This window comes from Vulpes vulpes, chromosome 11 (genome assembly GCF_048418805.1).
Source record: "Vulpes vulpes isolate BD-2025 chromosome 11, VulVul3, whole genome shotgun sequence".
In the NCBI taxonomy this organism is placed as follows: Eukaryota; Metazoa; Chordata; class Mammalia; order Carnivora; family Canidae; genus Vulpes; species Vulpes vulpes.
The window spans coordinates 12,153,395-12,441,752 of record NC_132790.1 but is presented as its reverse complement, the minus strand read 5'-3'; the positions used below and the strand labels follow the sequence as shown (position 1 = coordinate 12,441,752).

General features: G+C 38.8%; 2 protein-coding genes and 1 pseudogene across 5 annotated transcripts; 2 read left to right on the top strand and 1 right to left on the bottom strand.

The window, feature by feature from the left end:
• Positions 1-68,722: 68,722 nt before the first annotated feature.
• PDE3B (phosphodiesterase 3B) lies at positions 68,723-236,297 on the top strand. Its single transcript, XM_026008139.2, has 16 exons — positions 68,723-69,768; positions 165,225-165,275; positions 177,460-177,708; positions 180,700-180,842; positions 187,825-187,931; positions 199,610-199,820; positions 200,364-200,440; positions 207,995-208,146; positions 209,348-209,485; positions 210,666-210,777; positions 212,629-212,742; positions 218,719-218,918; positions 226,850-227,053; positions 229,151-229,312; positions 232,930-233,182; positions 234,505-236,297. The coding sequence occupies exons 1-16, from the start codon at positions 68,866-68,868 to the stop codon at positions 234,714-234,716; spliced, it is 3,288 nt and encodes a 1,095-aa protein (XP_025863924.2). The 5' UTR covers positions 68,723-68,865; the 3' UTR covers positions 234,717-236,297.
• LOC112926991 (large ribosomal subunit protein eL34-like) lies at positions 196,191-196,545 on the top strand (annotated as a pseudogene).
• Positions 236,298-261,604: 25,307 nt separating the features above from the next.
• CYP2R1 (cytochrome P450 family 2 subfamily R member 1) lies at positions 261,605-287,247 on the bottom strand. 4 transcript variants are annotated; one of them, XM_072725585.1, is made up of 6 exons: positions 286,967-287,101; positions 281,611-281,746; positions 270,172-270,313; positions 265,453-266,085; positions 264,566-264,895; positions 261,605-263,766 (listed from the first exon to the last, which is right to left on the bottom strand). In XM_072725585.1, the coding sequence occupies exons 3-6, from the start codon at positions 270,191-270,193 to the stop codon at positions 263,591-263,593; spliced, it is 1,161 nt and encodes a 386-aa protein (XP_072581686.1). In that variant the 5' UTR covers positions 270,194-270,313; positions 281,611-281,746; positions 286,967-287,101; the 3' UTR covers positions 261,605-263,590. The 4 variants fall into 4 exon arrangements, with proteins under 4 accessions (XP_072581686.1, XP_025863990.1, XP_072581687.1 ...); XM_026008205.2 differs by lacking the exon at positions 281,611-281,746 and having other exon boundaries at positions 286,967-287,247; XM_072725586.1 differs by lacking the exon at positions 270,172-270,313.
• Between the last annotated feature and the right edge of the window lie 1,111 nt (positions 287,248-288,358).

Genomic DNA, 288,358 nt, shown 5'->3' with positions numbered 1-288,358 from the left:
ATGAATATTTTCAAACATAAGAAGCTTATCCGTCCATTCTATATCCCAGCCTTATCTGATAGTACTTTCATTAACTCGAAACTGACCGATTAACTCAGGTACTAACTCAATTAATGCCTGAGGACAGTTTACACAAACTACAATAATCATTAGCTGCCAGTTCCTAAACCTACTCAGAGGTGCCTGTACTGTTTTAGATATGTAGAGAAAGGCACACTCATACCTTCTTAGATACATGCGTGAAGAAACACTCATGTACATGCACAGTGATCATTGTAGTGGGGAGAAGATCTTAAACATCTATTAAGATGTGCTAGATGTCCACAGGATGACATAGGCAAGTGTTGCATGACTATATTGTACCCCTAAAACTAATATAGCTCTGGGTGTTAACTAACTGTAATTAAAATAAAAATTTAAGTAAAGAAAGATGTGCTGTGTATCATCTTATCTTAAGGGGAAGGAAACATTTATTGAGAACCTGCTTTGATGTTGAAAACTTTATATTTGGGACGCCTAGGTGGGTCAGCAGTTGAACATCTGCCTTTGGCTCCAGGTGTGATCCTGGGATCCTGGGATGGGGCCCCACATTGGGCTCCCTTGAGGACCCTGCTTCTCCCTCTGCCTATGTCTCTGCCTCTCTCTGTGTGTCTCTCATGAATAAATAAATTTTTAAAAACTGTATATCTTAAACTTACTTTAATTCTCATTATAATGCAGGAAAACAGCTTTTATTATCTCCCTTTCACAAGTGGGATAATTGCAGCCCCAAAAATCACACAGCTAGTAAGATTTGAACATTTCACTCCTGGACTGTTTCTAAAACATTTCTCAACTTTTTTCTTTTCCCTCACTTGACCAGCCTTAACACTGGGGAATGAACCAGAATAGAGTTGTTCAAAGTGAGGTTACTGAAGCAAACCCCAGAGTTTTATGGGGGTACTCAGAGGCTCCTCACATGGGAATGAAGGTGCTTGGTAAGAGGCAAGCTGAGTGGGCTGGGCTTTGGGCTCTTCCCACCCTCCATCAGGCCAGTTCTGCTATTATTAGTTCTACATATTGGGATGCAATATAATATTTCAATAGAAAGGAAGATGGGGTGGAGTTCTGCTAAAATAGCCTCTTGAAGGCCATTAGACTGGAATCTGACCACCACGTCCCTGTGATTCTGGAAGTCTGTTCTAATTGTCCCCAGTTAATTAACCAGTTCTTCCAATGCCAGTGCCTTGGTTATCCTCTGAATGTGATTAGGGGCTTTGCTATCTAGAATGAAAGAGAATCAGCTCAGCTAGTAAGTGATGCAAGAATTATTAAGGTAGAGTAGCAGCAAGATTCTCAGGCACTTGGCTGCCCCGCAGACCAAATGTAAGCTGAGAGCTGAGGGGAAGTCAGATTCGTGTTAAAGACAGTGCTGATCCGGCACTAGACAGTGGAAGATTCTACAGAAAAGGAACCCCTCACAGTGATGGTAAATGGGGTATGAGGAGGTACACAGATATTTTGGAAATTGTCCCTTTTAGGGACTATATGTGGTTAGGATATCGATATGGTCCCTTCTGAGACGCTGCCTTGCTGTACCACTGGTTGGCTTATCGTGAGTCAATATGAGACTCTCAAAGCAAATTCAGTCCCATCAGAGTATCACTTATTTAAATCTGTAAAGGAGATAAGAACTTTGAAAATTTTAAGTCAGCATCTCATAAGCTACAATGTCTGGGTGAGTCACTATCTGAAAGAAGACAAGAGGACAAGAGATCATATGTGGAATTTAAGAAACAAAACAAATGAACAAAGGGGGAAAAAGAGAGAGAAAGAGAAGCAAACCAAGAAGCAGACTCTTAACTATAGAGAATTGATGGTTACCAGAGGGGAGGTGGGCAGGGAAATGGAGACCTGCCATAAGGAGGGCACTTGCTGTGGTGAGCACTGGGTGATGTATGGAAGTGTTGAAGCACTGTATTGTACACCTGAAACTAGTATTACACTGTATGTTAACGAACTGAAATTTAAGTAAAATATTTTTTAAAAAGAAGACAAAAGAGGGGATCCCTGGGTGGCGCAGCGGTTTGGCGCCTGCCTTTGGCCCAGGGCGCGATCCTGGAGACCCGGGATCGAATCCCACATCAGGCTCCCGGTGCATGGAGCCTGCTTCTCACTCCACCTGTGTCTCTGCCTCTCTCTTTCTCTCTGTATGACTATCATAAATAAATAAAAATTAAAAAAAAAATTAAAAAAAAAAGAAGACAAAAGATAGAATGAAAGCTACATTTTCTCTTCTTTCAGGGGACACTCTTACCCCCGCTTCCCTGAGTTACTCCTTGGTATTCCCTCAATGAAGAGTACTAAAAATAACTGACATTTATTGTTGGAGCTCTTAAATCTTTACGAGCACTTGAGTCTTTAACAGAGCCTCAAATTGTCCTCCTCAAAACACCTCGCCCCTCTTCCATAGTAATAGGATTCCCAAGTTTTAGCTGTGCCCAAAGCTGCCTGGAATTTCCCAGCCTCCCTTGCAGCTAGATGTGACCATGTGACTCATTTCTTGTCAATGAGATACAAGTTGAAGTGTTGTATGGCAGCTTCCGGCCATTGTCCTCAAAAGGTAAATGGTACATGCTCTTTGACTCTTCTTCACCCCATCCTCCATCGTGCTTCCTGGAACACAGATGTGATGGTTGCCATGATAGTTACCAGCTTGGACCATGACAGTGAGGGCCACAATGAAGGAATGAAGAACAGGGAGATGACCTGGGTCCCTGAAGATATTGTGGAGAAGTTCTGTATTTTCTAACTCAGAACTTTGATGTAAAAGAAAAATAAAATATTGTTTAAATCACATTTATTGTATTTCTGTTTCTCACAGCCGATACTGATACAAACTGATACACTCTATATACTAGGAACCATATTATTCTGGTTTGAGAAAACTGTGGCTGAGTCAGATTAAATCATTTGTGAAGATCATCCAACTAGTAGTTGAAGGAATTAGGGTCTGAATCACAGTTTTTGCCAAAGCCCAAATGCTTTCCTCCTACTCAGTGTTCACTCTCAGATCATGAGGGCAATAGTGCTTAAACTTCTCTGGTTGGATGTTGGGTGGGTCAGTCAGTTAAGCATCTGCCTTTGGCTCAGGTCATGATCCCAGGGTCCCAAGAGAGCCTGCTTCTCCCTCTCCCTCTGCCGGTCACTCCCCTTGCTTATGCTCTCTCTGTCAAATAAATGAAATCTTAAAAAAAAAATTAAAAAAAATTAAACTTCTCTGGTTGACAAGAACCTTTCAGCAAAGCCCTCTGACAGTATCTGATCATGAGACTACAGTCTTCAACTTGCCTCTCCATCATCTCTTCCAAAAAGTGAAATTGACAGGTCACAAGGGTCATGGTAAGATTCAATTGCATATCACCTTGAGAGTTCTGGGATGTCACAGCAGCCCCCAAAAGCCTGATTTGCATGAAGACTATTAGGCCTTCTAGGAGAAATGATATAGAGGACCATGGGAACTAATGATTAGGACCCTAGAGAGATGGTTGACACCCTTGAACAGAGAGGGGATGATGAAGTAGGCCCTAATCCTGGGAGGAGGGCAAATGCCTGATGCTGGAAAATTAAAGGACTATCTTTTCCCCCTTTTAGAAAAAAATTTATTTTTATTTTTTAAAGTAATCTCTAAACCCACCGTGGGGCTCAAACTTACAACCCCAAGATCAAAAGTCAGGCATGCCCCACCTACTGAGCCAGCCAGGCAACCCTCTGGGTGATACTAGAGTGAGACTAGGGTGGCACTGGGTGAGACTAGGGTGGTACTGGACAGTGGAAAGATATATCCGTCTTATTATGGGCACAAATCACATAGGGAAGGGGTGCTGAGATAGATAGTGTCACCAAGGGAGTTCCAGACCAAATCAAACCTTAGTTAATGAAAAGAGCTTCATGGTTATCTGAGTCCAAATGCACTTGAGATGCCAGACAACCTAAGATTTGTTGGAAGTGCTTTCATTCTCTAGAGGAACAATTTTATTCCATTTTAGCATTGGAGAGAGCTGTGGTGTGATTAAATAGAGCCAGCATTGGTATGGTGATCAAGGTTGGGGGAGAGAGGATGCAAATTGACAGCACTAGCAGAAATGATGGAAAGGGAGAAAATAGACAATCTTGCTCTTGACTGCACACATCTCTGTTAAGGGAAGAATCACAACCGGTGGTGAGTAAGGGTCAGATGTTTGGTTTATTGGAAGACCTAATAGAGGTACAACCTGGGGCTCATCTGACAGCAGGTTCCTTAGGAATTTGAGGGGATATTAAAAAGCTATAACCTTGGATCCCTGGGTGGCTCAGCGGTTTGGCACCTGCCTTCAGCCCAGGGACTCCTGGAGTCCCGGGATCGAGTCCCACATCGGGTTCCCTGCATGGAGCCTGCTTCTCCCTCTGTGTCTCGTCTCTCTCTCTCTCTCTCTCTCTCTCTCTCTCTCTCTCTGTGTGTGTGTGTGTGTGTGTCTCATGAATAAATAAATAAAATCTTGGGCAGCCCAGGTGGCTCAGTGGTTTAGCGCCGCCTTCAGCCCAGGGCTGATCCTAGAGACCCGGGATCGAGTCCCACCCACATCGGGCTTTCTGCATGGAGCCTGCTTCTCCCTCTGCCTGTGTCTCTACCTCTCTCTCTCTGTCTCTCATGAATAAATAAATAAAATCTTAAATAAATAAATACAATCATTTCTAAATAAATAAATAAATAAATAAATAAATAAATAAATAAAGCTATGACCAGACATAAAGGGACAAATACTGTACGATTCCACTTATATGAGGTACATAGAGTAATCAAATTCATAGAAATAGAAAGCAAAACGGTGGTGGCCAGGGGCTGAGGGAAGGAGAAATCGGGAGTTGTTTCATGGATATGGAGCTTTAGTTTGGGCTGATGAAAAAGTTTTAGAGATGGATAGTGGTGATGTTGCACTCCAATGTGAATATACTTAGTATCACTAAACTGCACACTTATAAGATACTTAAAATAGTAAATTTCATATATATTGAACACACGTACAAAAAGATATGTTTTAATGTGCAGGCATACAGTTTTTTTCCCCAACCTCTGCCTCCCACTAAGGAGAAGGAGCCCCAGGTAACCTAGCGCTGTGGCTAGAAATACTTCTAGCCTTTTGCTCCTTCCTGTCTTGACCCTGTCTGCTGCTCTGTGTCTACATTTACTTGCTTCTGACATTGGGCTGCTTCTATTTCTGACATTCCTTTTTCCTTGGATTTAATGCAGATTTGGTTTCTTTCTTTCTCTCTCTGAGAGAGAGAGAGAGAGAGACATAGGCAGAGGGAGAAGCAAGCTCCCTGTGGGAAGCCTGATGTGGGCTCCATCCCAGGACCCCGGGATCACACCCTGAACCAAAGGCAGATGCTCAACTGCTGAGCCACCCAGGTGCCCCCAGATTTGATTTCTAAGGCTCAATTGCTGACATATATTCTTAGAATACATTTGCTCTTTTTCTCTGTCTCAGTCATAACCCAAATGCTCTGGGGAATTCTGCGCCCTAGCACTCCAAAGCTGTTTCTGCCTCCTGGGCCTCACTTTTGCCTGTGGCCCTACCAGACCTAATCTGACCTCTCTCAAGGGCAAATCAGATACATAATCACTCAGGCCCACACTGCTGTCTCCCTTCCCTAACCCCTTAGACCCCAGGATCTACAATACTTATCTACATAGTTCCTTGTGACACTACCTGAGGGAGTGATAAGAGCTGAGGCCAGAGCTGACCAGGCCACTCTGACCAGCCCCAGAGACTGGATAGACTAGCAGAGAGGCCCATGCATGCACAGTGGCTTTTGCGGGCAGCCTAAGAGTCAGGTGGTTCTAGTGGCAGGACCCACAGGCCATTTTCTGTTTTGCTTTCTTTCCTGCTGTTACCCAGATGAAGGCTGAGGCTTCCCTGCCCAATGAGAGTTAAAGGAGATTGCCTCAATTACCTGATTCCATGACATAGAGTAACATAAAACTTTCCCCAACTTTTTGGGAATTGTCAGAGATTTCTACTTCCCTAACCCTCTCTGCCTCCAGCCTTCTGCATTCAGTTGTGCTAGCTCTAACTGGCCCCCATTCAACCCAAATTTTGCAAAGAGCTGGAAAACTCAGCTTTTTCACATGTTACTCCCAACCAAAAAAAATCTGTGTTACATACTGGTAGGTATTATTATCACTCGTTTACAGAAGGGGAAATTGAGGCACAGAGAGAACAATGAACACTTGTAATTTGGTGGACTTTCTTAGGTCTTTTCAGGGGAGGTGCTATTACATTGTATGGCACAATGATAGCCCACTGCCATCTTGTGTGACTCCACTCCCCGTTGCTTTCTCTACTCTAACGTTATCCAATCCACAGGGCCCTCCAGATTTCTAATTCTCCTTCCCTTGTATGCAGAGCAGATTTCCACTGTCACACTTTTGGTTTCAAGCAATTATCCAAAAATTTCTCCTCAAGTAGTTAATTCTCCCCTGATATGAACACTAGTGCTAACCTTTAATGTAAATACAATTTTCGCTGCTGTTATATTCTTTTAGTTTCGAATTTTCTTATATCAACCAAGCCAGACCTTATCAAAATAAGACTATCAATGAGATCCTTGCCACTAAGAATATATTAAAAAGTTGAAACCCTTCCAAATCAGACCTTCTGTGATAGCCCTTCCTATATTTATGCCCACGTGGATACCCTTTTTCTCCAACCTCCTTAGATCACACAGCAATTCCTAAATTTGTCTGCATATTTGTCACCTGGGGATCTCTGACCAAGCCCCAAAGATTCTAGTGGAGTGGATTGAAAGTGGGGCCTGGAGTTCTGCATCTTAACTGAGGAGGAAATTCTTCTGTTATTATTTAGGATCACTGATTGAACTGGCCTCATTTCAAGGGCTCAGTAGCCACTTATGGCTTATGTCTACCATCTTGGACAGTGCAGATGTAGAACATTTCCATCACGGTCTAAGGTTGTAGTTGATAGTGCTCACTTATACCATTTATTGTCCATGGCATTGTGATGTTTAGCAAATGTAGTCCTATCCCCATCCTTCCTCTACCTTCCAGACTCTTACACCATCTGGATTGTCTTTCCCTCACCAGAGAACTATCTATAGCCTCAGTACCTTCTCTGACTATTCCCTCTAACTCTTGGCTTTCCTTGATTACCTTCATTCAGGGCCAGGATATGGTGATGGGTCTGCTTAGCTCCCAGTACATGCCTCCACACTCTCACAAAAGACTCAGCCTTTGGAGGCTAATGCCATTTGGCTATGATGACTCACCTCCTTCTCATTGCTTTACTATCAGCTTCTTGGTCATCTCATTCACCAAAGACTTTTACACCTGGCTCACAGTGTTCCTGTTTGCCTCAAACCTTTCTGTCACCTCAGATAGTGCCAATGTCCAGCCAACAGCTGGCTCCTCATTTCCTTGATCTTCTCATCTCTAGTAAAAAATGGTAAGAATAAAAGCTAACACTGGCAACATGCTGGTCACCAGTCTAAGAAATCAGCATGTCATGGATGAACTCATTTGATTCCATGACAGCCCTATAAGATCGATCATTCTTATTATCATCTTCATTTTACAAATGAGGAAGCAATTAAGTAAACTGCTCAGGTCATGTCACCCATTACGCATGAGGGTAGGACTAAACTCAGGCACTCTGATCCCAGAGGGCATGTGCTTCACTACTTCAACTTTTCTCTTTCCGGTGATGGTCTTTTTTCCATTTCAGCCTCCACGACCCACTTCCACTATCATACCATGAACTCTGCCATCACCTCTACCTGTGTCAACTTCAAATCACTAATTGAGGCATCCCAGCCTCTGGCCAACTTCCTCTCCTTCCAGCAGGGCAATAAACCCAATAAAAGTAATGATAATAGCAAATAGTTATATAGATTAAGTGCTTTTCATGTGCTGACTCATTCATTCCTCACAATTCTGTGATGAAGGTAGGTATTAGGACCACTATTTTACAGATGAGGAAATTGAATGGAACATAATATGTGCAATGTCACACAGCTTTATAGATGTTAAAGCCAGAACTGGAATCCAGTTCAGGATCCCAATTCCCCATTCTTATCTACTATGTGAAGGGTGATAAGCCTGGAGTTGTGGGGAAAAGCATTATCATCTGGAGGTTTTTTTTTCAAAGTACCCATGACAGGGATACCTGGGTGGCTCAGCGGTTTAGCGCCTGCCTTTGACCAGAGGCATGATCCTGGAGTCCCAGGATCGAGTCCCACATCAGGCTCCCTGCATGGAGCCTGTTCTCCCTCTGCCTGTGTCTCTGCCTCTCTCTCTCTCTGTGTCTCTCATGAATAAATAAATAAATAAATAAATAAAATCTTAAAAAAAAAAAAGTACCCATGCCTACCCTCCTGTTCTAAATGTTTCTTGCTTATTTATTTTGAAAGAGACTCTCGGATGATTTAGACATTGGCCTCATATTGAGAACCACGAGTTAAATCATTTTAACCACCTACTAACATGGTGTCCTAGTCGAATTCGACCTACTGCTGTCCCACTGGCCTCAGGACTGCTTTGCACAAACAGGTCAAGTCTAGGCCTGAGAGTGGAGGCATTGGGACCAGCACGACTGAATAAAAAAGCATCAGTACTAATAGCCTGAAGGGCCTGCAGCGAGCAGAGATAGACAGATTTCTTGATACCTAATAATACGTGATAGTTTTTTTTTCTCCTGTCCATCTGACTCAATCCAATAGCCTGGGAGAGAACCAACTGCTTAGCTGGGGATTGCTTGGGGCAGCAATTTGCTCTTCAGTAATGTGATGGCTTCTAAAACAAGAAGAAAGCAGAATGAGAGTTGAGCAAAGAAAGTATTCTTGGCTTAGGTCCAGGGGAAAAGCAGTCTGGCTGAAACTGTTCAGTTCCCTTGGCCAGGAAGCAGCCATCTACGTAAACAGGAAGTAGAGAAGGTTAGGGGCTAGGGCAGTGGTTAGTTGGTGAGAACGGGAGCTGACACCAGATGGGTGTCAAGTGATTATATTCAAAAAAGATTCTGAGCCGGGCCCTGACTTTGCACGTTCACCATCCCGCGAGGCCTTGTTTCACTAAGGTGTCTGTCTGGGTTGTATGTGTCCGGTCCTACTCTTAAATGGATAAATCTTTGAGCACCTGCCTTTTTTGCCAGTTGTCTGCTGGGTAGTTTTCTTTTATTTTGTTTAATAATCTAAACATTTTGTGAGGATAGGACTACTATTGCCATGTTTTCAGGTGAGAAAACTGGCTCACAAGGATTAAGTTACCTTGCCCAAATCCGTTTACATCACACCACCATACACCACTCTTGAAAATAAGTGACCATTAAGCATAACCTATTAGAGAATGTGTAAGTTTTTTAAGGACACCATAATAAGTTACCACAAACTGCTGGCTTAAAACAATAAATTTATTTTCTCAACATTCTGGAGGCTGGAAGGCTGAAATCAAGGTGTCATCAGGGCCACACTCCTTCTGAAAGCTCTAGAAGAGAATCCATCCTTGTTTCTTCCAGCTTCTGGTGACTCCAGACATACCTTGCCTTGTGGCTGCAAAATACCAATCTCCTCCCCCAACTACGTGTGGTCTTTCCTCTTTGTCTCCATCTTCTCTTCTACTTCTTTATTTTTATTTTATTTTTTTTTTTTTGTATTTATTTATGATAGTCACACACAGAGAGAGAGAGAGGCAGAGACACAGGCAGAGGGAGAAGCAGGCTCCATGCACCGGGAGCCCGACGTGGGATTCGATTCCGGGTCTCCAGGATCGCGCCCTGGGCCAAAGGCAGGCGCCAAACCGCTGCGCCACCCAGGGATCCCTTCTCTTCTACTTCTTATAAGGACTTTCATCATTGGATTTATGGCCCACCAGGATAATCCAGGATGATTTTATCTCATTATCCTTAACTTAATTACAGCTGCAAAGAGCTTTTTTCCAAGTAAGCTAACATTCACAGGAGCTAGGTATTAAGACATGGACGTATCTTTTTGGAGGCCACCATTCAGCGAGCTACAGGGGTTATCATTATTCAAATATCAGTGCTGATTTTACAGTATTTTAATAACAACCATGAAATCGAAAGGGATATTATCTTGATTCAAGTTTCCATAACCAAAACTCTATTCTTTAGAAGAATAAACTTTTCCAGGGGCCCCTGGATGACTCAGTCAACTAAGCAGCTGACTCTTGATTTCAGCTCAGGTCTGATCTCAGGGTTCTGGGATTGAGTGAATGAGTCCCACATAGGGCTCTGCACTCAGTGGGGAGTCTGCCTCAGGATTCTCTCTCCCTCTGCCATTACCCCCCTAAAATAAATACATAAATCTTAAAAAAAAAAAAAAACCTTTTCCAAAATGCTGGTCTCCCCAACCAACCCAACCCATCCTCCCAAACCTTAGGCCTATCACAATTTCAGGGAAAGAAGAAGATGTTGCAAAGGCATATGTATTTTGAAAATGCCCTCCAAATTAAAATGATATACTTTTCCCACAGTGTACACAACCACACACACGTGAGAATTACGTCTCTAACGGAATACTATAAGCCAAGTGGTTGGGTAAGGGAGGATCCTTAGGGTACGCCGCCAATTATGCGTTGAGGAAGGAAAGAGAAATCTTTGAAAACAGTAGTGATCATTGGAGGCTAAAAATGGGCTCAATCTGAAGAACTTTGAATCCAAAGAGCAGGGCTAGAAGGAAGAGCTTAATTACTATAAGGGGGTGACATTGTTGTCCATACGATCTGTCAGAAATACAAATGTAATCATGTCACTCCGTCACTTGAGATCTTTTAGTGGCTCCCTATGTATGAATACTGAATGAATTTTACATTCTTTAACACAGCACACAAGGACTTGTCAAAAGCTAGCTTCTGTCTAATTTTTTTCTAGACTCCTTTCTCACCATTCTCTCTGAAAGACTGCCTTCTCCTGCCTCATCAACATTCTATTTCCTGACAAGTCATGACCTTTGTTGCTTCTCTAGCTTCGAATATGCTCTTCCATTTCCTTGGAATCCTCATCTCTCTTCTCTGCCTGCTGATTTTTACGGACACTTCATCTGCAATTTGCCAACAAGCCTCCTCAGTCCTTTCCACGAGTGGGCACCTTCCTCCATTGTGATTTCAAGTCACTCTGTTTGTGGGAACTGTTGACCTCTGTCCCATCCAACCTCTCTTCAGTAGTTTTGGGAGCTTTCAGAAAAAAACTGTATCATATTTATCCCTGAATCCCTGATGCCTAGTAGGTGCCCAATAAATGTTTCCTGGGTCATCATGGATTCAAGTCTAAGATACTTGGTTTGGTGACAGTAGGACCCAGGATTTTACTCTGTAAAAACTTGTCAGGCTGGAGCCATGGATAGAAAAGAACACAGAGGCAGTCCTAGAAATAAGTCTGGAAGAGCACAAGAAAAAGGTATCATAGGAAGTTGAGTTATCCAGTTTGAGGGCATAGTCGTGATGGTTTAAGATGGTCCATTCTCCCATGTTCAGCATAGAGACCAGGGAAGTGGAATCATGCTGGCCCTCCCCATCAATATCAATGACAACACATCAGAAGGGACAGGGATGACTGATGAGCTACAACTAGAAATTGTCAGTACTGACACCACTGACAACTTTATCTCATAAAGTTGCTTTAAAGTTACAATGGATTATTTAAGCCTTTAATAAAAATAATCAATAAGCATCATCTATTATAGCAATTAAGAGGCAAATAGAAAAAGGATCAAATCATCAAGTTATACACCTTAAAGTTACACAATATTATATGTCAATTACATCTCAATAAAGCTGAGGGAGGAATGAGGAATGAGCTGGGTAGTTACGGGATGAATTAAGGGAAAGAGGACAAAGGGGGAATGTGTGGAAGAGACTATTTAGGAACTTCCTAAACAAGACAATGATATGATATTGGGTCCCATTGGCCAGTACACATGTACTGGTTAAGAGTTTATTATGTTCTTGACACCTGTCATTCTTAGGTGATTTTGAGGAAAGTGTATCATATTGCCCACGCCTGGTATTTGTTCAGGGCATCTGATCCATAGGCTGGCAACAGCTAATAACTGTTCTGTAATTTGTAAAATCAGGTCTTGGTCTGAGAAGTCTTAAAAATGATGTTAATAGGGCAGCCCTGGTGGCCTAGCGGTTTAGTGCCACCTTCGGCCAGGGGTGTGATTCTGGAGTCCCAGGATCGAGTCCCACATCGGGCTCCCTGCATGGAGCCTGCTTCTCCGTCTGCCTGTGTCTCTGCCTCTCTCTCTCTCTCTCTCTCTCTCTGCATCTCTCATGAATAAATAAATAAAATCTTTTAAAAAATGATGTTAATAACCTCTGAATCAGGTAGCACAGTGTAATAATTAGCAATCCCCGCAGTCTAAAACCAGAGTGCATACCAATTAGAACAAGTTGTTTAACTTCTGTGTGCCTCAATTTTCTCTTTAGTAAAATGGGTATGATAATAATAATATATATCTCATAAAGTTGCTTTAAAGTTACAATGGATTATTTAAGCCTTTAATTTTTTTTTTTTTATTTATTCATTTATGATAGGCACACAGTGAGAGAGAGAGAGGCAGAGACACAGGCAGAGGGAGAAGCAGGCTCCATGCACCGGGAGCCCGACGTGGGATTCGATCCCGGGTCTCCAGGATCGCGCCCTGGGCCAAAGGCAGGCGCCAAACCGCTGCGCCACCCAGGGATCCCTATTTAAGCCTTTAATAAAAATAATCAATAAGCATCATCTATTATAGCAATTAAGAGGCAAATAGAAAAAGGATCAAATCATCAAGTTATACACCTTAAAGTTACACAATATTATATGTCAATTACATCTCAATAAAGCTGAGGGAGGAAGAAACAAACACACTCACGTGCCACCTTATGAACTGAAAAATAATAGCCATCCTTTTCTAGCACAAATGGATCTATATTAGTAAGACCCTTTCAGTTGTAAATTATAGAAACCCAGCTCAAACTAGCTAAGGTGAAAAAGCAGCTTTCTTGACTTGTCTATCTGAAAAGCCCAGGGTTCTGTATACCAGCTTCAATATAGCCGGTTTCAGGAACACAAAATGACATTATCAGGACTCAGCTTCTTTTTATCCCAGCTCTGCTTTCTTCTCTGCTAATTTTATTCTCAGGCAGGTTCTACTAGTAGAAGCAAAATGACTGTTGGCAATGTCAGGTTTACATTCTCACAACTGAACAACCAGGGTAGAGAGATCCAGCAGAGGTGCCAGGGTGGCTCAGTCAGTGAAGCGTCAAATCAAATTCTTAATTTCTGCTCATCATGATCTCAGGGTTGTGAGATCAAGCCACATGTCAGGCTCCCTGCTGGACATGAGGCTTCCTTAAGATTCTTTCTCTTCCTCCTCCCTTGTTCCCCCGCCCTGCCCTGCCAAAAAAAGAGAAAGATCCAGCAAAAATTCCAGCCCTGATTCTCATTGGCCTGAGTTGTATCATATGCTTATTCCTCAACCAATCACTGTCTCTCTGTTTGGTGAGGCCTTGATCAAGTGCCTACTCCTAAGTGTAAAAGGGCCTTTCCACAAAGACAAAGTAGGGTCTTGCTTACCAGAAGAAAACCAGTAGAGGGAAACAGATTAGGGACAGATTCAGATTTTGGGGGAACCCAAAGCTTTGTATTTGGGGCACTCCTTAATAAAAAGAAAATAAAATTACGGATTAAAAAATATGTCTGAAAAAAATATGTCTGAAATTGAATTTTATTTAGACTGAGAAAATAAACCACAACCAATTAATGGAATCTCAGAGATTCAAGGAAGAGAGTTAAGATGGCAGAGTAGTAGAGGGACCCTATGCTTGCCTGGTCCTTCCTCGAACATAGCTGGATAAATATCAAATTATTCTGGAATCTTAGAGATTTGGGTTCTTTTCTCCTGAGGTCCGTTTAGGCAGTTTTTCAGATAAAAATGCTTCTTGTCAGGTGACTTCCTCTCCCCATCTAGAACACTCCAAAACTCCTGGAATTTCCCAGCACTTACAGGGACCCATGCAAGCGAGGAGCTCTGAAGCTTAAATTTTGTTAGCTTTACAACAAATCCACCTCTGGACACAGGGCAAGCAAAACAACAGATGTTTATTTCTTAATAGCAAATTCCCTGTTTTAAAGAATGGCAATCTGGACATATATCAGTATAACTCTGCTCAGGCCACCACGTCTGGGGAACCTTGGGTCTTGGCAGAACAAGTGATCATCATTTTGTACTTTGTGGCATTAGCCAAACCCAGCTGGATTTTTGCTGCACTGATTTTAACAGCTCTGCACTCACGTAATTCAGTGCTTTAAAAGGCCATGTTTTATTTGGCACTGCTGCTTTCAACAAACTTACAGGGACCGTTGGCCCCAGGAGTCAAAAGCTGAACCTGTCCTGCCACAGCTCCCAGCCATGTCCTGATTTCCTCCTCTTCTTCTCATCTACCTTCTCTTCCACCTCCTACTTCTCTTCTTCTTCCTCCTTTTCCTCTACTTTTTCTACTTCCTTCTCCTCTTTTCGCCCTGATTATTTTGACAGATCTTTGAGTTCAGACAGTACATCACACATGAGGCCTAAATTATGAGCAAATTCCACTGACGTCAGGCCATTTGTACATCCAGTGAACTTGGCTCAATTTTTGGCATCTCTAAGCTGTGTCCACTGGAGATGGAGACAAGTGCCTTCAGGGCAACAGAGGCATTCCAGATGGTGGTGTTCAGATAGGCTCCCCAGCGCACTACCTCCCATCTGGGCCAGTGCTCTGAATGCCATAGGCCACTCTCGGCACATCCCCACAGCTGCTATTGACTCTTGGAAGGAGTGCAGCAAACATACTGTGACTTATCAGGGGAAACCTGCAGATGATTAACTCTGGGCCCATTTATATGCTGCATTTCCACCCAAGTGGACTCCAGGCTGGGGGTAAAAGCAGGGTATGAGAGAGGAGAGACACAGTGGAATACTAGGAGTTTGGCAACAACTGTAAATGTTTTCCCCAAGCAAAGGAGACACGTCAGTAGGAATAAAAAACATTTAGAGATAGATGATCATGGGTTCAGGACTCTGTTATTTCCCTCATTACCTGTGTAAACTTGATAGATGGTGGTAGCTGTCTGCCCTGCATTTTTCCCACACTGCTACTTCTGAAATCACCAGTCTCTTTGGGACACTCCTTTCCTACTCCATATGGCCTCAGGGCTCTATCTTCCTACCCACCCTTCCCCTATCCCCTTCTCCCTCCTACCTATCACTGATAGTACACTGGGGGACCAATTACAGTGTCACAGCTCCCTGGACATAGCAAATAAACACATGGTTTCTGCCAGCCCATTATAGTCCTTCCTTGAAAGTCTCCAAAATTTGGAACACACACCCCGTGTCGTCGTCGTACCCTCCTCCCCACCCCCCCACCAATGGCTCAGTCAGTTGAGCATCCAGCTCTTGATTTCAGGTGATCTCATGGGTCAGGGGATCAAGCCCCAGTGTTAGTGTCAGGCTCCACGCTCAGTGGGGAGTCTACTTGAAGGATTCTCTCCCTCTCACCCCTCTCCCTGCTCACTCTCTCTCAACAAAATAAATAAATAAAATAAAATAAAATAAAATAAAATAAATCTTTTAAAAAATGTAAGTTTCCAGAATTTATAAATTAGGTCAAAGCTATATAAGAATATTAATATACGTTACAACTAAAAAACGAGGGAGAAAGGAAAATAGCTGTCACCCTAGCTGGAAGAAAGGAGACATCCAAATTTTAAAAGTTATGCCTCCACTTCTCTGAATCGCTGCTGAGAGCTACCTAGATTTATGGGGGCAACGTGGGATTACACAGACGTGAATTTTCCTGGCAGCCTGAAGGTTATCCTTTCAAGTGTAAAAGGATCTCTTACTATTTTTTTCAATCATATTATTTGCAGACTTTTCTAAAATGTTTTATATATTTCCCTTACTTTTAAAATGGGAAATAACCACATTTAACCTCTTCTGGATGGCTCAGGGTCATCAAAGTGAGCCTCAGTTAATAGGCTATGTGATAATATTATAGTGTGAGCTCTCTCTCTCTCTCTCTCTTTTTTTTTTTTTAAGATTATCCCACCCTGCACTTCCTAACTCCTTCCTGCTCACCCTAGCACCACAGGGTAAGCTCCCAACAAGAATGAGCTTCATTTATAGCCAATGCTTGATTCCCTTCCTGTCTTGTGTCCTCCTTCCTGATTTGCTTGAGCATTCCTCTGGCTCCTGAACTTCTGTTTGCTTCCTGCTTTTAGCCAGGCAGTTTCCCCTTAGATCTCACCTGTGATACAGCTGCTCTATGGCTGACCTTTGGTCCTCTTCCTCATAGGCCATTCTGCTTCTGCCCTTGGGTCCTGTTCTGTCTCCAGCTGGCACTTGGACTGAACCAGGCTAGGGTCCCATGACAAGGGATCAGATGTTAGTGTTCCTGTCTCCTTTTACATGGTTATATGAACTGGGATCATTTGCTGCAAAGACAAACAACTTTACACACCACCATAACCCCCAGAGTAAGATTTTAAAATAGCTGAGGGTGGAAGAAGGGTTACAGAAGATACGAAGATATTTGCACTACTACAGAAGGCAGAGCCTAACTGGGCAGTATAGATACCAGTTCTCTGGAGAACATCAATTATCATTTTTCCTGGTTAACTGGGTTACAGATATTTCTTTGGGATTGTCAAATTTTCAAGCTTGACAGCTAAACTTGACCGCTGGCCCCTATTTTACTCAAGCCTACCTTTCTCTTGTTCCCTGCGGCTGACGCAGAAACCCATAGTCACCCAGGTTACTGTATTTTGTTTCTGTTTCAATAAGCCCATCTCTTCACCTCCATAAAAATGGTTTTAAGGGATGCCTGGGTGGCTCAGCGGTTGAGCATCTGCCTTGGGCTCAGAGTGTGATCCCAGAGTCCCGGGATCGAGTCCCACATTGGGCTCCCTGCGGGGAGCCTGCTTCTCCCTCTGCCTGTGTCTCTGCCTCTCTGGCTCTGTGTCTCTCATGAGTAAATAAATAAAATCTTTAATAAAAAAAATGGTTTTAGGATGAGTTAGGAGAACACATGAGTGGATCAGTGGTTGAGCATCTGCCTTTGGCTCAGGGCATGATCCTGGGGTCCTGGGATCAAGTCCTGAAGCAAGCTCCCTGCTGGGAGCCTGCTTCTCCCTCTGCCTATGTCTCTGCCTCTCTTTCTGTGTCTCTCATGAATATATAAATAAAGTCTTCTTTAAAAAGATGAAAACAGGGATCCCTGGGTGGCTCAGCGGTTTAGCGTCTGCCTTTGGCCCAGGGAGCGATCCTGGAGTCTTGGGATCCAGTCCCACGTCGGGCTCCCGGCATGGAGCCTGCTTCTCCCTCCTCCTGTGTCTCTGCCTCTCTCTCTCTCTCTCTCTCTCTCTCTCTCTCTCTCTATGTCTATCATAAATAAATAAATAAATCTTTAAAAAAATAAATAAAAAATAAAAAATGAAAACAATGAGTTAGAAAAATATGAACATGTATATATATACATGTCAAAAACAGATCTTAAACCATTTTCAAGGTTAAAGGGACCTAACATTATAAAAATTATTCTGAAAGAATAGACACACTTTTTAGAAGGAGACATTGAGAAGCACGAATCATGCCACATTAGATGCTAAATTTTTTTTTTTAGATGCTAAATTAATATAAACTTCCCACTCCCATTTTAGAACTTCAGAGCACCCTGACCAATTCCGTGTTCTTGGTGATCCGCTGGGCAACAGCTTCTTGCCTCCAGGCCCAAACACAACCAATTAAATCAGAATCTCTGAGGCTAGGGCCTGAGCATAGCATTTCCCCCACAACATTTTACTGAGAAAAATTTCAAACATACAATAAAGTTGAAAAAAAAATTATAGGACATCCTGTATATCCACAACTTGGACTTCACCATTTTATTATACATGTCTATCTATCTGGTAACATTTCATTACTGCATGTCTATTTATCTATTACCATTCTGCTGATCATCCATTAATTCATCTTATTTTTTAAAATATATTTAGAATAAATTGATTACCTGGGCATGTGGAGAGGAGAGGATGAAGAGTTATTGCTTTGATAACAGAGTTTCTTTGGGGTGAGAAAAAATATCAGAAACAGATAGTGCAAATGGTTGCACAGCATTGTAAGTGCAACTGTTGCCTATAACTAATGAATTATACACCTAAAAATGGTTATAATGGGGGCGCCTGGCTAGCAAAGTCAGAAAAGCATGTGACTCTTGATATTGGGATCAAGAGTTTGAGCCCCATATTAGGTGTAGAGATTGGTAAAAAAAAAAAAAAAAAGATTAAACAAACCTTAAAAAATGGTTAAAATGGTATATATATTTTAAGGATGTATTTATTTATTTGAGAGAGAGACTGTGCAACTGGGGGGGGGAGGGCAGAGGGAAAGGGAAAGAGGAAATCTCTAGCAGACTCCCCACTGAGAACAGAGTGGGGCTCAATCTCACGACCCTGAGATCATGACCCAAGCGAAACCAAGAGTTAGATACTTAACTGGCTGAGTCACCCAGGCGCTCCATGGTATATTTTATTATATACTCACATTTGTGTACTCACAAAATTTTTTATGGTTAAAATTTTTTTATTTTTTATTTTTTTATTTTTTTAATTTTTATTTATTTATGATAGTCACAGAGAGAGAGAGAGAGAGGCAGAGACACAGGCAGAGGGAGAAGCAGGCTCCATGCACCGGGAGCCCGACATGGGATTCGATCCCGGGTCTCCAGGATCGCGCCCTGGGCCAAAGGCAAGCGCCAAACCACTGCGCCACCCAGGGATCCCGTTAAAATTTTTTTAAATCACATATAATGATGTTTTACTTCCTAGCTTAAAATGTGTATGTTTTTCTTTATTCTTTTTTTTTAAGATTTTATTTATTAGAGAGAGAGAGAGAGCACAAAAGTGGAGAGGAAAAGCAGAGGGAGAAGGAGAAGCAGGCTCCGCTGAGCAGAGAGCTAGATATGGGGCCCTATCCCAGGATCCTGAGACCATGACCTGAGGCAAAAGCAGATGTTTAACCAACTGAGCCACCCAGGCGCCCCTGTTTTTCTTTATTCTTTACACTGTGCACATATATCATAGAATATTCCATTTTATCTACTGAGTAGAAAGATCTTCAAAGACAATGAGTAGTATTCTTAACTTGCAGGAAAATTCTTAGGTGTCCCTTCTATCAGGAACACTCAGTCTCTCTTCTTCCCCTACAGAAATTCTCTCTTTAGGAGTGTGAAGTCTCTCCCTCACTATTGCAGTCACTTGAATCTCCCCTTCTTCTGAGTTTGCTTAATATCTTTGCTGTTCTTCCTAGCTCTAAATTGAGTACCATGTCATTTCCTGGTCCCTTCATCTCAGGGTAAAGAGGTAGCACGCTTGCTCTGGCCTCAAATCCAATCTCACCTTTTTGTGCTCTGCTCTTTGTCTCTCATGGGTCTTTTATACATTGGCTCTTAATAGTTAATGCCATGGGACACACCATCAAACCTTGGAAGCAGTGGAAGGGAGAAGCCAGAGGATTTCTCACTCTTTCCCTGTTCTCCGTGAAATCTGGCAGGGTCCCACTGGACAGCCTCTCCTATCTAGGCCCAACTCTCAGTTGGGCAGTGTTTCTAGCTTCCTCTGGCTGATGACTTGAGGCTCTGGAAACACCATCTCCCACTCTGTGTCATCTGTGCAGCAAGGATTTTACCAAATCTCTGGGTTGCTTCACCATTCCCTATTTGGCTTGTTCACTCTTCCATTCATCTAAGTAACTAATCCTATGTAAATTAATTAATTAATTAATTAAAATCCCCTTCCTCTGGAAACCTATTTACTCTCCAGGATGGAGATTCAATGTATAGGTATAACTGATACAATGTATACATTGTATAGGTAAATATACTGATACAATGTATAGGTAAAAAAAGGGGGGGGAGGACAGGCTTGGAAGCTGGAGGTACCTAAATATGAATCCTGTTGCTTATTCTATGAAATTGGACAAATGATTTAACCTCATTCTGTAAATGGGGGGGGGGGTGCATCACAACGCCTGCCTCACTGGGCTGCTGTAAGTGTTGAAGTGTTGAACAGCACACAAGCCCAGCCATACTGTATGGAGAGTGCCTGTGCCATAGTTAGGACTCTATCAACGGTAGCTAACATTAATGACTTACAGATTCCTTGACAGCATGGCTGTCTTAGTCTTCTCTTTGTGTCCCAGTGTGTTACATAAAGGTATTTGTCACATTCTTGCCTCTTAAAATTTCATTTCATCAAAAAAATTTTTTTTTATTTCATCAGCAATTTGCTGAGCTCCTGCTCTGTGCTAGCAACTGTCCTAGGCTCTGGTTCTAGGAAATATGATGAAAATAAAGCCCTTGCTTTCAATGTGCCTACGACCTAATGGGAGTAACAGACCCAACGACAACTAAGTCTTCGGAAAGGCGGTCGGACAAACACAGCAAACTGAGGCATGTGTAACATGGGTGCATCCATGGCTGAAAGAGTGAGGGACTGACTCTGCCTAGGAATATCAAGCCCAGTTCTAGAGGAGCGAGAACCCTGCTGGCTTCAAAGGAAGAGAAGACTCCCAACAAGCAACAAATGCAAGGAAGGGGAGCTCAGGCTGAGGGAATGGTATGAACTAATAGTAGAGCCCTGAACACGCATGTGCAGTTAGAGCACAATTTGGCCAGCCAGCTCCTTTAACAGGAATATGTGGAGAGACACCCAGAGGGAGACCCTGAAATCCTTGCCAGCTCCTGGGCCTGGCCTTGATTCTGCAAGTTAAAAAAAAATCAGGAAATTTTTGAGGAGAGGAGTGATTTGATCCTTTGGCAGTCAAAGAAATAGAAAAGTGAAGTTTGGGCAAACCGATTAGCAAGTTCCTGCTATGGTCCTACTGTGGTAGGACTCACAGCACTTGGGGATTGATATGGGGGATGAGCAGGAGGGTTAGTTCGAGTTGACGTTGAGGCAGCATTCCTCAATCTATGCAGCAGAATAGCGTCTCATGAATAACAGCAATAGTTATAGCTATTTTTTTTTTCAATGTACTTGGAAAAAAATACATAGATATACATTTCATACACTACTGGCCTGTCATTATCATATAAAACTCTACATGACCTGACCCAGATGGCATCTTGTACCTCATCTCAACTCTTCCTCTGGCTTAGCAGACTCCAGCTCTTTCAGCTACTTTTCTGTTGCTCAGATGGGCCAATCTTTGGTCCCAATTCAGGGCCTTAGCGGTTGCCATTCCATCTACCTGGAAGAGTTTAACTCCAGACCTTTGCTTCTCCTTATGTGATCGGACACTTTGTTTCTTACCACTCTCCTTTGAGCATTCTATCCCTTTGCTCTTCTTGAATATATCAGGAATGCTCTGGCCCCAGGGCTTTTGCACTTGCTGTTTCTTTCTGCCTAGAATTATCTTCCTCTAGGTTTCTGTAAGACTCACTTTCTCATCTCTCGCAGGTCTTTCATTGCTTTTTTGTCACCATTTCAGTGAGGGATCCCTGCAACCCTGTTTAAACTTTGAAGTCAAAATGAGATAGTCACTCCCTCTCCGCCCCCCTCCCCACTTTTCCCATTGTACTTGTTACCATTTTGGCACACACTATATTTTCCTTTTTATTTTTGTTATCCCACACCGGAATGTGAACTCTGTTAGGACAGGTCTTTTTTTTTTTCTTTCTTTTTTTTTTTTTTTAGATTTTATCTCTTTATTCATGCTCTAGAGACACACACAGGGAGAGAGGCAGAAACACAAGCAGAGGGAGAAGCAAGCTCCCTGCGGGGAGCCTGATGTGGGACTCAATCCCAAGACCCCAGGATCACGACCTGAGCCAAAGGCAGATGCTCAACCATTGAGCCACCCAGGGATCCCAGAACGGGTCTTCTTATCTAATTTTGTTTCTTGTTCTGTACCTGAAACAGCTTGACACATAGTAAGTGCACAGCAAACATTTGTTGAACAAATGACTGAATGAGTGGAGAAATGACTCCAATCTCCTTCTGTCTCAGGTCTCAGGTAAAATGCCTTCCTCAGAAACTCTCTCCAAATTTCCCATCTAAAATAGTCCTTCCCGGGATGCCTGGGTGGCTCAGCGGTTGAGTGTCTGCCTTTGGCCCAGGGCCTGATCCTGGAGACCCGGGATCGAGTCCCATGTCAGGCTCCCTGCATGGAGCCTGCTTCTCCCTCTGCCTGTGTCTCTGCCTCTTTCTTTCTCTGTGTCTCTCATGAATAAATAAATAAAACCTTTAAAAAATAATAAATAAAATAGCCCTTCCCATGCTAGTTACTCTTTGTAACGTCTTCACATTTTCTTTTACTCATAGTACTTGTCACCATCTGAACGTATTCTATTTATTTCCTAGTTTATGGTATGACCCCTTGTTCCTGCATTAGAACATTGTGGGCTCTCCTGGAGCCTTGGGTCCTTGGCACATACTAGGTAGTCAATAAATATTTGTTAAGTGAATGAAGAAAAGCTGTGCTAACAGCTTCCTGTGGATTACCTCACCTTCTCACAGCAACCCTGTTAAATGGTACCATTAGACTCCTCTTTTTTTCCAATGACTAAACAGAGATTTAAAGTACTAAGGGCAGGGCAGCCCCGGTGGCTCAGCGGTTTAGCACCGCCTTTGGCCCAGGGTGTGATCCTGGAGACTCAGGATCAGCCCCGCGTTGGGCTCCCTGCATAGAGCCTGTTTCTCCCTCTGCCTGTGTCTCTGCCTCTCTCTCTCTCTGTGTGTGTGTCTCATGAATAAATAAATAAAATCTTAAAAAAAGAATAAAGTACTTAGACTTTGAACACAGGCAGCTTGATTTCAGAACTCATTCTGAGTTCATTTGTTCAACTGCAGGACATGTCAGAGCTTCTGAATCCGTAATCTATAAGAGGAGTGAAAGCATATGCAACGTTGTCCAAACTAACTTGACCACAGAATCCTCTTTTTTGGCGGAATGCTCCTGGAGTCTTACGGATATATTTTGGAAATGCTGTTATAACATTTCTAACCCAATTTGTTTGGGAAGTTGGTAGAGTTTCACTTACGAACCAATAACATAACTCTATTCTAATCTTATGTGGCCTAATACGCCTAAGAGGTGGGGTGAGATGAAAGAATAGAAGCCTTCTCCATGGGGTAGGAAAAGGAGCCCAGGCTTATTGTCAAAAAAGCAATGAAAAGGGAGAAGAATCTAGGTGAAAGAGACAACAATAAATAAATAAATAAATAAATAAATAAATAAATAAATAATAAGGTAGTCCCAGTGAGGCAGAAAGATCACCTTTCTTTCAGCAAAATCTGACTGTTCAGTATGTGAACCTGAGTTAAGTCACACCGCAGAAAATTGAGTTTGGCCTGTAGCACAGAGGAGCCTGCAGATCCTCAGCGGCTGAGTAGACATTGGTATTTGTTTACTCAACATGGTTTTCTTTTTTCCTCTTTCTCACAGAACCCCATGTCTGCCCTTGTAACGCACGCTCTCTCACCCTGCCTCGTGCTTCCTTATCTCTCTGCTGCTGAATGGTGTAGAAATGAAAAGGTCACCTTACACATTTCTGGTCAGCAACAGATAAAGGCCAGTCTGTCTGGGGACTTCTGGGAAAGTACCTGTCACTACCTGATGGGGGAAAAGAGATGCATAGACAGGGGTGTTATTGTGTCTGCATGTGTCCTGGGGGGTAGGCAGAGCTAAGAGAAGTGTGAGGGCAGAGCAGAAACATGGAATGTTCTCTCCTTCGCTTTCTTATGTGCTTTATTGCTTATCTATTTTTGAGCCAGATATCTTGTGAGGCATATTAGAGGGGTTGCATTTTAGATAAGGAAATGAATCCCTCATTTCCAGTGAGTAGCATCATGCTGGGCATTATTCTGCTCCAGAATCTGGAGGACTCCCTATTTCAGGTGACTGTCAGTTGACTGTTTCAGGAAGCAGGGGCTGGGCCTCAGTTACACACACAGTTTGCACAGGCTGTTGCAACAGGGCTGGATCCCTGCCCGCTAAAGGGTGCTTCCTAAATTGGTAAGAGTGGGACTTGTGTTAGAAACAAATGGAAGGGGAGTAGCTATCAGGTCAATGGTGTAATAGGGGAGAAAAGATCCCCTAAGTACTGCAGTTGAGGGTTTTAGGGATTCCTCCCATTTCTAAACTGAGTTCTCTTCTCCTGGGTGCCCAGCTACATGGCTGTCCCTGGGTCTTGTGAAATTTCTACTTGAAACCTGCAATGTCTACTGAACTTCCACTTCAAAACAGGGGGCTGGCTGCCTGTGTTCTTGTCTGAGATCCTTTCGATATAGCTTGGAGGAGATGTAGACCAGGTCAGACTCTACTCTCTCTCTCTCTCTCTATTTTCTCTTTTTTAAAATTTATTTTATTTTAATTCCAGTATCGTTAACATACAGTGTTATATAATTTTCAGGGGTACACTATAGTGATTCAGCACTTTCATACACCACACAATGCTCACCATGACGAGTGTGCTCCTCAATCCCCATCATCTGTGTCTCACCCATCCTTCCCCCTTTCCCTTCTGGTAACCACCAGTGTGTTCTCTATAGTTAAGAATCTGTTTCCTGGCTTCTCTGTCTCTCCTACCCTTTGCTTGTTTGCTTTGTTTCTTAAATTCCACATATGAGTGAAATCCTGTGGTATTTGCCTTTTTCTGGCTGGCTTATTTCACTTAGTGTTATATTCTCTAGATCCAACCAGGTTGTTGTAAGTGGCAAGATTTCATTCTTTTTGATAGCTGAATAATATTCCTCGGTGTGTGTGTGTGTGTGTGTGCGTGTGTGTGTGTGTGTGTGTGACATCTCCTTTATCCATTCATCTATTGATAGACGTTTGGGCTGCTTCCACAGTTTGGCTATGGTAAATAATGCTGCAGTAAATATAGGAGTGCATAGATCCCTTTGAATTAGTGTTATTGTATTTTTGAGTAACTACCCAGTAGTGCAATTATGGATTATAAGGTAGTTAGTTCTATTTTTCACTTTTCAAGGAATCTCTGTACTGTTTTCCACAGTGGCTACACTAGTTTGCATTCCCACCAACAGTACAGGAAGGTTCCTTTTTCTCCACATTCTCACCAACACTTGTTTCTTGTGTCTTTGATTTTATTCTAACAGGTGTGAGGAGATAGCTCATTGTGGTCTTGATTTCTATCACCCTGATGATGAGTGATGTTGAGCATCCTTTCATGTGCCTATTGGCATCCGGATGTCTTTTTTACAGAAATGTTTGTTCGTGTCTTCTGCCCAATTTTAATTGGATTATTTTCTTTTTAGGCTTTGAATGGCATAAATTTTTACATATTTTGAATACTCACCCTTTATCGGATATGTCATTTGCAAATACCTTCTCCCATTCAGTAGGCTGACTTTTAGTTTTGTTGATTGCTTCTTTTGCTGTGCAAAAGCTTTTATTTTGACGTAGTTTATTTTTGCTTTTATTTCCCTAGCCCAGGAGACAAATCTAGAAATATGTTGCTGTGGACAATGTCAGAAACATTTCTGTCTGTGCTCTCTTCTAGGATTTTTATGGTATCCTATCTCACATTTAGGTCTTTAATCAATTTTGTATTTTTTTTGTATGATGGTAAAAATGGCCCGATTTTATTATTTTGCATGTAGCTGAGCATTTTTTGCAACACTATTTTTGAAGAGACCGTCTTTTTCCCATTGGATATTCTTTCCTGCTTTGTTGAAGATTAACTGACCACATAATTGTGGGTTTATTTCTGGATTTCCTATTCTGTTCCATGTATCTATGTGGCTAAGTATGCCAGCATTACACTGTTTTGATTACTACAGCTTTGTAATATAACTTGAAGTCTGGAATTGTGATGCCTCCTGTTTTGCTTTTCTTTTTCAAGATTGCTTTGGCTATTCAGGGTCTTTTGTGGTTCCATCCAAACTTTAGGATTTTTTTGTTCTAGTTATGTGAAAAATGCTATTGGTGGGATGCCTGGGTTTGGCGGTTGGGTGTCTGCCTTTGATTCAGGGCGTGACCCTGGAGTTCTGGGATTGAGTCCCACATCGGGCTCCTTGCATGGAGCCTGTTTCTCCCTCTGCCTGTCTCTCTGCCACTCTCTCTCTCTCTCTCTCTGTGTCTCTCATGAGTAAATAAATAAAATATTTTTTTAAAAATGCTATTGGTATTTTGATAGGGATTGCATTAAATGTGTAGATTGCTTTGGGTAGTATAGACATTTTAACATTTGTTATTCCATGAGCATGGAATGAGCATGGAATGAGCATGGAATACTTTTCCATTTCTTTGTGTCATCTTCAATTCCTTTCATCAGTGTTTTATAGTTTTCAGAGTACTGGTCTTTCACCTTTTTGGTTAGATTCATTCCCTGGTATCTTATTGTCTTTGGTGCAGTTGTATATGGGATTGTTTTCTTAATTTCCCCTTCTGCTGTTTCATTATTAATGTATAGAAATACAACAGATTTCTGCACAGTGATTTTGTATCCTGTGACTTTATTGATCTCATTTATCAGTTCTAGTAGTTTTTTGGTTGAGTCTTTAGGGTTTTCTAGACTATCACATCATCTACAAATAGTGAAAGTTTTACTTTTTCACTAGCAATTTGGATGCCTTTTGTCCCTTTTTGTTGTCTGATTGCTGTGACTAGAATTTCCAGTGCTATGTTGAATAAAAGTGGTGAGAATGGACATCCTTGTCTTCTTCCTGACCTTAAGGGAAAAGCTATCAGTTTTTTTTCCCATTGAGTATAATGTTCTCTGTGGGTTTTTCATAAATGGCCTTTATTAAGTTGAGGCATGTTCCCTCTAAACCTACTTTGTTGGGCAGCCTGGGTGGCTCAGCGGTTTAGCGCTGCCTTCAGCCCAGGGCGTGATCCTGGAGACCCGGGATCGAGTCCCACATCAGGCTCCCTGGATGCAGCCTGCTTCTCCCACTGCCTGTGTCTCTGCACCCCCCACCCAACTCTCATGAATAAATAAATAAAATCTTAAAAAAATAAAAAAACTAAACCTACTTTGTGGAGGGCTATTCTCATGATGGATGTTGTGCTTTGTCATGCTTTTTCTGCATCTATTGAAATGATCATATGATTTTTATCCTTTCTCATATTAATGTAATGTATCACATTGATTGACTTATGAATATTGAACCAACCTTGCTTATTGGGAATAAATTCCATTTGATCATGGTGAGTGATTTTTTGTTGTTGTATTCCTGGATTCTGTCTGCTAGTATTTTGTTGAGTATTTTTGTATCTATGTTCAATCTATGTTCATCAAAGATATCGGCCTGTTGTTCTCTTTTTTGGTGATGTCTTTATCAGGTTTTGGCGTCAGGGTAATGCTGGCATCTTTGGAAGTTCTCCTTCCTTTTCTTTTCCTCTTCTTCCTTTTTTGGAATAGTTTGAGAAGAATAGGCATTAACTGTTCTTTAAATGTTTGGTAGAATTTGCCTGTGAAGCCATATGGTCCTGGACTTTTGTTTTTGGGGAGTTTTTTGATTACTGATCAACCACCTTTCTGGTGGACTCATCTCTTGAGTTGTTTATAACTCTGGGGAAATGGCAACTCCATAAAAATAGAGCAAGGAGTTCTCCCTGGCTAGATATTCTTGTCTACATGCTCCCTTCAGGGCAATAAGATAGCCATTGGCTTCAGATCTAATTTCAACAGATTTTTAGATGCTTTAAGGAGTGAGAATGAGCACTTCTCCCTCCGCTGCCATGAATTTGCTCAGGTAAATTATCCAAGGCCACACATTTACTTAGTGGAAGAGTGAAGATTAAAATCCAAGTTGTCTAACTCCCAACATATGGGCACATAACCATGGCACTAAGTGCGACTTTTCAAAGTTTGTGCCAGGTAACTTCATACATGAGAAAATCCTGTGAAGGGCTTGTAGTCAGACAAAGGTAATGAGACGGATCCTCACTTTGACCTGTCACCATTCCCTACCTTTCACTTCCACCCAAAATTTGAAGCCTTTCACTCTCAATATAGAGCAGTGGTTCCTCACTATATATGCATAGCTTAATGCTTCACACCAAGTATATCACAAATAAATATGTGGGTCCTATTTCAGGCTCAAGGGGACCAGCTTCCTGGGCACACATCTATCATAGATCTCTCCCACCAGGGAAAGAGGATCTAGCAGGATGGAGGAACCCACGACCACTAAACTTTGGATGAAGAGGGAATCTCTATTACTAGGATGAAGATGGTTTCTAAGAACTAGGCACTTGGGCAAAACTGTGGGGGCAGTGAAATGGCTGGGCTATCATCAAGCTATTGGAAGTAGCAAAAGAAGTTGTCCTATTCATTATCCTCTCCCTGGGACATTTGTTTAAAAGCAAAGAGTAGACCTTGTTTCATAGTCTCTTCCTTGACTTAGTGTATTTATTCAGCGGGCAGAAAGCTCTATGTCACGCTTTCTAGCTGCTTTTAGACCTTTGAAGGCATGAAAGAATGATAGTTATGGAAATTTGTTTATATATAATAATAATGTATAAAAATAGTTATTATCTTATAAATTTATAATCTTGAAAATGCTTACAATTTGACTCTTTTTTGGAAGCAGGGATGGAAAATCATGCTCATAATCCTGGAGTAGCCATATTTGGACAGGTATTAAAAATGATGGTTGGTAATACAGTGGATGAAGTGGGAATGAAGTTTAAATAAATAAACTTGGTTAGGCAAAATAAGAAACTGTGGCTATTGATCTACAGTTCAGAAAGGGAAAGACAGCATACAGCTTGCACTAAGTGCTAGCTGCATTTACACTGAAAGCAGAGACAAAGATAGTGAGTGTTTCTCATGGATTAGATGTGGGCTCTGCAGAAGAGAGCCAACCTGGAGCCATTTCAATTTTCACTCAGGAGTTCTACTCAAAAAGATGAAGTGACCCTAACAAGGGGCTGGTTCACCTGATTCCCACTGCTGTGGGAGGAAATATAAGTGACCAGCTGGAAGTAAATGTTTCACCCACAGTACAGGCAGTTCAATGTGGGAGCCTCCAAAGTACCCATGAAACCACCCACGAGAAGAATAGTCAGCTTTGAACATCAATCAGAAAGAAGCAGCTTTAAACATTTGCCACAGCCAGAGGAAACGGATGCCAAAGAACCTTGGTGCTAGTCAAGTAAGATATTTACTATCTTTTTGTTCTTATTCTTGCCCCAGTTTTAATATTGGAGGATCCAGAGAAGGCCTAAGGGCAAGTGGGGATGGAGCAGTAGAAGCACCAAGTAGGGTACAGAGATGGGGCTAACTAAGCCCCCCTCTTTCACTGCAAGCACTTTGTCAAGGGGAGAAACTTTAACTTTAAATGGATTTTGGAATTTCAACTCTTACATTTAAATTACTGGACATTTTTATTAACAAAACAGGACTATTCCTATGACTAGATGTAATCAGGAGACTTTTATAATCTAAGAGTGTCCTGGTCTGGATTTCTCTCAAAGGAAGGACTAGCTCCTTATGATCAGAGTGTGGACAAAAGGAAAAGTTGTTCTTGACAGCACCCTAAGAGTCCAGTAACTCAAAGTGCCTGCCATTGTGTTTCAAGTTGTCTTTTTCTGTTATATGCAAATGAAGAGGTTCTAATACCATACTGAGTGCCCCTTGCATAGATTACCAAACATATACAAAAATGTACTTCTTAAAGTAATGTCTTACTTGAAAGTCTAGATCTCTCTGCTTATTGGAAAGGACATTCAGTAGTCAGAAGAAGTATATTGTAATGTTGGAAAGGGCTTGCTAAGGAGTTTCGTAAGAAATCAAACATGAGATTGTATGCTAACTTTCTCAAGAGAAAGTTAATCATCAGTCTCCTTTTTCCATTTACAAAGGAATCAAGCCACAAGCTGTATGTATCCCTCTTAGCAGAGCTATGGGACTAGAGCTTCCCTTTGCCTTCAGATTCCTGGGACATTTCTTTTTTTTTTTTTTCCCCTTGGGACATTTCTTGATACTGATTTCCAATTCATAATTTTATGGATCTATTTTTTTCTGTTGCTAAACTCTGCATTTATAATTAAATAGTTGACCAGCCTAAGTCCAATAAAAATTTAATTGAGGCCACGTATTTGCTGCTTTTAGCATGCCTAATAATTTCCATCTTTTCTTACTCAAATAGTCATAAGTATTAGCATTTTAGTTTTCTGCTTTCTACTCATTTTTATAAAATAGGTTTAAACAAAATATTCAAATCATTGCATAAACCAACAATGCTTTACAGGTTGTAATACAATCCAGACAAAATAGGACCAGTAGCTAATGACACCATCGTGAAAATTTTATTAATTAGCAAATGCTTGAGATTCCCAATTTATGCATAGAAAAAGGTATGTTATAGAATGTCAGAAGACAGTGTCAGGGTCTCATTCATCTGAGAGTCACTAATATCTAAAAACATGGTATTCAATAAATGTTTGCTTATGGAATGAATTCTCTTCCTAGAAGGCGTGGAGTAGATTTGTAAGTTTGATAAATTTTACCTGACTTTTAAAATATGTACTTAATCAGGTTAATTCCACTTCCTTGACTATTATGTTCAAACTACTTGAAATATCTAGATTTAAGCCTTCCCTGGTCCCCAACACAAAGATGAAAATATTGAGACAAACACAATTTTAGACTATTCTTCATCATGTGCTAGAGGTCACATGAGAGAATAAGATAGTTATAAGTTGTTTTCCTTCAAATCCTTTGAAGTGTTTGTCAAGACATTCAGTGACGGATGCCTAGCTTGCTCAGTCAGAAGAGCATGGGACTCTTGATCTTGGGGTCATGAGTTCCGGCCCCACGTGGGGTGTAGAGATCACTTGAATAAATAAAAAATCTTCTAAAAAAAAAAGATATTTGGTGAGAAATTTCAAATGTGACAACTTAAAAGTTTAAAAATAATCCAAGATAAATAGATGCAAGACTACAGAACTAAATCTTATGGACACTGCTAATGTATTCACTAGTGGATGTTTCTAATTTGTGCATGTCAAAGCTTTCCTTTAAAAAAATATTTTATTCATTTATTCATGAGAGATACAGAGAGAGAGAGAGAGGCAGAGACACAGGCAGAGGGAGAAGCAAGCTCCATGAAGGGAGCCCGACTTCGGACTCGAGTCTGGGTCCCCAGGATCACAACCTGGGCTGAAGGCGGCACTAAACCTCTGAGCCACCCAGGCTGCCCCTCAAAGCTTTCCTTATGAAAATAGAACTATAATACGAAATAACTAAATTAAAAAGCACGGAAGCTAAGAACTCAGTTTCTTCTTGAATTCTAGTTCAGGAAGAATTGATCTTCTCAAAGTTGCTTGGCTCACCATTTCTCAGTTTCCTCTTAGGTAAAAAGGGAATAATAGTACCATCTCCCCGTGAGAGTTTAGAACCAGTTGTGAGACAGAAAGCGAGATAGATGGTGATCAAAATATCACCTGCTAAACTGATAAAGATGAGAATTAAAGGTGTGATTTGGATGTATGGAAACAGTAGGCATCCTAATAAGGAATCACGGTCATACACTGACTAACATTGAATCTGCTGGTCTCCCCACACCAGAGCCTGCCTCTGTTAAATGTATGGCATGGAGAAGCAGGATAGAATGTCCGCTTTCTGTGGATCCTGGGTTAAAATGAGGTAGGAAGGAGCCGAGATAGGCATTTTAAAATTCTTCTTAGCTCATCAAGATGAGAAGTCATGGGCAGTCCTGGTGGCTCAGCGGTTTAGCACCGCCTTCAGCCCAAGGCCTGATCCTGAGACCCAGGATTGAGTCCCATGTTGGGCTCCCTGCATGAAACTCACTTCTCTCTCTGCCTCTCTCTCTCTCTCTCTCTCTCTGTTTCATGAATAAATAAATAAAATCTTTTTTTAAAAGTATTAAAAAAAAAAAAAAAGATGAGAAGTCATTCCTCCTTCCCTGCGGGAAAATTGAGAGGGGTTTCCAGAGAGCTGACAGGAGTATTATATTAGTGAAGCTCCTTCTATAAGCATTGGGGTAGGGTGACATTGCCTAGACTTTTGTTCTCTGAATCCATTGGGCTAGATCATTTAGCCTGTGTTCAACTAGGGGATAGCCATGACCTAGAGGCTTCATTGTGCCCAAGGCTGAAAATCAATTTCCTATTTTATTTCCTAGCCCAAATTATGTCTAGCCAAGTTGTCCAATTGCAATTGACCCTTGAACAATGCAGGGGTTAGGGATGCTGACCCCACACACAATAAAATTCTATGTATAACTTTTGACTCCCCAGGAACTCAACTACTAATAGCTTACTGTTGGCTGGAGGCCTTACCAATAATGTAAACAGTCAGTTAACATATATTTTGAATATGTGTTGTTTGCTGTTTTTCTTACAATAAAGTAATCTAGAGAAAAGAATATGTTAAGAAAATCATAAGGCAAAGAAAATATATTTACAATTTTGTATTTATTTTAAAAAATTGTGTTTAAGCAGACCTGCACAGTTCAAACCTATGTTGTTCAAGGGTCAATTGCACATATTGTGTTATTCATGTCTATTGAGAAGCAGATTCCAAGAAAGGACCGGGCATGTAAGAGATCTACAAGGAGAGGGGATAGAAGGTGAAGACAGCGTTCAAACCACAGTGCTAGTCTGACGCCTGTGCAAGAAAGAGAAGGAAAGGACTTTTTGTACACCTGGATAGGAGGAATCTTAGACCACAGTGCAGTTCCTAGAAAGGTTAAACTTGGCCGATGGAGAATCCTTGAGCCATAGCTGCTTGTCGGAAGAGTTCTACACTTTATTGTAAATGGCCTACTTTAGTACCCTAGCCATCCTTGGTCATCGTCTAGGAGCAGTTAGTAGAAAGGATGACGTCTGCATGAATATGATTGATGATGGATCAAAGTCCATTATGCCCCCTGCAGTAGTGTATTTTCATGGCCGCCACATGTGTATAGCCCATCAGAGGTTCCATAATTTGGCAAGATAAAGATACACCCATAATAATACATTAAGAACAAGATGCTTCACACCTGAATATAGACCCCTTCTCATGATCATATTCCAGGGAGAAATTATAGTAAAATTAAAACAAAATTAGATGTTCTTGCAAGTTAAGTTCGAGTCCAAAATAATTAAAGGTTTAGGGTCCCTGGCTGGCTCAGCTGGTAGAGCATGTGACTTTTGATCTCAGGGATGTAAATTCAAGCCCCATGTTGGGTATAGAGATTACTTAAAAATAAAATATTTTTTCCAGGGTGGCTCAGTTGGCTAAGTGTCTGATTCTTGATTCCATCCTGAGCATGGAGCCTACTTTAAAAAAAAGTTAAAATCCAAAATTTATCTCCCCCAAATTCTTATCCTCTCAATCTTAGTCAAGATGTAGGATTGGGTTCCCTGAACAGCACTTTTGGAATGGATGTGGTGCCCTTGAGAACTCAGGATTAGAATTTGTATTCATGGTGGGATGCCTGGGTGGCTCAGCGGTTGAGCATCTGCTTTTGGCTCAGGGTGTGATCCCAGAGTCTCAGGATCAAGTCCTATATTGGGCTCCTTGCATGGAGCCTGCTTCCCCTGTCTCTGCCTGTGTCTCTGCCTCTCTCTGTCTTTCATGAATAAATAAGTAAAATCTTAAAAAAAAAAATAGAATTTGTCTTCATGGTCCCCACTTTATAAAAAGTCCAAAGAATTCCTAGAACATACAAGATTATAAAAGTTCTAGTTAAATAACTATACAACTTAGAAAGCAAACCAATCTCTGCATCATAATGCAGCTACTACAGGGAAATTATGCTCCCAAATCACTTCACTGGGTGAAGTCAAAGACTATACCAAAGGTGAGTAGATGGAAATAATCTGCGGTTTTATTTCACCAAGTCTCATCTATCCATAAAATTAGTAGTTATAGAACAACTGCTGTGTTTCAAGAGGTATTCTAACAATGAATTAAATAGATGAAAGTACTTGCCTTTGTGGAGCAAAATTATATTCCATTGGGAAGGCATTCTTTAAATGGGACAAATAATTAAATATGTAACATATTAGTGACATCATAAGGAGAAAAAATACGTAAAAAAGGAGGCCATGACATGTTGGGAGGGGATTACAATTTTAGCTAGGATACACAGGGAAGATAATTTTAAACAAAAACCTGGAGGGGGATCCCTGGGTGGCTCAGCAGTTTAGCACCTGCCTTTGGCCCAGGGTGTGATCCTGGAGTCCCGGGATTGAGTCCCATGTCAGGCTCCCAGCATGGAGCCTGCTTCTCCCTCTGTCTGGGTATCTGCCTCTCTCTCTCTCTCTCTCCGTCTATCATGAATAAATAAATAAAATATTTTAAAAAATAAAATAATAAAATAAAAAATAAAAACCTGGAGGATGTTGAAGAGCAAGCCAGGAGGATATCTAGGGAGCAATTATTGTAGGGTAGAGGGGATAACAAATACAAAGGTGGTAGGTAGGAGTGCTCTAAGAGTGCTTAACCAACAGCAAGGAAGCCTGTGTGGCTAGAGTACAGCAAGTAAGGTGGACAGTGCCAGGGAAAGAGATTAGAGGGACAGAGCGGGACAAATTGTGTGGAGCCTTGTTAGTGTTCACTCTGATGAGCTAAGAAGCCAGTAGAGGGTTTAGAGCTGAGTATTGACTTGAACTAACAAGATTATCCTGGATGCCATGTTCAGAAGAGACTCTACAGGGCCGAGTTCAGAAGCAAGAGGATCATTCAGGAAGCTATTGCACTGATCTAGGGATGAGATTATGGTTTGAACCAAGGTGATAGCAGTGAGAGGAATGATAAATGGTTGGGTTTCTCTACATAGTATGATGGCAATCACTTTCAGTTTCCTGGAGTGGAGAAACTGTGGGCTTAAACCCATCAAAAATTAATCTCTCACTTCCAATCTTGGGGGAAGAGCCACATCTGCATACTACCTCCTTTCTCAGGGAGTGGCATTTGTAACTCTGGCTTCTAAAAAAGTGGAAAAATCTTTGCAGGATGGCAGCCCTAGTCAGTAGGTTTTACTTAAAGTGCCATTCCTTCCTTCCTAAGGTACTCAAAATCTCTCTTTTTTTAAAAAATATTTTATTTATTTATTCATGAGAGACACAGACAGAGAGGCAGAGACAGAGGCAGAGGGAGAAGCAGGCTCCCTCTGGGGAGCCCGACGCAGCACTTGATCCTGGGACCCCAGGATCATGACCTGAGCCAAAGGCAGGCGCTCAACCACTGAGCCACCCAGGTGCCCCACTCAAAATCTCTTAATTTCCCTTTTCCCATTGAGTCTCATGTTTCCGACATTCCCATGCTGAAGAGTGGGGCTCTGAGTAGTTACACAGCCTTATTTTTGTTTTATTTATTTATTCATGAGAGACACAGAAAGAGGCAGAAACACAGGCAGAGGGATAAGCAGGCTCCATACAAGAAGCCCAATGTGGGACTTAATCCCAGGACCCCTGGACCACACTCTGAGCCAAAGGCAGATGCTCAACCACTGAGCCACCCAGGAGTCCTGTTACACAGTCTCCTTAGTCTTAGGAGCAGCATTTCAATCCTGAGCCACAGGGATAATGTGGCTGCCTCCTGCCTCCTATGGATGACTCCTTCTACTTCTTCAGTTGTTTCAGCAGTACAATCACTCTCAACAGAGACCTAAATCAATGCTGCTTTTGGAACCTGTGGCCTTATGGGCCTGGTGAGTTTCTATTAGTTGTGTTACATCTGCTTAAGACCTTGTCTTTCACTCTGAATGTCACAAGCCTTGAGGAGCATTTCTTTCAGCTACATGTTTTCCTGCAGCCAGAGATTAGGCCTCTGGGGTTATATTTCCTTCCTCTGTTCCACTGCTATTTTTCAGCAAGACTCATCTGAGTTTAGGGAGCACCTGGGTGGCTCAGTCAGTTAAGGGTCTGCGTGTGGATCAGGTCATGATCCTGGGGTCCTGGGATCAAGCCCCACATCAGGTTCCCTGCTCACCAGGGAGTCTCCTTCTCCCTCTTCCACTGCCCCTCCCTGCTTGCGTGGGCTTTCTTTCTAGTAAATAATAAATAAAATCTTTTTATTAAAAAAACTCATCTGAGTTTATAACAATTCAACTTGTTTTATTTTTTAATTCAGTTTGTCAACATATAGTATGACACCCAGTGCTCATCCCATCAAATGCCTTCTCAACCTGTTTTTTAGCTCATTCCCATTCTTTCTCTACCTATGGGAAGACTAGTACTGTTTGCTAGATTTGAGCAGGCTTCTTTCTTTTGCTTTGTTACACAAACGTTTTTCTTGTCTTTTTGTTTTCTGGCCCAGATATGCATCTTTCTTATATATACCTCTAGGTTTTGCTTTGTGAGGTCTTTCATAGAGAGACATATGAAACCTATACATTTTGTGTTTGCCACAGGCAAAGAAATTCTCACCTTTCTAAGCTGCGTACTGTTCCCAGGAGACATTCTCCTAGTAAATCAATATCCAGTCCGGGCCTGGGCTTGACTTATCATTGTCTTTTTTTCTCAGCCTTGCAGGGGGCAGGACCTTTACCATTCTGCCACCGGCCTTGTCCAGAGTAGACCAGAACATGTGCCTTTTGCAGGCTGGAATATCCGAAAGAATGGGGAAGGGGAAAGGAACATTAGTTATATTTGATCTTTATCATGTGCCCTCATCCCAAACTCAAGGTTGCTTCTCCTCTCCTGTGAAGTAGTAAGTGCAGACAGACCAGGAAGATTCCAGCAGTCCCTCCTTATCCATGGTTTTGCTCTCTGTGGTTTCAGTTACCTGAGACCCAACCACAACCCGGAAGCAAATGATCCTCCTTCTGACATGTTGTCAGGTCAGTAGGAGTCTAGTCATTGTGCCTACGTCATTCATCTTATCACATAGGCATTTTATCATCATCACAAGAGGAAGAGTAAGTACAGGACAATAAGATATTTTGAGGGAGAGAGAGAACATATTCACTTAATTTTTCTTACAGTATATTGTTACAAGTGTTCTATTTTACTATTCATTGTTGTTAATCTCTTACTGAGCCTAACTAATAAATTAAGTTTATCATGGGTATGTATGTATAGGAAAAAACAGTTATGTAGAGGGGTTGGGACTATCCACAGTTTCAGGTATCTACTACTGTACTCTACTGGAAGGAAATGTATCCCACATGGAAGGAAATATCAGGAGGTAAGTGTTTCCACATAAAGTTATGTAAAATACTTAGCACAGTGCCTGCAAAAAGATTAGTATGCAAATGTTGGCTATTATAAATCAAAAAGGAATTGAAAAATTGAGATGAAAATTATTCCCACATTGTTGTATACAGGAGTAGAGCAACCAAGCAAATTCTACAATACTGGATTTTTCTTTCTCAGAGTCTTTAAGAGTAAAACTCTATGCCTTAAAGTGTCCTTTGATGATCATCCATGAATACAATCTGCTTCAGACATGGAACCAGCCTCCAGACAAATGAACATGATGAGGTCAGTTGTGAATTTTTTCCTTAGATCTCAGGATCATAGAACTGGATTAATCCTAATCATTGCTTATGACACACTCTCCTCTGGTTCTTCCCTCTCTTCCTTCTTCCCCGCCTTCCTCCCACCCTTTTCTTTCCTTCTCTGCCCTTCCTGCCTCCCTCCTTGCCCTGCCTTCTTCCAAACTTGCACCCCCCCTCCTAGGGAATCTGACCACACTAACAGCCACTTTCTGAGCAGAATAGAACTTGAGGACTCTTTTGCCTTTCTCCCCCTTTCTCTCCTAGGCGACCGTCTTTATTTGTTGGGCTGAGTTTCAGATTTGAATAAATGCTGAAAGTGACAGACTTGTCAAGTCTGGAGGACGCTGCTGCTGTCTCTTGGGTTTCTCACCAAATTCTAAGTGCATCCCTAAAGCTCAAAGGAAGGGTGTGGTTTTGACTCAAACTTTGCCCTATTTGCCAATCTCAGGGAGTCTAGGTTGAGTTAGGGAGAATGTAACAAAACCTGACAGTAGATGAGCCTAATGTGGTTTGGAGTTTTATTATGAAACTTCCGCGTAGTTCTGCTTTTCACCCAGTTGTGTCATAAGAAAACAGCCAAAAGAGTCATTTCAATTTTTGTTCACCATCTTTTAGAATAACACACACATTCGGTATCTAGATATTCTATGTTTTAACTATAAAATGACCCTAAGATGTGGAAATTATATTACGGACTGATTCACAAGACCATGGGACTTGTTTCAATTATGACTGTATGTGTGTGTGTATTTTATGTCGATCTTGATATTGTACAGAGTATCTATATACAATATCAAGATCGACATAAAATGCACACATTGAAAACAACAAAATAGGGCAGCCCGGGTGGCTCAGCGATTTAGCACCGCCTTCAGCTCAGAGCGTGATCCTGGAGACCCGGGATGGAGTCCCATGTTGGGCTCCCTGCATGGAACCTGCTTCTCCCTCTGCCTGTGTCTCTGCCTCTCTCTCTCTCTGTCTCTCATGAATAAATAAATAAAATCTTAAAAACAAAAACAAAATATTGGACTTTAAATTATTTTTTATTATATAAGCAATTTATCTTCATGAAAGAAAAATTGGATAACAAAAAATTAGAAAGAAGGAAAAACTATATATGGGGCATTTTCTTAATTCATTCTCCTGGCAATTGATACTGTGCTATGTGCTGAGAAAAATGCATAGATGACTAGGACAGGGACTGTACCCTTTAGGAGAGAGACATAAATAAAATACATGTATTTGAAAAATTCAATGAAAGGATAAGTTTCCCAAACACCTGCAGTACTTGAGAATTTTCCTGTTACCTTTAGCTCGGTCATTTGGAGGTAGGCTATGTTTACCAAGAGATCATATGATCTGTGGGAGCCTGGGGTGTATCATGATTTACCTTGAGGTCTAGTCCTCTTTAGACCACATGTATTTGCATTTCATTCTTTAGAGAAGCAGCACTTGTTACATGGGCTGGGTGGATGAGTGATAAAAGGTAGTGTTGACAGGGCCCACTGAGGACAAAGAAACTACATTAAAATGGAGGTAGAAAGGGGACATGGTTACCCAGTATGTTAATGACTCATTTCACATTTCATAAGAAGGACAGTCACCAAAGCAGAATTTTTTTCTAAAGCCATTTTGAATAAAATTTTTGTTTGTTTGTTTGTTTTAAATTTTTATTTATGATAGTCACAGAGAGAGAGAGAGAGAGAGAGAGGCAGAGACACAGGCAGAGGGAGAAGCGGGCTCCATGCACCGGGAGCCCGATGTGGGATTCGATCCTGGGTCTCCAGGATCATGCCCTGGGCCAAAGGCAGGCGCTAAACCGCTGCGCCACCCAGGGATCCCTGAATAAAATTTTGAAAAGAGAATTTTAACAGTCTAGTCAATAATTTTATAATGTTCAATAGGTACATGAAGACACCTATTGATCATGAATAAATTTAGAGTCAAAATCAGTTGACTCACAAAAAAAATCAGTTGACTCTATGCTACTAATGGTAGACTTTCATTGGTTTCAGATAATTAGAACTACATGTCTAATAATTTTTAAAAATTATGCTGGAAACTATGCAAAGGGAGTAAAATTGTGAGACCCTCTACCTATCATTTAACACAGCAAAAAAAAAAACTGGAAGAAAAGTATTTCAGTTCTTAAATGAGATGGTTGAGGCTGCTGGATAGTAGGAAGAAACTGGCAGTGGTCTAATTCTGGCTTTCTTCCACTGATGAAGCAAAATCAGACAGTTTCTAATTCTCCCTTGATCATATTTTTTATATACTTACATATGCATATCAAACTCCTAATGTAATGTATTTTAATATAATCTGTTGCCTTCATTTATCCATGTGTCTACTATCCATTCATCCAGTAAATATTTATTATGTACCTACTACAAGGGAAAGCACTTTTCTGGACCGAGAATTACCAAATGCCTTAGTTGAAGAATAATTGCATGTCACTGAGATATGAGTTTATATAATAAAATGAAGCTGCTATGGGAAACTTGGAGTTTATTTACAAAATAAATGAGCTTACATTTAAGGAGCAAATAGCACTCAGTCTTTTCAAAACTTAAGGCCGCTGGGTTGTTTGTTTTTTAAGGAAACTTCCTAAACTACCATGCAGTTCTGAGTTCTGCATTTCTTTTACTAACAAATGAAAAACCTTGCCATGGCAAGGAGCACCAACGATAGATTATTTGACTCTCCTTGTGGTTTATTTCATTATACAATGAGTCAGATTTTTTTCCTTTGCTAGTTACAGAGGTTGAAAAAACCTGGTGGCTATATTTTACATAGGCTATGAAAAGTAAATTGTTGTTTCTCAAAGTATATACATGGCTCCCCAGTCTCTACCTAGAGTCCTACCCATCTTTTATCCATGGCCAACTAGACATTTCCCGGTTCGTCTTCCACAGGCATGGCAGACTCAGCATGTATCAAGCCGAACTCTATGTTGTCTAATCTTCTTGAATTTTCTCCCATACTTAGTGCTACCACCATCCACCTGGCTTTTCAGCCTGTCTTTGCTGGCATTTATCATAGTCCTTAGGTCATCAACTTATGTTAATTTTATCTTCGGAATAGGTCCAGAATTTTCACTTCATCATCAGTGCCACTGCTTTAGTGCCACTCTTGCCTGGGGTGTTGGAAACACCACCAAAACGATCTTGCTGCTTCTGGCCTCTCTCAATATGCCAGTCTTCCTCTACACTGCCGTTATGAAGTTGTCTTTTTCTGACCTAAGTATGCTCATGCCCTGCCCTCTCTCTCTCTGAAAGTCTTGAATGGATTCTTATTAACTACAGGAATGAGTCCAATCATTTTAACATAACACTTAAGAACTTTTATAATCCGGTCCTAGGTTTTCTTTTCAGGCCTATCTCTCCACAAGTATTGCATGCTTCTGTCCAATGGGGCTGCTTGCCTAAGTATATCGTGCATGCTCTTTTTATATCTATGAGCTATTGGGTATGCTCTTTTCCTGGAATGTCATTATTCACGTCTCCACTTGGTAAACCCCTACTTAACCATTCAGGAGGTAGCTCAAATATTACCTCCTTTAAAAGGTCATCCTTGAAGTTATCTGGAAATATCAGTACCTCTACTCTCTGTGCTGGGCTATACTCTTTGTTGGCCTCTCTGGATTCCCTGCCCACCATTCTCTACCTGCCCTGTGCCGTTGGAGGCTCACCCCTTCAGACAACATTAACTCGAATTTCTTGTCCTCTGACTTTTTGGTGGATTTGAATAATGGGAGGCCCTAGAAGAAGCTCAGAAGCTCAGAGGGTACAGAAGAGAGCAAGATTCTCGTGAACTCTCTTCCTCCTGGGCCTTGGATTGGCAGGGATTACATTAATCTACTAAAAGAGTTCTAGTTGGGCAGATCTTCTTGTAGCTAGAGCTTTCTTTCTGGCTTTTGGTGGTAGCTTCTTTCCTTGGCCTCTTCAGGACTGGGGGTGAGGTCAGTTTCTCCATGTTGATGTTTAATTATCCCTAACTCTGACTATACATTTGTAAATAAATCCATTATTAAACTTTCTTTAATCGCTCCTTTTAAGTGTGCCATCTGTTTCCTGTGCCGACTGGTACACTCCTGCAGTACCATTTAGATAGCTCTATAACTGTTTGTAACGCATTGTATTCCAATTATTTTTGCCTACTTGTCCATTTCCCCCATTAAACTCCTTAGAAAAGGTCTGAATCCAGGGAAAGAATCTTTGTGATGAGGTAGAAATGAGCCTTCCTTTCCTAGGAGAGCTTTGCCAAAAAACCAGGGTAGAACATGCAGAGGCCAGAGCAAGGAGGGATTCCCCAGAATGTGCAGAAAACCTGAGGGACGTGAGAGAATCAGGTAAGGAACTGCCTGCCTGCCTTAATCCAAGGAGTCAGTCTGGTTGAAAAGGGAGGCTATATTTACAAGGAAAAATCAGAAAGCAGGGACTAAAAAATCTGATTCAACTAATTAGCTGTATCAACCTCAATACCAACTTGGGCTAAAGCCTGAGATGCTTGGCCTGGCATTTGGAATTTACTGATAGAGTCTTCCAGCTTTCATCCAGTAAGGACACAAAGAACTATAAACAAAAGGGCAATGACTCCAAGAACTTTTATAACTTTAGAAGGGGGAGTTGGAGAATCCCAATTTAGTACTTCTCCTTCCTGCCCAAGTCTTCAACAAATTGAGAAAAAAAGATTACAACAGATAGAGCAAAAAATAATGATAACGGTAATCACAGCTCAAACTTTGAGAGCACTTATTTTGTGACAAAGTTCTAAGAGCTTTATATGTAAAAATCTTCCTGACATCTCTATGAATAGATACTTTTAGTCCCATTTTGTAGATGAAGAAATTGAAGCACAGGAAAGTTGAGTAACTTGCCCAAAGTCACATGGTTTTATTAAGTGGCAAATTTGGGATATTAACCAGTTTGGTTCCAGTGCCCATAGAACCAGCGACACCTAACCACTATACTACATTGCCTCTTGAGATATAACATTTATTTTGGATAAAACTAATGTTAGATAATGTGATTTGTATCTATAAACAAGAAGGATTTCTTTTTTTTTTAATATTTTATTTATTTATTTATGAGAGACACAGAGACACAGGTAGAGGCCGGCCCCCCGCAAGGAGCTCGATGCAGGACTCGATCCTGGACCCCCGGGATCACACCCTGAGCCAAAGGCAGATGCTCAACCACTGAGCCACCCAGGCGTTCCGAACAAGAAGGATTTCTAATAATAGACCCTTAGACGCAGACAGCGCTAGAGTTCTGCAGCCTTCCTTGCATGAGATCTGTCTCTGGAAAACTGAGCACTTGGAAGAGCAGGCTTCTTTGCAGGCAGGCCGACTGCAAGGAAAGAGAAAGAGAGCAAGAGTGAGAAAGAGAATAAATAGGGGGTTTGCTTATGCATGTCCACTTTTTTTCATACTCATCAATCAGATAAAATAAATCCTCCTCTCCTAGGAGAGAAGAGTTGAGGGGTAGAGGAAGGTTTGGGGTATTATACTCGTGGAGCCCCCTCCATCAGGAAGGAAATAACAGGAATTAGGAAAAGGTACTTCCCCCCAATGTATTGTTCCTATAGTTATTACTTTTTATTACCTATTTAGTTCTTAATATCAATGTACATTGTACTGTAATCATTCACTTGTCTGTATCTACCACCCACTTCCTTCCTCACCTATGCAGAAATCTTTTTTTATCAGTCTCTGGATCTCCAGTGCTTGGCACATGGTACACACTCAATAATTGTTCATTAAACAAAAGAATGAATAAATAGATATTTTTCTCTCACCCCCAGAAAATACAGAAGTAAGAATTTAATACACACTAGGATTAGTTGTTAACTCAGAAATAGATTAGCTGCTTCAGAATTTCAGTTCCTTGATTTGAGTTCATTCTCAACCTCTTTACTTCCTGGCCTTTTCTTTTGTTTTTTTGTTTTTTGTTTTTTTTAATATAAAGCCTTAACAGGTGTAGTGGACAAGCTGAAAACTTCCTGTTTACCACCACTGCTAATCATGACCTTTCTGAAACTGGAATCAGAAAAAGTGTTGAGGAACAACAGAATAGCAGCTTAACACATAGCTTGGTTCTCCCTGTCTAGCAGAAAGAAGACAAGGGCTTTGGTGTCATTTAATCTGGTTTTGAAAACCCACTTTACAACTTAACTGTGTGACCTTAGGCAGACTATTCTTGTAGTATAGGAGCTATGTTCTAGACATTTTTTAGGCAATTTCCTTCTCTCTTTTTTTGGTTGTTATTTTTAAAAAATTTTTTTTATTGGAGTTCAATTTGCCAACATATAGCATAACACCCATTGCTCATCCCGCCAAGTAGGCAATTCCCTTCTGTGAGGACATCATCTGCTTTTCAGAAAGATTCTCATTTGACCAGTTTTATGGAATTACACCCTGGCTCATGGCCTCCTTTTCCATTTTTAAAACCTGCCTGCTTTATCTTCTAGACATCAGATTCTGGCTGTCTGATAGCATGTGACTATCGAGAAATGTGATTATTCCTTACTTCTTTAATTTATCCTGTTTTTCTGGTTTGTGATTGTATCTCAATTAACTATGTCCTTGGTTACTGATTGACCTAATGGAATCTAGCTTCATTGACACAATTGTGAACTTTGGCTACCACTAACATCTATTTGAACCATAGTAGCTTGTCCAATTGCCTTGATATTTTTATTGCTTCTTCCAAAACCACTGAAGCTTACTACCAACAGTCACTTCAAAATGCGTCAGTTATTTTAGCATCTCAACAGAGTTATCCAAATGTAACACGTTTCCTTGACCAATCAAGCTTGTATAGTTTGTACCCAGTAACACATATTTTTGGGAATGCTATGTGGAATTATCCAAGTCCTAAAAATCTAAAGACATGGTCTTTAATAAACCAAGACACAGCAATGAATAATCGAGAAAGACTTCAGCAAGATCCTGGTTTCCAAAACTGGACTCCTACTGGATTATGGGACAATTTCTTGTCAACTTGTTTCAACTTACCCTTCCATGGTCTTCCTATTCCAACAAGCTAACTTGATTCTTGTTTTCACAGACTGTTGATTCACAATTCAAAAAGTATTCCCTGAGGGCTGCTGAATAATAAGTAACAGGGATATTTGCTCATATTCATATAGGATTTCACAGTTTATAAAGCGTTTCACATCCATTCTCTTAACTGGATTTGAGTTCTAGAACAGAGGATCTTACATGGGTCCATGTTTAAACTACTAGAATGGGGATGTCTGCATGGCTCAGTGGTTGAGCCTCTGCCTTTGGCTCAGGTCGTGGTTCTGGGATCGAGTCCCACATCAGGCTCCCTGCATGGAGCCTGCTTCTCTCTCTGCCTATGTCTCTGCCTCTCTCTCTATGTCTCTCATGAATAAATAAAGGAAATCTTTAAAAAAATAATAAACTACTAGAATAATGATCCTCTGTTTTGTCTTTTTGACATGCTGGGTGTTTTTCTGCCTCAAGGCCACCGTTTACTCAGTAATTAATTAATTCAACTAACATTTATTAAATTTTCCTCTGTATTAAGAACTGTGCGGGGCAGCCTGGGTGGCTCAGCGGTTTAGCACTGCCTTCGGCCTGTGGTCTGATCCTGGAGACCTGAGATCGAGTCCCACATCGGGCTCCCTGCGCGGAGCCTGCTTCTCCCTCGGCCTGTGTCTCTGCCTCTCTGTCTCTGTCTCTGTCTGTGTGTGTGTGTGTCTTGTGGATAAATAAATAAAATCTTAAAAAAAAAACTGTGCTAGAAATTCTGGAAAAGAAGACAAATAGGACATGGTCCTTGCATTTAGGCCAGGTAGACAGATTTAAAATTAACCAACAAAAGTACAATGTCCAAATACTGTAAAGTGGACTATATAAAGAGCTAAAAGAATCCAGCAAGAAAAGAGGTTAATTCGAGCTCAAGCTCTAGGGACTCAGGCTTCAGAGAAGAGGAAATTATGTATTAAGAAATCATGGGATGCCTGGGTGGCTCAGGGGTTGAGCGTCTGCCTTCAGCTCAGGGTGTGATCCTGGAGTCCTGGGGTCAAGTCCCACATTGGGTTCCCTGCATGGAGCCTGCTTCTCCCTCTGCCTCTGCCTCTCTCTCTGTGTGTGTCTCTCATGAATACATAAATAAATAAAATTTTTTTAAAAAATCAACAACAGGGACGCCTTAGTGGCTCAGTGGTTCAGCGTCTACCTTTGGCTCAGGGCCTGATCCTGGAGTCTCAGGATCAAGTCTCACATTGGGCTCCCTGCATGGAGCCTGCTTCTTTCTCTATGTCTATGCCTCTCTCCCTCCCTGTATCTCTCATTAATAAATAAATAAAATCTTAAAAAAAAAAGAAAAGAAAACAACAAAATAAAATCCTGAGGCAAAGTAAGATTAATTTAAATTTATCTAAGTGTTTTTTTTTAATTCCATATACTAGATTAATAATTTTTCCTTGAACGTATAGTGAACAGCATAATGGGCAGGATAGTTATGAAATCTCACAAATAAGACAGGTTGTCACAACTTCAAAGAGGTTGAAAATCATTGCCCTAGTACACCAGAAGTTTCAATGCTGGATTACCTTGTTATATATAATTTCTAGTAGTCTAGGGGATCCCTGGGTGGTGCAGCAGTTTAGCGCCTGCCTTTGGCCCAAGGCACGATCCTGGAGACCGGGATCGAATCCCGCGTCGGGCTCCCTGCATGGAGCCTGTTTCTCCCTCTGCCTGTGTCTCTGCCTCTCTCTCTCTCTCTCTTTCTCTCTCTCTCTCTCTCTGTGACTATCATAAATAAATACAAAAAAAAATTTTTTTTTAAATTTCTAGTAGTCTAGAAATAAGTACTGGGAGCAATTTGTACCAAATAAGCAGAACTAAAGGGTTTTAATAGCAATCACTTACCTTTATCTTAATAATTATGATAAGGTTACTACATGGCATCAGAACCTAGATGAGTATTTCCCACTTCATAAATAAGGACATTTAAAGTTTTATACCTTGGGATGTCTGGATGGCTCAGTGGTTGAGTGTCTGCCTTTGGCTTAGGGGGTGATCCCGGGATCCAGGATCGAGTCCCACATCGGGCTTCTTGCAGGGAGCCTGCTTCTCCCTCTGCTCGTGTCTCTGCCTCTGTGTGTGTATGTCTCTCTCATGAGTAAATAAATAAAATCTTAAAAAAAAATAAAGTTTTATACCTGAAGAATATTTGCAAAATACTTTTAATTCTCATGTATTAAAGACAACAGTGATGTCCTCTTTGGTTACAAACATTCTTGGTTAGGGTGTGTTTGTGTGTGTGTATGTTTTAAATGGTATTTTTTGCATTATAACACAGAAAAAAAGAGCTCTACTTGAGTTCTTTTATAAACGCAACTATAACAGAAGGAAGAACAAATAGGATTTCCTCTATAACTAATATTGATTTAACTTCATAGGGTCCCACACCTGAACTCCTCTGTTTATTCATGAAACAGATCCAGGCTATTGGTCCATTAAGATTTACTTCCAACCTTCACAACTCAGACTGTGCAGTTAGTTTAACTCTTGGCCTCTCAGGTGACTCAACTTACAAGGGTTATAGAAGAGGCCACCACAGTGCTGACAGGTTGCGAAAGAAACCCATGCCCTGGCCCCTGGCCCAGTAGACTAGAGTCCCTCAGCAAGGAAGACTTTCCGGTGGTGAGACTGGGAGTTATCCCTGGTCTAGCCTTGGTCTTGAACCATCTGGATGCCAAACGTGCTAACAAGCCTCTGGTCACTGGTGGAGTAAATTCAGTCTGGTGATTCTGGTTGGGAAGGCTGTGTCACTGGCAGTAAAACAATAGAGCAACTTCCCCGGTTTCCAGGTCATCTAAGCCTAGTTGTGAGATGGCATATTGATAACTGAGAGTGGGTACCAGATCCTTGTCATAGTGGTCAAGCTCTTTCTGTAGATGAAAGATGCCCTGTTCAGATTTTGTGTGACACCCTTTGCCTAGCTCTCTTCAAAGTGGCAAATGTAGATCCCTTCTCAGAGATAGCTCTCACTGTGACAATTGTTGGGAAAGCCTAACGGGACTTGCCAGTTCCCTGAGAATCATCAGAATCATTAAAAATTTGACTACTAAGCTAGTGCCAGAGGGTAATAGTTTTAAGTTGTCTCAATCACAGTAATATGCAAGAACAATATTTGTCTTAACCAACACTAGAAGTGTGCGTGTGTGTGTGTGTGTGTGTGTGTGTGTTTCAGTATACTACTTTTTCATTTTTCTGTACTGGCTCTTACCCTTACCTATTTTTCAAAAAAAAAAAAAAATTAAGGGTGCCTGGGTGGCTCAGTTGTTTAAGCACCTGCCTTCAGCTCAGATCATGATGATCCCAGAGTTCTGGGATCGAGCCCTGTGTCGGGCTCCCTACTCTGCAGTGAATCTGCTTCTCCCTCTGCCCCTCCCTCCGCTTGTGCACACACACACACACACACACACAGTCCCTCTTTCTTTCAAATAAATAAAATCTTTTAAATAAATAAAAATTTTAAAATAGGCTCTATGTCCATTATGGGGCTTAAACTCACAACCCAAGATCAGGTGTCACATAGTCTACCAACTGAGCCAGCCAGCCACCCTTACACTAACCTATTTCTTAGAGATGAAAAATCTGAATATCTATATTTTTAATATACAGAAACAGATGCTTAGGTAACAGAAAAATGTGTTTTTGTGAGACGGCTACTAGGCACAAATGCATTTATTCATTTTATTTCAAGATCATGTTTTCCTTTATTATTAGTGAAAAGCATTTGTCAAGCATACTTCAAGATTTCATGAAATTACGGCAACACTCGTAATGAATTGGCACATGTCAACCACCATTTCTTCCCATTAGGATAAATATCTATTTCTATAAGTAATTATTTCTTTCCAGCTTTACAATAATTTTCTTTTGCATTTTCCTTGGAAACCTCACACCCTCAGGAAAAATATTCCAGGCATTCTCACCTTGAAGGGCAGCTCACATCTCTCATATTTCACTTAAAACTCTGGTCAAGGAGTTAGCCTGACATCACGTCTCTCTATTACTTGATAGTTTTCTATGACCTAGAAAACAAAATTAATAAGATATATCGTGTGCTTTTTAGGTTCCAGGCACTGTTGAAAACACTTGGTAGGAAGCTCATTTAGTCCTTGTAATAACCTGATGAGTTAGAGGTCAGTTCATCTAAATCAACCTGGGCAGCCATATTCTTGAATTTCATTCCCAATTTATTAATTCATTTATAAAATACTTATAGTATGTCTGTTAAGGGGGCACCTGGGTGGCTTGGTCGGTAAGTGTCTGCCTTCCGGCTCAAGTCATGATCTCAGGGTCCTCAGATCAAGCCCCACATCAGGTTTCCTAGTCAACGAGGAGTCTGCTTCTCCCTCTCCCTCTGCCCTTCCCCACTGCTTGTGCTCTCTTTCTCTCTCTCAAATAAGTAAATAAAACCTTTCTTTCTTTCTTTCTTTCTTTCTTTTTTTTAAAGGAATGTCTGTTAAGTGCTAGGTTGTGTCCTAGTTGCTCTAGATATAAAAATAGATAAGGCTGAGTACCCAGTCTGCCTTTTAGGAATTCAGGGTTAAGCAATTAGCAGCCCTAATTACAGCTGATTTGTTGGGCATTGTGTAATAGAGTATATTAATAAGGCCTCAGGCTCATGGTATGTGCAATCTATATGGCAAATACAGTCTTTTCTATTCCAATTAGAAGGCAGATTCAGAAACAGTTCACATTGCTGTAGGACAGACCACAATATTCATTTAAGATTTTGCTTCAGGGCTACATTTACTGTCTTGTACTCTGAAGAGATCTGGACTGCCTGGACATCCCACAGCACATCCAACTGATATATTACATTGATGGCATCATGCTGATTGTTTGGGATGAGCAAGAAGTGACTGGTATGCGTTAGGGTTAGGGTTAGGGTTAGGGTTAGGGGTTAGGGTTAGGGTTAGGGTTAGGGTATGCTGAAGGGCTTGGTAAGACACAGTGTTCCCAAGAATTGGAGATAAATCCTATAGAGATTCAGGGATCTGACACTTCAGTGAAAATTTTAGGGGTTCAGTGGTCAGAGGCATGACAAGATATTTTCTTGAAGTAAAAGAATATTGTTGCATCCGGCATTTGCTCTTACAAAGAAGGAAACAGGATGCCTGGGTGGCTCAGCGGTTGAGCATCTGCCTTTGGCTCAGGGCATGATCCTGGAATCTGGGATCAAGTCCCACATCGGGCTCCCTGTGGGGAGCCTCCTTCTCCCTCTGCCTATGTCTCTGCCTCTCTCTGTGTGTTACTCATGAATAAATAAATAAATCCTAAAAAAAAAAAAAAAAAAAAAGAGAAGAAGAAGAAGGAAACATCATTCCTGGTAGGGCTCTTTGGGTTCTAGAGGCAACACATTCCAAATTTACAAGTGGTCCATATACTGGGTGACACAGAGAGCTGCCAGCTTTGAGTGGAGAGGTCCATGCAAAAGGGCAAATAGCCCCACTATTTGGGTCATACGATCCAGCAGATCTTGCGGTGTTGGAGGTGTCTCTGGTGGGAAAAGATAGTGTCTTATGGCAAGCTTTTGGGGAAAATAATAATACAGGCCTTTGAGATTCTGGAAAAGAACAAGCTATTTGTAGCATAGAATTATATGTCTTTTGAGAAATAGCTCTTGGCGAGTTATTGGGATTAAGAGAGGAAGAACGTGTCATGGGGCACCAAGAGAGCATGGGTCCAGAGCTGCCCATTACAAGCTGTGTTTTTTCCAATATGTCAAATCATAAAGTCAGATAGGTCAAGCAGCAGTCCATGGTAATATGGAAATGCTATGTCTGGGATTGAGCCCGAGCAGGACAGAGGACACTACAGGAGCACTACATGAGCAGTCCCAAGACCAGACCTGCATGTCCTCACAACAGCTGCAGCCACAGCCTGCCTCAGCTTGCTCTTATGGCCCTTTGGGTGTTCCTATAAGACCAACTAAAGGAGAAAGAAAGAGCCCAAGCTTGACTTATGGCTAGGTCTGTTCAATATTTGGGTACAAGCTGAAAATGGACCATGGCTATATTATGGCCACGTAGTGGAGAGAAAGAGAGGGAAAACCTTCCCAATGGGTGGAGCTGTGAATGATGCACCTAGTTGTCTATGTTTTGTGGAATGGTACATGGCCCAGTATATACAAATATGGGAAGTGGCTGGAAAGAAAAGAATTAGAAAATTGGAAACAAAAAGATAGAAGCATGTAGATGAACATGAATTTGCATCACACATTATATGTAGCTCAACAGAAAGCACCAACTGTGAAGAGGAACTGTAAACAACCAAGTGAATATAATAACTAGACCAGTGGACATAGGCCAGCCTTTGTCATTGGCCTCCCTGGAACAGCCATGGTGGCACATGGACAAAGTTGCCAAGGTGGGAGAGACAGGCTATTCATGAGTCCAATAGTGTGGACATCCCACTACCAAAGCTGATCTAGCTTCTGCTGCTTCTGTATGCCCAAGCCTGATAGCAACAGAGACCCATAGCATTATTTCTTGATGAGACAAACTGGCTAAGTGGCAGAAGGTCAACTACAAGAACTAGTGGTTTGTCCTCACAGGCATAGTTCTACATGCTGCACATAGTCTTACTTTTCCTGTTTACAGGGGCTCAGCCAGCACCACAACCCAGGAGCTTACAGAATGCCTGATCCATGAGTATAGAGTCACATACAGTGAGACATCTGAACAGGGATCCACTTCACTGTCAAGGAGATGCAGGGTTGGATTCAAGACCATGGGGATGCACCACCATATATCATATCATATCTTGCATCGTTTTGAAGTAGAACACTGGAATAGCCTTCTAAAGGCACAGTTGAAATCCCAGTTCAGAATCAGTACCCTGAAATGAGGCAGTGCCATCCTTCCTCAGGCTTTTCCTCCTTCCTCACTGGTCACATAGAACCCTCTCCTCCTTGCCCATATAACCATAAGAATGAGGTAGGCGAGGGGTATTATTGCAACTGCAGCAGATGAAATGGGGAGCTGGGCTAAATCAGAGACCTCTGTATGGTCCCCAGTAGGAAGAACACAGTGGACACCAAGGGGGTAGAATCAAGAATGGCGCCACTTACCAACACTCCCAAAATTCACTGGGAGATTTTGTGCTTCCTGTACCTGCAATTCTGACCGTTCTTGTCCCCAGAAGTGGTGAGCTCTTGTCAGGGGAGAGAGTAAATTCACTGAACTATAAGCTACAGATACTGCCAGGGTGCTTTGGACTCCTTGTGTCCAGAGACTGGCACATGAGAAGAGGACTCGCCATGTTGGCGGGGATAGTCAACCCTGATCATCAGAAGCAGATAGTGCTGCTTCTATCCAACATAGATAGGAATATGTTTAGAACTCAAGGGGCCTACTTAGAAGCCTCCTGGACTCCTCTGATCCACTGTAACTGTGAATGATATGGACAGCAACACTGACTTGAACAGGGTGTGATTGCCAAGAACTGAAGTTCATCAGAAATGAAAGTCTGGGAGTGCCTGGGTGGCTCAGTTGGTTGACTGTCTGACTCTTGGGTTCAGCTCAGATGATCTCGTGGTCATGGGATCCAGCCTTCCATCAGGCTCCAGGCTCAGCGTGGAGTTTGCTTGTCCCACTTCCTCTTTGAGGAATCAGAGACTGATTCTGAACTGGGATTTCAACTGTGCCTTTAGAAGGCTATTCCAGTGTTCTACTTCAAAACGATGCAAGATATGATATGATATATGGTGGTGCATCCCCATGGTCTTGAATCCAACCCTGCATCTCCTTGACAGTGAAGTGGATCCCTGTTCAGATGTCTCACTGTATGTGACTCTATACTCGTGGATCAGGCATTCTGTAAGCTCCTGGGTTGTGGCGCTGGCTGAGTCCCTGTAATCAGGAAAAGTAAGACTATGTGCAGCATGTAGAACTATGCCTGTGAGGACAAACCACTAGTTCTTGTAGTTGACCTTTGAGTCAACTCAAAGCTCCTCTTTGAGCTCTCTCTCAAAAACATACATATATACATACATAAAATTTTAAGAAAAAAAGAAATGAAGATTTGAGTCATATCACAAGGTAAGTTACCTGGCTTGCTAAAGTGATAGCTGAGGGTGATGGGAATTGAGAATGGATAATAGAGGAGGGAGAGGATGAATACCAGTTGTAGTCCCAAGACCAGCTGCAGCAATGGGAGTTCTGATTCATCCTGCTAACTTCCTTCTTCTAAGTTTTCTTTCAGGAGGAAAGGCCTGTAGGAATCATGGAGGATCTGTTCTCTAAATCTGCATAGAGAAGTGGATTTCTCCATAGCATGGGGTGGACTGTGGCAACCACAAAAATGTGCCACTCAAACTGTTGTGGGGAGCAAAGGTGACTGTTGGACCTAACCCTACCCTCTAGATCCACCCCTGCTTTTACACTGAGCTAATAGGGCTTCCCCTACCCAATGACAGCATGGCAGGGGTTCTAATGGAAGCCCTTTTCTGGAAGACAGAGACTCCTTTAACAGGTGACTTTGGCTCAAGGACTCACTATTGGTCTGGCTGAAACTTAGAATTGTGCTGTAGTGTAAAGTTTTTCTTACCTAATCTTCTTTCCTTCCTGTTCTCTTTCACTGGTGTCAGACTGGCATCACTATCTTAAGGCTCTCCCTGCTTTCTCTGACTTTCTCTCCTTTATTCTTCACAGGCATTTCCCCCAATAAACCCCTCACATGTCCAATTCTATCTTGGCGTCTGCTTCTCAAAAGACACAAACTATCACAGTGCTTCTGGGGAAATGAGATCTTAACTAATAGGAAAATGTAAGGGATCCCTGGGTGGCTTAGCGGTTTAGCCCCCGCCTTGGGCCCAGGGTGAGATCCTGGAGTCCTAGGATCAAGTCCCATATCGGGCTTCCTGCCTGGAGCCTGCTTCTCCCCCTGCCTGTATCTCTGCCTCTCTCTCTGTGTGTGTCTCTCATGAATAAATAAATGATAAAATCTTTAAAAAAAGGAAAATGTAGAATATGAAGAAGATAGATTTAGAATCTACCTTCCTGTACTGGGTCTCTAGAAATTGCTCAGATGGTGTTTGCTTTGTTGTCTGCAAATGCCAATCCACAATTTCTTTATTATTTTGCTACCTGAAAAAAGGAAGTGCTAGCAAAAGGAGAGAAAATGAAAGTAAAGGAATCACTTCCTCTATCTTTTACTGCTCTTTCGCCCCCCCCTCCCCCCTTACAGTTTCTCTTATTACTTAAGAAGAAGCCCATTGCATGGTCTGGCATTCTGCAAACTTAATCACTTGGCACCCGGAGCAAACCTATTCCTATTACTAGAAAACCACTCCATTTGAGCATGTGCCCTCAAGAACCAAAGGCTTAATCTTAGTCCATATAAATGGGAGAATTTTGTTACTGCCTAGTCAATTGTTTCAGAAGAGAACTAATCATTAGGAATCTGTACAGTATTTTGGGACATCTGGGTGGCTCAGCAGTTGAATGTCTGTCTTTGGCTCAGGGCGTGATCCTGGAGTCCTGGGATTGGGTCCCACATTGGGCTCCCTGCATGGAGCCCGCTTCTCCCTCTGCCTGTGTCTCTGCCTCTCTCTGTGTCTCTCATGAATAAATAAATAAAATCTTAAAAAAAAAAAAAAAGAATCTGTATAGTATTTTTGAGCTCATCTTTGCTGTTAATATTTGGGTACATCTCTTGAATTCCTGAAACCATATTTTATTTAACAAGAAAATAGGGGTAAATCTATTTACTTTCTAAAACTAAAGAAAGGTATTTGCCCAGGTGGGCTTTTTATATAATAACCATAATTCATGGTGTGTGTATGTGTGGTGTAGCAAAAACAAGCTTACGTTTGGAGTTTGGAAGACCTGAACTCAGCCCTATAACTTGTTAAGAAACCCCAGGCAAGTCCTATTGCCTTAGTGAGTCCTGCTTACCTCAGAGCTTGTTGCAAAGTTCAAATACAACAGAGCATGTGAAAAGGCTTTGTAAATTATAAAATGCCACATAGAGGTGAGCTTTTATGATAGTCATGATAATTAAGAATCCTCTTTGGCACCGCTTCTGATATATGATAAATGTATGTATCTTAAGAGAAACAGGAAGTTAATTTAGCTCATTGTACTAGTCTCCTAGGGTTACTGTAACAAAATATTATAGACTGGATGGTTTAAACAACAAAACTTTATACTTTGGGGATACCTGGGTGGATTAGTTGGTTAAGCATCCAACTCTCAGTCTCAGCTCAGGTCTTGATCTCAGGGCTGTGAGTTCAAGTCCTGCAATGGGCTCCATGTCCAGCATGGAGCCTACTTATAAACAAACAAAACAAACAAACAAACAAAACCTATACTCTCACAGTTCTGGACACTGGAAGTTCAAGATCAAGGTCCTGGTAGGGTTGGTTTCTCTCAAGGACTCTCTCCTTGGCTTGCAGATACATCTTGCCATGTCCTCACCTGGCTTGTCTCTGTACAGGCGCACCCCAGGTGTCTCTTCCTCTTCTTATAAGGGCACTAGTCATGATGGATCAGGGCCCTATCCTTACAACCTTACTTAACCTTAATTACCTCTTTGAAGACCCTATCTCCAAATACCCTCAGGTTAGAAGTTAAAGCTTCATCAAATGAATTTTTTTTTGACAGGGGTGGGGGAAACACAATTCAGTCCAGAACACTGATCCTTTAAATAGGTTCAAGGTTGGGATGCCTGGGTGGCTCAGTGGTTGAGCGTCTGCCTTTAGCTCAGGGCGTGATCCCAGAGTTCCTGGATTGAGTCCCGCGTCAGGCTTCCTACATGGAGCCTGCTTCTCCCTCTGCCTATGTCTCTGCCTCTCTCTCTGTGTCTCTTATGAATAAGTAAATAAAATATTTTAAATATGTTCAAGGCTGTTCTAGATCCACTCAATACTGCCTTGGTCTACCTCGGGATGGTGTGGTTTCTGGACCTCCTCCATCAGGATCCTTTCAGATGTTTGGTAGAAATGCAAATGCCTCAGTCTCATCTTGGGTTTATTAAAACAGAATTGTTGAGGTTCAGCAATCTGCATTTTTACCATCTGGGAGAAAGTTATTTAGATGATTTTTGTGAACCACAGTTTAATAATTACTGATACAATGGAACACACCTAGAAGTTTGGAGTCACACCGTCTGGGTTTGAATCCTTGCTCTACCAACTACTAGCTGTATAATATTTGCCAAAATACTTTATCTCTCAATTACCTATATGTAAAATGAACATTATTACTACCTTCTGACGGTTGTGAGGAGTAGAGACAGAGGATTAAAAGATGCTTCATAATTTTTTAAACTTATTTAAGTTCAATTAGGTGCTTAATAATTTAAACATTTTTATCATTTTTTGACTTTGTGTCCTGATAATATAGTGGCTCCATGAAAACTTTCTTCATTTTATGTTCTGTTTTCTTCCTCACAACTCCCTTCTCTCTCACCTCTAATCCTACCCATCCTTTAAGGTGGTTTTTATAATCCTCGCATGAATGAAACCATGTTTGTCCTTCTCCAATTCACTTACTTCACTCAGCATAATACCCTCCGTTTCCATCCATGTTGAAGCAAATGGTGGGTCTTTGTCATTTCTAATGGCTGAGGAATAAAAAATAGTGAAAGGGATTAAAGGGGAAAGGAGAGAAAATGAGTGGGAAAAATCAGAGAGGGTGACACCATGAGAGACTCCTAACTCTGGGAAAGGAACAAGGGGTAGTGGAAGGGAGGTGGGCGGGGGGATGGGGTGACTGGGTGACGGGCACTGAGGGGGGCACTTGACAGGATGAGCACTGGGTGATATGCTATATGTTGGCAAATCAAACTCCAATAAAAAATATGCAAAAAAAAAAAAAAAAAGGAGGACTGTAAATCCCACCTACTTCAGGGCACCTTTCCTAATCCCGATTACAATATGATTATCTCTTAATGTATTCCATTTTGCATCATAGTTATTTGCACATGTCTTGTTCTCTGCTGGCTGCTGACATCTCATCCCATCCCAAACACAACCACATGTGCAACACACATACATACAGCATGTGTTCCTTCAGGGGAACTAGAATAGGGTTTACATTAAATATTTGCTGAATGGAATCAATGGTGATCTACTTTTTTAAGCTGAAGATCTGGTTTAATTTTTTGCAAAATTCACTCCATGTCTATGATACACTAGAAGAAGTAGCTCATGATTTAGGGTCTGGTAGTGTACAGAAAAACTAGAAACAGAATTTTGATCAATGTAAATTTATTCAGGAAATGACACTAACATTTTTCTCATTTATTATGCCTCAGTAATTGCATAGAAGTGAATCCTAAAGGGGAGTAGATTTTGCCATCTTCAAATTTGTCTCTTTGGCAAGAGGACTATTTTGAGCTAAAGATAATAAAAACCCAGCAGATTCAGGAAAAACTCTTTACTTTCCCCTTAACTGCCTAAATTTACATTGGAAAAGGGGGCTGGACCAGGAAGAGAGCTATTACCAGGGATACCTTTCTTAACTAATACATTTATCTGCATAACAGAGCAATCTTTGTTTTCTAAACCTCTCCTCTGTCTGCGTGTGACTTGCCTTCTCCCTTTGGCTTTCCTTAGTTTAGGATCTTTTTTTTTTTTTCTTAGTTTAGGATCTTACTCCACTACCTGGGGATGCCTGGGTGGCTCAGGGGTTGAGCCTTCGCCTGGGGCTCAGGGCGTGATTCTGGAGTTCTGGGTCGAGTTCCCACATCTGGCTCCCTGCAGGGAGCCTGCTTTTCCCTCTGCCTGTATCTCTGCCTTCTCTCTGTATCTCTCATGAATAAATAAATAAAATCTAAAAAAAAAAAAAAAAAAAAAAAGAACTTCAATTACCTGGCTGCCATATTTTTATGGGACTCTTAAATCTATGAATTTTGCTTTTATTCTGTTAATCCATCTTATATCAATTTAATTATTGGGCAAAGAACCTAGAAGAGAAGAAGGGAAAAGTTTTCGGCCTCTACTACCCTTTAGTTCTTGTGAATATGTGACTAGAGTGACTGCTTGCAATGTACCTCTGGAAGAGTAAAGAGCTTGAGAACGAGGTTGATGAAGGATGAAGGAATTTTGATTGTTAGAGAAACTTGGAGCCTGCAGTTTATTTTGAAACTATTTTTAGTAATGATTTAGTCAGGTTCATTCCTATGAAGGCTTGGAAATGTCTGGTCTATTTTATAGCACAATAAAACCTCATGGTTTCCTGGTTGGCTGGTATTTGTTTAAAAAGAGTGGGTTGCTGGTCCAGACAACATTTGAGAGGTTATAATGAGAGGAAATCAGATGTAAACCTTTTCACCTGTAAAAAGGAGAAGTTACTGAGGAATAAAAATCAGCCATACCCATGAGGTTTATTGGTTACAAATCATAGTTTTGGTTTATTTAAAGTCTTGTCCATGTTAGAGTGGATGTTAGTCAACCTTTCAAATATGATTACACATCCCATCCCCAAAAGACAGTATTAAAATCCTGAATTTATATAAGGGTTCTTGTTATTTTTCACAGTTTGCACTTACATTTAATATAGTTACCAAAGCACCAAACCATGCTAGAGAGTTGTCACTGGGAATGGTCCAAACAAAATTGTAGTGAAGACTGATGGCAGGTTAACTGGAACACTGCATTAAATCCTGTTTATTTATCAGGAAAAGGACATTAAATACACTTGCTTTTGTCTGGATTATCTGACCAGATATTTTTTAGAAATTCTCTAACTGTATAAATCCACCTCTTGGCTTGCTTACTATTTACAGAGCTGGTGAAAATATTGTGATTTTAAGCAAAGGATGTTGAGCAAGGGCATTTAAATAATCTCATCAAAGGAGTCTTCTCAAAAAATGATTTCTCATCAACTTCAAAAGGATATGAGAAAAAAAGAATCAGGCCAAGATTGCACTATGCATCAAAGCTAAATAATAACTACTTAGTTTAAAAAAAAAAAAAAACACTTCCAGGGTGCCTGGGTGGCTCAGTTGGTTAAGAGTCTGCCTTTGGCTCAGGTCATGATCCTGGGATCCTGGGATCCAGTCTCATGTTGGGCTCCCTGCTCAACCAGGGTCTGCTTCTTCCTCCATCCCTCTCCCTGTTTGTGATCTCTCTCTCTCAAATAAATAAATAAAATCCTAAAAAATACCTTTCAGATATATGTTATTTATTAGCTTCTGTATGTCACTGTCATATTTTGAATTCCTTTATTTGTAGGACACCACTATGAATACAAAATACATGCTAGTTTATAATGCCTATTTATAAAGATATAGGGAAGGAGATACCCGGCTGGCTCAGTCGGTAGAGCATGCGACTCTTGATCTCAGAGTTCAGATGCAGAATTTCTTACAATACATACTCTTCCGGGGGGATATTCCATTTTACTTCTGGGCTTCCACTTCTACCTACATACTATAGGCCTCCAAACTACGTCTCTAGTCCAGACTCCTCTCCTGAGCTTCGGACTCATATATCCAACTGCCAAGGAGCATCTCCATTTGGATTCAACCTTTTCAAAATGAAACCCATAATCTTTATTCTAATTATTCCTCTGGTACTTATTATTCTGGCTAATGGCTTCAAGGTACTGCAGCCCCCTAGCTTGAACCATCTCTGCGTTCCCCTCTTCCACCTGTGGAATTGATCAGAAAGTTCTGTAGTTGCTATTTTAATTCAATCCTTCTTTTCCAAATTTACTGCCATTGCCTTATAGAACTTTATATTTCACTTAGCCAATTATAATGGTTTCCCGAATTATTTTTCTGGCTTTGGGTTCATATTCTTCCAAACTATTCTTCATGTGGTACCAGCTTTGAGATTTGAAATACACAATTGAAATAGGTGTGCAAAAAAAAAAAAAAAATTGATCATGCCTGTTCCTTGCTTTAAAACCTTTAACGGTTCCTTTTTTTTTTTTTTTTTAAGATTTTATTTATTTATTCATGAGAGACACAGAGAGAGAGAGAGGCAGAGACATAGGCAGGTTCCATGCAGGGAGCCCGATGTGGGACTCCCTGAGACTCCAGTAACACTCCCTGGGCCAAAGGCAGGTGCTAAACCACTGAGCTACCCAAGCATCCCCCTTTAAAGGTTCCTTATCACTCACAGAATAAAATCCAGGCTCTTCAGAATGGCCTATAGTCTATTGGGCTTCCCAGGATTTGACTTCCACCTGCCTATCCACTCTCATTTCTTCATGCTTACCCTCCCACCATCTCAAATTATACCAACCTGGTTGCAGAAATGTTCATTGCTGTTTCATGCTTCCATGCCTTTGGACATACTGCACTCTGTCCGGCATGCTCAACTTTCTCCTTGTCTACCTAGGGATCTCTATAATTCTTCAATACCTGAACTAGCATGTCTTTATCTATGAACTCCTCTCTATCCCACCCCTGTACTTGGTAAGAGCTATATTAGACCATTTCATGCTGTACTGCACTTGTTTACATATTTTCTCCTCTACCAAACTGAGGGCAAGGACTATATCTTATTCATATTTGCATTTTCAGTGTCTAGGGCAATGCCCGGCACATGCTGAATGAATGAATAAACGTTTGCAAACATAAATGTTTTCTTGCCTTCACTAAGTATAATGCATGAAATTGGTTATTGAGGTTTGATTTATTTTTCCTATTTCTTTATGTTACCACATGTGGGCCTTAAATCAACATCTTTTCAGCAGAATGAAATCCAAGGTGAAAGGACCACAAAATTATGACAATTATATGCAGTCATTCCTTTAAGAATTAATGTATTAAAATTCCTTGCACTTATAGTACAGAGTTAGAATAGAACATTAAAGCTGCTATAGCGTTTGCCTTCTGATTAAAGAGAGTTGCTAATTTATCTATTTGATTGCATAATTAGGAAGACAAAGACCTAGCTGAGCAAAATGGCATTGAAAGAAAGCCTGGGGGAAAAAAAAGCAAGAAAGCCATGAAGATGAGTTGAGCAGATGATCTAATCTAGGGGATCCCCTTGGCAAAACTCAAAATTGACAGAATCTTGAAAAGCCCTGAAAGGATGAGAGAGGGAAGGAACAAGGTAGGATGTAAGAAAAATACATTTACTGAGCATCTGGTAATTTTTAGTCATTTTATGTATTAATTTAATTTAGTCCATAACAATGACCCTGTGGCAGAGACACTGTTATCCCCATTTGGTAGATGAGTTGGGTAACGTGAAACATGATGTGATCTCCAAGGTCATGTAGCTACTAAGTGGTAACTAGATATGACCGACTAGTTTCCTTCCTTCTCAGCATGCAGCCCTGACTTTCAAATAAAGTTTCCAGAGCGGCCTGCTGCTGTGTGCTGCTTACTGACACACAGAGACACATTATTTGCTCCTATTTGCAATGATCATGTGTAGACGGCTCACTTAGTAGTTTGGGAGTAATATAATCACAATTTTATTTCCAGTCTCAATGCTTATTTAAAAAATTTTACTAATGAACAGAATAGCCTTACCTTTATCGATGATGCTAGATGATGACTCGGATGAAACTTTTTGAGCTGCTCTTGCAAAACAACAAGAATACACTTTCAGGAGGTTTAGTGGAGAAAGCATGCGTCTACATTTTTCCTTGGTGTGCCCCGCTGCTGGCTCCATTTGGAATCCAGAAACGACTGCTGTCTGGGGTAAAAGGCAGTTTGCTCTTGCTGCCTCCTGGATATTGCTTGGCCTGGCAGTTTGTCACTCTCCTGGGCAAAAATCCAGCTTGTGGTAGTGAGGTGGTTTTGTGGCAAAACTCCACAATTAACCACAAGTTCAGTGTCAACGGTAGGCTGCCACCGTAGTGGCTGTGATCCTTCAGATCTGCTGGGATAGCCAGAGCCGAAGAAACTACTGCTTGTCTAAGGAGGGAACAGGAAAACTTGGAAGGAGTTTGCATTGCTGTTTATTGTTCAAGTTCCAGGTTTTAGGTTTAATACACAAAATCCAGGAAATTTCAGATTAATAGTTATATATTTAATACCTTTATCAGTTGCTTTTCATAAAAAGTATGGTGGATCTGTCATAGATACAATTGTTGCTCTGAAAATGAGAAATAGAGAAAGGAAAATTCTTAAAGTAGTAGAATATATTTTTTCACGGCAAAAGACATCCAGGTACCATCATCTGAATTAAAAAAAAAAATTCACTCACACGCTCTTAAACACTTATTATATGTTGGAAATTAAACCAGACATAAATATATGTATAATGTTTTCTATAAATCTAAGATAGAAAGGGTTCTTTTACTGATTTTGTGAAAATGGATGTTAACAAAAACACTTCTCAATAACAGTATGGAAGCTTTTTTGTATTTAATCATATAGTAAGGATTTCAATTTATTTGACACAGGGAGGGAAAGAGAGAGAGAGAAAGAGAGAGAGAGAGACAGAGTGTGTGCCCAAGTAGGGGAGCAACAGGGAGAGGAAGAGGGAGAAGCAGGCTTCCCACTGAGGAGGGAGCTCAGTGGGGGGGCTAGATCGCAGGACCCTGGGAGCTAAAGGCAGACACTTAACCAACTGAGTCACCCAGGCACCCCAAGAGTTTCAATTTAAATTCATTGACTGATAAAAAACATCCAAGCATATACAACTAAAAAAAAAATCCCGATTTATGAAATTTTTTTTTGAGAAATACAAACACACATTGAGTATTGGGGCACCTGGCTGGCTCAGTCAGTAGAGCATGTGACTCTTGGTCTTGAGGTTGTGAGTTTGAGTGTTGGGTATAGAGACTTACTTAATTTTTATTTTATTTTATTTTATTTTTTTTAGTATTAACTGAGTACTCTGCTAGTCAAAGCATGGAGGTTGAGCTAAGACTGAGCTAGACAGAATTCTTGTGTTTGAAGACTATAATGAAGAGGTAGCCATATAAATAAACAAACAGGCTAATGAAATATGAACTTTTATATAATAGTAACAGTAAATTCCAGTTCCATATTAAAGCCACATCATCTCTCTAGCCTCCTCATTTTTGTTCTTTGTCCCTGTATACCTAATCCTACAGTCAAAGGATACTTGAAATTACCCAAATGCCCCATGGTCGTGTTCCTCAGATTTTTGCACTTGCTTGCTTCCTTTGCCCTGGTTATATTTCTTCCTACTTTATGTGGGTAACTTCTACTCACCTTTCAATACCAAGCCCAGAAATCTCTTTCTCTGATTCCTCAAGAACATTATTCCTTACCTAATACTCCCCCCCTGGCCTGGGTTAGGTGTCCCTCTGAACTACCAGAGTACACTGTGCTTCCTAACCCCCACATCACGATATCTATTACCCTGGTCTTTTGCAGTCTTTTTGCTTTTCTAGCTTCCACTATCAACCCTTAAAGGCAGGAACTATACCTGTCATCATTGTGTCATTGTCTCCTAGCACACTGCCCGGCACAATGCCAGATACTTAATAAATGTTGAATGAATGAATGCACTCATTAAGAGAGAGAGAGAGAGAGAGAGAGAGAGATTAAATATTGGGGGAGGGGAGTGGTATATAGGAGAACTGAAGAAGTCAAAGACCTGAGGGAATTAAATATAAAGATGAAAGAGAGAAGGCAGGGAGAGGGGAGAGAGATAGGAAGATGGCCATGCAGACAGACTCTGGGGAGAGAACTGGAACTGGTAGAGGAGAAACATATCACGAAAATACACTGAGGCAACCATACAGAGGGGAGACTCTGGAAAGAACGAGTCTCTTCTTTTTTAATAGGTTTGAAGCATTTTTCTTGACAGTATTTATCATATATTCTCTTGCACTCCTTAACAGTCTGTGTACAGCCTATGTAGCCCTATCTCCCACACAGACCTGCAGCTTGAGGAAGCTTCTAAAGAATTTTATAGTTTTCATGTTCTAAATAGCACCTAGCAGAATGCTCTGCACATAGTGGGTGCTCAGTAAACACTTGTCAAATGAACTAAAGAGTGAGTCAAGGGTCGCCTGGGTGGTGCAGACAGTTAAGCACCCATCTTTCGGTTTCAGCTCGGGTTGTGATCTCGGGGTCTTGAGATCGAGCCACATGTAGGGCTATTCCTGAAAGTTTCTTTGATATTTAGAATTTGTCAGACTGCTTTATATCATTATCTCTCAGAAATTAAGGCTGCTTTTATTACTGAATTCAGAAAAACTGCATTTTATTAAATTTTTTTTTTTTAATTTATTTATGATAGTCACACAGAGAGAGAGAGAGAAGCAGAGACACAGGCAGAGGGAGAAGCAGGCTCCATGCACCGGGAGCCCGATGTGGGATTCGATCCCGGGTCTCCAGGATCGTGCCCTGGGCCAAAGGCAGGCGCCAAACCGCTGCGCCACCCAGGGATCCCGAAAAACTGCATTTTAGAAACAGCACGTAACAGCTCTAAGCACTTAACAGTTCTAAGCATTTTCACAAATCCAGTTCAAGCCCATTTTTTATGGTTTATTTCAGCGGTTTAAAATCTTTCTCCTTTTTTTTTTTTTTTAAGATTTATTTATTTATTTATGAGAGACACACACTGAGAGAGAGAAGCAGAGACACAGGCAGAGGGAGAAGCAGGCTCCATGCAGGGAGCCCAATGTGGGACTGGATCCTGGGATCACGACCTGAGCCAAAGGCAGATGCTCAACCACTGAGCCACCCAGGCTCTGTCCCTCTCCTCCCTTCCTTTTTCCTTTTTCTTCCCTTCCATCCTTCCTCCTTTTCTCTCTTCCTCCCCCCCCCCCCCCCCCCCCCCCCCCCCCCCCGCCTTCTTTTGCCCCAGGGTTCTAGAGAGGGCCTTCAGGTCAGAGTAGAAGGTGACAGAACTGCCTAGTTGGGGATGTCAGGCCTTGGGGGACACCTCCACTTCATTAAGAGCATTCTGCTTTTATTTGCATAATATTTCCTTTTTTTAAGTTTTAATTTAAATTCGTCAGTTAACATAGTGTTATATTAGTTTCAGGTGTACAATATAGTGATTCAACACCTCCATACATCACCAGGTACTCTTTACAAGTCCACTCCTTAATCCCCCCAGTCCCCCCTGGTAACCATGAGTTTGTTTGCATAATATTTCTCTTGAACGTTTTAAAATGCTGGTTGAGAGGCAACACGGTAGACTGGGAACAGTAATAAAAAAGCTCTTAAAGAACTGGTAGCCAATTATTCCCAGCTTTTCAACAGCTCTTAGCAGATCTTTAGAGGCTGCTCATTTTCATCCTGAGTAGTGACCTGACACAGGACAGGGGTAATGACTGGAGTCCTATTCCTCATCCAACCCCTTTACCAGCCTTTCCTTCTTACATTCCATGATCATAACTGTAATAGTCACCAGCAGGTGTATCTGCTAAGAGCCATTCAAAAGTATTTAATTTTAGAAAGGAATTTCTGGGAATTCTGCTCAAGATATGGAGTTTCTTTACATCTGCATTTTTGAATTAGAAAATAATCCTATCTTCTTTTTTTTAAAGATTTTATTTATTTATGAGACACACACACACACACACACACACAGAGGCAGAGACATAGGCAGAGGGAGAAGCAGGCTCCATGCAGGGAGCCTGACGTTGGAACTCGATCCTGGGAGACTCCAGGATCACACCCTGAGCCAGAGGCTCAACCGCTAAGCCACCCAGGCATCCCAATAAGCCTCTCTTCCTAAACAAGATCAAAAGTGCAAGGTATAGTTGCACTTTATCAGGAGACAGGGCAGGTGGGGAGGAGGAGCTGAGCCCTAACATGAGGCTCAACTGTTATTTCGCTTCTCTGAGGATGAAGGTTAAGGAGAGCATGAGGTAATTTGTAGAGAAGGCAATTTCCAGGCCAGCAGTGGTGAGCACCAGAGATCCTAGATGAAGAGGCGGGTGTTCTCACAGTTGGGTTGAGCCCATTGATGGGACATCTCACCTGGTGCTTATAAGGTTAGACAGGTGGGCAGGCAGTGGCATCTAGGTCTGTCAAGGGAGATCCTCAGCTACTAGACTAGTGGACTAGTGGTTAGGGGCAGAGCTTTGGGCCCTGAGACTGGAAAGACCTAAACAGGGTTTTAGTTCTTCCATAGTTAATTGGGGGGCACTATCAGCTTACTGGTGTGGGTACCTAAAAAGGAGACCAAAATTCTCATCCTACAAACTGAGGAACATGGGAAAAGTGCTCGTTGGAACTTGAGAGCAAGAACTCCATTTAGAATAGAGGAAGACACCTTGCACCAGAATAACTCAGAATAACTCAGAAGCACTAGGATCCATGTCATGGGTCATCAAACTGGGAGAGAATGATTCTGGTGGAGGGATCATGGGTCAAGATGCAAGCAAGGGCAAAGTCAGGTAAAATAAGGCAGGGGTAGAGTATTGAGAAAAGTCAAAGGTATGCTGTAAATTAGGTCGTTTTCTTTCCCCCCACAACAGATAATGGTCCTACATTCCTGAACCTAAACACAAGAGCTAAGTAATTCTATTGGTTGTTTAAATCTGGCAAAATAATTTGAACTCTAAGAAATGCAGCTTACTAATAATCTTTGACATGGATTGTAAACAGAGAAGGGAGTTGCTATAAACATAGCAAGCTCATTCTTTTTGTGCATATTTTTAGTTAAGTAAACTGATGGTCTTTGGTTACCTCCTTACATTTTATTTTAGAATCCTGTCAGGTGCTGGGGTTGGTGTTTAGAGGTATGCATTCCAAATACAGGTTAATAAGAGATTTGGGCTCTTAGCCTTATAAAGACCTGGGAAGACAGCTGAAAGAAAGTGAAAGAACTGGGAGGTATGAAGAGTATTTTGAGTTTTATTTGTCAGATAATAATTCTTTGATACAAAATCTTTTATTTTGATTTGTCAGTACTGAGAGTTTGCTTTAATTCGAAGGTACAAATAATCGAAAGGTTGCTTTTGGCAATCTGAAGCATGGATCCTAAGGATGCCTATATATTTTGGTCAAGCTTTTTAAGACCATAAAGAAATTTAAAGGTCATCAAAATTAACTTTTGGCAATTTTACAATTGAGGTGAATGGGGCCTGGAAATGTTAATGTGACTTGCTTAATGCCGGGGCCTGAATGGCTGCGCCAGGTTTAGAAGCTATGAGATGGATTTCTAGTCCACTGCTCTTACCATGCCTATCCCCCACCTCAGATTACTCCCCAAGGCTTTAAAACAACTTTAATCTGAATTTGTTCTAATTTTGAAATCAGTTTATTATTTCTTATGAGAATTTATCACGGGCATTTCAGTGATGCCTTTGACAATTTTTTCATGCCCTTCTCCAAAAAGCTCAAAGTGTATCCACAAAGTTTCCTACTTTAATCTTTGGTAGTGAGGAGTTCTTTTTTCCTTTTTTTTTTTTTAAAGATTGTATTTATTTTTTTTGACAGAGAGCACAAGCACGGGGAGCAGCAGGCAGAGGGAGGGAGAAGGCTCTCTGCTGAGCAAGGAGCCTGATTCAATCTGGGGCTCTCAGTTCAGGGCTCAATCCCGGGACTCTGGGATTATGACCTGAGGCAAAGGCAGATATTTAGTCAATGAAACCACCCAGGCGCTGTGGTAGTGACACATTCTGTGCATATCATTTAAAACATGTATTTGTTGAGTTGTGTTGAAATGATACTTAAAAAAGCACAAAAGCTTCCATTGTCATGGTGGAAAAAGGACACCATAGATTTTTATCTTTTAAGGAAAGCATTTGGGTAATCAGTTTGAAAACTCTATTAAATATTTTTCCCTTTGTCCAAGAGACAGAAAAGAAGGGGGAATTCTGGTCCTTTATTCATCTTGGTCCAATGCTTGTGCTAATTTCTCAGCGATTTCTGGGATCCCTGGGATCCCTGGGTGGCGCAGCGGTTTGGCGCCTGCCTTTGGCCCAGGGCGTGATCCTGGAGACCCGGGATCGAATCCCACGTCGGGCTCCCGGTGCATGGAGCCTGCTTCTCCCTCTGCCTGTGTCTCTGCCTCTCTCTCTCTGTGACTATCATAAATAAATAAAAATTAAAAAAAAAATTTCTCAGCGATTTCTGCTACGTCTGTGAACTATGGCCATATGCGGAGAAGGTCTGTTTTAGGTCATGGCTGTGGGCAGAGATTAATTGGTGAAAAATGGGCCTGTTTGTGGGATTTACCACACAGTAAGGTTTCTCATCTCCCTGGAAAAATGTGGAATTAGCTCTTTGAGAAATGCAGGCCTGTCATGAGGCTGAAGGGAGAGTTTCGGCGGAGTTTGGAGGCAGTTAGGATTGGTCGGATTCCAGGGCCGCCTCTTCGGCGCAGCGAAGTCCTCACTTTCAAGGCAGCGGTTCCATGTTGCCGGTTCCCCCAGCAAGTCCCAGAGAGCATCTGACTCTGGCTCCTCGGGTGGCCCGGCCTCTCCCAACTGGGCCAGGTCTCGGGGGGGCTTCCGAGGCTCCCACCCTCCCTCTCTAGATCAACGTGCTGTTACCGTGACAAAGACTCGCGCGTGCAGCGACGTTGGGACGCGTCCTCTCGGGGCTTGTTGGGGGAGACGCCGGGGTGGGCCGGGGTGGGGGTCGGGGGTGCGCAGGGCGCGGCGTGGAGCGGGGCGCGCGGCGGAGGTTCCTGGAGCTCCGCAGCTCCGCAGCTCGGCGGTGCGGCCCCGGGGGCTCGGGCGAGCAGCCCACGTGCACGCTCGTCGCCGGGAGCCGCGGCCGAGCCCCGGAGGTCCACGTCGCCGCCGAGCGCGGGGCCGGCTCCCGGGGGCCCACCCTGCACCGGGATGGGGCTAGCCGCGGCTGCCCCCCACCTCCCCCTTGACTCAGTTTCCCAGCTGAGCACGCCCCTGGGGTGGGGACCCCGCCGGCGCCGTCCTGCCCGCGCGCCCCGGGGGTGACCCGAGCGCCGTCCTGCCCGTGGCTCGACTCACCCGCGCGGGAGCCTGCGCGCCGGGGGGCCCCGGGGGCCGGGCTGGGCCGGTGCGCGCTGCGCGGCCGGCGGGGACCCTGCTCGCCCCCGGGGCGGCGGGACGGGGCGCGGGCGCGCGCGGGCGGGCGGCGGGAGGCGGGAGGGGCGCGCGCCGCCCGGGGCAGGCTCGGGGGAGGAGCGCCCGCCCGCGCGCCCAACGGACCAGGCTGGGGCCGGGAGGGGACGGCCGCGGCCCGCGGAGCTGGGAGGGACGCCGCGTCTGCAGCCGCCGGGACGCGCCCGGGGACCCCGAGGGGCGCCTTCCGCCCGCGCCCCGCGCCCCGCGCCCCGCGCCCCGCGCCGGCATGTGGCCGAGCCCGCCGCTCCTCCGGCCGCGCGGCGGGGACCCCGGGCCGCGGCGGCGGGGGCAGCCCTGAGGCGCTCGGAGCCGGGGGGCGCCCGGCGCGCGGGGGGCGGGGGCCGGGGGGCCCGGTCCGAGCAGGGGCGCGCGGAGCCCCGCGGCGGGACGAGCGGGAGCCGGGGCCATGCGGTGCCCGCCGGCGGCGGACGGGGCCGGCTCGCCCCCCGAGGGCCCGAGGAACGGCTACGTGAAGGGCTGCGTGAGCCCCCTGCGCCAGGACCCCCCGCGCGGCTTCTTGTTCCACCTCTGCCGCCTGTGCAACGTGGAGCTGCCGCCGCCGCCGCCCGCCTCCCGCCTCGGCCGGGCGCGCGTCCCGCTGGGCGCCTTGGCCGCCTTTGTCCTGGCGCTGCTGCTGGGCGCGGGGCCCGGGGGCTGGGGCGCCGGGGCGGCGCGGCTGCGGGCCCTGCTGAGCGTGTGCTCGCACAGCCTCAGCCCCCTGTTCAGCATCGCCTGCGCCTTCTTCTTCCTCACCTGCTTCCTGACCCGGAGCAAGCGCGGCGCCGGGCCGGGCGGCGGCGGCGCGTGGTGGCTGCTGGCGCTGCCCGCCTGCTGCTACCTGGGGGACCCGCTGCTGTGGCGCGCGTGGGCGTGGGCGTGGGCGTGGGCGCCGGGCCCCGCGGGGGCCCCGGCCGCGGCGCGGCTGTGCTCGGCGCTGAGCTGCGTGGGCCTGCTGACCCTGGCGCGCCCCGCGGGGCTCGGCCACCGCGCGCTGCTGCTGCCCTTCTCCGGCTGCGTCTGGTGGGTGTCGTTCACCGGGCTCGGGTCGCTGCCCGCCGCGCTGCGGCCGCTGCTCGCCTGCCTGGTGGGGGTCGCCGGCTGCCTGCTGGCCCTGGGCCTCGAGCACTTCTTTCCGGTCCGGGAGGCTCCGCGCGCCGCCCGCTCGGCCGGGGCGGCCGACGACAAAGTGCCTGTGATCAGACCCCGCAGGAGGTCCAGCTGCGTGTCGTTCGGGGAGACTCCGGCCGGGCGCTCCGGCGGCTGCAAGATGTTCAGGAGACCGTCGCTGCCTTGCATCTCCCGGGAACAGGTACGGCTCACGGCCGAGGATGCGCGATGCGCGCGGCCCCGGCGCCCCTGCGCCCCTGCGCCCCTGCGCCCAGCCCGAATGCGGGCGCCTGGGAGCGCGCTCGCCTCCAGGGTGCTTGGGGGACCGGGGTGCGGTGTCCTGGAAAGAGTCTCTGCACGACAAGGAGGCGCTTGAAACATTCAAAAGCACCTTTTTTTGGGGGGGGTCTTGGAACAGAAATGCAATAGCGCACTGATCATATTGCACTTTTTAAAAGACTTTTCTCATCCCGGTACACGAGTTCTCAGGATTGAAGTGAGTTGTTGGCGGTTTAATACATCGACGGCTGCCCCTTTGGCATAGACTGATGTAGGTCTTTTTTGGTGCTATTTAGCTGTCCCGCTACAATGGTGCTGTCCCCCCCAACCCGTTAGATTGAACATGTACATGTGTGTGTGTGTGTGTGTGTGTGTGTGAGTGCGGTTTCATTCTTGATAATCGAGAGGAAGAATTTGACATCATACAATGAACACCGATGAGCTTTGGAACTGAGGATTAGTGTAGATGAAAAGATTGTTGGAAATAACTTTTAAGGGATTGTCTCGCCCCCCCCCCCCCCCCCCATCTCAGTAGTATATAGGCCATTCTAATTTTTTACAGAGTAACTCATGGTCGTGTGTATTTGTTGCATAACTGGGAGAATGTTGTAACACTTTAACCTTTAAACTTGGTAATGTCTGGAAAGATGCCAAAAGCATTTCCCCCCTTCTCCCCCCCCTTTTTTTCCCCTGTAGATTTACACGTTTTTGTTTTTTATTTTATTTATTTATTTTTATGATAGTCACACACACACACAGAGAGAGAGAGAGAGAGAGAGAGAGAGAGGCAGAGACACAGGCAGAGGGAGAAGCAGGCTCCATGCACCGGGAGCCCGACGTGGGATTCGATCCTGGGTCTCCAGGATCGCGCCCTGGGCCAAAGGCAGGCGCTAAACCTCTGCACCACCCAGGGATCCCATGTTTTTGTTTTTTAAAGGAATTGAAATTACCGTCAGGGAAGAGTCTGTCTTTATGTGGTTTGGGGAAATCTTGTTCTACATCATCAAGAAATCAGCAAAAAGTTGCTATTCATTTAACATTTGCTAGGTGTGAAACGTTACATATATTGTCCCAAATACAGAAGCCCTGCTTGGCAGACGACAACCTCAATTTAGAGATGAGTAAATTGAGGCGTAGAGAGGTTACCCACCTTCACACATCCAGTTAGTGGCGGTGCAGGGATTTGAACCTAAACCTTTCCATTTTCTGTGCTGTTTTCTAAGCAACTAAAAGAATGAGGGTAGAGGTTTTTAACTAGGAGAGTGGGAGTCTATACCATTGGTTTTCAGACTTTTTGATTGATGACGTGTTTTACACTGGAACCCAGTGTATCTGAAACAAAAGTTTCTTGTTCTTGCTACATCTGATGCTCTCAATGTATTATCTTCAAGCTAGCTACATTGATTTTATGTTTAACACTGATCCTGTAGTGTTCCAATGAGACCACACTTTGCTTCTTGGAAAGTTTTCTCCGGGGCTGCTTTTGTGGTCTGTAGTTATTTTGGCCAGGGCTAGAAAGAATTGTTCAAAAAAATGTTACGCCTTTTGTTTTCTAAGTTTACAGCCAGTGATACTAGACAATGCTTAGAAAAATGTGTGTCAGGAGAAAAACTGTTGTGAGAAGATTTACAGCAGAGCAGAGTAATACCAGCGCTTTTCATAGACTAGAATGGCATTTGGTTTGATTATTTGTGAATAGATTGCATTTTTTTTAACACCGGAAAAGTGTTTTAGCAATCTCATCACATTTGCAGGCAAATTTCCTGTATTTAACAGTATTGCACTTTAATGTATTTTAAATGTAATCTGGCGGCCTAGTCATTATGGCTCTTCAATTGTAAATTGAGAATTCCTGGTTCTTAATCCTAGTCTGGTGCTCTTTAACCGCAAGCTTTTCCAGCCTTCAGCTAGGTGCAGTGGTGTTTGTTACTGCTAGGTTGCTCCATTTATTATCTGTATTAGAGGAAAATACAATTTCACCTTTAAAAAGGACAGATTTTCTTATTTCAAGAAAACACGTTATACTATGAATAGGAACATTTTTGGGATCTTAACTATATGATGTTATTCTGAGGATTTATACATGTTATTTAACATGCAGTGTCATAAAATAATAGTATTATGGCATTGCTGGGAGTTACTAGATATTTTTAACTTAACAGAGATTGTAATAACACACAAACACACATTTTTACTTATGCCAAATTCCTGAAGTTTAACAGTGGGTCTGTGGTTTTGTTTGCAGGTTGATTATGCTAAAGATATTAAGGGGAAACCAGTACTTTTTTTTTTTTTAATTTTTATTTATTTATGATAGTCACAGAGAGAGAGAGAGCGAGGCAGAGACATAGGCAGAGGGAGAAGCAGGCTCCATGCACCGGGAGCCTGATGTGGGATTCGATCCCGGGTCTCCAGGATCGCGCCCTGGGCCAAAGGCAGGCGCCAAACCACTGCGCCACCCAGGGATCCCGGAAACCAGTACTTTTATGGAAGTAAAAGATCAAGAGATTTCCTAATTCTCTCTTTATTTATTTATGATAGTCACACAGAGAGAGAGAGGCAGAGACACAGGCAGAGGGAGAAGCAGACTCCATGCACTGGGAGCCCGACGCGGGATTCGATCCCGGGTCTCCAGGATCGCGCCCTGGGCCAAAGGCAGGTGCCAAACCGCTGCGCCACCCAGGGATCCCAGATTTCCTAATTTTCTAAGTGCTGAACTGTGTATATGACAATTGTGAAGCTACCTTCTTGTTTCAGAAAGTTAAGGAAGACAAAAAAGATTTTGGGTAGAACTTGGTACAGGGAGAAAAAATGTCCTGAATTCATAGGCAGAGGGTCAAGAGTAAAGTCTTGCCTCTGCTGTATGATCTTGGAAGAGTTTTAGTGAGTGAGCCTTTCTGAGTCTCAGGATCCTGTCCACTTAGGGCATCCCAGTACATTGATTCTATAATAATTTTCAATTCTAGAATCCATTTCTTTGAGTAAGTTATAGATACAAATATAACTAAAACATCACAAATGAGTAGTTCTTGAAACTTAAATGCTGAACGTTGATACTGCTAAGCTATAGTTTTTCACTGGAAAAGATGAACCGAATACTCTATTTTTCGAATAAGAACTTCTAAAAAGCGTATGTGGATTCATTTTTGGATTGATAATAAAATTGCTATACTTTCATTTCCTTAAGAATTTAAATATTTTTATGAACATCTTTGAAAAACGACTGATAATTCGTATTAGTATAAACGTATTTAGTTGTGTCAGAGTGGATTTAAACTATTAAGTTTTAGGATAAGTATGATGTTGAAAAATAAGGGCATGTGTTTGCAAGACACTTGATTTTCATAATGAGATTGGTGGTATTTGATGTAAAAGCTTTGTATTTGTCAGTTCTTAGCGAAGGGTTTTTGTCATTTTCCTGCAAAGCATTTAGAGATTTAAAGTTTAAATCTAGTTACTACTGGTGGGTTAATGGGAAGAAGCACTCAGTTTGTAGTACACTTGCCAGCAGTCAGATGAAACTAATAGAAAGCTAAAAGAGAAAAAAATCAGTTGTCTACGTAGAAGCATTGACCAGAGTTTAACAAACTACATATCTACACCATTTTAATTGTGTATTGTACAATGTAGATTTCGGCTTTTCAACCAGATTCTTTGTGTGTGATAGACTAGGTAAGGACAAGGTTTTGAGAGGTGTAAGTTAGTGTGTGAGAAATTTTTCTATACCTAAAATGCTAAGTGCTTTCTAAATGGTTAGGTAAATATTTAAAAATTCTGTGGCCTTAAAGCCCATAAATATTATTTAAAGTGTTAATTTTATTTGAAAAAGATACACACATGTAAGATGGAGGCTTTTAAAAAAGAGTTTAAAGTTTAAGTGATTGTTTGCCCTGTTAAGGAATTTGCAAGGCAAACCCCGCTATGAATTTCTTTAATAATACCTTAGTATTTGTGAAATTTATTTTATGGCTTTAAAGAGTGTTTTAGTCTAATTTCATGTTAATATTTTTGTAGCAAACTATCAACCTAGGTAATTATTTTATGTTCTATTTTGTAAACATTGTATGTACTCTGGCATCAGAGTTATCTTTCAAAAACACAGATTTAATCAGATCACTCACTCTTCAAAATCTCTTGGGTTTTTCATTGTTCACAGGATAAAGTTCATGCTCTTGACCCTTGCTTGCAAAGGTCCTTTATAACCTGCTTTTTAAAAGCCTTTTGCTTGTTTTGTTTTTTAAAAAGCCATCCGGGGACTTATGGAACCCCTTCCTCACCTCCATCCTTGGTTCTAGCTCTTTGAGGACTGCTTATTGTTATTGACTTGTAGATTTTTTTTTCTCCCGCTTTTACCATTCACACAGGTTGAAATCTCCTTTAAGAAACAAATAAGGTTAAGAATCTTTAGAAAGTACAGTGATACTCAAATTAATGTGTATGCTGAGGACAAAGCACCATTATAGCAGAGTTGGCCATATTTAAAAATAAAAGGTGAAAAAAAAAGGTGAGAGATCATGTGAAATGGTGATGATGTGAGATAGAATATTTTCATTATATCATATGAAATAGTAACATCCCCATAGTTTATGTTTTCCCACACTGAGTGAAAGGTAAGTTGGGTCACCCAGGAGTAAAACTGTATAAAGTTTGTTTTCAAAACTGCTTCAAAAGTCCTCTGACTTTTTATCCTCCTCTGAAGGAGGCCCTAATCTTTTTCCTTCCCACTGGGTTGCTGTGTTAGCCCATTTCCCTCACACATTGTCCTGCCTTCTATACCCCATCCAAAGCAAGAACAAACTATACTTGCCTAAATTTTCAAGATTAATATAAGTATGTTTATGTAGTTATAGAAGATGAGAGAGATTTAGAATTTATCTAATTGAAACACCATTTTATAGAAAGGAAAGAAATCCAACTGCAGAGAGATAATATCGTGTCTAGGTTATGCTGTGAATTATTGGGATACAGGGATTAGAGCCTAGATCTTGATTCCTAGTCCTGCTATATTTCCTATAAAGAGCATGTGCGCCTGCAGTCATAGTTTTCCAAAAACTGCTTTTAATTTTGCCAGTTATCTGCAATTATGTGATAAATGATATCCTTGGTAAAAAGGGGCAGTAGGGAGTGGGGAGTAACGGGAGAGAGAAGAGAGAGAGAGATAGGAGAGACTCTTGATCGTCCTGTTCATGATGACCTTGAAAACATACTTGGTACCTGATGTGGTTGTTTCAGGGTGACTTATCAGGATGCAGCTGGTCTCAAACTCAAGTGCCCTCAGAGTCCAGCTACATAACACGTTTATGTTATATTTTGCGGAAGGAGGGGAGGGTTAAGAAGAATGGGAAGTGAACTGACTATTGCCTCCTTTGCCTCAGGGCCTTCAATCTGAACAAAACAAACTGAACAACTGTGTTAGCCAAGCAAAACTTGAGGCCAGCTGAGTTCTGAGTCATTTCTGACAGTTTATGACATTGTTCACCTTATTATATACAAGTTAATCCACGTTTATTTAAGTGATTGTTAAAAGCTTGTTCCTAGAACTAGGGGCAGAGGAATGTATTTCCCACTGTCTTTTTCTTTTATAACCTAGAACTTTCCCTTCTGTATTGATACCTAGCAGGTATTTTATTTTTGTAAGATAAAGATCTTCTTTACCCCCCCTTCCATCAGTTAGAGTATATTGTTTGACTACTTCTTCCTTATGTTTCATACAACTTGCATTCAGTGTATTTTACATTTATTTAGTTGGCGTTTATTTTATTTTCTTTTTTAAGATTTTATTTATTTATTCATGAGAAACACAGAGAGAAGCAGAGACACAGGCAGAGGGAGAAGCAGGCTAAACCGCTGAGCCACCCAGGGATCCCCATGTATGGCATTTTTCATTTACAAATTTAAACGCTAACTAAAGGGGATCCCTGGGTGGCTCAGTGGTTTAGCGCCTGCCTTTGGCCCAGGGTGTGATCCTGGAGTCCAGGGGTTGAGTCCCACGTCGTCGTGCTCCCTGCATGGAGCCTGCTTCTCCCTCTGCCTGTGTCTCTGCTTCTCTCCCTGTCTCTATGTCTATCATGAATAAATAAATAAATAAATAAATAAATAAATAAATAAATAAATCTTAAAAAAAAAAAAGAAAAATGCCATACATGAAAGACTATACATGTGTATAGTTTTATTTGGTTTAAAGAAGAAAATAAAACCAAAGTCATCTACTCACCACTCATTTTCTTAGAAGTTCCCTGCATAACCTATTTTGCATCTCCTTCTCCCTGTGCCAGAGGCAACACATCTATCCTGATTTCTTTTTTTGCTATTCATTCCCTTGCTTATCTTTATAATTATAATCCTCATGAATGTATTTCTAAGTAAATAATGTGTTGTTAGTATTGCCTATGTCTGAACTTTAAGTAAATAGTATCACGCTCTAAGAATGCTTCCATAACGTTTTTTTCCTGGTGTTTTCTTTTTTTCTTTTCTTTTCTTTTTTTTTTAATATTTATTTATTCATGAGACACACACAGAGAGAGGCAGAGACACAGGCAGAGGGAGAAGCAGGCTCCAAGCAGGGAGCCCCATGTGGGACTCGATCCCGGGTCTCCAGGATCATGCCCTGGATCAAAGGCAGGTGCCCAGCTGCTGAGCCACCTGGACGTCCCTTTCTGGTGTTTTCTGAAATTCTTCCATGTTGATTTGGATAGTTGTAGTTATTTTTTCAGCACTATCTAGTATTTCATTGTGTGGCCATAGTAAAATTTATTCATCCATTCCACTGTTCATAAACCCTTGGGTGCCTTTCAGTTTTTTCTATTATGTACAATGCTGCTATGAAAATTCTAGTAAATGTCTCCTGGTGCATATGCGCATCTAGAAGCAGAATTGCTGAGTTGCAAGTTATGTTCGCATTCAGCTTTACTAGACAGATAATGGCACCACAAAGATGTCCCTGTTCTAATCCTGGGAATTTGTGAATTTGTTTTTATTTTATTTTATTTTATTTTATTTTGTTTTATTTTGTATTTGTGAATTTGTTACTTTACATGGCAAAGGGGGCTTCACAGATGAGATTAAGTGAAGGGCCTTGAGATGGGGAGATCAACCAGGATTATCTGAGTGGGCCCAGTGTAATCACAAGGGCACTTGAAAAGTGAAAGAGGGAGACAGAAGAGATGACACAAAGAGAGGTGATAGTGGCAGTAGGGTTGGAGTGATACAGTGTGAGAAAGACTCACTCAACCCACCCTTGGCTTTGAAATGGGAGAGGGCCAGGAGCCAAGGAAAGCAGCTACCCTCTGGAAGCTGGAAAAGACAAGGAAGTGGATTTCCCCCTAGAGCTCCCGGAAGGGAATGAAGCCCTGCCAACACCTTGATGTTAGCTCAGTCAGACCAGTCCTGACACATAGAACGGTAAGATAATAAACTTGTGTTGCTTTATACCACTGAATTTTTAGTTATTTATTAAAGGAATGTATTTGCATTAATTGCTGTAACAGTTTGCATGGGTTGCTTTAACAAAGTACCACAGACCGGGTGGCCTAAACCACAGAAATCCATTGTCTCTGTTCTGGAGCCCAGGAGTCCAAGAACAAGGTGTTGCCAGGGTTGATTTCTTTGCAAGGGCTTTTGAGGGAGAAGCTGTTCCATGCCTGATTCCCAGCTTCTGGAGTTTTGCTGGCAATCTTAGCTATTTTTTGGATTGTAGATGCATCACGTCTCTCTTGTCTTCCCCTTCATGTGGCACTTTCTCTGTGTGTCTTCACGTTGTTTTCCCTCTGTGCCTTTGTGTCCCAATATCCTCTTTTTTGTATGGGCCTTGGTCCTATGGGATGAGGGCCCACCCTAATGACCTCATTTTAATTTAATTACCTATAAATATTGCTTTAGTTGAATCTCAAGAGTTTTGGTGTGTAGTATTGTTATTGTTCAGCCCTAAGCATTTCCTGATTTTCATTTTCCTTTTGACTAGTAAGTTGTTTAGAAATAATAATAATTTCTAATAATGCAGGTTTTCTAGATACTTTATTGTTGTTCTCTGATATAATTGCCTGGTGGGCAAAGAATATGGCCTAACATGATTGGTTTTCATGTGCCTGAAAATAATACATCTTTTTCAACTTTTAGGTACAATATTTGTGAGGTCTCTGGTAGGTAAAAGTTATAAAATGTTCTTGTCACACTTTTTTTTTGGTCCTTAGTCACTTTTTATATTTATTTATTTATTTATTTATTTAGATTTTATTTGTTTATTCATGAAAGACACAGAGAGGCAGAGACATAGGCAGAGGGAAAAGCAGGCTCCACGCAGGAAGCCTGATGTGGGACTCGATCCCAGGACCCCAGGATCTCGACCTGAGCCAAAGGCAGATGCTCAACCAACTGAGCCACCCAGATGCCCCCTTCGTGACTTTTTAAAAAATCATCCTGACCTATCAGTAACTGGAGAGAATATGAAAAATTTTACTTTACTGGTGGATTTGTCAGTTTTCCTCCCTCATAGTTTGCGATTTGTTTCTCATGTTTATGAGTACTTAGAGAATAAACTTTTCAAATTGGATAGAATTACTTATCAAAGGAACAACAAAAAGGGCACATGAGAGAAAGCACCTTTCAAATGTCTGAGAAGTTAATGTAGGAAAGTGATGAAAAACTAATTTTATCAGGGTTAGCATATATTTGTAAATTGCCTTTTATATATACCAGGCCCTGGAGATACTAAGATGACAGGTGCAGGGTCTGTATTGCAAGGAGCTCAAACTCTATCTAATGAAGGGAGAAAATGTAAATAAATAATTACAATTCAATGTAGTAAGTGATATAGCAGAGGTATAAACATGGGAACGTTATGGAAGGAGCTAACTCTTCCAGGAGGAGAGTCAGAAAGCCTTCAGAAAGTAGTCACTCCGGGTGCTCGTCTTAAGTCTGTGAAGTAAGTATTGGGATCCTGTTTTGCAGCTGGACACTAAAGCAGAAAGGTGAATTAGCTAGCTCCAAATGACTTTGCTGGTACATAGAAAATACCATGCTAAGTGCCATTTTCAGTATAAAGAAACCCCTAAGAACTCTCTCAACAGAAACAACTACAGTTTTAAACATTTTATAGAATACCTTTTTTGTTGTTGTTTGTTTTTTAAAGATTTTATTTATTTATTCATGAGAGACACAGAGAGAGAGGCAGAGACACAGGTAGAGGGAGAAGCAGGCTCCACGCAGGGAGCCCGATGCGGGACTCGATCCCGGGACCACGGGATCACACCCTGAGTTGAAGGCAGGCGCACAGCTGCTCAGCCACCCAGGTGTCCCTATAGAATACCTTTTGATAGGAATCAGTGAGTAAGAAAATCGTAGATCCCCAAAAAAGAAGTGAAAGTAGTGTAGGAAACATTGCCCTCCTTCTAGATTCTTTGGCTGGTCTAAATAATTAAATTGACATAAAACAGATTAACAGGAGAAAAACAAATTTAATTTTGCATTTATGGGAGCCCCATACAAATATGAAACTCTAAGAAGTGACCAAAGCAGGAGTCTTTTTTATTCATTTTAGACAATGAAGCAATACATTTATGAAGAACTGACAAGACAAAGGGGTTTGGGCTTAGAGCAGTAAGTTAGTAAAGAAATAGCAAGATTTGTTTATACAGACTTCTTGGCTCTAATTTCTCTGTCTCTGCTGATGAGGATGCCTTCTACCCTCCTGGCACAAGGGGAGGTACCTTTCACGCTGGAGATTTTTGGGGGTAGGGGAAACAAAAGAGGGTTAGGGTGTCCTTCTTGCACCAACTGTTTCTCAAATACCTTTTATATTTTAATTTTTAATTTTTATTGAACTATAATTGACATACAATATTATATTCGTTTCAGGTAAACAACAGAGCAGTTTGACAAATTATATACCTTATGAAATGCTCACTATGATGAGTGTAGTGATCATCTATCACCATACAAAGTTATTACAGCATTATTGACTATCTTTCCTATGCTGTTCAGGTATCTTTAATTCATAGTAATCCGCATGCCAGCATATTTGGGGATGGCAAATTCTGCTCTGCTCCCCTTCAGTAAAAATTCTGAGAGGGAAGAGACATTAATTCCAGTATTCAATGGAAGAGTTTCTGACCATGCTGAGAGACTTTGAACATTTGCTTTTGTTAGATATGGCTAGACTCAAGACATAAAATCTAGAGTCTGTCCAAAGTCAGTAATCTAATAAGAAACCTCTGCGTAAGAGCTGAGACCCAGGAACGCCTGGGTGGCTCAGCGGTTGAGTGTCTGCCTTCAGCTCAGGTTTGTGATCCTGGGATCCAGGATCAAGTCCCACATTTGGCTCCCTGCATGGAGCCTGCTTCTCCTTCTGCCTATGTCTCTGCCTTTCTCTCTGTCTCTCATGAATGAATGAATGAATGAATGAATGAATGAATAAATAAATAAATAAATCTTTTAAAAAATTAAAAAAAAAAAAAGAGCTGAGACCCTAAAGTGCTACTCCCCCAGTGCCTGTCTTGACCTTGGCACAAGGGAGTTGAGGAGGAATAAAATATAGTAATGTCTAACAACAAGAGGGCCCTCATATAATTTTTTTTTTTTTTTGTAAGCTCTCTCCTCCATGTAGGGTTTGAAATCATGACCCTGAGATCAGTAGTTTCATGTTCTACCAAGTAAACCCATTAGGTGTTCCCCCATTACCCTCCCCCCCCTTATTTTTTTTTAAAATTGAAGTATAGTTGGCACACATTGTTAGTTTTACTTGTACAAACAACATAGTGACTGAATAACTCTTTATGTTATGCAGGGCTCACCGGAAGTGTAGCTGTCATCTGTCACTATTTAACACTATTATAATACCATTTACCATATTCCCTGTGCTCTTCCTTTATCCCTATGATTTACTCATTCCATAACTGGAAGCTTGTACCTTTCACTCCCTTTCATCTATTTTCCCTAGCCCATTATCCCCTCTTTTCTGGCAACTAGCAGTTCTCTGTCTTTATGTATCTGTTCCTTTTTATTTGTTCTTTAGATTACATGTGTGTAAGTGAAGTTATATGATATTCGTCTTTCTCTAATTTATTTCGTGCAGTACAACACCTTCTAGGTCCAACCATGTTGTCATCCCTTTATATGGCTGAGTAATATTCCATTGCACATATGTACCACATTTTCTTTATCTGTTCATCTGTCGATGGCTGCTTCCATATCTTGGCTATTGTAAATAATGCTGCAACAAACACAAATAATGCTGCAACAAACACGGGAATGCATATATCTTTTTTTTTTTAAGCTTCTTTTTAAAAAATATTTTATTTTTTTTAATCATGAGAGACAGAGAGAGAGAGAGGCAGAGACACAGGCAGGGAGAAGCAGGCTCCATGCAGGGAGCCTGACGTGGGACTCGATCCCGGGTCTCCAGGATCCGGCCCTGGGCTGAAGGCGGCACTAAACCGCTGAGCCACCCGGGCTGCCCACATATATCTATTTATTTATTTATTTATTTATTTATTTATTTATAATAAATTTATTTTTTATTGGTGTTCAATTTGCCAACATACAGACGCATATATCTTTTTTAAAAATACATCTTTTCAAGTTAGTGGGGTTTTTTGTTTGTTTTTTGGGTAAATACTCAGTAACGGAACTACTGGCTCTTACGGTATTTTTATTTTTAATTTTTTGAGGACCCTCCATACTGTTTTCCACAGTGGCTGTGCCAATTTATATTCCAGTTGACAGTGCATGAGGGTTCCTTTTTCTCTACATTTTCACCAACCATTGTTATTTCTTGCCTTTTTGATACTAGCCATTCTGGCAGATATTAAGTGGTATCTCCTTGTATATGTGTGTTTTTTTTTAAGATTTTATTTATTTATTCTTGAGAGACACAGAGATTATGCCCCGAGTCAAAGGCAGCCGCTCAACTGCTGAGCCACCCAGGCATCCCTCTCCTTGTGGTTTTGATTTGCATTTCCCTGATGATTAGAGATGCTGATGTACCTTTTCATGTATCTTTTGGCCATCTGTATGTCTTCCTTGGAAAAATGTTTATTCAGGTCATCTGTCCATTTTTAAATCAGATGGTTTGTGTTTTTGTTGTTGAGTTTTATAAATTCCTTAAATATTTTGGATATTAACACCTTCTCAGATATATTGTTTGCAAATATCTTCTTCCACTTTGTCGATTGCCATTTTGTTTTGTTGATTGCTTCCTTTGCTGTGCAAAAGCTTTTAATTTTGGGATAGTCTTTTTTTTTTTTTTTAATTTTGGGATAGTCTTGATAGTTTATTTTTACTTCTGTTTCCCTTGCTTTAAGGGACACGCCTAGAAAACTGTTGCTAAGGCTGGTGTCAGAGAGATTATTGGCTGTATTTTCTTCTAGGAGTTTTATAGTTTCAGGTCTCATGTTTAGGTCTTTCATCCATTTTGGGTTATTTTTGTATATGGTGTAAGAAAGTGGTCCAAATTTATTCTTCCACATACAGCTGTCTAGTTTTTTCAGCAGCATTTAGTGAAGAGACTTGTCTTGCCTCTTGGGTTGCAGATTGACCATTTAAAATGTGGATTTATTTCTCGGCTCTGTATTCGCCATAATTTATGTGTTTCTTTTTGTGTCAGTACCATACAGTTTTGATGGTGCCCCTGTTGAGGATTTTAATATCCATGTTCATCAGGGATATTTACCCGTAGCTTTTTGTTGTTGTGTCGTTTCGTTTTGTTTTTGTAGTGTCTTTGGGTTTGGCGTCAGGGTAAAGTTGGTCTTGCAGAATGTATTTGGAAGCTTTGCCTTTTCTTCTATTTTTTGTAATAGTTTTAGAGAATGAGTATTAACTCTTTTAAATGTTTGGTAGAGGGACACCTGGGTGGCTTAGCGATTGAGGGTCTGCCTTCAGCTCAGAACATGGTCTTGGAGACCTGGGATGAAGTCCCACATCTAGCTCCTGGCAAGGAGCCTGCTTCTCCCTCTGCCTGTGTCTTTGCCTCTCTCTGTGTGTCTCTCATGAATAAATAAATACAAATCTTTTTAAAAAAATGTTTGGTAGAATTCACCTGTGAACCCATCTGGTCCAGGACTTTGGTTTGTTGGGAGTTTTTTTTTTTTTTTTTTTGATCTTGAAAAAATTGAAAAAAGAGTGACAGATAAGAGATCAGAATACCACCTTCATTGCTGATAAAGCTTGTACTGGAGAATTTGCCTCATCAGTGCAGGCAGTTTTTTATTTTCATTTATTTTATTATTTAAAATGATTTTATTTATTCATGAGAGACAGAGAGAGGCAGAGACATCAGAGACATAGGCAGAGGGAGAAGCAGGCTCCCTCTGGGGAGCCCAATGCAGGACTCGATCCCGGGATCATGCCCTGAGCTGAAGGCAGATGCTCAACCACTGAGCCACCCAGGTACCCCAGTTTTGTTTTTTAGTACTGAACCCCAGAATTACATAGATGTACCTGGCCACAGGCAGGACAGGGCCAGGAACCTCCTCCCTATTTATGGAGAACCTAACCATGGAGGAACACTAGATTGCTGCTTCCAGCTAGCGGGTGGGCTCCCAAGAGCAGAAAGCATGGGTACAAGTCTGCTTATGTTAATTCTTTGGTCTAAATTTGCCAATCACCTAAGTCACCATTCCCCTTTTAGGAAGAAAGTAACAAAGGGTTAGAGAGAGGCTGGAGTTTTTAGGGGAAAAATCCTCCTCATGGAAACCATAGGATTGAGGAACAGGCATTGCCTTTCAGTATGAAAATAGAAAAAGGCATTTGTAATCCCAACACTTTTCGCATAATAGGTATTTTAAGTTTTGCATGTCCTCGTTTTTACAGCTAGGTTTTACATAGTTGCGTGGAATGCATGTCATTTTATTTTATTATTTTAAAAGATTTTATTTATTTATTCATGAGAGAGAGAGAGAGGCAGACACAGGCAGAGGGAGAAGCAGGCTCCATGCAGGGAACCCGACATGGGACTCGATCCCGGGTCTCCAGGATCCGGCCCTGGGCTGAAGGTGGCGCTAAACCACTGAGCCACCCGGGCTGCCCTGTATGTCATTTTAAAACTGAAGCTAGATTCTATCTTCATTTCTTTCTTTCCTCTCTTGACAAATTGAGTCATTTCTTTCTCATGTGCATCTGTTATCGCTTTTTTTCCTATAAGATTTTATTTATTTACTTGAGAGATTGAGAGAGAGTGAAAGCATGAACATGGAGAGGGGCAGAGGGAGAAGACGACTCCTTGCTGAGTATGGAGCCCAATGCAGTCTCCATCCTAGAATCCCTGGGATCCATAACCTGAGCCGAAGGCAGATACTTAACCCACTGAGCCACACAGGTGCGCCTCTATTATTGCTCTTAACACTCCATTTTATTTGTGTTGACAAGTCTCTCTTACCTCTTTGTTTTGTGTTCTTTATTATTTGTTTTATTATTTTTTTAAATTAAAGATTTTATTTATTCATGAGAGACACACACAGAGAGAGAGGGAGGCAGAGACACAGGCAGGGAGAGCAGGCTCCATGCAGGGAGCCCGACGTGGGACTCGATCCCGGGTCTCCAGGATCAGGCCCCAGGCTGAAGGCAGCGCTAAACCACGAGCCACTTAGGCTGCCCTGTTTTGTGTTCTTTAAATACAGAGACATTATCTCTACTCATTTGTGTATCTCTGGTCCTTGAGATATACCAGATAGTTTACTAAATTGAATACTCTTAAATACTATGCTGTTTATCATTTACTATGGCATTTGTTCCTAATTGCTTCACAGTGTCCATAATTCCGTTATTGAAAGTAACTTGAAGAGGATGCCTAAAGAATAAGTTCTTGAAATCACAGAACCCAGCAGTGATCTTCTTTAGTGGAGATATTTGCTGTAGGTAGGTGAATGCCAGAGTTTATAAATGAGGTTTAGAAGAACACTATGTTGGGAGAATGGAGACTAATGCAGGACATTGTGAGTAGGAGTTGTCTCTTAGGAAAAAAAAGGTGGCATACAGTTGATGATTTGAGATGATGCTGTAGTGACTTAGTAATGTTATAAACAACCTTGACATTTTTTCAGATATGGCTTACCAAAAAATGTTTACAGTTTGGTTACAAATTCCTAGGTGTTAGATACTCAACAAGTGTTGCTAGAACACGGTCAGTGCTTTTATAGCAGTGATGTCCACAGTAGCCAAACTATGGAAAGATCCCAGATGTCCATCAACAGATGAATGGATAAAGAAGATGTAGTATATATATGCACAGCAGAATATTACTGAGCCACCAAAAAAAAAAAAAAAAAAAGAAATCTTGCTATTTGCAATGATGTGCTAGAACTAGAGGGTATTATACTAAGTGAAATAAGTCAATCAGAGAAAGACAATTATATGATATCACTCATGAAAATTAAGAAACAAAACAGAGGAACATAGAGGAAGGGAGGGAAAAATAAAACAGGACATAATCAGAAAGGGAGATAAACCATAAGAGACTCTTAACCATAGGAAACAAACTGAGGGTTGCTGGAGGGGAGTGGTGAAGGAGGGTGCGGAACCGAGTGATGGGCATTAAGAAGGACATGATGTGATGGGCACTGGGTGTTTTATACAACTGATGAATCACTGAACTCTACTTCTGAAACTTGTAATATACTACATGTTAATTATTTGAATTTTATTTTATTTTTTTTTAATCATTTGAATTTTAAAAAGACAAAGTCAGTGCTTAGATTCACTTTTTAAAATTTCTTGGATAGGGATCCCTGGGTGGCTCAGCGGTTTAGCGCCTGCCTTTGGCCCAGGGCGCGATCCTGGAGTCCCAGGATCGAGTCCCACGTCAGGCTCCTGGCATGGAGCCTGCTTCTCCCTCTGCCTGTGTCTCTGCCTCTCTCTCTCTCTCTGTCTATCATAAATAAATAAATACATCTTTAAAGAAAAAAATTTCTTGGATAAACTTCACATTCTTAGTACAAATATGCTAATTTTATACTTCACCAAGGAAGAAAATAGTAATTATTAGTCATAATTAGCTAGCAGGCTCTAGAAATGTGATTATTTTATTTTTATTTTAATGTTTGATTATTTTGAGTACATTTTTATCAGGTAATCCTAGGTTTATCTTTTTACACGTAATGCCTTTCCAGTTTAAATACGTTTTAGTTGTCTCTGTTTCTAGTATGTTTATACCTTCTTGTACTTACTGAGATCTTGATGAGAATATTTCTTTATTTCCCTGATAACACCATCTTACTGTGGCATCACCAGTGATGCTCTAAATGCTTATAAAACCTCCTTGCCAGGTACTAAATGATCTCAGACTTGGTGTATCTTGAATTTTTACCTGCTTTTTAATAGTTATTTTATCACTTCTTGCTGTTTGCTGTTACTTCTTACTGTTATCTATCTCTAACAGACTCCCTGTCCCCTTCACCATTTGTTATCGATTATCAGCAGGTGTCAGAAAACTAGTTAACCAAGCTAATTGGGATTGGTCATGAAAGTAACAATGAATAGATCTGAAAGTCTTTCTCCTGAATAAAGTGTATGGACTTTTTTTTGTTTTTTTGTTTTGTTTTGTTTTAAAGATTTTATTTATTTATTCATGAGAGACACAGAGAGAGGCAGAGACACAGGCAGAGGGAGGAAAAGCATCCTCCTCCATGCAGGAGCCCGATGCGGGACTTGATCCTGGAACTCTGGGATTACATCCTGAGCTGAAGGCAGAGGGTCAACTGCTGAGCCACCCAGGTGTCCCAAGTGTATGAATGTTAATAATGTATATGTTGATGGCCCAGAGACCTTTTTTGCTTGTTTTGGTAAAGAAAGAACCTCTGGAGAAATGAGGTGTTAGCCATATTGATTCAACAGGAGCAGCTAAAAACAAAACAAAACAAAACAAAACAAAACAACAAAAAAACTTTTTTTCTCTTTTTTATTTTTAATTTTTTAAAAAGATTTTATTTATTCATGAGAGACACAGAAAGAGAGGCAGAGACATAGGCAGAGGGAGAAGCAGGCCTCTCGCAGGGAGCCCAATTTGGGACTCAGTCCCCAGACCTGGGATCACACTCTGAGCCTTGGGACTCAATCCCCAGACCTGGGATCACACTCTGAGCCTAAGGCTGACACACTCAACTGCTGAGCCACCCAGGCATTGCTTCTCTTTCTTTTTTCAAGTGAAGTATATTGTACCTACCGTAATGTGAACAAATGTTAAGTACACAGCTCAACAAATTTTTACATATGTATGTACCCATATAATTACCACTTGGATCAAAATAAGGAACATTCCGAATACCCCGGTTGGCTCTCCTATGCCCTGTCTCAGTTGATAGCCCACATCCAGAAATGTCTACAAATTCAGACCTTTATCCTAATAGATTAGGTTTGCCTGTTTTTGAACTTTTATGGAAATTGAAGTTTGAGTTTTATATCATTTTCTAATTTGTAACATTATATCATTTTCTTGTGTCATATTCTTTTGAGTTCTAATGTTTATATTGCTATTCATTTTCTTATTTGCCTATTTTTTTAACATCCAGAAGATTTTAAATTGTGGTTTAATTTATATACAATAAAATGCATGGACTCAACTATTCAGTGAGTTTTGATGTTTGCTTATATCTATATAATTATGACCTCAAACAAGAGATGGAACATTTCCTCCATCCTAGGAAATTACCTTGAGTCCCTTTCTAGTCAATTCCTGCCAGCCTCTCCAAGGCAGCTGTTTACTGATTTCTAGTACCACAGATTTGTTTTATCTGTTTTTAAAATTTTATATAGATAGAATTATGTGGTATGTGTTCTTTTGTGTTGAGCTTCTTTTATGTCACATAATATTTTGAGATTCATCTATGTTGTTTTTATTAGTTCTACAAACATATTAAATTAAGTTCACTGAATGTATTTAGGACTATGTCATAATTTGTCACTTTTTATACATTTTTATGTTGATGGATGTCTGTGTTTTTGGCTGATGAGTTAGGCTGCTCTGAGTATTTTTGTAGAAGTGTTTTTTTGTAGTAACATGTCTTTTCTCTTGGATAAATACCTAAATGTAGAAGTGCTAAGTCATAGAGTAGATTTCTTTTTTTTAATTTGGTAAGAAACTGACATACATTTTTTTTCAAAGTGGTTTTTACCAACTTTCCCACCAGCATTGTATGATGGTTCCAGGTGCTCCACATCTTTATCAATACTTGGTATTGCCAGTCTTTTTTATTTTAGCTGTATAATACCTGATTATATTGAGTGCCTTTTTATACTTATTGGCCATTTATATTATCTTCTTTTGTGAAGTGTCAGTTCAAGTATTTTCCTAATTTAAAAATTGAATATTGACTCTAAAATTATTGATTTGAGTTCTTTATATACTATGAGTTTTTTTGCCGTATGTATATATTATGAATATTTTCTTGTAGGCTCTCACCTTTTTGTTATGATAACTTGTGATGAGCAGGAATTTTTTATTTTTTTCAAGTCTAATGTATTATTTTCCTTCACACTTAGTGCTTTTTTCTGTTCTAAGAAACCTTTCTCTACTTAAACGTCTCAAAGATATTCTCTTAGGTTTTCATCTGAGAGCTTTATGGTGTATGTTTTAACTTGAATTAATCCTTTTGTGTATAGGGTAAGGGTCAAGATTTCTTTTTTCCATGTAGATAATCAGTTGTTTCCGCACTGTTACAAAGACTTTTTTCTTTTCCCCTTGAATTGAGTTGATACCCTTGTCTCAAATCAATTGGTAATATATTTGTGGGTTTACATATAGAATTCTAGTCTTGTTTTTCTTTTTTTTTTTTTCTAATTTAAACTAATAAAATGAAAACTAGGAGTAGAACCGAGGAGGAGAAAGATAGTACTTAATTTGATTATATTTTATAGTCTCTTGGTCTTATCATTTCAGAATACATTCTGAGTTCATCAGAAAAAGGGAAGAAGCTTATCTCTTCTTCTTTTTTTAATCTCTTCTAAAGCGAGATCATTCTGAAGATTGGGGAAGTAATCCAGGCTTTGGTATGAGACCCATGATACAGGGTGAGGTAGCCCATGATCTTTACCTTTTCAGATTGGGACTTAATAGAAATAACTTACATATATGATGAACAAGTCCTATGTGCTAGACATTGTGCAAAGCGCTTTATTATAAATAGTCTCATTTATTCATTCTCCCAAACTTTAGGTACTTCTTATTTTTTAATTAAAAAATTTAAATTAACATAATAAAATGCACCTTTTGGACATATAGTTCTGTGAATTTTATTTATTTATTTTTAAAGATTTTATTTATTTATTCATGAGAGACAGAGAGAGAGAGAGAGAGAGGAAGAGAGAGAGAGAGAGAGGCAGAGACACAGGCAGAGGGAGAAGCAGGCTCCATGCAGGGAGCCTGACGTGGGACTGGATCCCAGGTCTCCAGGATCACACCCTGGGCTGAAAGTTCTGTGAATTTTAACATTGAGTATAGATTTGTGGATCCATCCTAGCAATCAGAATGCTAAATAGTTAGATCCTTTACCCCGCCAAAGTTTCCTTGTACTATATCATTGTAGTCATATCTTCTCTCTTCTCCCAACTCTTGGCAGCCTCTTTCTTTGCAGTTTTACCTTTTTAAGAATGTCAGAAATAGAATCATACAGTATAGAACCTTTTGGTTTTTTTAAGATTTTATTTATTTATTCATGAGACACAGAGACAGAGGCAGAGACATAGGCAGAGGGAGAAGCAGGCTCCACGCAGGGAGCCGGACAGGGGACTCGATTCTGGGTCTCCAGGATCATGCCCTGGGCCAAAGGTGGCGCTAAACCGCTGAGCCACCTGGGCTGCCCGCATTTAACCTTTTGAGGCTGGCTTCTCTCACTTAGCATAATGCCTTTGAGATTCTTCCAAGTTGTCATGTGTGTCAATATATTCCTTGTTATTGCTGAAGAGAAGTCCACTGGCTGGATGTACCTATTTGTTTATCCATTTGCTCATTGAAGGATATTTGGGTTGTTTCCAGTTTTGTTGATTGTGAATAGAACTGCTATTCATGTAAAGATTCATGTAAAGATTTTTGTAAAGATTCATGTAAAGATTTTTGTGTGAATGGAAGTTTTTATTTCTCTACCTAAGAGTTGGGTTGCTTGGTCATGTGATAAGTATCTGCTTAACTTTATAAGAAATTGCCAGTTATTCTCCAGAGTGGTTGTGCCATTTTTCAGTCTCACCAGCAATGTATGAAAGTTCCAGTCACTCCACATGTTTACTAGCGCTTGGTATTTTTACTATTTTTCATTTTTGTAATTTTAATAGATGTATAATGGTATCATAATTTTAACTTGCATCTCTCTAATGGTTGCTAATGTTTTTGAACATTTCTTTTTCCATTAGTATATCATTTTTGATGAAGTGGGTATAAGGGTTCAGGTCTTTTGTTGGATATGTAATTTGCAAATTTTTTCTCCCCTCTGTGACTTGACTTTTCATTCTATGAACTATTTTTCAAAGAGCAAAGATTTAAATTTTGATGAAGTCTGACTTACCAATTTTTTCCCTGGGTCGTGTTTTGGGTGTCATGTTCAGGAACTCTGCCTGACTCCAGGTCATGAAGATTTTCTCTTATGTTTTGTTTTCTTTTTTTTTTTAATTAAAAAAAAAATTTATTTATGATAGTCACACAGAGAGAGAGAGAGAGGCAGAGACACAGGCAGAGGGAGAAGCAGGCTCCATGCACCGGGAGCCCAACGTGGGATTCGATCCCAGGTCTCCAGGATGGTGCCCTGGGCCAAAGACAGGCTCCAAACGCTGCGCCACCCAGGGATCCCTATGTTCTGTTTTCTTCTAAAAGATTTATAGTTTTACATTTTACCTTTTACCCTGTGATCTATTTTGAATTGATTTCTTATAAAGAGTTAATTTGGGGTTCATGTTTTTCTTTTTTTTCTTTTTTTTTTTTTTAAATCTTTATTTATTTATGATAGTCACAGAGAGGGAGAGAGAGAGAGAGGCAGAGACACAGGCAGAGGGAGGAGCAGGCTCCATGCACCGGGAGCCCGACGTGGGATTCGATCCCGGGTCTCCAGGATCGCGCCCTGGGCCAAAGGCAGGCCCCAAACCGCTGCGCCACCCAGGGATCCCGGGTTCATGTTTTTCTATATACAGATGTCCAATTGTTCTAATATCATTTGTTGTAAAAACTCTCCTTTCTTCCTTGAATGGCCTTGGTATGTTTGTCAAAAATCAATTTGTATCTATGTGGATCTGTTTCTGGGTTCTCTATTATATTCCATTAGTCATTGCATCTTTCCCTTTGATAATACCACATTACCTTGATACTGTAAAATTATGCAATGTGAATCTTTAGTCTTTTTTTTTTTAATTGTTTTGTTCCTTTGCCTCCCCATATATACATTTCAGAGTTAGCTTGTTTATATTGACAAGAAAAAATTGGGATTTTGATTAGAGTTGCATTAAACCTGTAGAATTAATTTTGGTGGAATTGACATTTTTACCATGTTGAGTCTTCCATTCCACAAACATGCAGTATCTCTGTTTATTTTGAGCTTTTGATTTTATTCTTCACTGTTCTGTAATTTTCAGCAGAAAAATCCTATATACCTTTTGTTCATTTTTTAGAGCTATTATAAATGGCATGTAAATTTTTTCTTTTTTTTAGGTTTTGGTTTCTAGTTATTCATTTTTTTCTAAATTAGAGTTTTCTTTTTTTTAATATTTTTTATTTTTATTTTTATTTATTCATGAAAGACACAGAGAGAGAGGTGGAAACATAGGCAGAGGGAGAAGCAGGCTCCATGCAGGGACCCTGATGTGGGACTTGATCCCGGGACTCCAGAATCATGCCGTGGGCTGAAGGCAGGCGCTAAACTGCTGAGCCACTCAGGCATCCCTAGTTATTCATTCTTAGTATGTAGAAACACAATTGTTGGGGTGCCTGACTGGCTCAGTCAGAAGAGCATGTAACTCTTGATCTTGGAGTTGTGAGTTTGAGACTCCTGTTGAGTGTAGAGATTACTAAAAAAAAAAAAAAGAAAATAAATACTTAAAAATATGATTATTTTTTGTGTTGAATTTGTATACTGTGACTTTGTTGAATTCTCTTATTAAGTATAGAGGTAGTTTTCATAAATTCCTTGATTTTCCTATGTAGACAATACTATTGACTATGAGCAGAGGCAGTTTTATTTGTTCCTTTTCAATCTGTATGCCTTTTTGAACTGGGTAGGACTTCTAGTACCATGCCAAGTAGAAGTGATAAGTCAACATTTTTTTCTGTTCTTAATCTAGGGGAAAGGCATCCAGTCTTTCACCATTAAATATTGTATTTGCTGTACCTTTCTTATAGATGTTCTTTATTAGGTTAGGGAAGTTCCTTTCTTTTTGCTAAGAGTTGGGATGTTGTCAGAGGCTTTTTCTGCATCAAATGATAGGATCATATTTGCCTCTTTTTCTTTAGACTGTTAATATGGTGGATTGTACTGATTGGTTTTTGAATATTGAACCAGCTTTGTATTGCTGCGATAAGTCCTACTTCGTTGTAGTACTTTAGTATTCTACCTATTGCTGGATTTTATTTGTTAATATTTTGTTGAGAATTTTTGCACTTGTGTTCATGAGGGATATAGGTCTTTAGTTTTCTTTGTGTACTGTTTCTGTTTGTTTTTTGTATCAGGATTAATGGTGATACCCAGAATGAGTTGGAGAGTGTTCTCTCTTCTGTTTTCAGAACAGAGTATGTAGAATTAGTTTTATTTATTTTTGAAAACTTTGGAAGAATTTGCCAGACATAACACCTGGGACTAGAAATTTCTCTTTTCTCTTTGGAAAGTTTTAAACTATGTATTAAGTTTATTTAATAATTATAGGATTGTTCAGAGTATCTATTTCATCATTGGTGAGTTTTGATAGTTTGTAGTTTTTCAAGGAGTTGTCCATTTCATCTGAGTTGTCTATATGCAAAGTGTTGTTCGTAGTATTTTTTTTTCAAAACATTTTATTTATTTATTCATGACAGACAGAGAGAAAGAGAGGCAGAGACACAGGCAGAGGGAGAAGTAGCCCCATGTGGGACTTGATCCTGCGACTCCAGGATCATGCCCTGAGAGGAAGGCAGCCACTCACCTGCTGAGCCACCCAGGTGTCCCTGTTTGTAGTATTCTTTTGTTAACATTTTAAATTCCGTGGAATTGGTAGTGATGTCCCTCTTTCACTCCTGTGGGTGATTTGTGTCTTTTCTTCCTTTTTTCTCAGTTCCTTTTGTTAGAGGTTACTTAAAAAAAAAAAATCACATATAATAACATCACCACCAATCTTTTTATTTATTTAAAAATATTTTTTTAGGTTAGCCCGGGTAGCTCAGTGGTTTGGCACTGCCTTCAGCCCAGGACCTGATCCTGGGGACCCAGGATCGAGTCCCAAATCAGGCTTCCTGCATGGAGCCTGCTTCTCCCTCTGCCAGTGTCTCTGCCTCTCTTTCTCTCTGTGTCTCTCATGAATAAATTAAAAAAAATCTTTAAGATATATATATATATATATATATATATATATATATATATTTAAAGTAAGCTCTGTGTCCAATGTGGGGCTTGAATTCACAACCCCAAGGTCAAGAGTCCCATGATCTACAGACTGAACCAGCTAGGCAGCCCAAAGTTTATCTTTGTTAAAACATCTTCTCAAAGAATCAGCTTTGGTTTTACTAATTTTCTCTATTATTTTTCTATTGTCACTTTCAGTGATGTCTGATCTTATTATTATCTTTTTTCTGTTTGCTTTAGGTTTGTTTTGTTCTTTTTCTAGCTTGTAAGGGTGGAATCTTAGATTATTGATTTTTATATTTTTTCCTTTTCTAAATTAAGCATTTAAGTTTTACCTTTTCTTCTAAGCAAAATCCTATCTATGTGCCATACATTTTGGTGTTGTGTTTAATTTTTATTCGGTTCAAACTATTTTCTCGTTGCCCTCTGAACTTCCTTTTTTTTTTTTAATTTGTTTGTTTCTAAAGATTTTATTTATTTATCCATGAGAGACACACACAGAGAGAGGCAGAGAGACACAGGCAGAGGGAGAAGCAGGCTCCACGCAGGGAGCCCGATGTGGGACTTGATCCCGGTCTCCAGGATCATGCCCTGGGCTGAAGGCAGTGCGAAACCACTGAGCCTCCCGGGCTGCCCTGAACTTCCTTTTTGAACCATAGCTTGTTTAGAAGTTGTATAATTTCTCAGTGTTTGGAGTATTTCTATTATCTTTTTTGTTACTGATTTCTAGTCTGATTTCATTATGGTTAGAAAGCATACTTCATATGTTTTCAGTTCTCTATGTATATTTGGTTCACATGGATGATATTTTCTCTGCTGTACTTATTCTTTTTTTTTTTTTTAAGATTTTATTTATTCATGAGAGACAGAGAGGCAGAGACACAGGTAGAGGGAGAAGCAGGTTCCCTGAGGAGAGCCCAACGCAGAACTTGATCCCGGGATCATGACCTGAGCCAAAGCAGATGCTGAACCACTGAGCCACCTAGGTGGCCTGAAATCTTTTTTCTTTTTTTATTTTATTTTTAATTAATTAATTTATTTTTTAAAACGTAGGTATATATTTTAAAGATTTTATTTATTTATTCATGAGAGACACAGAGAGAGAGAGGCAGAGGGAGAAGCAGGCTCCATGCAGGGAGCCCGATGTGGGACTCACCCCAGGTCTCCAGGATCACGCCCTGGGCCAAAGGCGGAGCTAAACCGCTGAGCCACCCAGGTGTCCCTCTTTTTTCTTTTTTAAACATTTTTACCCTAGAGGGAATACATGTCTTCCACTTGAATTCTACAGATTGCTCATACTTTTGTCTGAAATGAATTCTTAACACTTTATTGCTAATGATAAATATTTAATTCTGTCCTTAAAGAAAAGCTGATTGTGGGCAGTTGCTATATTTTATGACCTCTCTAATCAGGTGTGTAACTTTTAGTCCTGAATCTATGCTTTATTTATTTATTTTTTTTAAATTTTTATTTATTTATGATAGGCACACAGTGAGAGAGAGAGAGAGGCAGAGACACAAGCAGGCTCCATGCACCGGGAGCCCGATGTGGGATTCGATCCCGGGTCTCCAGGATCGCGCCCTGGGCCAAAGGCAGGCGCCAAACCGCTGCGCCACCCGGGGATCCCTAAATAACAGATTTATAATAAGCTTATAATAAGTTACGTTGAATTGATTTAAAATATTTGAACTTTGAAATAAAATGTGGAAGTTATATCCTAAAGGATCTAAAAATATTTAAATATTTTGAAAAAAATATTTAAATGATTGGAAACCAGTGGGGAATGTGAAGCAACATTGTTTAATACTGTTGTTTTCCTAACAATGAAACTGTGTCATTTATTATTAAATATTGAACATCTGAATGTTTTCCAGGAAATTCGGTTGTTTTTGCTGTCAACCAAAGGTATTTCAAGCCCATTTGATGCATCATACCTGCACTGTTCCAGGAGCAGGTGGAGGTTCCTGAGGGAACTTTCTCACTGACCCATAATTTGAGATAAGATGATAGTTACAGAACTATAAAAAAATAGTCTGAGGTTGCCACTATTTCTGTTTTATTTCCCTAGCAAGCAGATTTCTTATCTATTCTCTCATAGATCATATGGATAACATACACTTCAGTTTATTAGTATCTAATCGATAGACATATCTTAGGATTATAATTCTAAAGGTGAAATGGATGCTACCCGAAACAGCTTTGGGAGTTCACTTGGATCACTACATAATTTTCTTTTTTTGAATATTGCAAAATGCCCTTTATGATTACAGAGGTTCAAAAAGTTTCTGAATAGATAGGAGCTATTTTCTTTTAAATCCACACTCAGAATTTTATTACTGTGATGGTAACTTGAAAGTATACAGTTTGTCTTTTCATTCCATTTTGTTGAGATTGAGTTTTGCTGTTGTTTTTGGTAAAGAAAATAAAAATTTCACTTCCCCCCCTTTTTTTTTTTACCTTAGAGAAAATGTGACTTTTCAAGAAGTTAGAGATTTGAATTTGAAATATCTTGTATATATCAAGCATTTGGTCAGTCTTCTGCTTAACTATGGAGTCTTTATAACATCAAAGAGTTGCATGTTTTAAAGCTTAGAGAAAAATGGATACACTGAATCCTAGCAACTGAAGGCAAATAGATACGTCAGTGCTACACTTAGGTCAGCAGTTTGTTCTGTTTGCTTGGGAACTCTTTTGTTTTACTAGTGTGTTTACAATGAGGTCTTTCAGTGGAGCAGGACTACACGACTAAGTATGTACTCTGTATTGTCTGAGTACATTCTGTGTGTAAACTTTAAGACTTATGTATACAGGCATATTTATTGTTATTTAGCTCTTGATATTTAATCTTATTGTATTTATTTTCTTTCTCCAAAATATTTTATCTGTTCACGTTTGCTATCTGGCAGTAGGCTTTGCATTTCTAATTATGGTGTCATTGTATAGGGCACTGAGTATGTTCCCAGATAAGTCATTAACATTAACATTATATGTGTGTGTGTGTGTGTGTGTGTGTATGTGTGTGTGTGTATATATATATATATATGGCTGAACCACTTGACTTGTTTTTAGAAGATAAATTTAAGTTATTGGATGTAGAATAATCTGGATTTTTTCTTGATCAAGGCCTATACTTTCATTGTGCCTGCTTTCCTTAAAGACTACTATGAGAATTACTTAAGAGTTTCATATGTATCATTGAGAGTTAAAATGAGACTCCTAGTACTCCACATGCTATGGGATTTTGTGTGTGTTTTCATGAGGAGGGGAGGGCAGAAGTTATCTAGGTGGATGAAATCAGTAGGCAGTTTAAGATTGCAGGTTTGGGGTTGGAAAGAAAGAATGAAGCCACAGATGTACTTTGGAAGTTACTCAGTGTATTTCATGGAAGGCCTGCTATAAGCTATAAGCCCCTGGAATTCATGCAAACCACAAGACAGGTTTTCGCGTGCATGGATTTGATAGTCTAGTCACTAGATTCTAGAGGGAGAACTGTTAGCCTAGAAGGTCATAGGTGAAGCTTGGTAATGGATGGGATTGGGGGAAAAGAGTGTAAATGGAATTAAATTAAGGACAGAGTGATTTTGGGAAGTATCTACACTGTGCAGATTTGAGGGAGAAAGGCAAGGACTATGGGAAGTACCTATATTTTGTGGTTGGCATGATAAAGAAAACAGAACTACTGGTAGGATATGGAGAACTTCCCGTGAAGCTAATTTAGCTTCAGGGTCTCTCACTTGTTCAAGATTTCTTCTAAGACTTTGGGAGAAAGGTGTTCACATGACCATAAGTTTCTGTAGGATTTCAAAAAATAAGATCACAACTTAAGGTTGGCGTCTCTTTCCATTCTTGACTTACCCTCATGTTATGTAGCATTGAAGGGATTGCAGATGTTTTGGGGATCTAGCTAAGTGGGGGTTTGAATTAGAGTTATAATTAGTTTGGGTGGCATATCTTTAATTGGTTCATTGTCACTTTGGAGTATATAAATTTTTGCCAAGTGTTCTGCTATAGGAATGACAACTAGAAATACTATTATCCTCTGTGCTGATTCAGTGTTTTGGCACAAAGATGCCAGACCAGAGATCACAGGTTATATGAACATATTCTGTAGTTCCTGACAGTAGAAGTATGTGGTTAGGGTAAGAGAAATACAATTTAAAATACACAGAGCCAGAAACCAGTTTGGGAAAAATTCTTCTGAAAGCTTGTAATAAAAGAAATGAAGATTCCCCAAATTTGACAACAATACCAAAATTTTATGATATGGACCAGTAACCATTTATGAACCTAAAATAATATCTTCTAAAATGTAAGTAACAATTTAGTCTTGAGGGAGTATTTAAAATCATATGAAGAGATGGTCATAAAAAAAAAAAAAGAAGAGATGGTCATAAAACATATGCAGTAAAAATGTGGAAAATGTATTCTAGAAGTGTGTCAGGGAATTTATTGCTAGAATGATTGTTATGTTTTTTGGACTTTTGTGAAATTTGTGATATGTGTGATATGTGTTTCCTCTAATTTCTGGATAGGTATTTGCCTTAAAAACAACAACAACAACAACACTTTATTTGAGAGAGAAAGAGTGAGCACATGAGTGGGGCATGGGGAGAGGGAGAAGCAAACTCTTTACTGAACAGGGAGCCCAGTGTGGGGCTTGATCCCAGGACCCCAAGAACATGACCTGAGCCAAAGGCAGACACTTAAGTGACTGAGCTACGCAGGTGCTCTGATAAGTATTTGCCTCTGTACCTAATTTTGTATTTGTAATCCTATTTAAATCCCTTTAAAGAGAGCCTCAATTCTTTTGAAGTTCATACCCAATGAAACCTGGGACGTAGGAAATCATGGATGTCAAGAGGAGACAACTGAAAGATGGAAGATGTGTTCTGTTTTAAGTGATGCATTAAGGTAGCTAAAGAAGGCAATTTGATTTGGTGATAGATATCATCATTGATGATTTTTAGGATTGAATATGAATTTTGGAGTGGGAAGTAGTATATAATTTTGAAGAAAGTGGCAGTGGAGTCAAAGAATGGCATTTTGGGGGGCCGAAAACAAGGAACAGGAAAGTTGTGTGTGTGTATGTGTGCAAGCATATGTGTACATGCACACTTTAAAAATAGGTGTACATTAGCGCCACCTTCAGCCCAGGGTCTGATCCTGGAGACCTGGGATCGAGTCCCACGTCGGGCTCCCTGCATGGAGCCTGCGTCTCCCTCTGCCTGTCTCTCTGCCTCTCTGCCTCTCTCTCTCTCTCTCTCTCTCTCTCTCTCTCTCATTCTCTCATGGATAAATAAATAAATAAATAATCTTTAAAAAATAAAAATAGGTGTACATCTAAATATTTAGTGTACATCTAAATATGGCAAAGATACATGTAGCACAGAAGGAAAAGTTAAAGACCATAGCAGAGAGGTTAAAGCAGAGATAGTAGCCAGAGCAAGGTGGTCAAAAGAAATGGATCAAGACATGGGAGTACCCTAAACTATAGAATTCAATGGAGGGGCAAACATCTATCCCTATATACATCAGTAGTTCTTTAGTTATCACTGTATTAGCCCTTTATTAATGCTGAGTACAGTAATTGGTTTTCATAATGTTGGTCCCAAGTATTTCTTCCTAAAACCATGACATACATTATCCTGAGTTGGCTCCAGAATAATACAGTTCTAAAATTTATATTTGGATGGTTATATTGTTCATGACATAACCGGAAGATAATTATCTGTATTAGTTTAACATGTTAAACTCAGTTTTCCAAGTTCTTTTTAGACTATATGAAGTTGTCCAAAATTTAGTTGTTGTCCAACTATCAGATGGTAGGGTGTGTTATGAAGGAAAATAAGAGAGAGTAAGATGACAGAGTAGCGAAGGATGATATTCAGATAGTGTGGTAGGAAATCCAGGTAGAATGTTGACATACCACTTTTTGTTAGTATATTTATGCAAGCCAAAATGTGTTTACCAAGATCAACTCATTTAAAATTTCATAAGAGCAACATCTATTCACCATTGTTTTCTTCTCATCTCTAAAACTATTAATTAAGATTAGTAAGTACCAAGGGGTGCCTGTGTGGCTCAGTTGGTGAGGTGTCCGAGTCTTGATTTTAGTTCAGGTCAATGATCTCAGGGTCGTAAGATTGAGCTACATCATCGGGTTCCACTCTGGAGGTGAAGCCTACTTAAGTTTCTCTCCTTCTTGTTCTCTCTCTCCGCCCCCCGCCCCCAACTCCCCGCCTAAAAAGATACTATTAAAAAAACAAAAAACAAACCAACCAGTAACTGCCTAGTAGGTTTGTTGCAGGGCAACAAATAATATCTAGATTAAATGTGTTGGTATAGTTTCACTACAGTGCTTGAGATATTATCATCTCCCAATAAACATTGACTCTTCTTTTTAATATGACTTTCTTTTCTATTAGTTATTATCTGTGCCTTTATGTGAACCACGTAGATTTTAAGATTACCCACTCTTTTATTAAGTATCTTCTTTTTCTGCTTATAGCTCCAAATTCCACACTGCAGTAGAATTATTTTTTTAAGTTTAGAGATCAAAAAAAATTTTCTTTTCATTGAGGTATAATGTGCATACTGTGAAGTATACTAATTTTAAATATACTGCTCAGTGAATATTTTCACAGGCATATACCTGTGCAGTCACCACCCAGAGTCAAATATAGAACATTCCCCCAACGCCAGAAGAAATCTTTGTTCACCCTTGGAGTCATTACTCCTTTTATGTATAACCTATATTTTATTTATTTTTTTAAAGATTTTTATTTATTTATTTATGATAGATATATATAGAGAGAGAGGGGCAGAGACACAGGCAGAGGGAGAAAGAAGCAGGCCCCATGCAGGGGGCCTGACGCAGGACTCGATCCCCGGACTCCAGGATCACATCCTGGGCCAAAGGCAGGCTCTAAACCGCTGAGCCACCCAGGGATCCTCCCAATATTTTAATAGCTTCTGTCTCCATCAATTTCTTTTGCCTGTTTTTGAATTTCATAAAAATCAAATTATATGTCATCTTTTATATGTTTTCATTTGCTGAAAAGAGTGCCCACAAGATTCATCCATGTTATTACAGGTCTCACTAGTTTCATTTATAGTTTTGTATAGTATTTATGTATAAATGTACCACTATTTATTCATTCTTTAGTTTATGGATATTTGAGTCATTTCCATTTTTAGGAGACCATTAATAACAAAAGCTATTGTGAACATGTTTATGTTATCTTTTGGTAGTTATATATATTAATTTTTATTGACTACATACCCAGGAGTGGATTTACTGAATTACAAGGTTGGCACATGATTAACCTCTACAGAAATGGCCAAGCAGTTTTCCAAAGTTATGCCATTTCACATACCCAGTAGCAGTTGATGAGAGTTCCAATCTCCATATTCTAATTAACATCTCGACTGAGTGTTTGGCTGTTCTGATGATGTGTGTATGGTGTGTGTCTTTGTTGCTTTAATTTGCATTTCATGGTGCTTGAGTCCTTTATATATGTTGATTGGCCATTTGGATGTTCTCTTTTGTGAAGTTCTTGTTTAGATCTTTTGCCTCTTTAAGAAATTGGATTGTTTGGTGGCTCCTGGGTGGCTCAGTTGGCTGATCCTTGGTTTTGGCTCCGGTTGTGATCTCAGGGTCATGGGGGGCTTTAAGCCCAGTGTTGTGCTTGGTGCTCAGCCTGGAACTATCTCTCTCCCTCTGCCCCCACCCTGTTCGTGCATGCACATGCTCTCTCTCTCAAATAAATATATTTAAAAAATCTTTTAAAAATTGGATTGTCTTAAATTTAAAATTTTTTAGATTTTTTTAATTTTAAAAATTTTATTCATTTATTTGAGAGCGAGAGATAGCAAGAGAGTATGAGCAGGGAGGAAAGGGAGAAGCAGGCTTCTCTGAGCAGGGAGCCTCATGTGGGGCTGTCTCAGGACCCTGAGATCATGATCTGAACTGAAGGCAGATGCTTAACTCACAGGCACCCTGGGATTGTCTTTTTTTTTAATTATTGACTTATAGTAGTTTATATTCTTTAGGAATTCTAGATATAAAATAGTTTCTTGATGTGTATTGGAAATATCTCCTGCTGGCCTGTGGCTTATCTTTTTGTTCTCAGTGATAACTTTCGGTCAACAGAAATCTTTTTTTTTTTTTTTTTTTTAGAAATCTTTAATTCTAATTGTAGTCCAGCTTATTTTTTCCTAGTATCTTGGTAGCTTTGTTAGCTTAATAGCTTTAGTTTCTAGTAATTAAGTAGTCTTTTGAATATTAATTTTAAAAATCTTTGCCTACATAGAAGATCATGAAGATATTCTCATTTTTTTTTTCTTGAGGCTTTATGGTTTTACCTTTCACTCTTAGATTACTTTTGTGATCTATCTTGAATTCATTTTCATTTGTGGTGTGAAGGTTCATTGTTTTTTCAGTGTTTTTCAAGGTTCATATTTTTCCTACTCTAGCTCCATTGATTGAAAAGATTGTCTTTCCTTCACATATTTGCAGTGATATCTTTTTCATAAACTGAGTGGATATATACATGTGGATTTATTTTTAGACTTTGTTTCATTGGTCTTATTTGTCTATCCTTTGACTATTGTCATACTATCACACTACAGTAAATCTTGAAATCTGGTTGTGTAAGTACTTCAATTTGTTCTTCTTAAAGATGAAACTTGGCTACTCTGGGATCCTTGTATTTCCATATAAATTTTAGTGTCAGTTATTTACCTCAAAAAAGCTTGCTGGGATTTTGGTTGGGATTGCATTGCATCTACAGATTAATTAGGGAGAGAATTGGGATCATAACAATATTGAGTTTTTCAAACTGAATGGTGATCTGTATTTCCATTTATTTACACCGTTAAATATTTTTCTTATTTTTAATTTGTTTTTTAAAAATTTATTTTATTACTTTTTAATTAGCCTTTTTTTTTTCTTTTTCTGTTGAAGTATAATGAACATACCACATTATATTAGTTTCAGGTGTACAATATAATGATTTAACAATTCTATACCTTACTCAGTTCATCAAGATAATTGTCCTCTTGATCCCTTTATCTATTTTACCCCTCCCTACCCTCATAGCACCTCCCCTCTGGCAACCACTAGTTCTCTATTTGAGAGTTTCTTTGTCTCTTTTTTCTTTGTTTGCTTTGTTTTGTAAATGCCATATATGAGTGGAATTATATGATATTTGTCTTTGACTTATTTCACTTAGCATTTTACCCTCTAGGTCCATTCATGTTGTTGCAAATGGCAAGGTCTCATTATTTTTTATAGTTGAGTAATATTCCATTATATATATATATATATATGTACTTCATATATGGATATGAAGGCATTTCCATTGGACGGAAATTTATGGATAAGCATTTCCATTGCTTCCATATCTTGGCTATTGTAAATAATGCTGCAATAAACATAAGGGTGCATATATCTTTTTGAATTAGTGTTTTCATTTTCTTTGGATAAATGCCCAGTAGTGGAATTACTGGATCATAGGATAATTCTGTCTTTAATTTTTTGTGGTACCTCCATACTGTTTTCCACAGTGGCTGCACCAGTTTACATTCTCACCAGTAGTGAATGAGGCTTTCTTTTTTTCCACATCCTTGCTGACACCTCTTATTTCTTGTGTTTTTTATTTAAGCAATTCTGACAGGTGTGAGGTGACATCTTATTGTGGTTTTGATTTGTATTTCCCTGGTGATTAGTGATATTGAGCATTCACCAATATAATGGTTGAATAGAGATGATGATAGTGGACAGTCTCATTTTGTCCCTAACCTCTGGGGAAGATATTCAATATTTTACCACTATTGATAAATTTTATTAAAATTATTGATAAATTTTATAAATTTTCAATAAAAATTTTTTATTGATATTTTACCAGTTATTGATATTAACTGTGGGTGGTGTGTGTATATGTGGTGTTTTTATTTGTTAGTTTGTTTTGTGGTCTTTTGGTCATAGATACCTTTTATCACTTTAAGAAATTTATGTTCTATTCCCAGATTATTGAGAGTTTTTTTTTTTTTAAAGATTTTATTTGTTTATTCATGAGAGACACAGAGAGAGAGAGAGGCAGAGATACAAGCAGAGGGAGAAGCAGGCTCCATGCAGGGAGCCCGATGTGGGACTCGATCCCTGGTCTCTAGGATCATGCCCTAGGCTGAACACGGCGCTAAACCAACCACCAAGCCACCCGGGCTACCCGAGAGTTTTTTTTTTTTTTTTTTTTTTAAATTTTTATTTATTTATTTATGATAGTCACACAGAGAGAGAGAGAGGCAGAGACACAGGCAGAGGGAGACAGGCTCCATGCACTGGGAGCCCAACGTGGGATTTGATCCCGGGTCTCCAGGATCGCATCCTGGGCCAAAGGCAGGCGCTAAACCGCTGCACCATCCAGGGATCCCAGAGAGGTTTTTTTTAAAATGATGAATGAAAAAAAAAAAAATGATGAATGAGTGTTAAATTTTATCAAACACTTTTTCTGCGTGTATTGAAATAACTCTCGGATTTCTCTTTTTTTTATTTTGTGTGTGTAGTGATTTACTTCGGTTTATTTCTGAATGTTGAGCTAACATTGTATTCTTAAAATAAACCCTACTTGGTCATATATATTATCCTATTCATCTATTATAGTATTTACCTTACAAGATTATTATTATTATTTTTAGAATTTTCACCTATGTTCATGAGAGATATTGATCTGTAATTTTCTTTTTTCATAATGTCCATGTTAGGTGTTGCTATTAGGATTATGATGGCCTTATGCAAAGATTTAGTGTTTTCTTTTTCACTGCTGAAAAAAAAAACTGTTTAAGATTGGTTTTTGCTACTTTTCATCTGCATGATCATTTCTTTCTCCTCCCTTTTATAAAACTCATGAAGTAGTCTTCAAAACAGGGTTATGGTTGCCTTCTTTTACAGTTGCGGAAACAAGGTTAGAGAAAGTGAGCAGGATTCGGCAGCTGGTATTTACTGAACGGGTATTAAAAATGAGTTTTGCCTTCAAAGCCCATGCAGCACGGTGCACCTGGAGGAAAATGACTGACCCAAGTGGTCATAGGTAGGTCTGAAGAAATACTAGGAGTTGTTCTTTTGAAAACTTACTTTCTGCTAGTCTGAGAGTCACACTAATGATGACTATGTCTTAGCTATTTGTGAGGGTTGTGGCTTAAAGGAGCTAAGCTTTATAATTCTCTGTTGGCTCTGTCAAATGAAAAGTCCATCCATTCCAAAACTGCACAAATCAGTTTTATTTCTCTGTGGGAACAAATGGTTACTGGGAATTTACTGGAATTCCTCTTTTTCCAAATCCACATAGTCCTGGCAAAAATTCTTTGGCTTTGTAGAAGTTCAGATATTTCCAACCTTGACTTTTTCTAGCATATGATAGGTTAAGAGTCAGCTCACCCTGTACTGACAAGTCCAAGGATTCGGGAAAAAGCTTCATACAGGGAAATAAAAGGTGATTTTTAAGACTTATCTAATACGTTATATGTCCCCAGGTTCAATCATTCTCATCAAAGAGCCTTTCTTATAAAAATAAATTTCAACATTTATTTCATGTGGAAGCATCTTTTCCTTCTGTTAAATAATACAAAATACATGAAAAGGTATACCTTGTTTGTTGATTACTAAAGACTTCAGATTTTCAAATAACTTTTTACTAATGATTTCTCATTCTATAACCATTCACAGGATTATATTGGAAATGTTTGATTCTTTTAGGAGTTTGTGGCAAGTTATAATGTTGTTTAGTCACTAAAATTTATACCGTACCAATCACATCATTTTATTTCTTCATGTGAAGGACTCAACAAGTTTGTCTCATTTTCTGTCAACTTTCTAACTAAGTTTGAAAAGCTTCTCAGTTTTAAAGCATGAAGTATTATTTAGTGAAACCTACAAAAGTATAATATTAGAGAATGTTATTCTTTTTAGGAGAAAAGTGTTCTATGTTTATAAGATTTCAGTACTTTAGAGCTGGAAACTTTTTTAAGAGACCATCTAATCCTTCTAGTGCTTGTGATATTGTTATCTCAAGGAGATTATTTTCTTGAGAAATCTAGTACTTACTACTTTCTAAAATTCTTTATTAATTATGAGTGCCTCTAACAACAGAGATACAAATTTAATTTAAAGGAATAGCTGTTATTTTTAGCCTTGTCACCTTAAAAACTTAAAGTATTGGCCTACCAGTTCCTTCCCTTCTTTTTAGTTCTGCTGGTAAAAATAGACTGTTATTCTCTTTGTATTCTATAGGTCTGTTATGTGGACTCGTAAAATTTAGTAAGATTGTTTACTAGTGTGAGAATTAAGGATTTCATTTTGATTTTTTATATAAAGCTAAACATGAATCGACTTGATAGTTATTTGTGCTGGATAATAGAAGTTTAAGTTTTAGAGGTTCAGTATTTTAATAGGATTGGAAACATTTGCTCCAGAAGTTGTATTAAAATTCTGAGACAGAAAAAGGAGAAGTTGATTGATTTTATTATAATAATGCTATGATATGAAAAATAAAAAATTATCAAGGTAAACTGCCAGAAACAAGTATTTAATAAGGAATATTAATGTTGAATTATTTATGAACTGAAAACTATAATATTTTGCCTAAGATTAATTAGTACAGTGCTTTCAAAACTATCCTAGAGAAGGCTTGCCAGTTTTTCCCATTTTTACGGTATTATTTCTTAAAATGTTTGGTGAACTAAAAAAAAAAATCTTATTGAAATTTTTGAAGTTTTTCTGCTGTATGGTCTTGCTTCTAATGTTCAAGTGATACTTTTGCTAGTAAGTTCTCAGTAAGAGTGAATTTATTCTCCTCTTGTAGATGTTCTGATGTCATTATTTCCTTTTCTGTGTTCAGTTATTTTATGGGAACCTGACACAGTGAAAGGGCAAAAGGTTAGCTGGAAGAGAGGAGAGATGAAACTGAAACTAGAAGTGGTTAAATATACACTAGTCAGTTATCAGTTACTCCTTGTGTAGTATCCATGGTCAATTTTAAATTGGTACTGGCATTTCCTTGTTTTTCAGGAGCTCTGCTTAGGGAATCTCCTTTGGTTATTTCGTTAACAGATCCGACCGAGTGTCATGTACATTTCTGCAAATACCCAGCTGATCAACGGTCCTCAAGTGATAGGAATGAATTTTAATATTAATGTTGTAAAACATAGATAACTTAATCTTCCTCACTGAATTTATTTAAATGACAAAAATAAATGAATTTATTAATATTCTGGTTCTCTCCCATTGGCATGAATGAGTAAGTATAGCTCTATTTTCTGTTAGCAGTTTCTTACATTTTAGTAAATGAGAAGGCTGAAATGAGTAGTAGATATTACCTACATTGCAGTTATCTTTGGATTCCAATTACTGACATCATCTCTTTAAAACTAGTAATCAAAAATAGTTTTGACAGTTCAAAAAGTTTTAATATAAAATTTCTGTTCAATTTTGTCACGATTTTATTTCTTTCAAAGTAACACATGCACACAGTTAAAAATCAAATGGTGCTAAAACACTTAAAATAAAAATTCCAGTCCCCTTTGTAGTTCTTCCCTACACTCTAGCCTTGCTCCTCAGATATAATCACTTCTGATTCTTTTCAATGTTTATTATGGTGTTTATCTACATAATTTAAAATAATCTGCCTCTCTACCAGTATGTTGGTTTCAGCAGCTCTTGTAATTGAGAGTTTAGGTCTCTTAGAATCCTGCCTTTCCACTTTTCTTTTTTTCTCTTCCTGGAGCTATGTTACAATTTTAAAACCTATTTTTGGTGTTTACATGCTTTGATTATGGAACTAGTATTTATGATTGAAGTAAGTAGCTTTTTTTTTTTTTTTTTTTTAAATCCAGTATTCTTAAAGAGGTTAAAGCCTTTCTGATTTCTCTCTGGAAGCATTTAGGATTTTCTTTACCCTGTTTTGTGGTGTTGTGCCTTGGTATATGTATTTTTTCAGTCATGTGATATTTGATGGGTCTTTTTATTTAGGAGATTATGCATTTTAATTTTGGGAAATTTTCCTGTGGTTTCTGGTACTTTCTTCTTTTCCCTATTTTCAGTTCCTCCTTTCTGGACTTCCTATTAGTTAGACACTGGATATCCTAGATTGACATTATATCTCCTAGAATAATTGCTTAATTAAAAAAATTTTTTTTCTTCCCAGAGTCCACCTCTTAGGCTTTTTGTTTTCTAGTTGCCTTTATTTCATTTTCCTATCCTACTGAATTAAATGTTTGTTACCATAGTTTTATTTCCTTAAAGGACTTTTTTGTTCTCTGTTCCTATTTTATTTTATTTTTTTAAGATTTTATTTATTTATTCATGAGAGAATGAGAGAGAGGCAGAGACACAGGCAGAGGGGGAAGCAGGCTCCATGCAGGGAGCCCCACGTGGGACTCCATCCTGGGTCTCCAGGATCACACCCTGGGCTGAAGGCAGCGCTAAACCACTGAGCCACCCGGGCTGCCCGTGTTCCTATTTTAATACTCTGTTTTTGCTTCGTGGAATAAACATCTACTCTTATCTCTCTGAGATTATTAATTACAGTTTATTCATTTTTTTGTTTTTGTTTTTCTTCTATTTCCTAATTTCTTGGGGCTCATTTTGAACTTTGACTTTCTATTACTTAGTGCTCTCCAAAGCATACTTGTAAAATACTCTGATTTGGTTAATTTGGAAGATGATTTCAGGAATTGTAGTGAGAGGGACACCTGGGTGGCTCAGTGGTTGGCTGAGGCTCAGGGTGTGATTCCGGAGCCCAGGGACCAAGTCCTACATTGGGCTCCCTACAAGGAGCCTCCTTCTCCCTCTGCCTGTGTCTCTGCCTCTCTCTCTCTCTCTCTCTCTCTCTGTCTCTCATGAATAAATAAATAATTAAATAAATAAACCTTTTTTAAAAAAAGGAATTGTAATGAGAGAATAGGAAAGTGAGACAGAAGAGAGGAAATCTAATAAAGTGTATTGACTGAATTAATTTCTTTTTTCTTTTTTTAATTTATTCACGAGAGACACAGACAGAGGAAGAAACAGGCTCCTCGCAGGGAGCCGATGTGGGACTTGATCCCCAGACCTGGGATCAAGCCCTGAGCCGAAGGCAGATGCTCAACCGCTGAGCCAACCTAGTCCCTGAATTAATTTCTGTGAGCAATTGAGGTTCAGTATTACTGAGGACCCTCAGGAAGCCTATAGAATTGTGCTGTTCAATACTAACCACTAACCACATATGGTTATTTAAATTTAAATAAACTAGGGGCGCCTGAGTGGCTCAGTCAGTTAGCTATCTGACTTTGGATTTCAATTTAGATCATGATCTCAGGTTATGAGATTGAGCCCCATGTGGGGTACCACACTCACAGTGGAGTCTTCTTATTTCTCTACCTCTGCCTTTCCCCTCATGCGCGTGCTCTCTCTCTCAAATAAATAAATTTTTTTTTTTTAAAGATTTTATTTATTCATGAGAGACACAGAGAGAGATGGAGAGAGAGAGAGAGGCAGAGACACAGGCAGACGGAGAAGCAGGCTCCACGCAGGGAGCGCAATGGTGGGACTTGATCTTGGGACTTCAGGATCACACCCTGGGCCAAAAGCAGACGCCAAACCACTGGGCCACTCAGGGATCCCCAATAAATAAAATCTTTTAAAAAGTTCTCTCCTTCTCACTCTGCTCCTTCTGCTTCTCTAAAAAAATTAGTTTAAAGAAACCAAATAAAATTCAAAGTTCAGTTTTAGTTTGAGAAGCCATATTTCAAGTACTCAGTAGCCACTTGTAGCTAGTGGCTACCATATTGGATAGCACAAATATAGAATATTTCCATGCTGGTTTAGAATATAACTCAGAATTTCTGCCTCACTGAAATGTGGGAAAACTGGGCTCTTTATCTACCAGCCTCTGTCCCTTACTGATTAAAAGTTGCTCCTGGAGTTGTGAACTTCCTGTCCCTTCTACTTCTAACAGGGACTGTACCAGTCTACTGTCTCACCTTTATTTTCTGCTGGGCACCTGATGACACCAAATGCAGGTTTTATCTAGTTGATTTTCACCAGTTTGAGCCAAGTAGTCCCTTGATTGGCTATGGTGTGGGTCTTTTTTAAGCAAAAATATGTAGATTTTCAACTACACTTCTCAGATTTTAGTGGGAAATCTTACTGCAAAATTCCATGGCAATTGCTATCTTTTAGCTCTGTCTTTGGAGGGTTCTGTGAAGTAAATTGGCATCATATTCAAATCCCCTACTCTGGGCATTCATTCATTCATTCATTTTTTTTTTTTTTTGGAGTTCAATTTGCCAACATACAGCATATCACCCAGTGCTCATCCTGTCAAGTGCCCCCTCAGTGCCTGTCATCTAGTCACCCCAACCCCCTACCCACCTCCCTTTCTACTACTCCTCGTTCGTTTCCCAGGGTTAGGAGTCTCTCATGTTCTGTAAAAAGTCCCCTACTCTGGGCATTTAGGTTTCAATCTTCTTTTATCTACAAATTATTACTCCTTTACAGCTTAAGGCAGAAATTATGATATGTGATAGATTTTTGAATAACATGGGGACTATGGGGTATCAACTCCCTGTGCAGTTGAAAATCCATGTATAACTTTTGGCTCTCCCTAAAGTTAACTACTAATAGCCTTCTGTTGACCAGAAGCCTTACACTAACTTAGACAGCTGAGAACGCATACTTTGTATGTTATATGTATTACATACTGTGTTCTTACAATAACATAATTTAGAGAAAAGAAATCATTAGGAGGGATGCCTCGGTGACTCAGTGGTTAAGCATCTGCCTTCGGCTCGGGACATAATTCTGGCTTCCTGCATGGAGCCTGCTTCTCCCTCTGCCTATGTCTCTGCCTCTCTCTCTGTGTCTCTCATGGATGAATAAATAAAATCTTAAAAAAAAAAAGAATATCATAAGGAAGACAAAATGCATTTACAGTACTGTATATATAATTATTGAAAAACATCCGTGTACAAGTGAACCTGCACAGTTCAAACCTATGTTCAACAGTCAACTATATAATGTTTCAAACATATGGAAAAGCATAAAGAAAAATATACTTGTAATTTTTATAATATTGGGATAAACTGAGGTAGGTCCAGATCATTGTCTTTTTTTAAATGCCCCACATCTTTGATTTGATTAAACTTAAGAGACTTGCCACCCCTCATTGATAGCAAGGCTATTGAGATTTTATTGTTTCTTTCTTCTCTACTTTGCTGTGTTCCGTTTGCTAATATTTTATTGAGAACTTTGCCTTTGTTTGCATAAGAGATCTTGGCATATAATGTATTTTACTTATAACATCTATTCTCATCTTATTTTGTTGTTTTATTTTTAAATTTATTTTTTATTTTTTTTCTTTTTTCTTTTTTTCTTATTTTGATGTTAAGGTAATACTAGACTTATGAAAAAAAAAAGGCCAGTGCATATTATTTCTTTTTCTGTTATCTGGAATATTTTGTACAAAATTGGGGTTAGCTGCTTCATAAATGCTTGGCTAAACAACAGTTTAGGCCTAGTTATATTTGTGTGTGTATATGTCACACTCCTTTGTCCTGTTTTAATATTTTTTTCCTAAAGTAAATTTTTAAAAATAGTTCTTTCAGTTATGATCTGTGGATAGTAAGTTCTTTTTGTATGTTTGACAGTTTTTTTTAAAACACTCTTGAATGACAGTTTAGCTAGGTATTTAATTCTAGATTGGCAGTTTTTTTTCCTCTTGAGCTTTTTTCTTTTCCTTTTCCCTCAAATATCTTTTGAAATATTTCCAAATTTCTTCTTTTTAAAGTTTGGCATGATGATGAGGTGGCTTGATATTTAGCCTGAATCTTACTTTAATATTAGATCTTTAGGTCTATAACGTGGAAATAAATTTTTATTTATTTATTTATTTATTTATTTTTTTATCAAGATTTTTATTTTTTTTTAATTTTTTTTTTATTTATTTATGATAGTCACAGAGAGAGAGAGAGAGAGAGAGAGGCAAAGACATAGGCAGAGGAAGAAGCAGGCCCCATGCACCGGGAGCCCAACGTGGGATTCGATCCCGGGTCTCCAGGATCGTGCCCTGGGCCAAAGGCAGGGGCCGAACCACTGCGCCACCCAGGGATCCCGGAAATTAATTTTTAAATAGATACCCAGTTTCTAGTTAGATATCAGCAATATTTATGACAAAAAGCCTTTTATAATCTCAGATAATTTTAATTTTAATGGCAAGAAGTTTTTCAAAAGGTTGAACTAGCATTTCTGAATCATGACTCTGTATTAGAACCTATTGACTTAATTGGTTTGGGATAGGGGTCTAGGCCTGGATTATCTTTCAGTGTGCCCCAGATAATTCTGATATATAGATAAGGATTTAGAAATACTGAGCTACAAATTGATATATACATTCAGTGAAATTCTAATATAAATCTCAGCAGTCTTTTTTTTTTTTTTTAAAGAAATTACTTACATGGAAAGACAAATAGTCAAAGAAATAAAGAATAAAAAACATAGTTGAACTTATGCTACCAGATTTTAAAGCTTACTTAAATACAATGTAGTAGTAGTGATAAAGATAGACATAGTGGATCAATGGAATAGAATCGAGTGTCCAGAAATAGATCCACAAATATAAAGTCAGTTGATTTTTGGCAAAGGTACCAAGGCAATTCAAATTAGGAAGTTATAGTCTTTTCAACAAATGTGCTAGAACAACTGAATAATGTGTGTAAGGAAAAAAGTGAACACTCTTACCTCATACCATACACAAAAAATAGGTTACAGACTAAAATTTAAAACTAAAAATTGTAAGACATTTAGAAGAAGGCATTGAATATGAGAAACACAAATCATGAAAGAAAAAATTAACTGGATTTCATCAAAATGAAAATTTTTTTGTTTTCTGATATCTATTAGTATGAAAATGGAAAGGTAACTCCAGGCATGAGAAAAATATTCATGATATATATATCTGACAAATGACTTCTATCTAGAACATTTAAAGAAGTCTTACAATTCAATAAAAAGAAAACAAATGATCCAGTTAAAATTAGGCAAAAGATTTGAATGTTGTTGGTAAGAATGTAATGGTACATACATGTGGAAAATATTTTGACAGTTAGCATATGATCTTTGATTTCTGTCCTAGGTATTTACCAAAGAGAAATGAAAACATATATCCTTAAAAAAAATTGTTCGTACATGTTTATAGCACATTGTTCATAATGCCCTAAATTAGAAACAACCCAGGGATTCCTGGATGGCTCCAGTGGTTGAGCGTCTGCCTTGGCTTATGTCATGATCCCCACATTTGGCTCACTGTAGGGAGCCTGCTTCTCCCTCTGCCTCTGCCTATGTCTCTCATGAATAAGTAAATAAAATCTTAAAAAAAAAAGAGAGAGAGAGAGAGAGAAAAGGACCAACCCACATATTCATTATAGGTGAATGGGTAAACCAATTGTGGGGTATATTTTTGTATGGATTATTAGTCACAAATAAAAGGATATATTTTGAATACACACAACGTGGGTGAATCTCAAAACATTAACAAAAACATTATGCTTAATGGAAGAAGCCCTATACAAAAGAGTCAATACTACATAATCCAATTTATTATATTTTAGAAAATGAAAACTAATTTATAGTGTCAAAAAATGGATTGTTTGGGGGGCTAATGGTAAAGAGAATTGTCTGCAGAGGAGCGTGAAGGAATTTTTGTGGTGATGCAAATATTTTGTACCTTAATTGCAGTGGTGGTTATGTAGTTGTATAATATTTGTCAAAAATTAACATATTGCCCAATTTAAATGGTAAATTCTACTTCAATAAATTTGATGTTAGAAAAATGAACACTGAATTGGAATCCCATGTTCTTGTCCAATTACTGTAGTATATAATTATGTGTCCTTTTAGTTTAATTTAATTTAATTTAATTTTATTTTTTTTATTTACTTATGATAGTCACAGAGAGAGGGAGAGAGAAAGAGAGGCAGAGACAGGCAGAGGGAGAAGAAGGCTCCATGCACCAGGAGCCTGACGTGGGATTCGATCCCGGGTCTCCAGGATTGTGCCCTGGGCCAAAGGCAGGCGCTAAACCGCTGCACCACCCAGGGATTCCTATGTGTCCTTTTAAATAAAATTTTATTTATTACATTAGTATTATGGCATACACTGATAGTTTAGTTTGTATAGTAATAAAATACAATTCTGGAATCAAAATTAATTTCAAGAAGAATTATAACTGCTTCTTTTAACTTTGTATGTTGGATGGGGTGTGAGTGTATAATAGTCTTTAACTATGAGAGATCCCTCCTCCTCCCACTCTCCCAAAAGAAAACGCTGAGGAATAGTAGCTTTATTTTACATACTGCATAATAAAGCAGGCAAAAACACTTTTGAGAATGAAATTGTAGCTTCTAGATTTTGGTTTTGTGACTTTAAACCCATGATAGTGGTCAGACTACAATGTTTACAGTTGAATGTGTATTTATAGTGTATTTACCTTGTATTTACTGTTTATAGTTGAATGTGTATTTACAGTGGAGAAAGTATATATGATCTTGGCTCTTTTTATAAAATATTTTAACCTTTAATTAAACATTGATAGAGTATGAATGTTTTAGTGTATGTTACAGTTACACCCTGTTGTATATTAACTAGGAATATCTTTAATTTATATAATAATGTGAAAAAACTGTATACAATTTTAAAAAATGTGGATAATAGGTATTTCTAGATCTTTAATGTGAGTCTCTTAAAGACAAAAAAGTTTAACCACTGCTTTTTATGTGTTGATTAACCTCTGAACAAAATAGGATTCAATGACCATGTTGTTAGACTGTTGGAGTGATGAGGAAGTGCTGAGTCAGGCACTCCAGGACTTTGGCTGTTGCCCTGGAAACCATTTGCATCAAACTTGCTAGCAATAACCTCCCTCCCTCCTTCTCCATTTTCCATCCCTTCCCTCCTTTCTTCCTTCCTCTCCTCTTCTCTCTGCCTTCTTCTTTTTTTATTTTTTTTTATTTATGATAGTCACAGAGAGAGAGAGAGAGAGGCAGAGACACAGGCAGAGGAAGAAGCAGGCTCCATGCACCGGGAGCCCGATGTGGGATTCGATCCCGGGTCTCCAGAATCGCGCCCTGGGCCAAAGGCAGGCGCTAAACCGCTGTGCCACCCAGGGATCCCTCTGCCTTCTTTTTTGATGATGGTATTGCAAGTTAAATCTGTATACTGATCTAGACTTATGCTTGTGTAAATAAAATTTTTTTTAAAGATTTTATTTATTCAAGAGAGAGGCAGAGAGAACAGAAGTGGGAGAGGGGCAAAAGGAGAGGGAGAGACAAGCAGATTCCCCAATGAGCTTGGAGTTCCAGAGGCTGGGTCCCAGGACCCTGAAACACGACCTGAGCTTAAGTCACTTAACTTATTGAGCCATCTAGGTACCCTTTGTGTAAATAATTTTTTAAAAAGATTTTGTTTATTTATTCATGAGAGACACAGAGAGAGGGAGAGAGAGAAAGAGGCAGAGACACAGGCAGAGGGAGAAGCAGGCTCCACCACGCAGGGAGCCTGATGTGGGAATCCATTCTGGGTTTCCAGGATCACGCCCTGGGCTGAAGGGGGCGCTAAACCACTGAGCCACCCTGGCTGCCCCAATTTTTTTAAAAAATTGAATTGAATGAAGGAAAATCAAAACTATAATTTTAAGTAGAGTTTATTATATAGTAATTGGTTTTTTTTAAAGCATTTCATTTTCTTGGCATCTGTTCAGTTAAGGAAGTAGATTGAAATTTGTAGTTTACTGAGGACCTTGGGTAAATTATTTAAGTTCTCTGTTCTCTGTTTTCTCATTTGTAAAATGGCAGTGATAACAGTACCATAACTCCTAGTGGTGTTGTAAGGATTAGTTGAGTAAAATTTGTTTCACATTTGATTATGACTTTTTATAAATGTGTTCTAAGCAATATAATGTATTTTAATGAAAAAATACTGATGATATTGGATTAATATACTTTGAGGAATTGCATTAATCTTTTAGTTGTCAGAATATATATTCTTTTTTTTTTTCATTCAGTAATTTATTTGAGTATGGTTTTATGATGGAATAGACGGATTGAAGTTTTTCACAAGGAGTTTAACTTCTGTCATGTTGGTAGGTGATTTTTCTCTTTATGTTTCCTGGCCACAGGCCACAAGTCAAACATCTGGAAATTTTGTGCCACTATTAATAGAAAAATATATATGGAATAACATTAGGTAAATGCCTACTATGTATGTATATGTGCATAACAATTGCTAGTTTCTTTCTGGATTGGACAATAGAATTGGGATGTCAAAAGATAGTGTTTTTTTTTAAAGATTTTATTTATTCATGAGAGACACAGACAGAGAGGCAGAGACAGGCAGAGGGAGAAGCAGGCTCCCTGCAGGAAGCCCCATGTGGGACTCACTCCATCCAGGGACTCCAGGACCATACCCTGAGGGGAAGGTAGATGCTCAACCCCTGTGCCAGCCAGGTGTCCCTCAAAAGATATAGTTTTTTTTTTTTTTTAATTTTTTTATTTATTTATGATAGTCACAGAGAGAGAGAGAGGCAGAGACACAGGCAGAGGGAGAAGCAGGCAGAGGGAGAAGCAGGCTCCATGCACCGGGAGCCTGATGTGGGATTCGATCCCGGGTCTCCAGGATCGCGCCCTGGGCCAAAGGCAGGCGCCAAACCGCTGCGCCACCCAGGGATCCCAAAAGATATAGTTTAATGCTAGAGTTTAGTGCTATTCCTAGCAGATGATAATTCCTTTTATTTCACTTTCAGTTGTGTTAGCTAGCTCACCTCTGGTATTTAAAAAATTGATATAAATTTTTTAAAAATTGTAAACAGTTCATGCTTGTGGTTAGCAACTCAAATGGTAGAATGAGATGTAAAATGGAAAGTAAAAGTTCCTGACCCTCATAGCCTTATTTCCCAGAGATAAACATTGTTAACAGTTTTGTTGTATTTCCTTCTAGAAATGTTCTATTTATGCAAGTTTATGTGACGGTGTGTGTATGTATAAGTTTACATTTATACTATATCCTCCTTTCTCTTTTTGTACATACAGGTTCTGCAGCATTTTTCTCACTTAATATACATTATATTTAGCTTTCATAGATCTATCTTATTCTTTATAATAGCTGTTTAATGGTCCATTGTTTGAATAAAATGTAATTTATTGATTTTTTTTTTTCTCTTGATAAACATGTAGGTTGTTTTGGTTTCCCTGTAATGGTATACTTGCAGTTTATCCATGAGTATATGCCTTTAAGAGTTTTAAAGCAGGGGGATCCCTGGTGGCTCATTGGTTTAGCACCTACCTTTGGCCCAGGACGTGATCGTGGGGTTCCAGGATTGAGTCCCACGTCAGGCTCCCTGCATGGAGCCTGCTTCTCCCTCTGCCTCTCTCTCTCTCTATGTCTCTCATGAATAAATAAATACAATCTTAAAAAAAAAAAAAAAAGAAAACAACTCGGAAAGCGCGAGTGCCTCAGAGGTTAAGCATCTGTCTTTGGCTCAGGTTACAATCCCAGAGTCCTGAGATCAAGTTCCACATTGGGCTTCCTGCATGGAGCCTGCTTCTCTCTCTGCCTATGTCTCTGCCTCTCTCTCTCTCTCTCTCTCTCTCTCTGTCCATGAATAAATAAATAAAATCTTAAAAAAAAAAAAGAAAAAGAAAACTAATACAGCACATGAATGAGCTGAAGTGATTAATATTTTTAAAAAATACTTATATGTAAGCTAAAGTTCATGTAATTCAAATAACAATAAATATAGTTTTAAACCTCTCAGGGTAGGGCAGACCTGGTGGCCTAGTGGTTTAGTGCCGCCTTCGGCCCAGGGCGTGATCTTGGAGACCCGGGATCGAGTCCCACATCTGGTTCCCTGCATGGAGCCTGCTTCTCCCTCTGCTTGTGTCTCTGCCTCTCTTTCTCTATCTCTCACGAATAAATACATAAAATCTTAAAAAAAAAAATAAACTCAGGGTAGATTTTACCTGTCATTAAATAATAATTAATATATATTTAAAATGAATGATTAAAATCGATTTGAGAAAAAAAATAAAATGGATTTGAGTTTTTCAGCCATCATAGTACTGATTGGATTAGGCAAGAATCATCAATGTATGATTAATCTATGGGAAATGGAACAGGATATTCGCATGATTTTGAAGTGTTCCTTCACAGCTTGTTTATTAGTTGTGAAGGAAAAAATGATAACCATACAGAGGGGAAACCAGGCAGCGTCTTGATCCTTTGTGAAAATTAACACTAACAGTAAAGGGTAAGGCAGCCCGGTGGTGCAGAGGTTTAGCGCCGCCTGCCCCCCAGGGCATGATCCTGGAGACCCTGGATCGAGTCCCACCTCAGGCTCTCTGCGTGGAGCCTGCTTCTCCCTCTGCCTGTGTCTCTGCCTCTCATTCTCTCTCTGTGTCTCTATGAATAAATAAATAAAATCTTAAAACAAAGAAACAGTAAAGGGTAGATGGAGACTATGTGGTTCCAGATACCATTCTCTAAGTAGTGTTGATATTTCAACCAGGAGTGAATCTAAACCTAATTATGAAAATACATCAGACAAATCCAAAAGGAGGACCAAACTATTAAACATTTTAAAAGTTATATATATACATACATATTTTAAGAAAGAGTGCGATCATGAGTGGAGGGGGGAGGGACAGAGAGAAAAGGAGAGCAAGAATCTAAGCAGGCTCTATGCCCAGAGTGGAGTCCGATGTGGGGCTTGATCTCATGATGCCGAGATCATGACCTGAGCTGAAGTCAGGAGTCCTTTAACTGACTGAGGCACCCAGGTTCCCCCAAAAGTTATATTCTTTCAAAAGGTCAGTGTCATGAAAGGCAAAGGGAAGATTTAGAAAGGTATCAGAGGAGACAAAAGAGACATAACTAAATGTAATACCTGACTGCAGGAAAAACTATAGGGTGTTTGTTATTGAACAATGGAATGGAATTGGAACAGTACAGGTTTGTACAAGTATTTGGCAATGCTGGTATTTCTAAACTCAATAACTATAATGTAGTTACATAAGAGAATATCCTTATTCTAAGAAATTTACACTGAAGAATTTAAGGATAAAAAGCATCATATAAGCAGTATTCTCTCAAAAAGTTCCAGGGGAAGTATGTATGTGTAGAGAGAAAGAGTGTGCGCCAAGAGTGCGTAAATGATCAGGCAAATAGGACAAAATGCCAACAAATAGATGAGTCTAGGTAAAGGACATACAGGGCTCCTATGCACTAATCTTATTTTTGCACAACTCTTCTATAAGTTTGAAATTATGTCCCAGTAAAATGTTAAAAAACATAGGTTAAATTGTTTTGTTTGTTTGTTTGTTTGTAAAGGTGACTTTCAAGAGCTGTTTATAAAAACAAAAGTTTTCGATTGGTAGTATTTTATTATGTATTAATTATGGAGGAATAATTCCCAAATGTGGCTAAATCTCATCGAGTCGGAAATGATACTAATTCTGTGTCAAGGAATTTTTCCTGCAGAACGACAATGACTACGATAATTAGCAGGTATTAAATATTGGGTTAAAAAAGTAAATATTTTTCAGAATCTTGAGCTGGGAAAGAGGAGTGTGGGCTGGATGTAAGGACCCTGAAGAAGTTAGTGTGGTAGTAGTGGCTGTGAGGTGAGTTAGAGACATGGAAGTGAAATGGGGAGAGGAGAGTGCAGAACTGGAGAAAGTGAATCTGGAAAGTGGTATCCATATAGAGGCTGCCACTGTAGAGCAGTGGTTCCAGTCTTTTCCTTCAGGGCTCACTTATTATATCTCATTGATTTTTTTTTTTTAATTTATTTGAGAGAGAGTGTGAAACTGAGAGCACAAGCTGAGGGGTCAGGGGAAGGGGCAGGGGGAGAGGAAGAAACAGATTCTCCACTGAGCAGAGAGCCGGACACCAGGCTTGATCCCAGGACCTGATGCTTAACCCACTGAGCCACCCAGGTGCCCCACATACCTCATTGATTTTTAACATGTATTTTTTTTTCTCTTTACATTTTAAAACCACTGAGATCTGTACGTGCCTTACAATCAATGGCATGTGACCATCCGTGTCTGTGTGTAGGAGAGCCGACCACACTGACTCAGTGACTCCGTCTTTTTCTTCTTCATCCCCCACCCCTTCCCACAATGACCTCCCTCAGGACTACGTGTCCCAGGCCTCTTGGAGGTTAATGTGTGCCCTGACCCGAATATGAGACGGCTTGCCCTGATCTTCCCTAAGAGGAGCACAGAAGGCACCACTTTAACTACCTTGTGACCTCACCACCCATGCCCCTTGCTCTGAAAGCCAGGGATCAGGGTCTGGATTTGACAGGGAGTGGGGTCAGAGCATGGCTTCAGAGTGCCATGGGTGGTCGCCCTACTAGACCGCCCTCCTGTCAGTCTGTTATCCTGAGTAAAAACTCTGTGGAAATGGCACAGAATGGTTTGTGACATTTTTCGGTTTCAAAGTGCCTTCTCAGTCTGGAGGATACGGACCCTCCTCCACCTTCTCACAGTGTGGATTGAAGTCAGTTCGTCCATAAAAAGGTGTGTGCTCACTTTTGCCAGGAACCTGAGGCCATTTTAAATTAAATTTTGTGGTTGAGGTCTTACCATACTAGTCATATGAATTCAGATTACAAATCTGTGTAAGTTCTCCCTGGTGGTTCAGCTTCGGAGGGGAGATGCTCCAGTTCCACTAGTGCAAAGTTGAGAAGACAAGTTTCTGTGTTGTGGCTTTCCATGCACAGTTGACCCTTGAACAATGCCGCCTCACAGTCCAAGATCCATGTATAAATTTTGATTCCTCCAAAAGTTAATTGTTGATCGCCTACTGTTGACTGGAAGCCTTACCGACTCTTTAAAGGGTTGAGTAACACACACTTTATATGTTATGTGTATCATACACTGTATTCTTACAATTAAGTGAGCCAGAGGAATCCAGCTAAAGGTAAAACAACACCCTGCATTGATAGTTCACAGCCCCTTAAGCCCTTTGTCTGAACAAGAAGTTGTAGTGTAAAGTCAAGGTCAGTTTTTGGTTTTGAGGACATTTGGGGTGACGTTATAGAATAGATGAATGAACATACGTAGGTCTTGGTATTGGAACTGGTTTTGAATCCTCTTACCTGCTGCTTTCTTACCTTTACAGATTACTTAACCTTTCTTTCTTTTTTTTTTTAATTTAAAATTTTTAAAAGATTTTGTTTATTTGAGAGAGACCGAGGGAGCACAAGCAGAGGGAGGGGCAGAGGGAGAGAGAGAAGCGTACTCCCTGCTGAGCAGGGAGCCCTATGTGATATGGTGCTTGATCCCAGGACCCTGGGATCAGTACCTGAGCCAAAGGCAGATAGTTAACTGACTGAGCCACCCAGGCACCCCATTACTTAACCATCCACTCTTATCTAGAGAATGGCTGTGATAATACTGTTCTGATAACATCGTGGGCCTTCAATGAGACAGTATAAGTAAAGGTCTAATGACGCATGTAGTGCACATGTGGTGCTGAATAGATGATTGTTTTGGGATTCTTTTTGGGTTGAGTGTGAAAGTTGAAGTTTTTGGTTTCCCAGGATATCCCCTTCCACCTAATCCCTTTTGTTTTAGAATTTTACTGCTTTCACCCATTCCCCATTGCCACCTGGCCAGTCTAGGTTAATCTGCTAGAATGAATTATAGATAGAATGAGTACAGGGGATAAAATTACATTTGAGTTATTTATGGATTGAATCTTTACTGTCTCTACTTAACTATCTCAGAGGGACTAGAGCCTAACTGGTCTGAAGCATAAAGGGCGACCTAGAATGAGAGTGAGAGGACCAGAAGGGTTGAGTCAGCATTCTCCGCTGGCAAAAATGGTATCTGTGTTCTCCATTGGGATAGTCAGACGGAGATCTCACCATGGCCACATTCACATAAAAGTTTGCAATGTGGGTGCCTGGGTGGCTCAGTGGTTGAGTATCTGCCTAAAGCTCAGGTCATGATCCCAGAGTCCTGGGATTGAGTCCTGCATCAGGCTCCCTACACAGAGCCTGCCTCACCTCTGCCTATGTCTCTGCCTCTCTCTCTCTGTATGTCTCATGAATAAATAAACAAAATATTTTTAAAAATAAAAAATTTGCAATGCGATTAGGATTTGAGAACATGTTAGGGAAGGAAAAAATTCCCCTTAAAATCATCCTGGACACTAAATAGAGTGGTAGAAACGAATAGTTATAAGCTGAGAAGCCAAGAAAAAAAGTCATTCTTCCAAGTCGAAGGATAGCTATATCTAGAGAATAGTGCACAAGCTCCTACCATTTGTACTTGTTTTCTTTTTTTGATGTGCATTAGTTTTAAACTTTACTCAATATTGCAAAAGTGGTTTATGTGGGTATGTGAGAGATGTGTTTTTAAAATAGATGATAACCCTTGGAGTGCCTGGGTGGCTCAGTTGGTTAAGCATCTGCCTTCAGCTCAGGTCATGATCCTGGGGTCCTGGGATTGCTCTTTGCTCCCTGCTCAGCAAAGAGTCTGCTTCTCCCTCTCTTTCTGTGTACCCTCTCATGTGTGCTGTCTCTCAAATAAATAAATAAATAAATTTTTAAAGATTTTATTTGTTTATTCATGAGAGACAGAGAGAGAGAAAGAGGCAGAGACACAGGCAAAGGGAGAAGCAAGCTCCATGAGGGAGCCTGATGAGGGACTGGATCCCAAGGCTCCAGGATACGCCCTGGGCCAAAGGCAGGAGCTAAACCGCTGAGCCACCCAGGTATCCCCCCAATAAAATCTTTTTTAAAAAGTAGATAATAGGGATCCCTGGGTGGCGCAGCGGTTTGGCACCTGCCTTTGGCCCAGGGCGCGATCCTGGAGACTCGGGATCGAATCCCACGTCGGGCTCCCGGTGCATGGAGCCTGCTTCTCCCTCTGCCTGTGTCTCTGCCTCTCTATCTCTCTGTGACTATCATAAATAAATAAAAATTAAAAAAAAAATAAAAAAAAAGATTCTTTAAAAAAAAAAAGTAGATAATAATCCTGTGTATTGATTTCATTTTCTTTGTAAGTGGTTGCAATGGGAGAATTGAATAAGTCTTCCTACTAGGGTTAGATTTAAATAATGCCTTAATAAAATGTCTTAAATAACGAACTGGTTATACTACAAATTATCCCATGATTTTCTTGTATATATCTCATAAAGTTATACAAAATACTGTGATTGAGATTCTTTACTGTCAGGCACTTAGACTTATTTCATTTTGTATTTATTTTAAAAATTTGAATATCAGTTGTATGTAAGACACTATGATAAATACAGAGGAGACAAGAAATAGTTTATACCTTAGGCCAATTATATTCTCAGAAAGATTTAAAATCTTTTTTTATAAAGATTTTATTTATTTATTAATGAGAGACACACAGGAGAGAGGCAGAGATAAGATACAGGCAGAGAGAGACGCAGTCTCCGTGCAGGGAGCCTGACGTGGGACTCAATCCCGGGACTCCAGGATCATGCCCTGGGCCGAAGGCAGCGCTAAACTGCTGAGCCACCCGGGCCGCCCTAAAATCTTTTTTTTTTAAAGATCTATTTATTCAGGGGGACACCTGAGTGGCTCAGAGGTTGAGCATCTGTCTGCCTTCTGCCCAGGGCATGATCCTGGAGTCCTGTGATCGAGTCCCGCATCAGGCTCCTGCATGGAGCCTGCTTCTCCCTTTGCCTGTGTCTCTGTCTCTCTGTGTGTGTGTCTCTCATGAGTAAAAAAATAAAATCTTTTTAAAAAATCTATTTATTCAGGAGAGAGAGAGTATGAGCAGGGGTAGGGGGAGAGGGAGAAGTAGACTGCTAACATGGGGCTTGATCCCAGGACCCCTGGATCATGACTGGAGCCAAAGTTAGATGCTTAACCAACTGAGCTACCCAGGTGCCAGGATTTAAAATCTTTACACGAGTATCTATTACTCAAAGCATTGTATATTAAGCACATTTGCTGAGTATAAACTGAGTGTTTTAAGGCCTAAGAATGTCATTGAAGTCCATTTGGGGTATGTAATGGTTGATTTTATGTGTCAACTAGACTGGGCCATGGGGTGCCCAGATATTTGGTCAAATATTATTCTGGGTGTTTTTATGAGAGTATTTTTGGATGAGATTAGCATCTAAATAGGTAGATGAAGTAAAGCAAATTGTCCTCTTTATTATGGGTGGGTCTTATCCAATCAGTTGAAGGTCTGAATAGAACAAAAAAATGATGATCCTCCCAGTAAGAGATAATTCTTTCCTGCTTGACTGCCTTCAAACTGGGACATCAGCATTTTATCTGTAGACTCAAACAGAAACATCAGTTCTGGGTCTCAAGCTTGCTGGTCAACAAACAGGAACTGTATCATCAACTTTCTTGGTTCTCAGGCTTCGTACTCAGACTGGAACTAAACCCTCAGCTCTCTTGGGTCTCTAGCTTGCTGACTCACTCTGTATATCTTGGGATTTACCAGCCTCCATAATAGTTGAACCAGTTTTTTAATAATAAATTATTATTATTATTATTATTAAAGATTTTGATTTATTTACTTGAGAGAGCGAGCACTAGAGAAGCAGTGGGATGGAGAGACACAAGCATGGGATGTCTGGTTAGCTCAGCAGTTGAGTGTCTGCCTTTGGTTCAGGGCGTGATCCGGGGTCCAGGGATCGAGTCCTGCATTGGGCTCCCTGCAAGGAGCCTGCTTCTCCCTCGGTCTATGTCTCTGCCTCTCTCTCTGTGTCTCTCATCAATAAATAAATAAAATCTTAAAAAAAAAAAAAGATAAGCAGACTCTTCACTGAATGCAGATCCTGACACAGGGCTCAATCTGAGGACCCTGAGATCAGGACTTGAGCCTAAAACAAGAGTCTGGTACTCAACCCACTGAGACACCCAGGCACCCCTATAATATTTGTATCTGTATATTTCCTCTTTTTTTGTATATTTCCTCTTAATTCTATTTCTGTGGATTACACCAGCTAATACAGAGCAACTCAGAAAGGTATCATGGAGAAGGCGGAACTAAACCATAGGCTAAGCTATTGGGTAAGCAGGATTTCACTAGGTGAAGGTATTAAAGGAAAACTATAGGCAGAGGAAATTGCATATGTGATGGGAGCAATCTCCAGTAGTATAATTTGACTTGGATTTTAGGGTGTTTCTGCTGCTGTTTTGCATTTCAGAAGAGTTGTAGGAGGATACTAGTTTTACCACTACCTAACTACTACTGAATGGTGGTGGTGGTATATATATATATATATACTTTTTTTTTTTTTCAGTAGCAAGTGGGTTGATTATTGGATAATAAGGAAGGCTACTTTCTTAGCATCCTAGTTAGTCTTACCTGTGATCATTTTTCATTACTTTGCCATGCTCTAGTTCCAGGGGAAGGAATGGTTAGATTTAGAAAGACAGTATAAATGTGTTTAAATGTGTATTGCTGTTTGTATTGGTCTTGACATCTTGCAAAGTCAAGATGATTGCATTCTTCCTTTGGTCCCATTTTGTCTGTTTTTCTGTTTGTGGATCTGAGTTGCAGAAAGGCAAAGATTTATATAGCTTTGAAATTCATGTTTATTATTGAGCCCATGAAATATGGTTAGCATGGCTGAGAAATAGAATTTTTAGTTTTGTTTAATTGTAATTAAATTTAAATTGCCACAAAGGCTAGTGGCCACGGTATGAGACAGCACAGTTCTAGAGTTCAGCAGTTTTGTTCTGTTTTTTTTTTTTTTTTAAAGTTTTTATTTATTCACGAGACAGAGAGAGGGACAGACACAGGCAGAGGGAGAAGCAGGCTCCATGCAGGGAGCCTGATGTGGGACTTCCATCCTGGGTCTCCGGGATCACACCCTGGGCTGAAGGCGGCGCTAAACCACTGAGCCACCCTGAGATCCCCTGAGTTCAGAAGTTTTGATGTCTTTCTAGCTTTATGTAGTTTAGAAGGGCTGACCAAGCAATATTTTCACTTAAACATAGTAAATACATATTTATAACAGAATATTATTTTAAATTTATTTAAATATGTTATTGGTGGCTGCACAGTAAATGAATTTTTATTTTTTGTCAGTTCTCTAGTAAAATTAGGTGACAAAAATTAAATAAAATAAAATTAGGTATTAATTGATTTAATTACACTCTGCCCAACACCAAATGCTGTATGTGAATGTTAGAAAGCAATATATTTATAATAGGATTAGCAAAATAATGATAAAAGGGAAAGAGCCATATAATAAAAGAAGTAAGTGCAGAAGAAGGAGAGAAATCTAGGAAAGTCTAGGCGGAGAGAGTTTGGCAAAAAATCTGTACCAATTTTTAGAGAAAAAGGAGACAGCCAATAAAAAACAATACTTTTCTATAATAAAAAAAGACATGTGCTATTTTTTGTCAAGAGAGAAACTTTTCCCAAAGATGAAACACAAGGACAAATTTATTGCAATTTTTTTGTAAGGCATGTCAAATAGCATAAGGATGACATTGTTTTTAGAGACATTTTCATCTTATGTACACATTAAACCTTGTTAGAAATTTGTGAAGGCTAAAAGTCTGCCAACAACCATGTGAGAGAGCTTACAAGTGGATCCTCCAGGCCTAGTTGAGTCTCGAGATGGCTGAAGCCCCAGCTGACAGCTTGACTTCATAACCCCTTTAGAGAACTTGAGCCAGAGACACTCAGCTAAGCCACTTTCAGATTATTTACCCTCAACTGTGAGATAAAAATGTTTATTGTTTTAAGCTCCTAAGTTTTGGGGTAAGTTTTTTACACAGAAGGAGATAAATAATATAATACTTTATGTTTTTTTTTTTAGGATGAGGGTACTTGATATTAAACTTTGAGCAGATATAGGTTTAAACATTTTTTTAAATTACTTACAGAAATATATTTACTACTTTATATAGTTAAAGGTAAAATTACAAAAAGGGCTGCAAATAAATTACTTTTCCTAAGCCACCCTAAATGACATCTGGGCTTTTTTTAAAAAAGATTTTATTTATTTATTTATTCATGAGAGACAGAGAGAGAGAGAGAGAGAGAGAGGCAGAGAGAGAAGCAGGCTCCATGCAGGATCCTGGGTCTCCAGGATCACACCCCAGGATGAAGGTGGTGCTAAACCACTGGGCCACCGGGGCTGCCCAGCATCTGGGCATTTGAATGGATGAAAATAGCTAAGAATAACAGCTAACATGTATTGAACTTCTGTGTCAGAAACTGTGCTCAGCATACCCTGTATGTGATCTTATTGAATCCTCATGAAATCCTGAGGTGCTTTCAGATTTTTAAGAGGTTAAGTAACTTTCCTAATTTACATAGGCAGATGCATTCAGGACTTAGACTCTTCATGCCAGTTCAGCCAGTGTATACCATCTGCCATCAGATAACTCCTCCGGTGCAGAAATCCATGTAGCAAACATCTGAAGAATTCTTAGATTTTGATAGATGCTGGAGTTGTAGAGTGAGACACAGTCTCTGCTTTCATGACACGTTCTTCTGAAGCGAACAGTAGTATAATAAGAATATATTTACAAATTGAGGTAAGTGCTATGAAGGTGAGTTTTGTGAGACTTTGGAATAAAGCAAGGTCAAGTTGCATGTGAGTAATGGCATGTTTAGGAGCTGAAAGGCGGCCGGTATGTTTGTAGCACAGAAAACAAAAAGGAAGAGTGGTATGAGATGAGCCTGAAAAGATATGCATGAGCTAGATTGGCAAGGCCCTGGAAGGTGATGTTTTCTTCCTCTCCCTAAGGGCCATGAGAAGCTATAGAAAAGTTTTAGTAGTAGATGTTGCGGTATTCTTTTTTGAAAAGACTCCTTGGGTGAAACATGGACAGTTCATTGTAGGGATACCAGAGTGGCTGAGGAGAGACTATTAGGAAGCTGTTGCAATAATCCCAACTAAAAGATGAGCTAGGGCGATGGCAAAAGTCTTTTCAGAAGTAGAGATAGAAGGGTGCCTGGTTGGCTCAGTCAGCAGAGCATATGACTCTTAATCTCAGGGTTGTGAATTTGAGTCCCACCACATTGGGCATGGAGATTACTTAAAAAAAAAAAAAAAGAAACAGAGATAGATATTTGAAAGATGAAAGAAAAAAAAGATATTTGAAAGATGGTTACAAGATAAAATCAGTAGGATTTGGTGATAGATTGATTACCAGTGGTTGAGGGGAGGAGATAACAAGGATGATGAGAATATTTCTGGCTTGCTATCTGGATGGATGGGGGACAGGTCTGGTGGAAAGCTCACTGTCAGCGAATTTGAGATACCTATCAGGTATCCATGGTGAAATCTTGAAACAGATTGGATCTCAGAGAACTCTGGGCTGGAGATAAAAATATCCAAAATGTGGGCAAATAGATGGAAATTGAGATGATGGGTAAGAAATGCCTTGTGAGAACTAGTGAGAACAGAAAAGGTTCTGGAAATTGAGGAGCTCTAACATCAACTGACCAAACCGAAGAGAATAACTTACAGAGGAGATGTTAAGAGGATTTTTTTACTCATGTGCTGATCCATTCAACAAACATTTTATCGAGTGCCTACCTTATACCAGGCAGTAGTATAGGAACTAGGGATCCAGCAGTGGACTAGACAATCAAGGTCTTTGCTGTCACAGAGCGTACATTGTAGTGGATGTAAATAAATTAACCAAGTAATTCAGATAGGGGCACATGCTAGTAGGAGATAGGAAATGGTTATGTGAAGTAACTGAGCCGGGGAAGGCTAGAGAGGAACAAGGTTTTTGATGAAAAGAAAGAATGTTCCTTTAGCCATGCTGCTTTTGAGGTGTCTGATAGCCAAGTGATCACTAGCAGCCGCTGCATGCCAGTAAGTAGCATGACCATTCACCCCATTTGACAAGCCATAACCCTAGCAGTCACTGTTTATTCCTTTCTCTTTGTCTTTTCTCCCATATTCAGTCCATTAACAATTCCTGACAACTCTGTCTTTAAAATGTGTGCCCGGCCTGATTACACTGATTACTGGTACTCTCTCTTTAGGCCAAGCCACCATTCCTTTTGCCTAGGCTATCATTGCAGTAACTTTTTCTTTGGTCTTTCAACTTCCAGTCTTGTCCCCATGTAATCTATTTTTCATATTGCAGCCAGAGTGATCTTTTTTTTAAGGTTTATTTATTTATTTTAGGGAGGATACCTGGTGCATGTGCACGTAGGCACATGGAGGAACAGAGAGGGAGAGAATCTCCAACAGATTCCCTACTGAGCACGGAGCCAGACATGGGGCTTGATCTCACAACTCTGAGATCTGACCTGAGCTAAAACCAAGAGTTTCAACCCACTGAGCCACTAAGGCGCCCCCAGAGTGATCTTTTAAAAACTAAAATCTTATCATGTCACTTCCTTAATGAGATGCTCCTGTTTTTTTTTTTCCCCATAACAATTAAGTGCTTTACAGTGCTCTATAATTCTGTAAGATTTGGTCACTTTCAACTTTTTTGACTTCATATTCAAATATTTTCTTTTTTAAAAAAATTCTATTTATTTATTCATGAGAGAAAGGGGGGGGGGCAGAGACACAGGCAGAGGGAGAAGCAGACTTCATGTAGGGAGCCTGATGTGGGAGAGACTGGATCCCAGGTCTCCAGGATCACACCCTGAGCCAGAGGTGGCGCTAAACTGCTGAGCCACCTGGGCTGCCCTTAAATATTCTTTCATTCTACTTCAGGACCCTTTGCTATTCTTTCAAGGTATCAGAATTATTCCTGAGTTTAAGGGCGTTTGTTATTCTGCTTAGGATGCTCTTTCTCCTTACTTTCACATAGCCTGCTCCTTCATACTGATTTCTCTTCAGGTGTGACCACATAAGAGAGGGTTTTTTCTGACCATCCTTTATAAATAACCTGTCCCTCGATCTGCCTATCATCTGTATTCCATTAACCTACTTTATTTTCCTTCATTGTACTTACCATCAAATATATATATATATATACATACACAGACCATATATATACACAAATATATATATATATATATACACAGACCAAAAATCCAGCAGTCATTCTTTATTACTTATATGTATATTTCTATATAATTATGTTTATCATATATAATATTTGCTTATAATATTTGTTTATTTTGTATATATATATGTCTGCTTATTTTCTTTCCTTTTCTCTAGAATGCAAAAACATCTCTCTTTTTTTATCTCTGTATTCCAGGAGCCTAGAATAATGCCTCATGCATAATATATATGTTCAATAAATATTTGATGAATGAATAAATGAACATGTAAGTCCATAGCTCAGGGGGAAAGTTCAGTGCTGAAATGTAAATTTAGGAGTCTATAGTACATAAATGGTTTTTAAAACTGTAGGATTGAAAGAGATTATGAAGGAGTAGTGTATAGCTGTAGTAGGAAAGGGGACCTAGAATTTAGCATTGGGCTATTTTTCCATCTATAAATCAGACTAAGAGGATCCAGCAAATTAGGAAGAATGCCAGAAGAGATAAATCATTGAAACAAAGAAAGGAAATGGTATAAGGACACAACTGTGCTGAATGATACTGAGAGGTTGACCAAGATGAGGGTTGTGAACCAACCATTGGATTTGCCAAGATAAAGTTTCTTCTGAGGCCTGAAAGGTTCTTCTGAGGCCTGCAGGAGTTATTTCAGTGGAGTGGTTGGGCTAGAAACCAGATTTTAGAAGAGTGAATGATATAGGTCAAGAGGTAGAAAGAGCAAAGTAGAGAACTCCCGTGAGAGGTTTTGCTCTGAAGGGGAACAGAGAATTGGATGATTATTGAAGGAAAGAAAAGAAGTCAATGGAAGGCTTAACTATTTCTCAGAATTTTCTGAATTTGGAATCTACCCATCTTGGTTATCTCGTCATGTACTGAGGTCTAGTTGTTATCAGTTAACTGGAGGGTTGGCTGATTAGGTCATTTTGCAAGGTGGCAAAGCCTGGCATCCCCTCTAAACCTTCTGTCTACCAAGGTGCTTTTTCTTCCTCTATTTCTTGGAATCTAGTAAATGTTTCCTGTTTCTTCAAATGATAATCTCCTAGTAAATTAAGGTTTTTCAACTGATTGCTTTTCTTGATGATTTTGATGCATTGTATAACCATTGTAGTTTCTAGTGTCAGTAATATTGATAGTAATTGTAATAAGATGCTAATGTATATTGACATTTACTATGTCTGTAGGACCATTTGAAGAGATATATATGTATTTATTGTATTCAAAACAGTCCTGGGTGACAGGTACTATTATTATTCCCAACATAGGATCCAAAGATATGAGATACAGAAAGTTTTAACTTGATTTCCTCAAGATTATATAGTTAAGTGGTTGTAGAGCTTTTGCTCTTAACCTCTAAGCTATGTCTCTACATTAAAAAAAAAGTCTCCTTTTCAAAGCAAATGTTTCATTTCCCAGTAATGTTAAGTAAATATGCCTTTTGTGAATTACTTTCATAAAGCAAGAATTCTCCACTTTTTAGGAAAGATTTTATTTATTTATTTGATAGATAGACCACGTGTATGGGCAGGGGGAGGGGGAAGGAAGGCAGAGGACAAGGGAGAAGCTGACTCCTCACAGTGTACAAACCCAACAGGGGCTTAATCCCAGGATGCTGAGATCATGACCTGAGCTGAAGGCAGGTGCTTAACCTACTGAGCCATCCATGTGCCTCAAGAATTCTCCACTTTTATATCGGTTATATGAATGTATGTTTTGGACTGGGTTACTGATAATTCCATTATTTTTTTAATAATAATGTTTTAATAATAAAACAGGTTTTAGAGCCAGATGGGACATTTAATTAAATAAAGAATGGAATAAAATTTACTAATAAGATAAACCTGTTTTCTAAATTGTATTCCTTGTCCCCCCATCCCCATATCTTTTTGGTCTACCTCTGTTGGCTCTGAACTTTAGTTTTAAATTTATTTGTGCTTACAACAGTAAACACTATTTATTTAATGTGTAATTTTACTAATCTTACAAGACCCACTGTTTCCAGAATGTCAGAATAGCCATTATCAAGTTTACACTTCTTAAATATACTCTTGGATTCATGACATTCCATTTTGACAGTGATAAAGAGCATGCTCATTGGCATCATTGAAAAGGAATGTTAGAACTGTTTATGATAGCTCTACAAGTTTCTTTCATTTATCTAATATGAGAAGGTCTATTGACAAGCTTACTATAGAGTATGTAATACATAGTGATGTTTTTATAAAGTTTTTAGTAATATTCTTCCATGGTAAATAGAATAATTTGTAGGAATATAAATTTTGGAGTTATTTTATTTTATTTTAAAGATTTTATTTATTTATTCATGAGAGACACAGAGAGAGAGGCAGAGACACAGGCAGAGGGAAAAACAGGCTCCATGCAGGGAGCCCGATGTGGGACTCGATCCTGGGACTCCAGGGTCACTCTCTGGGCCAAAGGCAGGGGCTTAACCGCTGAGCCACCCAGGCATCCCCTAGAGTTATTTTAGTACTAGAATTTAAATTTTTTGAATTATGAATTTAAAAAAGCTATTTTATTTCAGGTGGTTGAAACTGTGGCTGATAAAAGTTATGAAGTTGTTCTAATATTGAAAGGTTGAAAACTTATTTAAATAGGTTCTTATGCTTTTGTAAAAGTCACACTTAAAAATGAATGAAAATTCACTTCACTGCTGCAGCTGTGAGGAGTTTGTAAAGACATGGGTTTAGTCAGTACTGTTCATGCTAATGTTACAAAGAACGCTTTAGAGGCGATGCAGAGAATGGAGAGAATCAGAGAAAAGGAATAGAAAGTAACATTTTTTCCCTAACACCTATTGTATTCTAGGACACTCAGTGATAGGACTTTTACTTATATTATTTCATTTAATTCTCACAGAAGTATTGCAAGGTAAGTATTATTAATGATTCCTCTTTTACAGATGAGAAAACTATTGTTGCAAAGATTATCTTGATAAAGATCACATAGATAGAATTCAGATCTAGATTTATTTGATATTCAAGCCCAATCTAGGCTCTTGCTTCACGGAGTTGTTCTTGGTTTCTTTTCCCTTCCTACCTTCCTACCTACCTTTCTTTCTTTCTTAAAGTAGGCTCCATGCCCAGTGCAAATCCCAATGGGGAGGCTTGATCTCACAACCCTAAGATCATAACCTGAGCCAAAATCAGGAGTTAGTCGCTTAACCAACTGAGCCACCCAAGTGCCTTAGAATAATTTTCTTCTATTCCAATTTTTAAAAAAGATTTTATTTATTTGAAAGACAGAGAGATAAAGCATGAGCAAGGAGAGGTGCAGTGGGAATAGGTTCCCCACTGTGCAGGGAGCCCAGTGCGGGGCTGTATCCCAGGACTCTGGGATCATGACTTGACGCGAAGGTAGATGCTTAACTGACTGAGCCACCCAGGCGCCCCAATAATTTTCTTTTTAAAAAGGACCAAGAAGGTTGCCTGGGTGGCTCAGTACGTAAAGTGGATGACTCTTGATTTCGGCTCAGGTCATGATCTCAGGGTCCTGGAATTGAGCCCCTCATGGGGCTCCATGCTTAGCACAGAGTCTGCTTGAGATTCTGCATCTGCCCCTCCACCTGCTCAAGTTAACTCTATCTCTTTCTTTCTCTGTCTCTCTCTGTCTCTGTCTCTCTCTTAAATAAATAAATAAATAAATAAATAAATAAATAAATAAATAAAATCTTTAAAAAATTATCCTATGTCATAGCAGAATTTCCATGATATTTGTTTTTATTCACTTGGCTTTCATAAACATCAAGATGTTAACATTCCTTCTATAGAAGCCTGTTGGTCTTTTCAAATACAGGTACTGAGCTGCACAACTGCCTCATCTATCAGAGTGCTATAGAATAGTTAAAAATAAATTAAAGTAGATCTGTCAAATGTACGTATCACTGATGTTTTGTTGGAGCTCAAAGAGCTTTTTTTTTTTAAAAAAATATTTATTTATTTATTCATGAGAGATACACATTGAGAGGCAGAACACAGGCAGAGGGAGAAGCAGGCTCCATGCAGGGAGTCTGACGTGGAATTCCAGGATCACGCCCTGAGCCGAAGGCAGGCGTTAAACTGCTGAGCTACCCAGGGATCCCCTCAAAGAGCTTTCATAGAAGCATGCTTTCAGACTGTGTTCACTGCCATATTGAGGATACCCATAAACCTCCTCTTTTTTTTTTTTTTTTTTATTTATGATAGTCACAGAGAGAGAGAGGCAGAGACACAGGCGGGGGGAGAAGCAGGCTCCATGCACCGGGAGCCCGACGTGGGACTCGATCCCGGGTCTCCAGGATCGCGCCCTGGGCCAAAGGCAGGCGCCAAACCGCTGTGCCACCCAGGGATCCCATAAACCTCCTCTTTACCTCTACCTAGTTCATTTCTGTAGGGGTCCCTGAGTTAGAGAACCTTCCCTGTTACTTCTGATACAGTTACAGATAAGGACAAGATCACACATTTCTTCCTTTCTTCCTCCTACCCTCCTTCCCTACATTCCTTCCTTTTTTCCTTTTCCATGCCCATTGTGGAGGTTGAAATCAGGACCCTGAGATTGAGAATTGCGTGCTCCACTGACTAAGCCAGCAAGATGCACCAAGATCAGACATTTGTTTCTTGGACATAATTTTCCTTAGCATTTATTTTAGAATGCCAACAGTAAGTGCTTTGTTGACCAATGTGGATATGTAAGAAAGCATTTCAGTCTCCTTATTGATCAGATTCATAGTTCAATTGTTTTAGGAACTTCGAATAGTGATAGTAATGTATTAATCTGATGATGGTAAAATTAATTTGGATATACTGACTTTTGTGTTACTGGTTTTTTGTTTGTTTGCATTTTATAACATTTCAAAGATCATATTGTGCTTATTTTCCCAGTGACCTCTGACCAAAAGCAATAAAGTTCTGTCCTGGGTGGAACTTAGCTAGTTGTAGTTTTTATAATAAGGGATTTTACTTTAGCAAAAAGTAAGTCCTGCATTTCACTATTGCCATTGCTTACTTCTCTATTTTATCCCATCTTGGTTGCAGAAATTAAGTACTACATAATAAAATACTGAGACCTTAGGACTTTTTATGTTTTAATTTGCAAGCAAAAAGTTTGGCTGAAACATTTGTAAGACTTAGATCCTGTGAGATAAACAAGATTGATATGCAGTAGTTGATGTAACTTTCAGGACTCTACCCATTATACAGTATATAATTTCTACATGTAAGAGCAGAAACAAATTTTGAGCATAGAATCAATAGTCCTAAATTTTGTTCTGCATTTGAGTATTCAAATGCTTTGTAACATAATGTGTGACTAAGATGACCGAATAAGTTATTAATAAGCAGGGCAAATAAAGTTCTTAGTTGTGAATAATAGAAATCAACTGGCTGTTTTGAGAACTGAAAAAAAAAATGGAAAAGATATTGAGAAATTCACAAAATTACTGGGAAGTCTAGAAAACTAGCCTCAAAAAAAGTGAGGAGGCAAGAATACTAGAAGTTAGGCAGCAGACAAGACCGCAGTCCAAATCACATCAGTCTGGTGAATATGTGTGTGGCTGCCACCAAACAGCGAACTCTCACTTGCTTCTTGATTGCTAAAGCCCATGAATGCCCACCATCACCTCTGGCATTGATGTTGCTGCCATCAATTCCCACTTGTCTCCAGGATGGGTTCTCTGGTGTCACCCTCTATTCCATCATTATGTCCCAAAGCACAGCCCTCACTGGTTCCATGTTTCTGAGTAGCTTATCTAAGGTCCTGTGTTAATGCGGAACGACAAGAATGGTTGCAAATTGAGTACCTGGTGTTTTCAGGTTGCGTAGTGGAAAGTAAGCTCTGTGGGCCATCCGCACTTGTCAGGTAGGGGACTTCTCACATGTAGGAAAGGGGTTCAGATGTAGGGGTGGCCCCTGATGGACAGATATCCACTACATTCTCTCTCTTTTTTTTTTACATTCTCTCTCTTTTTTTTTTTTTTTTTTTACCACATCTAAACTTTCTTTCATTCTTTTAACCAATGAGAGCATGAGATAAAAAGGTATAAAATGTTTTAAAATTTTAGATTGAGAGACTTGGTTGGAGAAGTAATATTACTCTAGATGTTCTTTGTTGTTTCAGGTCATTTTTCAACCTTATTTTTAGTTATTGTTCTAGTGTGTTTCCTGAAGTCATGGTGGTATTGGTAACAAACACACTGATCCTGCTGCTGGAACATTATCACTTCATCATAGCCTTCTACTACTTCTGAAAGATGGGATTCCCCTGTGTATAGCCCCACCTTTGTAACTGGTTTGGCTCTGAAGGTATAACGGAAAGAACAAAAACTTCAGAGCCAGATTTGGGATTGGGTGTAACCCCTGTCACTCCATCATCATCATTTGGCAGCTAATTATTATTATTCCTATTTTAGTTATGAGAAAACAGCCACAGAGAGGCTAAGTAGCTTAAGAATTTTTGATTAAATATGAATGATTAAACATGAAAAAGCCACAAAAATTAAGGAACTTTGTCCTTTTTTGCCCCTCATTGAGCTAGAGCATGGGCATGAGTGGGGGGCACATAGAAGAAATACTTTTAGTGTGTCTCAAGTATGCAGTTGATGTAGATGCTCATATTAAAGTTGTCAATATCTAAATTTTATTTATTAAATTTTAATTCTAGTGTAATTAGCATACTGTTATACTAGTTGCAGGTGTACAATATGGTGATTCAACAATTGTGTATACGTTAGTCAGTGCTCATCATCATAAGTGTCCTCTTAATCCCCTTTGCCTCTTTTCCCCATCCCCCACCCACCTCCCCTCTGATAACATCTCTTTGCTCTTTATTTTTTTATTTTTTAAAGATTTTATTTATTCATGAGAGACACAGAGAGAGAGGCAGAGACATAGGCAGAGGGAGAAGCAGGTTCTCTGTAGGGAGCCCCATGTGATACTTGATCCCAAGACTCCGGATCAGGGATCACGACTTGAGCCAAACACAGACGCTCGACTGCCAAGCCACCCAGGTGTCTGTATATTTATTTTGTTGCTTCAATTCTACATATGTCTAATTTTAAATTTATATACAGTAATAGGTAATCAAGTTAGATCAGTGTGTCTCAGTTCCCCTGAGTTCTGTGTTTAGAATTTTGTTCATATTTTAAATAAATAACTTTTAGTTATACCCTGCCACTATCATTTTACATTTGTATATTATTTTAAAGTTTTAAAGCAATTTACTTTGTATCCTTACAACACCCCTGTATAATATCAATTTATAGATGTGAAACTGAGAGGTATAGAGGAAAAATGACTTAAGATCAATCTGTGAAGTAGTGATTTAAGGACTTTATTTAGGGACTTTTGGTATATAACTAAGAGTATGCTTAATTTTTTTAAATGTATTTTTGTTTAAATGTCCTTTTTTTTCTTTTCTTTTTTTTTTTAAGTAGAAAGACATTAATGTTTAGAGCTGTTTAACTGTCAGGCTGTAATTTAGTTTTCATAGAGAAACTACCCTCCCTGAGCTTATATGCTACTGGAAGGAGACAGAAAATAGATGTGAAAAATAATGGTCAGCTGTTGATAAGTAAGGGCTATAGAGAAAATTAAGAAAGGAAAGGTAAAAGGGGATTAGGGAGGATTCTAGGGAGGACAGCAGAATTGGAGTTTAAACAGAGCCTTTGAGGAAGATCTTACTAGGAAGGTGACATTTAAATAATAAAAGACCTAATGAGGGACACATGGGTGGCTTAGACAGTTGGGTGTTCCAACTCTTGATTTTGGCTCAGGTCTTGATCTCAGGATCATGGGATGGATCCCTGCACTGGGCTCTAAGCTTGATGTACTGTTTGGGATTCTCTCACTCCCTCTGTCCTCCCCCACCCTTAAAAAAAAAATAATGAAGAACTGAAAGTGTCAAAGTCAATTCAGAAACCTTCCTGTCAACAAAGAAGGGAATGGTGGTGCTAGCCACTCTCACTCCTTATTGTACTGCTACTACTACCTGTTCAATTCTATTCTACCGTGAGGAAACTGAGTTACAAGGAGGCTTTCGTTTTCTTTCGAAGGGCTTCCCTGGCTACTTGGCCTGTCTGATAATTCCTTGATGTTATTTCTCCCCAGTAAATGCAAAGAATGTGCTGCTTTTCATGATTCTAAACATTAATGAAATTTGGTTAGTTTGATATATTTTATGTGTAAAAATAATATAAATACCTACAAAAGCATGAAAACTTAAGAGACCATCTAGAAAGTCTTAACAAAATCAGTGTTGTTGTGGAACTGCAATTTGAGATTGTCTTTACTCAGATGCTAATTTTGGTCCACTCTTCTTCATTTGAACTTCCCTAATAATTTAAGGTTTAACTGGTTTTTCTCTTCCTTAACTTACTCCTTTGTTTTGCTAAAGTACATTTTCAAGCAGCCTTTGAAGAAAGAATATGTGAACCATATGCTTTCTGAATTCTTCCATACTTGAATATGACTTTATTCACTCCCAGACTTGATTGAAGAGTGTCAGTATAGTTTCTATGTTGTTGAGCATTGCTTTTCAGAAATAGGAAGGTTCTAATATCTTCTTTCATCCAGGATTGCTGGAAGTTGAATTGTAGTCTGATTCCTGGAAGGTGGAATTTATTTTTTCCTCTCTGAAAGTAGAGAGAGTGGCTAGCACCACTATTCCCTTCTTTGTTGACAGGAAGGTTTCTGAATTGACTTTGACACTTTCAGTTCTTCATTATAGAAGTAGTGTAGAACAGTAGTTGAGAGCATAGATTCTGGAATCCAGTTGCCCAGATTTGAATCTCTGCTTGATCATTTCCTTGGTCCATGATCTTGAGCAAGTTACCCAATCCTTCTGTGCCCTGTCTCTAAAATGGGGATGATGGTAATCATAACCCCTGCTTCCTAGATTGCTGGATTTAATATTCATACACCCTTAGGATTATAGCAAGTACATAGTAATGAGTTAGTAAGCTACGACCTGTGGACCAAATCCAGCATATGTGAACGAAGAGTGGTTCTTACACTTTCAAAGGATTGTTAAAAAACAACAAAGAAGAAGATGCATGGCCCAAAGTCTAAATACTACGGTCTTGTCCCTTACAGAAAAAGTTTGCTGACCCCCAACATATTGTATGTGTTTGTTTAAAAAAAAATGTAATAATCTAGTCGCTGGAGAATGAGGAAAACAGGAAGAAAGTACTTAAAGTTCAGATAATCTTTGGTTTTCACCCCAAAATTGTTTTATCCTACCTAACTTTAATGAACCTTTTGAATTTTGTAATTGTGATATAATGGCACATCAATTATAGTGAGCACTTTTGTTTAAAGAAATGTATTTTAGGGATCCCTGGGTGGCGCAGTGGTTTAGCGCCTGCCTTAGGCCCAGGGCGTGATCCTGGAGACCTGGGATCGAGTCCCACATCGGGCTCCCGGTGCATGGAGCCTTCTTCTCCCTCTGCCTATGTCTCTGCCTCTCTCTCTCTCTCTCTCTCTCTCTCTCTGTGACTATCATAAATAAATAAAAATTTTAAAAAAACTTAAAAAAATCTTTAAAAAAAAAAGAAATGTATTTTATTTTTTATTTAGTTAATTAATTTGAGAGAGAGCACAAGTGAGTGCGCATATATATGGGGTGGGAGGAAGATACAGGGAGAGGGAGAGAGAAAATCTTAAGCAGGCTCCACTGATGCGGGACTCAATCCCATGACCCCGAGATCAGGACCTGAGCTGAAATCAAGAGCTTGATACATAACCAACTGAGCCACCCAGGCGCCCCTAAAGAAATGTATTTTAAATGTAGAATTATGTTTTGACATTTATTAATTTGCCTTTTAGCTTTCTAAGAACTGGATTTTTTTTTCTTCAGCTCTTCCTTTGTCTTCAGTGTAGGGTCTGGATAACTTGTTTGATGACTAACCCAATTTCTCTTTTGTCTCTTTCCTTTCATTATAATTGAAGTTAAACTCATGACCAGAAGAATTTAAAGGGTAATTTCAAGTAATTGTTATTACAGAGAAGAAATTAAAAATGTGTTTGAAGTTTACTGATTAAATAAATAAACCAATACCCAAAGATGTCACTGGGAGGTCTGTGGAATATGCTGTGGTAACAACAGACCAAGGGAATATAATAAGGAAAAGTGAGAAAGAAACATGGAAAGAAGGATAATAGGAATAAAAAAAAAGATTTGACAATGGTAGTACATAACCAAGAAACTCTCTTGTGCTGTTAGGTTAAATTCTTGGTTAAAGAATTTTAGGAAATTTGGAAACTGAGTCAGATATTGTTCTAGCCTCCTCCTTTGTAAAACCAAGTAACAAATATGTCTCAACTCCACTGTTTTCTGAAATATGGTGTTCATGCTTGAGATGTGCCATTATGGAGCGAAGTTAATTTCTGACATTAATATATCTGACTTTCTTCAGCTTGTGGCATTTCTGTTTTCTCAAAACACGTGTTTGTCATTACGCCGTCTTTTGGAAAGTCTGTAGGCATTCATCCAGAAAAAGAAACTTAACTACAACCAAATGGATCTATATTATTGCCTAGGATAAAAGAACTTTGACTTTTGTAACTATACTGTGGAATATTCCCCCCCCCCCCATTACATTTTGCATTAGGAAATTTTAGGGTAGAATATTTTACATTGGGTGTCATCATTATGAGACAACATCATTATGTTGTTTTTCCTAAAAATTACCGTTTTGCCCATCTATAAGCAGTTTGGATATTAGCATTCGTACTCCAGACTATCAGAATCAGTGTTACCCTCGGTGGTATTCCTAGTGTTTCTTGCTGAGATCGGAATTTTTACTCTTCCTTTGTTATAGTTCAGCTTTCCTTTGATTAGACTTTAGAATCCACTGTTAACTTCCACCTAACCGGAGTCTTATATTTAATAATTTATTGACTCTTAAACCAGTAGCAGTGAATTGATTTTAATCTTACAATTAATTATTTCAGTCTGTGTCACATGGCTCATAGGTTGTAGTTTATTAAAATTTTAAAAACATATAGAATAATTAAGCATGGCCAATATTTTAACACACTTCTGCTGAAAAATCTTTCAAGTACTTACATACCTTATTTTAATAACCACAAATATGCTCTATGATGTTTAATTTTTCTTGGTAATAAAGAGCTTTATTAATATACCAAACTATTACAGTATATACAAGGGATTTCTTAGTACAATATATTCATTTTAGCCCAATAGTATCCTAAAGATGAGGAAGATAATGTATACGGAGGTTACATGACTTGCCTGCCCAAGGTCCCATGGTTAGGAGAGTCAAGTCTTTGCACTTTTGCGAAGTGCCTTTACTATGATTTCTATGCAGAGAGAAGGTATGAGATAATAGATCAGCTTCTTCTAATTCTAGTAATAATATTGCTAGACTAGCCGTTTTGAGTACACTCCTGACACCAACTTTTCTCTCGTTGGTCTCACCATCATAAAGGCAGAATAAAAAAAGCACAAGTATACAAACCATAGAATTTAGAACTAGAAGAGGACCTTAGCTTTAGAACCTTAGCTTTAGAACCTCAGATTTTTAGTACAGTGGTTCCCATAACTGGCTATACCTCAGAATCAGCTGAATAGCCCTTAACAGTGCTGTTTTCCTGTACCCACTCCCACGGGTTCTGATTTAATAGGCTCAGTGTGGAGTCCAGGGATTTGTACTTATTAAAAGTTTCCTAAATGATTCTCATGAAATTTGAGAACCTCTTGTGGCCCATTCCTTTGTTTCATAGACCAGGAAACTGAAAGCCAGAAAGGTTAGAAGGTAGTGCAAGCAAGTGGTAAAACTTGGACTCACAGGTGTTCTCCTGAATCTTAGTCCAGTGCTTTCCCCTGTGTCAGGAACTTACCTATAACTCCTTAGATTCTCTCTTTTGTTGGGGACATATATAGATCCTCCATATTAAGTATTATAATACTGAAGAAAAGGTAATAATAACAGCGATAATTTTTGTCAATAATTTTGTCTCTTATGAAAATCATTGCTAAGTGGTACACACTGTGTTTAGCCTCATTTTCAGTAATACTCAACTTTTTTTTTAACCTCCCTTACATTTTTGTCATTTGGTATTTTGTGATACTGTATTTGCTACTTCAAAGCTTTAAAATACTTCTTCAGAGGCTAATCCATAAAACTGAATGGACTCTATAACAGAAGATGGAAAAAGTTAAAAAGTGATAGACTTTCTTGTAGTTGGGTAGTTTACAATCTTGTAACCGTGTCTGAGAGACCATGTTGGGTGGTAATAATTGGTATTAGTTTTTTGATTAAGAACCAAACCATATGTTTGGCAGAAGGAGTACATTGTAGTCAGGAGGAGGCTAATAATTAAAGTGGCTACCATCCTTTGAACTCTGAGTGTATACTAAGCACTGTGTTAAATGCTTCACAGACATTACTTCATCTAATCCCCCACAATAATTCCTGGAAATAACTGTCCAATGAGAGATTTTTTTTTTTTAAAATCTAGGTATATGGTCCTTATTTGTCTCTTAAAATATTTTGTTTTAATGTGTTTTGTCTTGTATTCGTATAGCCACACCAGCTCTCTTCTGCTTACTTTTGCATGGAAAATGTTTTTCTATCCTTTCAGTTTCAACCTATTTGTTTTTTGTTTTTTCCTTCGTAGTTACCCAGGGGGTTACAATTAACATCTCATTACAATCAAGTTTGTATTAATACCAGCATAATTTCAATAGTGAACAAAAACTACTCCTTTATAGCCCTTGACAGTCCTGTTCCCTCTTCTCTTATATTATTATTGTCACAAATTACATCTTGTACTTCGTGTTCCCCCTTTAACAGTTATGTAATTAGCGCTTTATGCATTTGCCTTTTAAATCCTATAGAAATAAAAGTTACCAAAATGCAATACCACTCGCTTTCCTATTTACTTACCACAGCTACCCTTATTCTTTATGCCCTTATGTGACTTTAAATTACTTTGTAGTGTCTTTTCGTTTCATCCTAGAGGACTCCCTTTAGCATTTCAGGATGGGTCAAGTAGTAACTAACTCCCTCTGTTTTGAAAAGTGTTCAGAATGCCTCCTAGAATTTCTCTCTAAAGGGTGGGCAATCTTCCCAGGACAGTCCACCATAACTATGATTAAAAGTGGGCTGAGGACCTATGATGTGTCACCTGCTACCCTCATCTTTTGTATTTTTATCTTCTCTTCTATCTTCTCTTTTAAAAATTAATTATAATTGTTCATTTCTAGGATTCTTTAGTGGTTACCAATAACCTCATGTGCTACTGCTTGTTGTATCCTATAACTAATTCATCTTGACAGGGGCGTTGGACTTACCTGTCTTGGGCTTTAGTTCCAACTTACAGTGTTTTGTTCAACCTTTTCGATCCCTGACAGAAAACTGGGACAATTTAGAAGGTAAAAAGTTTCATTTTCTCTTTCTTGGGATTATATTATCTTCTGAGATAAGCCTACTTTTTTATTTTGTTCTTTGAGCTAGCCAAAAAAAAAAAAAAGACTTCCTTTTGTTTTCCCTTGCATTTTGCAAGCAATAGCTATTTTTGAGGTTTGGCTTTTTTTAATCCACTGGTCAACTTTAATTTCTTTTCCTATTCGTCTGAAGGCTCCTCCCTCTATGGAGTTTGATGCTATGGAATCATGGCTATATTTACTGTGAAATTTTTGAAATGTTTTCTCAAATGTAAGGAGACAAATGACTGTGTCCAGACTTTCTGTATGACCATCATAAACACTGAGCTGGCGTGGTCACTGTTGGCATCCTCTCCTTGGATCCGGCTAGCCCTGGACCTTTCCATAAGTATTTCTGTCTTCCTGCAGTATGGAGGCTTCTGTCATTTTTTCTTTCCTACCCCATCCTCTTCTTTTGCCTCATCCCTTCTTTCCCTCTTGCTCTGAAAGCTATCTAGAAAGGTCTGTCCTAGTATGAACTGTGGACTTTCACAATCTGAACTATCATCATTGCTCTCATTTACCCACTGCCTTAGGACCCTTATTCAGTCATTATAGCTAATCTATTAGATAAACTCTTTGTGGCTCAATATTTGGAATCATGGTGTTTGGAAGTGGAAACATAACTTAGTTGTGTTTTGTCAGTAACCTAGGATCTCTGTTCCCACCTCTTTTATTTTTTTCTTATCTGTGAGGCATTGGATCACAGGAAATATCAACTAGCGATTAACATAAAGGAAAAGTAGTTTAGTTATTTGGAAGGAGAAATATGAAAATGTCTACTCAGGTGATTTTAAAATGAACATGTCTATATAGTTTTATCAATATATGTTTTGAAATCATTTTATTTTATGACTAGTTAAAGGAAAAGTTAAAGGGAGGAGAAAGGAAAGCACTGAGTAGCACAGAAGAAAGTGTTTAAGGAAAAGAGAAGACAAGGGAAAATTAAGAGAGTATGTTATGGGGTCATATTAAGTATAACAAAGTGAGTCCTGCATTTCTTAGGGTAAACTGGAATGGAAGAGTGGGGGAGAGAGGCCAGTGTAGGTACTAGCTCTAATCACTGTCATCTGAGACCCAAAGATGTGATTGATTTGGGGGATTTTAAACAAGCCACTATGGAGATGGGCGTGGAGGGATGGAGGGAGGGACAGAGGCAATGGGAAAGAGTGTGTCCATGTGTCCATCCTGGGCATAGGCAATCTCAAATGACAGTTTTCAACAAATGCTTGTTAATTATGGTAAAGTAGTATAGATGTAATTATTGTTTTGTAGATGCAGTGAACTTGGTATATATCCCAAGTGGGAATGGTTACTAATACCAGCACAGCAGTGAAACTTATTTCTTGGAAAAGAGCTATCACAGTGATTTGTCTGTTGTTCACTTGCCTTTCCCTCATAGATGTGGAATGAAATGTATGCTGCATGACTTTGAGTATTGTAAAAGCTTTCTTTATTTTAAAATCCAAGTAGGGAAATAAATGCCAAACCAGTCTAATCTCAGAATATTCGGTAGTTTGTGCTAGGATACATATTTGGAGGAAACTTTTCCAAAGTCTGCAAAAATTTCATGTTAAGAAAGTGACATTCCAATAAACATTTCAGCAGGTCATAGTTTTCTCAGGCTCGCTTTGATAACTGACTTTTATTTTCTCATTCATTTATTCAGTATGCGTTTATTTGAGTGCCTTCCGTGAATAATGTATTGCGTTAGTCATCGAAGATAAATAAGGCAGGAACCTTGTCATCAAAGAGCCTAGGATTTATAAGATGGAAATGTATACAGATAATGAATTCTATTTTATTTTTTTAAAAGATTGAATTTTAATGTCAAAATACAATTGAATATTCTCAAGTTTTTCAGTGAAATCTCTTTTGTAATAACATTTGATATTCTGATAATCCTTGGGTCATCAGTTAAACCATAGGTGTCTAAAGTTGACATGTTATTCTCAGAAGCCAATTCCAATTTCCTTAGGCTAAAGATTATGTTTGCCTAAGAACCCAGTAACTGATTTCCTTAAATAAATGTTAAGCTGGGATGCCTGGGTGCCTCAGTGGTTGAGCATCTGCCTTTGGCCCAGGGCATGATCCTGGGGTCCTAGGATCGAGTCCTGCATTGGGCTCCCTGCATGGAGCCTGCTTCTCCCTCTGCCTGTGTCTCTGCCTTTCTCTCTCTCTGTTTCTCATGAATAAATAAATAAAATCTTTAAAAAATAAATAAAGTAAAATAAATGTTAAGCTAAGCATCCATCCCCATATCATCAGTATTTTCTACAGACAGAATTGATATTTTCATGCCTCTATACTTAAATGATAGAGGTAAGATACTTTAATCGAAAAGAGAATGAAAAACTTAAAAAGTTTTTCCATCTTAGGGGATTAGAGAGGAGCAGGAACTCCCCATCTGGTCACAGCTATCATATTGTTTTTAAACTATTTTTAGCATAATAAAAAATGAGTTTATTAATATGGAAATCGTTTAAAATTAAAAACTCTCATATTCATTATTGTTTCCTTAGATAATGAATAATATTTTCGGCATTGTTCATTCAACTCAAGTGTTCAAATATTTTAGTAAGTAAAATCCACATGAAGCCCTAAAATTGTTAATTTTCTGGGAAAGCTTAAGCAGGCACCAGAGAATTTTACACTTGATTTTAGCCAAAAGGCCAAGAAACGATGGGCACCAAAGAATTTTATTTTATTCTATTTTTTAAAAATTTTAGTTATTTATTCATGAGAGACACACACAGAGAGAGAGGCAGAGACACAGGCAGAGGGAGAAGCAGGTTCCATGCAGGGAGCCTGACGTGGGACTTGATCCCGGGACCCCAGGATCACACCCTAGGCTGCAGGCGGTGCTAAACCGCTGTGCCACCGGGGCTGCCCAGCACCAAAGAATTTTAAATCTTCATTTGATGTTAGATGACTAAACAGTGTCTTGCTTTGGAAGTTAGAAAACAAGAATTGTTATAAAAATAGTTTATTTCACACCAGCAGAGTCTCATTTTATAAAAATAAATATGAAAATAAATATAAAATTAAAATATATTTTTATTTTTGAAGAAAATAGAATGATTATGGAAGCCTGTGTTTTAGGAACTTCCTGTGTAGATTGTGTTAAATTACATACAACTTTTTTTCTTTTTTTTTTTTTTCACAGTAGCTCTAACAAAGACCTAGGCAAAGTAATATGGGTTGTGAGAATGGACTTGGCTCAGTAGATAGGCAAAGACTTTAGACAACATTTTTGGCATAGAGGGATGATAGTTCACTTTTCATAAATTAGTTGTTCCTTTCTGATTTGCGTGGATATTTATGGAAATTCAATTTTATTTTTTCCCTTGATAATTAGATAATTTAATTTGATAATATAATTTTACTGGCTAGTTTCTCTCTTTTTTTTTTTTAAGATTTTATTTATTTATTCATGAGAGAGACAGAGAGAGAGGCAGAGACACAGGCAGAGGGAGAAGCAGGCTCCATGCAGGGAGCCCGATGTGGGACTCGATCCCGGGTCTCCAGGATCACGCTGATGGCGGCGCTAAGCCCCTGAGCAACCCGGGCTGCCCTGGCTAGTTTCTTTTTTTTTTTCTTTTTTTTTTCCTGGCTAGTTTCTTTAACACTTTAGTCGTACGGCTCATTATTCCTCAAATTTTTGTAAACATTTAAGTCAAGAGAACTCATTATTAACATCAAACAATAGTAGTAAATAATGTTAACATTTATTGAGGTCAATTTTTACAGTAATATGTAGGCCTTCATTTGATGTAAATAACTGGAGTATAAGTGTTATTACTGTTTTATAGATGATATTACTTAAAAGAACTCTGCAGTAAGTCCTTTGGAAAAATGAACTGTATCTTGGAAAGTGAGCAGCCATACTTCCAGTTTATCTACTTTATACATATGGATTTTTATATATGACAACATTCCTCTTAAACTTGCGATTTATAAATCTCCTCATTCTTAATTATTATTTTTATTAATATTTTTATAATATCAGTCTCTTTAGACTTCAACTTTCTAGGCACCTAGACAATGCACCCCTGGCCTCCCTTTTTTAAAATTTATTTTATTTTTTTTATTGGAGTTCGATTTGCCAACATATAACACCCAGTGCTCATCCCGTCAAGTGCCCCCCCTCAGTGCCCGTCACCTCTGGCCTCCCTTTTGCTGTTGCAAATCTGGATGTAGCCCAATCTTGGAAAGACAATCACTGTAATATATCCACTATTGTCTATTGTATATTTTGAGCTCAGAGTTGAGATTGAAATTTTTCTGAATGAGAGGACCACCCTCAACCATTGTTAAACACTGAATGACTTTGGAAATTAGCTTATGCTGTGTGCAAACTTGATAATGTTTCTTAATGGATTCAACCTAGAATTACAAGGAATAACAATACTTAAATGCCAAATTTATGCGGCAGTAAAAATAATTTTGGTGAGAATGAATGTTATTTGAATCACAAATAATGTCAAGCTGTTTTATGTACTTTACATGGCAAAAGTTAAAACAAGAAGTGGGGTCTACATTTCCACACAGATTTGCAGCAGATATATTTCTAAGATCAAAGTACAGTTTGAGCAGTGGTTTTTGGAACTGAGTACAAGTAAAGGATTTTTTATATTTCAGAATCCATTTAACTGCCCAGTGAAGGAACTTTTCAAGTAACCTTCCATTGGATCAATGTAATGACAAGCTGAAATGCACATACCAGAAGAATCTAATTTTGTGAATACTTTTCAAATATTGAATCTACTCAGTTAAAATCATATGCTTGACAGGACTGGTGTCTAATATTTGGTAGTATTTATATCAATGAAAAGACATTTTCTTTTTTTATGTATATTTTTTTATTGGAGTTCGATTTGCCAACATATAGTATAACACACTGTGCTCATCCCGGCAAGTGGCCCCCTCAGTGCCCGTCACCCCAACCCCCCGCCCACCTCCTCTTCTACCACCCCTTGTTCGTTTCCCAGAGTTAGGAGTCTCCGTTTCTTTCTTTTTTCTTTTTCTTTTTTAAAGATTTATTTATTTATTTATGACAGAGAGAGAGAAAGAGAGAGAGAGAGGGAGAGAGAGGGGCAGAGACACAGGAGGAGGGAGAAGCAGGCTCCATGCCAGGAGCCGGACGTGGGACTCGATCCCGGGACTCCAGGATCGCGCCCTGGGCCAAAAGCAGGTGCTAAACCACTGAGCCACCCAGGGATCCCCGGAGTCTGTTTCTTAATGGATTCACCTTCTATGATTTTTCCCACTCATTTTCTCTCCTTTCCCTTTAATCCCTATCACACAGAATTTTTTACATTCTCCGTATGAGGGAAACCATATAATGATTGTCCTTCTCCGATTGACTTACTTCACTCAGCATAATACCCTCCAGTTCCATCCACGTCGAAGCAAATGGTGGGTATTTGTCGTTTCTAATGGCTGAGGAATATTCCATTGTATACATAAACCACATCTTCTTTATCCATTCATCTTTCGATGGACACCGAGGCTCCTTCCACAGTTTGGCTATTGTGGACATTGCTGCTGCATCTTCTGTATCCATTCATCTGAAAAGACATTTTCAAGGGTGAGATATATAAAATCATATTATAGATGAGCATTAGTAGATGAACATTGATTTTGATGATAGACAATACAAAGTTTGAGTCCCAGTGAAATGAAATGCTCTCCTCCCAAAATAATTCCATTCTTTTCATCGGCAGACTGGCATTATAAAAGTTTATACTATTACATTTTGCATTTTGTCAATAAAGACTATACATTTTTCTCTTGTTATAGAAATACTTTTATAGTACTTTTTTTGTTTCCTGGCCACACAGCCTAAAATATTTACTGTCTGGCCCTTTACATAAGAAGTTTGCCAATACGGAGCTAAACAATGATTATTTTGTTTTTAAGTGATACCATACTTACCCAAACACAAAAGAAAGAAATCTTTATTGGTGGGATTTCAACTATTAGCAGAGAAAAAATAATTCTACATCATTCTTGGAACAAATTTTAGATGACCATTTAATCCAGTTTAATCCTTATTTTGCAATTAAGAATCCAAGATTTAGAGCAGCCCCGGGGGTGCAACTGTTTAGCTCCGCCTGGAGCCCAGGGTGTGATCCTGGAGACCCTGGATGAGTCCTAAGTCGGACTCTCTGCATGGTGCCTGCTTCTCTCTCTCTCTCTCTCTCTCTTTCTCTCTGAGTCTCTATGAATAAATAAATAAAATCTTAAAAAAAAAAAAAAAAAGAATCCAAGATTTAGTGGGAGCTAGTACTGGTAGAATTGAAGGTAGAACTAAAATATTTTCTGTCCAGTGTCTTTTTTTTTAAAATTTTTATTTATTTTAGAAAAAGGGGGTGGAGCACAAGCAGGAGAGGTGGGGGGAGGAAAGGGGGGGGAGAGAGAGAGAGAATGAATCCCAAGTAGACCTTGTGCTGAGCACAGAGCCTGATGTGGGCTCTGACTGTGAGATCACGATCTGAACCAAAACCAAGAGTCAGACAGATGCTCAATGGACTGAGCCACTGAGGCACTCCTATCCAGTGTCTTTTTAGTATACTTTATTTATATGTAAGTGTTTATGTTGGTTCTAAGGATGACAATAAAGAAGTATGAGAAACAGTCTAAATCATTGAGGAACCTTATAATCTAGTTGAGGAGTGTATCAATCCGGTTCCCAGCAAGAAACAAATGGCACACTAAAATGGAGTGAGGATCATTTAACAAAGGACAATTTATAAAAGTGTGAGGGAGTTAAAGGAACAACCCTACCACCACCCAACACCTAAAGAGACGAGGGGTAGCTGTAAGAGCTACAGGAGAGGGTTCCCAACAGAAGCTGTAGCTTTCCGTGGAGGGGAGGAATCCAGCCACTGCAGCCTGTGGTGTGTAGGAAGGAGTGCCTCCTTTTCCTCCCACCCTTTCATCTCTGCTGGTGTCTCCTGGAGTCTTCTATGAAAAACCAGATGACAACCTTTTGAGTCAGTCCAAGAAGGTCAAGCCTCCCATGGAAAACTGCCCTTTGGAGAGTGAATCTGAAGGGACAAATGGAGAATGTCCAGCCCAAGGAGCAAGATAATTTATATAATACATGGTAACATGTATTAAGTGTGAGCAATCCAGACATCATGTATTTTAGACAATGGCATAACCACACCTAAAGTATTCTATGAGCATTTTTGTAATGCTTTACATTTTATAAAGTACATTCTTATTTTTATCTTCACGATAAATTAAGACAGTGCGTTCATTTCTATACTGACATTTGGAACAAAAGTAGTGCAGTCCTTGGTATTCTAAGTTGTAGGACACTCTTTGACTGCGTTAAGTTGTTCAACTCTCTAATAGAAAAAGATGTTATAAGTGGTTAAGAACTCAACTTTAGCAGAAGACCAAGTAATAAAAGCTAGGAAAGCAAGTCATGTTTTATGAGTATTTATCATTGGAAAATTCATCATTTTCATATTTTTATAAACTGTTCTGATGTGAAGATTCTAGTATAATATTGAGATTAAAATTCTGGATTTTGTTACGAAAGCCACAGTTTGAATTCTGGCTCTGTCAGTAACCTGCCATGTAAACTTGGGCAAGTTACTTAGTGTCTCTTGGCTTGGCCATAGTTAACTGCCAAAAAGAGAGCAACAGGTGTTAAGCTACATAATGGCATAGAGTATGCTCTCAATAAAGTTTAGTTAATAGTATAGTATCGATAATTTCCATGATCAGGATTTCAGATTTACAAAATGTGACGAGTGATATTTATAGGTTAATTCATTTTGCAAGTATGTATTAAGCAACTTTTGTTAGATATTGGAGTCACAGTTGAGAACAAATCAGACCAATGTCCTCCTAGAGACTGAAGGTCCGTATTTTGCTTCTGATTTGTATTAATAATTGGTGAATTAGTAAGCAGTGCTGATGCTGACATACCTGTTGCCAACCTAATGGTTTATTTAGCTATCCTCATTAACCATCAGCATACCAAAAAGGCTAGGTTAGTTTGTTTTTTAATGGCCTTGTTGTCAAGAATTAGCACAATTTGTCACTGTGCTAGCCTCACTAATCTCGGCAAAACACTAGGTTGGTGTGGTTTTGTCCCCCCCATCAATGAGCAGCTGTCAATTTAGGGGAAAAAAAGACTATTAAGTTAAAAATAGAGGTATTTAAAAAAATTCTTATATATTGATCATTGACAGGTCTTAATATAACTAAGTGGTTTCCTTTTTTTTTTTTTTTAAGATTTTATTTATTTTTCATGACACAGAAAGGCAGAGACATAGGCAGAGGGAGAAGCAGGCTCCCACAAGGAGCCAGATGTGGGACTTGATCCCAGGACCCCGGCATCATGACCTGAGCCGAAGGCAGATGCTCAACCACTGAGCCATTCAGGTGCCCCTGTCTAGTTTCCTTTTTTATGCCAGTGGGAGCTACTGTTGTACTGTTGATGACTATTACTTGTGCAGCACTATCAGAAACTTTAATGTTTGGGAGAATAAATTTATTCCACACTGGACAGTCAGCAGTTGCCCTCAGTTTATATAGGATCTCTAAAAGTTACGTGAGGCTTGATTTTGATCTGTCAGTTTCTTTAGCTGATCATCTCACATTATATAATAAAAATTCATGTGAAGTAATTCTCAGATTTTTAAATTTTATCCATGGAAAATTAGTGTTTGATGGTCTACAACATGGTGATGTTTTCCTTAAAATGTAGTATCTCTAGTTAAAATTTATTTTAAAAAGTCATTTTGCTCATGCAAAGCATAAAGCTTTTAGTACACTTTATTTCACAATTTTAGGATATACTATGACAATCCTTGGGGATCTGATTTTTTTTTTTTTTATTAGACTAGAGGTTCTATTTTCATTTTCAAATCAAGTCACTATGGGGCTAGTATCTCTGTTTGCTTAATTTTAAGCTCTGTTACCATGACAAAACTTATTTACTCAACTAATGCCTACCAGTGTCAAACAGATTCTGCTGGCAACCTGAATAATTTGTATCTGACCAATAAAATCACAAATAAAAATGGTAAATTTTCATTTTAAGTGCAAAAAAGAATAATTTTGTTACTATACATTGATTTTAAATTTTTTTCTTGGTTAATTACAATCTATGCTTTTATGACAACTTTCTTTAATGTCTTTATCTCCTAAATTTAACATTCAGTTGCACAATAAAGGCAGAAAAAGGCCTAGTAAATGTATCTCTGTTACAGTGATTAACAATGATAGTAATAATTATTTAAAATTTTATCCATGTGAAGTTGTTTTGTTTCACACAAGTGACAAGCAAATATTCTTAATCATACCTATGCTGCTTTCCAATATAGTCATTATTGCATAGAATGTCTTTTGTGTTTTGGAAATGTAGCCATTTACCAGAATCTGTTTCTGGTCTTATATCTTAACCATACTGGCAATGTGCTTGTTCATATTGAATAATCTATTTCTGATTATTAATTTCTAAATTAGCTTACAGCTGCTGCTTCCAAAAAGCTTTATTGTTTAAAGAATACTTTCACTGTGGCCTTTAAGTACCTCTTCTGTTTGAAGAGGTCAGATATATCAACTGAGTTTAAGAAATAGGAAGTAGATTTCAAAAAAAAAAAAGAAAGAAAGAAAGAAAGAAATAGGAAGTAGAGAATAAAACCAAGGAAAATAAGGTTTAAGTCAGATGCAGAAAGTGGTAAGCAGATTGCGTTTCCAGGTCTATCTACCCGCCCCACCCCCGCAGTTGGTTTGGGGAGATAATTAGATGTGATCATAGTTGGACAGTTAAGTTGGTAGAATTATAAAAGGTAATCAGAGAGAGATGTTTGTATTTTCTTTGCAGAAGGCTTGTCTCACTTAAAACCAAAGCGTTCCTTTAAAAAAAATTCAGATGTCTGCCTACAGGTAGATTTTTTTAATTGAATGAGGTTAGGCACAGAAGTAAGAAAGAGAAGGAAAATAACTTAATTACTCTGGTCCTTGTTTCCTCTGTCTGTAAAATGAGAAGAGTAGAATTGTTGACTTCCAAATTCCTTTCAGCTAAAATATATTCTCAATATTTATAATAGGATAGTAACATGATACAAATGGCTTTGAAGATTGATTTTATTGTATAAAGTGGATGTAATTGTAAGAGAGGAAAATTGATTGGAGGCTGGTTTAAGTGATCCAGGCTTGATGTAATAAAAATGTAAAAATATGGTGATGACAGAAAATCAGAAATATCTAGATTGAATTAGATTGGTATAAGGAAGAAGAAAGAGGAATTTTTAAAATGAGTCATTCAGCAAATTATTTAATCTAAGTTTCATTATACATTAAAAAAACAAAACAAAACCCTGATCTCACAGGTTGAATATGAAGGTTGAATGTAATAATGTACGTTAAGCTCCCAACAGAATGCCTAACATAGTGGACATACATGTTTCCATTTGCTTTTGTTGCATATGGTTTGCCAGACCATATGGTTTGCATATGGTGCCTCCCCTTTTTTAAGTAGGCTTTACTTTGTTTCAGCTGCAATGAGACAGAAATTTGACAACACTAAAAGATTGAGACGGACCGTTTGTTCTCTTTCAAATGCATGACTCAAACAGTATTTAGATACTACCTACAGGGCTTCCCACTCTCTGTCCAAAGATGGATTGGACAAAACCCATGTTTGAAAATGGGAAACTTCGACAGCCAGAATTGTCCTGGGCCCATAGCTGGCATTGATCATTCTAATGGTCAAAGACAGCGTAGTATGGGTAGACTGCAGAGAGGATATCAAAGCCTAGAGTTGAGCCCTTGAAGGGAATTTCTAGCTTTTTCCTTGAAGAGTATTTATTTCAGTCCCCTTCAGTATTTCTCTTGAGGCAGAGATCACAAATTGGTGATGAAGTATGTAATCTCTGCCCATGGTAAAATACCCACATTGCACTTTCCATTGTATTATTTGGGAATATAAAGATTATGTGTCTCTGTAAACACATTAGATGAGACCCAGATACAAAAGAGCCAGAGAGCAGATTCTGAAACAAAGGGACTTCCAGCAGAGATTTTGCATGTTATTTTTAAATTTTTCCTCTCTCTCTCTGTCTACTATTTCACCAGTACTGCTTGTGTCTTGGTTGGCTCACCATTCTTAAGTTTAAACTATAATTTATCTGTCCCCAGATAAATTTTAAAGGGCAATCAGAGGCGAAATACGTGTTGTATTTGCTTTGTTAGTCAGAGGTTGTGCTTGTCTGTAGGACCAGCAAGCTCCTTTCTTTTACTCGAATGTCTGTGATTTGTGGATCTTTTAGTTGTGTGAGCTGTATAGAGCTGATTGTGAGGAAAAAAGCAACCCGGAATCCTCTGTTTGAGCCATATGTAGATGGAAGCAGTGGAGTATAGTGTCTGAGCCTGGGCTTGGGCATTGGTCTACCTGTTACTGTATGTAGAGATGAGGGTGTCTTTAGGTTTGGTTGTAAGACCACTATCTCAGGTTGATCCCACATCGACCTGGAAGGACCTCATGATCTCCTGGTTTTCTTTCCAGACCCAGAATCAAGTTTGTAGCAAATTTTTGTTTTCGAAAGTGAGGAGCCATTTTCTTTTTCTCTTTTGGTCTTGTTTATCAACCACACTTAGAATTCTAGAATATTTATTAGGATATTCCTCATGCAATACTGAATTCTTCAAGTGTTTTAATAAGGTTTTAAAAAATATTTGCTATTATTAATTTGATCCTCTTACTAGCTTAAATTTTACTAAAAATCATATTGCAACGTAAAAGGAAGATATTTTATTCATGGTAGGGGGAAAATATAAATTATTTTTTTAAAGATTTTTTTAATTTATTCATTCATGACAGACACACAGAGAGGCAGAGACAGGCAGAGGGAGAAGGAGGCTCCATGCAGAGAACCCGACTTGGGACTCAATCCCGGGTCTCCAGGATCAGGCCCTGGGCCCAAAGTGGCGCTAAACCGCTGAGCCCCCCAGGCTGCCCTCTTTTTTTTTTTCTTTTTTAAGATTTATTTATTTATTCATGAGAGACACAGACTGAGAGAGAGAAGCAGAGAAATAGGCAGAGGGAGAAACAGGCTCCTTGCAGGGAGCCTGATGTGGGACTCGATCCCAGAACTCTGGGATCACACCCTGAGCCGAAGGCAGATGCCCAACCGCTGAGCCACCCAGGCGTTCTGAAATTATATTCTTTAAAGGTTTACAATTCCAATTTTTTACAGTTAGTTTCGACATATTACCCCCAGAACAATATGTCCTTTAGTGAGAATGTAGAGTCTGTGTCAGGGATGGAGATAAAATTTTGTTCAGTCATAGGTTAGAGAAAGCAGTTGAGGCATGCACCAAGATAGATATCGAGAAAGACATAGGAGATCTGGAAGAGGAACAGGTAGATAAAACTTTGAAAATTTCTAGAGAGAATAAGAGATTTAAGAACACTGGTAAGATAGAAGATATTACATTTTCTTCTTAGGAAATGGCTCTCTGTGCTTGAATTTCCTTAGCACGCTAATTAGGCCATGGTATGTGGAACTGTTTGGTAACTTTTAAATAATAATGAAAAATTGTAAGGTTTCAAAAAAGGTGTTTTACTATATTTCAGAACATCAAACGGTAAAAACAAAATAGTCTTAAAACAAAAATTTTGAGTGTTTACTAGTTTATCAGTAGGACAGAGATTTCAGAAATTGGTACTTTCACAGGTTAAAGCTCTGTGTATTTCAGTGTATGACTTCCGTACTTTTGTATTTTGCTCACTCAACCTAATGTTTATTCCTGTCCCTTTAAATATCTTTATCTCAGATTTTGTATTCTTGACAGAAAACAAAACAAAACTTGTATTTCGGCTCCTACTTAAAATCTGAATTATCAGTCCAGCTTCAGAAAATCATACCTTATAATACAGTATTATGTAATTTATTTCCTTTTGAATTTTCCAAGAAAAAGATAAGGGGAATGAAGTTTATTGGGACTTGCCCGGCATGTTCAGGGACCAGTAAATAAACCAGTGATTAGTGTCCTCTTAAGAGAGAATTATAGGAGTGGATTTGGAAACAACAGGCATACATCACTCCTTTGAGGAGTTTTGCTCTAAAAGGGAGCAGAGAGGAAAAAAATAAAAAATAAAAAAAATAAAAAATAAAAGGGAGCAGAGAAATGGGACAGTGGCCGGGTATAAGTGTGATCCCAGGAAGATATGTGAAGGTGAGACGTGAGAAATTGCAGCATGTTTATAATCTAATGGGACTGATTTTGTAGAGAGAGAAAACGATGTTGTAGGAGAGAGGGAGAGAGTAGCTTTGAATATCTTCAAGTAGGCAGACGGATCTAGTATGTTTATGGAATTGACTCAGAAAGTCCGTCTATAGTAACTGCATGAAATGCAGAAAAAATGGGGTCAGATTTTAGAGAGTGATTGGATTAAAAAAAAAAAGTCTTGGTAGATACTTTTCATTTGGGGAATGAAAGCTCTCATAAAAAAGCATGAATACTTATCCTTTTAGCATAGTAGGAGGGGAATAAAATTGGAGGGAGATAAAATTTGAGTTCAGATTCTTGAGTTCAGCTCTGTGATTTACTAGCTATTTATTAATTTACTTGGTTACAACATCCCTGTACTATTTAGGGGTGCAGAAATAGAATTCATTTCAAGGTGGTTCAAATAAAAAGATTTTCGGGAACAATCTACTTTGAGAAAATGAGCAGGGCTAAGAGAATGGACAAGAGGTGGTTAGAGACTAGCTAGCATGAAAAGCTGCTACTTCACCTGGGGCTGTGGGAAAATAGAGGTGGAATTTGTGTTTTCAGAGTCACAGCTTCAGCTGTGAAGGGAAGGCCGTCTGGTAAGTGTTGGAGTCACGGGGTTGGTGGGGGACACACACAGCTATTACCAGGGACAATGGTGCGTACGTAGGCAGCAGAAAGAAATGACCTTGGTTTCTCTTTCCTCTCAGATTCTCGTTTCCTGTTGGTGGGTCCCAACCTAAACAGAAACCAGCTGCATGGGAGCTGAGGTGATGCAGAAAGAGGCACCAACCTCCCGAGGATGGAGGGCAGGGCAAAGAAGGAAACAGGGAGGCCAATACAGAATTATTAGTACAGTCACCGAGCCTCAGCTTCTCCCTGTAGAAAATGGGGTGACTTGCAAAGTTGTGATTTTACATGGCTGCCAAATACCTGTCACACCGCTGGCACCTGATTGTATTTAGTAAATGATAATAAAATGATAGTGGCTTCATGGTTAAGAATCCTTAAAGCTTTGGAGTGAGAGCCAAATTTAGTTTCTGTCTCTGCCATTTACTTGGCATGTGACTTTGGGCAGATTCTTCACCTTACTTAGCCTCTGTTGTGTCATCTATAAAATGGGAGGAGAAGCTTACCACCGAGAATTCTAGCAAAGATTAAAGGAGACAGTATGTATTAAGTGTCTAACATAGTGCTGGTACATAGCATATGGTCTAAGTTACCATGATCATATTGTTTGATTAGTAGGGGCAATATCCAAGTAATGTTAGTCTTCCTACCACCTTCCCTATACACACACACACACACACACACACACACACACACACTTTTTTTTCCTGCTTCTCAGCTCTTCTGTCTGCGGCCCTGCTTTGTCATATAGGGGTGCAGGTTGCAATCTTTGCACTGTAGACAATTAGAAAGTCCAGTTTTAGCTTAATGCTTCGACTGTCCATTTATGTTCCTGGCTTATGTTCAATAAATACAATCACAGAGTTTAATGGTTTCTTTATTGGGCCTAGGTTGGAAGGCACAGAAATAGAAAAAGTTGGAAATACTGAAATTCAATCTGTTTCATTAGCATAGATTTATACACAAAGCCCAAGTAAAATGTCATTAAGAAATATGAGAATAAAGGGTATTATTAACAGTTAAGTCACAGCTATACCATGATAAATATTTTTAAAATTTCACATAAGTACAACAGTTCTGTAAGTTTAACTTGAAGGCACATACATGTTTTTCTTTTCAGCTACATAGGGAACAATGAAATAAAACCTCATTGACGTAATTGAACCTGATAACATCTCCTGGTTGCACTGCTGATGCTTCACTGTGGTATTGGTGGTTTTGTAGAGCTCTGTAAAGCATGTTGGACTTATAAACATATTCAAACAGAAACTTTTATCAGGATTTAACTTTTTAACCACAAAGTTGAATTTATATGAAGATGTAGTCTTGGGTTCACTTTATCAAATCAACTAAAAAAAATTCTTCTCGTAGCATATACCTCATACGTTACTTAGAATGCTGTTTGTAAAATTAGTTTTGAACAGATAATCACAGGGTGTGAAGATATATAATAACTTTTACACTACATTTGAGCTTAGAAGGAAACATAAATATTGGTAGCTCCTAAACCAGCAATTAAAATTTCATACTTTCAATAAATAATGTCTTTTAATATAGTAGAACCATATTCTGAAAACATACCATACCAACTACAGACTCTTTTTTTACCGTGATTCAAGATTTAGCTAATTTAAATTATTTATTTTTATATTTAAATTATTTACAGAATCTACTTTGGTATTGGTACTAAAGTTTAGATGCCTAAAATTTGCAGACTTGGGAAATATATATATATATATATATATCACATACACTGTTTACTTGCAAGTAAGATTTTAAAACAGCTATATATTATTACATGGGAGGAATGAATGTTTCCGCCACCTTTTCTTAAACTTTTAATATCCATGTATCATACACTATATATTCAGTATGTGTGGTAGGCACCTGCCAATTTTAGATAAATGTATAAAAATGATTCATTATAATTTTTAAAAACTAAAAAAAAATTACTATATTTTTATATCCATGGACATTGTTTGCAGTATTAAGGGTATCTCTATTGTAGCTCACTGGTAAGTAACTAGGGTGTGTGTTTCATTCTGTATCCATTCATAGGTTCATTCTGTATCCAACCAAATTCTTTCTTTTCTCTATTTCTCTTTAATTAGAAAAATCCAAGCAAAATCATAATTGGGTGATGGAAGCCAGCAAGTGTTTTTGGCTGCTGGTTCTGAATACTCAAATTCAACATGGACCCTGAAATTATAAAGAGATTTCTCACCAAAGATTATTTTCAGAGCTGTGTCAGTTGCTAAGTTAATGGACATTATCTACTTTAAAAGCTTAAAGAGATAGGGGTGCCTGACGGCTTGGTTGGTTAAGCACCGGACTCTTGATTTTGACTGGGGTCATGATCTTAGGATCATGGGATCTAGCCCTGCATCACCCTCCACACTCAGTAAGAATTCTGCTGGGGATTCCCTTTCTGTCCCTCCCCCCCACACACACACAAACTCCAAATAAATCTTTAAAAGCTTGAGAAATAGAAGTTCTGTGCATTTTATTGAAGAAAATGCTTCTATTGAATTTGCTATTTATTTTTATATTATATATTTGTTTTTTAAGAGTTTTGCATTTGCTCCATTTTCCACAGTACAGTGAAAAGATGTATATTCTGTGGCCAAAAATTGAGTGCAGTTATATTTATGCTATTTCTTTAATGCTGAATTATGACCAGTATATGTGTTTCAAACTACCAGCTGTTTTCTGTGAATAGAGTAGCGTATAAACTTGCAGTTAGGAGATCTTCTCATTGTTTAGCAAGACTTATCCTTGCTGCACTGAAAACTGATTCTCTTAGAACTTATTCTAACATTGGCTTCTCAGTTTCTGTCAGAGTTCTGAAATAATCATTAAATAGGGGAGAAAATAGCTTTTTGTAGTATGGGTTTTCAGTGATAGACACATAAAAACCTGTCTACCACTCTTCCTCCTAAGTATTGTACATAACAAGAGTTGATTCAGGCTTAATACATGAATGCATTTATCCAGCAGTAAAGTGAAATATCTGCTGTATGCAAATATGGCAGTAATTACTCTTCTACATCACATGCCTTTTCAATTCTGTGATGTCCCAAGGTGTCATATGGTAAGTATTTGTTAGAGATTATTTGATCTGTTCTCTCTTCCAGCATAATGCTTATCATCTGTGTGGCTGGATTTACAAAGCTCTAGGCAATAGTTTATCTTTTTTTTATATGCATTTGGAGTGAGGAGCACAGAATCTGGAAGGTGCCTCTATAGTTTTTGTCTCTTCTGTTTTAAAAACAAAAATCTTCAGATTCATATAAGAAAGCATTGTGTGCTTTGTTCTAGAAAAATTCTGTTGGTTTACCAAAAAGATTTTTATGTTTCATTTGAATATGTCTTAAAAGTTTTCATGGCTTCCTATCCTCATTATTCAGTAAAGTTTCAGAGTGGAAAATATGCAGAAGAAAACAGGGTAAATGACTTACAAGTCTAAAAAAAATTAGCTTTTAGATAGTCACTGCCGTATGTCCTACTAATATTTTCATTTCTGTGGCTTTGTGTGGTATTTGCATTAGATTTATATTTCTTTGCATTAAAGTCTTGTTCTTAATCTAGGCCTGACATTTACTCTGAGTTATTTATGTTTCTATTTTTATCAACACTTCAAGCTTTAGGAAATCAGCTTTGAGCCATTTCTTTTTTTGATTGGAGATATAGTGCAACACAATGAAAAGAATGCAAATTAAATAGATGTGAACAGTAATATCCCAACGACATGAAAATATTTTAGTTAAGATGACTCGTAAAGAATAACACAGGCCTTAGGGCACCTACCTAATGTTTTTTTTTTCCTACCTACCTAGCTTTTAAGAATATAATTGTTATTAAGATGAAGATGATGAGATTTCTGAATTAATCTTGTGTCTCACAATTTTGGAATATATATAAACTACATAGATTCCTTTTCCCTCTAAATATTCCAGGGCACTGATGAATGCCTAGTGATTCGCAGATCATAATCTGATAAATAATGGCTAATCCTCCATTACTGTTTCCTAGTTTAAATTTTATCTAATATTATAGAGACATTGAACAATATTTTCCTTAAGGATTTTGTTACTTTGTTTTTTTTTTAATTTTTTAATTTTTTAAATTTATTTATGATAGTCACAGAGAGAGAGAGAGAGAGAGAGAGAGAGGCAGAGACACAGGCAGAGGGAGAAGCAGGCTCCATGCACCGGGAGCCTGATGTGGGATTCGATCCCGGGTCTCCAGGATCACGCCCTGGGCCAAAGGCAGGCGCCAAACCGCTGCGCCACCCAGGGATCCCGATTTTGTTACTTTGAATATCTCTCTCAATCTGTCTTGTATTATTAGTTCTCCTACTGTCCTGGATCATTCTTATCAGGTATAGACAAGCTCTAGAACCTAGAGCTTTTGTTAACCATGTTAACAATAAAATAAAGTATTAGCCCCACATTCTTTCCCAACTATTGTCCCATTTCATTCTTGACATTTACAGCACAATTTCTTAAGAGTTTTCACCAGTCACTGTCTTCTTTACCTTTCTAAATTCTTAATTAAAGCTTAATAAATACTTGTAAAATATGCATAAAGTATAGACAAAGGATAACAAATGCCATCTATACTTTCCATTACCATTAATTTTGAACATTACCAATAACTTTGAAGTTCCCTGTATGCCACTCCCAGATCCATTTTCTTTCTCTTTTCCCTTGGAAACAATCCCCATCCTGAATTTCTTTATTGTTTCCCATATGTTTATATTCCTAAATAGTATATTTCAGTATATTTTACATGTATGAAATTCTGCTGTAGGTATCCTGTGACTTTTCTCATTCAATCTTATGTTTCTGGGATTTATTTATATAGTATGTAGCTGTACTTCATTTATTTTCACCATTGTATTCCATAATATGAATATACTCAAATTTCTCCATTTTGTTTTGGATAGACATTTGGGTTATATCTAGTTTTCTTGCTACCCCGAACAGTGCAGTTATGTGCACTTAGTTAGACTATATAGCAAATTCAAGTTTTGGAAAGGTTTTTCTCCTAATTTGTTGGTTGTGAATTGATGCTTTTATAAAATACACTAGAAATATTTCAGCAACCTGTTTCTAAACATGTACTCTTAATTTCTTTATCTTACTTGGAGCACACTTCGAATAGCACTGCTTTTAGATATACCTAGCTGCAGAGTTCCTGGATCATACGTCTTCTACTACTTATGCAAAAATTTTGTTTTCTCAAAATCACTAATATGCTAGTTGTTCAGATTAAACAGAAGACAGTCTTCTAGCAGTTTGTGACTTTCACTGTGTCTCTTCTCAGCCCCTAACATGCAGGGGATCTCAGACACAGACCTCCAGGGGCCATTAGAATAGGGTGTACATTAGCTCTCCTGTTACAGCAGCAGCTTCTGAGTCGGCATCCTCGACACAGTTTCCCTCAGAATATAAGCTTATGTTGCTTTGATAAGCAAGAAACCAGACTCCTTTATAGCATTTTTTTTCTCAGCCTTAATTTCATTATCACTCCCCTAAGGAGCTGTTTTAGACTTTTTTTTTTCTCTAATCGTCCCTCCCCTTCAGTGAAATTTCAATACTGTAGATTGACAGTCTGTCTATTTATGTTATGTGGCATTTGGAGGGCTACAACCATTTTATTATTTTTAAGATTTTTTGGGGGTGTGTGTGTGTGTGTGTGTGTGTGTCTCCTAAGAACCAATTTTTACCTGCTGGGGAGTGATAGGGCTACCATTAAGGATGCCTGATATGAATATAGATATGGTCCTGGCATTAGAGTACCGGCATTTAAAAAGATATATTTATTTAATTGTCATGTAGGTGAATGAAGTGGGGAACGAGGAAGACTCAATGTTAAGAAACTGTCCTAATGAAAATGTGCTTGATTTAGCAAAAGATCAGCTTCTACTTAGATTCATGAATTGGGAAAGTAAGGAATCGGCATTTGTCACTGTTTGATTTTGGCAAACTTTGTAGGAGAAACGTAGAAGTATGTTTTGGAGGACATTACAGTTAGGAAAGTTTGTAGATTTAGAATGCAAATTAGTGAATTGATGCCTATCTCCTAGGTAATTTTTGGTGACACATTGTGTGGCTCTGACTTCACACCTGTCTATTCTGTGCTTCTATTAGTGTACTTAAGAAAAATTCAGATTTGCAGATGATGAGATAATGGTGGAGAGTTGACATCCTCAATCTCAAAAGAAAAATTTGACAGGCTAAATTAAGGACAGAAGTAAAGTATTGCAGTTGAGTCTAAAATACCAATTGTGGGGATGCCTGGGTGGCTCAGTGGTGGAGCGTCTGCCTTTGGCTCAGGTCATGATCCCGGGGTCCTGGGATAGGCCTTGTTGGGCTCCCTGCTCAGCACTGAGTCTGCTTCTTCTCCCTCTTCCTCTGCCCCTCCTCCTGCTTGTGTCTGTGTGCACGTGCATGTGCTTGCTGGTAAGCATGAGCTCTTTCTCTGTCTCTCTCAAATAAATAAACGCTTTAAAAAAAATACCAAGTGTGTAAGAATAGCATGGACAAAGTGGAGCATAGCAATGCTAAGTATAAAAGAAACAAGGGGATTTAGGTCAAGTTACTCTTTTTAAAAAATATTTATTTATTTATTTATTTTAGAGAAGGAGACAGAATGGGACAGGGAGAAGCAGAGGGAGAGGGACAAGCAGGCCCAGGTTGAGTGTGGAGTCTGTTCGCGGTGCTCAATCCCAGAGCCTTACCATCATGACCAGAGCCAAATCAAGAGTTGGCTGCTTTTAACCCACTGAGCCACCCAGACACCCCAAGTTACATTACTCTTAATGTGAGTGTTCTGAGAGAGTAATTAACATCTTAAACCTCATTAACTAATGTGTCTAGAATCTAGAATGTGTTCTGGTCAAATCACAACCTGAAATAATTATGTCAGGATTACACTTAGGGATATAAAATACTGCATAAATTTAATGAGTCTACTAATATTCATGAAGTACTTTGCATATAATTACATACAACAGCTCTTCTGTGGGTACTGAAGTTTTTTTGTTGTTGCTTTTTGTTTGGTTTTTTTTTTTTTTTTTTTTTTTTGGTACTGAAGTTTTAGATGTGCTTATAGTATTGTATGTCTGGATTTTCTTTGGGAAGAAATAGATTTCTTTTCACCAGCAAGAGATGACCCTCTGCAAGGATGTTGAGAAGGATATGGTGATAATGACAACTGATAATTTTTTTAGTGATTAGGGTTGGGTATATTACCTAAAATAGGGGTCAACGAGCTATATAGCCTACTGACCAAATTCAGCCAGCATCCTGTTTTTGTATGGCTCTCCAGCTAAGAATGTTTTTGCATTTTAAAGCATTGTAAAACAAACAAAATAAGATTATGTCACAATGACCTTAGGTGGCTTGCAAAGCCTAAAATATTTACTATCTGTCCCTCTACAGAAAAAAAAAAAACCAATATGCCAACTCCTGATAAAATATTAGGCCGGTGATAGATAGAGTGGATAACACTTTAAGATCTTTTGCATCCAGGAGACAGATGACAAAGGATGAAAAACAGCACAGAGTTCACCATATGGGTGTGCCTGGCTGCCTTAGTCAGTAGAGCATGTGACTCCTAATTTTGGGGTTGTGAGTTGGAGCCCCTGTTGGGGGTAGAATTTACTTGAAAAAAAATATTCAGCATCTAGAAATCAGGTGGTTATATTACAAATTAACTAGATTTAAATTTGAGACTAAGGTTCAAAGCTATATAGAAAATTGCCATTATAATCAATTTATTTTGGCAAATGGAGACCGATTAAGTAAACTTAAGAGAAATTTAGGATTAATTATAGGTAGTAGTTATAGCTTGCTAAATTAAAGCTAATGTTTTCTTCTAGAGCATGGTGACTATGAGAAGGGGAATCAGCCAGGAAGCTTTCTGGGAAGAAAACAGAGAGGAAAATACTAGTCTGGGACTAAGAAGTTATCACTGGTAGCCTATAAAGAAGACAAATAGGAAAACCATCCTAATTATCTGCGTATCAAAAGGGTTGAATGTTGCTTTTTAAAATCCATTACTTTATACTTAATCTAACCCAAAGGACAGGCTTTTTAAACTGCTTTTGACAGAAGTGCCTTATTAGTAAGGAAATAGCACCACCCATTGACACTGCTTTAGAATGTTGAGTGATGATCCTTTGAAGATGATGAGGGGAGGGAGAGTGTCTGATGATTTGTAATTTTTCTTGTATTTTTGGTAACTGGGTGTTATTCTGATTTGTATTTTCCTTATTGTGGTAATGGGTATTTTGAAGGTTAATACAGCTTATTAGAGTGACCTTATTCTATTTTTTTGATTTCTCAATCACAGAGTGCATAATTTATGGAATATTCTGTCTAGAGATAATTTTTATTCTCACTTTCCCAATTATTCTCCCAAACTGTAAGCTAGGTAAAATCGAAGATGTTCCATTTTGTCTTTACATATATTTGTTTGTTTGTTTCTGGTTTGTAACGAAGTGTTTCTTTGTCTTTTTCTTTTTCCCCAGATGATTCTTTGGGATTGGGACTTAAAGCAATGGTATAAACCTCATTATCAGGTAAATATAAGTAAATATTACTAATAATATCTGTAATGAAACTTTTTAATTGAAGTATAGATGACACATAATGTTAGTTTCTGATATACTGTAATGAAACTTCTGACATCTATTTTTTTTAAATTTATTTATTTATTTATTTATTTATTTATTTATTTATTTGAGAGAGCACGAGGGGGGGTGGGGGAGGGACAGAAGGAGAGGGAGAAGCAGGCTCCCTGATGAGCAGGGAGCCCAAGGACCCTGGGATTGTGACCTGAGCCACCCAGGCACCCTGAAACTTTAGACATTTTTAAAAAGTTACATTCGTAAGATTTCTATGCTATGAGATTTTTTTAACTGAACTAATTTAAAATAAACAACTTTCATTTAGATAATTTTTTTAAAAAGACATTTTTAATCATGAAGGGGAAAAGGTAAATGATAAATCATACTTGTATAAGTTATTTTAAAAATATTAATATAATTGGAGCTCAGAATAAACTAACAATTCTATATTAAGGTTGAGATTTTTTTTTTCTGATTGTGGGCAACTCATTCAGACAGGGAAAAAAGTAGATTAAAAGCCATATATGAGAAAAAGCAAAACAATTGGCAGAATATTTTATTAGGGAAGCCAAAACACTCTACTTACAGTTTTTGGCTTTTTTTTTTTTTTTTTTAAGTTTTGGGTAAATTTTTAATTAAATTATACATACAGAAAAGTGCACAGCTTGATAAATTTTCACAAACTAAATGTCCCATGTAACTAGAACCTGTATCAAGAAATAGAACTTTACTAGCATTCCAGAAGCCTCACTTATGTACCATTCTGGTTATTGACTGTATCCCCATGGATAATGTCTGTCCTGACTTTCTAACAATTAGTTTGGCTTATTTATGAACTTTATATATATATAAATTAAATCATATAATATGCACTTTTAAACTTTTTTGATGACTTAAGTAATATATATTCATATCAAAAGAACTGAAAATAGAAGTATAGGAGAAAAAAGAAAACCCATTCCTAAATATCAAGCAATAACTATGTTAATTATGTTAACTTATGATATATATCTTTACAGATATTTTCCCATTTGCCTATTGTATTGAAATGTGTGTGTATTCGATTCTACAAAAAATATGTTATTATAATTATATATTATAATTATAAATGTAAATTATATATAAACATACAGAATAACAAATATTAATAAATATATAAAATAAATTTAATTATGTTATAATATGCTGTTTTAAAACCTGGTGGTTTTTATACTGATAGATAAACATTAATATTAAATCTCTGTCCTTTGTATTCAAAGAAACATTACCTCTGTTTATTAGATTTATTTAGTTGTTTCTATCACCATTTTTGAGAAATTCCTTTGAATTTCTCATTCCTTTGATGGGATCTATTTATTTATTTTTAAAATTTATTTATTTATTGATGAGAGACACAGGCAGAGATATAGGCAGAGGGGGAAGCAGGCTCCCTCTGGGGAGCCCAATGTGGGACTTGATGCCCGGACCCCAGGATCATGGCCTGAGTAAACGCAGACACTCAACCACTGAGCCACCCAGGCATCCCTGAATGGGTTTTATTTTTAAGGTTTGAATGGAAGAGCCACAACAGCCCAGAAGAACAAAATATTCTCTGGGTTTTGGTGAACAAAAAGCATACCTATTGCAATCAGGTGAAAGCAAGAAAGCCACTTCTGACCTAAAAAAGGCTGATTCTTTGACCCACACAAGGGCTTCCTTATCAGTCATACTCACCAAGATCCTCAGTTTCCAATTAAAAGAGTATTTAAATTACCAGTAAAATCTAAAGATACATAAGCAGTAATGGTGAAGAGCATAGGCTTGTAGTCAGGCACACTGATATGTGATATCAGGCACCTTTCTCCCTTTTTCCTTTCTCTCTTCCCTCACCACCTCTTTTCTTTTAAGATTTATGTATTTATTTGAGAGAGAGAGGGAGGGAGAAAGAGCTAGAGCTTGTGCCTGCCAGCCTGGGGGCAGGGAAGGGCAGAGGAAGATGGAAAGAGAAACTCAAAGAGAGACTTCTCGCTTAGCAGAGTCTACCCCTGGGCTTGACCCTACAACCCCAAGATCACAACATGAGCCAAACCAAGAGTGGGAAGCTCAACGGACTGCATCACTCAGATGCCCCTCCTCTTTTCTTTCTAATGATCCCTTTACAAAAATTTTAATGTACACTCATACATAAAAATGCACAAATTGTAAGTGTACAACTTGATGAATTTTCTCAAAGTGATTATATTCATGTGACCATCTTTCAGAAGAATTCAGCTCCCCCAAAGCCTCTCTTATGCTCCCCTCCTGGTCATCAACTTCTCCCAAGCATTATTTCAGTCCTGATTTCTGTCACTACAACTTAGTTTTTCCTGTCTGTGGATTTTATATAAATGGAATTAATGATACATATTTTCTATTTTGATTCTTTCTTTCAAAATTTTCTTTATAAGGTTAATATTATTGTTATTGCCCATAGTAATTCATTCATTTTCATTGCATTTAGTATTTCATTGAATGAATATACTCTCAATGTTTTCATTTACTCAATAATAGATGGACATTTTTTTCTTTTCAGCTTTTTGTGTGTCAGGAAGCAAGAATTCCTATCCCCTCAAAGGTCCTGTAGCTGGACTAAGAATCAACTGACATAAAACAGATTAACAGAGAAAATGAAATTTAATAGGTATCTGTATAGGTAACCTACATAGACTTGGAAATTCTAAAGATAGGCAAAATAAGATATCTATGATATCTTATCTGATAAGATATCTAAGATATCTCAGCTGAGGATAAAGTGGACAACAGGGGTCCAGGACTTCAGAGGAAAGGAATGTAATTCACAGGGTGGTAGAAAGAGCAAATATTTGGTAATTAAGTGTTTGCCCTACCATGTAGTTGGTTCACTCACATAAAATTCCTCTTTGCTGGGTGCCTGGCTGGCCCAGTCAGTAGAGCATGCAACTCTTGATCTTACAGGTTTGAGCCCCATGTTGGGCGTAGAGATTACTTAACATCCTTTAAAAAATTTATCTCTGCTAAAAACCGTTCTTCTGGGAAAAGCCCCCAATTTAGAGTCTTCTGTGTACTTAAAGGAGGGGCAAAAGTTTCCCTTAAGACCACAGGACTTCAAGTGCTTTCAGCTCAAAGTAATACACGTGCCAAAGTGGCACATTCTGGGATGGCCTGTCCTGAACCCCTTCATGACTATTGTAAGTAATGCTGCTGGCATTCTTGAGGTCTTTTGTTGGGTGTTTGTTGGAGGGGGTTGCTGGGTCACAGGGTATGCGTGCATATGCTGAGTTTCAGTAGATAGCACTCAATTTTCCAAGAAGTATCAATTTTTACCCAACCATCAGCCTTTGAGAGTTCCAGTTGCTCCACATCCTTGAGAACCCTTGATAGGGTCTATTTTTAAATCATTCTGGTAGCTGTGGAAGAGTGTATCGTTGTGCTTTTAATACTTGGGATTTCACTGGTAACTCATCAGGTTGAGGATCTTTTCATATGTTAATTGGTTGCTCAGATATTCTTTGGTCAGATCTTTGACTTGTTTTGTTTAAAGATTTTATTTATTTATTAGAGATATCCTTTATCAGATTACGGAAGTTCAAAAAAAATTAAGGAAGTTCCATTCTAATCCCGGTTTACTAAAGACATTTTTTTTTTCTCTTTTTAGTCATGGATGGGTGTACAATTTTTATCAGATGCTTTTTCTGCCTCTATGGAGATGATTCCTGGATTTTTTTCCATTTATTAATGTGGTGAATTGTATTGTTTAATTCTGTGTCTCTGTTAAACCATCCCTGATGTAGGAAAAGACATTAGAGTTCAAAGCCGACAGCCAAAAAAGAATTGAGACGTCTTTGGTGCAAAAAGATGGTTTTATTAAAGCATAGGGACAGGACCTGTGGGCAGAAGGAGCTATACTCGGGTCATGAGGAGAGGCCCATTATATACTTTCAGGTTGGGAGGGGGTTAGAGGTAGTGTAAGACTCTGAGGAATTTTGGAAGCAAGGATTCCAGGAGCTTGAGGGGGCTAGCTGTTGTTGGGAAACTGTCATTTATTATCATCTAATAAAACCTTAGTCATGAGACCCTTCAGATGTATATTGGTGGGTCATATGCTTGGGGGATGATTGCCAACAAGTATTTGGGGGAGTTTAGAGATAAAGGAAGTTCCTAAAGGAATTTTTATATGTTAAAGTAGACTTACAAGATCCTGGAGCTCGGGCTAAGATTGCCTTTTGCCCTTTAGCAAAGTATTAACATCCAGGCAGCTGAGTTCCTACAGGAATGTCACTCTGCCTTTTTTAAAGGACTTGTCAGTGGGCTGTAGGAAGTAAGAAAAATTTAATAATTTTCCTTCTGTCTTTGTTTCTCACATCAATCCCCATATTCCCAGAGAAAAGCAAATTTGATTAAGATATTTAAAAATATATGTGTATATATAATACCTATATATGTCCCTGGATTTTATTAATATTTTGTTTTGGAATTTCAAATCTATGTTTATGAGAGAGAATTGGCCTATAATTCCTGTTTTTTATAATGTTCTTGGTATATGTTGGATATAAAGGTTACAATCTCATAAAACAAAGTGAGATACTCACCCTATTACCTAGAAAAGTTTGGTGAGACTGGTATTCTTTCCCTAATGTTTGAAAGAATGCTATGGTGAAGCCATCTCAGTCTGGAGCTTTTTTTATGAGCAAATTTTAAATTATGTATTCAGTTTCTTCAGTAGTTTTAGGCCTATTAAGTTGTCTGTCTCATAATAATTTTTGGTTAGTGGTGTTTTCTAGGAAGTCCTTTTGATGTTGTTCCCTCTAGACTGCTGAAAGCTCTATTTAACTTTCAAAATAGAAATCTGTTTGAGAATTTTTGCTTGGGTTTCTCCATCTCTCCGCCACTGTTTGCAAATTGGCAAATGCCTTTGAGGGAAAGCAGCTCTGAATTCAACCTACCTTCTTTTTCTCCTCTCTGAGATCTTGCTTGGGCTTTAAAGCCCTGCCTGTCCTGATAACCCTGTACTCCAGTTTTGGTCTTCGAGCCTCCTGTGACTACAGAAAGCTCCACTCTATTTCCTAGCCTCTTAACTACTGTGCTTCTTGCTCTCTCTGCCCTGGCCAGTTATGAATCCACAGCAGACTCCTCGAGAAAAAGTAGCACAGTATGGTGGGTTCATTTTAATTTTTAAACTCTGACTTCTTGTTCTTTCAAGGCCTGGCTGCTTGACTGTGCTCTGATGCCTTGAAATGGGTGTTATTTTTATTTCAGCTTTTCTAGACCAGTTATTCTAGGCGGAAGAGTTGCTTTGAGACAGGCTCCTTGCTGAAAAATAAGGCTAGCCTCTTAAGGCACTCTGAATCTATTTTGTCATCTATGGATCGGGAATGATACCAATTCCTTCAGAGGGCTGATGATGATGATGATGATGATGATGAATGTCTAGTAGGTAGCACTATAAAAATGTAAGTTAATATTATATTAATTTCAATAATGAATTCTAAGGGTCTCTGAAATTATAGTACAAGACAGGACTTAGCAGAGTTTTTCTGTAAAGGGCCAAATAGTAAATATTTTAGCATTTGCAGATGAAAGCCACCTACCTCTCCCTCATCCTCTTCTTTAATCAACCCTAGCTCTCTGGGCAAAAACCAAGATTTGCCACATGTAAGCCAGTGGGAAATAGGAATTTAAGTTCAGCTTTAAAAATTTGTCACTCTTGCTCTTCTCACCCAGAATAATAAAGGTTAAAAATCCTTACCAAATGACCTTACACAATATAGTCCCTCACTTTACTCCCTTTTACTTCTCTGACCTTGTGTTCTACTAACTTCTCCTCCATTTACTCTGCTCTAGTGACTCCCGTCCCCTTTTATTCCTCTGACAAGCTAGGCAGGCTGGGTGTCTGGGTCTTCACACTTGTGAGTCTCTCTGCCTAGAATGCTCTTTTCCCATCTCTGTCCGTTCTTAACATATTTACCTTTCCATCCTCTCTAACATTTCAGTGGCCTCCATTACTTCCTCTTCTCTTTCCTTGCTTGATTCTTCTTCCTTAACTTGCTCAGAATCCATGATTTTCCCTTGTTCATATCCATTAGCTGGGGTCTCATGTTCTCAAAAATGTGGTCCCAACTCACCTTTCCATCTTATTTTCCAATGTTCTTTTAGAAAAAAATGAAGCCAAAAAAAAAAAAAAAGCCCAAAAAAACAAAAAACAAAAAAAGAAAAAAATGAAGCCTGTATTTTAATAATTTCATGTTCCTTGTATTTGGCTATTTTACTACTTTTGTACCTTTATTTGTATTCGTTCTTGAAGAATAAACGCCCCAAATACATTTTTAGCTTTATTATAATCTTTATAAATAAAATCCTACCAAATTACTAGCTCAAATGCTACTCCTTCCATAAAGTTTCTGCCAACCATTCAGATTAAAGTTTATGTATCTTCTTTGAACTCCAATGCCACTTTATCTATATTTTCATTTCATCATTTTCCATAATATTAATCATAGTAATTTTATTACATGTTGTGGCAGAGGGGCTATTGCCATAACACGTGTCTTGTCTAATCCAGAAGTTGCTTTCTCCCTGTAGCCTGAAGACTCTCTTCCCCCACCTAGAGATTCAATCTGAGGAAATTCCTCCCATCTCCTCACCCACAGAGGTATAACAAGGACCAGTGGGAACCCTAGTGGCATCAGAAAACCATCAAGCAGGCTGAAATACCACGGTGAATGCTCTGGAAACTAAAATATCATTAGAACCACATTCCCGAGGGGTGCCTGGTGGCTCAGTTGATTAAGCATCTGCCTTTAGCTTTGATCATGATCTCAGGGTCCTGGGATCAAACTCCACATCATTGGGCTCTCTACTCAGTGGCAAATCTGCTTCTCCCCATTACTCTCCTTCTGTTTTCTCTCTCTCTCAAATAAATAAATAAAATCTTAAAAGAAAAAAAGAACCGCAGCCCTGAAAAAGTAGACCAGGACTACCTAACAGAAACTACCTCCTAATACAAAAGATTTAAATAGGGGATCCCTGGGTGGCGCAGCGGTTTGGCGCCTGCCTTTGGCCCAGGGCGCGATCCTGGAGACCCGGGATCAAATCCCACGTCGGGCTCCCGGTGCATGGAGCCTGCTTCTCCCTCTGCCTGTGTCTCTGCCTCTCTCTCTCTCTCTGTGACTATCATAAATAAATAAAAATTAAAAAAATTAAAAAAAAAAGATTTAAATAGGACCTTAGAGTCTTGTAGAATAATACCCAAAATGTTGATGATAAAATAAAAAAATAATTTTACATACTAAGAACAAGGAAAGTCATAACTTGAATGGGAAAAGACAATGCTTAATACCAAGATGAATCAGATTTCGAATTATCTGACATTTTTTTTTTTTAAGATTTTCTTTTTTTTATTTTGGAGAGCACAAGCAGGGCAAGGAGCAGAAGGAGATGAACAAGCAGACTCCCCACTGGGCAGGGAGCCTGACATGGGGCCCAATCTTATGACCCTGAGATCATGACCTGATTAAACCCCCAAATCAAGAGTTGGGCATCTAACCAGCTGAGCCACCCAGGCACCCCCGACAAATTTTAAAGCAGCCATCATAAAACTGTTCTAACAAGCAATTACAAATAAAATAGAAAATCTCAACAATAACAAAAATACAGATACATCCCCTTTTATTGCACCTCACAGATACTGTGGGGTTTTTTTTGAAAATATTAATGTAAGTTTTTAATGGTTACTACATTATATATGATTCTTCCATCCTTCAGAATTTTAGAGTTGACATTGTAAAGTAATGAACTAAAATTTTTTTAGCAGCTTTATTCTATTTTATTTATTTATTTTTGTATATTTTCTTATTGAAGTTCGATTTGCAAACATATAGCATAACACCCAGTGCTCATCCCGTCAAGTGCCCCCCTCAGTGATACTGTGATTTTTTTTTATAAGTTGAAGGTTTGAGCAATCCTGCATCAAGCAAATAAATCTATTTTTGCTTTGTCACTTTAACAACAGCATTTGCTCACTTTGTGTTTCTCCAACATTTTGATAATTGTTAAAATATTTCAAATTTTTTCATTATTATATTTGTTAAAGTGATCTATGATCAGATTGATGTTATATTGTAATTGTTCTGGGGTGACAATGAGTCATGCTCATATAAGATAGTGAACTTAATAAATGTTGTATATGTTATAACTGCCCCACTGACCCGCTGTTTCCCCATCTCTCTCCCTTCTCCTTGGACCTCCTTATTTCCTGAGATGCAACAATATTGAAATTTGGTCAGTTAATAACCCTGCAAGGCCCTCTTAGTGTTCAAGTGAAAGTCGCACGTCTCTCACTTTAAATCAAAAGCTAGAAATGATTAAGCTCAGAGCGGAAGGCATGTCAAAAGCTGAGATAGGTCAAAAGCTAGGCCTATTGCCCAGACATTCAAGTTGTGAATGCAAAGAAAAAGTTCTTGAAGGAAATGTAAAAGTGAACTTCAGTGAACATGTGAATCATAAGAAAGTGAAACTTTATTGATGATACAGAGAAAACTTTAGTGTCTAGATAATCAAACCAGCTACAACATTCCTTGCAGCCAAAGCCTAATCCAGAGCAAGACCCTAACTCTCTTCAATTCTAGGAAAGATGAGAGAAGTGAAGGGACACTTGGGTGTCCAGTGATTGAGTGTCTGCCTTCAGCTCAGGGCATGATCCTGGGTCCCAGGAATGAGTCTCAAATCTGGCTCTCCAAGGGGAGCCTGTTTCTCCCTCTGCCTATGTCTCTGCTCTTTCTGTGTGTCTCTCATGAATGAATGAATGAATGAATGAATGAATCTTTAAAGAGAGAGAGAGAGAGAGAGAAATGAAGAAACTGGAGAAGCCAAGTCTGAATGTAGCAGAGGTTGGTTCATGAGGTTTAAGGAAGGAAAGGAAGGAAGCCATCTCCATAATATCAAAGTTCAAGTCAGTGCTGATGTAGAAGCTTCAGCAAATTATCCAGAAGATCTAAGCTAATTAATGAAGTTGGCTACACTAAACAACAGATTTTCAGTGCAGGTGAAACAGCCTTCTATTGGAAGATGGCACCTAGACCCTCCCATGGCCAGAGAGGAGACATCAGGGCCTAGTGACTTGATGTTGAAGCCAGTACTCATTTACTATTCTGAAAATCACAGGGTCCTTAAGAATTATGTTAAACTAGGATGCCTACCATAGATAGTGATTCCTCTGTTGGATCTGGGCAAAGAAAATTGAAACCTTCTGAAAAGGAGTCACCATTCTAGATGCCATTAAAAACATTTGTGATTCGTGGGAAAAGATCAAAATACCAACATTAATAGGAATTTGGAAGAAGTTCATTCCAACCCTCATGGATGATTTTGAGGGGTTCAGGTATTCAGTGGAGAAAGTAACTACACATGTGGTAGATATAGCAAGAGAAATAAAATCAGGAGTAGAGTCTGAATTGCTGCGATCTCATGATAAAACTTGAACATACGTATGAGGAGTTGCTTCTTATGAATGAACAAAGAAAGTGGTTTCATGAGATAGAATCTACTCCTGGTGAAGCTGCTGTGAAGATTGCTGAGATGACAACAAAGCATTTAGAATATTACATAAGCTTGATAAAGCAATAGCAGGTTTTGAGAGGATTGACTCCCAAGTTTGAAAGAAGTTCTACTGTAGGTAAAATGCTATCAAACAGCATCAGGTACTACAGAGAAATGTTTGTGAAAGGAAGAGTCACTGAATGCAGCAGACTTCCATTTATTTTAAGAAATTGCCAGAGCGACCCCAGCCTTTAGCAACCACCATTTTGTTTTGATCAGTCAGCAGCCATCAGTGTCAAAGTCAGGACCCTCCACTAGCAAAAAGAGGACAACTCACCAAAAACTTAGGTGATAGTTAGCATTTTTTAGCAATAAAGTATCTTTTTTTTTTTTTTTTTAAGAGTGGGAAAAGAGTATGAAGGGGAGGGGCAGAGGGAGAAAGAGAATTCTAAGCAGGCTCCACACCCAGCAGAGCCTGGCACAGGGCTCAATCTCACAACCCTGAAATCCTGACCTGAGCTGAAATCAAAGTCAGATCCTTAACCAACTGAGCCACCCAGGTGGCCAGATAAAGTATTTTTAGATTAAGGTATGTACACTGTTTTTTTAGACATAATGCCATTGCACATGTAATAGACTACGGTATATTGTAAACATAACTGTTACATGCACTAGGAAACCAGAAAATTTCTTTTGACTCACTTTATTGTGCTATTTACTCTATTGCAGTAGTCTGGAACCAAACCTGCAACATCTCTGAGGTAGATCTATAGAAGTTATAAAAAAGAAAGAAATGAAAACTATGGAACTGAAAAATGCAATAATGGAAATTAAAACTTGCTGAATGGGCTCAGTAGGAGAGTGGAGATGACAGAGGTTGGAATCTGAGCTTCAGGCTAAAGCAATAGAATTTACCCAATTTGAACAACAGGGAGAAAATAGGTGGAAACAAAATGAACAGAGTCTTAGGGACAATAACAAAAGATCCAAAATTCATATCAGTATCTGAGAAGGAGAGAGAGTGAGTTTAAAAGATTATTTGAAAAAAATAATGGCTGAAAACTTCCCCGAATTTTGCAAAAGACGTAATCTTACAAATTTGAGAAGCTGAGTGAATCCCAAATATGAAAAAAAAAGAACCCAAAACCAATAAATCTGCAAGCCATGTCATAATTAAACATTTGAGAAATGACACATGATTGTATGGGAATGTCAACTCAAATATCAATAGATTTCTCACTTAGGTGTGGGAAAATAAATGCTATTATAATACAATTTGTGGACATATAGATTTAACCAACATATGGGAGGGCAGTTTTATAGTAATGATCAAATTTTAACCTGTTCATTTACTGTGGTTCAGAAATTCAATTTTATGGGAAGCTATTTGTCAGAAATATCCTTAATTATCTATAGTGACATATATAGGGGAGTATTTATTCATAAAGATTAGAAATAACTGGGCTATACCCTAGCAATAGGAGAATATTTTCACATAAAAACTAAGACAAAATATTACTTCACCAGGGAAAAAAATTCTCCAAAGAGCAAAGACATTATTTAGCTAATTATTGTTCTAACTTTCATAACATTTCTTAGTCCCAAAATGTGTTGAGGATACTTACTAAACAGTTTTATAGTAAACTCATTACATGCATTCAGTAATTATGAATTTCAGACACATTCAAATATAAGTTCAGGGTACAATAAAAGCACCACAGGTAACATTTAATTCACTATTCTGATTATGCATGTTCTCATTTCTATGGGTAATCAAGTTGAACATCATATATATGTATTTTCATTTATTTTTATTTTTTTATTTTTTTGTGATAGTCACACAGAGAGAGAGAGAGAGAGAGGCAGAGACATAGGCAGAGGGAGAAGCAGGCTCCATGCACCGGGAGCCCGACATGGGATTCGATCCCGGGTCTCCAGGATCGTGCCCTGGGCCAAAGGCAGGCGCCAAACCGCTGTGCCACCCAGGGATCCCTATATGTATTTTCAAAAAGTAAAAATCAGACCACGTGTATATGTCAATAAAATATTCATTCTAAATTTTAAAAATATCATTTCTATCCATTCTTTAAGGTGAAGTGTGATGTTACTCCTTCCATGATACTATTGGTGACCATGAGTTCAAAATTAATCACTGTGTCCTTTGAACTCTGACCCCGTTTTCCTGTATTTTTATCTTATTTTCCATAATATCGACAGATATACTATTATTTATTGCACTTTAAATATATGCACTATATATTGCCTTATGTGTTTTACCTGTATTCTCAGACTAAAGCCTCACGTAAGCCCTTAATGAGGTAGATGTTATAATCTCCATTTTATGGTAAAGAAACTAAAAGGTTCAGATGTTAAATAATTTGCTCAAAATCATACAGTTAGGATTAAAGTGTCGATTTCAAGCCCCAATGTCATTGCAATGGAGCCTTATCACTGTGATCGACTGCCTCTTAAGTGTGTAAAGTAAGTGAAAGAACTGCTGTGGATGTGTAATGTATATTTCTATCGATTTAAAATAGAGTATTTCTGAAATGTTAGAGTGTTTAAATCGCAAATCTGTAATATTACTTTTTCTTTTCTTTTCTAGAATTCTGGAGGTGGAAGTGGAGTTGATCTTTCAGTGCTAAATGAGGCTCGAAATATGGTGTCAGATCTTCTGATTGATCCAACCCTTCCCCCACAAGTCATTTCTTCCCTGCGGAGCATCAGTAGCTTGATGGGTGCTTTCTCAGGTTCCTGTAGGCCAAAGATTAATCCTCTCACGCCATTTCCTGGATTTTACCCCTGCTCAGAAATAGAGGACCCAACTGAGAAAGGAGATCGAAAACTTCACAAGGTCAAGATACAGTAATTAGCCAGTCCTACTTACCATGTTTAATATTTTCAAATTAAAAGTGCTCCTTTATAGCTTAGATAAAATATACTTTCTTTTTCAAGGATCAGCTTTTTTATACTGTATATTGAGCTGTTTCGGACTTCAAGAGGTGGTTATAAATCTCAAATAATTCTAATTGAGTATTCAGCTTTAATTCTAAATAACTTTGCTATAATCAGCAGTTATCACTTCATCAGTTACAACTCTTTATCATTGTTACTGTTTTTAAGAAGTAGAAAACAACACACAAATTGAATTCTAGGCTTGTATAACAAAGTAGTAGTCCAGTCATGTCATTAATTAATCTATTGTATTATTTAGAATCCAGGAATCGTTCTTATTGAACCACAAAGAATTGATCGTTATAATATTCATTTTATGAATTACATAGCATTATCTTAAATGGATTTTCACATCTTTTTGATCTGTTCTTTTTCCCCTTTACCCTCTAAGGACCGCTATAGCCCAATAGACATTGATTTTTTCCATTATTAGATATGGGATTAATTTTTCTTAATATCAATGCTTCAAAATAGGCTTTTCTTTAAGAAATAATAAATACTGTTCTAAGTAGGTTTATCTTATGCTCGTTCAGAGTGCTTTTAATATAAGCTTTATTTGATTAATCAATATCTTTATCAATAGCTAAAATCATAAACTTGAGAAATAATATGTTAGAGATTATTCTAGATTAACTTATTCTACACGGGTAAAGAAACTAATCAAGAGAAGATAAAATTCAAATCAGTTAATTTTGTTCATTGTAATAGTGTATATAGAGCTTAGAAACAGTTAAATATAGTTTTGGAAGGATTTTGATCAGATAGTTCATTGTGTTAGTTCTCAGCATTAGAATATAGAAATGTTGAAAAATTAAGCAAGCCCAGTTAGGGCAAAATTTTGGTAATTACTGATCATAAATCTAGATGATAGGTGATTATGTGATGCTTTTATTTTTAAGAAAATTATACAGTAGCACCTGCCTTCGTCAAAGTCCAATTAACAATGGTACTTAGCTGCATGACATTCTTTCTTTCTTTCTTTCCTTCTTTCTTTCTTTCTTTCTTTCTTTCTTTCTTTCTTTCTTTCTTTCTTCTTTTAAAGATTTTATTTATTTATTCATGAGAGACACAGGCAGAGGGAGAAGCGGGCTCCACGCTGGACTTGATCCCCGAGTCTCTAGGATCAGGCCCCGGGCCAAAGGCAGAGCTAAACCGCTGAGCCACCTGGGCTGCCCCAAGCTGTCTGACATTCTTTTTAGCACTCTACCTATGAGAAATAGGTTAATCACAAGCATCAAAAAGCGACAGTAAAAAATTCATCAATAAAATAACTCTATTCTTAGTTTTCACTTGACATGTGGAAACTATGAGCATATATGATATGCTCTTCTTTTGTATTTTCCATTGACATTTGATGTCATTTGCAGTTTTTTTCTTTTTTCAATTGAAGTATACTGGACACAACAGAAGAGCAATCTTCAAAATAATAATCCTTAAAAGTCTTAATCAGAACAATCTTACTGACACCATTATGTTTGTTACTGTGTATACTGTGTAAAAAAGTGCACTAGTACATTTTAAAAACATTTTAAACAATATTAATTAAACAGGATGCCTAAGTGCCTCATTTCCTGAACATTCTAGGTAATCAGGTTTATTTTTGGTACTGATAGGAGTAAGTCCTATAAGAACCAGGAAGTAACCTTTATTTCATTTCATTGTGTTCTTTAAACTTCTTTCACATTTAATTTGTCTCTGCTTTTGGAATAGAATAGAAAAAGACTGACGCTACTCCAGAAAAGAACCATAGCTATTTATGAAAAGATAATTAGTGAGGAAAAGGAGTTGTAAAAAGTAATTTAATGTAAATGTCTTACATGTGTGTTAAGAACTAAGAAAGACTATATGAACCTAAATTATAGCCAGAAAGGATTATGTTCCACAAAGAACTTTTTCTCTGTGAGTCTAACTACGAATCTTTACAAAATCAACATCATTGGGAAATTTAAACATAGGAGATATTTATCTCTGAGATGGTTTCAGTATCTGTTAATGGGGAAAATTCAGAAGAAGCAAAAACTGTTTTATGTAAATCTCAGTAAAACACCCATTCAGGAAAAAAAAAAAAAACCTACCCATTCAGTAGTTAAAAAAAAAAAAAAAAAAAAACTTTAGTTAATTGACTATTTGGATCAATTCGGAATATTTTCAAAAATTAAGATATTATTATTTTAAAGATTTTATTTATTTTATTTATTCATAGAGACACACACACAGAGAGAGAGAGAGAGAGAGAGAGAGAGAGGCAGAGGCACAGGCAGAGGGAGAAGCAGGCTCCATGCAGGGAGCCCGACATGGGACTCGATCCAGGGTCCCCGGGATCAAACCCCGGGCTGCAGGCGGCGCTAAACCGCTGTGCCACCAGGGCTGCCCAAAAATTAAGATATTATTAATGTTAATGGTGTTCTGAGTTTGTTAATTAAAAAGATGGCTCTGAATCTTTCACTTTCTCCAGATTAACCCTATGTACATTAGCACTGTACTGAAAATAAAAAAGGCTTAGGATATAGGGCTTTTGTCCCTAATATGAAGCTTGTCCTCTGCAATTGCTTTTCAGGCTAAATCTTTCATATCAACTTTTGAATTTGTAAGCGTTTGTTTCTCATGAAACGAGGGGGTGAAGTGTACAAAAAATAAGTATCTTGTTAAATTGTAGGGCATTCAGAGATCATTTTTTTTAAGTGAGAGGAACAGTTAATAATTGAACAACAGTATAGAATGTAAAATTTGGAGTAAATTTGATGGCTTTTCAGAGTAAAATGTTCTATTTCTCCTGTACCTGTTAAAAAGATACTTTGCATTGATTGATATCTTTATACGTCCTCTTGACTGATGCACACACAGCAGATCTGAAGGTGACGATTTTAACCACTGTTCAATTATTCCGCAGGGCCTAAGCAGTAGGACTAGTCTGCCGACTCCACAGCTGAGGAGGAGCTCCACAGCCTCAGGCCCGCCGCCCGCAGAACAGTCTTCTTCAAGGTGGGAGCGTGGGAATGGCAAGAGGCCACACCAAGAGTTTGGCCTTTCGAGGTAAAATCCCCAGTCTTTTAAAGAAACTTGAGTCAAATACATCCACTTTGTTGAATGAGGTTTGAAATAACTAAAAGCAGAAGGAACAGTTGAAGTATTTTAGACATAGGGCAGCGCGGGTGGTAATAAGGCACCATAGAGAAACTGATCCTTAAAAGGAAGCGAACGTGTCTTCAAAACATTTAAGTACCTTGGGTATGAGGCATGCTGGGGCCTTGAGAAGATAAATCAGGGAGGCGGTTTAAGGAAGCGAGAGTCAGTTTAGGACAGGGTAGGAAAGCTTTTAAATTAGGCTTATGGGGGCGATCACACCCATCAGTGCACAGCATCCAAAGTTGGGTCAGCGGAGCTACTGACTTGCTAGCGGAGGAGCACGTTCCCAGGCTTCTCTCAGATGGTAGATGCAAGGTAGCAGAACTCTTCCCTAAGCTCTGCTCTTGCTGGAGGACTACGACTACTAATATATCCTGTACTCACTGGACGGTTGACTTGGAACTGACCGGTGCTAATCCTGCACACGAAAGCCATCAGCAACTGCAGCTAAATGAACCTGGGAAGATGCAGGGACAGAAATTTTCTAAATGTAAATATACCCATTTACCCTCATAACCAAAGATTCAGTACTTTGTTTTTAAGCGGCCAGGAAACATAGTGCTCTCCTGTGGGAGTTACGAACTGCTCTTTACTCACTCATCTAAGGATGTTAAGAGAGTTGGAATCAGCGTAAACTTGGGCATGTGTTGTACTGCATTTAGCTCGAGCTGTACAGTTACCCATTTGAAACAGCAGATGGCAGGGTTGGATCATACGAATTTGTTAAAAGTTATGTTAACATATAGGAAGTACGAGCAAACAAAATTTTCTAGATTCTGGTGTGATTTTTTTAATTTGAATTTTCTATAATATATTCAAGTAGATGAACTCCTTTTTTATACAAGGAAAATGGAGTGATAGATAATAGATAAAAACAGGAGTGGATTGATGTAGAAAGAGCATAGTGCTGGAGAATGCAAATCTTGCCCAGAGCCTAAACATGACAGTCTTGTTTTTGTTTTGTTTTTTTAATTTTTTTATTTATTTATTTATGATAGTCACAGAGAGAGAGAGAGGCAGAGACACAGGCGGAGGGAGAAGCAGGCTCCACGCACCGGGAGCCTGACGTGGGATTCGAACCCCGGGTCTCCAGGATCGCGCCCTGGGCCAAAGGCAGGCGCCAAACCGCTGCGCCACCCAGGGATCCCTGTTTTGTTTTGTTTTGTTTTGCTTTTTAATGGAAGTGGGATATGGGGAAGTCAATGATGATAGGAACTGAAAATATGACATATTTCTTAACCATGAGAAACATCATCTTAGATCAGTGCCGTCCAATAGAAATTTTTGTGATGATGGGGCAGCCTGGGTGGCTCAGTGATTTAGCACTGCCTTCGATCCAGGGTGTGATCCTGGAAACCCGGGATAGAGTCCCACCTCTGGTTCCCAGCATGGAGCCTGTTTTTCCCTCTGCCTGTGTCTCTGCCAATCTCTCTCTCTCTCTCTGTCTCTCTCTGTCTCTCATGAATAAATAAATAAAATCTTTTAAAAAATGTTTTAAAAAGAAATGTTTGTGATTATGGGAATATTTTATATCCATACCATCCAGTATGGCAATCCCTAACTACCTGTGGCTACTGACCACTTGACATATGTCTAATATGTTTAAGGAACTGAATTTTAAATTTGATTCAATTAATTTAAGTAAAATACAAAGAGTCATATGTGACCATCATATAGCCATGTATGGCAGTCATTTTATTTTATTTTGCTTTTAAATTTTATTTATTTATTCATGAGAGAGACAGAGAGGCAGAGGGAGGGAGAAGCAAGCTCCATGCAAGGAGCCTGATGTGAAACTCGATCCCGGGACTCTGGATCACTCTGAGCCGAAGGCAGATACTCAACTACTGAGCCACGCAGGCGTCCGTGTATGGCAGTCATTTTAGGCAGCATAGCTATAGATCTTTCACATATGGTAATGTTTTGTTCAGGAACCTTTAGGCTTTAAGCGAATAGACTTGTGAATCTGGAATCATGAGGCATTCATCTTGACTTTATTAGAGCACCCAAAACTGAGGTCACATGTCCTATATTTTTGAGTCTTGATTTGAACCTACCGTTGGATTCTGAGTATAGCTTCGCTGTGATTTTAAATGATCCCAACAAATGGGAAGCCCGGGTGGCTCAGCGGTTTAGCGCCTGCCTTCGGCCCAGGGCATGATCCTGGGGTCCTGGGATTGAGTCCCACATCAGGCTCCCTGCATGGAGCCTGCCTTTCCCTCTGCCTGTGTCTCTGCCTCTCTCTCTCTCTGCATTTCTCGTGAGTAAATAAATAAAATCTTTTTTAAAAAAATAATTTAGAAAAAATGCTCCCAACTGTGTTTTCAACATGATTCCAGTATTGAACCTCTCATTCCCCAAAGCTCTGACTGAAACGAAATTTCTCATCCCTCCAGTACATTTTCATGTTACTGTGTTTCTGCCCTTATTTCCTGACATAATGCTACTACACTCAAGTTTGGTGGTTGCTTAAAAAAAATGGATTTAGCTAGAAAAGTTGTTATCTTTGCCTCCTTTTGATACTAGCTGTCAGGTCTATGTCTGCATCTTGTTTCCTTTCTGCTCTCTCTTCTCCTTTTTCACTTCGCCTACACTGCTTCATGCTTATTTTTACCTGGACTGTTATCAACACTCTTAATTGGCCTTTCCATTTCTAATATTCTTCGCAGCCTGATCCATCTCCTACCTGTCTGCCACAAATCTTCCTTAAACAGTCATCAAGTTTTTGGAACCTTTACCAATGCCTATAGAATAGAACCCAAATTCCTAGCCTGGGGTTTGAAACCCTGTTATTCCCTTATGTCAAAGCTGCACTCTTACTTGGAAAAAGTAAACAAACTAAAAGACATGAGCAATCTTGCAAAGAATGAGAACAGAAAAATGACTTGGAATGCTCTCTAGGTGAAAATGTAGGCATGTGACGTGCGTTAAACTCTTCCTTCAACTTTTCCTGATAATTTTCATTTTTAGTTTAACCCGTTTGAAAATTAAGCTGAATTAAAGTTCCCAGCCCACCTTGTTTGAGTAGAGAGTAATATAGGATTGAATTTTGCCTTTCTTCATGCTTTGGAGAAAAAAGTGAAGTATTATACACTTTATGATAGATATGATAACAGGAATCCAAAGGAAGAAAACCCCGGGGCAGAAGAGTTACTGCATTTGAAGAGCCACCGTATTACCTGCCCTGAAGAGTTCAGCACTGTTCATCTCTCACAGGACTTGAGATTTTAATTGATTATAACACCAAAATACATCAGTCTTTCTCTATTTATCTGAAACTCCAATCATGTTTAACTATTTGCGCTTCCCTCTATTTGTCTGCTTCTATGCCCCCCTATAGTTGCTCTCTCCCCCTGGAACAGGTCTTCTCACCCTCATGTCTGTATAGCCTGAAAGATTGGGCTCAGGTGTCACCTCTAAAGACTAACACCCTGATGTCTTCCTCCCTTGGTTTCCAAGGAGAAGTAATCTGTTTCACCTTTGAATCTCCTTAACACCTTTTCTTTACCTCTTTTATGGCACTTTCACTTTCTTTTTATTTATTTTATTTTTGGCACTTTCACTTTCTACTGTGTATTAGTCATTACTGCTCTTCTGAGGCCTGCTTGATTACCGTGATGAGTTTGATTGCATTAAAATAGATCTTTAAAGGTAAACAGCTGCTTAACAAATGTCCTGCAGGAGTATGGTGTCCATATTAGATTATGACAATGGATACTGCCTTCTGCTGAAGCTTAAGACCTAGGCTAAAGATTCTGTGGTCACGAAGTTCCAGGAAATGTAGAATAAGGTTTTTTTGAGTTAGCTGACAATTGGATTACCCATCTCTGAGTTCCAGGGTTGACACTATGGTTTAAAAAATGGCTATGCTTGTAGCCTTGGACTGACTGCTAGGACCCAGCCGTCCCTGTGGCTAAACAGAGCACATACATATATTTAGAGTCCACAGCTCACTTCCTTTGAACAGACTTTCCGTGGGGAAAAACAGGCAAGTTGTTTCCCAAAACTCCATGGGCTATTGACTATAATCACCCCTACGCTAAGGAGCCTTCCCTTTAACTTATTCTCCAATTTATCCTTCCTCTCCATAACTGATCTGTTACTCAGTTAAGAACTTGTTAGGAACTATGTTCCTTAAATAATGCACTAGGGAACCAGCTTCTCAATTCTGGATCTCATAATGTATTAGAGATTTATACTAATCCCTGGACCCTATTTGAGCTGAAGAGATTCAAGGGGGCTAATGGCATCATCTCACTCAGTTTCTTAAGAGAATTACTCTGTGAATCTAGACATACAGCCAACAAGTTTATACAGCTACACACACACACACACACACACACACACACACAATGATACAAACCTTATCAGAGTAATTTGCATTGGTTAGCTGAAAATCAACTCTTAACATGCGGCTTAACTCTGTGACCTTAACTTTTGACAATCTCTTGTAATGATTCCCAAATCTGATTTCTATCATCCTCCTACCAACTATTAATAAACTTTTAGATTCCCATCCTTCTTTCCTCTGCTTTCTTCAGTATTTTATGTAATCTCATTGGAGCGTACATTTATCTGGTTGTAGGCCAGGAATTAATGAGACGATTCTAGAACTCAGCTGGAAACCTATAATTTGACCTATACCTCTCAATTCTAAACAGCTAACTGACTGTATGGTATGCTTCAATTGTTAAGACCCTAGATCAAGGTAGAAAACTATGGAGCCTTGCTGTGGGCCCATTTTGAAAAGGACAAAGACGTAGCTTTGTTTTGACAATTAATCAGGGAGTAAACTTTGGTAGAATACACAAATTTTTCTGTTTGAAGATAGCCCTGAGTGGTATTCTTACTGCGCTTTCCTCATTTCCCCCACTTCACATGTGAGCAAGGAAATCTCAAATACAAAGAAGGACTGAGTGTTAGCCGGACATGAATTTATTGGGTGGCATTACTTGCATACTGCCTCTTTTTGTGACATCATCAACAAATTATTATTACTACTGGCTTGAGGATAAAACATGATAGACTCCAAAAGTTAGATGTTCATTTAAAAGTCCTTATCTCAGGAGGGGAGATGAATGAGGAGATGGGGAAACTGGGTGATGGGCATTAAGGAGGGCACTGATGTAATGAGCACTGGGTGTTATATGCAACTGATGAATCAATAAATTCTACCCATGAAACTGGGCGGAGGGGGGTGTTACTTCTGAATCTCTAATTTTATAGATGGAGAAACACACAAAGATAGAATTGTTTTGTGGGAGATGTGGGCAAGACCTTTTAAAAATAGGTAGAAAGTAAATGCTTTCTCCTTCTAGAGACAAATTAGAGGTTGAATTTTAGCTCTGCCACTGTAAATTTTAGCTGTGTGAATGGGGGGACATTACTTAGCCTCTAGAAGCCTCAGTTTCCTTATCTGTTAAATAGTAGGAGACTAAAAAAGATAAAAGTATGTAAACTACCTAAAACAATAAATGGTACACAATAAAATAGTGTTGTTAAAATTTTTGTTAATGTCAGTAAGGAAGTTTTAATGATTGCTAACTGGTTTTGCATGCCTTCTCTTTTTGTAATACAGAATTTTTTTCTTCCATGGGAATATAGAACAAACATGGGTTTCTAGAAAAAGGTCCAAGGAGAGCCTGAAAGCAAGAGTTAGTGAAAGAAAGAGAGTCCACCCAAAATTGGGGAGCAAAAATGATCGATATATTATCTAGAAAATTGAGACTAGGAACCTAAAGAGAAGATCATTCATTTATCCCATTGAACACCTTTATCAGGCACTGTGCTATATCCACTGGGGATGTAGAGATATGTCTTATAGCCCCTAGAGAAAATCACAAAATAATGAGGGAAAAGAATCTATAATCAGTGAAATTCTAATACACTATGTATAAATGTAATAGAGACATGAACAAAATCTTTTACGTCACAGAAAAAATAGGCCTTCCTTGAATAATGAGTATGGACATATAGAAAAGATGAAGCAGTTGGAGAAGAGTTTATTGAGAACTTCGCCTACACTAAAAAATAGTGAGTGAAAAGCAGATAATCTAGATTTGTCCTTGAGCCTGTGGCAAAGTGCCCACGTGAGATGTTGACAGAAGAAAACAGGCTAGTGAATATCAAAGAAAGGGTAAAATTTATGGTGTACTTGCTATATGGCTGGCACTGGAAAGCTTTCAAATACATAATCTTAAATTGCATTTTATGTATCACATTGCTGTACTGTGTGATTGCCTACCTATGTTTAATTTCTTCATAAGAGCTCTGAAACCTATAATAAATAGTTATAGGAAGTGACTGAGTTAATGGGTAATCAATAGCTGTGAAGAGAGGGGGCAAGAAATAGTGAAAACTGTATATCTTAGGCCAGTGATTCTCAATGAGGTCCCTGGACCCAGCAGTGCCAGCATCACCTATGAACTTATTAGAAATGCAGATTACTGGCCCTGCCTGCCCCAGACCTGCAGGTAGAACTAGCAATCTGTGTTCTAAGAAGTCCTCCAGATGTTATTGATAACCTGCTTAAACCAGAGTTCAGCAAACTACAGCCCGTGGGCTCAGTGTGGTCCGTAACCTGTTTTTTGCAAATAAAATTATATTGAAACACAATCATACTTATTTATTATTATTTGTGGCTGCTTTTATGCTACAGTGGCTTTTATACTCAAGGTCGAGTAGTTATAAAGCCAAAAGTATTTATTTGCTAATTGATCTGTTGCAGAAAACATTTACTGGCTCCTCCTTTAGGCCTGTAAGAACTAGATAGATGTCTAAACTCTGAATGTATAAGTAAATGTTTCTTAGTTGAACTGAAGACCATGAATAAAAAAGAGGAAATTTCCCATGGCTTTAAAATTCTTAATCTGTTATCTTTCCCTTTTAGTCAAGGATCCTATCTAAATGGGCCTTTTAGTTCAAATCTTCTGACAATCCCGAAGCAAAGGTCATCTTCTGTATCCCTAACTCACCATATAGGTCTAAGAAGAGCTGGTAAGAAATCATTCTTTATGATTTAAATGTGGGAGATCTCAAAGTATATAATAGTGCAAAATATTTTCATTATACAGTTAGAGGTAACTTTGAATACCATTTTATGTGTTGTAAATTAATATGACTAAGCAATTTGGATTGGCTATTAGTTGACCATTTGCTCATTCATTCAATAACAGTTTTTGAACATTCACTCTGCACCCGGTACTTTGTTAGGCACTAGGGATTCAGGGATAAAATATAGAGCTACTTAACCTCAAGAGTTGCAGATCCAGATTCATATATCCAAAACAAGGGAAAATTCTTTGGAAAGGGTATTCTTTTGCAGTGTGGCAATTATAAAGGAAAAAAAAATCTTAATATGAGAGTGGAAGAAACCTGACTGACTCTATCCTAGTGAGTCTTTCTAATAGAATTTTTCCCATTTATTTATTTAAGGTATAATTGATATATAACAGTATATTAGTTTCATGTGTACAAACATGATTTGATATTTGCATATATTACAAAATGATCAGTACAGTAAGTCTAGTTTACATCTGTCACCATACATAGTCACAATTTTTTCCTGTGATAACTTTTAACATCTGTTCTATTAGCAGTTTTCAAATATATAATCCAGTATTAACAACTGTAGTCGTCATCCCCATCGTTTGTTCCTTTACCCATTTCACCCACCCTCACTAATTAAGGAATTTTCTTTAACTCAAAAGATTATAGAATGTTTTAGACAACAGATGCAGGTGCAACATAAGCAATAACAGAACAACACTGATACCTACTTTTAAAGTACATTATGGGGATGCCTGGGTGGCTCAGCGGTTGAGTGGCTGCCTTCAGCCCAGGGTGTGATCCCGGAGTCCCAGGATTGAGTCCCACATCAGGCTCCCTGCATGGAGCCTGCTTCTCCCTCTGCCTATGTCTCCGCCTTTCTCTCTCTGTCGCTCATGAATAAATAAAATATTTAAAAATAAATAAAGTACATTATGTTTGATATTATGGGCAATGGAATATGCAATTACAGAATTCTTTTATATACAATGTTTGGCATACAGTAGAAAAACAATAAAACATGTGAAGAGACAGGACCATGTTATTGACAGGCAAGAAAAGCCAACACTAAAGGGAGATCTACCTATGATATTGATGTTGAATTTAACAGAAACTTTAAAATAATAATGTTTAAAAGAAAGAAAAAAAAAGGAGAAGGAAAGGTGGACAAAAATGGATGGATAATTTTAACAGAACTGGAGCACACAGAAAAGAAACCATGGACAGTGTAGAACTGGGAAATGTGGTTGATTACATTAAAAGGCTTATAGAATGGTTTAAGAACAGATTAGACACAACAGAAAATAAGAGTAGTGAACTTGAAGACAGAAAAATAGAAAATATCCAAACTGAAACACCGGGGAAAAATATATATAGATAACAGAATACCTGTGGCTTCTGGTTCTGCACGTTAAGGAGCCTAGAAGCTGCCATTCTGTCCTAACAAGTAAAAAAGCTGAACAGACTAAAAAAAAAAAAAAACTATTCTAGGATCTGTAAGAGAGATAGGACACAGGGCAGCTGGTCCCTCCAAAATTGGAGAAGCAAGCAAATACAGAAAGTAATGACTTCTTGGAGAAGAGAAGGGGAAACTTAGGACCAGTGCCTGGAACCAATGCTGGGGTCGGGAAGCCTGAACTGTAATTGGCAACTTGCTGGAGGGTAACTCTGAGTGTTAAAAACTCCCGAGAGACCCAATCATAAGGAGCCCCCACAAAAAAAAGGAGCCCCACAATTTTGTGGGATTCATCTTTAAGAGCTTGACCAGATTCTCTCAGAAATCATAGAGAACATGCTTCTATCAGGAGGAAGGGAAAAGGAACCATTTTTAAAGACACCAGAGCCCTTTCCTCTTCTTAACAGGGCTGCCTTCAGAGGAAACTAGGTAGCCGAGAATTTATCAGAGCCCAGCTAACCTGGGGGAAGGGAAATACTCAGCTTCAGTCTGCTCTAGTCATTCTCCCACCAAAGCAAGAGGGAAAACTAAAAAAACTAAAAGCAAACTAAGGGTTCTAATGGATTAAGTAGACAATATGCAAGAATGGATGGGTAATGTAAGTAGTGAGGTGGAAATCCTAAAATAAGAAAACAAAAATGAGTGCTCACAATCAAAAGCACTTTAATAGAAATAAAGAATGCCTTTAATGGAGCTCCCCTCCAGCTAGGGAAAGAATCTCTGAGCTTTAGGATATGTCAACAGAAATCTTCAAAACTGGAAAAACAAAGAAACAGAGACTGAGAAAACAGAACAGAATATCCAAGGATTGTGGGCAACTGCAAAAGAAATACCAGAAAAAGAAAGCAAGAAAGAATAGAAGACATATTTGAAACAGTAGTGACTGAGGATTTTCTCAAATAAGGTGTTAAACACCAAACCATAGATCCAGAAAATTTTCAAATTACAGAAAACCAAAGATAAAAAATCCTTAAAAAAGCCAAAGGTGGGAAAAATAACTTACCTATAGAGGAACAAAAAGAATAATTACATCAAACTTATCTTCATAAACCATTCAAGTAGAGTGATGGGGGAGAATCAACACTCGCCTAGAAATCTGTAACTTTTGAAATTCTTAAAGTGAAGGAGAAAAAAAGCCTTTCTTGGACAAACAAAAATTGAGGGAACTTATTGCCAGTAGATGTGCCAGACAAGAAATGTTAAAAGAAGTTCTTTAAAGAGAAGAAAAGTACTACAGGTTAGTAACTCAGATCTCCATAAAGAAGGGAAGAGCAGGGACGCCTGGGTGGCTCATTGGTTGAGCATCTATCTGCCTTCAGCTCAAGACGTGATCCCGGTGTCCTAGGATTGAGTCCCACGTTGGGTTTCCTGCATGTAGCCTGATTCTCCCTCTGCCTCTGTCTCTGTGTCTCTCATGAATAAATAAATAAATAATCTTAAAAAAAAAAAGAAGGGAAGAGCATTGAAGAAGGAATAAGTAAAGATAAAAGTAAAAGCTTTTATTTTTCTTTATTTGATCTAAGTAACAATTTAGAATAATGATAGCAACAATGTATTCAATTCTACATGCTTATATATATATATATCTTATGTATATATTTGCATTTATATATCCTTATATAAATGAAATGAATGACAGTAATGATGTAAGACCAGAGGAATTAGGATTATTTTATTATATATGGTACTCATTATCACAAGGTTTCTGTGAAGTAGTGTAGTGTTATTTGAAAGTGAACTTGGGTTAGTTGTAAATGTATATTACAAACTCTAGGGCAACCACTAAAAATAGTTGAAAAAGAAGTATAACTAATATTCTAAGAAAAGACAGAAAGTGGAATCATATAAAATGCTCAATTAAAACCACAAAGGCAGAAGAGTAAGAGAGATAAATAAGAACAAAGAACAAGGGCAAAAATAGAAAACAATAATTGGCATAATAGGTATTATTAATCCAACTGTATCAGGAATCACTTTGAACATCAGGTGTCTAAATGTACCAATCAAAGACATACATTGTGGGATGCCTGGGTGATGCAGTCATCAGGTTATGATCCCAGAGTCGTGAGATCAAGCCCTGCATCCGGGCTCCGTGCTGGGTGTGAGCCTGCTTAAGATTCTCTCCCTCTGCCCTCTACTCACTCTGCTTGCTCTTGCTCCCTTCCCCTCTCTCTCTGTCCCTCTTTAAAAAAAAAATGAAAATAAATCTTTAAAAAATAAATAATTTTAAAAAAGAAGACATATATTTTTAGAGTAGATCAAAAGCTATATATTGACCTAACTATATATTGTCTAAGAAACCCACTTTCTTTTTTTTTTTAAAGACTTTTATTTATTTATTCATGAGAGACACACAGAGAGAAGAAACCCACTTTCTATATAAAGACACATAAAGATTAAAAGTAAATGAATGGAGGAAAGTACACCATGCTAACTCTAATCAAAAGAAAGCAAGTATAGCTATATTAATTTCAGCCTATGCAGACTCCTAAGCAAGGAAAGTTATCAGAAATAAAGAAGGGTAATACAGAACGGAAAATGTAATAGTCCTTAACATAGATAATCCGAAACAACAGAACATTTAAGAGACATATTGGACCCAACTAATGGTTGTAATGTGTGTATAAATGAAGTTCCAAAAGGGGAGGAGAGAGACAATAGGGCAGAATAATTTTCCAAAATAATAGGGGAATTAACAAATTCCTGAAACTCTGTGAACCCCAAGAAGATAAAGAAAATCATAGCTAGGGATTTCCGCCAAACTCCTGAATTATAACGCAAGAAAAATCTCAACCAGATTAAAAAAGGCTATTTTCCAGGAAACAACAGTAATATTGATAGTAACTCTGCAACAGCAAGTATGAACTCAGAGACAATAGAATGACATATTTAAAGTATTGAAAAAACAAAAAAAATGCCAACCTGGAATTATTTATCCAATGAAAATATCTTTTTTTAAAAGATTTTATTCATTTATTCATGAGAGACACACAGAGAGAGAGGCAGAGACACAGGCAGAGGGAGAAGCAGGCTCCCTATAGGGAGCCCAATGCGGGACTCGATCTTGGGTCTCAGGATCAGGCCCTGGGCTGAAGGCAGGTGCTAAACCACTGAGCCACCCAGGCTGCCCAATGAAAATATCTTTTAACAATTAAAGGGAAATAATATTTTTTCATATAGATGAAAGCTAAGAGAATTTATTGTTAGTAGACCTGCACTAAGATTCAGAGAAGGAAGTAGCTTAGATAGGAGGAAAATGATCTGGATTAAAGTGTAGACAGGCAGAAATGAATGAAAAGCACTAGTAAGCTTAAATATGCAGGTGAATATTAGTTTAAAAACACAATAATAACTTTCTTGTAGCATGTATAATATATGAAGGAGTTAAATATATGGTAAATAGCGTATAAGGGTTAGGAAGGGGTAAATAGATTTAAGCTTGTACTAACAATGATTGAAAAGTAGTAAAAAGTATAAATTTGAAAGTCACACTTCAAAGATGTACATTATAGTATCCAGAGTGACAATTAAAAGAATAAAAGAAAAAAGTATAAGAAAAAAATGAATATGGGAGATAACATTGGCATGATTAAAAAAAAAAAAAACTTGAATAAGCCAAAAGAATCCAAAACAAGATTAAAGACAAAAAAAGGGAGCAACTAAAAAAAGAAATAGCAAGATAGATTGAACACTATATTACATTAAACATACACTTTGTGGGGGATGGGGCGCAGAGGCAAGGATCTGCTGGAGTTCGCATATTTTTAAAACATCCAGTTTTCAACAAAAAATTGAAAATACACTCCAGTTAAAAGACAAAGATTGTCAAGCAGTTAATAACACAAGACTCAAGCATATGCATCTTTACAAGATGCACACTCTAAATACACAGTTGCAGGTAGGTTTGATCTCTCAGCTATAATATACATGAGCCAAAAATCGATAGAATTAAAGAGAGAAATAGACAAATCCGTAGTCCTATTTGGAGATTTTTACGTCCAAACTGACTTGACCTAACTGGCTGCAAAACACTACATTCAGCTGTGACAGGATGAATATATTTTCCAAGATTACTCACAAGATGGAGAACAGTAGACCATTGGCTGGACTGTGAAACAAGTCTCCATGAGTTTCAAAGTGTTGAAATCCTATATAGAGATTGACCTTCAGGAATGGCAGAGAAATCTCTGCTCTCCATAAACTCACTTTCCTCTAAAACAACAAAAACAGGGCAACAAAGTAAACTCAGCCATTTCAGAATATTGGGAATTAATAAAAACCCGAGGGGAAAAAAAAAAAAAACAGAACAAGAGAGACTGCCAAACCTGGGTAAGACTATGGGTCTTGTGATGTTTTCTTTGGGGACTCTCCATCAGTGGCACTTTTGCTCAAAGCAGGTAGCATTGCTACCACCAGGGAGATCTGACCTCTTCTTGAACTCCACTGAGTACTAGCAATCTGTCCCAATCTGAAGCTCCTTGGGAAATCTCTGTTCCCAGGTGTTGTGGGTATTTGATTGGACTCAGAGCTCAGCTCTCTAAAAAAAAACAAACAAGAACCAAACCTTATGCCAGGCAACATTGTGAACCCCTAAGGCTGGGACTTCAATTGCTGCAAATGAGCTGTCTGGGAATTTACAAGGAAATCCTGGATACTAGATGACCACAGGGAACTTGAGAACGTCTGACAGATTCCTGGGGTTCTGGAGGCCAAGCACATATGCCAGGCTGTGTATCTGCCCAGGCCAGATCTGGGAAAGGAGAAGGCTCTGGTCATTTGCCTGGAGCTGACCTAGAGGCCTCTTATAAGCAGGATGTGAAATCCAAGGCTCTTTCATAAACTAAAGTTTGAAGATGTATCTTTACAGATTCCCTTCTACAGATGACATATAGACGAGACTTTTTTTTTTTTTTTTAAGATTTTATTTATTTATAGACACAGAGAGAGAGAGGCAGAGACACAGGCAGAGGGAGAAGCCAGCTCCATGCAGGGAGCCCGATGTGGGACTCGATCCCGGGTCTCCAGGATCACACTCCAGGCTGCAGGCGGCGCCAAACCGCTGCGCCACCGGGGCTGCCCTAGGCGAGACATTTAAATAAATCTTCTGACTCATCATTGGTTGACCACAAAATTATACTGACCTGTGGGTGACTTACAGAAGTCAAGCTTAAAAAATAAATCAAGAACTTAAAGGAGAAGAAGGAAAAAAAAAAAAAAAAAAAAAAGCCAGCAAAGAACTCACTGGCTATATGTGTCAGAGAAAACAGAATCTACATAATTAGTCCGGGAAAGTCATTCAACAGCCAGAAACAAGAAACCAGACTCAAATCAGCAACATAACAAGCCTTGGGTGTGGGAGGGATCTGATGCCAGAATTGTTAAAAATATATTATATAAAATGTCCAGTTTTCAACAAAAAAATATGAAACATGCAAAGAAACAAATTTTTGCCAACAGAAAATTTCCCTAATTGGGCTTAGATTTGGACTTAATAGATAATAACTTAAATCTGTTATTATAAATATGTTTAAAGTACTAGTGGAAACCATATCTAAAATTTTTTTTTAAGATTTGATTTATTTTGAGAGGCAGAGCACAAGTGAGGAGGAGGGGCAGAGGGAGAGGGAGAAGCAGACTCCCTGCTGAGCAGGGAGCCCTACCCAGGGCTTGATCCTAGGACCCCAAGATCATGACCTAAGCCAAAGGCAGATGTTTATCCTGCTAAGCCACCCAGGCACCCCTATCTACAGTATTTAAGAAGAATTATGACAACAGTGTCTCATCAAAGAGAGAATATAGAGAACTAGAAATTATAAAATGAAACTATAAAATAATCTTAATAGTTATAAAATAATTTCCACCTCTACTTAATATTAGATTGGAGGTTCTAGACATAGCATTTGGGTAAGAAGGAATAAAAGGAACAAGTAAAACTATATTTGCAGATGACATCATGTAGAAATTCATTAAAATCTGAAGAAATTCATTAAAATCTATTATAAACCAATAAGGAAACTTATCAGTATGGTAGGATACAGGATCTCAATGCAAAAATAAATTGTATTTCTATACACTATCCATGAATATGCAAACTGAAATTAAGAAAATAATTCCATGGACAGTTATTAGTAAAAAAAATGAAATACTTGGAATAGATTTAACAAAAGAGCGTAAGACTTGTACACTGAAAACTATAAAACATTGTTGAGAGAAATTAAGGGTCTAAATAAATATAAAAATACCGTGTGTTTGTGGATCAGAAAATGTAATATTGTTAAGATGGCAATACTCTCCACATTGTTCTAGATTTCATGCTATCTTTATCATGTTCTGAGCTTGTTTCTTTGCAGAAATTGACAAGCTTATCATAAAATTCATATGGAGGGGCACCTGGGTGGCTCAGTCAGTTAAGCATCTGCTTTCAGCTCAGATCATGATCTCAGGGTCCTGGGATGGAGCCCTGTGTGGGGCTCCTTGCTCAGGAGGTAGTTTGCTTCCCTCCCTCTCTCTCCCTCTACTCCTCCCCCCCAACTTGTGCTCATGCGCTCGCGCTCTCTTTCTCTCTCTAATAAATAAAATCTTAAAAAATAATTCAAGTGGAAATTCAGGGCACCCAGAAGAGCTAAAACAATTTTTAATAAAAAAGGAGAAATTGGAGGACTCTCACTTTCAAGTTTAAAACTTATTACCAAGCTATAGTAATCGAGATTGGTACTGGCATCTTCCGGGGACGGCATCCATAGGTGTTCAGAATGGTTCAGCGTTTGACATGCTGTCGTAGGCTGTCCTACAACCTCTAACAAAATTAGGCTGTCCGGAACCCCTGGTAATAGAATCGTTTACCTTTATACCAAGAAGGTTGGGAAAGCACCAATGTCTTCATGTGGCAGGTGCCCAGGCCAACTTTGAGGAGTTCTTGCTGTGAGGCCTAAAGTCCTTATGAGATTGTCTAAAACGAAAAAACACATCAGCAGGGCCTATGGTGGTTCCATGTGTGCTAAGTGTGTTCGTGACAGGATCAAGCGTGCTTTCCTTATTGAGGAGCAGAAAGTCGTTGTGCAAGTGTTGAAGGCACAAGCACAGAGTCAGAAAGCTAACTTTAAATAATGAAACTTTTTTGAGTAATAAAAAAGTCAAAAGAAAAAAAAGATTGATACTGACAAAAGGATATTCCGTCTCAATGGGATAGAAATAAAAGTCTAGAAACAAATCCTTACGTGGTCAACTGATTTTCAACAGGGGTGCCAAGATGATTCAGTGGGGGAAAGAACCAGTGTTTTTAACAAACGGTGCTGAGACAACTGGATATACGTAGGAAAAAGAAAGAATTTGGAATCCTACCTGTTATTCATAATTAAAAATTAACACAAATGCATCATAGACTCAACTGTAAGAATTAAAACTAGTAGAAGAAAACAGAACGTGTTTGTGACTTTGGGTATTGAATACAGTGTTCTGATATGTGATACCAAAAGCACGGTTCATGAATGAGAAAACCTGATCATTGGAATTCATTAAAATTAAAAACATTTGTATTTTTACAAACACCTAAAGAAAGTCAAAACACAGGTTGGGAGAAAATATTTACAAATCATATATTTGATAGTGGTCTTGTATCCAGAATATACAAAGATGTCCTACAACTCAGTAATAAAAAGACAAATGACCTCATTAAAAAATGAGCAGGAGATCTGAATAGATCTTTCTCCAGAGGAGATATACCAGTGGCCCATACCACATGAAAAGATATTCAATATCATTAATCATTAGGGAAATGCAAATCAAAACCACACTAACTCAAGACTTCATACCCACTGTGAGCTCTGTAATTTTAAAGACAGACAAGAACAAGTGGTAAAAAATGTTCAGAAGTGGGAACACGATGCATCGATGCGAAAGTGAAATGCTACAGCCACTTTGGAAGACAATTTGATAGTTCAGTACTTGAGCAGAGAAATAAAATTGTGCCATATTCATGCATACAATTTTATATGGCATTGAAAATCAGAGAACTTCAATCTTATGCAACTGCCTGGAAATATCTTTTTAAAATGTAAGCAAAGCATAGAAGCATTTATATTTACTGTCTAATTCTGTTTACAAAGTTAAAAAAAAAAAGCAAAACTAATCTCAATTGTTAAAAAAATATGTACTCACATGGCATCAATATAGTGAAAGGGAAGAAAAGCAATACCATGCAAGTCAAAATAATGATTTCCTTTAATGAGAGGAAGTAGAGTTAGAAGACGGGTTTCTGATCTCTGTCTTAGCTTGAGTGGTGAGTGTTCCTATTGTTCCATTTTCTGTATGTGTGTTATATTTCACACTAAGAAAGGTTTAAAATAAAAACGGTGAATCTGTATTATAGAAAGCATTTTTTAAGGGTTGCTAGGTTTTTCTGTTATGTCAACTTTCTAGCCTAAGATTATGTTCCCATTCTTCTTCTTAGCCTGTCTGTCAGGATATTGGACACTCACTAGTATAATTAGAGAAAAGGGGGCTAGAAATTGGAACCTTAGTTTCCAGTTAGTAACTAATCATTATGACAGGAAAGACTCTTCTTGTGTCTTTTCTTGTCCTCAGTTTCCTCTTCTAAAACATTAAATTGGTTGACCAGATTTTTTAAAATCCCATTCAGCTCTAACACTGTATGAAAGTATAGGAGCCTCGAAATAAGTCAATCTGATAGAACAGTAGTGGCAGCTCTAGAGAAGGAGTATGATCTCACAGTGTTAATTAAATCAAGTTTTTAGACTTTTTTTGTAGGTTTTTTTTTTAACCCCACATGTGAAATGAAAATATTACTTACAAAGTTATTAAGATAACACATTGTATTAAATAAAATAGCACCTTGTTAGCATTTCCGGACAACTAATATGATGTGTGTGTATGTATTTACAGAGAGAGCTAGAGTTGGAGGGATGGGTTTATTTTAAAGAATTGGTTTGCAAGATTGTGAGAGTTGGCAGGTTTGAGATTTGAAGGGCAGGCTGTCCAGCTAGAAGTACCAGCAGGAGTTGATACCGTAGTGCTGCATCTGAAGGCAGTCTGGAGGCAAAATTCCTTCTTCTTTGGAGGACCTCAGTCTTTCCTTATAAAGCCTTCAACCAATTGGATGAGACCCACACACATTAGGGAGGATCATCCACTATACTCAGTTTACTGATTTGAATGTTAATCACCTCTGAAAAATACTTTCCCAGCCACTTCTAGCCTGGTGTTGACCAAACAGCTGGACACCATAGATAGCCTAGCCCAACTGACACGTAAAATTAACCGTCACACAGATCTGTAAGTGTTTATACCACTATGCCTGAAAAAATCCTAGCTCCTTGATAACTGTGTTTGCTTTCCCCTCTGATTCACACTTTACTTGGATCTTTATTTCCAAATGAAATTTTAAATCTGCCTACCTTTCTCCAGATATACCCATTCCACCTTAGTTCAGGGCACTCAGTGAAGGTTTTTGGAGCAAATCAATAGCATTAGAGATGTATTTCTAAAGCACTCTGGCTTTTTTTTTTTTTTTTTTAATTTTAGTGCTTAGCACTTGTTTGTATTCTCCACTAATCTCTAGGTTTGTTGAGTTGCAGGGATGGTATCTTTTTCTCCATTGTGAAACCCAGCACATTTTCCACCATATAGTGGGCTCTCAAGTATTTGTTAAATGAATGAATGAACTGGACATACTTGGATATATTTTGAAAAGGGATCAGCTGTCGTGTTAACATAATTTTTCATTGCTCAACTTGCTAATTGCTGTTAAGAACTTTGGTTCTTCAGTAAAATTTGGTAGCAATACTTTGTTCATGTGGATAATAAGCTGATAGGGATATAAAATATGAAAGATAAAGACCAATGTGACTTAAAAAAATGTGTGCCACACTTTGTACATTTTAGGTACACTTTTTAATATCTGTGCCATCCTGCAACAAGGTATTTATTTCACACTCACTGATGATGGCAGATATGGTCTATATTCTGCTTTAAGCATATTTCTGCCTATAATGTCTTGAAGATAGCTCTACCTGGAAATCTGTTTTATCATTTAATTGTAAATGCTTTTTTTAAGGAAGGAAAATGTTCCTTATAAATACACACAGACATTAAACACCTATCCATGCATACATACTTATTTATCAATCTCTTTCCTCTCTTTTAATTTTTTAAGGTGCTTTTCCCAGCCTGAGCCCTGTGAATTCTCCAAGCCATGGACCAGTGTCTGCTGGCTCTCTAACCAATCAATCACCTATAGAATTTCCTGACACTGCCAATTTTCTTGCTAAGCCAGGTGTTATTTTACACAGATCTCTGGGCAGTGCACCCAATTCACCAGATATTTACCAGCAACTTAGAAATTCAGATAGCAGTTTATGTAACAGGTAAGTTTCCCAAATGTTCATTATTTCTATTTCAAAATATAGGTTATTTTAATAAAGTATTACTAGTTTTCTATTATAACTAGTTGATGTGTTAAAACTTTTATCTTCTTTACTGAGTAGTTTTTATTCTTAATACACTTTTTCTCATTTTAGTGCAAGTATTTGTTTTCCAATTAAGTGATTGCTATCTGAGGTGATATATAGTGGTATTCCATCTCAAGATACCAGTAAATTATGAGAATTATTTTGGTATATTGTACCTTAGTACCCAGTTCATATGGTGTTTGTCTTTATTTCTCCATTTTTTATCAGTAATAAGTGTTTACCAGACCTTAGGGTTGACTTTCAAAATATGTTATTTTCTTCAGGGACATAGGATGCCTTCCAAGATAAAGCCTACTTATTAAGTTTATAGAGAGATTGGAATTGTACGTTGTTTTGCTGTTAGGATCTTTAAAAATTAAGCAGATTTTCTATTTGTGTTTAGGGAAAAATTTGTTTGCCTCATTTATAAAGGTATATTTATCTGTTTTATTCTATAAGCTGTGGACATCAAATATTGAAATATGTTTCAACATCTGAATCTGAGTCTGGTACAGACTGCCACAATGGGAAGTCAGGTGAGATTGCAAAAGTCATGTGTGTTTGAATTTCGGAGCAATTTCTTACATTGTTTTAGAAATAAATAAATGAAAAAAAATAAATAAATAAATAAATGAGTGATTTTGACTTCAGTTTATCTATCTTTAAAATGAAGATGTAATGTTTTATATACTTAGGAAATAAGTAGAGGAGTTACTAGGAACAAGTTAAAAATAACATGATAAAAGTGTTTTGAAGACTAAAATGTGCTGCACAAATGAATGTGGTCTTTTCAGGTTATGGCTAGGGTTCATAAACAGTGAAATTAATTATGTTAATGTTGAACTATCTAAGCCCAAAAGGGTTTGCATACATTTTTTATGGCATAGAAAGAAGTTGTTTTAAAATTTAATTTGTTGGGATCCCTGAGTGGCGCAGCGGTTTGGCGCCTGCCTTTGGCCCAGGGCGCGATCCTGGAGACCCAGGATCGAATCCCACGTCGGGCTCCCGGTGCATGGAGCCTGCTTCTCCCTCTGCCTGTGTCTCTGCCTCTCTCTCTCTCTCTCTCTCTGTGTGTGTGTGTGACTATCATAAATAAATAAAAATTTAAAAAAAATAAAATAAAATAAAATTTAATTTGTTATACCATTCTGAAACATTTAATATCCTCAAACAAGAAATATTATTGGTAATAAAATTATGGTTATTTTAGAACCTTAAAAAATGGATGACCCTGGCATATAGTGACAGTTAACTAGGTGACTCAGACCATCATTCCCCCCTGAAAGTAGCTAGAAAAGCCAGACAAGTTGTTAGCAATCAAAATGTGCTTAAAACCATTGAAAACTAACAAGTTCCTCAGAATTACCAGTATGAGATCTGGAGGAGGATAGAAATTCACAAAAATGAGCCTGGAGTTTGGGGCTATCAGAACGGTATTTGCTCCTTCCGGAGAGGCCAGTGACTAATAGAATGAGCAGTCTTTTTGGTAGTTCTGTGGAATTAGGGAGACAGAGATTAGAGTTGAAGACTTACCAGAGTAGGGATAACTTGGTAAACTCTGTAGCACTGCACCCTATGAATAAAGGTAAACCAGAAATAAATAGTTCCCACAGGGGTTTTACATGCTATAAAAGTCACCCTTTTATTTTTTTAATTATTTTTTTAATTGAAGTTTGATTTGCCAGCATATAACACCCAGTGCTCATCCCATCAAGTGCCCTCCTCAGTGCCCATCGCCCAGTTACCCCATCTTCCCGCCCTCCTTCCCTTCTGCAACCCTTTGTTTGTTTCCCAGAGTTAAGAGTTTTCTCATGGTTTGTCTCCCTCTTTAATTTTTCCCACTCAGTTCCCTCTTTTCCCTTATAACCCTTTCACTATTTCTTATATTATATGAGTGAAACCATATGATAATTGTCCTTCTCTGATTGACTTACTTCACTCCTCATAATACCCTCCAGTTCCATCCATGTGAAGCAAATGGTGGGTATTTGTCCTTTCTGATGGCTGAGGAATATTCCAATGTATATATATCACATCTTCTTTATCCATTCATCTCTAGAAAACAGTGTGGAGTTTCCTCAAAGAGTTAAAAATAGAGTTACCCTACGACCCAGCAATTGCACTACTGGGGTATTTACCCCAAAGATACAGATGTAGTGAAACGCCAGGACACCTGTACCCCAATGTTTATAGCAGCAGTGCCCACAATTGCCAAATTGTGGAAGGAGCTGTGATGTCCTTCGACAAAAGTCACCCTTTTAAAATGTACAATTCAGTAGTTTTTGGTTCTTACATTATATAAAACACACACTTGCGCACGTGCACACGCGCGCACACACACACACACACACTCACAAAAGACCAGTCCTTCACAAACTCTTCCAAAAAGTAGAATAGGAGGGAAAACTTCCCAACTCCTTCTGTAGGACTAATATTATCCTGATGTCATAACATTCAAAGGCATCCAAGAAGACTATAGACCAATATGTGTATAGACACAGCAATCCTTAACAAAATAATATTAAACTGAATCCAGCAACACAGGAAATGGTCACACCGTGAGCAAGCAGTATTTATCCCAGGAATGCAAGAGTAGTTTAACATTTGAAAATCAATCAATGTAATACACTACATTAATAGAACAAAGGGGGAGAAAAACACATGATAATCTAAATAGGTGCAGAAAAATCATTTGATAAAATATGATACTCTTTCATGATATAAAGATTCAGGAGAGTTATTATAGCAAGGAAGTTCTTCAATATGAATAAAGGGCCTCTTTGAAAAATACACACATAAACATCATTCTTAATAGAAGAAGACTGATGCTTTCTCCCTAGGATCAAGAACAAGAGGGATGCCTGGCTCAGTAGTGGATGCCTTCATCTCAGGGCGTGATCCTGGGTTCCCGGGATCAAGTCCCACATCGGGCTTCCTGCATGGAGCCTGCTTCTCCCTCTGCCTATGTCTTTGCCTTTCTCTCTTTGTCTCTCATGAATACATAAGTAAAATTGTAAAAAAATAAAATAAAATAAAATAAAATAAAATAAAATAAAATAAAGATTTTTTTATTTCAGCACTTGTAATCAACATGGTACTGGTGATTCTCACCAGGAAAATTAGAAAGTAAAAGAAGTAAAGGCATCCTGAATAAAAATAAAGAAATGAAACTGTCCCATATTCATAGATCATATGAACCTTTGAGTAGGAAATCCCAAAGAATACATATACACCCACTACAACCAATAAAACAGTTTAACAGAGACAAGATGCAAGATCAGTGACAAAGTTAACTATTTCTGTATACTAGCAATGAACCATCATAAATTGAAATTAACATTTCCATTCATAATAGTATTAATAAGAATGATGTAGTTAGAATAAACTTAACAAAAGAAGAGGAAGATTTATAAACTGAAAACTACAAAACACTGTTGATAGAAATTAGAGAAAATCTAAATAAATCGAGAGGCACTTCATATTAAAGGTTTGGGAAACTCAGTTGTCAGTACTGTTCTCCCAAATCGATCTATAAATTCAGTGTAGTCCTTATCAACTTATAGCAGGCTTTTTTGATAGAAATTGACAAGTTGTTCTTAAATTTAGACAATGACCAACAATAGTCAAATGTATTTGGATAAAGAATGAATTTGGGAGACTGACACTACCTGATTTCAAAACTTATTATAAAACCACTGTAATTAAGATAGTGAGGTATTGGCATAAAGATGGGCCTGTAGGTCATTGGAACAGAACTGCAAGTCCAAACAATTGAATTTTGATATAGAAGCCAGACAATTCAAAAGAGAAAGGATAGTTTTTTTTCACCAAATGGGGCCAAGACAAGTGGATATCCACTTGTCAAAGAAAGAATCTGGACTCTTACACACAAAAAGTGCATAATCTAGACTGTCTACACAAAAAGTAACTCAAAATAGATCATAGACCTAAGTGTAAGAGTTAAAACTTTGAAACTTGTAGAAGAAAATATAGGATACAGGGGATCCCTGGGTGGCGCAGCAGTTTAGCGCCTGCCTTTGCCCAGGGCAGGATCCTGGAGACCCAGGATCGAATCCAACGTTGGACTCCCGGTGCATGGAGCCTGCTTCTCCCTCTGTCTATGTCTCTGCCTCTCTCTCTCTCTCTCTCTCTCTCTGTGTGACTATCATAAATTAAAAAAAAATTTTTTTAAACGAGAAAATATAGGATACAGTCTTTGTAACCTTGAGTCAAATAAAGCATTCTTAGATATAATACCAAAAGCACAACCCATGAAAGAAAAAAAAAAAGACAAATTAGGCTTCAGCAAAATTAAAAACTTTTGCGCTTCCAAAGACAACAATAAGAAAATGAAAAGACAAACCACAAACTGAGGGAAAATATTCGGAAGTGATACATCTTATTAGGTCTTATATCTATAATATATAAAAAAAATTGTAATTCAGTATTAAGTCAACTCAAAAAATGGGCAAAAGATGTCTGATATTGTGGTCTAAGTTATTTGGAGAAGGATATAAACAAATGGTTAATGAACACAAGAAAAGACAATGAACATTGTTAGTTATTAAGGAAATGCAAATTACACAATGAGATACTACACTGAAACTAGAATAACTGTAATTAAAAAGATAATACCAAGTATTAGCAAGGATGCAGAGAAATTAGAGTCTTTGTGCATTGCTGATGAGAGTATAAAATGGTCCGCTACTTTGGGAAACATTCTGACAGTTTCTCTAAAAGTTACTGGGTAGCTCAGTCATTAAGCGTCTGTCTTAGGCTCAGGTCTTGACCCCAGGGTCATGGGGAGCCTGATTCTTCTCCTGCTTCCTCTGCTGTTCTGCCCACTTGTGCTCTCTGGTTCTCTCTCTCTCTCTCTCTCTCAAATAAATAAAGAATATCTTTGAAAATAATAAAAGTTATACATAAATTTACCATATCACTCAGTAATACCATGGCTAAGAATTTATCCATGAGAAAGCATATGAGCACTCAAAGACAAGATTGTGAATGTTATGACATTATTGATGATGCTGCAAAACTAGAAATGATCCCAGTGTCCACTAACTTGCGAAAGGATATATATCATGTGGTATTATTCATACAATGTAATTTTATTTAGCAATGAAAGGAACAAACTTCTGACACATGCCACTACATGGATAGACTTCAAAACATTATTTTAAGTGAAAGAAGCCAGGCTCAAAAGATTACATATTGTTGTGATTCTCTTTACATGAAATGCTAGAAAAAATGGTGAATTTATAGGGACAATAATCAGAACAGTGATTACCTAGGATGAAAATAGGGATTAAATGTAAATAACCAAGGGAATACTTTTTGGGGTGATAAGAATGTTCTAAAACTAGATTGTCATAATGATTGTACAACTGTAAATTTAAAATTGTTCAATTATACACTTATAATGGGTGGATTTGTAGTATGTTATTATACTGTATACACACATATAGTTCTTTGGATTGACTGGTAGCTGCTGGGAGATTGTCACTTGAGGACTCTCATGTGATTACAGTCAGATATTGATAAGAGTGACAATCATCTGAAGAAATGATTGGCCTGAATTTCCAGATGGGATTACTCATGTGTCTGTTGACTGTTGACTAGCCCATCTAAATATGACTATCTTTGGGCTTCTTCCAACATGTTTGCTGGATTCCAGGAGAGGAGGATGTGATAGCTGCCAGTCAGGTTAATGGCTCAACCCAGAATAGACAAAGAGGTACTTAGGTCATATTCTGTTAATCAGAACAGTCGTGCTGTCTGTCCAGATTCCAGGGGATTAGGAAATAAATGCTTTGTCTTGATGGAGGAATACATTTCAAAAGAGTGCAAGGGGGATAGGAGGCAGTGTTGTGGGAATCTTTGGAAAAGAAATTAGTACATTTATTTCAACTGTTTTTATAACTATTCTATATAAGATATAGTTATTAGTTTGGACCATTGAAAAGAAAGTATGTAATAAATTTTAAATGTCAATTTTTAGATTGATGGCTATTTTAGAATACTATTATACTAACACTGCCTTGACTTACCGAGAGTAGTTGCATATTCTTAATTTCACTTTTTAAATGTTTTTTGGGGGGAGGGGAATAAAATAATATTTTCCAAAGGATATTATTTCCTGATCATCATTAGTTAATGGCTTTTTTAGTATATTCAGTGTGTTAGATTCAAATTTGACTAAAATTTATGGATCATTTATTTATATGTAGCATCTAATAAGATAGATGTTATCCTTATTTTTATAGGGGAAGTTGCTTGCCATTATCAAGTACAAAAATCAGGATTTGAACCTAGTTCTTCTGCAACTCAATTCCACTAAATACTCTTAAAAATTCTTTTACATAGAGGAGCCTAAGGCTTAGTTGGTTTAGCATCTAACCTTTGGTTTTGGTTCAGGTCACCTTCTTAGGTGACCTCAATCATGAGATTGAGCCCCATGTGCTCAGTGTGGAGTCTGCCTGAGATTCTCTCCCTCTCCTTTTCCCCCTCCTCCTGCTTGTTGCATACATGCATGCTCTTTCTCAAATAAAATAAATAAAATCTTAGAAAAGAAAAGACTTGGGGATCACTAGGTGGCACAGCAGTTTGGTGCCTGCCTTTGGCCCAGGGCGCAATCCTAGAGACCCGGGATCGAATCCCACATCGGGCTCCTGGTGCATGGAGCCTGCTTCTCCCTCTGCCTGTGCCTCTGCCTCTCTCTCTCTCTCTGTGACTATCATAAATAAATAAAAAAAAAATTTAAAAAAAATTAAAAAGAAAAGACTTAAAAAAAATAAAAGACTTTTACTTAGAACAAGCCCCTACATATTGAAAATTAAATGAATCATAACCTTATAACTTGAGTATTCATACACTTACCGTACCTGTGTAATCACTTAGCTCAATAAACTAATAAATAAAATATTACCAGCCCCTCAGAATTTCTCCTCATGGCCTCTTCATACTTTCTAAAGATGACGTTTGTCTTGGCTATCTGTACTCATATATACCAGTTTTGGTATATTGTTGAACTTTCCATAAAGAGAATCACATTCAATGTTATATTTTTAAGAATCATTCATGTTATTACATGTGGTTGTCATTCTTTCTCTTTGCTCCATAGTGTTCAGCTGTATGAATACACTACATTTATTTATTCTACTGTTGATGGGTTTCAAGGAAGTTTCCTGTTTGTAATATTGCCTACAGGAGACTCCTCAGTGGCTCAGCAGTTGAACGTCTGCCTTCATGCTCTGGGTGTGATCCTGGAGTTCTGGGATGGAGTCCTGCGTCAGGCTCCCTGCATGGAGCCTGCTTCTCCCTCTGCCTGTGTCTCTGCCTCACTCTCTGTGTCTCTCATGAATAAATAAATAAAATCTTTTTAAAAAAATACTGCCAACAGAATGAATATGATTTTTTTTAATGTGAATGAATGCTGTTTAGCTACCAGTGCTATTTCCCTTTTCCATGAGATCTGTGTAAAAAAGAATATTATTAATCACATTGGTAGAGAAATAATTCACAATAAATGATACTGTGTTTTAATTTTTAGATGTGCCTTGATCTCATTCATTTATAATTATGACTTTAGAGTTTTTATAGCCAAAACTCAGACAATTTAAGATGTTGGACATTGCATAATCAAGTTGCTAAAAAGTTCCTATTGGTAGGGACTGACTTTTTTTAATCACTTAAAAAAGAATACTCACTTTTATAAAAAATATTCCACCCCCCATTCCCACTTATTTTGTCCATGAATAGGTACATCAGGTAAAATATCTGTGTTACCTGAGCACAAGATACCTGGGCCATGTAGTCCAGTAGGATACAATTTAATAGTGTCCTTAGATTGAATGCCAGGGTGGTTCACTTTATATGAAATTTTTTTAAACTTATTTATTTGAGAAAAAGAGCACAAGCAGGGGGAGGAACAGACTCCCTGCTGAGCAGGGAGCCCAATGTGGTGCTCCATCCCAGGTGCTTCCTGACTGAGCCACCCAGATGCCTCTATTTGAATATTTTTCATAGGTAATTTTCCTTAAAAACTATGCATATAGTTTCTTAATATCACTGTATATATTTTTTGAAAGGTGATGAAGACAACACTGTTCCCCCAAAACAACCATTCAACTGTGCAGAAGTGCAACAAGAAGTGGAAACAGAAAATGGAGACTACAGAAAATTATTTTTGGAAGGTGATAGTCACCTAACAGAAGAGGCACAGAATGAACCACAACCAAATGTAAAAGATAAACTTTCCATATAATTATGTTAAGGTGAAATATAATATTAGTTTAGTACTAGTTTCATTATTTTTGCCCAGAACAAGATTTTTAATATAATAGTATTTTTAAATTTTTTACTGAAAAGTTATTATTAAAGAGAACCTTGGGTTAAAATAATAATTATAGTTGACCCTTGAACAGTGCTGGTATTAGGGGTGCTGACCCTCCGAAACACAGTAAAAAATCCACATATAACTTAACTCCCCCAGAACTTTATTACTGATAACCTTCAGTTGATCAGAAGTCTTACTGATAACATAAACACATCAGTTAACACATATTTTGCATGTTACATGTACTGTATACTGTATTACAATGAGATAGCTAGAGTAAAGAAAATGTTATTAAAAATCATAAGGAAGAGAAAATGCAGTACTGTATATACTGTACTTACAGTCCTATGAGTACGTACTTTATTTACAGAACTGGACTATGAAAAGTCTATGTGTAAGTGGACCTGCGTAGTTCACATTTGTGTTGTTCAAGGGTCAAGTGTACTTCTGAATTCATCATCATCCTAGAACAATAAAGTGTATTTATTGTAAAATGAACAGATTTTTAGTTTTATAGTAGATATATTACTTTGTATGCTGATGTTTTCCTCATCACATGTTTTCCTGTTAACGTGTAAGGAACATGTGCATAAAGCATTAAAAAACATCTTATGGTAGCAGTTTTTTTTGTTCCTAAGTTCAAAATTTAAGCTATTTAGGGGAAAAAAAGTATCCATTCCTTTTGGGAAGTTAAACTAGTAATAAATGCCAGTGTTAAGATAGGAGTCTCTTTCTATTGCCCTTTTAATACTTGTAACTTCTAAAATGAAAATAGGGGATGATTTTACATTTGTATATAGTGTTTTGGAAATACAGTATTTTCTTTTTAAAAAGCACTGTGAAAATCAGTAAGTCTTCTGACACCTGGAAGATAAGACATTTTTACATTTTTCTGAAGATAGCATTTTACAAAGAGAAGAACTAGGAAGTACAGATTATATTTGAGGATAACTTCTATAGAAAATATTGTTATTTAAAAAAAAGAAAAAAGTATTATTGACCATTTTTTCATTTTAAATTTTAACAATTTTTAGATGTGGATTTAGCAATATTTTTTAAAGATAAGATTAAGTAGGTTTGTGTGTTTTTCCCCCTCTGGGTACAGATTGAACAGGAAGCACCACTGGACCTGATTTTAATAGAAGATTATGACTCCTTAATAGAAAAGATGAGCAACTGGAATTTTCAAATATTTGAAGTTGTGGAAAAAATGGGAGAGAAATCAGGAAGGATCCTTAGTCAGGTTTGTTTAAAATTTCTACCTTTTAATTATAAATTTTCTTGAATCTTTATAAAACACAGAATCTAAAAGTGTGTAATATTGGTTTACACACAAGTTCAACATTGTTCACTGAATTTTTTTCACAAATGAAGTTTTCAGTAGAAAATCTGAAAAGAGAAACATATATACAAAAACTCATATATAAAAATAATTATATCGCTATATGTATTTTATATAATTTTATTTGAATAAAGGAAAAGTATTTGTTATACATTAGTGGGATTTAATTTTACTATAGAATAGAGTTACTTTATATTGAACCCTGAGGTTGAAAAGGACATGAAAGGTGAGCTAATTCTAACCACTGAAACTTATGCTTTTTTTTTTTTTTCACCTGCCCTCCCTGCACTTTACCCAAGGCCAAATGTTTCATTTCATGCTAGAACCATGGGAAAATAGTTCCTTTTTACCACCCAGAGTCAGTGTTCTCCCTGAGGGGTTCATACAACAGCATCAGATTAACCATCCCAAAATATCACTCTCATTATCTTCAAAGTATTTTATTAATGAAATATACAAACCTAAGGATAATTTATGTGGATGGCATATAGTTTCATCTCACTGAAGTTTTTAGAGACAAAAATGTAATAAATATACTGTTCTGACTTCTGTTAACACCTAGGACTAGAGTAGAATAGAATTCATATGCCCTTTAATAAATTGTAAATAAAATTAAGCTAAAGGGAAAAATGGAAAATTTTTATTTATTTTGTATTTATTTTTTTAAATTTTATTTATTTATTTATTCATGAAAGAGAGAGAGAGAGGTGTAGAGACACGGGTAGAGAGAGAAGCAGGCTCCATACAGGGAGCCCGATGTGGGACGTGATCCTGGGTGTCCAGGATCACGACCTGAGCCAAAGGCAGAAGTTCAACCACTGAGCCACCTGGGCTGCCCAGAAAATGGAAAATTTTTAAAATTGGGACATGATGTGGTAATCTCTCTTTGGCTTTCAAAGGTTTAGGGTGATATCTTCCTTTTTAATGTTTTGAAAAGAATTTCTTCTAGGAAAGTTTTTTAATAAATTAGTGACTTAAAGACATGGTAACATTCCCAAATGCAGATCACGAAAGCATATGCTGCTCAACTACAAATAGAAATTCTGACTTTATTGTGAATTTTATTTTAATTGACATTTAGGTTATGTATACCTTATTTCAAGACACTGGCTTATTGGAAATATTTAAAATCCCCACTCTACAGTTCATTAACTATTTTCGTGCATTGGAGAATGGCTACCGAGACATTCCTTGTAAGTATCAGCAGATCTTATTATAAGATAATACTGATTTTGAAACTATTATTTTTTCCTTCACTTCTAAACACTTTTTAAATTACATGTTTGGAAAAATTTTAAATAGGGATTTAAAAAAGTAATCTGTATCCTGCTACCTAGAGTTAATGAATTACTATTAACATTTTGGTATATATTCTTTAAAACTTTTTAAAATTCATTTTTCACAAAGTGAATCATAATACAGGTATATATTTATAATGTGCTCTTTCCCATAATTATTATGTGGTATACAGCTTTCTTTGTTAATAATTCTTCATCTAGATACCTTATCTTTTAAATGTTTGGTAACTAAGAGTGTGAGAAAATTCTTGATGTATAAATATTTAAAATTTATCCACAGAATTTCTGTTTTTAACTGTGTCCTAATTTTTGGAATAATTGCTAATGGCTATTTGATTTTATGGTAAAATAGAATTTGAATTTCATAATAGGAAAAGGTAGTTTTCCTTATACATTTATACATTCTACAGTTTCCCTTTATAAAGACATATTTTGGGAAATCTCTTTTATAAACAGCAAATTATCCTTAAATTGGCATAACTCATTAATAATGATACTTAATATGAGTTATATGTACTATAATTTCCACTTATAAGATATGCTTTAAAAAAAGTGACTGCATTTTCTAAATAAAGTGATACTTTAAAATGGACTTCAAAGAAGGGGAATGGAAAAAAAAGAGGCAATAGAGTCTCCAGGTCCAGTTAGAATATATTAAGAAAAGAACCTCTGGATCTAACTTTTCTAAATTTTAGTTTCCAGATTTGTAGATGGAAATTACAGTAGTCCTTTCTCTGTAGGTAGTGACAAGCCATGGAAAGCACATATCAGATTTCCTGGCACATAGTAAATGGTCAATAAAAGGTGTTAACTGCATGAATGATTAAGCTCCTTACAGACTGACACCATGTCATTTCGATAGCCTGAATCCTTTTTATTGTGTCATCTGCTGATTCTTACATGGTACTCATTAAATATTTATTGAAGTATTGAAATCTTATTGAATATCAGCTATGACTATAATCATTAGATCCATGAAGATTCATCTCTGCTGAAAAGTTTATATTATCTAACTTTCACAGGTGAGAAGTAAAAACTCAGAAGAATCTTTCCCAAGATGATAAAACTAGAAATGGCAAAGCTGGGTTTCATTTGTAGGTCTTACCTTTTCACATAATGATAACTTCAGTAAACCAGTGTTTTCTTAATTACATACTATGTCTCAGACACTGTTTTGGATGTTTTCATATACCATTTTAACATTTAATCCTTATAGCGGGCCTGAGAGATATGTTTCATCCTTTTTTTGGTGTATGTGTTTTTTTTTTGGGGGGGGGGGGGGAGTTCAAGTATCCAGAATTTGTGACTGTTGCCTGTGTGCAAGCATGGGTCTCCATAATTCGACACTATTTACATAGTATTTTTAAAGTTACAAAATAGCAACCTTCAGTAAATTTTTCAATGCCTTTCCAGTTAGCCCTTGTTATTTGCCTTTTCTTTGACTGCCCTACTAGGTTTTCATAATGTATGTAAAAGTTTTTAAAAGACAACTTTTTAACACATCAAGAGACTTTAAAAAGAAAGATGAAACAGGGCTACCTGGCTGGCCCAGTCACTATAACATGCTACTCTTGATCTCAGGCTTGTGAGTTCAAGCCCCACATTGAGCATTGAATGTAACTGTGGGAAGTTATCCTAAGCTATACATTTTATTTATGAGGATATAGGATAATAGAAAATTATTGTACTTTTAAAAATGTCCCATGTTAAACCTAACATTTTTATAAAACATTTTGATAACTTCAGATCACAATCGCATACACGCAACAGATGTCCTACACGCAGTTTGGTATCTGACAACACGGCCAATTCCTGGTTTACAGCAGATCCACAACGATCCTGCATCAGGAAATGAAACAGGTACTTCCTTCTACAAATCTTCCTTTTAATTGTCTAGAAATAATAAATCAAGCTATCTCGTTTCATTACCTCTGTTGTTTTAAATTTTTCATTAAGTAACCTTTGATACATATAAAGGACTCTATAAATTTTGATGCATAATAATGACATGCAAATTAGGAAGCCTATGACTCACCTTAAGAGCTAGGTTAAGATGCAGTGCTGTTGGATCTACCATGTTTCTTTTCTGTGTCCCATCCTGCTGCTTGCTACCTGGAATAGTATGATAATCGTTTCTTTGCTCTTTTCTTTCAATTCTTGTTTTTTTGTTTTAAGTAGATTGCATAAATTTAAAATATATAACATTCACAATGAAAGTGAACATACTTAAAAGCCTCATGTAAGCATTTAAATCATGATATTAAAAAATCTTTCATAACATTTATGTTTTGCTCCCAGAGTTCATTCTGTTCCTCATTATCAATATAATTATTTATACAAATATAATGAATTTACATAACATGTTTCTCTTACTCTAGTTTGTAAAAGAGAGAACTACTCCAGTAAGATACACACACACACACACACACACACCCCAGGACAGAATCTACTTAGTTACAAATACCTGAGAAATACGATCATGCGAATTAAGGCAAATGTCATAGGCTCAGCCATTACTTCGCAGTCTTTGGTCATGCCACAAAGTCCTGCCATTATGTTTTCTGCCATTCCATATGTATTCTTTCACCATCCTCTTCATTCCTTCCTTTAGTTCTGTACTTCCATCAGATCATTTTCTTCAGCTTTTTTGTTTGTAGATGTATTTATTTTCTTAGAAGAATATTTTCATATTTTAGCATATTTGAAGATAGCATTCCATGAACTTCTGATTTCTATAGTTTCTGCTGACAAGTTGGCTGTAAGTCTTACCTCTCCTGAAAAGTAATATGTCCCTTTTCTCTTTGCTATTGGTTTTTAGCATTTTGACTATGATGTACTCAGCGTATTTTCTTTGTAGTAATGCTGCTTGGGGTTTGGTGAACTTCTTGAATGTGTAGATTAATAACTTTTATTGATTTCAAAATGTGCTCTTCAGAATTCTTCCAGCCTCTGTCCATTGCCCAATTCCAAAGCTACTTCCACATTTTTAGGTGTTTGTTACAGCAATATATCACTTCCAGGTATGGAAGTCTGTATTCTTTTCCTATTGCTGCTGTAACAAATACCACAGACTTAGTGGCATAAACAATACAAATTTACTGTCTTACAGTTCTGGGAGGTCAGAAGTCCAAAGTAGATCCAACTGGGCTAAAATCAGAGTGTCAGCAAGATTGTGTTTTTCCTAGAATCTCTGTTCCCTTGCCTCCTCCAGCTTCTAGAAGCCACTTACATTCTGTGGCTCATGGCCTCTTCTTCAAAGACAGCAGCACAGCATCTTCAAGTCTCTCTCTGAGGAAGGAATTCAAAGGATTATAGGAATAGGATGCTGAAGTGGGTCAATCCTGTAATTATCTTACCCATCCCTTACCTTAGTGTCAGAAATTGTCCCCTTTCATCATATATTGAGAAAACATTGAAGTACTTAATTCCTGGAGGAATGAAATGCCACACTGGTCCACCAATCAGTTCAGGAGATTATGGAATTTATTTTATTTATTTTTTTTTTTAGATTTTTTTTTTTTAGATTATGGAATTTAGGTGATAAAAGGACTTTTGGCCTGGGCCATCTTACAAGTAGTAGTTCCCTGAACCCACCTGTTTTCTGAATACATAGTTCAAGTAAACATATTGAGCATCCTGCAGAATCCCTTCCTTGGTTCCTAGATCTTTGTAGAGAGCACCATTGTGATAGAAAGTGTCAAATGGAATCTCTTGAAACTGCCTTATTCTAGGAAAGTAGTGAACCAAAGCAATACCATATTTCTGGGTGGATTGGAGAAATTAGTGTCATTACCAAATACTTGATAGATATAGAGTTGTGATTTCCATCATGTTGCCATTCAACTTGGTACTTTGACTTTTATACAAGATGAATGGATCTTGGAAAATGATGGTAGATTATTCTGAATTTCATCAGGTGGTGATTCCAGTTGCCACAGCTATTCCAAATATGATCAGCTTTTGAATAAGTCAACCTAATTCATGCTATAAAGATTCTGTACTGGTTTGGGTGATTGATTTTGTCTGGTTCTTATTATCAGGAGGAAATAAAGTTCCTACTATACATGAGAGGATGTATGTCAGTAACCCAGGGGATTCTTTGGCCTTTTTGGTACTCCCATGTCCAGTGACAAAAAATCATGGAAAACTATAGTAATCCAGTATCATCAGGATCACAATAGTTAAGACCCTTGAAAATCTAGGTTATTCCACTAAGCAAAGTACCATGATCAGTAGAGGTGCTGGTTGAGGACAGAGGGAAAATGGAACATTAATGGAATAAGAAAATGGTAAATCTAAAGTACAGCTATGTGACCACAGAAGTGCAATCTATAATAGCCATATGTATTTTACTCATTGATTTTTTTTTGAAGATTTTATTCATTTATCCAGGAGAGACACACAGAGAGGCAGAGACATAGCAGAGGGGGAAGCAGGCTCCCTGTGGAGCCCCATTTTCCATCCAGGGATTGTGGGATCACCACCTAAGCCAAAAGCAGATGCTTAACCACTGAGCCACCCATCTGTCCCTCCTCATTGATATTTATTTTACATAATAAGTTTTTTCTTCCTTTTTCTCATTCTCCTACCACACAAATATTGCTGGACGTTTGAGTTCTTTCTACCAATTTTTGTACATTGATCTTTTATCCTACAATCTTGATGATCACCTCTATTCTAATAGTTTTTTAGTGAATTTTTTAGGATTTTTCTATCTGCAAGAGCATGTCATCTATAAATGAAGATCGTTTTACCTCTTTTTGTGTGTTGATCTCAGTCTATCAATAACCAGTGTTGTGGCTGGACCAGCCCTGTGGTTATTATGATTGCAAGATGCCCTTTAGCCATAACCATCAAAAATTTTTTTTTAAATAAAGGTTTATTATATATAGGAATTGAAAATCACACAGCATAGTTGGGACCACAGATTATGGTCATGGGGGGAGAAAGGTCACAGAAAGGGAGAAAGAGAGAGAGGGCATGAGAGCACGTGAGCTCAAGCATACATATAAGCAGACACACCTGAGGTTCTGCTTTTTATTAAAGTCAAGAGTGGGGGTTTCACTGTCTCACTCTTTATTGGTGAATTTAAAACATAAGAGCAGGAATTTAAAGTATGGGGAGAGAAAGAACCAGCAGCCCAAATGGTCAGTTATTGAAATCAACCAAGATTTCTAAAAAAAGAACTGGTGTGACCATTTATCTAGACAGGTGCCTGGGAGTGTGTTTCTTTGAGGTGGCTCTTTGAAATGGATGCCTGGGAGATGAAAGCTTAAATCAAGCACTTATGTTACACAAAGTGGGGGAAGCTGTTAGGGATTATTATACTGTACTCTTCTTCTCGGGTCTGGAGGCCTCCTTTTAAATTAATCAGTTTAAAACACTCACCATTTTTTAAAGAGAGTAAACAAATGGGACCTATGATAGTTACACTGAATTGTCCTTGCCAGCTATTTTAGTTTTTATACTTTTAATTTCATGTTAAACAAAAGAAAAACTGGGATGCCTGGGTGGCTCAGCAGTTGACCATTTGCCTTCTGCTCAGGGCGTGATCCCAGTCCTGGGATCAAGTCCCATTTTGGGCTCCTTGCATGGAGCCTGCTTCTCCTGTCTCTGCCTCTCTTGTCTGCGTCTCTCATGAATACATAAATAAAATCTTTAAAGAACAAAACAAAACTGAATGTATTAGGACCCTAATATGCAAATTTCTAAGTAATTACTGAGTTTAAAAGGATGTCTTTTGCCATTTCTGATATTTTATATATGTAGTTATAATTCTAGGGGAAATCCAGAATGTATATAACATAGGAAAAATTCAAATTGGTGGCTGATACTGATAACTAAAGTCTTACTAGAAATTTGAATATTTAGATATATCTTTATGCATTTAACTTTCTTGTTTTTATTTTTTATAATTATTTTTTAAAGTTCTAGTGTGATTCTAAAACTCAATTTAATTTAAAAAATATAAACAGGGATCCCTGGGTGGCGCAGCGGTTTGGCGCCTGCCTTTGGCCCAGGGCGCGATCCTGGAGACCCAGGATCGAATCCCGCATCGGGCTCCCGGTGCATGGAGCCTGTTTCTCCCTCTGCCTGTGTCTCTGCCTCTCTCTCTCTCTGTGACTATCATAAATAAATAATAATAAAAAAAAATAAATAAATAAAAAAATAAAAAATATAAACAGGGATCCCTGGGTGGCGCAGCGGTTTAGCGCCTGCCTTTGGCCCAGGGCGTGATCCTGGAGAGCCGGGATCGAATCCCACATCGGGCTCCCGGTGCATGGGGCCTGCTTCTCCCTCTGCCTATGTCTCTGCCTCTCTCTCTCTCTCTCTCTCTCTCTCACTGTGTGCTTATCATAAGTTAAAAAAATATATATATATAAACAGCAGGGCAGTCCCAGTGGCTCAGTAGTTTAGTGCTGCCTTCAGCCCGGGGTGTGATCCTGGAGACCAGGGATTAAGTCCCACGTCGGACTCCCTGCATGGAGCCTGCTTTTCCCTCTGCCTGTGTCTCTGTTTCTCTCTCTTTCTCTTTGTGCCTCTCATGATAAATAAATAAAATCTTTTATATATATACATATATATATAAACAGCATAAAAATAGTGAGTTATCTTTATAATTATCACTAGTGTATATTAAAGTCATTATGTTAAAAGTTCATCTGATGGCAAATATTGAGTGAAATAAGTCATGATAAAGGTCACTTTGGATGTTGATAAGCCAGGACATTATTCCTAGTTTCCACTGATGAAATCAATCAGTGAAATTTTGTGCCTCTCAGGTATCTTTGTGGTTTTATTTGCTGTCTACTCTAAATATGGTTTATTTTTTCCTTCTTATACTTTAAGATTATTTTAGCAAAAGTAATAGAATGACCATATAAATAGATAAAGCCACTAAATACAAAAAAATGAAGAAATCAATAGTAAGATATTAAGTCATGGAAAACACAATGCTGATAGTAAAAATATTGTTTCTCGCTGGAGGATAAAAAGAAAAATCATGTTAAAAAGAAAAAAGAAAAATTATGTTAAATGAGACATTCTTTAGTTTTATATGTCTTTTCATTTTCCATAGTTTGTCTTGCCATTGTCTTATAAGGGTCTTCATGGAAGGATAAAGAGAAGGGGAAGAGAAGTTGTAGTCAGGGCTACAAATGAAATAAAAGCTTTCTGGTAAAATTTGAAAATTATGTTGAGAAGCTTAGTTTGTTAATATATTAAATTCCTAAATCTCCATACTGTTTTCATGAAATTTTATTCTCTAGATTGCTTTTCCTGTTACTTCTTGGCCATTGTCTCTAGCCCTTAAATAATAGATGTTAAGAAACCCAGAGGTTTTTAAAAATTGTTATTAGTCTGGAGGTGCCTGGGTGGCACAGTTAAGTGTCCAACTCTTGGTTTTAGCTAGGGTCAAGACCTCAGGTTGTGGGATTGAGCCCTGGATGGGCCTCTGTCCTCAGCATGGAGTCTGAGAATCTCTCCCTCTGTCCCTTCCCCTGCACATGTGCGCTCGCTCGCTCTCTCTCAAAAAAAAAAAAAAAATTTAAATTAAATCTTTTAAAAATTATTACTAGCCTGAGTAAGAGAGCATCATAAAAATCTCATAATGTCTTATAAAGTAAGTGACTTCAGCATCATGTTTAACATTATTCCTCTCTAGTAGCATGCATTTTGGAAATAATAGACTGTTTTAAATCCTCTTTTCTAAATAGAGTTTATTTCTTAGCTTAGTCAACAAGATAAATAATCTTATTACATATGGGGAATCCCCTTCTTAGTCTCATTTTATGACAAAGTTATGTGTAATGCTGGTTTATTTTGCTTGTTCCTCAGATTCTGATGGTAGAGTGAACCATGGGCAAACTGCTTACATTTCTTCAAGGAGCTGCTCTATTCCAGATGAGAGCTATGGTTGCCTTTCTTCAAACATTCCTGCGCTGGAATTAATGGCTCTCTATGTGGCAGCTGCCATGCATGATTACGATCACCCAGGGCGGACAAATGCATTTCTAGTGGCTACAAATGCCCCTCAGGTAGGAAATACTTTTTCAGAAAGTGTAAAGAGTGATTGTGAGGTTTTACAACCATGTGGCTTATCCTTTTTTAAAGCATCCTTCAGTTGAATCAGATAGCCATTCCATCTACATTGTAATTAATTGGATTTTAACACATGGCACTGACATGATAGAATTAAGAAAAAATTACCTTCTTCCACTTGAAAATGAATAAAATGTTCGTGAAAGAGTAACTCACTGTTTTAGGAAATTCTGGAATCCTTGCTGTCAATATTTTTGCCTGTGATCACATTGATAAAACTGACTAGTTGTAAGACTTATTCTTCCTTTTCCCTTTTTATGGCTAGAAGTGCAATGATGAAGAACTACTGTTTTTGTTGTTGGCCTCTTTTCCCCCTTAAGACTCAGACTCTAAATCTCTTAACTCTGAATATTTTAGTGCCTGTAAACATTTCTTCTAGTACCACATTATTTTTGTAGCCAGTACAGCTGATAAGATGCAAGATTCCTTAATGATCAAAATTTGCATAAGAGGTAGGAGTTACCACAAATGGATATTGTAATTGCAGTAGCTTTAAACATTAGGACTTGGAACTAAATCCTTGGTTTTAAGTGGTCGTGGGTGTTTGTTTAGGCTGGCAATTCCTGAAATGTCATCTTTGTTTCTGTGTGCCTTACATAGAGCAAGTCATCAGTGACTGCTTGCTGAATTCATCTTATGACTTTACTTCACCGCTCTGTGTATAAACTTGACTTCCGAGATTTTCATCTTCTGTAGCCATTCTCTGTGTTACTTTTCACACGTCTCTTTCACACACTGTATTTAAAATATGGAAGGTAGATTCTCTAGCCAGAACAAGAATAGGATTCCAAGACAGAGGGGGAGAGAGGGTTAAAAATGCTACATGATCATTTCTCCAGTGAGACTTTATCTATTAATAGCTCATGATTTCCACAGGTAACTTTTTAATGAATTTCAATCTAGATATTAATGTCTGTCCACTTCCTAAGAATAGCTTTGGGAGAAATTACAAACCAAAGAGCGTGTCTCCTCATGTGCAGTGCCATTCTGCAAGAATTGGAGGGGCTTGCTTTCTCTGGCTTCACACTTCATAATCTTTAAAAATCTGGTCCTGTGGTGAGTCAGAGCTGGGCAGAAGTAGCACAATGCAAAAAGCACTGGTCTTTTTTTTTTTTTAAGATTTTATTTTAATTATTTATGAGGTGCAGAGAGAGAGAAGAGAGAGGCAGAGACATAGGCAGAGGGAGAAGCAGGCTCCATGCAGGGAGCCCGATGTGGGACTCCATCCCAGGTCTCCAGGATCAGGCCCCCGGGCTGAAGGTGGCGCTAAACCGCTGGGCCACCAGGCTGCCCAAAAGTACTGGTCTTGAGGCCAAGAGACCCGAGTTTAATTTCTGATTACCCAGTTGTTAGCTGTATGACCTTAGGCAAGTCACCGTTGTCTTTCTGAACCTCAGAATACATAGCTGAAATGATTAAGGGTAAAGGGACACCATATGGAAAGTTTCCTATTTCATGTGTTTGAGAGGCTCGTGAATCAGATGTCATATAAACAGAAATTCCTGACTCTTCTTCACTCTTTGCTTCAAGTCTTTCTTTAGCTTCCAGCATCGGTGAGTCGGACTTGTTTATTACCTCTCCTCTAAAGATGTGACAAGTGAGTGAATTCCAGCATTACTTCTCTCACTTGCAGATAAAATGATAATACATGAAAATCGTTCCTTCAGACTATATGCTCGAAACTGTTGTCCTAATCAAGGTAAAAAAAAATGAAGTCTGGCTATAACATCAGTACCACGTGTCATTTCTAACTTCTTACTGCTAAGGACTGCCAGTAGATGAAGCCATGAGAAGTGCCCGGATGGGAAGGAAATTGACAGGGAGTTCAGTTGTTGAAAAGCGTGGCCTTTGCCCAGTCTCCTTGCTCCCATTTGGTCTGTTCTCAGCTCAGCGCAGCCAGAGCAACCCCTGTGTAAGTGTGATTACATCACTTTTCTGTTCCAGACGCTCCAGTGGCGTTGACCTTGCTCCTAGTAGAAGTCATGGCATGGCTCGGAGGGTCGTACACGATTTAGCCCCTGTTAATTCTTCTGGCTCTGTTCACCCAGGTCCAGTCTCAGTGGCCTCCTTGTTAGTGCTGCTTGTATCCTGGGCACACTCCCTTTCTGAGAGCCTCTGGGCTCCCTGCCCAAAGTGCTCTCCCCACCCCGCGTCAACATGTCTCACTTTGTCACCTCTTCCTCGTAACATTCCACACGCTCCTTCCTGGCACTCATTATGTTCCTTCTCTGCTTTATTTTTCCCATACCAATGCTCATTCAGCATACCATGTATTTTGTTTTCTATGGGTCTCTCCTCAGTGGAATACATTTTCCTGAGAACAGGGATTTTTTTTTTTTGCCTTTTATTCCCTAATACCTAGAATCGGGCTTAACTCATAAAAACCATTTAGTAAATATTTGTTGAATGTTGAAGGATGCCTGATTTCTTTGCTCTGCAGGACTGCTAGCTTGTCTGAAATAGACTCTGTTCTTCCCAAAGTAATGAAATTCACAAGACCTTGTTCAGCTAGCGCGTGCGAGATAAGGACCCTTCTGTGAAAGCGTGAGGCGTGTTTATTAGGTAATAAAGTAGGTTCTCTCATCTTGGGAAGCTCAGTGGGTCTAATTAGGCCATAATTAGTGAAAAATGTTATTGCTTCAGTGCTAGCGTATAATACAACCAACTGGATCAAATGTTCTTCATTCTCATGGTAAGGAAGGTATGCTGGGACAGCACAGGAGGATTATTTTAAGTTCTTGCTATGAAAGAAGGGGAAACATTTAGTCAGGTTTATCCCGAAGAAATGCCAATATTATAATTCTAAGAGATTTCTGAGTTCTTTTCAAATAAAAAGCTGGCTGAAAGATGGTGATTAGCGCCTGAGATATTAGAGTTTGAGAATATCTTCATATTTGGGATAAAAGGAAATGAAATTTTAGGTTGAGATTTATGAATTGAAGACAGTCATAAATGTTTCATCCCCCAAAATATGGATCAAGATAGTGACTAAACACATGCATTTGACTCCTTATTACAACAGAGAAGAATAGGTGGGGAAGGGTATTATCCGAAGATTAGAGTTTTCCAGAAATTTCTATTTCTGAAAAATGAAAAACAGATTAAGAGGTAAAAGTATAGTAGAGGGGGCTACAGGAGACTCCTGATACCATTTGCCCCTGCTTGCTACACACACACACACACACACACATACACACACACACACACACACCCTATACTTGTACACTACACATCTTTAAGTAAAGCTACTGCAACCATGCACTTACCTCAGGCAGAAAACTCATCTCTTAGATATTGAAGGAAACGGCCAAAAGAGAATAAGAATCACTAGTGTGAGTATTAGTACTTCAGAGTAAATCCTTCTCATTCTGGAAACCTAACAGCTGGCACCTGGTCTTATAACTAAAGCAAAACCTGCTAAGTAAGTAACAAACGCCACCCACATTCACAGAGTTCCTACTCATCCTTCCCAGTTAAAGAAAAGACTCGACAATAAAGCAAACACAAAAGAATCTAGAATTCTTTTTTTTTTTATACTATCAACAGAATAACCAAGGATCACCAGACAGTAGCTTGGAAAGAAAAGGCTAAGATGGACAGAATAACCAACTACAAGGGGAAAAAGACCTAAGGAAAGCCCTTCAGCTTTTTAAAAAGATATCTCAGAATTTGAGAAACACTGCATCCCTAAGAATAGGAAGCTATGAAAAAGGAAACATCAGAGAACAAATTAGAGTTCTTAGGGACTAAAAATATTACTGCAAAAAATTTTAAAAATTCAACACAAGCACTGGAACTAAATACCAGGTTATGCCTCCCAGAATTTAGACTAAAAAGAAAAGGAGATGGAAAGTTTCAGGAACTTATTCATGTATACAACATTCATTCATTTATACAACAAATATTGGGTGCCTACTAGGAGAGGGGCACTATTCTATACATTTAAAAAAATATTTTATTTATTCATGAGACACAGAGAGGCAGGGACACAGGCAGAGGGCGAAGTAGGCTCCCTGCGGGGAGCCCAATATGGGACTTGATCCTGGGGCTCCAGGATCACGCACTGAGCCAAAGGCAGACACTCAACCACTGAGCCACCCGGGTGCCCTGTAGGCATTATTATTGAACAAAACAGGCCAAAAAATTCTGCCCCCCCCCCAATAAAACTTACATACTAGTAAAGCAAGAAAAAGAATAAATAGTGTATGTCAGAGACAGATGATTATGATGTAAGTGCTAGGAAAGAAGTAACCCTGGGGAGGGGATGGGGAGTGCTGGCATAAGATATTATTTTCAAGTTAAATCTCTGTATCCAGCTAAGCTACAGCTGAGTGTTAAAAGAAAAATAAAGAGAATCCCAAATATAGAGGTGAAATAAATCATGTACCCATTCATCCTTAGAAAGTTATCTAAAAACACATCTTAGCAAAAAGGGTGCTAAGGAAAACAGAGAGTCTTAGAAGATAAAGGATTATCAGAAATTTTAGAACAAACCCAGAACTTTAGGGTAAAGGGATCCCAAAATGTTCATCTTGACTATATCTTTAAGAAGTACCCTTTCCAAAAAAAATTAAAAAAAAAAAAAAGAAGTACCCTTTCCTTCCTTCTTTCTCTTTCTTTCTTTTTTTTTATTTTTTTTTAAATTTTTTTTTTAACTTTTATTTATTTATGATAGTCACAGAGAGAGAGAGAGAGAGAGGCAGAGACACAGGCGGAGGGAGAAGCAGGCTCCATGCAGGGAACCCGATGTGGGACTCGATCCCGGGTCTCCAGGATCACGCCCTGGGCCAAAGGCGGGCGCCAAACCGCTGCGCCACCCAGGGATCCCTCTTTCTCTTTCTTTTTCTCTCTCTTTCTTTCTTTTCTTTCTTCTTTCTTTCCTTTCTTTCTTTTTCTTTTTTCTTTCTTTCTTTCTTTCTTTCTTTCTTTCTTTCTTTCTTTCTAGCTGCTTTGCTTTCTACAACACCTGGTTTATTTACTACATCTATTGGATTTTTTTTAAGTTAAGCATTTTTTAAAATGAAAACAATTTCGTGGCAGCCCGGGTGGCTCAGCGATTTAGTGCCGCCTTCAGCCTAGGGTGTGATCCTGGAGACCCGGGATCGAGTTCCATGTCAGCGTCCCTGCATGGAGCCTGCTTCTCCCTCTGCCTGTGTCTCTGCCTGTGTCTCTGCCTCTCTCTTTCTCTGTGTCTCTCATGAATAAATAAAATCTTTAAAATAATAATTATAGAAAAGAAAATAATTTCACTTAATTCAAGATTTTTGCAGTTTTCAGAAGTATTTAATCTCATGCCTATGACCTAAAGATTTTTTTAATAGATTTTATTTATTTGAGAGAGAGAGAGCAAGCATGCTCGCTGTTGAACAGGGAGCCCAATGTAAGTCTTGATCCCAGGACCCTGAGACCATGACCTGAGGCAAAGGCAGGTGCTTCACCTACTAAGCCACCCAGATGCCCCTAAGATCTAAGGATATTTTAATGTTTACTCTGTTCCTTGTGTCTCAAAATGGCACATTTGTTCAGATTTGTGAGCCTCTTTGTTTGATCAAAGTCTTTGGTATGTCTGATGGGTTTTTTCTTTTCATTAATTGAAAGATGTTTATTATTTGTTTTTTTATGTATATATATTTTTTAAGATTTTTTAAAAATTTTTATTTATTCATGAGAGACAGACAGAGACAGAGAGAGGCAGAGACACAGGCAGAGGGAGAAGCAGGCTCCTCACAGGGAGCCCGATACAGGACTTGATCCCAGGACTCTGGGATCACACCCTGAGCCGAAGGAAGATGTTCAACTGCTGAGCCACCCAGGCGTCCCGATGTTTATTATTTGTTAAGATTAATTCTGTCAGTTTGTATTAAACCCTGTTTCAAACCTTTCCAACTCAAAAAAGAGAGCAAAAAACAAAGTTTGTGATCAACTACTTTGTTTTCCAAAATAGAGCTGTATTTGCCTGTGGAATGAAGGAAGGGGATCCATAGCTAGCAAAAGCAGGGATCGGGATGCTTTAGCACAGAGTCAAAGCATGTTAGTAATTTCAGCTCCACATTAGCTGGGGTGTTGTCTTCCTTCTCTGGTTGTCACGGAGCCCTTGGTAAAAGCCAGCTGAAGCGTCATTGTTTTACCTGGAATAGTTTTTCTAAGTTTAAGCTTGGCTTCTTGTTCTGTGGGTTCACTCAGTATTCTTTCTATAGTGGAACTGACGTTTGCCTCCTGCTTACTGCTCCATGATTGTTTCTTGCCGCTACTCTTCCATAGGTAGGGTTTATTGGGGTCCATCAGGGAGGAGACTCCACTCCTTCCACTTATTCTCCAGATGGGTTTTTCTTTTTTGTGCAGTAACTCAGTTGGCCTCTCCTCTTTCTATTACCACTTTCCCCATGTCTTTGAAGTTTTCAGTGTGGTGCCAATATCTAGATTTTAATTTATTTAAAAGACTTATTTAGGGACACCTGGGTGGCTCAGCGGTTGAGCATTTGCCTTTGGCTCGGGACGTGATCGAGTCCCACATCAGCCTCCCTGCGAGGATTCTGCTTCTCCCTCTGCCTGTGTCTCTGCCCCTCTCTCTCTGTCTCTCATGAATAAATAAAATCTTTAAAAAAAAGATTTATTTATTCATGAGAGACACACAGAGAGACAGGTAGAGACACAGGCAGAGAGAGAAGCAGGCTTTTTGCGGGGAGTCCGATGTGGGACTTGATCCTGGATCCTGGGATCACATCCTGAGCCAAAGGCAGATGCTCAACCACTAAGCTACCCAGGTGTCCTTAGATTTTAATATTGATTCAGATTTTTTTTTTTTGCCCTCACTTTATATTTCTTGGTAATTTCAAAAGGCAGTTAGAATAGTGAAGAAATTCTGAACTTATTTCTTTTACCGATCCTGCTAGCCAAGAGTTTATTAAGTCAGCTAGTTCTACAGGGCGCTTATTATGTGCTGCGCTTTATTGAGCTGGAAGGTGGATTACTTCTTCCTGTACAGACAAAGCTGTTCTAATAGTATATCAGTCTTCATCAGATTAGAATGTGAATTAGTGAAATCACTATTAAATATAAATTGACCCCTCAGGGTCTTTGAAGCTTATTCTTTCTCTTTGGTGTTAATGATGTTAAGAAGTTACATTATTGATATATAATTGATATGTAACATTGTGTTAAGTTTAAAGTATATTTGATACACATTATCACTGTAATATTACCATCATGTCATGTAATATATCATTTTTATGGTGAGTACATTTGAGACCTAGTCTCATAGCAATTATCAAGTATATAATATAGTACTATTATCTATAATCACGATGCTGGTATTAGATCCCCAGAACTTATTCATCCTATAACTAGAAGTTTGTACCCTTTGACCAGCATCTCCCCAATTCCCCCACACCCTGGTAACCACCATTCTAGTCTATGCTTCACCCAGGGCAGGGCTCCTGCTTCCCTTTCTTTGGTCATCACCACCACTCATTCCATGCTCCCTGAAGAGGAGAAATGCAGCCCTCCACCTGCCCTCTCTCTCTAATGATTTTACTAACAGAAGCTTTATCTAAGACGGTTTACTGATTTAATGAAGTAGACCTCAGATATCAACTTTATAGCTCTTGAGGGCAGCATGGTGTCTGCAAAGATGAGCTTTGGAGACGAATGACCCTTTCACTCATTGGATGTGTATGCTGGAAAAGTGTACCTTACCTTTTTGTACTTTAGTAAACTCATTTAGAAAATTATCACAACCCTTCTTCAGAGATATTAAAATGCTTGGCATATTGTAGTTACTCATGGTTTGTCTTCTTTCAACCTAACTCTGTTTATTATTAAAGATTAATAACTCTGAGATGCCTGACTCACTTTTATTATTTTTCAGGCAGTTTTGTACAACGACAGATCTGTTTTAGAAAATCATCATGCTGCATCAGCTTGGAATTTGTATCTTTCCCGCCCAGAATACAACTTCCTTCTTAATCTTGATCATGTGGAATTCAAGCGCTTTCGTTTTTTAGTCATTGAAGCAATCCTTGCCACAGATCTTAAAAAGCATTTTGATTTCCTTGCTGAGTTCAATGCCAAGGTTTGTGATACAATTAATGTCTGGTTTCAGTGGTGGGAATCATTATTGTCAGTATCACTGATAAGTGTTTTTTTAATGTAAAATTACAATACTACTCAAATAGTCATCCAATCCGATGTGAGACAGTCTATATGTCAATATTTTAAAAAATAACTCATTATCATAACATGTCCTGAACATACTATCCCTTGCTACATTTCCTTACTGACACACAGACTTATAACTTTCTTTTGCATGGTGATAAGCCAATTAATGATGTCAAAGCTTTTAGGGGCAGATCTGAGAAAGCTGTGCACAGTGCCAAGCAAGGTATTTTATGAAATTAAAGATGTGTTTCTCAGTTATGTTTACCTCACTGCACCTGTTAATCCTTTCTTTTATAAGTATTTGGCTGGTGTGGGGGAGAAGTACTCTCTACTCTTCCACTTGAGGATAATGTACTCATTGAGCAACTGTTGGGATTGCCCACTCTGTGCAGTCGTGCCAGCAAAGAATAAGAACAGGTGCAAGTCCCTGCCACCAAAGATTCACATTCAGTAGGGAATGGAGAATCGCTGCCTTCATGTGATAGTGGTGCTCCTTGGAATATGTTCTAGCCCTCAGACATTAGGGGTGGAAAAATGTTAAGAACCGCTCGCTACTCTACAGAAACCTGAGGGAAGGCTGCTCCCTCTTTGGCTAGCAGGAAGCTGTTGTTTCCTTGATGACATTTGTGATGTAAAGGAAAGGTGTACCTCAAGGGTAAAGGAACTGGTAACAAAGGAGTACTGGGTTTCACCCCCTGGGAAGAGACCTGATATGTGGCTGTCATTATATTAATAAAATACTTAAAAAATCAGTGAGAAATCCATATGCCTTTAAAGTTATTTTATAGTTGTGTCACTCTACTAACTTTTGTTTAATAATAAAAATTCATTTAAGTGCTTAAGTCAGAATAACAGAAGTTTTTACATGTAAAAAATCACCTAGTCCAATACTTTTGAATCTGTGTTCCTCAGAGGTTTCTATTCTGAAGTTTCTCAGGAGAATCCCATATGAGTGGGGTTCTAGATCTCCTATATGGTTTCCATCAAAAAAGCTCTCCTTTTAAGTGTTTTCTATAGTGGTGGCCTACATAAATTTTCCTTTGACAAAAGGGTTTGGTGCTCCAAAAACTACCCTCATAAAAAAATTCAAAAGCCATTGATCTGGCCCATTTACTTCATTTTTTTCCAAGAGAAAATGAGCTTTTTGAAAGGCAGAGTAATTTGCTTAATTAGTGATGATAATTACCATTTATTTAAATAACAGTGGTAGCATTTAGCATTTACTATGAACAAGGCATTTTTCATTTATTAATCCTCATGGTGATATGGCGAGATTGGTACTACTTTTCCTGTTTTATAGATGAAGATAGATTCAAGGAGATTAAGTAATTTTTTCAGTATTACATAATGAATAAATCATTGAGTCAGGATTTGAAACCATAGGGATCAGCTTTTAAGACTTTTCTTTCAACTATATTTTCCTTTCACAACTAAAGCCAACTTCTCTGTAGATCCTAAGTGTTCTTTTTTGAAGTAGAATTAGTTACAATTCTTAAATGATTTATTGATGTTTTGCATATACATATAATTATAGTGTATATTATATATTAATATGTTATATATATGTTATATATATACATATATATATATATACATGTTACAATTTTCTGTGGTAATCACAAATATTGAAACCAATGATTTGTTATGTTTTTATGGTGCTCTGTTTCCAGTGAAACAAAATTATAATGAAAACTTAACCCATGGGCAGCCCGGGTGGCTCAGCGGTTTAGCGCCTCCTTCAGCCCAGGACGTGATCCTGGAGACCTGGGATCGAGTCCCACATCGGGCTCCATGCATGGAGCCTGCTTCTCCCTCTGCCTGTGTCTCTGCCTCTCTCTCTCTCTCTGTCTCTCATGAATAAATAAATAAAATCTTAAAAAAAAAAAAAAAAAAACTTAACCCACATTCCTTCTTGTGATTTAGACAGGAAGCAGTTTTAAGATAATTTGATTTTTTAAAAAAAGACATTCCTGTGCCCTCAGAACCTAAAATAATTGTTTTTCCAAAACAGGCCAATGATGTAAATAGTAATGGTATAGAATGGAGTAATGAAAATGATCGCCTCTTAGTATGCCAAGTGTGCATCAAACTGGCAGATATAAATGGCCCAGCAAAAGTTCGGGACTTGCATTTGAAATGGACAGAAGGCATTGTCAATGAATTTTATGAGCAGGTAAGTTGAAGTCTGAGATTGGCAGGATTTTGAGAGCTGCCATCTGAAGACATTAGTCTTTGGGATTTGGATAGCTCCATTAAATGTTTGAAGTCTGGTTGTTTGGACAAAAAAAATGGTTAAAAATTGTTGAATATGCTCTGGTCTTGGTATTTTCTCAGTTCGTTTTTGCTAATAAGATCTTTAAAATAGCTTATTGTTTATTTGACATGGGTCAAATGTCCCTTGAGTCTAGATAGAGGTAAGGATAGACTACATTAGGATTCCAAGGTCTCTTTTAAAACCCTGAGCGCCTATGACCTAGGATAATTTATTTTGAGTTGAAATTGTTTTCAGTTGATTTGGGGTATACTTAGATTGTATTCAAAGAATATCAACCTATTTTCAGCTCTGTTGTATAAAGACTGCCTTAGAAACATCAACTGGACAAAAGTCCTGGTGGAGGGTTAGAAATGGGGATAGAGTAGGTATTTCATGGTATTTAAGGATTCAAAGATATAAACATGATATTATATGTTTTAAAATCTTGTCTTTAAAATAATACTCCAGCACTGAACTCAAGTTTGTAAGCCCAATGTGGAGCAAAGCCGACCGCTGAGATGTTGAGTGTGCATTCAAAGGAAGAGTCTGAGAGGCAGCCACACTAGCAGATGGGAGGGCAGGCCTCAAATTTGCCTCCTCAAAGTAGGAGAGTTGGGAATATTTAACGGCAAATGAAAAGCATCTGGGTATAAGAGAGAGAAGCTGTGTGCTTTCAAAATCAAATAAAGGAAGTTAGTAAGTAGGGAAGAGTTGAGGTAATTTTGTTGTCCGCACCTGCATGAATCTTCTGCATATTTTTTCCTGTGACCATGACCAGAAAATGGCATCCTTAGCGTGATTGAAGGATGGGGTCTTAGGCACTTCAACATTAAAAGTTTATCCATTGGACACCTGTATGTGCTCAGAGAAGGTCGGTGGTCCTGACCGGTTCTGGCTGGTTTCTTGGTAAAGCCTCAAGTCTCTAAGTCAACATTTTGGTATCATGATGTCAGGCAAGAGCATCATCTTTAGAAGCGTGATGGAAGGCTGCATTCCAAGGACAGGCAGGCTTGGATACAAAGTTACAGTTGCATTCTTTAGTCCCTTAACCCTCAGGTCGCTGGCTTCACCACCACTTTGCAGAATCTTTGCAGAACCATTTTTTTTTTGATCCAATTCTGAAGCACCCTACAATGTAGAAGTATATGGATTTCCCCACAGGCCAACATTTCATTATCTCCAAAATACTGATTGGATCTTTTTACCTTTAGAATCGCATTCCTTGTGCGTCCTTGTTGACCTTAATAATTGGGCAAGATCAAGAGGTCTACCAAATGAGGCCTTTGTGATAGAGTTTGCCTACCACGAGTTGCTACTCCAGCAGGAGTGATGAATTTGACTCCATAAACCATGCATACTTATCTGCTATTCCGTGTTACACCCAAACTGAATAGTGAATGTGCAGACTCTCACTCACCTCAGCTAAACATCCCAGCACAACACTTACTCTGCAATTTACAAGTTACAAAATATTGGGGAATAAAAACAACAACATAGGAATACATAAGTACTCCAGGGTTATTAATATTTTACCACTTTGATACATTTGAACTAAATTATATATAATTTTGAGATCTAAATGGTTATAAATATTTACCTTACAATTGCAATATAGTATTTGTATATTACCATCTTCCTTCTCAAAGATAATTGAAACTGGCCTCAGGCTTCAGTTCCTATTCACAAAAGAATTTTATGCTAAGGAAAAGGCCATCTTTATATTATCTGTGCAAATAAAGATAATGAAAAAGGTATTAGTATATGCCAATTTTAGAACACTCACTAATTCAGTAAAAAGAACATTAGAAAAGTTCATTTAGACCAAATTTATAATTCTTTTTAAAGTATATAAAACTCTTACTAAAAAGTTGGAATCCATGCTTGATGTTGAATCCTGGGTTCTCTTCATTACCAGGAGCGTGACCTTGGGTGAGTTATTTAATCTCTCTCAATTTCTTCATTGACAAAATAGGAATATTTGATGGTATCTACCTCACAAGGTTGCTGTGAGACAGTTCTTAGAACAGTTCCTGACATGTAAATGCTCAATAAATGTCAGCTATTATAATTCCAGATCTGTCACTAAAAACATTATTTCGGACAGTTTTACTTAACCTAAGTTTCATTATTCAGATGTTAAAGGAGAAAAATGTCCTACACCAGAGTCGTCATGAAGGTTGAAGGTACTAATCTATATGAAAAGCTTAGTCTTCATCAACACTATCAAATTTCTTTCTCAATCTGGTTATGCTATTGTTAAACATCCTTTGGATATGGATGCAAAATTCTAACCTTGCCCAACTTTTAATTTTTTTTATTGGCCTAATCATCCTGTCTTTTTTTTTTTTTTAATTTTTTATTTATTTATGATAGTCACAGAGAGAGAAAGAGAGAGAGGCAGAGACATAGGCAGAGGGAGAAGCAGGCTCCATGCACCGGGAGCCCGATGTGGGATTCGATCCCGGGTCTCCAGGATCGCGCCCTGGGCCAAAGGCAGGCGCCAAACCGCTGCGCCACCCAGGGATCCCCTCATCCTGTCTTTATAAACCCTTATAGCTGTGTAAGTGCCATGGGCTTAGAAAAACCAAACTCCTTAAAAAAAAAAAAAAAAAAAAAAGCCAAACTTATAAAATTGTAGAATCTTGTGGCTAAATCTAAGTCGGGTTTTGTTTTTGCCAACAATGGTTTTCTTCCTTACAGAAGGTAAAAAATCATAGATTTTCAGTCATGGGCCAGTCACTAGGACAGTTTCTGGTTGTTGCCCCATCACAGGTAGACACCGCTTGCCTACACAGTCTGTACATTCTGGGGTTTCTTCATTCCCCACCAGTTCAGACACAAGGAATGAAAATATCAATAGTACCCTTTGGGGAACTATGCTAAATACTTGGTATAACATTGCTTTTCATCCATATAGCAACCTTGTAGATTATTAAAATTTTACACATGAAATGGGTATAGGGCTTGCTCAACACCACACAGGTAGTAGGTGGCAAAAGCAGGGTTTGAAACCACGTGTGTCTGATCTCAAAATACACTCTCTGCAGCCCTGGAGACGAGTGGGAGGGTTTCAGAGGCAGGCAGTTGGAGCACTGGACCTGGCTCCTCACCTCAGCCAACCATACCTCTACTTCTGCTGTTAGAAATGGGCAGGGTGTTGAAAGGCATTTGCAAAATTCAACTCTGGGCAGTTAAGGTACAACTTTCCTCCTCCTCCCCGACAGGAGAAAGAGACATAAAATTTGGCAGGTTGTTAGATTTGTTGTTATTTCTCTTAATGTATATTTTTCTTGTTCACTGAATATCAATCATACTGGTTGCCTGGTGGAGTGTGAAAACAAAGTCTTGTTTAGGATTTCTCAAATATTGGAGAAATTCTTACAACTGAAATGACAGAGTAATTAGATACTTCTCTGTAAAAATTGTTTTGATGTAGACTATGAATATTTAAAAATCTCCAAATAATTTTAACAGCAACGCTCAGTGGTTATTCTTTTAACAGTTCAAAATGTACTTTTCTTCTTAAAATGATCCAGGGAGATGAAGAAGCAAACCTGGGTTTGCCCATCAGTCCCTTCATGGATCGGTCTTCGCCTCAACTAGCAAAACTCCAAGAATCTTTCATCACCCACATCGTGGGTCCTCTGTGTAACTCCTACGACGCTGCTGGCTTGCTGCCGGGTCAGTGGATAGAAGCAGAGGAGGACGAGGACACGGAGAGTTGTTACGATGAAGATGGTGAAGAATTAGATAGCGATGATGAAGAAATAGAAGACAATCTAAATCCTAGTAAGAATATGGGGATGTTGTCATTTCTTAAATGGATATTTGCAGTTGGTAACATTGAACTTGGATCTTTTGGGGGGTTTTTGCTTTGTGTTTTGTTTGTTTTTTTTTTTTTTTTTTTTTTGAGAGAGAGTGAGAAGGAGATAGAGGGAGGGGCAGAGGAAGAGGGGGGAAGAGAGAGATTCTTAAGCAGCCTCCATGCCCAATGCCGAGCCAGCTGTGGTGCCCAATCTCACAACCCCAGGATCATGACCAGAGTGGAAATCAGGAGTCAGGCCCACTGAGCCACCCAGGTGCCCTAGATCTTTATAAGATACAGTAGTTACATCTTGAGTAACTACTGTTGGAATGTGCAGATTGGTTAGTCTCCTGAGGAACTCCTGTGTGCTGGGGAACTGCTAACTGGTCCCACATGGCCTCGGTTACAGAAGTGCCTCTCCGGGTCTTGCCCTTCAGCCAGCCCACTTCTGGAGCCTCTACCTTTGCATGCACTGGAGGGCTGCCCCCGTGTCTGACTGAGAGGTGAGGGGCTTCATGTGGCCGGTGCTCCCGGACCCACTGACCTGCCCTTCCCAAACACTTGGAAGATAGATTGCAGTAGTTGGGAGAAGATGAAATGTATCTTCTCTAAGAGGAGAATCAAGTTTTATGTCATTATGGATATGAATTGCCAGGCTGGAGGGAAGTAGTTTTCTATATAAAGCAGTGAATATAAATGGGAAAAAATATTTGCAGCTGTAAACGAAATCGGTTTTAATTTAAATTCCCCTTTAAAGAGCAAATATCTAGCATCCCAAGCATGCTTTGAATGCTGACAGGTAACATAATTACAAAGGACCCCACCTACCCAGCTGCATTCAGGATTAGCTAACGGAAGAGTCTCTTCTGCTCCCCTCTGCACACCATCTTGGGCAAGTTGGCTGGCTTCCAAGAATTATTTATATTCCCTGAAACTTTGACCATTGTGTTTAATTCAATACTTAAATGCTGAAAAAGTTGCTTAACCTCATATTGCTATTTATCATTTGAAATTTTAGTACCATCCGCCCCTCCCACCCCACCCGGCCTTCCCCACTCCCCTTCTCAGCTTTATTTTCGCCCTTAATGACACCGTGCGGCGGCGTCCTGCTGCCTTTGCCTCCCAAGGTCTTCCCACTAGAAGGGGGGCACCACAGCCAGACACGCTTTCCGTCTCGCTGTGCGTTAGGACAACCCTAGCGCCTTAGATAAGTGCCTGGAAAAGAACAAGGCCGCGGCTGCTTAGCGACTGGATGCTTGAAGTGTGCCGCTAGGATTACAGTGTGCGTGTGCCTCACATTTCGCAGGACCACAGAGGAGGAAAAGGAGACGGCGAATATTTTGTCAGCTCATGCACCACCTCAGCGAAAACCACAAGATCTGGAAGGAAATCATAGAGGAGGAAGAGAAATGTAAAGCCGACGGGAATAAGCTGCAGGTGGAAAACTCCTTACCTCCAGCAGAGGACATCCAGGTCATCGAAGAGGCAGATGAAGAGGAGGAGAGACAGTTTGAGTAAAAGGAAGGGTAGATGGAAACCACACCGAGGGCTGTGCCGGGGGCCAGGGGTCCCTGCCTGCTGGTCCTGCGTGGACAGATGGACACTGGCAGGCTCACTTCCTGCCCTGTGCGCTTCCCATCACACAGACGGCCGAGTCCCGTGGCCTTAGAGAGCAGCTCCTGTGGCCTCACACCGCGGAGCTCTCCCCTGAAGCCTTCACTGTATCCGAGTACTTTGTCCCAATAACGCTTTGCTGGGTAGTAAGCTCTTATTTTCCACGAGCGGTAGCTAGAACTAAAAATTCAAGTGACTTCAGTTTCCAAAGTGGCCAGAACTTTTGGCTTTTCATGAAAGCGGGATTCATCTTATGTTTCCAAGTGTGTGTCTTTTTATGTCTTAGAACGTTTGGCGGTGGGGTGGGACGGGGTCGGGGGGGGGGGGGGGGGGTCTGTGCCTATCCAAAAAGGAATCCAGTGTTGCCTTTCAGTGGGGGGGTCTGTTCAAGGCAAGGCACCGTTCAGTGCTGAGCTCCCAGCTAGGTTTCTACATGAAACACTGAGTGACCTTTGTCAAATATAACAGAATCCAGGTGCATCGATTTCTGATGCTTCTTACTGTTGTGTGTTACCTACTATGTGTGTGTGTTTCTCCTCAGAGTATTCAGGTTTGCCATGGACATCAGAAGTCTGAATTCCAGTCCATGGTTGAATTTTTAAAGCTGTTCGGGTTTTAACAATGAAGGGATTTTCTTTAGTCGAAACTGTTCTTATAACTGTTGCTCAGGATTCATATTTTTAAACATTTAGTTAATATAAACAGATTTGTCAGAAGAAAGCCGAATTGTCCTAAAGATGTTAGCCTTTTCTGAGAGGAGCGTTCTTCTTTGATACATTTGAGTCTAATCAAAAGAAATAGTAGGAGTTCCAGAGGACACAGGGAATAATTGGAATACAAGCTTATCTCCAGATCCGTATCTTAGGCGTCCTAACATTTCGTCACAGTAGGACTGATGTTCATCTTTGTTAATTTCCTACTGCCTGGAGACGACATGTCAGAAGTGACGGAGGACTACTCAGTCCTGCTAAGGCCCAACTGTGACTCTAATCTTAAAATATAAATGGTGGGAATACTTAATTGCAAAGAAAATGGACCATACTTACAATGTTCCTCAACTCATAAGGTACAGATATGTACCTGAGTTGTGAAAAGGTTTTGAAGATATAAAAAGGAGCCTAAATGATATAGCAGGATGGTAGACATGTTTTTTTTTCTTCTTGGAGACCATATTTTGGATCTATATAGCTTTTGTAGACAGTAAAACCATTAATTTTCCAAGATGATTCCTTTTTAAGTATGATTTCAGGCAATTTCTTACCTACCTAGAATATTTGGCATATCTCAGAGATATTAAAGATCTATACAAGTGTTGGAAGTTTTGATCTTGTGTAATATTTAATGAATCACCAAGCTTTATTTATTAGATATGTTGAGTGCTAAGTTTCTTCCTGCCACTTTTGCTACCACTGCCAGATAATTTGTAACCCGGTCGCACATTACTAAGTAATAAAATTTTAACTAATTTATTGAGTTTGCACTTAACACGTATATATCCTGTGCTTTTATTTCCCTGGTGCGCATTTTGCATCCTGCGTAAGTATATCTCTGCTCTTGAAAAGTACACGTGTACAAATTCACATGTGCACATATGCATAGTGAGACTCAGATTTCCTTTCTATTAAAATTTTGCATTGGGGTTAATGTATATATTTTCTCAAAAGGAAAGTTTTTATTAAAAGTACTATTACTGAGAACTCATTTTTAGATAATTTAACTTTTAAATTTAACCTTTGCTAAATAATTGACATTCTAAAATAGAGCAAAGAAACAGAAATATCCTTGCTAAAGCAAGTTCATAAAAATTTTACAAACTGAATGACTATATTAAATATATACAGTGCTATTAAATGAAATCTTACTTGAAAAATTGCCATAAGCCATATTACATATTCTATTAGTTATTACTGAATCAGATTAATTTTATTCTAATTTTCATCATGAATTTGCTATTGTTTTAACCCACCGGTCTTAGAAATAATTTCTTAGTGCTATATCTATGTGCTTACCAATACATTCTTTTTCCATAAAACAAACTACTTTTTAAAGTTATTTCCTGATTTGAAGGCCATTTCCTGCTATTTTAATTTTGTTGGTGCTGTTGGCGCTCTTTTTACAAGAATCCTGTAAACTCTAGCATTGCTGAAGTCAAAAATCTCCTTTCTCCAGATCGTTCCTATGCGATACAAACTTCACAAAAGAATGAATAAAGCCAACTCTGCTTTCTCTTATTCTAGTTGCCAGGCTAATCTGAGCAGCTCTAGAGAGCAGGTGGGGATGGCAATTGACCTGTGGAGCAGGGATAATCAAGAATTATGATTTACCTTGGAGGTAATGGATTGTGGAGAAAGATTAACAGTGTACAGAGGCCAGGCCAGGCACGCCTCCCCACATTGGAGGAGCGAAAGAGGTTTAGGGTGGCTGATGAAGGCTTGGTGTAAAGCATGACACGCCATACTTAAACTTTTTCCTCCGGGAAATGGGGAACAACTGAGAAAAAAATTTTTTTCAAGACTTATTTATTCATGGGAGATCTAGAGAGAGAGAGAGGCAGAGGGAGAAGCAGGCTCCCTTCAGGGAGCCTGATGTGGGACTCTATCCCAGGACCCTGGGATCACACCCTGAGCCGAAGGCAGATGCTCAACCACTGAGCCACCCAGGCATCCCTGAAAAAAGTCTTAATCTGGAAGAGTGGTTTGACTAACTTTACATTTTATGACGCTCATTCAAATAACATGCTATGTCAAATGAAAGAACAAGATTAGACCTGGGGGGACCTCCCCGATCTGCACAGGGAAAGATTACGGGACAACGGAGAAGGGAGTAGACTGGAGATTTGAGATGGAGAGTCAGTTTGCCCTGGTGATTAATTGGCTATGGTGGCAAGAAGACCACAGTGGCTTTCAGATTTCTGCTCTGGGCGACTGTGTCACTCACAGAGAGGGTCAGCCAGTGGGTGTGGTGGAGGGGCCAGGGCTATGTGTATATCCTGTTGGTTCTCTTTCTCTGGAGAACTCATAAAAGTCACCAAACACAAAGAAACAACCCTAGAGGAGAACAGCAGAAACAAATAGCACAATGCAGCATCCACAGTCATCAGGCGGTCCGAATCTGCTACCAGAACAATGTAAAACAGCCCCGCATGAGATGTTTAAGCAGAGTAGATACAGAAGGAAGGGGTGGGGGATAAAGAGTGCCTGGCTGGCTCAGTTGGTGGAACATGTGTCCTCATCTTGGAGTTGGGAGTTCAAGCCCTGTGTTGGGCACAGAATTTACTTTAAAAACAAACAAAACAGGTACAAGTGGCCATGAGACTGACCACAGACTTCAGTACCAACAATGGAAGCAAGAAGTCACTACAACAGTATCTGCTAAGCACTCGGGGGGGGGGGGGGGGGGGGGATCTGTCAATTTACAGTTAAATCACCAAAACTACCAAAAGTGAGGGTAAAATAAAAAAGACATTTTCAGATAAACACTAATCTTTTCCCATCAACAGACTCAACTGAGTGAAATTCTTAGAGCAGTGCTTCTAAAGCTTGCTGTAATATGTATATAAATAATTTTGTGATCTGGTTAAAATGCATAGTCTGATCTAATAAATTTGTAGTGGACCTCAAGACTATTTCTAAGAAGCAGATCCCTGAGTGTATTTTCTTTTTAAAGTTCTCAAATGATCAAATGATGTAATGTTGATACTACTGGTCTGTTGACTAACACTTAAGAGTAGCAATATTCTAAAGTATATACTTAAAATATTTATAATAAATAAATCTTGAATAACATGAGAGACAGAGAGGCAGAGACATAGGCAGAGGGAGAAGTGGGCTCCCCGCGGGAGGCAGATTCTTTACCCACTGAGCCACCCAGGCGCCCCTAAAGTATATACTTTAGAAAAGAAGAAAAATGACCCAGAGGGAGATAGGCAATGTAAGAAGGAGAAGTAAACAGATTAATAACATGTTTAGTAAGTCTTAAATTATTTATATGAACTAAAAAATTTTGTGGGCCTTAAAATCCTGGATAGCCTGTCAATCAAGAGATAATTAAAGTGAAGGGTCTTATATAGTTTCAAAATGGGAATTAAGATATTAACTTTGTTAAATTAGGTATATATGCTAAAATTAAGGGCAACTACCTAAGTTTTGAAAAGTGTAATTTCTAAACTGGTAGTGGTAGGGGAATTAAAACCTGAATAGATAAAAGTTGTAAATGAGAAAACAAACAATAGGACAAATAGGGGGAAAAAGAAGGTATAAATTTGGGGCACCTGGGTGGCTCAGATGGTGAAGAATCTGCCTTCAGTTCAGGTCATGATCCCAGGGTCTTGGGATCGAGGCCCATGTCGGGCTCCCTGCTCACCTGGGAATCTGCTTCTCCTTCTGCCCCTTGCCCCATTCATGATTGCTCTCTCTCAAATAAATCAATAAAAAATATTTTTTAAAAAAAGGTTTGAATTTAAAATACCAGTACACACAAGAAATGTAAATTTTTTTTTTTTAATTTTTATTTATTTATGATAGTCACAGAGAGAGAGAGAGAAAGGCAGAGACATAGGCAGAGGGAGAAGCAGGCTCCATGCACCGGGAGCCTGACGTGGGATTCGATCCCGGGTCTCCAGGATCGCGCCCTGGGCCAAAGGCAAGCGCCAAACCACTGCGCCACCCAGGGATCCCCACACAAGAAATGTAAATAGCCACTATTTTAGATTGGCACATCTAGTCTTTTTTTTTTTTTTTAACATTTTATTTATTTATACATGAGACACAAAGAGAGAGAGAGGCAGAGACACAGGCAGAGGGAGAAGCAGGCTCCATGCCCGGAACCTGATGTGGTACTCGATCCCAGGACCCTGGATCACGCCCTGAGCTGAAGGGAGACCTTCAACCACTGAGCCACCCAGGCATCCCCAGGATTTTTTTTTTTTAAAGCCAGTATATAGGGATGCCTGGGTGGTGCAGCGGTTTGGCGCCTGCCTTTGGCCCAGGGCGCGATCCTGGAGACTCGGGATCGAATCCCACGTCAGGCTCCCGGTGCATGGAGCCTGCTTCTCCCTCTGCCTGTGTCTCTGCCTCTCTCTCTCTCTCACTGTGTGCCTATCATAAATAAATAAAATAAAATTAAAAAAAAAATAAAGCCAGTATATAGGTAGTACTTACAATGTACTAATGTTAAACATTGTACTTAGTGATTTGTGGTTGGATATTAATTTATATTATCACTACCCTTTAAAGGTAGATACTATATTATTATATCTGTTTTGCAAAAGAAGTTTACCAGGTACATAAAATACATGTACTTACCTAATAGTCTCAAAGATGCATAAGTCAAAAGTTGGTAGAACAGAAAAATACTGTTTCTGCAATGTGGATAGGAGATTTAACATACTCAGTAAGTTAATCAGACTGAAGTCAAGAAAATATAAAACAGCACAGTGAACAGTCTTATTAGACATACACAGAACATAAAACCCAACAATTAAAATTTTGTTCTTAAAAATCCAAATATTTAAAACATTAAAAAAAAGAAATCCAAATATTTATAGAAGTTGACTACATGCTATGTATAAAGCAAGTCCCAACAAGTTTGAGAATATGTATCCTACAAACCATGTTCTCTGACCACAAGACCATTAGTCTTCAGTTATTTTTTATTATTTATCTCTATGTATGCTTGATAGATTATAGAAATTGCTCCTAAATAAATCATAATGCTCATTTAAACAAGTAGAAGTGAACAAATAAAATACCTATACTACTTTCCAAAAGTTGAGATGTAGTAAAAATGAGACTTGAAGAGAAACTTAGGGCATTCGAGGTTTATATTAGAAAAAAGGAAAGGCTGGTAAGTTAATGAGCTAAGGATCCAACTTAAGTTAGAAAAAGAACAGACATAGATACAGAACATTAACAAAATGAAGGCTAAAACTCATGATCTCCAAAGAGCAGAAAAAACATTTGACAAAATTCACCATCTGTTTATGATAAAATCTCTCAACAAAATGGGTAATGGAAGAAACGACATAAAACCCTATATGGATGGGCAGTCCTGGTGGCTCAGCGGTTTAGCGCCGCCTGCAGCCCAGGGCATGATCCTGGAGACCCGGAATCAAGTCCCGTGATGGGCTCCCTGCATGGAGCTTCCTTCTCCCTCTGCTTGTGTCTCTGCCTCCCTCCCTCTCTCTCTCTGTGCCTCCCATGAATAATAAAATCTCAGCAAATAAAATTTTAACAAATAAATAAATTTCTTGTGTTTCTATAAACCAATGAAATATCTGAGAAATTAATAATCTCATTTACAGTGGGTGGAGGGTTGGGGTGACTGGGTGATGGGCACTGAGGGGGGCACTTGACGGGATGAGCACTGGGTGTTATGCTATATGTTGGCAAATTGAACTCCAATAAAAAAAAACATACAAAAAAATCTCATTTACAATTTCAAAAAGAAAATGCATATAAATACAACTAAGAATAGGTGAACAACATAGGGGCGCCTGGATGGTTAAGTGTTTGACTCTTGGTTTCAGGTAAGGTCATGATCTCAGGGTTATGAGATTGAGTCTAGCCACCAGCTCTGTGCTTAGAATGGAGTCCACTTGGATTCTTTCTCCCTCTCCCCCTTCCCTTCCATGCTTGTGCACATTGTCTCTAAAATAAATAATTTTTTTAAGTTGAACATATACACTAAAAAAGTAACACATTGAAGAAAACTGAATAAATGCCAATTTCAGTGCTCATGGTTGAAAGAATATTGTTAAAATGTACTTACCACCCACCCAATCTACAGCCTCAACGCAATCCCTACCAAAATTCCAGTGACATTTTAAAGATTGAGATACAATTGACAAATTTGTATAGAACCACAAGACACAGTCAAAGAAATCATAAGAAAAAAAGAGCAAAACTAGGGACTCCTGAGTGGCTCAGCCATCCATCCAACTCTTGATTTCAGCTCAGGTCATGATCTTGGGATGGTGAGATCAAGCCCCCACATCAGGCTGTGTGATCAGCCGGGAATCTGCTTTCTCCCCAGCACCCCCAGGTACCCCCACCCACCCCTCTTCCTGCTTAGGTTCTCCCTAATAAATAAATAAATAAATCTTAAAAAAAAAAAAAAAACAACCTGAAGACATCATGCTTCCTGATTTTAACCTTTATTGTAAAGTTATACTTACCAAAACAATAGAAAAGAGATAAAAACAGACATGGATCAAAGGAACAGAAGAGAGAGCCCAGAAATAAATCCACATGTATGGTCAGTGTATGAGGAAGAACCTGAGGACATACAATGCTGAAAGGACAGCCTTTTTGATAAACGGTGCTGGGAAAACTGAAAAAGAATGAAGCCAGACCATTTTCTCACATCATATACAAAATACACTCACAATGGATTAAAGACTTACATGTGAGACCTGAAACCTTAAAACACAAAACAGGCATTACCTCCTTGACATTGATTTTTTTTTTCCACTACAAGCAAAAAACCAATAACTGGAACCACATCTAACTGAAAAGCTCCTGCACCATGAAGGAAACCATCGACAAAACAAAAGGGCAGCCCCCTAAATGGGAGAAGATACTTGTAAAGGACCCATCTGATAAGGCGTTCATATCCAAAACACACAAAGCACTCCTACACTTCAATAGCAAAAAAGTACACCCAACAAAAACCAAAACCTGATCCAATTTAAAAGATGGGCAGAAAAAAAAAAAATAAAAAAATAAAAGATGGGCAGAGGATCTGAATGGACCTTTTTCCAGAGAAGTAGAACCCAATGGCCAAGAGGTACGTGAGGTGTGTGTCTTTAAATCTTTAAAAAAAAACTTAAAAAAAAAATAACATCTTTTTTTTTAAAGATTTTATTTATTCATGAGACAAACACACACACACACACACAGAGGCAGAGACACAGGCAGAGGGAGAAGCAGGCTCCACGCAGGGAGCCTAACGCAGGACTCAATCCCGGGTCTCCAGGATCATGCCCTGGCCTGAAGGCAGCGCTAAACCGCTGAGCCACCCAGGCATCCCAAATAAATGAAATCTTACAAAGAAAATGTGGCATAGATGCCAAACAGAATATTATTCATCCATAAAAAAGAAAAATCTTGCCATTTGTGACCACATGGATGGACCTTGATGTCCTTAAGCTAACCAAGTGAGATAAGTCAAAGAGAAACACCATACAATCGGCCTAGTATGTGGAATCTAAAAAACATTTTTAGTATATGTGTTGCTGAAGTGAGCACTAAAAACAAGTGAACAAAAATAAATACAGATTCATAAATACAGATACTAACCTGGTGGTTGCCAGAGAAGAGGGTTGGAAGGATGGGGGAAATAGGTAAAGGGCGTCCATAGGTACAAACGTCCAGTTATTAAATACATCAGTCATGTGGATGTGAAGAATAGCTCAGGGAATACTGTTGATAATAACATAATACCATTGTACAGTACGGATGGTAAACACCAAGGGAAGCGTTTCCAGTATAAATGTTGAATCACTGTGGTACACTTGAAACGAGTATAATATTGTAGGTCAACTATATTTCATTTTAAAAGGTAATTAGGGCACCTGGGTGGCTCAGAGTTGAGCATCTGTCTTTAGCTTGGGTTGTGATTCAAAGGGTCCTGGGATCAAGTCCCCCATCAGGGAGCCTGCTTCTCCCTCTGCCTAGGTCTCCGTCTCTCTCTCTCTGTCTCTCTCATGAATAAATAAAATCTTTAAATAATAAGGTAGTTAATGTAATCAAACACATTAGCCAATTAAAGAAAAAAAATCATCAGTAGATAAGATAAATAATTCACCCTTTTATCATTTAGGGGACAAGGAAAGAAGAATGAAAGAAGGAAGGAAGGGGGGAAAAGACAAACCTAGAATAGAAGCAAACTGATTCTAGGGGCATGAACTGATTCTAGGGTCAATGTATTAATGGTGAAATGTTAGTCATTCCTTTATTTTTGAAAAGATTTTATTTATTTATTCATGAGAGACACACACACAGAGAGAGGCAGAGACACAGGCAGGGGAGAAGCAGGCTCCATGCAGGGAGCCCAACGTGGGACTCGATCCCTGATCTCCAGGATCAGGCCCTGGACTGAAGGTGGCACTAAACCGCGGAGCTACCGGGGCTGCCCTAGTCATTCCTTTAAATAGATCAGAATGCTCACTATCCTCACTTTCATCAACATTGTACCAGAGATTCTTTAGTAAGAAAAAGAAAAAAAAAAGCCATAATATTTGGAAAGGAAGACATAAAACTGTCAGTATTTATAAATGATGTAATTGTTTAAGAGAAAATCCCAAAGAATTGAGACACAGGATTAAAATTTCTCAGCTGGGGGTGCCTAGGTGGCTCCCTTGGTTGGGCCTCTGCCTTCGGCTCAGGTCATGATCCCAGAATCCCAGGATCTAGTTCCACTTCAAGGAGTTTGCTTCTCCCTCTGCTGGTGCTCTCTCACGTGCATGCTGTTTGTCTCTCTCATATGCTCTCCCTCAAATAAATCTTAAAACCTTTCAAATTAATTGAAAGTTTAGGATTATTTTCATGGGCTATCAGTGTATAAATCTCTAGTGCATTTTTATAGAAGAGTCTCAAATTCTGCTGTTACCAATTTCAGTTTGGAAATGGTCCCCAAGCTTAGGGTCTTAGCCACATTTTAATTCTCTTGAAAACACTTCACGTAGTCAAAATTCCCATTTGAGGTTTCCTAGGTTATTTTAGGGAAAGATTTTAATGAGAATATTCACAGTTAATTTCATCAGGAAAACAATTAAGTGGGGATCTGTTTGCTGAAGCTTTGTCTTTATTTTCCCTTAATAGTGTTTTAGTATTATTGGCCTGAAATGAAGACACAGAAGATCAATAAAGATAGGAAAATCCACTGTTAAGCTGATGAAATTCCAGAAGAATAAACAGAATTCCTTGCATTTAAGTTCAAATAACTGCTGTTAGTAAAGGATAAATGAAGGGCTGGTTAAATAAGACCTCTCCTAATAAAAGCACAGGGAGCTGTTGATTACCTGCCAAGGGCGGGGGGGTGGGGTATCTTATACTGTGTCCATGGTTTAAGTGGATCCAATGTCTGCATCCACTCCATTCTGAAATAGCCAGATGATATGTTTAAAAAAAAACACTGGTAAGTAGGAAAGGTCCAGGAAAGGTCCAGAAGAGTGATCATGACCAGATCACAATCCTAGAATCATTAGCCTATAGAAGCAGATTCATGGTGGAAAGCAAGAGAGAGCTTTCTTCGAATGTTTGAAGTGAAGGCCACATATTTAAACATCTACAAGACCAGAGAGAAATGATCAATTAATAGCGTGGACTTGGTGCAGTTAGTATGTATATAACATGCAAAAAGCCACAACAAAGCTCTGATTTTTGCCGTTTAAAATGGCAGCCCAGCTCTGCTAGAACTTCACTTTTAAAGAAAAGGCTAAGAATACATATTTTTAAAAGAAATCTCCATTTTTAAGTGTTATTTTAAAATTAAACCTAAAGTTTCTAGAACCAGTTCTAATGTGGGGATGCGGTTTCCTCACGTCACCACCAAGTAATTAATTCTCCAACACCAGCTGTGTGTCCTGTAATTCAAGTCAACTCTGAGACTGTTGACAGAGATGGCATCACATTCCACAGGTTGAGGGCTCAGTCCCACAAGACTGTCCTCGGCTTCAGACACCAATCACTGACCCAGACTGACTTGCTACAGATGGGAGGTTCCCACAACCCCCTCCTAGGGTTCCATTAATTTGCTAGAGTCATTCACTGAACTTCAAAATATCTATCTACTCACGAGCTGCCAGTTTATTACAGAGGATATTTAAGGCCAGATGAAGAGATACAGAAGTGAAGTTCCCAAACGAGGAGCTTCCGTCCTTATGGAGTTTGGGACCCAGCACAACAAACAGCACATGAAAGCTTTCTGGTTCACCAACTTGGACGCTCTCCAGACCACTTCCTTTTGGGATTTTTATGGAGGCTTTTTTACACAGGCATGGTCAATTAAATCATTTACTATTGATAATTGATTCAACCTGCAACACCTGTCTCCTCCCCAGAAATCAGGGGGTGGGACTGAAAAGTCCAACCCTTTGATCAGGATTGGTTCCCCTCACAACCAGTCCTCACACTTCAACATTTCCCCAAAGTCACTGCAGTGACATAAACCCAGCTGTGCTGCAAAGGGGCTTTTATGACTAATAAGACACCCATTTCACCTTTAGGGATCTGAAGCACTTATTTAGAAATTGAAAACAGGAGACCAAACATTATAGCAAAAGATGTTCTCATCGCTCTTATCACTCAGGAAATTCCAAGGATCTGAGGAGCTGTGAGCCAGGAACTATGAAGGAAGACCAAATACAAAAATATACCAAAAAAAAAAAAAAAAAAAAAAGGAAGACCAAATATACATGAGAAATATATTTTGGTTGTATGAGTGGCCAGATATATGTCTTATCTCAACATTGCAAACCTCTTATTAAACATAACTATATACATTTGAAATTTTTTCAGTATTTTTCATTCAGTATACAGACTCATCTGCTTTAGAATTTATAAATGAAAAGTTTTAATATTAAAAATGAATATAATGGGAGGCATCTGAGTGGCTCAGTCACTTGAGCAATAGACTCCTGACTGGGGCTCAGGTCATGAGATCTGGGGGTGATCATGGGGCCATGAGAGCAGGCCCTGAGTCAGGCTCAGTGAGGAGTCTCCCTGTCCCTCTGTCCTCCCTCTGCCCCTCCTCCTGCTCAAATGCACACTCTCTCAAATAAAATCTTTTTAAAAATGAGTACAATGGGTAACATTTTTAAAGGTTTTTGTGAAATACACATACACGCAGCAAACTAAGACACTATGAGCACCATTATGCAGCAAACATTGCTGTCTCCCCCAGATCTCAATCCCTGCTTCTCCTTGCTAAGGACAATCACTCACCTGACTCACCTGACTTCTCTTTGAAGCGTCTTTCACCTTTTGTTGAAGGTTATCAAGGCTGAGTGTAATATTCTAGATTAACTATTTTCTTGCAGCCTTTAAAGATAGCATGCCTTGGTCTTTGGCACTTTTTTTTTTTTTTTAAGATTTTATTTATTTATTCATGAGAGACAGAGAGGCAGACACACAAGGAGAAGCAGGCTCCATGCCGGGAGCCTGATGTGGGACTAGATCCTGGAACTCCAGGATCACACCCTTGCTGAAAGGCGGAGCTAAACCACTGAGCCACCCAGGGATCCCCTTTGGCATTGTTTCCATTATGAAGTTAGCTATCAGTTTTATTGTTTCTTTGAAGTCTTTTGGTTTTTGTTTTGTTCTTCTATTTATCCAGTATGGTGTTCATAGGGCTTCTTGAATCTCTGGCTCAAAGTCTTTGATCAGTTTTGGAAAATTCTTAGCCATTAGATCTTCAAGTATTACTTCTTCTTTGTTTTTCTAAGATTTTATTTATTTATTCAGGAAAGACTCAGAGAGAGAGAGAGGCAGAGACACAGGCAGAGGGAGAAGCAGGCTCCCTGCAGGGAGCCCAGTGTGGGACTCCATCCTGGGCCTCCAGGATCATGCCCTGAGCCAAAGCCAGATGCTCAACTGCTGAGCCAGCGGGGCGTCCCTTCAAGTATTACTTCTGTCCCATTCTTTCTCTTCTCCTCCTCTAGGTTTTTAAGTACACAATTTTTTGTTTTGTTTTTTATGATAGTCACACAGAGAGAGAGAGAGAGAGAGGCAGAGACATAGGCAGAGGGAGAAGCAGGCTCCATGCACTGGGAGCCCGACGTGGGATTCGATCCCCAGTCTCCAGGATCGCGCCCTGGGCCAAAGGCAGGCACCAAACCGCTGCGCCACCCAGGGATCCCTTAAGTACACAAATGTTAGATGTTGTTATATCCCTATATCTCTTACACTTTTTTCATTTTCCATCCCTTTATCTTATTGTGCCTTCTTCACTACATATCAGTCTACTACTGATATGTATATCATACATACATATCTACTATATCTTAGAGTTCTTATAATTTAGCTAATTTTTGGTACAGTTTTAGAAATTTTTGGTTCAGTTTTAGAAATTCTATTATGGTTTTTAATTCTCTGATGAATTTTTCCTTCTTTAACATTTTGGTAGGTTTCCAGAAGCAGAGCCTGAGCTAGGGATTCTTGTGTGTCTGATATATTGAGGAAAAACTTATGAAGGGAGCAGGATAAGGCATGGGAAGAAGCCCAAGACGTTGATGGGGCTGAAGTCTTCAGCCTGATCCCATAGGATGGAGTGCTGAAGCACCAATAACATCACGTGGTTGTCCTCTTTGTGACAAGTAGTATGTGTGTATAACTTGAATACTCCTGGTTTAGTCAGCTACTGCCTTCCAGGGTAGAGCTGGGTGGTAGAGGGGGTGATGGTGGTGGTTCAGGCTAACCTCCTAGGGAATTCCAGGAGAGATGACCCCATCAATTGGCGATAGTTCTTCTAAGAAAGAGTATGAGCAGCTTACACTTGAGGGTAGGGGTGGGGGCATAGGTGAAGTGAGTAAATCCACCCAGTAAATAAATCATGGTAGAGGACTTAAGAGTGTCCACTACAAATGTTCTAAGGATGTTTATTGTAAAGTTCATAGTTGATAATTCTATTATCTGGATCTGTTAAAGAGCTTTCTGTTGTTTCTTTTGGGTTCAATCGATGTCTTGTCTCCTTACATGCTAGTTATCATTGAGTGCCAACAATGTATATGAAAAAATTGAAGAAACAGTTGAGGCCTAGAATTTTTATCTTCCTCCAGAGAGGATCTATTTGCCTCTGGCAGGATGCTGGGGCATGAGTATTGGTAATCCTGAATCACCTTAGTCCAACCAAAGCTGGCCTTCGACTTCAGGGTAGCCCATTTTTTCACTCTTACTCTGAAAGTATAGCTTTTTAGGGTCCGTTGGTAGGCTATATTCTCCAAGTTTTTGGCCCCTAGCTCTGTGAATCCATTAAGAACTGTGTTTAACTCCTCAGCCTGTGAGTTGCCTCTCCCAGATTGGTTCTCAACTCTAGAAGAAAATGAGTGTGACACAGTCCAAGCTCACTTCTCAAGATTTCCTCTTTTGTTTAGATCTTGGGCCCAGAATTCCTCATTACCTTGTTATGAGCTTAATTGTAATACTCACAAATCCATGTTTAAGTCTTAACCCCCTAGTGCCTCAGGATGTGACTGTAATTTGAGACAGGACCTATACAGAGGCAATTATGTTAAAATGAGGCTATTTTGGAGGCCCTAATCAGACCTGACGGGTGTCCTTCTAAGAAGACCATTGGTTATGTGGGTCATTTACACATATGTATTTCTTTGCATCTTTCATAAGATTGGCTTATAATTTCTCTTTCTTTATATAGACATGATTTGGTATCAAAGTTTTCCTAGCATGGGAAAAACATTAATTGGGCAGTGTGCCTTCATTTCCTATTCTCTAGAAGTATTTGTAGAAGATCGTCATTAGAATTCACTGAGTGGCTCAGTTGGTTAAGTGTCTGGCTTCAGCTCAGGTCATGATCAGACTCCTTGCTCAGCGAGGAGCCTGCGTCTCCCTCTACCTCTGCCTGCCACTCCCCGTTTGTTTTCTTTCTCCTTGTCTCTGTCAAATAAATAAATAAAATCTTAAAAAAAAATTCACTGGTAATACATTTAGATCTAAAATTTTCTTTATAGACATTTTAAAAAATTATGAATTCAATTTATTAGTTAGAGCACTGTTTAAATTTTCCATTACTGTTCCTGTCAGTTTTGGAAAGTTGAAGAAGAGCTTCTCCAAGGACAGTGTTTATATATAAGCTGCACATTAAAATCACTTGGGACCTTTGAAAATATACACGCCTAATTTCTGTCCTTAGAACTTCCAATTTAATCTGGGTATTTGTACTTTGTAAAAAAAAAAGATGAATTTTGGGCAGCCTGGATGGCTCAGTGGTTTAGCGCCTCCTTCAGCCCAGGCGTGATCCTGGAGACCCAGGATTGAGTCCCACGTCGGGTTCCCTGCAGGGAGCCTGCTTCTCCCTCTGCCTTTGTCTCTGCCTCTCTCTTTCTCTCTCTGTGTCTCTCATGAATAAATAAATAAAATCTTTTCTTTTTTTTAAAGATGAATTTTAATTTCATCAAATACTTTTGTACTTTTTTGTGGTTTCAATTCTATCCATTTATATTTACATATTCACTATGCATTTGTATTATATATAATAAATGCAATTACTGATAATCAAAAATTTAATCAATAAAAGATGAACACGCTAAAATGTCTCACTTCCATCCCATCTTCATCTATTCTTTTCTCTCAGTTTCTTAGGAATGACCATTTTCACTAGTTTGTATTAATCCATCTAGTGCTTTTTATTCAAATACAAATACAAATGTGCACACACACACACACTTCTATTCTCCATTTCATACAAAAAGGGGACATATTTTATACATTGTTCTTTGTATTCATTAGCTAATGCTCTCTAAGAAATCACCCCAAAATATACTGGTAATAATAATAATCTACTGTAGCTTTTGTGAGTCAGGAAATGGCTGCCTGAGCAGTTCTGGCTCAGTATCTCTCCTAAGATCACAGATACTAGCTGGGTCTGTAGTCATCTGAAGGCTTGAGGAGGATCTATTTCCAAGGTGGCTCACTAACATGATGGGAGGTCCTCAGTTTCTCTGTATGTGGGGCCTTTCCACAGGACTGCTTGAGTATCCTCATGACAGGATGGCCAGCTTCCCACAGAATGAGAGCTCAGAGACCAAGGTGAAAAACTGCGATGCGTTTAGACAAGCCTTGGAAGTCACACATTATCACTTCCATCACATCCTACTGGTTACATGCACCAACCCTGGTTCACAAAGTTCTATTTGGTGGGGATCATTTCTATGTAGTGATACGGAGACATCACCAGGATAAATCATGTCAAACAAAACAACAGGAAAACCAGCCTACAGAATGTGGACCCAGTTTCCAAAAATGCCTTATTTTATCACATTTGGATTTTGAGTTGTAATTAGAAAGGCATTCTCATTCCTCAGTTAAGGGATTCCCCCGTGTTTTCTAGCATTTTTATGGCTTTGTTTTATACATTTAAACGTTTGAGTCATATGTAGTATTTCAAGGCATATGCTATGAAATACAAATTCAAATTTTTAGCTTTTCCAAATCACCAGAGTACTCTGAATAACAAAACCATTCACTAAAAACTCATCTTTGTTTAACTGTTTTGATTTTTAAAATGTATTTGGATTTCTTTCTTTCTTTGCTATTATTCTACTTATTCATATCATTATTACACTATTTAATTAAAAAATCATTTTAAAAAAATAAAAAATATATATTTTAAAGGTACGCCTGGGTGGCTCAGCGATTGGGTGTCTGCCTTTGGCTCAGGGCATGATCCCAGGATCCAGGATCGAGTCCCTTATCCAGCTCCTTGCATGGAGCCTGCTCCTCCCTCTGCCTATGTCTCTGCCCCTCTCTCTGTGTCTCTCATGAATAAAGTCTTTAAAATAAATAAATAAAAATTATGTTAAAGATTTTATTTTTAAATAATGTCTACACCCAACATGGGGCCTGAACTCACAACTCTGAGATTGAGTTGCATGATCCATCAACTAAGCCAGCCAGGCACCTCTATTATGCTATCTTATTATACAAACTTTATACTAGAAACAGCTGTTTAGAAAGTTTGTCTAGTTCTACTTAAAAAACAAAACACATGACCATATGTAATGTATGCATTAACTTATGAAGAACAGGCATCTTTATGTGGTCTTCTTATCCAAGAATATAGTGTCTAGGGGCAGCCCCAGGGGCGCAGCGGTTTAGCGCCACCTGCAGCCCGGAGCTTGATCCTGGAGACCCTGAATCGAGTCCTATGGGCTCTCTGGGTGGAGCCGGCTTCTCCCTCTGCCTGTGTCTCAGCCTCTCATTCTCTCTGTCTCTATGAGTAAATAAATAAAATCTTTAAAAAATAAAAAAAAAAAATGTTATTAAAAAAAAAGAATATAGTGTCTATCCCTTTGTACAAGTCTCCTTTAGGCTTTCAAGAGTGTTGTTTTTCCCACTCATCTTTTACATATTCTTGTTAGACTTATTGTTAGTATTTTATTTTTATCAATACTGAAAAACAGTACCTTTTTTCATACATCTAATGGTTGCTGTACATATAATAGCTACTGATTTTTTTGTATTTCAATTTTATATCATTACTTTATTGAATTACCTTTCTATCTTTTCTCATAGATTGTGGGATATAGTCATGCTATCTGCAAATAGAAATACTTTTACTCTTTTTCCCCCGATTTTTTCAACCTAATGTTGTCTAATTGTTAGATTGAAAGCTAATAATTGAATGTTAGCTAATACAATGTGAAAACAATAGTGGTGATAGTGGACTAATGTTCTTGTTAATATTAAAGGAAGACCTCCAATACTTCCACTTCAAATTTGGAATGTGTATATATCCTTTATATACATATATTTGCAAATAAACATATCCTTTTTAAATAGGTGTATATATGTATGTATTCACTGCCAATTTGTATTTTACTGAGTGTTAAATTTCATCAAATGACTTTTCAGCATCTATGAAGATATCTACCTCAATTCTTTGTATATGATTAATATTCCTAATGTTGAACCATTCCTATGTTTCCAAAGTAAACCCTATTTGATCATATGCATTAATTTTTATTTTTTATTTTATTATTTTTTAAAGATTTTATTTATTTATTCATGAAAGACAGAGAGAGAGAGAGAGGCAGAGACATAGGCAGAGGGAGAAGCAGGCTCCATGCAGAAAGCCCGATGTGGGACTCAATCCCAGGACCCCAGGATCATGACCTGAGCCAAAGATAGATGCTCAACCACTGAGTCAGCCAGGGTCACATGCATTAAGTTTTAGATGCAGTGGTGGGTCTTAAGAATTTATTTATTTTTATTTTTTAAGAATTTATTTTAATAAAATTTGATTCCCAAAAAGCATTTAAGAATTTCCTTTTTGTTTTTATGCTATGGAACAGTTCATATAGGATTTTTTTTTTACATTTTATTTTTATTATATTTAATTCCAGTATAATTAACATAGTGTTATATTAATTTCAGGTATACAATATAATACTCATCATAAGTGTACTTTTAATTCCCTTCACTTATTTCACCCATCCCCTTTTGCCTCTTCTCTGGCAACCACTCGTTTGTTCTCTATATTTATTTAAGAGTTTAGTTTTTGTCTTTTTGTTTGTTTCTTATATTTCATGTATGAATGAAACCATGTGATATTTGTTCTTCTCAGAGTCATTTTACTTAGCATTATACCCTTTAGATATATCCATGTTGCTGCAAATGGGAAGATTTCATTCTTTTTTATGGCTAAGTAATATTCCATTGTGTATATGCATACCAATCTTCTTTATCTGTTCATCTATCAATGGATACTTGGGTTCCTTCCATATCTTGGCTATTTTAAATAACACTGCAATAAACATACGGGTCCGTGTAGCTTTTTGAATTAGTATTTTCTTTTTTTTTAAATTTTTATTTGTTTATGATAGTCACACACAGAGAGAGAGAGAGAGAGAGAGAGAGGCAGAGACACAGGCAGAGGGAGAAGCAGGCTCCATGCACCGGGAGCCTGATGTGGGATTCGATCCCGGGTCTCCAGGATCGCGCCCTGGGCCAAAGGCAGGCGCCAAACTGCTGCGCCACCCAGGGATCCCCGAATTAGTATTTTCATATTCCTTGGGTAAAGACACACTAGTGGAATTACTGGATCATATGCTAAATCAATTTTTAATTTTCTGAGAAACCTCTATTCTATTTTCCATAGTGGCTGCACCTGTTTGCATTCTGACCAATAGTGTATGAGTGTACATTTTTTCCAAGTCCTTGCCAACTCCTGTTTTTGTTTTCAGCTGTTCTGACAGGTGTGACGTGATATCCGATTGTGACTTTTGGTTTGCATTTCCCTGATGATAAGTGATGTTAAGCATCTTTTCGTGTCACCTTTAGATCTTCTAAAGATCTGGCCATCTTTAGATCTTCTTTGGGAAAATGTCTGTTCATGTCTTCTGCCCATCTTTAAATTGAATTTTTTGGTTGTTGTTTTTTTTTTTTTTTTTTTTTTTTTTTTGGTGTTGAGTTGTTAAGTTCTTTATTTATTTTGGCTATTAGCCCTTTTTCAAGATAGATCATGCGCATATATCTTCTCCCATTCAGTAGGTCATCTTTTTGTTAACTGTTTCCTTTGCTGTGCAGGAACTTTTTATTTTGACGTAGTTCCAATAGTTTATTTTTGCTTTTGTTTCCCTTGCCTCAGAAGGCATAGCTTTAAAAAATGTTTTGACCAATGTCAGAGAAATTATTGCCTATGGTATCTTCTGGGATTTTGGATTCTCTTCTGGAAGCCCACGAGTTTCACATTTAGGGCTTTCACCCATTTTGAGTTTATTTTTGTGTATGTGTACGAAAGTGGTCCAGTTTTCCCAACTATTTGTTTAACAGACTGTTTTTCTCCCATTGCATATTCTTGCCTCTTATAGATTGACTATAAAAGGGTGGGCTTATTTCTGGGCTCTATTCTGTACCATTCATTGATTACATGTTTATTTTTGTGCTGGCACCATACTGTTTTGATTACTTGTGGTAATTTTTTTTTAAACAAAGATTTTATTTATTTATTCATGACAGACACAGAGTGGCAGAGGCACAGGCAGAGAGAGAAGCAGGCTCCATGCAGAAAGCCATATGTGGGACTTGATCCCAGGACTCCGGGATCATGCCCTGGGCCGAAGGCAGGCACTCAACCGCTGAGCCACCCAGGTGTCCCTGCTTGTGGTAATCTTGTAGTATATCTTGAAGTCTGGGATTGTGATACCTCCAGGTCTGTTTTTTCTTTTCTAAGATCACTTTGGTTATTCAGGGTCTTTTGTGGTTCTACACAAATTTTAGGATTATTTGTTCTAGTTCTGTGAAAAATACTGTTGGTATTTTGATATGGGTTGCATTGAATCTGTAAATTGCTTTGGGTGGTATGGACATTTTAACAATATTTGTTCTTTTGATACTTCATGAGCATGAAATATCTTTCCATTTGTTTGTGTCATCTTCAATTTCTTTCATCAACGTCCTATAGTTTTCAGAGTACAGGTCTTTCACCTCCATGCTTAAATTTATCTCTAGGTATTTTATTATTTTTGGTGCAATTGTAAATAGGATTATTTCTCTAATTTTTTTTTCCTCCTAGTTCATTATTAGTGTATTAGCTCAAACAGTTTTTTGAGGGATACACTCTTGGCAACTTTAATGAAAACTGCGGTCTGTTGAATCTATTTCCTTTAGGGTCAATATTGGTAAATTCATTTTTTTAAAAAAGATTTATTTATTTGGGGGACGCCTGGGTGCCTCAGCAGTTGAGCACCAGCCTTCTGCCCAGGGCATAATCCTGGAGTCCTAGGATGAGTCCCACTTCGGGCTCCCTGCATGGAGTCTGCTTCTTTCTCTGCCTGTGTCTCTGCCTCTCTCTCTCTCTCTCTGTGTCTCTTATGAATAAATAAAATCTTAAAAAAAAAAAAAAAAGATTTGAGAGAGAACCTCAAGTGGACTCCATGCTGAGCACAGAGCCTGATGTGGGGCTTGATTTCATGACTCTGAGCCGAAATCAAGAGTCAGACTATTAACTGTGCCTAATATTGGTAAATTCTATTTTCATCCGATTTCATTCATATCTTCAAACTTCTTTGCATTGAGTTATATAAATTAATTTTTTAATTTTCTACACATTATTAAAATTCGGTTTCTGGGATTATTCTCCCTTAAGTATTTATTCTGTCCCCCTTTAATTAATCAAGTTATCTTGTGTCTAGTTTGCTTGTCTAATTCCAGAGTCAGCAAACTTTGTCATATAGGGGTGGACAGTAAATATCCAGGGTCTTTCAGGCCAAGAATATTATGTAGGTACTTATAGGAGTGAAAATTTTCTACAAAATTTCTATTGATATTCAAAATATAATTAAGTACTCAAAAATAATATTGATCCACTAATGAGAAAAAAGGAATTCTTTGCTGGGAGATAAAATTTTGCTGAATTGAGATTCAAAGTTTGTGTTTGAGCCTATCAGCAAAGTTCATGTTTGAACCTATCATCAAAACATTACAAATGTTCATCTGTTAATGCTGTTCTGTAATGAGATTTACATATTTCATATTTGAACGTGCCTTTTCACAAAGATGGGTACTGTCAAATACTGATATCAACCCATGAGCATCTCATTTTAATTGAGTATATTAATTACTGGGATGGCATTTATTGAATTCTATTAAATTCTTCAATATTTGCCTTTTAGCATGTCATTACTTTGCAGACTAATCACTTACAATTGCAAGTTAGATGGAAGCTCTTTGATCGCATAGTTAAATAAATTCTGAAATATGGAAATTTCCTTTGCACTTGCCTTCAAGTCTGAAAAGGTGGTGTTGGAACTTTAGTGTGAGTTCACAAACATATCTGCTGGAAAGATGTGTGGGAATGGAGGCCTAATTTAACTTTTAACAGCACAAGTACATGAAGTAGTTTGATATTACAACTGACACTTGAACAACACAGGCTTGAACTGAACAGACCCACTTATAGGTAGGTTTTTTACAGTACAGTACTGTGAATGTATTTTCTTGTGTTTGTGTGTGTGCTTTTAAGAGTGCATGCATGCAAGCAAGGGGTTTGTTGGGGGAGGCAGAGGGAGAAAAAGACAGAATATTAAGCAGGTTCCATACCCAGTGTGTTGGGGGTTGATCTTACAACCCTGACATCATGACCTGAGCCAAAAGTAAAAGTCGGACGCTTAACCAACTGAGCCGCCCAAGTGCCTCTCTTCTGATTTTTTTTTTTTTAAGATTTTATTTATTTATTCATGAGAGACACAGAGAGGCAGAGACACAGGCTGAAGGAGAAGCAGGCTCCCTGCAAGGAGCCTGATGGGGAATCGATTCCAGGATCATGCCCTGGGCCAAAGGCAGACAATGGCTGAGCCACCCAGGCGTCACCCCTCTTCTGATTTTAATAACATTTTCTTTTCTCTGATTTAAGAATACGGAATATATAGAACATACAAAATATACGTTAATTGACTATTTATGTTATCAGTAAGGCTTCCAGGCAACAGTAGGCTATTAGTAGTTAAGTTTTTGGAAAGTCCAAAGTTATACCCAAATTTTCAACTGCACAGGGGTTGGTGTCCCTAACTCTTGTGTTGTTCAAGGGTCAACTATACTTTGCTTCAAAGTGTTAGGTTGTTGAAACAACTTCACTTCAGTATGTTTCCCATATAAGCACTGTTTTACCATATAATTTTAGGTTAAACTAAGAACGATTAAGTCTGCTGTAAAAGCTGGTGTTGAAAACCATTCAGTACTTGGTAACAGTGATCAATAGTCGTTGTTTTATTCAGAAAAATTTCAATTTTGGTCCTGACCTAAAAAATTTTCAATAAAATGTTATCACTGCTAAGTCATTGAACTGTGACTTGATAGAGCCAGTCGGATATTATTCAGCTTCTATTTGTGACAAAAATTCACAAAACTAACGATGGTTAAGTTCATGGGACTAAATGAAGTTCACTGTTGACAACACCAGTTTTGTAATGCATGATAAATTCAAGTATTTTGTGCAAAGTGCCTGCTGATGAATCACAATCTGTCTAGGCCTTTTTATGTTCCACATGTGTTTTTGCTATTGGTTGTAACATATCTTAGCTGATTCCATCTCAAGTTGTACTGAATTAGTGTTTTCCCATCTTTGAAAATATCCTATGGATGGTTCATGAAGACTAGTAAAAAGAAGCTAAATTTTCAATCAAATTTGGCATTGATATCTTGAATAAACAGCAACTGAACAGTATGGATAACATCTGTTTACTCATTAAGAGCCAAGGAAAATCACTCAAAATCATCCGCATTGTTTTTAAATGACTATCGACATTGCTCCAATGCCCTCAACTCCGAGCAACTGTTCTCACTGAAAGACTATTAATCTTAAACAAGTTTATTTTCTGGACCCATTTCTTTGGCTGCTTCAATTAAACACAATTAATTCACAAGTAATAAATGGCTTTCACTGTTTGGATAACAAATGAGCTACTTAGAAACTTACTTTGGTTGCAGCTTCATTTTCATTTTTCCTGAAGAAATTGTTAGAATGGTAGATTGTTAGAATTGTTAGATATCACTAATTAAAAAATATCTCATATTTTTGACCAATGCTTTCCTATGTGAGGAATATTGTGATCAGTGTGGTAGTGCCAAAGCATACTGAGAGTACATACTGTGCTTTTACGGGCAGAGCTACAGTGTTATTCTATAATAAACACAATGTTTTGCCCCTGTGCCTGAAGAGTGTGACATTCAAAATTCACTTTTCTTTCTCTTCTTGTTTTTGTTTGATCTGATGTGTATGCACTCGTTAAAAAAAATTAAAGCTTAAGGTTTTTAAATAAAATGCTATAACATGGAGATATGCATGGAGCTGGAAATGCTGTCATGTTCTAACCATATCACTGATTTGCAGTGTGTCAAGCAGATGCAAAGTGAAGAGAGAGTGCCACATATACTTTGTCACAACTACTCAACTCTGCAGACATCATTGCAAAAAAGCAGCTGTAGGCAACATATTTTTTAAAAAGAGTGTCTGAAAAAAAAAAGAGTCTCTGTGTTCTAGTGTAACTATAAACACTCAATTTGAAATTCAGAAAATTGTCGTGTCACAAAGTATTTTTCTTTTCAATGTAAATATCATTCTTAGCTTGGACGCCATACCAAAACTGATAGTGAGCCAAATTTTGATTGTAGGGTCTAATATACTGACCCTTAATCTAATGTATTGACCAAAATAAATAATAAAATAAAATAAAATAAAATAAAATAAAATAAAATAAAATAAAATAAAACATCTGGAGGTCTCTGTGTGGCAATCATGATCTCTGGGTCCTGGATCAAGCCCTGAGTTGTATTGCCTGCTCAATGGAGAGTCTGCTTCTCCTTCTGCCCCTCCCCTATGCTCATGCTCTCTCTCAACTTAAATCTAAAAATAAAAAAAAGATCCAACTTATTAGTTCTATTTCTCTATTATCTAACTCATTAATTCTGGTCCGTCAGGAACTTATAATTCCTTTCTTATGCTTTCCTTTGGTTGATTTTCTACTTTTATTTTTTATTTATTTTTTATTTTTTAATTTTTTAAATTTATTTATGATAGTCACACAGAGAGAGAGGCAGAGACACAGGCAGAGGGAGAAGCAGGCTCCATGCACCGGGAGCCCGACGTGGGATTCGATCCCGGGTCTCCAGGATCACGCCCTGGGCCAAAGGCAGGCACCAAACTGCTGCGCCACCCAGGGATCCCCGATTTTCTACTTTTAAAAACAAAGCATGCTTAATTCATTTTCAACATTTTAAAAAAGATTTTATTAAAAAAAAAATTTTATTTATATACTCATGAAACATAGAGAAAGAGGCAGAAACACAGGCAGAGGGAGAAGTAGGCTTTTATGTGAGGAGCCTGATGTGAGACTTGATCCCAGGACCCCAGGATCATGCCCTGAGCCAAAGGCAGACACTCAACCACTGAGCCACCCAGATGCCCTCATTTTCAACATTTTTCACTGAAATAAGCACTTAGGGCTATGAGTTTTCTTCTGAGGACGACTTTAGCTGTATCCATAGATCCTGATGTTCAGAGTTTTTGTTTGTTTTGTTTTTTAAAGATTTTATTTATTCATTCATGAGAAACAGAAAGAGGCAGAGACACAGGCAGAGGGAGAAGCAGAGTCCCTGCAAGGAGCCAGATGTGGGATTCAATCCAGCATCCCGGGATCACACCCTGGGCCAAAGGCAGATACCCAACCACTGAGCCACCCAGGCATCCCCTGATGTTCGGTGTTTTTATCATTTTCTAGAAATTCTTCAATTTTGGTTTGTCTTTCCCCTTTGCCCAAAGTTTATAATTTTATTTTATTTTAATAAATTAATTAGATTAATAAATAAATAATATAAATAAAATTTTAATAAATTAATTTAATAATTAAATTATTTTATTTTAATAAATTAATTTTCATTGGTAATTTTTTTTTTTTTAAATTTCAAGATACTTGGGATGCCTGGATGGCTCAGTGGTTTAGTGCCTGCCTTCTGCCCAGGGCGTGATCCTGGAGTCCTGGGATTGAGTCCCACATCAGGCTCCCTGCATGGAGCCTGCTTCTCTCACTGCCTGTGTCTCTGCCTCTCACTCTCTCTCTCTGTCTCTCATGAATAAATAAATAGAATCTTTTAAAAAAAAATATTTTCCATTATGGATTTCTTACTAATTCCTGTTAATTTATATTTTTCCAAAAATGCAATATTTTATTTTTACCACAGTTATTACTTGGCTCCAAACTATATAAAAAAATCACTTTATAATTAACTGTAAAGCATGGTATAAATTATTAGGAGTAAAAAGAGTATGGGATGAAAGACATGCCTCTGCTATGAACTAGAGGAATCATTTCCTGTTTGAACCCCTATTTATTTGGCTATAACATGAGCACATTAAGTGAGAGTAAAGCTCTTTTACCTTTTAAAAGTTATAAATCTACATTTAAAAAAACCGATTTTATTTAGTTATTCACGAGAGATATAGAGAGAGGCAGAGACATAGGCAGAGGGAGACGCAGGCTCCTCACAGGGATCCTGATGTGGGACTTGATCCCTAAACTGGGATCATGCCCTGAGCCAAAGGCAGACGCTCAACCTGGGCCACTCAGGTGTCTCATAAATCTACAATTTTTTAAAAAGATTTTATTTATTTATTCATGAGAGACACAGAGAGAAAGGCAGAGACACTGGCAGAGGGAGAAGCAGGCTCCATGCAAGAAGCCTGTTGTGGGACTCGATCCCAAGTACCCAGGATCAGGTCCTGGGCTGAAGGCAGCACCAAACCACTGAGTCACCCAGGCTGCCCCAATTTTTTTTTTTTTTAAGATTTTATTTATGTATTCATGAGAGACACAGAGAGGCAGAGACACAGGCAGAGGGAGAAGCGGGCTCCATGCACGGAGCCCGACGTGGGACTCCATCTCAGGTCTCCAGGATCAGGCCCTGGGCTGAAGGTGGTGCTAAACCACTGAGCCACCCGGGCTGCCCTAAATCTACATTTTTAAATTATTTTTGTCACATTGGCATTAACTTCAGCAAGAAAAAAATATATATAACATTTCTTTAGATACAAGGTAAAGAAAATAAATAGCATGTTCTTTTTTGTAGATTTATGAAGGTCTTAATCATCCTTGAATAATGATGGTATTCAAGAGCAAAATGAGGCCTCCTTAATTTTGATTATAACCTGCTCCAGTTCACTAAATTTCTTTGCTAAGTCTACCAAGCTTCCAGAATCCCCAGTCTGTAGAGCTCCACCTAGGCATTTATATGAGATATGACAGCAAGTAGGAGGCCAGGGATGAGAGACTCGTTGTGTCAAAGGAAAAGCAAAAATCAAAAAGTAACCTGAATTAACAGATCTGTCAAGAGTCAGGGAAGCAGGTGGAAGAGTTGCTTAGCTTAGGAAGCAGTTAGAGGGCAGTGAGGCAGATATTGTAATTAATCTGCTAGTCCAGAGTTCCTCTTCTCTTCATAACTCTCTTTATTTTTGTTTAGGTAACTATACTACCCCAATGTAGCACATGTTCTTTGGAGGAAACCAACTCCATCACTGACTCTAGTAGTCAGGCCTCAGTGAACCATAATCCCACTCAAAAGACATAGTTTTATTTATTTATTTATTTATTTATTTATTTATTTATTTATTTATTTATTAAAAAGACATAGTTTTAAAAAATGGGCACATAACTTAGGACACAAAGAATAGTTTGGGGAGAATACCTGAAAAGCTCCCTAACTTCCCCAGAAACAACCCAAGCTCACTGTCTCAACAAGGAGGCAAAGCACATGTACTTCCATGAGTCAGTCTTAAGATTAAAGCTGATACCATCTGGGAGGCTAAACTGAGAAATGCAAACAGACATTTATTTGATTATACATGGAACATGTAGGTCATACCTACCCTAAAACTGCCAAAATACCACCAAATTTCTCCTTTATTAGTTATGTAAATTTGTCCAGGACTTTTTCCTCTTGCAACCACAAATTCTCAATATATCAGAGAAGCAAAGACTCCTAATTCATCACATAGAAACTTGAAAATATTCAACAGATAAGGTTATTAAGGTTAAATTCATATTCTTAATAGAAGTTGTTATTATGTGCATTTGCTTTAAGGCTACAACTATTCATGAGCTGCTTACAAGAGTAGAAACTCTTGATGTACAACCTTGGAAGAAATCATGTTAAAAAAAACTGTAAGTGGGTGAATAATATACATACCAGTTTGATAGGACAGTCATAGTTCACACTTATTTTCCTGGCATCATTACTACTAGACACTCATCTTTCTCAGGTGTCCCAACATATACATTTACTCTGGCTCTAAAGCATGTTTTTTTTTTTTTTTATTTGTATAGTGTTATCTTCAGAAAAATAACAGCAATCCATGGAAATGCCTGGAGAGCTCTAAAAGGTAAAACAATTCCATCTTTAAAACCTGAGATTGGGGGATGCCTGGGTGGCTCAACGGTTGAGCACTTGCCTTTGGCTCAGGGTATGATCCTGGAGTCCCAGGATCGAGTCCCACATCAGACTTCCTGCAAGGAGCCTGCTTCTCCCTCTGTGTTTCTCATGAATAAATCAATAAAAATCTTTAAAAGAAAAAAAAAGACCTGAGATTGGTTAAGAAAAAAGCGGTACTAGGAAAAATGTCTCTGCCCATAAAGAATTAATAATCACTTTTAGGAGGTCATTTTTATTAAAATTACATTCTTCTAATTTCCTTTTACTGAACTGGTGCTATGGGAATGAATATTCAGGGGTCAGGGACCTTCATTTGTAAGAACAATGTAATTATTTTTTTTAAAGATTTTATTTATTTATTAATGAGAAACAGGGAGAGAGAGAGAGAGGCAGAGACACAGGCAAGAGGGAGAGGCAGGCTCCATGCAGGGAACCCAACGCAGGACTCGATCCTGGGTCCCAGGATCAGGCCCTGGGCTGACGGGGGCACTAAACCGCTGAGCCACCCAGGCTGCCCAAGAACAATGTAATTCTTATGAAAACATCACAGGGAGCAAGATTTGAAAGCACTGGCAGGTTCTAAAATACATAGATATTTCTTCTATTATCTGCCACTGTGTCTAAAATACCTCTGTACTCCAAATTCATTTATTTATTTAGGTTCTAATTTCTTTATTCTTCTATTAAAGTTGACTCCCTACCATACTATCCATTAATGATACCTGATCAGAAGGGAAATGCCACTGGAATTTGGAAGCAAACCCCCCAGGAAAGGAGCAAGATGGAGTCAAGAAAGGAAGAGGTTACCTGGTGCTCAAGAAGAGGGTGAAAAGTCGGGCTCTGCCAAGGGCATCCACGGCCCTTCTTACTTAAGCAAAACCTGTCATTTGCACCTTTGTTTTCCTCCACAGATAATCCCACCTTAGGAGCCATGAAAGCTTGGAAAAAAACATAGCTAATGCTTATTATTACTTTAGTAATGCTTTCAAAGACATGCCCGTGTTCATTTGGCTGTATCATGCTGTGATTTCTGCCCAAACACATACACTGATTAGTAGATAAACAAGGTTCAGGGATAAAAGGCAACCAGATAGCCTTTTCCCACAAAACATCCATGTACTTTCAGCGTCTTTCTGCACAGATGAGGTAGGGCTGGGGTTGCAATGTCATGCCTAATCGGGGCTTCAGATCTGGAACCAGCCCATGGGGGAAATGCAAGTGAAACCGCTGGAGCAATGCTGTGAAAAACAGGAACATCTCCATCCGAGCCAGCTGCTCTCCAAGGCAATGTCTTTTCCCTAAACAAAAAAGAACAGCATGATTTTTTAGAATCCATAATATTTACTAAAATTCATATCTAGTATATGGATACCATTCACTAAGTCTGTTATTTAAAGAAAGAGGCAGTTATGTTTATTAAAAATAACAGCTGGCACTTCAGTCCCTAGAGCCCATTTCTTTGCCTTCTCTTGTCAGATCATGGACTTCTGTAAGCTTATTAATCCCCTTCTGCACTTCCCTTGCACTTTGCAACACAGCCCAAGATATGCCATGAAAGATCAAATTTCAGGTATGCCATTTTGTTCTATAGATCCATGAGAAGTTCGTTTCAATTCAAATGCCTAAATGTGAACCCTTCCCCAATGAAAGAAGAGCTTCTAATCCATCTTCCATTGGTCTTGTGGTCTGTGTACTTTTTTACAGCAAATGCAATAATTTTAGAGATGAGGTACACTGAAGAAGAAGCCAAGAGAGCTTTGTTTCAATTTCACTTCAAATTATGTCATTTCCTCCCCTGGGTCTCAGTTTCTACCTGTTCCTACTGACTTCTAGCCCTTCAAGTTTTGATCCAAACCCAAATCCACAAGCAAAAAAGTTTCAGAAGAAGCCACAGCTTCTCAACAATTTCTAAGTATTGAGTACAAACAGGTGTTAATGACCTCTAATTAAACCAATCTCTCCTGTAAGATTCAATGCTGTATTTTCAGAGTTGGAGTCTTTAATTCTACAACAGAATGTTTCAGATTAAGATGTTATACATGATCAATCATCATTATGCTCTGTCCTAAAGTTGTGTCCTTGTGAAAGTTTTCTTACCTAGGGAAAAAGGAACCAAAGCCTCCTTCTTGGCAAAATATCCACTGCTGTCCAGAAATCGCTCAGGATAGAATATTTCTGGGTTTCTCCAGTACTTTTCATCAAAATGTACAGAATAAAGATTTGTAATTACTGTTGTGCCTTTAGGAATGGAATAACCACGTACAACTGCATCTTCAGAGGTTGCATGGAAAATTCCTAATGGCACTATATTACAGAATCTTAAAACTTCATGCAAGACTGCCTCAGTATAAGGCATTTTGCATTTGTCATCCCAAGAGAGCTTCCCAGTGGGTCCCATAATTAAATCGATCTCTTTCTGAACTTGTCCTGTTAGAGAAAAAGTGTTCAAGTTATTATGCAATTCTTAGAATTACATCCAAAGTAATTTCCCTTTGGATAACCTATAATAAGTCAACAAGGTACGGGTACCAGATTCAGATTTTTCATTATCTGGGAGTTCTTTTTAAACATAGGCCATATATTGTGTGCCACCAGAAACCAAAGTAACTCTGTTGTGAAAAACACACGAAAAGTAGTAAAAATAATTGTAATAACATCACTCTCAGCAAGGGAAATAGTGAAACATAAAACTTGGATTAAAGAAAACAAAACAGAGTTCAGGTCCCAGCTCTGCCACTTCCAGTGGCTGAGATTGGGCAAGTCAGCCATTTAGCTGGAGAAAACGGGCATAATGAGACCCATCTCTGACGTTTTTACATGACTGGAGGTAACATATGTGAAACTCTTTATAACTATGAAATATTTTTCTTCTTGGCTAGCACAGCATAAATTCCTAAATAAAATGCTTTGTACATACCCAAAGACTCTAAAACATGTGTAAGTCCTAAATGTAGGGACAGCCCTGACATCAAGAGGATCCTCACCTTGTATATTAGGATAAAGGGCCATGAAAAGAATTGCCCACCGAAGCACATTGGTTGTAGTTTCAGTTCCAGCAATGATGAGTTCACCCACGGAAAAAATGAGGTTTTCTTTGGAGAAAGTACATGATGGGTCATTTTTACCTTGATCCATCTCATTTAAGTAAGCATCAACAAAATGCTGGGGTGACTGAGGCTTTCTGTTGATGGAAGCTTTTTCAATAAGCCTGGAGAGAAAATCATAGACTACAGCTGCATTTCTAAACAGCTGTTGATGTTTTCCAAAAGGTATGATACCAATCCATGGAAAGGCATTATACAGGAAGACTGAGGCACTGGCTGCTAGTTCCACATTTTCACTAAATAACTCAATCATGTGCTGAAAATCCGTGTCTTCATAAGTAAAGCGTTCTCCAAAAATGATCAGATTGGTTATGTTTGAAACAGCATTTGTTATTAATTGTTTAAGGTCAAAAGGTCTACCTTTGTATGTTTCAATAGCATCAATAAAAAAATTGGTTTCTTCTAAGATTTTAGATTCAAAAGACTTTTGGCCATATCCAAAACAGCGAAAGCTATTTACAGCTAATTTTCTGTGATCAACCCATCCTCGGCCATATCTGGAATTGAGTAAGCCTGGAAAAAAAAAAAAAAAAAGTCTTAAAAAAAGCTTTATCATTCCTACATTTCCTGTTTCTAACACCTTGAAAATGCTATGGAGTAAAAAAAGATGGTTAGCCATTCTTTTCCAAATTATCTTTCTATAACTCTAAAACTAGACCTAGTGGTTAAGCCTTGTTCTTTGCTACTCATTAGCCACAGAATACTGTCAACAGATAAAGCTTGTCTACTTTTTATGTGGGGACAGGCAGAAAAGACCTGTAATTCTTCCAGCACAAGAAACTGAACAGTCTTATATAATTTTACCTATTACTATAAGACTCATCTACAAAAGACAAAATTATTTCATGTTCTATGGGTAAATTTTATATTGGACTAAAGCAAACTGAAAATCATGCTTGTAGGATTAAAAATTTTCTGTGTTTTTTTTAATTTTATTTTCTGTGTTTCTGTTTCTAGATTTTAGAATACAGATTTTTCTCCTATTAAAAGCAAATGTTCCCTAACAAGATGACTATGGAAAAGGCTAATAAGGAAGCCTGAAAGGAGGTGTCAATGTGGTGGAAATATTCAAGCCAAAAGGAGGATACTATGGATTGAGTGTTTGTGTCCCCACAAAATTCATATGTTGAAGCCTAATCCCCAAAGTGATGGTATTAAATTAGGAAGTGGGGCCTTTGAGGTGGTAATTAGGTCATGAGGGTAGAGCTTCATGAGCTAGACTGGTGCCCGTAATAAGAAACACAGGAGATGACTATTCTCAGCTATGTGAGGATACAAGAAGAAGGCCAAGAAGTTGGAATCAATGGAGAAAGTACCAGACACCAGATCTCCTGGCCCCTTGATCTTGATTTTCCAACTTCCAGATCTGTGAGAATAAATGATTGTTGTTTAAGGCACTAAGTCTATGGTATTTTTACTAAAGCAGCCCAAATGAAGACAGAGGGCAAATATGAAACTCAAAACTTCTCATGTTGATATTGTTGCCATAAAATTTCAGAGTCTCCACAGTATACTATGTATGCTCTTCTGATGTCGAATATATTCCTTTTAAATTAATTATCAAGATGCACCCTTATGTTTATTTTATTTTTTAAAGATTTTATTTATCTATTCACGAGAGACATAGAAAGGCAGAGACAGAGAAAGAGGGAGGAGAAGCAGGCTCCATGCAGAGAGCCCGATGCGGTACTCCATCCCAGGACTCTGGGATCACGCCCTGAGCCAAAGGCAGACGCCAACCACTGAGCCACCCAGGCACCCTCACCCTTATGTTTATTGCAGAATTATTTACAATAGCCAAGATATGGAAGCAACCCAAGTGTTCATTGATAGACAAATGGGTAAAGAAGATGTGGAAGATATATATATATGTATATATATATGTATATATATATACACACACACACACACACACACAAAATGGAATAGAGAACTCAGCCCTAATAGAATGAAATCTTGCCATTTGCAAAAGCATGGATGGATCTAAAGAATATAACTTTCAGTGGAATAAGTCAGAGAAAAACAAATACCATATGATTTTACTCATATGTGGAATTTAAGAAACAAAACAAAGAAAAAAGAGACAATCAATAAAACAGACTCTAAAATATAGAGAACAAACTGGTAGTCAGCAGAGGGGAGGTATGCGGGGAGATGAGTGAAATAGGTGAAGGAGATTAAGAGTACCCTTATCATGATGAGCACTGAGTAATGTATGGAGTTGTTGAATCATTACATTGTATATCCGAAACTAATAGGACACTGTAGTTTAATTATACTTGAATTAAGAAAGAGATTTGCAAAAACTTAAAAAGAAACAAATTACCTATTAAGGGAAAAACAGGGTCACCTGGGTGGCTCAGTCGGTTAAGCATCCGACCCTTGATTTCGGCTCAGGTCATGATCTCAAGGTCATGAGATTGAGCCCTGTCATCAGGCTCTGCACTCAGTGTGGAGTCTGCTTAAGATTCTCTCTCCCTTTCCCTCTTCTCCTCTCTGTCATGCTTTCTCTCTAAATCAATCTTTTTTTTTAAAGAGAAAAACAACATCCTTAGCACATATATATATAATATGTACTTTACTCAAAACTTCACTCACAATTGGTACATACATGTACCTATGATAAAAAATGTCACGTTCTCTTGTGTACACAAGGTACCTATAAAATTTACATTTCAGCAACTTTTGTGTAACAGTTTTTAAATTTGGAGCTTATAAAAAAATAAATAAATTTGGAGCTTATGATAAAGCTAACCATACATAAGGGGGTCTTTGGTGCTATGCAGCCATCTTATGTTCCTATAGTCCATTGTCTTTTCTATACTCCCAGATGACCATTCAACAAATACTCAATACGTATTTATGGAACACTTACTGTGTTCCAGGAAGCATTCTAAGTGTCACAGATATATCAGTAAACAAAAGAGGCAAAGATCCCTATTCTCTTGGACCTTACATGCTAGGGAGAAGAGACAAACAAATAAATTATACAGCCAGGAAGGAAACATAGGGTAGTCAGGGAAAATCTCACTGAGAAAGTGACATAAGTAAAGATATAGGACAGGAGAGTGAGTCTAGCAGATATTCAGGAAAGATTCCTGCTGTACAGGGAAAAGCTAGTGCAAAGGCACTGGGATGACAGCAAGCCCTAGAGCAATGTATGTATGTTGGATACATGTACAAGAGGGTACAGAGGAGCCTTGTGATAACTCTATGCTGGCCAAACATGGGCTGAGCCCACCTATAGGGCAACTTTTACCCAAAGAGTGAGCTAATAGTGGCTATGATTTCTCAGTTGCAAGTTCAGTGCATAAGTATTTACAATAACACAAAATTTTCTACTTCTTTTTCTCTTACTGTTTTTTTGAAAATACCAAATGCTTACTTTATGATAAAAATAGTTGAAACTACAAAACTGTAGCTTTGAAAAATATATAGTATATACTTTATCCCAAGTATTACTCTGATAACATCATCTTTCATTTTCACCATTTCTTTAAAGGTTTTCTATTATAATTGTGGTATAATTTCTTCTTTGGCCTAATTATTATTAAGAAGAGTAAGAGGTTGGAAATTTTTGTTTTATTTATTTTATTGTTTCCAAGTATCATTATACTCTAGCCTGAGAATTTGTCCTTTAAAACTGGTGTTTTCTTTGCACTAGTCAGTTTGCTTTGTGATTTAATAAATGGTTAATTTTATTTTCCTTTCAATATCTTTATTTTTAGTCTATGGAAACCAAATTTTGTCACATTTTTCTTTGAAAATAAGTGTGTAGCTCTCATTAGAGAGTTTTGGACACCATTATTGTAAGATTCTTACACTATTAAGTATTAAAACCACTACATCTGATTTCAACACTCTAGTTTGGGCTTTCTGCTCACCAATTCTGTTAACCTTCAGCCTTTCTCCTTTTTTTTTTTTTTTTTTTTTAAGATTTTATTTATTTATTCATGAGGGAGACAGAGAGAGGCAGAGACATAGGCAGAGGGAGAAGCAGGCTCCATGCAGGGAGCCCAATGTGGGACTCGATTCCAGGACTCCAGGATCACGCCCTGGGCTGAGGGCAGGTGTCAAACCCCTGAGCCACCCGGGCTGCCCTCTGTTGCTATAGCTTTTGGTATCTTTGGATAAAACCATCTGTGTTCTAGCATATGTCATACTGGTTAGTAGTTAAGAAAGTCTTCTTCACATTCTATTTTGATAGTGAAAATGTCATCAAGTACTCAAGACTAGCTTTGAAAACCACTTTTGATTCAAGTGTGCATGATCATGTATGTGTTCTCCTAGCTTGCTTCACAAAACTTGCAGGTATTATTAAATGCTAATTCTTTAAAATATTATTTACAATATTTATAAGACAGAATTACAACAGCAGAATTAGCAAGTACTGGTCTAAAATATGAGTGTAATGTAGCCTGAAAGGTCTTCAAATATTAAGTTCTGTAATCTAAATTAATTAATTCTTTCCTGCTAATCAGTACAATAGAACCTAAACTCTATATACTAAAATTACATAAAATAAGGAGTGTAATTTATAATAGCAAATAAATAAAATAGTAAATCACTATTTCACTAAATAGTTGAAAATAAACATACCTCCCATTTTTGTCATCTTCATGAATAAAGGAAGGCATGGTCTGTCTGCAAAAATCTCACTTTGATGAACAAGGCATTCCTTTACTACATCATAGCCATTTAAAACCACAGCTGATATACCTCCAAGATCTAAACTGAAGATCTTTGAGAAGAAAAAAAAAATGTAAATGACAAAACAGAAATATTAACTATGGAAATCCAAATGTGCTAATCCCGGTTCTCCCATTATTTGTTACTTCCCTGAAAATGTAAGGATTTATTCTGTAACTGACAATGTTTTGAGTGCCTTCTCTCCACAAGGCATAGCAAACACTACAATTTCATGACCTAGTCAGTGCCTGAAGACATAATCTTATAAATGGTATAAGGAAGACAGTACTGGGCTCATGAGGCTTGGGTTCTAGTTTAAGCTTTGTCATTAAACAAAGAGAGGACCCTGGACAGAACCTTTAACCTTTTTGGGCTTCAGGGCTGCCCCAGAAAATATGATACTTGATTCAGATGCTCCTTTAAGATTCATTCCAACTCAATGCCTTCAGTAAGATCTAGGAATCTCTTTTTATTTCCAAGATAAATGAGGAAGCAGCACAATTATTTCCAGGCTTATATAGGGAGGGGATTGCCTGAGAAAGAACTTTGATGTATAAACATATTACAACTAGCCTCATTTGTATTTGGGTCTCTGAATTCCAAGTTAACAAAGAGGGTACCAAAGGGAATCTGACTTTGGAGAAAAGGCACTTACCACATAGGCACAGGTGGGTGCCCTCAGCTAAGGGAAAGGCAAGACAGAATGAATATCCATCCTATGCCTGTGCTTCATTCACCTCAGGTTCACTTACAACAGAACACCTCCTGTAGTCTACTCTAGCTAGTCCAAAATAAGAGGCTAATGCAGTGAGAGAACTATCAGTGGTGTGCAAAGATTGCTTATCTTCATCCTGTCAGGGCTTGGCTGAGAGCTAATTTTTAGGGCCAAAATACTGAATCAAGCCTCATTCTGTGCAAATAAGTAGAGCAAATTTAACCATTTATACTACTTTAGAGGGAAAAAAAAAACAACCCAACAACAAATAGGTTTAATGAAGAACAGAAGTTCAGCAGTAGTAATTACAGGAAAAAATGTGATGAAGACCTCCAAGTAGTAGCAGAAGCAACCAACTGAACAATGGAGGCTTTGGCACAGGTTTGGCTCTGCCAACCGAGCAGCAGGAACCCCTAGAACCTTGGGGAGGTAGCATCGACTGTGCGCGACAAGCAGTGGTAGTAGTCAAGAGCGGCAGTGGAAGAGTTTCAGTGCCAAGAGAATGGCTTCCAGCTGGCAAATGTGGGACTCTTTCAGTTCCCAAAGCAGCAATGAAATTGTTTTAAAGTCGAGCCCTAGAAGTGTAATTGTATCAGATATAAAGGGAAAACGCCTCCTTCTCGTGTGTCTCCTCTCATCTCAGTACTCTACTCTAAACTGACACCAGCTGTATGATTTTCCACCCCTCAGCAATTCTAGGATACCAGCTGGGTGTCCTAGAATTTAACTCAATTTTGACACTACCTACCTGGACATAGTTTCAGATCCCACAAGTTAAGGGCTCAGTCCCATAAGACTGCTCCCTATCTCTACTTCAGATGCCAATCACCAAGTTCGGGTTCTTCTGACCAACAGGCTATAAATCAGAGGTTCCCACGACCTCCTCCTTGGGTTCGATTAGTGGGCTAGAGTGGTTCATAGAACTCAGGAAAACATTTTACTTACTAGATTCACAGTTTATCATAGAAGGATATAACTCAGGAACAGCCATACAGAAGATATGCATAGGGAAGGTATGGGGAAAGGGGAACAAAGCTTCCATGCTCTCCCCAGGCATGCTATCTAGTCTCTGCTCACCTCCACCTGTTTACCAACATGGACACTCTCTGAACCCTGGAATTCAGGGATTGTTATGGAGCCTTTATTACCTAGGCATGTTTAATTATATCATGGGTCACTAGTGACTGATTCAAATTCCAGCCCCTCCCCCTCCCCCAGAGGTAGCAGGGGTATGATGGGAAGTTCCACCATCTAATCATGACTGGTTCTCCTGGCAATAAACTCCCACTTTAGAGATGCTCCAAAAATTATCTCATTAGCATAAACTCAGGTATAGTTGAAAGAGGCTTGTCATGAATTAAAAAAACACCTGTATCACTTTTAACACTTAGGAAATTCCAAGGACATTAGTATATTCCAGGAAAGAGACAAAGACCAAATATGGATTTCTTATTATAAATCACAGTATCAAAGCAGGAAGGGAAGGCATTAGTGAACAGGCACTTGTTCTGATGCAGGGGAAAAAAAAAAAAACAAAAAACAGACTGATGGTTTCACAAGGATGGTAGAAGAAGACCTTGGGGCTGCAAGCTGTGGTAATACGGATAGAGAACAAACAGGAGCATCATATTGCAGGGTAAAGCTGTCAGGTGTGGACACTATGGATTACAAAGACCATGGCTTGAGAAAGCTGTTACACAATCCACCTTTACTAAAAAATGTGGACCCCTATTTGAGAGTAAACCTGGGGAAATTATCATTTGACCTAGCATCTATTCTGGTATTATGCTGTTTTCAAGGACTTTCAGGAAGGTTTCATTCTTCGAGCTGTTGAGGACCTAAACTGCCTGTGTTGGCTCTGTTTTTCTTCCCAGCCCGACATCACTGCCTAGAGTGTTGATTGATTTTCAGAATGTAAACAGGAGATGGCTATTTCTTACCCTTCCATCCCTGACACTGATCCAAACCACCTTCATTTCTCCCATGTTATCACAATAGCCTCTCAACTTGTGTCTTGATAGGTGGTTCTCCACATGGCATACTCCTGCTACATGGCCTTTGTACGTGTTCTCTTGGCCTGGAATGTTCTTCCTCCAGTTTTGCCTAGTTTTGTCCTTGATTTCCTTTAAGCCTTTGTTCAAATGTCTTTGCAGTGAGGCCTGCTCTAACTCAGTTAAAATTCTATCCCTAACTTAACTGACTTCACACTCTGTACTTTGATGTACTGTATCGTTTACTTATTGTATTTATATTGTCCGTCTCCCCCACCACCACCTCAACCGCCAAGGGTATGTAAGCTATATGAGGACAGGGATTTTTACCACTGTTTGGTTTACTACCAAACAGGTATCTTCACACCTGGGACAGTGCCTAACAGATGCTGACAACCAGTAAGTATATGCTGAATTATTGAATAGTGGTGAAGACACACCTTTAAGTACACTATTTATACAACACCATAGGTGAAGGGCTAGTAACAGAGGGATGTGAAAAGTGCCATTGATGAAAACAACCAACTGCTTCCCACTTTTCAACCTTTGTGTGGGCTGTTTTCTCATTTTGAAATGCCTCCCTTGACTGTCATACTCTCCAAACTATACCAAGTCTTTAGGGAACATCCTCTATAAAGCCTTTCTTGGTGCATTCTCCTTCTCTCTCTCTCCTTTGAACCACCACAGCACAAGCTTAGATACTCCCATGGCACTCATTTAATACTACCTTGCACCGGAAGCCAGGAATACTCTTGTCTTCTGCTTGGTTGCTAAATTATAAACTCCACAGAATCAGTGATTTCATCTCTTTCATCTTCTGAACCTTCCATAAAATCACACCTAGTGCCTTGCATAAAGATCTAAATAAATACTTCCTGTATAAATAAATTAATAAGTTGCCAGATCCACTTGCCTTAAAGTAAAGGAATTGCTTTATTGTCCTTACAGGCATTACCTGAAAATAATCTGTAAAAAACACTTTTACTCCTTTTGCTAGCTAGGAAATGCTACTCAAAATTTGGATTCAGATTAAAGTCATTGCAGAAGCTTACACATTCAGAGTGAATCTCCAAGGAAATGATACTTCTTGATGTGGTATATTTCTATCTAAGATTACCTTTAAAATGAATGTATGAGCCCCAAGGTCTGGTTGTTTTCAAGAATTATAAAAAAAGAACTGAAGTCACAGACTTCATAAAAGTAAGTGACACTTAAAGTGACCGCCATTTCTCACAAGCAATTTTCAAGTCCAGGTTTTTCCTGTGAGCCTACATTTCCAGTGAAGAAGATAATAGAAAAATAAAATTCCATTTACTAATAAGCCCTATAAACAACTTTCTATAACCTTTCAGAAGTATAAGAGGTAACAGTCTCTTCCTACTTCCAAAAAAAAGTATAGTATTTTAACAACTTATACTAACTGTGAGACTTTAGCAGAATTGCAAAATACCTCAAAAGCAATGAGATACCTTTACTGCTTCCCAACTAAGATAAAGATCAAATGTTGCCAGGGAGAAGGGTCCAAAATGGAGATATAGAAAGACTTGGAACTCACCTCCTCCACTGACACACCAAATCTATACCTATTTATAAAGCAATTCTTCCTGAAGGAATGAGGGCTACCTGAACAGCTTCTATAGAACAAAAGATAGGCCACATAAAGAATGACAAGAGAAAATGGAGACTATGGTAACAAAGGGAACCCCACCCCCAGTGCTTGAACTGCAGTGGGGAGGGACAGCACTGAGGGACTGAGATGAGATTCACCTGCCTTGGTGCACAGGAAAAAAGCCATGGTTTAAAAGGGTAACTAGAATATATTGGGGTACCTGGGTGGCTCAATCAGTTGAGTTTTTTTTTTTTTTTTAAGATTTTATTTATTTGAGAGAAAGAGAGAGAGAGAGAGGGAGAGGGAGAGCAAGAGCGGGGTGGAGGGGCAGAGGGAAAGGGAGAAGCAGACTCTCTGCTGAGCACGGAGCCCTATGTGGGGCCTGATCCCAGGACCCTGGGATCACAACCTGAGATGAAGGCAGATAGGCAGATGGCAGAAGGCAGAAGGCAGATGCTAAACCGATTGACACCCAGGCACCCTGAGCACCCAACTCTTGATCTCAGCTTGGGTCTTGAGCTCAGGGTCATGAGTTCAAGTCCCATGTTGGGCTTCACAGTGGGTGTGGAGCCTATTTAAAAAAAAGAAAAGAAAAGAAAAGAAAAAAGGGCAGAGTGCCTGGGTGGCTCAGTTGGTTAAGTGTCTGCCTTTAGCTGGGATCAAGCCCCACATCAAGCTCCCTGCTCAGTGGGGAGCCTGCTTCTTTCTCTCCTTCTGCGGCTCCCCTGCTTGTACTCTCTTGCTTTCTCTAATAAATAAATAATCTTAAAAAAAAGAAAGAGCAACTAGAATATAAAAAAGTTAGCCCTTAGAACCCTGCCAAAGGGCAGGGGAGCTACTGGAAGCTAGGAAGCCAGGACTGGCAAATGCATGGTTTACATATCTCTTCCACCATGACAGCACAGAAAGAAGCAGGGGGTAGGCACCAAAGCCACCTGCATCCTCAGTGCACTGGGCCCCTACCCCACACCAGTCCAAGCCATCCCGATCAGAAGGCCCCAGCACAGCACACACAATTCCAGCTGTCTCACCAATGTGACATGGGCAAAGCACCCTGGAATACTCCAGGCCCATACCACTTCAGTTCCAGATGACTTGCCAGGGTACCCCCAGTGTAGAGGGCCCAAGGAACTCCTAGCCGTTTGCCTTGCCTTGGCTTTAGTCACCCTGCCAGGGCACCCCCTGCTTAGAGGGCCCTGGGACCCCATGTCAATTTCAGCTCCAGACTCTGTGCCAGGGCATCCTCTGCTCGGAGTACACTGGGACTCCCCCTCTTGCACCTACTTTACCTTCAGCTATCCTGCCAGGGTACTCTCTGTGTGGAAAGCCCCAAGACCACTTGGTTTACAACCACTTCAGCTTAGGCTGTCTGCCAGGGCACCCTCTGTGTGAAGACCCCTGGATTACCCTGGTCCATGCCTACTTCAGCTCCAGCCATCCCACCAGAGGGGCTCCAGCAGAGTGTCCAGGACCTCTAGCCCACATAAGCCACAGCTCCAGCCAGTCAGTCAGTCACCAGGCACAGTCAACCAAGGAATGACCATACACAAGACTGCTAATGTTTAGAAGTACGAATTCATTTAATTCATAAAAACAAACACAGAAAGTCAAGCAAAATGAGAAGACAGGAGAATATGTTCCAAATGAAAGACTAAGACAAAATGTGAGAAAAGAACTAAAAAAAATGGAGATAACCAATCTACCTGATAGAGTTCAAAGCAGGTTTGATTTCTGGGGAAGGTGGTGAAATAGGAGGATCTCAAAATCTCCTTGTCCCATGGCTATACCTAGATAACACCCATATCAGAGTAAATAACCCAGACAACGACCCAAAGACTGCCAGAACAGACTCTCCACAGCTAAATGTAGAGAAAAGAGTCCACACTGAAAATGATAGGAAGGGTGACTTCATTAGGAAACCTGTCCCATGGGGACGGAGGGCCCCTGTAAGCACGGAGCAGATCCCACACTGGGCACCACAGATACGGGCCCCTGCACCAAGAAAAATCCAAAGAACATTTGGCTTTGAAAATAGAGAGACTTACTATCGTGAATTTTCACAATTAATGAGGCTTAATACCTGGAACTTTAAAAGGGGGGGGGGGGGTAAGCTCTTGGGAGAGCTGGAGGGTGATAGGAAACTGAATCCCCACCCTTAAAGAGATAGCATAATAAACAGCACTGCTGAGATACAGGTAGAAAGAGCAATTCGAAAAATGCCTAGGGGATATGGAAAGATTTATTTACTAATCTCAGAACCTATGCTGGAGGGGTAGGGACCATTAGGAAACTTCTCAAAAAACAAAAGAGCTAGCAGCCACCATTCTGCCTCTCACCTAAATAACACAGATGCCTGGGGGAACCAGTACAGTGGGAATACTCTGGACCTAGCCTGTGGAAAGCACACCCAGCCCTGTGCTCTTTTGGGACCCACTCCTCCAATCTGCCCTCAGCAGGAGTCCATCCAAATCAGCACCACAAGCCTGGCACTGTGCAAGCAGCCCTGTTGGGGGCCAGCAACACTCCAAAGGGGCTCCTGTCCGGGTGAGGGTAAGATAACTACACACCCCAGTTCCACTGTAGCCCCAGAGTGGGTGGCGGGGGAAGGAGGGGTGGTAGACATCAGGTCAGCTTGCAGCCCACACCCACCAATGAAAGTCTTTTAGGGAACAAAATAGGGAGGGCCCCCGGGAGTCTGGTGGGACCATGGCTCTGCCAAATACCTGGTCTGACCCAACTCAAGCCCATGGTAGAGGACTTTAACACTCCACTTACATCAATGGATAGATCATCTGAGCAGAAAATCAACAAAGAAACAATGGCTTTGAATGACACACTGGACCAAGTGGATCTGGCAGATATATTCAGAGCATTCCATCCTAAAACAGTGGAATTAAACTTTTCAAGTGCACATGGGACATTCTCCAGAATAGATCACATGTTAGGGCAAAAAAAAAGTTAAAAAATTGAAAAATTGAAATTATAACATGCATCTCTTCCAGCCACAATGCTAAGAAACCAACCACAAGAAAAAAATCTGGAAAGAACACAAATACTTGGAGGTTAAATAACATCCTACCAAACAATGAATGGGTCAAGCAGTAAATCAAAGAGGAAATAAAAAAATACATAGAGACCAATGAAAATGAAAACATAATGGGCCAAAATCTTTGGGATGCAGTAGAAGCTGTTCTAAGAGTGAAGATTATAACAATATAGACGTGCCTCAAGAAACAAGAAAAATCTCAACCTAACCTCATACTAAATGAGCTGGGAAGGGACGCCTGGGTGGCTCAGTGGTTGAGCCTTTGGCTCAGGGTGTGATCCCGGGGTCAAGAAACGAGTTCCACATCGGGCTCCCTGCAAGGAGCCTGCTTTCTCTGCTGTGTTCTCTGCCTCTCTCTCTCTCTGTCTCTCATGAATGAATGAATGAATGAATGAATAAATAAATAAATAAAATCTTAAAAAAAATTAAAACAGTGGAACAGATCAATGAACCAAGAGCTGGTTCTTCGAAAAGATCAACAAAATTGATAAACTTTTAGCTAGACTAATAAAGAAAAATGGAAAGGGCACCCAAATTAATCAAATCAGAAACAAAAGAGGTAATAACCCACTCCACAGAAATACAAAGGATTGTAAGAGACCACTAAGAAAAATTATATATTAACATATTGGACAACCTAGTTGAAATAGATTCCTAGAAGCCTACAATCTTCCAAAACTGAATCAGGAAGAAACAGCAAATCTGAACAGGCTGATTTCTAGTAATGACACTGAATGACTAATAAAAAACTCCCAACAAATAAGAAGATCTGATGGCTTCACAAGTGAATCCTACCAAATACTTAAGAGTTAATACTTAGTTTCCTTAAACTATTCCAAAAAAACAGAAGAGGGAAAGTTTCCAAATACATTTACAAGGCCAGCATTACCTTAATACTAACAAAAAAGACACTACAAACACTCACAGACACACACACACACAAAAATCCCAAACTATAGGCCAATATCCTTGATGAACAGAACCAGGAATTGTCAATAAAATATTAGTAAACAAAATTTAAAAATTAATTAAATTGATCATTCACTATGATCAAGTGGGATTTATTCTGGGGATGCAAGGCTGTTTCAATTTTTGAAAATCAATCCAAATGACACACCACATTAACAAAATGAAGGATTAAAATAACACAACCCGGGAAAGGGCGCAGGGTTTGAAAGATGGTGGACGACGTGGACCAGCAACAAACTACCAACACCGTAGAAGAGCCCCTGGATCTCATCAGGCTCAGCCTGGATGAGCGAATTTATGTGAAAATGAGAAATGACCGAGAGCTTCAAGGCAGATTACATGCATATGATCAGCATTTATTTTATTTTATTTTTTTAAATTTTTATTTATTTATGATAGTCACAGAGAGACAGAGAGAGAGGCAGAGACACAGGCAGAGGGAGAAGCAGGCTCCATGCACCGGGAGCCCGATGTGGGATTCGATCCCAGGTCTCCAGGATCGCGCCCTGGGCCAAAGGCAGGCGCCAAACCGCTGCGCCACCCAGGGATCCCTGATCAGCATTTAAATGTGATATTGGGAGATGTGGAAGAAACTGTGACTACTATAGAAATTGATGAAGAAACATATGAAGAGATCTATAAATCAACAAAACAGAATATTCTGATGCTTTTTGTCCGGGGAGATGGTGTTGTACTAGTTGCTCCTCCATTAAGAGTTGGCTGAAACAAAGAATTTATCGTGTATGGAATATAGGAGATTTTGTATGATTGCCTCTTTAAATGTAGAAGACATCCAAAAGAGAAACCTGCGTTCATTTTGATATTAAGAAATGACCAAGGATTCTTTCACTCCTGAAATGAGTTGATTTGCAGATAAACTCAGAAATTCTTAAGCTAAAGGGCATTTTAATTTTTTTCCAACTCAATAAATGTGATCACCAGGATGCAAAAAAAAAAAAAAAAAGACACAACCATTTCAATAAATGCAGAAAAAGCATTTGAAAAAAAAAATTCAACATCTATTCACAATGAAAACTCAAAACAAAGTGGGTTTAGAGGGAGTTCACCTCAACATAATACAGACCACGCATGACAAACCTATAGCCAACATCATACACAATGGTGAAAAATTAAGAGTTTTTCCTTTAAGATCAGGAACAAGACAAGGATGTCTGCTCTCACCACTTTTATTCAATATAGTACTGGAAGTCCTAGCCACAGTTTCACAGTACTGGAAAAAAATAATAAAAGGCACCAAAATTGATAAGGAAGAAGTAAAACTATTTGTAGATGACATTATACTATACATAGAAATCCCTAAAGACTCCACCAAAACACTCTTAGAAATAACAAACAAATGAGTCATAGATTACAAAGTCAACATACAGAAATTTACTCCACTGTCATAACTAATAACGAAGTAGCAAAAAAAAGAAATTAATAAAACAATTCCATTTATAATTGCACCAAAAATAATAAAATACCCAGGAATAAATTTAACCAAGGAGGTGAAAAGCCTACACTCTGAGATCTATAAAACACTTGATTAAAAAAAAATTGAAGATGACACAAATGGAAAGATATTCCATGCCCATGGATTGGAAGATCAGTATTGTTAAAATGTCCATACTGTCCAAAGCAATCTAAAGATTTAACATAATCCCCATCAAAATATACAGAGCATTTTTCATAGAACTAGAAATCCTAGAACAAACAATCCTAAAATTTGTATGGAATCACAAAAGATCCCAAACAGCCTAAGCAATCTTGAAGAAGAAAAAAAGTGGAGGTATTACAATCCCAGATTTCAAGATATAGTACAAAGATACAATAATCAAAATACTATGATCCTGGCACAAAAACAGACACATAGATTAATGGAACGGAAAAGACAGCCTAGAAATAAACCCAGGATTATACAGTTAATTAATCTACAACAGAGCAGGCAAAAATATGCAATGAAGAAAAGACAGCCTCTTCAACAAATGGTGCTGGCAACACTGGACCAATACATGCAAAGAATAAAACTGGACCACTTTCTCACACCATATACAAAAATAAACTCAGGGATCCCTGGGTGGTGCAGCGGTTTGGCGCCTGCCTTTGGCCCAGGGCGCGATCCTGGAGACCCAGGATCGAATCCCACGTCGGGCTCCCGGTGCATGGAGCCTGCTTCTCCCTCTGCCTGTGTCTCTGAGCCTCTCTCTCCCTCTGTGACTATCATAAATAAATAAAAATTAAAAAAAAAACAACTCATAATGGATTAAAGACCTAAATATAAGTCCTGAAACCATTAAAATACTAGAAGAGAATATAGGGAGTAATCTCCTGTTCATTTTCCTTAGCAATTTATTTAGATAGATTTCCTCAGGCAAAGGAAACAGAAGCAAAAAAAAAATATATATATATATATAATATATATAATAAATATGTATAAATATAAATATAAATATATATATATATATATAAAATAAGCTATTGGGATTACACCAAAAGAAAAACTTTTATACAGTAAAGAAAACCACTGAAAAAACAAAGCAAAACAAAATAAAAACTGAAAGGCAACTTACTGAATGGGAGAAGGTATCTGCAAATGATATAGCCAAAAAGGGTTTGATATACAAAATATATAAAGAAATTATATAATTCAACACCAGAAAATGCCAGTTAAAAATTAGCTGAGGGGCAGCCCCGGTGGCGCAGCGGTTTAGCGCCGCCTTCAGCCCAGGCGTGATCCTGGAGACCAGGGATCGAGTCCCACATCGGGCTTCCTGCATGGAGCCTGCTTCTCCCTCCGCCTGTGTCTCTGCCTCTCTCTTCACTCTCTGAATGAATGAATAAATAAAATCTTTAAAAATAAATAAATAAAAATAAATAAAAATAAAAATTAGCTGAGGACTTGACTAGGCATTTTTCCAAAGAAGACAAACACATGTCACAAACCATATGAAAAGATTATCAATATCACTAATCATCAGGGAAATGTACATCAAATATACGATGAGATATCACATTTTACCTGTCAGAATGGCTAGTATCTGGGATGCCTGGGTGGCTCTGTCGATTAAAAGTCCTGTCTCTTGATCTCAGTTTAGGTCTTGATTTCAAGGCTGTGAGTTCAAGCCCCAAGTTGAGCTCCACACTGGGCATGGAGCCTACATTAAATAAATAAATAAATAAATAAATAAATAAATAAATAAATAAATAAATAAATAAAATAAAGGATGGCTAGCATAAAAAAAAAAACCAACAAGAAATAACAAGTGCTGTCAAGGATGTGGAGAAAAGGGAACCCTTGCACAATGTTGGTGAGAATGTAAATTGGCACAGCCACTCCGAAACAGTATGGTTCATCAAAAAATTAAAATTAGTTATAGCATACAAGGTGCCTGGGTGGCTCAGATGTTTAAGTGTTGGACTTCTGGTTTTGGCTCAGGTTGTGATCTTAAGGTCTTGGGATGGAGTCTTGAGGCCAGCTCTGCACTCAGCAGGGAGTCTGCTTCCCCACTCCCTCTGCCCCTCCTCTCACCCATGTATGGATTCTCTCTCAAATAAATCTTAAGAGAAAAAACAACATACAATTCAGTAATTCTACTGTTATTTGTCCAAAGAAACTGAAAACACGATTTCAAAAAGATAGATGCACTGCTACATTTATTACAGCATTATTCACAATAGCCAAGATATGGGAGCAATCTAAATGTCCACCAATAAAAGAATGTATGAATAAGATGTGATATAATGAATACATATACAATGGATATATACTGGAGTATTACTCAGCTATAAAAAGATGAGATCTTGCCAACGGTGACAACATAAACAGACACAGAGGTTATTATGCTAAGTGAAATAAGTCCTACAGAAAAGACAATTACCATATAATTTCGCTTTTATGTAGAATCTAAAAACAAAACAAACAAAAGCAGAAACAGATTCATAAATACAGAAAACTGGAGGCAGCCAGAGGGGGACTGGGTGGATGGACAAAATGGATGAAGGCAAGTGGGAGATAAAAGTTTCTAGTTATGGGCAGCCCCTGTGGCGCAGCAGTTTAGCGCTGCCCTCAGCCCAGGGCGTGATCCTGGAGACCCGGGATTGAGTCCCATGTCAGGCTCCCCAGGGCGTGATCCTGGAGACCCGGGATCGAGTCCCATGTCAGGCTCCCTGCACGAAGCCTGCTTCTCCCTCTACCTGTGTCTCTGCCTCTCTCTCTCTCTCTCTCTGAATAAATAAAATAAAATCTTAAAAAAAAAAAAAAGTTTCCAGTTGTGGAACATGTAAATCAGGGAAATGAAAGATACAGCACAGGGAAATGTTACTGTGATAGCATTGTATGGTGGCAGGCCACCCTGCGGTGAGCCTAAAATAGTGCAGAGTTGTTAAATCACTGCTTTACACCTAAAACTAATGTAACATGTGCCTCAACTATACTTCAATTAAACAAAAGATCAAATGCTGTCAATGACTTAATTAAGATGTTAAGTGGTTTCAATATGCTAGGTGGTTTTCAGCTTAAGTGTAAGGCAGAGTCAGTCAAACAATTATCTACTCTTCAATGCATACATCCTTTTCATTTTTGCTCATCTTTCCTCTGTTTCTCCTGTACTTACTAGTACTACTGATTTTTCCACTTCCAGTAAAGAGTACTCTTTGTAAAGAACGACAATCACCTCAAATAGTTACAACAGCAATGCAAGTAATTACCGATACCAAATTCTTAAATCCATTGAATCAAAATGACAGTCTTATCATAATTTATAATCTATTTTGATAGGAGGGACGCCTGGGTGGCTCAGGGTTGAGCATCTGCCTTCAACCCAGGGCATGATCCTGGAATCCCAGGATCGAGTCCCACATCAGGTTCCCTGAATGAAGCCTGCATCTCCCTCTGCCTGTGTCTCTGGCCCCCCCCCCCCCCGTGTCTCTCATTAATAAATAAAAAAAATCTTTAAAAAAAAATCTATTTTGATAGGAAACTCAGATCACTTCCTTCTGGAAAAGAATGTTCCTTGTAAATACAGTGCTCCTATCAGTTCAAATATTTGTGTATGAAAAACAACTTCCTATTCAAGACAGCATTTCACATAATTGATTTAAAGATACTTTTTATGTTATAGGCCTAATAAATTGTTTCCAATTAATAACCAAGAACATTTGAGTAGCAGTTTGTTTCTAGTTATTATCATTACACATGAGGAAAAATTAACATTCAGAGAAAAATCGAGTTTTATCTGACAAAAGAGGACTCAACTTCTAATCTCATACTTCCACATTTTAGGATTTCTCTAGAATATCATGGTTCCAACATGCCAGAAGTCATACATGTTCAACGGAAATCATAGAAACACACTCAATTCCTGGAGAACTGGAAGGTTGACAATAAAATATAAGAATTATATACATTTGCTTTACCTAAGTTCACTTTCTGTTTAACGTCAACCATGAGACATGTGCAAAAACCCAGGATAATTCTTGTAAACTCTGGTTCAAATAAAGATTTAAGCCTCCACCTGAAATACCACAATTGCCAAACAGCAACGCTATCTTATTCCTTCAAAGCACTCACAATTTGTGGCCAATATTTAGATTTGCTCTCTCTCACTGGGCTCTAATTCCCTAAAATCAGGCAGTGTCTGCCTTCCTCATCTCATCCTCAGCACCTTGCAGGGCCTGGCTTGTGGCTGCACAGGAATGAATGGATTCAAAGCAAAACAGGTGAGCTTGGCCAGTGCCCTGGGAAGTCTGCCTCCATCTGAGGTCTGGACACCCTTGCAATCACACACTTCAGTACTGCACACCCCCTTCCTTCCCCCGCAGGGAGCAGCGGTGTGACTCTGTGCAAGTCCCTCAGCATTTCTGGGCTGTGCTTTCCATCTCTGCACAGTGGGAAATGATGGGGGAACACAGGACTGGCTGAGGACAAAGCACACTGACAAGTCCTTGAAACAGGGGAAGTGACATTCCTCTACAGACTCAACTGCTAGATGTTCATACTTTGCTAAGGGCAGAAGGCAATCTCAGCCTGACCCCCAGGATCCTGTAAGCCTACTTTAACATATACAAATTCCGTTAAAGAAACAGTCAACAAAACTAAAAGACAACCTTCAGAATGGGATATTTGCAAATGACATATCAGATAAAGGACTAGTATCCAAGATCTATAAAGAACTTATTAAACTCAACAGCAAAGAAACAATCCAATCATGAAATGGGCAAAAGACATGAACAGAAATTTCACTAAAGAAGACATAGACATGGCCAACAAGCACATGAGAAAATGCTCCGCATCACTTGCCATCAGGGAAATACAAATCCAAACCACAATGAGATACCACCTCACACCAGTGAGAATGGGGAAAATTAACAAGGCAGGAAACAACAAATGTTGGAGAGGATGTGGAGGAAGGGGAACCCTCTTACACTGTTGGTGGGAATGTGAACTGGTGCAGCCACTCTGGAAAACTGTGTGGAGGTTCCTCAAAGAGTTAAAAATAGACCTGCCCTATGACCCAGCAATTGCACTGCTGGGGATTTACCCCAAAGATACAGATGCAGTCAAACGCTAGAACACCTACACTCCGATGTTTATAGCAGCAATGTCCACAATAGCCAACTGTGGAAGGAGCCTCGGTGTCCATCGAAAGATGAATGGATAAAGAAGATGTGGTCATGAATATTCCTCAGCCATTAGAAACGACAAATACCCACCATTTGCTTCAATGTGGATGGAACTGGAGGGTATTATGCTGAGTGAAATAAGTCAATTGGAGAAGGACAAACATTATATGGTCTCATTCATTTGGGGGGATGTGAAAAGGAATAAAGGGGAAAGGAGAAAAAATGAGTGGGAAATATCAGAAAGGGAGACAGAACATGAGAGACTCCTAACTCTGGGAAACGAACAAGGGGTGGTGGAAGGGGAGGTGGTTGAGGGGTAAGGGTGACTGGGTGATGGGCACTGAGGGGGGCACTTGATGGGATGAGCACTGGGTGTTATTCTATATGTTGGCAAACTGAAAAAAAAGAATTTTCCCTTTGGGCAGCCCGGGTGGCTCAGTGGCCGAGCATCTGCCTGCAGCCCAGGGCATGACCCTGGAGACCTGGGATGAGTCTGAAGTCCGGCTATCCGCATGGAGCTTACTTCTCCCTCTGCCTGTGTCTCTGCCTCTCTTTCTGTATCTCCCATGAATAAATAAAAATCAAAAAAAAAAAAAAAAAAAAGGAATTTTCCCTTTATCTCTAAACCCCCAAGATACATGTTGGCAATCATCCTCCAAGCACATGGCCCACTGAAAGACATTTGAAGGGTCTCAGGACTCAGGGTTTATCAGACATAATAGGTGGCCTTTTCCCAACAATAGCTAGCCCCCTCCAGGTCCTGGAAACCTTGCTTCCAAAATTCCTTGGAGAGTACCTCCCCTCAAAGCCTCCCAGCTCCCAGGTATATAATCAGCCACACCTCACAGGCCTGGAGCAGTAGCAATTCCTGCCCACGGGTCCTGTCCCTGTGCTTTAATAAAACCACCATTCTGCACCAAAGGGGTCTCAAGAATTCTTTCTTGGTGGTGGGCTCCGGGCCTCACCCCACCCAACCTCACCTATATACCAAAACCTCACCAGGAAAGACTGCAAGTAGCAGGTCGGCGGGTCGGCGGTGAGAGGACAGGTGAGCCTCACAGTCCGCGTCGGCCACGAGGACGCTCCCGACCCCAGGCCGCCCCTGGTCCCTGCGCGGTGGGGCTCCGCACCCGTATTTAGTCCCTAACTCCTTCGTTCTTCCATGACTATTTCCCAGAGCCCCTCCCGGCCAGGCCCTCCACCTGCGCTTTCTGTTCCCTCCAGTAGACGCCTAGACGAGCCATCCTTAGATGCAAACATTTAGGAATGTCCCATTAAACGTTAATCTGGACCTAGGGTTTGGATGCCTCATTTTCGCCAGAAGCGACAGGTAGATCCGCACACACGTCTACCTCTCACGGGCTGACAAAAAAAAAAGGGGGGGGGGGGGGAGGCAAATAAACCCAACACTGCGCCTGCGCGGAGCACAGCCTGGGCGCTCTCGGAGCGGCGGGTCCCACGGCGCAGGCGCAGCACCTCGGCGCCCTCAGCAGCCCGGAGGGTCCCGCGGGATAGCGCTAGGCGGCGGCAGCGGGCGGCCCTGCGGGGCGGGGCTTCCCCGGCGGGGCGCGGCCTCCGGCAGGTCTACACCCGCCCCCGCCCCGACTCGGGAAGCCGGTTTCCCTCCAAGTCGCTAGAACGCCGGAAGGGGCGTCCCGACGGCTCGGGCCCGGCGGCGGCCGCGCAGCCCACCCCGGAGGAAGGCCCGGGGCCCCCCGCCCGCAGCCCGCATCCCGCAGCCCGCCGGGCTGTACCTCGCCGTACACCCGGCTCTGCTTTCTCATGTAGACGTGGGCGAGCTCGCCCGAGGCCGCCAGCGAGTAGATGTTGCCGATAAATGGCAGCCCCGACGGCCCGGGGGGGAAGCCGGCCGGCCGCCTCTGCTTCAGCAGCTGGCGGACCCCCAGCACGAAGAGCAGCAGAAAGAGCGCGGCTCCGAGCCCCGCGGCGCACGCCTCAGCGCCCGGGGGGCCCCGCATGGCAGGGCCGCGGGCCGGGGCCGCCAACCCCGCCGCCGAGCAGCGCGCTCGCCCCAGGCCCGCCGCCCCGGCCCCGCCCCGGCCCCGCCCCGGCCCGGCCCGGCCCCGCCCCGGCCCCGCCCCTGACCGTTGGTCGGCCGCCCCTGCCCCGCCCCCGACCACGCCCCTGGCCATTGGTCGGCCACCCCCCCCCGGCCCCGCCCCCGGCCATCGGCCGGCCAGCTCCGGCCCCGCCCCCTGGCCATCGGCCAGCCGCCCCCGGCCCCGCCCCTGGCCACCGGCCGCCCGCCCCCGGCCACGCCCCTGGCCATCAGCCGGCCGCCCCCGGCAGTTACTCCGGCTCCGCCGGGCTCAGAGTCTGCGGCGCAGAGGCGGCGGCCACCCTTTGGATCTGGCCGTGGCTCCGGGAGAACTCGACAGTGGGGGGCGGGGGGGTGGCCCCTTTCCAGGGTGTGGACCCCCGGGGCCTGGGGAACGCGTGGGCATCACCTCCCTCAGTGACCCGAGAGGCTCCTGCTTCCCTGGCCAGCCCTTTCTGAGGGTGGCTTTTCAGGAACTATTACATAAGAAACTCTTAAATGAGCTATTTAGGAGTGAAAACACTGCAAACATGATCAGAACTCAGTCTTCAGCTAAACCTGATAATCTTTAGAATTAATGATTGAGGGGCACCTGGGGTGGCTCAGGGGTTGCGCATCTGCCTTTGGCTCAGGTCATGATCCTGGGGTCCTGGGATCGAGTCCCGCCGGGCTCCCTGCATGGAGCCTGCTTCTCCCTCTGCCTGTGTCTCTACATCTCTCTGTCTCTCATGAATAAATAAATAAATAAAATCCTTAAAAAAAATGCTTGAGACCTGACTCATCATACTAAAAGAAAATATTTTCCTGTTTTACTCATTTGTTCCTTGGTCATTATGAGGCATTTTTGTATGTGATCCCCTAAGAACTGTGATGATGCAATTCATAGGTTACATAGGCAAGCGAAGTATAACCTTCCTTCAGAAAGTTCCTCATTATCTTAATGCCTTGCTGAACGTGAGTTAGAGATAGGGTTAGGCAGGGCTAGGTAGGGAGCCACAAAAGCAGGCTCACAAAAATCCCCAAAATGCTGAGGTGTAAGGAAACTAGAGATAAAGGAACAAGTTAGACCACCGTGCCCTAAGATGTG

What these genes read in the sequence shown, in the direction of transcription:
- PDE3B (XM_026008139.2), top strand. Translation starts at nt 68,866, where the DNA reads ATGCGGTGCCCGCCGGCGGCGGACGGGGCCGGCTCGCCCCCCGAGGGC. An exon ending in CTTGCATCTCCCGGGAACAG is followed by an intron (nt 69,769 to 165,224) that starts GTACGGCTCACG and finishes CTTTTTCCCCAG; the next exon opens with ATGATTCTTTGGGATTGGGA. An exon ending in AGAAGACAATCTAAATCCTA is followed by an intron (nt 233,183 to 234,504) that starts GTAAGAATATGG and finishes CACATTTCGCAG; the next exon opens with GACCACAGAGGAGGAAAAGG.
- CYP2R1 (XM_026008205.2), bottom strand. Translation starts at nt 287,191, where the DNA reads ATGCGGGGCCCCCCGGGCGCTGAGGCGTGCGCCGCGGGGCTCGGAGCC. An exon ending in GAAGATGACAAAAATGGGAG is followed by an intron (nt 266,086 to 270,171) that starts GTATGTTTATTT and finishes TTTTTTTTCCAG; the next exon opens with GCTTACTCAATTCCAGATAT. An exon ending in CCTTTATCCTAATATACAAG is followed by an intron (nt 264,896 to 265,452) that starts GTGAGGATCCTC and finishes TTTCTCTAACAG; the next exon opens with GACAAGTTCAGAAAGAGATC.